The following is a 277417-nucleotide window of genomic DNA, read 5'->3' as shown; positions in this document are numbered from 1 at the left end:
TAAAAACACATTTTGTAAGCAGACCAATGCCATTCAATAGCTAATATATCGTCAATCACTAACTTCGGTGCTCAAAGGTACTTAATACACTTTGTAGTACTTTGTAGGTAATTTTGTTTTCATTCTAAATGTTTTTTCAACTATTGTCATCAGGTCATGGAATTCTTTAAGTTTGACCAAGTTGTGATTTCACGGCACCGCTTAACAAATTCAAAAGGAAAAAAAATCCTGGTTTTGTTTTTAACTTTAAAGTTACACTAGATCGTCGTTTTAAACACGTACAAGTACATGAAGTCCTCTTAGAGTAAGTAAACCTTTGACCCATGGACAATATGATTCATATCACCTGCTGCTTCAGTGTGTTATCACCTTCTTTACCAAATGCACGTACTGTATTTCTCTAGGCTGTTTCATCTAGATAACCACATTAGTAATGGAGGTATTCCATTTAGATCTGTTACATTATATTACATCTAACCACTTGAAACATCTTCAGTGTCTTCAGTTATATCTGAGCTTTTCATACAGTACAACTGTCTCCCACGAACAAGGCCTCTTACAGCATATTGTACACATTAGAGACAGTGCTGGAATGTAACGTATTACATCCACTCAACTACTGTACTTAAACCCAAATTCTACTTATTTATACTTGAGTATTTCCATGATATGGCATCTAACATTTAATTCTACTCCACTGTATTTCAGAAGGAATAGTATTTACAAGAGACACAACTTTTAAAATATGATGCCTGTTAAGTATGGGAACATACTCAAATGTAAAATCTGAGCCGAAATGCTTACTCGATCAATCATTGAATTGATCAAATCAAAATGATCAAAACATTATTCAAGTCAAGATGTCAAAAATAAAAAACACCATCGACCATTATATTAATCCACATTGAAAATAATCTTGAAAGTTGAAAAGTAAAATAAGCTCCACTCTAACCAAGTACCATAGTAATATTGCTTGTAAATTAAAGCTGGAGAAATAATAATCTATGACTATTTCATAACAAACATTTATACATAGCGTAAAACTCAGAGGGGGCAGTTCTCTGTATTGACTTCTTTTTCTTCAGCTTGATTAAAAAAGGGGGCCTCAGCACTGGTCAACACTCTCCACTGACCTTTCAACTCCCAACAGAAGTCTGTGAAATGATCAGGATTACAAAACAAGTGAACTCAAGATAAGTTAATCAGGCAGAGGATGACAATGTGACTTTACATAACAGTGTTTCTTGAGTGACAAAGGAATTTTGAAGTTCTTCCTGACACTACATGCAGAGTTTTGCAACACAATCAGTGTCAATCAAAAAGCAGAAATGTAGGTTTTCTAAAAAATATGTTTTCATGTACGTTCTGTCATATTAAAAAATCCATTAATAAGCTTACATTAAAAAAAAAAACTGAACAGCTACATAAATCAATGCTGTTCAATTGGTCACTCGTGGTGTCATTGTGTAGATGATGTCCTCAAAACCACAGTAGATGTGAAGCCTCTGACAAATTAACTTAAACCAGAAGATACGAAGGGAAAGAGTTGACAGACGTATGAGTAATGTGATTATATCAGTGAGCAAAAGACAGGAAACAAAAAACGAGACAAAAGGAAATGTAAAATTCAAACAAGTGTAATGTCTCTCCATGCTTTTGACGACTATTTGATGACCATCTATTGCTTTGCATGAACATGAGCATGAACATGAACATGAGCCTAAAATTTCATATACAGTCGTGTGCAAATTACATGTTACACTGATTTGTAAAGTGAATGAATAAAAACAACCCAGTAGCAAACAAACATTAAAATAAGTTAAAATGTTTATTTTCCATTACTTTAATTTCATGAGCTTAACATTTCTTTTAAATGATTTGATTTAAAAAGGTTATAATCAATAAATACAGACGTGACAGCAGACAAATCTTTGTTTTTCGTAATTGCACAAATTAAAGCAGCTGTAATTTTTAATGCCTGATTGCTGCAGAGGTTGTATTTCTTTCTTTTCACTTCAAAAACCAATAAATGTGTAATTTTATGTTATAACTTTTGCACACAGAACAGTATCCATTACTACACTGTGCTGAATCAATACTTTTTAGTGGTAATCAAATTCAACAATTGTTTACTGGACCTTTTTCACCACAGATTATTTTCAAATTGTCTTTAATAACATTAATGATGCCAGTCACTGGGACAAACCATTGTTAATGTCATTCATTAGACCCATGCTTTTACTAATATGACATTATGTCTTTCATTATAGGCCGTTACACAACCACATTAGAACTGTAATCTAAGTGTTGTAGTGTCCTAGATGCCTTTGACTCTGCAGAGGTGAAAAGGTTATTGCAGGAAGATTGTGACAGTAGTGCCTACTGTCATAATATTTTGTCCGGCACTTCTCTCCTGGTTTGTGCGGTTGTTGTGAGTATGAGTGTATTCATCATGGTGCTAAAAAATGATTACTTGACAATTTAAAGAAATGTTTATTTGGGTAGTCGCACATTTAGAGAATATCTTTCCTTGCCATATTGAAGAGAGAAAAACGTTTGTGCACAGTGTAGTCAACCCACTGAAAACATGAAAATGTTACCATGTTATCAGTTAGTGAAGCCACTAACCGTAGCTTCATGCAGGTTACATCATGCATACTGGGAGTGATTGTTTTATTGCCGGCCATTTAAAAAAAGAGCCATTAGTGACAAACACGTGACATGAGTAATATCACGTGTTTGTTTGCGAATACTTTTGGGCATAAAACAGCTTGAAAGTGTCTGAACAGAGTGTAATCTGAATCTTTACTTCATATTCCTCATTAATTGTGTGAGTGCAGAGAGCAGCCATCAGAAAACAGTGCTCTATATCTCATTCAGCCGGTATCTTCTGGTATCTTCAGGAACTGCTTGATAACATGTTCCAGTGCCGTTAAGGAAAAACAGTAATGGGTCAAAGGTTTCTGGTTCAATCTAGAGTATTAGCTCAACAAGACTGTACAAGTCTTGTTTTTATTTTCATCTGGACCATGGTGAAGGAGTGAATAACCTGCTGCCATCTTCAGACAATTGATGCTCATGGGACAATAGTTCAGCACAAACAAGAGCATTTTTGAGTTTCTTACTTAAGTTACTTTTCACTTCTCAAATGCATCTGGAATACCTTGTTTTTGTAAGTACCATAGACTCTGGAAAAGTCCAGTTACACAGTATGTAGAACTAAATCTATTTATACTAGTTCCTGTCTGTTTTTAGCGTTTAACATGAACATGAAATGAATTTATCAGCAGCATAATAGTTTTCAATGCAGATGTTCTTGTGACCCCCTCTGGTTGCTGGATGACATTACACTTGTGTACCCATAGGCTTCTTCATGAAGCTGATGTCCACAGAGATCAACTGTGCAAATATAGATTCAGGCTAAGTCATCATACATTTTCTCAAATGATCCCTATGACTACAATTTTATCTTTTAAATGTATTTTTAATTTCAGTTAATAAGGGGTGGGTGTTTTTGTCTTGTATATGCTCCCTAAATGAAAACCCAATCCAAGTAAATAAGAAAAATAATAGAAATACAGAATTGATATCGCCTCATATGGTATATTCTGCTCTGCTACACATGAACTACAGGCATAAAAGCTGAAGAAATAAAAGCTGAAACTCAAAACCATGGTTTTATCGTATTTATTTTTTGGAGTGTTATTACTTTTCAAATGCTGTGATTTTCGTACAATCTCTTTCCTTTACTCACTTCACTCACCAGTCTTGGATGTCATTTGGCACTCAGTGAAATTTGATCTCACAGACAGAAGCCACAGTCAATGATGAGGTGGAAAATACAGCGAACCTGATACCCTCCTCTGTGTGCTCATCAGAAACACCAGGGAGGTGCTGCCACATTCTTGTTCAGATAGACACAGCTAAACTTGTTTTTGATATGAATCAATGACATATACATATCTTGTCTGGGTTACTAATTTAATTAAAATATGCTTTTAATTCCGAGATATCCTGGTGTCATTATTTAACCTGCATCAGCTATTTGTGCATACACAAATGTAGAATTGGTTCCAGAGAAAAATACATTAGTGGAAAATAAAGGACAGCTGTGCATGGCTATTGAGAACATTTTATTTTATTTTACACAATCATCAAAATGACCATAGAAAAATTTGACTTGCATGACAGAGGGTACACAGGTTGTTATTTGCTGCTGTTACATGTAGTACCATTATTTTATCATCATTCTATTTTCAAACAAAACGGAACAAGACATTTTTTCTAGAGTTGTTTCCATTTAATTTTTAAATAAAGTTGAATATGTTTTCAACACTTAAACCTGTAAGTTTAAATAACCTGTTGCCGTTCAAGGAGTAGCATTTTAAACATTTAGCTAGAGTGGAATCAAAGATTGATCTCAAGCCTCCTACCCTTAACTTTTACATACGTCTTGTACTGAGCAGGAGCATCCTGAAGATAGTCTGTAACAGTGGATTTAAACTGATTCACGACAGATATTAAAATATCCAGAAAGTAATCAACCATGTTATTTACAGACTCAGTGCTTACAGCTGTGTTTGCGTACTTGGTGATAGTTTTCATTAATGTCACGTGTTTCTCATAGAGAGCATTAATGTAGACAGCAATGGTATCAAGGACATCTGACTTTAGGCTGTTGTCAACAAAGTCCTGAGCTCTGACAACAACATATTTTAGGGTGTCCCCCAGTTTTTCCAGGACGATGTCTATATTCTGGAAGTGCTTTAAAAGATCCACAATAGGATTAGACATAGTCTTCATTCTGTCCCTCAACTGTTCAAGTATTTTGGCTCCAGCCATGACATCCCGAATGGGCATAGTGACCTGAATTTTACTGACCATGCCAATCATGACATCAGAAGCGTATTCTACATTAACAGCAACAAGGTGCATCGCCCTCTCCAGCATAGTTGTAATTTTGTCATTCAGGTTGTTGAGCACTTCAAGGACAGTGGTTACCTTGTCTGACCCAGGCAGTCTGACCCGGGTCTCTCTCAAGACCCTGATGGTTGCATCCAAGAAAATCTGTATAGTCTTCTGGTACTGAGCAACAGTGTTCCTAAAGAGAATAGACACCTGGCTCATATGTGGGGCATGGTCTGCAATGTTGTGGGCTTCCTCAGTATAGTAAATAATATTATTCTTCAACTGAGCAGCATGACTGAAGAGCTGGTATTTCTCAGCAAAGTTAGACAAACAAGAAGTGATGGCAGGAAGTTTTTCCTGCAGACCCCTGAGCATAATGTCTGGGGCATCCATGTTGACCAACATCTTAAGATTCATTTTATCAGCATCCTTGATTGAAGCTCTGATGGTGAAAAGTTCAACGTCCTTCCCAGGATCAGACTGTTTAGCACAAGAAAAAAAATGCATGTAAACTTTGTTATCAATGCATAACTGTCTCAATGCAAATATATAAAAGCAATATCAGATCAGATCCTTACAGCATAGCGACCATAAAGCCTGGCATTCATCTGCGATGGGACCCTGCCATGGAACTGAAGACCTAAGAGGCCTGTAGATGGAATAGAAATTGTGGCACTGGTTCCATCTTTGCGGACAGCATAGCGCAAGTTCACATCAGTGAAGGCAGGGCTGGTTATGTCCACATTAAGTGTGAGATGAGAGTCACTGTAGAGATAAACAGGAATGTGTCACTTCTCTCTTTTGAATATGCAACTTTACACAAAGTAGTTATGAATTCCCTTTTTTCTTGGAATACTTGTAAACATATGCATGAGCTCGATGAAGTAGATAAATTACAATGGTAAAATAAAAGAAATTACACAAAATGCTTTTTTTTAAATACCTCAGTGTATGGGAAAGAATGTTTTGTAGGTCCACGGTCAGATCAGTATGGGTGAAAACACCCTTTCCAGTCAGACTTAAGCCAGCGTGTTCAAAGTTTATGGTAATGGAAGCTGTTGAAGCACAATGATTTAGGTTAAATCTTATGACAATATTTGTTTATATTAAAAAAATGCAAAAATTTATTTTATTCAATGAAAAAGAACTTACAATCCAGGTCATATTCCAAGAAGACAATGATAGAAGATGCAGAGGACTTAAAGGTGATTTTGAAGACAGGAGCACTGCCCTCAACTTCTGCTGCCAGGTTTGTGCTGTACAATGGGCTGATAAACTTGGTGTTGGTGGAGATCTTCTGCTTGTCAGTTGTTACTTCAGCAACAGTTTTCTCAAAGATGGTCAGCTCACCCAGACTGCTGGGCTGAGAGATATCAATCTCAATATCAGCAGTCAAGGACGACAATGGCACAAAGTCAATGGTTGCTTGGGCAATGTGCTTCCCATTGGTGTTGAAGCTGAACAAGTTTGCCTCATTGTTGCTAGTGTACTTCAGCACTGCATACACTCGGCTCAGGGAGGCTTCAACAGCAAGATTTTCATTAACATCCAGGCCAAAGAGTTTGTCGGTGCCATAGTTAAGTTTGGCATCAGCAATAATCTTGGAGGTGGAGCGCAGGCCATCCTTATTCAGGTACAGATTCATCTCATTATCAAGGACTCCCACAAGTAGAATATCCTCAAGCACTGTTCCATCCATGTTTGCTCTGGTGGATGACTCCATGGAAATGTACTCAAAGGTTCCTTCCAGCTTCAGACTGTGGTCAGCCTCTGCCTTTCCAACTGCTTTAATCACAGGTATATTAAAATCACTCTTCACCCTCAAGGTGGAGACAGCATTTGCTTTGGTTTTGGTGTCTGCAACCAGATTTTGGTTTGCCTCCAGATTGAGAACTGGCATGGAAATCTTTGCAAAAGTAGCCACAGAGACTTCGGTTTCAAAGGTCTCAGTACTCACAGTGATGGAGCTGTCATGAGTACCTTCAATGTGACGATGTTCAAGGGACAGGGAGTTGGCCAACTTGAGTCCTCTCTTGGTGGTTAGACTGGTGGTGCCATCAAGTTTGGCTTTTAGAACCTCAAATTCAGAGACTGTGGTAGCTCCCAGACGGAAGACAAGTTCATCTTCACCATATAATCCAGCATTGACATTCAGATTAATAATGTCAGATTTAAAGGATAGTTCTGTGATCAAGTTACCCATTGAGGGAATGTAAATTAGACCCATCATATCGACCAAGGGGCCTACTTGGCTTCTTTGGAAAACAATCTTGGCGTTCAAATCAATAGTCTGCTCAGTGGTAGTAAAAATGTTTTTCAGTCCAGTTTGGTCATACAAGTCAAGATCGCTAATTGCTGGGGTATGGAAGTCAACAAATGGAATATCAATCTCAGGAATACTGATGGGCCTAGTCAGAAAAGCAATGTCTGCTTCCCCTTCTACAGCAGTAAGAATGGCAAACTCCCTCTCATTGTTCTCCATAGAGAAGTTCCAGAACAATTTGTGCTGATTAAGACGAGCCACCGCCACAGTGTTCATATGTTGTTTGTCAGGCCTGAAGGTTGCTGAGTAATCATTCTGCAGATCAATTTTGGCAGTAAGAGCATCATTTAAACTGAGCTTGGTGTTTCCGTTATTCTGAAAGATAAACACAACCTCCCTGGTACCAACAACAAAATCAATCACATTGTTGAAGGATCCACTGACAAAACCATTTAGATCTGTACTCTGAGTAGCCTTCAGTTCAAGCTTCATGTCATGAAGATTGGCATTTACTGATCCCACCAAAATGCTGTTTTTTAATGTGGAGCCTTTTACTTCAGAACGAAAATCAGTCTTGAAATAGCTGAATATGAGGAAGTCAACATTCATGGTCTGTTTCATCTTCAAAAGGAATGTATCTGTGTCACTTATTAAGGTGAGCCTGAACATACTTGGATTGATTGTGACTTGCAGGTCACTCTCATGAGTATTGTCGTGAGAGTTCAAGGTGGTAGTACCCTGGTTTCCAACAGTTATTGTCACGGATGTACCTTCCTGACGGGCCACACATTTTTGTGAAACAGATGTCTCACTTCTGAGGTTCATGATTGGGAGGCTGAGAACATGTTTATAGGATGTGTCACTACTGGCTGATAAGCCACCCTTTGTGGCTAAGTAAGCTTCATTTAAAAGCTCAGCATTGTAAGGTGCTGTGGTGGCCTTTACTGTGGTTTTGGCTGATGCCTGAGCTGAGAAGTCAGAAAATGTTACAGATGCATGATGGTCTACTGCAAGAAAATCATGAGTGAATTTAAGGGTCTCAGCAGCAATCAGATGATGGCCCTCTGGAACAGTAATGCGAGCAGTGGAATCCAGGTTGAAGTTAAGGATTTCAAAACTGAGTGATGTCCCCTGGGAAGTCACAAAAGCTGTAAGCTGAGGAGTCTCATTCATGTCAAGAGAGGTTTGAACCTCAGCAGCATTCCTAATGGAATAGATTGGGCTGTTCACCTTTATCTCATAACTTAGTTTACCAAAGCCTGGAATTGTGATGTCACTAGGAATTACTGGCAGATTACTTGTTGGAAGTTGGAGAGTTTTAATAAGTTTATCTGCCGGAAAACGAGGCAGAATAGGAAAGGAGAACTCGGGTAAAGTGATCGCAGGGAGTGAATATTCAGGAATGGTAGGAAGGTAGTTCACATTCAGGTCTCCAATTAAAGCACCAACATCAAACATTGTCATCTCCAAATTCAGAATGAAATCGATCAAGGCAATGAGCCTCTGTTTTATGTCATTAATTGAGATGGCTGTCGCGTGCACAGTATGCAACCCCAAGACGGTGAACTCTGGGATGTTCAGCTGTGTTGGTATTTCAAACTGATGAAGATCACTCATAATGAATGTCTTGGAAGGCACGACAAGATCAGTGAGAGGAATTCTGAAGGATGGTATGTTTAGCTGGGCTTTCTTCAATTCTGTAATGAGCCCATCAATGATTTGCAAAAGCTCACTAACAATCTTTTGGTCAGGTACCAGCCTCTTAAAGATCTCAACCATATTGGTGAACATCTCAGTGGCAAGGATTAGAAGGTCAGTATAACACTTACTTGCCAACTGCAGATAAGAAGTAATTTCAGCATTGACATCCAGGTTTGAAATTCTCAGTTTTATCATTTCAGCAAATACTTTCAAATTATTAAGAACAACCTGGTTAATGAAATCCTGAACATCTTTCATAATTTCTGACATTTTAATCTCTCTCAGTTGTTCCACTGAGCCTCTAAGAGAGGATAAGACAAAATTGGCAAAATCTCTAGTTGCCTCAAGCTTCTGGGGGATTTCAAGAGACCTGAGCAGACCATTCACATAAGATGTGTACTTGGCAATAATTTCATTGACATAATCCACAAAGTCATTATAATCAAATGACTTCAGTTTCTCTTCAATAATAAGGAGGTAATCTTTTAACTGGATAATTATATCCTGAATCTCAGTTGATTTTAAATAGTTGACAGCATACTCAAAGATTTGCATAATTTTAGAAGGTATATGTGCATCCTTGACCATCTTGACTACAACTCTGATGGATTCTTCTATTTTTAACTGCTTGATGAGCTCCATAGTTTGTTCCAAGGCAGCTTGAACCTTTTTGTCTACCTCAAACTTTAAAGTCAACTCTTGCATCTTGTCATAAAATGTGTTGATCTTGCCAAGGATATCAAGATCCTGAATCATTCCCCTCATATAATCTGTTATGTCACTGAGAATCTCTGTGGGAAACTGACTAATGAGTTCCTCAATGTGAACTCTGAAGTTTATAGATGTAATGTACCTCTTCAGTTCAGCAATATACTTCTGCAAGTCAAAGGTCTCAACTATTTCCTTAATATCTGACATGAATGTCTGTAGTTTAGCCTTGATTTCATACTTGGCATCAATGTCAAGCAGGAAGGCAATGCTGCTGCCCTTCAGTTTTTCCAAATCAAACTGCTGAACCATCTTGCTGACGGTGTCGATCACATACACAACCACAGCCTTGATGTCATATTCCTCGGTAAATGCATTCAGGTGTTGCTGGATATTCTGAATGAGTGTTTCAGGGAGGCTGCCACTAAGAATTTCTTCCATCATACCAACAAAGTGTTGGATGTAAACAGTGACATCAGCCAGAAGTTTTTCAATAGTAACCTTCAGGTTACTTAAAGAGGCCTCCACATCATCCATGGAAAGTGCATATTCTTGGGTAAGATCACTGAAATACTGCTTAAGTTGGTTTACCTTGCCTTCAATATTCAATTGAGAAACAAAGTCACTTACATACTGGGGAAGAGCCTCAAGTTTAGCCTTTATCTCTTCATTGTTGATGCAGTCTTGCAGTGTCTCAGCAACATACACGATGAAGCCTTTCATAGTTTCCAAGAGGGCAGGGAGATTGTTAAAAAGAGGGATCTGAATGATATGACTGTCTGTGTTCTTGTCATACTTGAGGAAGCCAGAGAGAGTGAATTCCTGGTTGTCTGTGGAATCCATGTTGATGATGTTTGTGAGGATGGTGCCAGAGACCTCAATTCCAGTTCTCTCAGGGGTATTGTACACACTCAGGTCCTGATTGAAGACATGCTCATTCATTTTAGATTTCATTCTTAAACTGGTCTTCTGCTCTTGGGGTGACAGAACAGTGTCCATGTTGTTGTCAATAATAGTCTGGAGGGAAAAGTTGTTTCCTAACTCCTGGGTTATTGATGCTCTGCAATCATGTGAGCTAGCAAAAGCCAGAGGTTGAGCTTTCAGGAGGTACTTGCCATAGAGCTGAGCACTGTGCTTTCCATACGCGTGGATGTCTCCATCAGCATTGACAATAGCATCAAGGTTGAAATCAAAGGGAACAATGCTGCAGCGGATGGTGTGATCAAAGCGCATTGGCTGTGAGTTGAAACGGGCATCGTTGGTAAACCTGGCAGCAAGGCCAAGGACTTCCAGCTCAGTGTTCTGGTTCATGTGGGTTCCAAAGAGTTTTCCAGTGGTGCTACACTTTGCATTAGCAGTCAAATCAGCATAATTCACCTGATAGATGTGCTTGATCTCTTGCTCGCCATAGATGGCTTCCAGGCTTCCGGTCAAGTCCATCTTGTTCAACTCTGCCTGCAGCTGAGCCTCATTAATGAAGTTGGCAGCCAGAAGTTTGAGGTTGTTATTAACATTTGCAGAAGCGGTGTAGGGTTTCATGTTGATGAGGATATCATGAGTGTAAGAGGCAAACTCACTCGCTATGGCTTCAGCCTTTGAGTTGAAGTCAAGGCTAGAAAGAGTAATGACGAGAGTGTTTGCATTGTCAACCTTGATATCGGGCATTGCAGCCTTGTTGTTAATAGATAAAGTAGCTCTGGAAGCATCAAGCTCAGCATTGAAGGTGTTTTCTAGGGACAGGGGGCTCTGCAGGGTGGTTGTTCCACTTGTGGTCAAACCGTCCTTGTTCATCTTCAGAATAGCCTTGTGAATAGCCTCGTTCTCAAGAAGTTTCAAGGTGGCATCGCTGTTTACAGCCAGACCACTGACATCAAGAGTGGCAGTCAGCAGAGAATAAACACGATTTTCAGATTGGTCTGCATTTGTCTCCATCCTAATGACGACTTCACCTGCGCCAGCTGAGGCTTCAGCCTGGTTGCGGATCTTCATGCCAAGACCAAGAGCATTTGCATCACCTTTCAATGACAGCTTGTTATCTTTGAAGGAAAGCTCACCAACATGTGTCAAGGTGTTTTCAAAGGCATTGGTGTTAGACACAAGTGAGAATTCACCATTGGCAAGAGATGCTGCAATTGTGTTCTGAGCACTGATAACTGTGGAGTCAATCTGGACAGCAGAATCAAGCTTTGCTTCTGGCCTGAATGGAAAGATGGTGAATGACTGGGTGGAAATGGTCTTTCCATATATGGGTCCAGCCTTGAACATTCCCTCAAAGTTGCTATCAGCAGAGATATCTTCACTGTTGAATCCAGTCATGCCTGTGTGCTCTAGTGAAACACTGAGACCTAATGGACTTGTGGCTTCAATCTTGCTGCTTGATTTCAAGTTGATTTTGTCAGTAATAGTTGCATCTTCAGTGATGCTAACACTGGCTTCAATGAATTTATGGACCAAAGAGCTTTTCAATTGAGCCTTAATGGAATCAGTTGTCATCAACATTCCTGAGCCTGAATAAAAGACAAAAGGAAGAAATAGTGTATAGTGTGAATCATTGGGTAATATACACTATACCAAACACAATATGCACAATCAACTACTGTATCATCAGAGATCAGTGCATTCTTATATTGTTGCAGTTACTGAAATAAGTCAGGTAATTTTGCAACTGTTACACAAATTTATTCCACTAAAGGTGAACAACACATCACATAAAATGTAAATTAAGTATAACATGGATGTGGAATGATTAAAAATTTACTCTGAATTACCTTCGATCTTCAACGACAGGACGTCAATTGGGGAAGTTCCTTTCACATCAAACTTTGCTGAGTAGCTTGGTGTTTCTACAACATCTTTGCCGGCAGTAAATGAGGCCTCTGCATCATAAAGGTTGCATTTCATCAGAGTTGAAACCTCCGCTTTGCCAAAAAGAGGGATAAACAGTGTAAGACTCTCAGGCACAACAAGGTCTGGGATCGGAATCTCCATGGAGACAATCTCAAGACCAAACTGGGGTAGAGATACACTAGGGGTTGTTAAAACTGGTGGGAAATGAAGCTCTTCTGTTGACTTTCCTCCAAGAGGAAGTGGGATAGCAATGGTGAAGCGCTCATTGTTGAAGTAGTACGAAGCCTTTGCCTCACTGTTAACAGGACAAAAGTAAAATAAATTAATATTTTGAAAAGAAAACATCTTGGATAATTTAAGCATTTACCATGAAATTTTACAGACTTACGTATCGAGGAACAATGTGTCTGGTAGGGAGATCAGAGGCATATCAGGTACTCTGAAATTCTGGATGTAAGGGATGTCAGCACCATATATTTCCATGTAGCTATTTGAAGCCTAAAAAAGAAGAAAAGTGTGTTTTTATGTTATGCGTCACATTATTTTACAGAGAAAACACAAATAATTTCTGATTCAAGACTCATACCTCCACAAATTTCTTGAAAATGTGACGGACTCTCATGTCTGTCTGTCCCACTTGTGTGTCAAGTAGCTGGTTGCCATACTTCTCAAACAAGTCAGCATTTTGCAAGATGGTGGTTTCAGTGTTTACATCGGACTTGAAGGCAACCTCCATCTTGCTGGTATCTACAACAGATCCAAAAATGTAATCTAAATACTTTTGACTGTTCCACCTATCACTACAACATGCACTCAGTCTCCCACAAAAACAAACTGTTGGCATCACACACAATGCATCTAAAATCATCAGCCCTCCCACACAAAATATCTCAGACATGAGCGACACAACTAGCACTCACCATAGTAAACAACACCAACCCCCCCACTCAAATTTATATCCACCTGTCTAAGAAGTAACAATGGAATCAAATGTTGGTGTAATAGAGATATACAAATAAAAGGGGAAATTCAATTACCATATGTCATTGCAATTTTCTGCTCAGAGGTGGCGTCCATTAACTTGATCTCACTCTCAAGCTCCAGCTCCAATTCTTCATCACGCTTCATGTTAGCTGTGACAGTGGCATCAGCATTGAGTGAGGGGACAAGAACCTGGACTTGCAGCATTGCTTCCTTCATGGCCTTCAGACTGAAATATGTACCAGTTGGTTAGTGTCATTTCAATGACACACGTGACATTAATGTTATTTCATGAGGATTTGTGGTTGATTTCTTACTTGGCACGGCCAACCAGGGAGAGCTGAGGGATGTTCTTGTTTACAAAGTCCAGAGAGATTGAATGAGTTCCTTTGCCTTTGGTGTTTCCATCAACAACACCCAGCCTGAGTCCAGCCTCTACATCGAAGTCAGGGATCTGTAAGTCAGCTGTGACAACATTTCTCCTTCTGTTGTACTTCAGCATTGCGATAGCCTCAGTGGGCTCTGCACCTGTTGTTGAGGAATCAATAGAGTATTTTTTAGCTTGTGGACCACTTCAACCATGGAAAGATTTGATCATATTGTCCACATGAATTGCAACTTACCTTCAGCCCTCACAATGAGCTTCACAGAGTCAACTTTCTGCCTGCCCTCTTCTCCCTCCCTGAGGAGTTCGTAGGCGATGGTAGCTGTGTACTCAGTGATTTCACCAGTAGGGTGGAGCTCCACAGCAAATCTACCAAGGTTAATTAAATACATCTTGTTAAAATGAGTTCATTTCAGAAAGTATTTGTTGGTGATTTGATTTTTGCTTACTTGCTGTCTCCAGTGAAGGGGAAGTAGGGAGCTGTTTCTTGAGAGAATGCATCAGTGTACTGCAGAGCAGTGCAGTATTTCATTCCAGAGAAGAAAGGAGTGCACTCATTAACATCAACCTTGTCCATCACCACAGGGGGGATGGTCATCACCTCTGATCCAGTCACTGCCACCAGGGAGTTTCTAAAATTAAAATTGAGCAAAGTATGAATTTGACTTTTATCTTAAATTTAAACATGGAAAAGTCGATGACACACCATAAAAAACTGTTGTACTTAAGATAAACACAACATAGCTGCTATATCTTCAATGTTCCCTTGTGGAATATCTTGGTACACTTTGTATTTCGGGTTTGCTAGATTAACAGCTGCATTTCAACCAGTGTTGCAAATAAACTTTTACTTTTATAACATTTGAAATCTCTGTGGCTTACGTCATTTTGATGAGCTTTGTTGGATTCACTGGTGCAGGGATGGTCAGCTTGACTAAGTCATGTCCCATGGAAATCTTGGCACTGAGTCCACTCTCATGGAAAATGTTGGTGTGCATCTCTAATCCCGAGTTGACATATTCAGGGATGTGGGAGCCGACCTTAGTTACAAACTCAAGGCCAGCGAAAGGCATGAATGCAACTTCACTCTGTGTGGAAACAGGAGTAACATGAATTGTTTTGTTGATGCTGTGAAATCAAAAATATATATTTAAGATTTAAGCACATTTAGGGATTTTTACCATGTCACGAGCAATCTTAAGTCCACCCTTGATACCAGGAGTGAAAGTACCAGACAGTGCAATCCTCAGAGGCACACCAGTTGCAGTAGGGAGGAAGAATTCATTGTCCATGAAGATGTAGTGGGCAAAGATTGTATTGTCAGCCTTGGTCATCAAAGCCTTCATTAGCTGTGGCAAATAAAAATACACAGGACATTAGTTTATAAAACATACAATCATTGAATTGTTAGCAATGCTTTTTAAAAAAAAACTCATAGTAACACTTCCTTACATCACCAGGGAACATCTTCAACATGCTGTCAATCATCATTGTAGCAGAGTAAGCCATTTCCTCCATTTCATTGGTCCTCAGATATCCCAGCTCATTTCCCAGAAGTTTCATGTAAACCATGGCCTCAGGAGACTGAGCAGACTTCAGATCGCCCACCAGTTTGTTGAGGTTGCGTCCGATCTCTCTCATGAAGTCCTGGGTGGCCTGTGCATATATTACCAAATTAGTTTTTAAAAGTCCCCCTAAAAAACAAGATATTTAACACATTTGCTTTATACAAAACAAGTTTCTTTGAATACCTGTCTCTTCATCCTGTCCTTCTTCAGGGCAGGCATTACAGTCTGCATCATCTCACTGACACTCAATGGCATGTTGTCAGATACAAAGAACATTGTCTTCATGACAGTGTCAGGGAAGAATCCATTCTTTCCAAACAGGGCTTCAACTGTTGGCTCAAATCCTTTGCCCTCCATACCAAACTGCGAAGGTGACATATTTATAACACTTACTTACAATTTTACACAAATTGTCATGTTTCAGTATGTCTCATGGCACAACATATTTACCTCTATCATGTCCATATCATAGCCAAAGGCCTTGAGAGTCATCTCAAGCATGACTTCTTTGGGCAGATAGCTGGTACCCTCAAAGATCATGTTGCCTTCCACAGATCCGATCTTGTAGTTGCGAGAGAACTTGGTGGGGTCCATAACGGATCCAATCTCATTACCCTGCAGGGCATCACGAATCTTCTGTCTCAGTCTGTGGGAAAACAAGACAAATGTTGCAGTCAGCCATTTTGTGGTGTTTTATTCAAATTGAGACAGCTATGTATAGTAAGTGGCAGCAATTAAAAACTTTTATGAACTTTTAACCCACTGTTTAGTCTCAGGCTCAGTTGTGGATAAGATGTTAGTAATGTGCGAGATGACAAAGCTCTTGGCTTGTTGGTCTTGTTCAATGGGCAAGGCATCCGCCAGCTGGAACAGTTCACTTGGCTGGGGGTTCTTCATAAGTACCAGATATGCAGCAAGACGCTTTTGCAGGGGGCTGGTACCGTCCAGAAGCACCTGCATGAGAATTTCTCTACCCTGTGACAACAAGGGATCAATATGATTAGAATCAGTTATGTAGAAACAATTACTCTAATAAGCTGTCACACAAATTCATTAATTTGTCTTGCCTCCTCAGGGACGGGAATCAGCCTGAACACTTGGATGGCAGCCTGCTGCACAGCCAGGGAAGCTTCAGGTTGGTTGACACACTGCATCACAGTGGCTCTCAGTGCAGGACTAGCAGGGGACATAGCTGGAGCCATATTTCCAATAACCTATAATCAAATGTGACATGGGACATGGGAACTTTTTCTTATCAGTGTTGACACTCAGTAGAATTTTGATCAGTCAAGAATGTAACCTACTCTCAAAAACATAAAAATGTTCTCCTGGTCACCGGTGCAGTCACCTAACTGAGAAGCCATGAACTCAGCCACAGAGTAAATCTCAGGGATCAGACTTTCTTCAGCCTTGTAAAACCTGTTAGAATAGTAAAAAGTATTACTTTTTGAAGACATTGCCTCTATTTTACATACAGGATAAAGTAAATAATTGCTAAAATACTATTCAGCATAAAAGGTGGTTAACATCACTCGCCTCTTGACAATATTGCTCAGGGCATACAGGATGGGCTTGCTGGTCTTGTATTTGGCCATCTCCAGCATGTCATTGATCAGGAGGGCAGAGGGATTGGACACAAGTCCCAAAGCAAACACAGCAGCATCAACCTCGACAGAAGAGCTATCTAAGGTCCTGAGGATCTGCATGATGGCACTGCTGCACTCAGGGGTTCCACACTGGGCCAGAACCTGGTAGGTCAGGACACGGGACACTTCAAGAGCCTCTGGAATGGCGGGACTCAGGGTCTCAGCCTTCATTCCGCGGACCATGGACACAAGCTTGTGGAAGAGGTTGGCCCTCCTCTCACCCTCGGTCTCGGGCAGATTGGCCAGTTCTCTCAGGAGGCTCAGACCTGCATCTTTATCCTGGACAACACTCTTGTCCTCAACAGCCTCCATGTGAAGACCCTTGACAATGCCACCTGTTATGCAGAAGGAAACGGTAAGTATTAATTATTTATACATTTCGTTTATTGAAATAAAAAAGAAGAAAGTGAAAAAAATGTGTTTACTGTGGTCGAAAACTCTGTCATTGTGAGGAGAAACCTCAACCAGAGTCAGTTCTTGCTTTCCAACATTGGTAACTCCGTATTCTCCCCTGTGCAGATGCAATGCATGGTTCAAAGTATTGTAGAAAGCTTGGGTAATACTTATCAGTACATGTACTTACATAATAGAGTAGTGTAGATTGATCCATAAAGATTGACTCACTTGTGTGAAAAGGGAACGAGGATATGTATCTCAGTGCAGGATCCAGAGGTCATGTGTTTCTTCTCATTGTCAAAGTTGTAATTACACGTCTGGGAGCTTCTGATCAACTGGGCAAGAGGGTAGTGCTGAAACACGGAAAAAGTATTGTGAGCAAAAAAGTATTTTTTTCAAACCAAGCCCTCCCATGTGTCACTAGAAGATCTTACCATCCCAGAGATAAGTGCCAGAGGACTGGTGTGATCTCTAATTGGGACAAATTTGTCACATGTGGACAGATCTCTGGTGAGGCTTATGCCAGTTGTGCTCTCCTCTCTAGAGTTGCTGGAGTAATGGGTCTTGCACATGCCGTGGATAGTGGGCTAAAATGGGTGTGAACAGAGATATGAATATCATTTCATTGGATGTTTGTTATTTTCTGTTGTTACATTAGGGTCTTTTTAATGTAAGTTAACATTTGAAGGGCACACTAGTAAGAGATTTACCATGTTCTTGTTCTTATCTTCGTCTACCAGAGGAACAGCCAGGGCAGAGATAATGCCTCTCTTGACATTCAGAATGGTTGTTGTCTCACCATCTTCAGGGTAAATGTTCACATCATATACACCCTCAACCACAACCTTCAGAGGATATCTAAACGAAAAAGACTTCAGCATTTAGAAAATGTTTTTTGTGAAGAATTTTTCTTCATGCAAATTGGTGTAACACTTAAATGAAAAATGTATATGTAAAATACCTCTCCATTTCAACAGTAAAGTTGTGAGAGCTGGACGTGGGACCGAACACAGGGTTTCCCTCTACATCCATGTCAACCACTTCATTCAAGCTACAACCAGTGGTGCGGACGATGAAACTACAAGTCTGAGGCACTTCGATTTCAACCTGTTTTAAAACGTATATATGACAGCTTTACCCATGTGATAAAGGAAATGTGTGGAATTTATCTATGAGAACATTGAATGGTGAGATGTTTGTACCTTGCAAGTGGCCGTAGGTCCATTCTTGAGCTGTGATGCACCATTGATAGCATTCAAAGACTCAGCTTTGTACAGGTATTCATATTTGTGGTAGGGTTTGTACCTCTGGTTTACTTTTAGAGAAGATATTGATTTTACATTAGAGTTCTGTAAACTTACAATAACAATTTAGCAAGGGAATTTACAGTACAAAGGAATTCTTGAAAATATTGGCACAATACAATTTCTACATTGAAATTGAACTGCCATTCACATTGCATGGTGTTTGTTATATCATATCAGCACATTGAACTTACACAGGCAGGGTACATGCTCCTCTTGGGCAGCTGTAAAAAAAATAGTCATAATCAAGATGATTAGGTTAAAAAAAATCAAAAGCAACATAAGGGAAATAAAGAAGAATACTTACAACTCGAGGTAATCGTGATAAGGAGAAAGGAAAGGCAGAGCTTTGAGTCCCACATGATGGGCTCGCTGTGTCTCTCTCTTTTCAGCTCCTTTGGTGAGTACTCAAATGAGACTGAGACCTCAACCTCTGCAAAGGCCTTTTATACCAATGGTGTTCTGTAGGTTGAAATTACATACAGTGCTGTACCAGCTCCAAAGTCCACACGATATGTATGTGTGGAGGGCCAAAGGCAACTGGTTTCATAAAGCTTTCCATGAATATGATTACCAGTTTGGCAATTTGTGTTTTTATATCGAAAGCTTTCAACCTAGCTTCCTAGATTGTACAACTATTGTTACAACTGAGCAGAAGTGCGCACTCTACTTCTGACTTTGTAAAATATCATTGTAAGATGAAAGAACAATAATATCATGCTCTTTCATATTAGGTCACATAAATAGGTGTGCTTGTGAGTTTCTTAATCTTTTCTCGGTTTTCCAAAAGTTTTTATTATTCAATTTAAGGAGATTATTTTTCATCACTGTAGAATTTAATAATATTATAGCTACTGTAAATTATAATAAATTTATAACATACGTAGAATCTTTATAATCTACAATGAAAATTAAACATTTAAAACATTCCCAGCATTTTAATTTTTCAATTTTACCATGGTTGTGAGGTTGAGAACCATAAATTACATAACATAATTTAAAAAGCACAACTCAGAAACTGGGGTTATGCCTCCTGATAAGAAGTTGTAACACTTAACCTGAACAGGTTGTTATCAAGCATCTTGTCAAAGCAGCATTGGACTACAGTCTCTGACTGCTGTGTAGACATGATTCTGCACACATGAATTTATCTTTCACCTTCTCTGATTCCACATTCTCTCCACTGAATAAAAGACTCACATCAAGGCCACATAATTCATGGGAAAATCACCTTGATGCAACTCTAGAGAGCAGAAATACCAACATGATCTAAATCCTAAACTATTGCTAGGGACAAGAAGGAAACAAATCATGTTAAGATAAGTGTTAATTTAAATAATAATTTATTGTATTTGTTAAGTGTTCATACGTTTTTGAACATATCACCCTCAATCATACTGTGATTGTTCATCAGAATTTTCTATCATAACTGGTTACTTCACAAAAGACATCTGTACATCCTCACATAATGGTTTGAAGTGGGTGGGGCACAGTTGTAAAAAGTGGGTCATGTACTTGTCTACCAGTCAAGATCAAGCAACAAGATTCAGTTAGTCAAGGTTCTGAAACTTGTTGGGTTGTTTGCTTATTGCTAAATCACTTTCCGTCAAATCTGATCAAACCAGTACTTCAATCAGATTATCATCTACTTGAAATATATTTGTGTATTACATGAATAAGCCTGTGTTAATGAATTTGACAACTTTATTGATTTATTATGCAAGGATACAGTCGACTACAGTAAACGGTAGATATAGTGTAATTCTTAGTACGGTTCAATCAGCAATTCTAGTCCTCTGCTCTTTTCTGTTCACATGAAGAGCTATCTTTCTTTCTTTCCTTATTAATAGCAAGGCAAAAAACGTATCTGATTTGGCTGCTTAAAGAAAATAATTGCTTCAATCTAACTTGGTTGTTGGGAAAACTGTCATTATCTAATCCAAGAAGGTTTTTCATGTCAAACTGCTTTGGTTTTTCATGTGGGTGTTGTGACTTTGTTGACACCATCAGTTCACACCACTTGACTGGATCTTCAAACAATAACAGTGTAAACTCTCACTTATCTGTGTCAAGGATGGAAAACGACCTGAAAAGCCCATGTAAATTGACTGTCACTGTAATCCTACTGTATGTTGTCATATGCAACACAAGTGCTCATCAAATTAATTTAATTTCTTAAATCTCCTCAATTGCAGATAGGAGAGAAACAGAATACATCTACAGTTGCAACCAAAAGTGGCATCTGAAAGGCTTTAGATTTTAACTTGTTCCTCTGGTGCTCTTTGTGATAAAGGCATTGACGGTCATCTAGAAAACAAACTCCTGTAATTACACATTTACTTAATTTATTTACAATGTCTATTTGTTAAAGTAGCTGTTAATACGTCTTTCTTGTTTTTAGTGATGCTAGTGGCATACATCTGTGGAGTGGAATGTCAATCTCCTACTTAGTCCATCACTTTGGTCGAGACTGAAACAAACCAAAAACTACTGGAACATTTGCAGCACATGTGTTTTCCCCAGGGAAAATGTATAGCAGTCCTAGGACATTTCAGGATCATTAATGCATTCAGCCATTTTCTTGTAAATGCCATTAAAGGTACTCTTCCTCAGTCTCTACTAGGATTTTATTTTACCATAGGAACTGTCTTTAGTGCAAAGATGCTTTTGTGTTGGCTGCACATTTTCCATGCACATGTTGATTGTGAGGCAACATGAGACAGTGTAAGAATGTGACTTTTTGCCCTTTGATTCTACTTTTTTAATTCCTGTTCGGTGTGTTTAGGGTTCTAAACTTGGTAGAGGTGCGAATGACTATTGTACACAAATGTCAGTTGTGTTTAATTGTCTCCTCTGAATTGTATCCATTGTTGTGCTATATTTGTGATGGATGCACTCAAACCTTTACTGTGAATGCACATGTAGTAAGTGTGTAATGACACTCCTTGGTAAAATCCCATTATGTCACAATTGGTTTAGAGAGAGACATACCAAGTACCATTTAAAAGTACCAATTCACTCAGTGATGTCGTTTATAATTCAAGAGGCTGAGTTGCTCTCACACATATAAAGTTTTGATGAGAATTTATAAAACAAAGAAAGAAATCAGACTATTACAGATGATTGTGTTGATGTATTTTATTGAAGTCTTTCACTCTTCGCTGGAAGGTGAGTCTTGTAAAGTATAACATGTACACAATAAAACATCAAAATTTACATGATACAACAGTTGTTTCTGTTAAACCCATTGGTATAAATATGGTTGAAGAGCTGATTTTCCAGATTCCTTCCAAACATGTTTTCTAAAGAGATGGTAGATTTTCAGATGTTACACTGTTACTGTTATAGCCTCAGCCCGTGAGGGTTCATCACTTTTGGAAGGTAAATGGAAGGTCAAGCTCAAGTTTTCCTGCACTAACTTTAACATAGACTTGAGCTTCCTCTGAAGTTTGCTGCAGGAGACCATAAGCAGTGTTATTGAACTGTTCCACAACATTAATGAGCATGTTCATAATGTTCTCAAATGCAATGTTGAGATCATTTACATTCAGATAAATGTGGTCAACAACATTCCTTACAAATGTGAAAAGGGTAAGATAGAGAGCATTGATGTTAATGAACACCGCATCTAAATAGTCAGACTTGATAGTGTCAACAAACTCCTGAGATTTCTCAACAATAGCCTTCAGGGTCTCTCCAATTTTCACTAGCATTGTGTCAAGACTCTCCATATTTTTTACAAAGTCCAACACTTCATCAAATACATTCCTGAAAGTTGCTTTGATCTGATCCAAGACCTGACCACCAGTAATTGCATCACCAACTGGCATTCTCAATTTAATGCCACTGATCTTATCAATAAATGCGTTATAGTAGACTTCTGTATTTTGATACATAATCTGAATGGTTGCATCTAGCATAGCTGCAATGCTTGTGGTTAGCTTCTTCAGGACCTCAGGAAGAGTGGTCATCTCATCAGATCCAGGCACTTTGAACTGGGTCTCCCTCAAGACCTTAACGACAGCATCCAATAAGACCTGGACAGTCTTCTGATACTCAACAATGATGTTCCTGTAGAAGATTGACAGCTGGCTCATTTGATGGTCATAGCGGATAGCAGCAGCATAGGCCTCTGTGATGCGGTTAAGAACAAAGTCCTTCAAGTCGCCCATCTTTGTGGTGATCTGGTACTTGTCAGCAAACGTTATGAATGTAGAGATGATGGAGGGAAGTCTCATCTTGAGCTCATTGAGCATTAGTTTTGGTGCCTCCATGTTGTAAGCAATCTGAAGGGTCATCTTTTCAGCATCTTTAGGAGAGGATCTGATGGCCAAGATCTCAACATCATCCTCTGGGGCAGACTGTTGAAAAGAGCAAAACAAAATATTATTTTCAATATATTTAGATTTTAGTATTTAGTTTTTCAAAAAAACGTTAATGATACTCACAAGAAAACGACCATAGAGTCTTGCACTCATCTGAGATGGGACTCTGCCATTGACCTGAAGGCCCAGGAATCCATTGGATGGGATTGATACTGAGGCACTGATACCATCTCTGCGAGCAGCATATCGGACGTTCAAATCAGTGAAAGTAGGACTGGTGATGTCCACATTCAGGGTGTGGTGAGAGACGCTAGAAGAGAAAGAAAGCATGTTAAATGAAAAATCCAATTTTCCACATGATATTTCTTATTGTAAACATTAAAGAAATTATAAGACGAAAGTAAGAAAAATTAGGAGCCTTACCTGTCATCAGCCTGGCGCTTTTTCCTAAAATATGAAGAAAATTATTTTATTATTATATCCTTGAGAAGCAGTTTCTGTAACATACTGTATATTAAAAAATTAAAATTATCTATATTACCTCAAGGCCTGGGCAATAGCATGATTGACATTCATGGTCAGGTCACTATGTGTCAGGACAGCCTTGCTATTCATGGTCAGAGCTTCATCCTCAAATGTGGCAGTAGAGGACGCTGTTGAAAAAAACATTATTAGGATTTAGTGTCCAATGATGCTTTCCACAAAAAAACAGGTAAGTCTATTTGAGGGGTTTAATCAACTCACCATCCAGGTCATATTCCAAGAAGACAATCATAGAGGTAGCAGAGGACTTAAAGGTGATTTTGAAGACAGGAGCACTGCCCTCAACTTCTGCTGCCAGGTTTGTGCTGTAAAATGGGCTGATAAACTTGGTGTTGGTGGAGATCTTCTGCTTGTCAGTTGTTACTTCAGCAACAGTTTTCTCAAAGATGGTCAGCTCACCCAGACTGCTGGGCTGAGAGATATCAATCTCAATATCGGCAGTCAAGGACGACAATGGCACAAAGTCAATGGTTGCTTGGGCAATGTGCTTCCCATTGGTGTTGAAGCTGAACAAGTTTGCCTCATTGTTGCTAGTATACTTCAGCACTGCATACACTCGGCTCAGGGAGGCTTCAACAGCAAGATTTTCATTTACATCCAGGACAAAGAGTTTGTCGGTGCCATGGTTAAGTTTGGCATCAGCAATAATCTTGGAGGTGGAGCGCAGGCCATCCTTATTCAGGTACAGATTCATCTCATTATCAAGGACTCCCAAAACTAGATAAGTCTCGCTCACTGTTCCATCCATGTTTGCTCTGGTGGATGACTCCATTGAAATGTACTCAAAGGTTCCTTCCAGCTTCAGACTGTGGTCAGCCTCTGCCTTTCCAACAGCCTTGATCATGGGGATGTTGAAATCAGCCTTCACTCTCAAGGTGGAGACAGCATTTGCTTTGGTTTTGGTGTCTGCAACCAGATTTTGGTTTGCCTCCAGATTGAGAATGGGCATGGAAATCTTTGCAATAGTCGCCACAGAGATGGCAGGTTCAAAAGTCTCAGTATTCAAACTGATGGAGCTGTCATGAGTACCTTCAATGTGACGATTTTCAAGGGACAGGGAGTTGGCCAACTTGAGTCCTCTCTTGGTGGTCAGACTGGTGGTGCCATCGAGTTTGGTGTTCAGACCATCAAACACAGAGACTGTGGTAGCTCCCAGACGGAAGACAATGTCATCTTCAGTATGCAGTTCAGCATTGGCGTTCAGATTGAGGATAGCAGACTTGAGGGACAGTTCTGTGATCAGGTCACCCAGATAGGGAATGTGGATGAGTCCCATCATATTAACAAGTGGAGCAGCTTTCCTTTTCTGGTAAACAATCTTGGCATCTACATCAACAGTTTGCTCAGTGGTAGTCAAAATGTTGTTTAATCCAGTCTGCTCATACAAGTTAAGTTCACTGATAGCAGGAGTCCGGAAGTCAACAAAAGGCAGATCTAGCTCAGGAATGCTGATGGGGGATGTCAGAAAGTCAAGATTAGCCTCACCATCTATGGCAACAATGACGGCTGCCTCGTGTTTATCATTGTTAACAGTTAAGTTGTAAAACATTTTGTACTGATTCAGGCGAGCCACTGCAACTGTATTCATTTGTTGGCTCTCAGGCTTGAAGCTAGCTGAGTAGTCATTCTGCAGATCGATCTTAGCGATCAGAGTATCAAAAATGTTGACCTTGGCATTTCCTTTGTTTTGGAATTCAAAGAAAAACTCAATAGGACGGGCTACAATAGTTACTCCATTGGTTAGGACTCCACTGACTGTGCCATACAGTTCTGTGTCATGGTTGGCTTTCAGCTCAGCCTTCAAATCATAAAGGTTGGCGTTTACAGATGCTACAAGAAGACTGTTTTTCATGAATGGTGTCTCTGCCTCATTGCGTAAATTAGCCTTAAAGTATGAAAAGGTGCCTATTTCAGCAGCAATTTGCTGTTTCATCTTTAAGATGGCAGAGTCTGTGTCACCAGAGAAAGTTAGAGTGACAAGGCTAGGGGTGAGTGACAGGATCAAGTTGCTATTGTGTTTGCCCTCATCAGCATTAACTTTGCCAGTGCCTGAATTGTCAACTGTTAGAGTGAGTGTGAGACCGTCTTGGCGAGCAATTGATTTCTGAGTTACAGAGGCCTCACTTCTGATATTGAAAATTGGAAGGTTCAATTGATGAGTGTAGGTTGTATCAAGAGAAGCAGACATTCCTCCTTCCATAGCAATAAATGCTGTGTTCATAAATTCAGCATTATAAGGTGAAGTGCTGACCTTAACTGTTGTCTTGGCTTGGGCCTGGCCTGATACACCATAGAGGGATACAGATGCCTGATGGTCAACTCCGAGGTCAAGATGGTCAAACTTCAGAGTCTCGGCTACAACAACACGACTCATTTTTGGGAGTGCAATCTGGGCAGTGGAGTCAAGTTTGTAATTAAGAATTTCAAAGCTTGGAGATGTGGCCTGGGAGGTGAAGAATCCAGAGAACTGAGGTGACATGTCATTCTCAGTGGAGTTCTGGAACTCAGCAGAAGTCTTGATGGTGTAAATAGGAGTGATGAATTTGATCTCACCAAAGAGTTTACCGAAGCATGGGAACATGAACTCACTTGGAATGGCTGGCAGCTCACTAGTAGGAATCTGAAGAGACTGAACAAGTTTTTCTACAGGAACTTTTGGGAAGTGAGGGAGCCTTACTCCATCAAGAGAGATTTCTGGCAAAGAAAGCTCAGGCATGGGGGGGAGGTAGTTCATCGTCAGATCTCCAAAGAAAGCATCTACATCAGGCATTATGATGTCAAAGTTTACAATCATATCAATAAGTTCAATGATTTTCTGCTTGATCTCATCAAGGGAAATTGTGGTCGCCTTTACAGTGTGGAAGCCCAGGATTGTGAATTCAGGAATGTCCAGCTGTGTTGGGATTTCAATATGTTCTAGCTTATCCATGTTGAACATCATGGAAGGCACAACAAGATCAGTAAGAGGAACGGTGAAGGATGGCGTGGCCAACTCAGCTTTTTTCAGTTCTCTAATTAGGCCATCAGTGATCTGCTGAATCTCGCCGATGATTTCTTGCTCAGGTAACACTGTCTTAACCATCTCAACCATGTTGGTGAATACATCAGTGATGATGGTTACAATTGCTGTGTAGTACCTCCTCACAGAGTCCAGATAATTGGTAATCACAGCTTGGACATCCAGATTTGTAATTTTTTGTTTCACAAATTCAGCACAGCTCTTCAGGTTGTTCAGCACAACCTCGTCAATGACATCCTTGACTGATTTAATCATCTCTGCGATTTTGATTTCTCTCAGGTGTTCCACAAAGCCTTTAAGAGAGGACAAGGAAAAATTGACAAAATCTCTGGTTGCTGCAAGTTTCTGGGGGATTTCAAGATAACTGGATATCTCACTCAGCATCATTAAACATCCACCAACAATTTGATCGCAATATTCCACAAAGTCATTGTACTTAAATGAGGTCAGAGTTCCAATGAATTTATTAAGAGATTCGATTATATCCTTGACGTCAGTTGATTTCAATAAGTTGATTGCATCCTGGAACATTCTCATGAATGTGGTTGGTATATTTGCTTCCTTCACCTTGTTGACTACAAGTCTGATGGTTTCCTCAATTTTGAACTGCTCGATGAGCTCCATAGCCTTTTCCAAGACAGCTTGAACCATTTTGTCAGCCTCAAACTTTACGATTAACTCTCTCATCTTGGCATAGAAAGTGTTGATCTTGCCTATGATGTCAAGGTCCTCAATCATTTTCCGAACCCAATTTGTTACTTCACTGAGAATCTCTGTTGGAATCTGACTAATGAGTTCCTCAATGTGAACTCTGAAGTTTATAGATGTAATGTACCTCTTCAGTTCAGCAATATACTTCTGCAAGTCAAAGGTCTCAACTATTTCCTTAATATCTGACATGAATGTCTGTAGTTTAGCCTTGATTTCATACTTGGCATCAATGTCAAGCAGGAAGGCAATGCTGCTGCCCTTCAGTTTTTCCAAATCAAACTGCTGAACCATCTTGCTGACAGTGTCGATCACATACACAACCACAGCCTTGATGTCATATTCCTCGGTAAATGCATTCAGGTGTTGCTGGATATTCTGAATGATTGTTTCAGGGAGGCTGCCACTAAGAATTTCTTCCATCATACCAACAAAGTGTTGGATGTAAACAGTGACATCAGCCAGAAGTTTTTCAATAGTAACCTTCAGGTTACTTAAAGAGGCCTCCACATCATCCATGGAAAGTGCATATTCTTGGGTAAGATCACTGAAATACTGCTTAAGTTGGTTTACCTTGCCTTCAATATTCAGTTGAGAAACAAAGTCACTTACATACTGGGGAAGAGCCTCAAGTTTAGCCTTTATCTCCTCATTGTTGATGCATTCTTGCAGTGTCTCAGCAACATACACGATGAAGCCTTTCATAGTTTCCAAGAGGGCAGGGAGATTGTTAAAAAGAGGGATCTGAATGATATGACTGTCTGTGTTCTTGTCATACTTGAGGAAGCCAGAGAGAGTGAATTCCTGGTTGTCTGTGGAATCCATGTTGATGATGTTTGTGAGGATGGTGCCAGAGACCTCAATTCCAGTTCTCTCAGGGGTATTGTACACACTCAGGTCCTGATTGAAGACATGCTCATTCATTTTAGATTTCATTCTTAAACTGGTCTTCTGCTCTTGGGGTGACAGAACAGTGTCCATTTTGTTGTCAAATGTGGTCTCAAGGGTAAAGCCAGTTTCTGACTGCTGTGTTACTGATGCTCTGCACTCATGTGAGCTAGCAAAAGCCAGAGGTTGAGCTTTCAGGAGGTACTTGCCATAGAGCTGAGCACTGTGCTTTCCATACGCGTGGATGTCTCCATCAGCATTGACAATAGCATCAAGGTTGAAATCAAAAGGAACAATGCTGCAGCGGATGGTGTGATCAAAGCGCATTGGCTGTGAGTTGAAACGGGCATCGTTGGTAAACCTGGCAGCAAGGCCAAGGACTTCCAGCTCAGTGTTCTGGTTCATGTGGGTTCCAAAGAGTTTTCCAGTGGTGCTACACTTTGCATTAGCAGTCAAATCAGCATAATTCACCTGATAGATGTGCTTGATCTCTTGCACGCCATAGATGGCTTCCAGGCTTCCGGTCAAGTCCATCTTGTTCAACTCTGCCTGCAGCTGAGCCTCATTAATGAAGTTGGCAGCCAGAAGTTTGAGGTTGTTATTAACATTTGCAGAAGCGGTGTAGGGTTTCATGTTGATGAGGATATCATGAGTGTAAGAGGCAAACCCACTCGCTATGGCTTCAGCCTTTGAGTTGAAGTCAAGGCTAGAAAGAGTAATGACGAGAGTGTTTGCATTGTCAACCTTGATATCGGGCATTGCAGCCTTGTTGTTAATAGATAAAGTAGCTCTGGAAGCATCAAGCTCAGCATTGAAGGTGTTTTCTAGGGACAGGGGGCTCTGCAGGGTGGTTGTTCCACTTGTGGTCAAACCGTCCTTGTTCATCTTCAGAATAGCCTTGTGAATAGCCTCGTTCTCAAGAAGTTTCAAGGTGGCATCGCTGTTTACAGCCAGACCATTGACATCAAGAGTGGCAGTCAGCAGAGAATAAACACGATTTTCAGATTGGTCTGCATTTGTCTCCATCCTAATGACGACTTCACCTGCGCCAGCTGAGGCTTCAGCCTGGTTGCGGATCTTCATGCCAAGACCAAGAGCATTTGCATCACCTTTCAATGACAGCTTGTTATCTTTGAAGGAAAGCTCACCAACATGTGTCAAGGTGTTTTCAAAGGCATTGGTGTTAGACACAAGTGAGAATTCACCATTGGCAAGAGATGCTGCAATTGTGTTCTGAGCACTGATAACTGTGGAGTCAATCTGGACAGCAGAATCAAGCTTTGCTTCTGGCCTGAATGGGAAGATGGTGAATGACTGGGTGGAAATGGTCTTTCCATACATGGGTCCAGCCTTGAACATTCCCTCAAAGTTGCTATCAGCAGAGATATCTTCACTGTTGAATCCAGTCATGCCTGTGTGCTCTAGTGAAACACTGAGACCTAATGGACTTGTGGCTTCAATCTTGCTGCTTGATTTCAAGTTGATTTTGTCAGTAATAGTTGCATCTTCAGTGATGCTAACACTGGCTTCAATGAATTTATGGACCAAAGAGCTTTTCAATTGAGCCTTAATGGAATCAGTTGTCATCAACATTCCTGAGCCTAAATAAAAGACAAAAGGAAGAAATAGTGCATAGTGTGAATCATTAGGTAATATACACTATACCAAACACAATATGCACAATCAACTACTGTATCATCAGAGATCAGTGCATTGTTATATTGTTGCAGTTACTGAAATAAGTCAGGTAATTTTGCAACTGTTACACAAATTTATTCCACTAAAGGTGAACAACACATCACATAAACTGTAAATTAAGTATAACATGGATGTGGAATGATTAAAAATTTACTCTGAATTACCTTCAATCTTCAACGACAGGACGTCAATTGGGGAAGTTCCTTTCACATCAAACTTTGCTGAGTAGCTTGGTGTTTCTACAACATCTTTGCCGGCAGTAAATGAGGCCTCTGCATCATAAAGGTTGCATTTCATCAGAGTTGAAACCTCCGCTTTGCCAAAGAGAGGAATTGACAGAGCAAGATGCTTGGGCACAACAAGTTCTGGGACTGGAATCCTCATGGAGACAATCTCCAGACCAAACTGAGGTAGAGACAGGCTTGGTGTGGTAAGAGCTGGTGGGAAGCTAAGCTCCTTTGTTGACTTTCCTCCAACAGGGAGAGGGATAGTTAAGGTGAAGCGCTCATTGTTGAAGTAGTACGAAGCCTTTGCCTCACTGTTAAAAATAAAAAAAATAGTATGCATTAAGGTTTTAGAAATAATGATAATGACAGTTTGTAGCATTTACCATGACATTTTCCAGACTTACGTATTCAGGAACAATGTCTGTGGCAGAGAAATCACAGGCATATCAGGCACTCTGAAATTCTGAATGTAAGGGATGTCAGCACCATATTTTTCCATGTAGTTGTTCGCAGCCTAAAAAGACAAGAGGTTTTTAATGCATGCATTACTTATTTTTAACAACAAAAACCTGAATACGTTTGAAATCCAAGACGCTTACCTCGCCAAACTTCTGGAAGATGTGACGGACTTTCATGTCTGCCTCTCCCACCTGTGCATCAAGCAGCTGGTTGCCATACTTCTCAAGCATGTCAGCATTTGGCAACATGGTGGTCTCGGTGTTTACATCAGACTTGAATGCAACTTCAAACTTGCTGGTATCTGCAACAGTACACAAATCAATTAAATCTATGTACTTAAAACTTTAATCTCTTAAAAAAAGAATGTGACTCAGAGAAATATGCACTGTCTAAGAGGCACATTACTAAAGAATTTTTTTGGAATTGTCGTTTAAAAAAGGCAAGTGGAAAATACGTTACCATATTTCATCGCGACTTTCTGCTTAGAGACGGCCTCCATTACTTTGATCTCACTCTCAAGCTCCAGCTCCAATTCTTCATCACGCTTCATGTTAGCTGTGACAGTGGCATCAGCATTGAGTGAGGGGACAAGAACCTGGACTTGCAGCATTGCTTCCTTCATGGCCTTCAGACTGAAATATGTACCAGTTGGTTAGTGTCATTTCAATGACACACGTGACATTAATGTTATTTCATGAGGATTTGTGGTTGATTTCTTACTTGGCACGGCCAACCAGGGAGAGCTGAGGGATGTTCTTGTTTACAAAGTCCAGAGAGATTGAATGAGTTCCTTTGCCTTTGGTGTTTCCATCAACAACACCCAGCCTGAGTCCAGCCTCTACATCGAAGTCAGGGATCTGTAAGTCAGCTGTGACAACATTTCTCCTTCTGTTGTACTTCAGCATTGCGATAGCCTCAGTGGGCTCTGCACCTGTTGTTGAGGAATCAATAGAGTATTTTTTAGCTTGTGGACCACTTCAACCATGGAAAGATTTGATCATATTGTCCACATGAATTGCAACTTACCTTCAGCCCTCACAATGAGCTTCACAGAGTCAACTTTCTGCCTGCCCTCTTCTCCCTCCCTGAGGAGTTCGTAGGCGATGGTGGCTGTGTACTCAGTGATTTCACCAGTAGGGTGGAGCTCCACAGCAAATCTACCAAGGTTAATTAAATACATCTTGTTAAAATGAGTTCATTTCAGAAAGTATTATTTGTTGGTGATTTGATTGTTGCTTACTTGCTGTCTCCAGTGAAGGGGAAGTAGGGAGCTGTTTCTTGAGAGAATGCATCAGTGTACTGCAGAGCAGTGCAGTATTTCATTCCAGAGAAGAAAGGAGTGCACTCATTAACATCAACCTTGTCCATCACCACAGGGGGGATGGTCATCACCTCTGATCCAGTCACTGCCACCAGGGAGTTTCTAAAATTAAAATTGAGAAAATTTAAAGTATGAATTTTACTTTTATCTTAAATTTAAACATGGAAAAGTCGATGACACACCATAAAAAACTGTTGTACTTAAGATAAACACAACATAGCTGCTATATCTTCAATGTTCCCTTGTGAAATATCTTGGTACACTTTGTATTTCGGGTTTGCTAGATTAACAGCTGCATTTCAACCAGTGTTGCAAATAAACTTTTACTTTTATAACATTTGAAATCTCTGTGGCTTACGTCATTTTGATGAGCTTTGTTGGATTCACTGGTGCAGGGATGGTCAGCTTGACTAAGTCATGTCCCATGGAAATCTTGGCACTGAGTCCACTCTCATGGAAAATGTTGGTGTGCATCTCTAATCCCGAGTTGACATATTCAGGGATGTGGGAGCCGACCTTAGTTACAAACTCAAGGCCAGCGAAAGGCATGAATGCAACTTCACTCTGTGTGGAAACAGGAGTAACATGAATTGTTTTGTTGATGCTGTGAAATCAAAAATATATATTTAAGATTTAAGCACATTTAGGGATTTTTACCATGTCACGAGCAATCTTAAGTCCACCCTTGATACCAGGAGTGAAAGTACCAGACAGTGCAATCCTCAGAGGCACACCAGTTGCAGTAGGGAGGAAGAATTCATTGTCCATGAAGATGTAGTGGGCAAAGATTGTATTGTCAGCCTTGGTCATCAAAGCCTTCATTAGCTGTGGCAAATAAAAATACACAGGACATTAGTTTATAAAACATACAATTATTGAATTGTTAGCAATGCTTTTTTTAAAAAAACTCATAGTAACACTTCCTTACATCACCAGGGAACATCTTCAACATGCTGTCAATCATCATTGTAGCAGAGTAAGCCATTTCCTCCATTTCATTGGTCCTCAGATATCCCAGCTCATTTCCCAGAAGTTTCATGTAAACCATGGCCTCAGGAGACTGAGCAGACTTCAGATCGCCCACCAGTTTGTTGAGGTTGCGTCCGATCTCTCTCATGAAGTCCTGGGTGGCCTGTGCATATATTACCAAATTAGTTTTTAAAAGTCCCCCTAAAAAACAAGATATTTAACACATTTGCTTTATACAAAACAAGTTTCTTTGAATACCTGTCTCTTCATCCTGTCCTTCTTCAGGGCAGGCATTACAGTCTGCATCATCTCACTGACTTTCAATGGCATGTTGTCAGATACAAAGAACATTGTCTTCATGACAGTGTCAGGGAAGAATCCATTCTTTCCAAACAGGGCTTCAACTGTTGGCTCAAATCCTTTGCCCTCCATACCAAACTGCGAAGGTGACACATTTATAACACTTACTTACAATTTTACACAAATTGTCATGTTTCAGTATGTCTCATGGCACAACATATTTACCTCTATCATGTCCATATCATAGCCAAAGGCCTTGAGAGTCATCTCAAGCATGACTTCCTTGGGCAGATAGCTGGTACCCTCAAAGATCATGTTGCCTTCCACAGATCCGATCTTGTAGTTGCGAGAGAACTTGGTGGGGTCCATAATGGATCCAATCTCGTTACCCTGCAGGGCATCACGAATCTTCTGTCTCAGTCTGTGGGAATGAAAAATATATGTTACAGTTAAACAACTGATGATGATCAAATCAGGGGACCTATTCACTACTAGCATAATAGGTGAAACAAATAAAAAACAAACATTTAAAGTCTAAGCTGCAGCTATTTTTACTTACTCTTGGGTCTCAGGCTCAGTTGAGGACAAAATGTTGGTGATGTAGGAGATGGCAAAGCTCTTGGCTTGTTGATCTTGTTCAATGGGCAAGGCATCTACCAGCTGGAGCAGTTCACTTGGCTGGGGGTTCTTCATAAGTACCAGATATGCAGCAAGACGCTTTTGCAGGGGGCTGGTACCGTCCAGAAGCACCTGCATGAGAATTTCTCTACCCTGTGACAACAAGGGATCAATATGATTAGAATCAGTTATGTAGAAACAATTACTCTAATAAGCTGTCACACAAATTCATTAATTTGTCTTGCCTCCTCAGGGACGGGAATCAGCCTGAACACTTGGATGGCAGCCTGCTGCACAGCCAGGGAAGCTTCAGGTTGGTTGACACACTGCATCACAGTGGCTCTCAGTGCAGGACTAGCAGGGGACATAGCTGGAGCCATATTTCCAATAACCTATAATCAAAAGTAAAGTGATCATTATCTTCATTGGACTGAATCTAAATTCATGCAAAGTATTAGTCCGTGCTTCTGTTGCTCAATCATGTCATTTGTATCCATAATGAAGAAAATGGGTGAGACACTTACCCTCAAAAACATGAAAATGTTCTCCTGGTCACCGGTGCAGTCACCTAACTGAGAAGCCATGAACTCAGCCACAGAGTAAATCTCAGGGATCAGTTTTCCTTCAGCCTTGTAAAACCTGTTGAAGAGAAAATATGAAAACAATTATGGATTTATTTAACACTCAGGATGGAAACATCAGTTAAAACATTATTCAGTCATTCCTTTATTTAGTATAAATTGTGGTTAACATCACTCGCCTCTTGACAATATTGCTCAGGGCATACAGGATGGGCTTGCTGGTCTTGTATTTGGCCATCTCCAGCATATCATTGATCAGGAGGGCAGAGGGATTGGACACAAGTCCCAAAGCAAACACAGCAGCATCAACCTCGACAGAAGAGCTATCTAAGGTCCTGAGGATCTGCATGATGGCACTGCTGCACTCAGGGGTTCCACACTGGGCCAGAACCTGGTAGGTCAGGACACGGGACACTTCAAGAGCCTCTGGAATGGCGGGACTCAGGGTCTCAGCCTTCATTCCGCGGACCATGGAGACAAGCTTGTGGAAGAGGTTGGCCCTCCTCTCACCCTCGGTCTCGGGCAGATTGGCCAGTTCTCTCAGGAGGCTCAGACCTGCATCTTTATCCTGGACAACACTCTTGTCCTCAACAGCCTCCATGTGAAGACCCTTGACAATGCCACCTGTGATACACAAGAAACATGGCAATAATGAGTTAAATCTAATGATCATTTTAAAACAGCTATAAATCCAAACAATACCAATCAAACAATGGAGCTTACTGTGATCAAATACTCTGTCGTTGTGAGGAGAAACCTCAACCAGAGTGAGTTCTTGCTTTCCAACATTGGTAACACCATATTCTCCCCTGTGGAAGGAAAATATATCCTTAAGTATGCCACACATCGTCGTATGAGACAGATCAGTACATAAACCTATATAAAGGAGCATCTAATATATGGCTTGTCTTACTTGTGTGAGAAGGGAATGAGGATGTGGCTCTCAATGCAGGATCCAGAGGTCATGTGTTTGTTCTCATTGTCGAACTTGTAGTTGCAGGCCTGGGAGCTTCTGACCAGCTGAGCAAGAGGGTAGTGCTAAAAGACAGAAAACATAATGACGTTAGTGTCATGGACTTTTTCAAATTGAAGATGATAGTTCTAATTGTCCACATTGTTGCAGCTAAAGATAACCATTAGTTGTACACCTAATTCTCTCAAGCATGAAATTCCTCCAATTTTGGATTTGAGATATTATAGCTGACTAAAGGTGGCTGTGTCATTAGGGCAGTTTTTTCATCATGTTTCCACCTACCATGCCTGAGATAAGTGCCAGTGGGCTGGTGTGATCTCTCACTGGGAGAAATTTGTCACATTTGGACAGATCCCTGTTCAAGGTGATATCAGTTGCAATGTCCTCTCTTGCGTTGACTGTGGAATGAGTCTTGCAGATGCCGTGGATTGTGGGCTGAAATTAAGAAGTTAAAGATGATTAGAAGACAAGTTTGAGTTTAAAAGCTATATAAAAACCTTTTTGTGAATACCACACAGTGTGGATAACTTGTGTTAAATGGTGATATTAAAATATTTCTGAGTATTAGTGGGCATTTCTTAGTAAATTAATTTACCATGTTCTTATTCTTGTCTTCTTCCACCAGAGGAACAGCCAGAGCAGAGATGATTCCTCTCTTGATGTTCAGGATAGTTAAAGTCTCACCTTCCTCGGGGTACAGTTTCACATCGTACAAACCCTCAACCACAACCTTCAGAGGGTATCTAAAAGAAAACATAGGGTATTTTAATGTAATTATTTGTGCAATAGCTAATAATATCCAGAAAAACTTCCAGTTGGGTGATAAAATGTCTACTGGACATCAGGAATTTTCATGAAGTCACATACTTCTCCATTTCAACAGCAATGGCATCAGAGCCGGGGGCAGGTCTGAACACAGGGTTTCCGTCTGTGTCAATGTCAGCCACCTCACTCAGTATACAGCCAGTGGTGCGGACGATGAAACTACAAGATTGAGGCACTTCGATATGAACCTGTGAGAGAAGGTAAATGTTTTATTTCTCTTTTTGTCTTTGGGAAAATAAAGACATTATTGAGGATGATTGTGAAAGATTTTTCTCGTACCATGCAAGAGCCCTTGGGTCCGTTCTTCAGAGGGGAAGCTCCGTTGATGGCATTCAAAGATTCGGCTTCATATCGATATTCATACTTGTGCAGGGTCTTGTACCTTGTGGCCACTGTAGAAGAAAATCAACAATTACAAGTGAGAAGAGGTATTTGATTGAAAATATATTTTTATAAATGTGCAGACTGGATGTCCACATAGTGAGTTTAAATCTTGATCCCAGAAGCAGTCTTGTGTAACTTACACAGGCAGGTTGGCAGATCTTCCTCTTGGGCAACTGTCCAGGAGACAAGTTGGACAATTTAGGTTTTTAGTCATTTCAATGCAATTGAAGCTCGCTGAATGTCAAATTAAAAAATTGTTAAATACAATTAAATCAAATACACCATAGTATTGGTCATAACAACCCATATGTCTTAGGTCATAATATTAAAGCATGGCTTTCCATACATAAAGATATTGGTTATAACATTTGTTATTATTAAAGAAAGTTAGTATGATAAAAATAAGAATACATTGTATTTAACAGCACCTTTCATATGTAAAATGTAGCTCAAAGTGCTTTACAAAAAAATCAAAGACATGAAATAATATAGATCAATAAGAAAATGTTAGCAATAAAACTAAAACTTAGGATAACAAATAAACATAAAACTTGCAAAAGGTATTAAAAGAAAATAAAGAGAATGGCATTAAAGAAAGAAGATAAAATTAATTTAAAACGCAAGATCATAGAAATAGTTCCTGAGTTGTTTCTTAATTTCTTAACAAACTTTTAAAGATTTGTAAAAAAGTTAAAAAGAAAAACTTAGAAAAAAGCAGATTCTATACTCACAAGCCAAAGCAGATGTACTGAGGAGCAGCAAAAGACAGAGCTTTGAATCACCCATGATGGGTTCTGTGAAGCTCTTTCCTTGGGTCTGGCGAGTACTCAGATGAGACTGATTCCTCAGCCACAGCTCAGAGCTTTTATACCCACAGCCGGGCTGTGTCGGAGCACTGGGAGGCACAGACAACAGTTTGAATGCTCAAAGTCCACCCCAGCCTCCTGTGTGGAGGGACAAAGGGAAAAGGTTTGAAAGGATATTCATATCTAAGGTTTACAAAACTGATCATTTGTGGTCAATCTGTAAAATAACTGCTTTTTGCATCATCACAGACATGTTGAGATATTTCAATTGATTAAAGCACATTAAAGCTTAGTCTTATCAGATACTTATGGTTTTATGATACTTTATTACTCGTAATAATAGATATCGATGAAGATGAAGATCTTTTTCCTGGTCACACTGATATTACTTCAGTCATGTTTAGGCCCATATCTTGGATGGTGTCCATTCATCACTAGAAATATCACTTGCAGTTAAATAAGGCATCTCATTTGTATAACAATAATTGTATTTAGTTGCAATTTACTGTTACTTGTTGTGAATATTCATGTAATATGAAAGGTTAGACTTTAGAGGGTTGTCCTAAAAGTTTTCACTGTATAACTTGGACAAAATAGATGTCCCAGTGTTTGAAATGTCTATAATCAGGCTGATGTTCATATTCTTTTTTTTTTTATGTCAATCAATGAATTTGACCAGCCAACAGCAGCAGTGTGAATTGAGTCACTCACAGATGCTGATTAGTGAACCCTGTGTGATCAAGGCGTGCTCAAAATACAAAGTCCCTCAAGATGTGAAAAAGATGATAAACTTATCAGCTGCTCTATCCCTTGATGATATTTACACCCCCACCCATTCAATCCCCCCAAAAAGAAAAAAGACAGATATATCTTCAGGCAACTGTGTCCTTTGAAGTTGGTTTAGTTATTTAATTTACTTGTTAATTGAAGAGGCACATATCACATTAACGACGTCAGAGTCAGTTTTCATCTGCAGTCAAGGGTGTGCTCAATTCTTTCATTTTATTACCGAGTACATTTATTAGACAAATTACTACAAATATTGTAGCTAAAGTCACAATTTTGAATGTGAATGTGTGTAAATAATCATAGTTATAGTACTTACAGTTTAGTACCTTGTAATAGAATCAGATGCTTGTTGTTCTGCTTCCACAAGCCAAAATGAAGACAGTGAAAACATTTACCAAACTTTGACATAGTTTTGATAATGAACTTTAAACTGTAAAGATTTAAAGGTTACCGCAAGCCAGAATTGAGTTTGTTTTTCAAACTGGGTCTGCAGTCTAGTTTTGCACCAGCACAGCGCATGCAATAAATAAACAGTGGATTGATCGAGGTGTTTTACTTGTAAGGATTTAGTCATATACCTCATATAACCATTGAATGTGTGAGAGCACATGCAGTTTGTTGTATTACTTCTATATGTCCTTTTGTTCTTTTTTAAGCAAATCACATTTCTTCTTCTGTATGTTGCGTAATCGCCTGTTGCAATATATCCCCCATCAGCACCCTTGTAGAAGTTTGTCAGATACTGACAGTGTTTGCACTGACATGAACAAAGTTAAAGTCCAAAGGGAGCGTATGCTTCTGAACACTTTGTTTTCCATTTGCTTTTTCACAGTCTTACCCAGATTTTTTTATTTTCCAAATGTTTCATTAATGCAGATATTTTCACTTTTGCTGAAATGACCCTGTAGGTCTATAAATGCTGATATAAGCTGTCGGTGCAGAGGCCTCTGTTTGGTTTATCTCTCCAGGCTTTGTTGCAGTTGATCAGCATTCAGACAGGATCAGTGCAACTGCATGCTCTCAGTGATCAGGGTAGATGATAGAGTAGGGTAAAATGTCTGAAACTGGCACAATTATATATTTTAATCATGCGGTACATGATGCATTAAACATATTCAGTCTTATTCAGAAGGTTCTACAATGCAACCATCAGAGGATCCGCTGCAGTGTAATGTATGACAGCTCAGTTGTGTTTAAAAATCAGTAACTAAATACAGAATTACATGAATGTCCTGTTCTGTTGTCGGTATTATCAATGTTTGTCTCTCAGTCATTTCTTTTAAATGTATTTTAACTTAAGAAATCAGCTGTTTTCATACAGAAACAACAATTTGCATCACATCTGAGCAAATGCTGTTATAAAATCATTCATGGGTAAGGATGATTACTAATAATACGTTGTATGAAAAAAACTATTATTGTGTGTCCACCTTTCTATTTGACAGTAATTTTCCCTTTGGGTATCATCTTGTGTATATATTTTATATAATTTTGTTGCTATGATGCATTACAGCTAATGTGTTGTGTGATTTTTTTCACTGGGGAGTGTAAAGATATTAAACCCCTTCTTTTTTCTATGAGCTGTTGAAGTCCTTGCAATGTCTGCAGATGAAAAATGTAATCAGAAGACTGGTCCATAGTCATTTTATAAGAAATAAAGCATGCCCTGCTGCTGTGGTCCACCTGATGAGGCCGATGAGAGTGATCCCAAACTCTGTGAACCCACATCAGCAGACATGTGCAGTCCCCCTGCAGGGCAGCTCTGGGCGCACTTTCCCAATCAGTTGCTTGGTGTAAAGGTCAAATGATTAATACACTGAGATTAAGGTGTGTTTTTTTCTCAATATGTCGTCTGAAAAGTACATGGAGCTGACCGATTGTGCATGATCAAACAGCATGATCACATGCACATGACAACTGTAAAGAGATAGAGGAATGCATGCATTACAGGATCTATGCTTTGCTCTGTGTAATCACTTATTAACTGTTGACGCCTTGATCATGTTTCCCAACCAACAGTATGGACTGTTGTGCTAAAGTTTGCCAAATCAGCAAACATTTATTTTACCAGGTGAGTCATTACGAACACGTTCCCATTTACAGTAGAGTGACAGCCTGGACATAGTCATCAGCTCTGTCAGCTAAAAATGATGTGGTAAGACATTGCATAGAATAGCAGAAATTCAATGTTGATACCAGAGAAGGTATTGAATGAATAAATCAACTGATAAACCTCTGGCTGGTTGTTGTGTTGATGGCTTTTAGTCTCACACTTAAAGCAAAGAAAGCAAATAAATGTCATCTTATTCAATATTGTAAATTCAAATCGCCTCTAGATATCTAAATTCTACAGACTGTACCTTTAATTCTGTGGCTCATCTTTTATTGGATTACACTTTGGAATTATACATAGAAAATACAAACTTTTGATATGGTCAATCTGATACTGGAGGAGCATTTTAATGCTAAAATCAAAGTGTTGGCGTATCATTGTGGGCAAGACGTTTCCTTTAAAGGGGACCAGAGGAGCTGATGTGATTGACCATGGTCACCAACAACTAATGTGGGAGTTTCCAGCCCCACTTTGATTGCAGATTTATTGTGTGCATCCCTGGCACATTGCACACTTGACTCTAATTTGCACTCAAACCCCTTATGCTTGGACAGAGTACAAAAACATCTCCTCAAATGCCTAAATGCATAAACTGACATGTCATTATACCAGTGTAACAACTTTTAGAAGACAGATGCATAAGTGTATGTTACATTATGTGTAAAATTGAGTATGCAAAATACTTAGTGTACATTTAGAACTCAGAATATGTACACTGGATTTTAGTACCACAAAGAAATACTGTAAGTGTAATACAATTTGAAATACATTTACCTACAGTTTACTGACCTATTAGTCAATGTGGTTGAGTAAACATTGGCTGAAAGTCCAGACACAATGAAGTCAGGCACAGGGTATCACTGTGTCATAAACCTCCAGTCACTCAGTGTCATATTCTTCTTCAACTTTATCTAACCGATGGAACTTTAGACCAAGTCTAATAAAAGCTTGATTGTCAGTCACTGTATGAAGTTTATCACGTACTGTACAGTACACACAGTACATGCATGTATGCATGTGTGTAGTGTGCAGAGCATGCATGTATGCATGTACTGTACATTAATTAAAGATTCACATATGCAGGAATCTCTGAAGAATAAAAAATACATTAATTCAAAGGTTAAGAATCTCAGGATTTAGGAATTGATTTTCCAACAACCAAGCTTCCACATGTTTGTGAGAAATATTGAAAGAAAACATAGAGGAAAGTAACTTTAGTAAATCTTGAAGAGAGGTGGCATTATTTGGAGAAATTTGGCCTCACAGTATCTTATGATGCACAGGTAAGGAGATTGGTGTTGGATAGTATGTAGAACAAAACTGAAAGCTACTTTATCTTTATGTTATCTTTATATCTTTATTTTAGAAGTATGCCTGACTTCTCCAGAGCATTAAAATTCCCAACCATAGATTGGAACAGAAACTTTCTGAATTTGTGAATATTTTGTTGACAAAGTTAAGTTCTGTTTTAGTCTCAAATGTGATTTACCCATAACCGATTCACACATAACCCATAAACCTTAACCAGGACCTGGTGTCAATGGATGATCTTTGGTCCCTATTAAGGACCACTGGTAAAAGAAAAACTTGAGTTGTCATGTATCTACAGGAGAACCACTTTATAGGATGATTCTTAAAATGATAGATGTACTGTATGCAATCTACAGCGGCCTGTGCTGGCTATCATCAGGGGCAAGGGTGATAACAGAGCTTGTGATAAGAAGTCTGGAACCAGGACAGAGCTTGAGCTGCAGGATGTTCTGTAACCATTGGGCAAACACAAAGCAGAGAACTTTTCCATTAGGAAACAGACATTAGCATCAAGTATCAGATATTTAAAGTTATCATATCAGAAAAGCAATCAAATTAATAAATCATTTTGTTGAAGACTGTGGCTGTGGTTGTGTATGATGATAGTCTCACAGCTTCTAAAGCAAAGAAATGTCCTCTTATTCAATATTGTAAATTCAAAAGAACTTTCTTATTTAGTTAAATTTCTTATTCAACTCAAATGTGAAAAACATCCTCTCTGGTACCCAGAGCAACTCTTATAACAAAACCTGTAATATGACATAACATGGATTTATGATGCAGTAAGCACTGAACTAAACAGTTGTCATCTCTAGTCTGATTAACTACAAGATACTCTCGATGACTATCCAAGTATTACACTATGGCAGAAACACTGAATAAAACATCACAAAATATTTCGTACACTGTATTCATTGTCAACATATTGAAATCATGCATTCATTTGCTCAAAAATCATTCATCTGGGAACTTCTAGGAAAGTATCATCAGTGTTATCATTATCAACACGGGACAATAAAAGGTGAAGCAGCGTAAATATGATAAGCGAGCGGCAGGTTGTGCTGCACATGGAACTTATCAGGAGACCGTCTCAGCGTGCCCCTGTGATTGTACTGTCTGAAGCCTTATCATGTCCTGTCGACTGTAGGATGTACAGTTTTCAATCACACATGGTCACAGCCATTAACACAAGACAGTGTCCACTAGACAGACATGGGGGTCCAAAATCTTTTATTCCTACAACACAGTATGAATGGCAACATACTCTGGAATACTCCCTCTGTACTCCTGGTTCCAGCCAGGGGACGTAACAGGAATGTAAAGTTTTTATTCATGAATTTAACTCTTTGATCTTAGAGAATATCCACGTTTTCTGAGAACTTTCTGAGTTTTGAATTTAAAGGTGCAGTGTGTAAGATTTACGTGAAAGGGCTCTATGGACAGAAACTGAACATTAAATGGTTTGAAGTGTTGTTTTCTTTACACCAGAAAAGGCCCTTTATATTTAAATACTTTATATCTATATCAGGAGCAGGTCCTCACTACAGAGGCTGCCATTTTTTTTACAGAAGCCCAGACTGGATAAACTAAACACCTTTTGAGTTTTTATGACAAATGAAGGCTACCACAGGCTCTGTTTCATGTTCAGAAGGGGAGGTGAGGGGTATTCAGCTGCAACATGCAATTTCACCACTAGATGTCACTAAATTCTACACACTGAACCTTTAAAGTGTTTCGGTTATTAAAAAAATAAACAAATTTCAACCCACAATGGCCCAAAAACATTATTGTACAAAGAAATACTGTAAACACGGCACCAACACGTCATCACTTTTTAAGTTCTCCATATAGTTTCTAGCTGGTTAACTTTGCAGTTTGGCTCTGGACTGGTAACATAACCATAAGAACCAAAACAATAAAGTTATGAGCCTTAAAACCAACGAGCCTCTGAGGGATGAGAACCTCTGTAGGTACTATGAACACCTTTTGCACTAGATCCATATAAATATTGATGAGAGTCAATTTGTAAGTTGATAGAAGTCCCCACCAACAACGAAAGGGATGGTGGTGGACTTGCAAACACGTCACCTCTGAACGAGGATGGACATTGAGATGTCAAAGTCTCACAAGTACCTGGGTGAACGTTGAAAATTAATTCAAAGGGCATGTTATCGTCCCTCAATCAAGTTCAACCTTGATTTCAGTGCAATGTGTTCCCCAAATATTGACAGAGGACGAGTCTACGGAGGGGAGCATTGCCCCTCACTCTGCATAATGTAAAGACAGACAGATCAATACTTGAGTGTGTGCTGCATTTACAGCTGCTTAGATGAAACATACATGTGTGCCATGGATGGAGGACAGAGGGTCAATGAGGTTTTGTGGAGAAACGAAACTCTATCACTGACTTGAACTACAGTTCATCTAATCAGCTCTAATCACTGCAGGATCACCCACTGCACCACAGTGGGATGATGCATTTATGTAGTCAAGTCACTGGAAAATATTATATGAAGGAATAATGAAAGAGCACAAAGACAGACAGATGATTATCCACTAGGCTTTCCTTGATGATGTAAATGTTTTTGTTTTAAATATGGAATCGGGAAAATTACATTTAACATACTTATTTTTGAAGGTCTTACAACAAAATCAACGAAAGGAGGTCTTTTATTCCCAAAAGTCACAGAAGGTGATCTGTTGTGAGTTTATTTCAAGGTAACAAAAACTTGGTTAATGCATTAAAATTTTAATTTTTGTACTCCTATTGGTAAATCAATGTTTTAAACAGTAATAAAACAAATTTGTGTCTGTGTGTGTGTGTGTGTGTGTCAGGCTTATGTGTTGGTATGTGCTTGAACATACACGTAACTGTATATCACATCACATATCTGTGCTTATGTTGCATCGTATGGTAATCTACAATCAAAGCGAGCAATATATGTCACAACATGGCGCCACTAAAACCAAACACAGGATTCTCTGCTGCAATTGGCTGGAGGCAGACTGTGCCCCTATGACAGCAGTCCTGTCTGAGCCCATATATTCCAGCCAGCAGTCAGGGATCCAGCTGCAGGAGGAGCAGAAGGCTGAAGGGCTGTTTGCGGCCTCTTGTGGTTTATTGCGTTTCTGCAGGAGGATAGAAAAGTTGTACCTCTGCTTCATTGCATTATTCTTTTATAACTACAGTCTCTTGTGTGGCATCCTTGACTTAATCTTAATGTTGCTCACTCACTTAACCTCTGCTTCTGTCTTTGATTAGAGCATCAATGCGATGCCTACACTGCATGCCTACGCTTGATTTTTAAAATTTGACCCCAAGGTCCTCTTACTATAGCTTTCAGGACTTTCAGCCACACCTTGTGCAGAACTGTCATGGAGACAGTTTTGAGTAAATATGGGATATTTTCAATATTTAACCAATTTTATGGAAGATATCTACATTCATCTTATCATTCTGTGCAAGTTAGAGTGGAAGTGTCTAACAGCCAACATTCAGCAGGTCGTCCACTTATTGCAGTGTTAGTGATTTGATGCACGGCTTTTTCAGTTGTTTTGCAGAATTCAGTCGACATGGATCAGTGTGTGAGTGTGTGACTGTTAGAGGAGCTCTTCCTGGAAACACTGTTTGAATGTGACCTGTATTGTCAAACACTTAGTTACAAGCTTTTTCCAGAGATTTCAACTACGTCTCATCATCTTCATGTGGGAAAATACTTTTGGGAAAAAAAACAGGAAAGTGACCCTTGCATTTTACTGCATCTTGCAAACTCAATCTGGGGAGAAAGGTTTTTAAAAAGCTAGTACGTGATCCCAGACAGCTTTTATTTGCTTTAAGTGTCTTTAACCATATCAGTTTTTGGTTGTGCATTTAGTCATATGCATTTGCAGTATAACTTGGGCTTCAAATGTTTTACTACTACCACATCATTTGCAATAATCAGACCTGCAGCCACATCATAAGCTATGTTTTGTTTTTGTGGTAAATGGAAAATGTAAAGTATACCATAATACTTTCATAAAAGAGTCACACTGATGCTTTTTATCCGTATGACTCAACAACAGGCCTGTGTCAGTGTTCAGTTGCAACTTGACAAAAGCAACAAAAGCAACCTCAGAGTGCTTTATCACTGCCATGAACCCCTCCTCCCCTCCTCTTCTGTATTGTACTCACTCTTAGGCAGAGATAAACACTCCATGTGCTTATAGGAACAGGTGTCAGGCTTCAGGAAGACACGCACACACACATACACACACACAGAGTTAATTATTTATCCACTCGCTGAAATGCTGACATACACACCGCCCTCCCCGCAGTGTCACTTTAGCCAACATAAGAGAAGTTAGTGTGACAGGTGCTGACGGACGAGTGCACATCTTCAGTGAGAAGAGTCATGGTGGGAAAATAGATGAAAATGGGTTATAACCTGATTGTGTAATACCACCGCTCTCCAGTGCAGCTTGTCTCACGACATCAGAGGGACTCATGGGATGGATTCAATATCTTAGGGTAGTTTTTAGGTTCAAATTTAAAACATCATAAGAATGAGGTCTCAACAAGTAAACATTTTCTTGAATATTCCAGCGCTGTATTTTAATATTGATGTTCAAATATCAATATTTGTTTGTGTTGATTTTATGTATGTTGGCATCCCAATAATACGTTGTAGACAAATGCAATTAAAGCAGTTATTTATGAAAATAATAAATAAATTCTGAATTTTAAACTATAATATGTTTTGTTTTATCTAAAATTGTATGTAGAATAACGTGTTTGGGTCAGTCGGTGAATGCATCAAGATTTTCCCTCAAAAATGAACAATTTATTTTAGATATTGTATTAAAACAAGAAAACGTATTTTCTCAAAGCTGATTTAATGATTTCATGTATCGTTAGGGCATCGTATTAATAGAAATGTGCCATTAAAGCATGTATTTACAGTATACTGTAGTACGAAGTGTATTTTATCGTATAATTGCATTGTTTTATCTAAAAATCTAATATAGAAAGACAGTTGTTTTAATTGATTAATGCATGATAGCGTGTATGTTTGCTTCAGTCGGTGAAATGCATCGTCTAGTATCCAGATTTTCCCTCAAATGTGAAGTTTATTTTAGATATGGAGCTAATAATAGTCTCCAGTGATCATTTTCCACAGGACGCTGCTGCGACTGTTCCTACGATGGAAGTCGAGTGTGGACGGAACCATTCGACTTGCAGGGGGGTGGGGCTGAAACACAAAACCTCACTCCCAAGTCGGTAAATCTTGATAAAACCTTCTTTAAATCCAGGATACGTTTCTTTCTGACGCTATCTGTCGCCCTGAAGTCGTTGCAATTTGAATCCATGTGTCCGGAAGTCAAAATAATAAGTGTAATCGCTTTCAAACACTGAGTCAAACCCCTGTAGTTCACACTTGGTGGAGTCGGATGAAAACCGAGCTGTGTGCCACATCTTCCACTGATGATAAAAAACCTTTACGCACAGAGGTGGAGGCTGCAGCGACCAAACAAGAGGCTTTCTGTCAAAAACAACACTTCTACCTTTCTGATAAAACCACACGTGTTTTATTTCCCTTCTGTCAGACATCTTGAATTCTTAAACCACCCTGGAGTTTGAGTTTGGAGGAGGTGAGAAGTTCAGACTGAAGTTTTGGAGAGGAGGAGTGGACTTTCCCCTTAAACAAGCTTTTATTCCTGAAAGAGGTGAGTTTTCTTTAACTTTTAATTAAATTAGAAATAAGACTTAAAAATACTAAGGTGACAAGTTTTGTCCAGTTAGTGTCCCCAAGACAGAGGAGGGGGAAGAAGGGCTACACCCATAAAGACGAGCCTACATGTCACACACTGTAAACACAGGCTGAGCAAATATTATATACATCATTATCACAGTATTTATATTTTCCTTTAGGAGCAGGTCATGAATCACCATCAAATCCTGACATCCATCTCTGATTATTACTGTTACTTAGGTTAATGGTATATATGTTGTGTTTTTAAAAAACTAATCTAAACTAAACATTCATAAATAAAACTGACTCAAACCCTAATTAACATTATAGTGATCTAAAAGTGACTGATGGTTGCTGTGGGACTGAATTTGTTTAGTTCTGATCCAGATTTGAACAAATTCATCTTTCCCCCAAAATAAATTACTCTGAATTACTCAGGAATATGATAATTTATATTCATGTAATCACAACATGATGCCTTATTATAATGAGAATATAAATCATATTGCTTGTACAATGTTTATACGGTCAATAAACTAATATTTAGTTTTAAAGATAAGATACCATATATAGTAAATGTTGTGGCGACTCTAGAGTATGAATGAACTTGTGATGGGACCCTTCAAACTTTGTGTCTTGCCACAATTGTTAATCCAGCTGTCTAATTAAAACAAATACACTGCAGTGTTGTGTAAATAATTAGACCAAAGCCATCATGTCAAATTTAAGCCAAATGGGTGAAAAACATACAACAAACAAAAAAAGGTTGTAAACGTTTAGCTTTTATTCCCATGAGTTACATCTAGAATACAAAATATAACACGGTGTACACGTCACAATATCAAGTATGATGCTGAACAGCATGAACAGAAGAAGAAAATCACTGTTTGAGATCAAACTGCATTTTAAACACGCACATAAAAAATGCAGTTGTTTCTCTAGAGTGTTGATAAATCTGCTGCCCTGTTCTCGCCCCAGATTGATGGTAACATTGCCTCCCTCTCATAAACCTTAGTGCTATTCTGTTGCCTTGACTACTGGCGTGTCAGGGGACTTCATCCTGATCCAGTGCACGATGTTCTCTGACACCAGTTCAGAGAAACTGCTATGAAGCAGCGCTGCGAGCGAGGAATAACTGGAGAGCTCATTTTCTGTCTCCTCCTCGAACACCAGCCTGACTCCTCACCCACCTGATGCTGTGGTGGTTACACCAGTAGTGCACGGTACTCGAGGCTGCAGCCAGCGAGTGCGCCATGGGGAAGTCTGCTGTCATACTGTGTGCAACCAACCACATCAATTTGTTTCATTTACATTTCATTCAAAAGAGGCACAACACTGACACGGCGGAAAGTATTTTCTGTCTTGTTTACAAAGCGTTGACGATGGGAAAGGTTCTGTGAGCTGGAACCAGTGCTGCTTAAAAAAATTGCTGTCCATCAATTTTCAATTTCTTTGCAAATGATTTGTTTAAACACTTGGGTGTAAACTTTGTGTGCTTGTATGCGTTCAGACACACACACACACACCCTTCACCTCTCCTTTTGGAATTCCATCTTCCCCATACACAAAGTAATGAGCATCTGGGAAAAGAAGAAAGGCTTTCTTTGTTATGACAAGCCATTACCCAGGAAATGAGGTGGGCCTGAGAACAGCAGTGAAAGTGGCCTGTTCATGGGTTTACACAGTCCCCATCGTAGCTTTGGGGAGGGGGATGCTTGGTCTCATTAGGAGAGCAGGAGCCCAGTGGAAAAAGTGGACTCTACAGAAAAAGGGGAAAAGGGACAGAGACTGTTGTTGTGGAATCAGGGGGAATTGCAAACGCAGAATGCGGAATGGCAGTCTCGAGGGGCTGTTGCGTATGAAGCAACGTGCGCGAACTGTGTGTTCGCAGCTTATGAACTTCTACGGCAAGTTTCTCTGCAATTCAAGGCAGCGAGAGCGTGGTTCTCTCCGCAGAGGAGGTCACAGGGACGTCAGAGCAGTGACTCAGAGTTATTTCTGAACACATTGCAAAAAGTGAAGCAACTTAAAATCCACCAGAATAGGTCACGGAAAGGCTCCAGCTGTGAAAACACATAAAACATCCTGTGAAATCTCAAATGCTGACTTTTTACAAGCACAAATGGAATAACATAACACTAATGACGCTGTATACTCAATGAGACGTGATTTAAAACAAACAATTTGGCTATTTTCTAGCAGCAATATGTCGTATGTGATTATTAAGTATTTGCATCTATGAATAAGTTTTATCAAATGCCCTAAAAGTGTGTGATCCTCTCCCTGTTTTCCTTAAAGACTGCGTTACAATACCAACGCCTTTATTGCATCACACCTTTGACGAGGAGTCTAGTTTAGTTTTAGGGTTTAATGAGCATATTTCAGTGGTCACTTGCTCTCCGCTTAGAAATAAACTCTTTAATTAGCTTCACGGCTTCTTGAAATGTTAGGGTGGCACTTATTTCAGCCTGGAATCTTCTGGAGTTTTTTGTGGCTTCGTGTGTTTGAGGGAATAAATAGCAACGCCCATATTTATGTCTGCTCCAGCTCAGCCTGCACTGAGCTGTCCTGGAAAAGTCCATGTGACCGTGGAGCTGAGGAGCTGCTGTCACTTCCTCATCCTGTTGCATGTTAGAGCGGAAGGACTCCGGTTGTGCCTTCAGGGCGGTGTGTGATTTATCCCATAGCCAAGTGAAAACGTAGTCAGCAGACGATGATGATTCACTGTCACATTGAGCCTTACACTTGTTCTAGTGGGTCCTGCTCTGTATCATTCAGAGGTTTGTTAGATAAAAAGGCAAACACACAAAATCCTACAATGTGATATTTGCTCTAGTTTCAGCCATAATAATTTGTATAAATCTATTTTTAGCCCTGCTAACACCACTGGTCTGTGCACGTCTGTCGGTTAATTGCCCCCCCTTTGATTCAGACATTCACGGTGATGATGAATCCTACTGACCTCGCAGATCAAGTTAAATATCTCAACATCTTCCTGTTGTGGAGACGTTCACCGTCTCCAGAGGACACGGCCGACTGTCCTGGGTTATCTAGGGACTTTCCTCTGGTGCCATCATGAGGTTAACTCCCATCAGCCTCGGTTGCTTTTGTGTTTAGTTCCCGTTAGAAAACGTTACCATGATGACCGGAGAAAACATTTGACAGTTGCACTCACTTTCATATTTGTGCAAGATTTTTCAAAGTGCCCTTGCAACAAAGTGAATCACGTGTCGACAGCATGATGACGTTACGAAACAGTATTAAACAATAAGACTGTATAATAATACTGTTTATAACAATAAGCCAGTATTAAAAACATAGTATAACACAATAAGACAGTATAGAGAGACAATATAACTACAATAAGTCATCACTCATGGCAGAACCACTCACTAGAACAGTCTGCAGATGCATTTACAACATCCTGATAGACTGAGTGATAAGTATCAGGTGTGATTTGATGACGAAAACTTTGTTCATATGTTTTTACTCTTTCTCTTGAAAAAAGCTGTTTGAAACATCAGATGTTAAATATAATTCATACAAGATCTGACATTTTCTTTCTGCAGCTTGTCTGTGATTTACTTCATTTTAATACGTCTCCTATATAAACACAAGAAATTCTCTGCATGCACATTTACCGCCAGAATATTTTACGACCATGCTGCACTAGTATCAAAGCTAATCGCCCATCTACACTATATGTTGGACTACTGATATTTTCAGCTACTAAAGGTTCCAGCCATTCTTTGTTCATGGCTTCTCCCTCCAGAGGTGGAGGTGCAGTCAGGGATGACCTGAACATCACACCAGTAACATCTGGATCTCTGTTCATAAAGCTTGACATTGTCTGGCTGCCAGAGTTTTCAGGTCCTTTCATTCGTTCGGGGCTTCAAACCTGTTTCACATCAGAGGCCAAATGTTAAAGAAGGAATGTATATAAAACTGAAACTAAAAAAATAATGAAGCCAAAGCATCTTTATCGCCAACCGGTGGTTGGCTGCACCGTGATCCACAGTGAAGTGTTTTTCAAACCAATTCAAACGTGACAACTGAACTGCATTAATGTATCATGCGTCTGGTTTGCCCAGATTTTTTAAAGATGTTTCTCAAACCTGCCTCTCACGTTACTCTGTGACGTTGACTCATGAAACTCCAGGAAATTACACCGGCGCAACAAATAGAAAACGGGAGCATCAGTGTGTAGAAAAGACCCCATTCAGATTCTCACTCTCTCTCCTTTGTTCTACGCCAGATAGAATCGCCCCGGGGCCAATAACACAAAGAGAGCGATGAGATTTCAATAATTGAAAGAAAGAGAACATAGGGATAATACATCTCTCTCTCTCTCTCTCTCTCTCTTCCATAAATTCATTATCGGTGACTCCGAGCAGTGGAGGTGTTATTCAGAAGGATTATTATGTAATTGAACCGCTGGTATTAGAAAAGCAGCTCACATAGTATAGCTGGAAATAGTTTTTCTTTCTATGTGTCATACTTTTTCCCGTTCTTTCTTCCTCCCTACCCCCGCACATATCTCTCTTTCTCTCTGTCCCTCCCACTCCCACTTTGCCAGATACATGTGGTAAAAGATCAACCCAGGTTCTGGTCGATTTCTTCCAAAGATCACAAAAAACAGAAGAATGCTTTCATTTGCTTTTCACATTAGTTTTCATGTTTTACTTCAGTGATTCATCTAAATTTAAAGGTAACGCTGCGCTCGAACCTCATGAAAAGCAGAATGACAAAAATGTTTGAGAGGATGTTACTGTTGGATTTTACATGTTCTAATTGAAAACACACGCACACATATGTATTTTCCTTGCAGGTGTCTCAACCTTTTACTTCCTAACACATGTTTACCTCTACTTCATCAGTGGGTTGCATGCACAAAGCGTCCCGTCTAATAGTTATTGTGCTGTTACAGCTTAATTGTGGATGCGCTGTGTTAATGCATCCTCATATCCAGGGTCACGAATGCCCCTGCATACATGAATAAACCCAATTTTGCAGGATATAACCATGGAAACAAGCACTGAGACAAACCACAGAAACCAAAGGTGAATAGGCCCAGGTGGTTTGTCTGTGTTTGCGTGTGGTATTTTTTAAGCCATCTTTTGTGTTTTTCTTTTATCAGTGCATGAACCCCACTTGCTTGGAATCAATTACAGCGTCCATTTTATTGTGGGAACTATGATGGAGGTGAATATCTGGCCTTCTCAGTAACAACAGACAGTATCAACCTGACCTTTCAGAAAGTAGCTCTATTGATAATTACAAGGCCCCAGGACACTTGTCTCTCCTCCTCGCAATGAGGGGTTGATAAATTCTGGCTGTGCCACAGAGACACACACACATTGTCCTCATGACACCTGAGTCCTAATGTCATCCTTTTTCCCTCTGTATCGTCCCGACTGTCCATTTTTTGTCGTCTCTAAGAAGCATCTTCAGCACATGTTCCCTGAGAAAACACTGCAGCAAACTGAGGGGAAATATTGAACCGATGAATCATTTATGATTTTCACACAAGGATATTAATGAGGGTTGTTGGTCTCCTGCAGGAGCGGAGGAAGCCGAGCAGCCGTCGACGTGGAGAGTGAGAACACAGAGGGAGTGAAAGGAGAAGGTAGAGACGCCAACCGACCCATCAGCCTGCAGAGAGAGAGAGAGAGCTGTGACATGGGGAAACAGAACAGCAAGCTGAGGCCCGAGGTCCTGAACGACCTGAGAGAAAACACAGAGTTCACCGACCACGAGCTGCAGGAGTGGTACCGAGGCTTCCTCAAGGACTGTCCCACCGGCCACCTCACCGTGGAGGAGTTCAAGAAGATTTACGCCAACTTCTTCCCCTACGGCGACGCCTCAAAGTTCGCCGAGCACGTCTTTCGCACGTTCGACACCAACGGCGATGCCACCATCGACTTCAGGGAGTTCATCATCGCCCTGAGCGTGACGTCTCGCGGCGGACTGGAGCAGAAGCTGCGCTGGGCCTTTAGCATGTACGACCTGGATGGAAACGGATACATAAGCCGAGCAGAGATGCTGGAGATAGTTCAGGTGAGGACGTGAACTGAATGAGCAGGTTTTCATGGATTCCATCATTATCTGCTTCCTCTTAATTAAATGTGATATTAACACAGGCTTTAATCTTAGATCAAGATCATGTACATGGTACTTTTGTAAATTTCAATATTTTTTCTGTTGGAATCCTGAAGTAAATTTATCTTATCACATTTCTCTCAGAGTTTACGTTAATAAAATATGAAACTTAAAATAATCTAATGCATCACTTGTTCTACAGATTGTATCTTATGTTTGAGCATTAGGGCCATTCAGAGGGAAACATTTTGATCATAAAGTCATAATATTTTGAGAGTACAGTACAGAATAAATATTACTACAATTAAAACTTTATTACAGTAATAATATCATAACATTATGACTAAATACTACCACTTTATTATCATGATATTATAACTTTATTCTCATTGTTTTAAGAATTTATATCCAATATTATATTATATTCATAATATTATGGCTTTATTATTGTAATCTTACAACCTTATTCTTAAATGTTTTTTCCTTCAATGTGGCTTTAATACTTTTTTTTTTGCCTGAATTCATAAAATGTTTTCACCTGGCGTCATGAATGCAGGCTGCCCTTTCTCTTTTCTTATCACCCTGGCTATATTTACTCTTCCAATATGGTGAGCTGAGCAGCCTGCAGGGCCATATCAATATTGGCTCAGTCCGCTGTGTTTGTGGATACAAATGAATGCGGAAAAAAAAAAAAGCTCTGTGGAGAGAATTGAACAGCGAGTGCAACAGCAGCAGCAATTTTTCATCCGTGACGCCTGAGAGCTTCACACAGATGAACAAGAACATTCAGAATTCTCATTTCTTAATAAATGTCATTTGCAGGCAATTTATAAGATGGTGTCGTCAGTGATGAAGATGCCTGAGGATGAGTCGACACCAGAGAAGAGGACAGATAAGATCTTCAGACAGATGGACATCGATAACGATGGTGAGATCAGTGTTCACTTTGAATTTCATGTGGAGGATGTTAAGGAGAAATATCATAAACAAAACGAACTGAAGCATTTCCCACGTCTCCCTGACCTGAATCTATCGGACGTGTCCCGGCTCCGTATTTAGAGCGTGAAGCAGATCAGGATGTTTTGAAGCAGGAGGTTCAGAAAGTCTGAAGGTCAGACTGAGTGTCTCTGGCTCAGGTTGACTAACGTCACGTGGTTCCACAGACCCAGTTAACCTCCACTTCTGATGCAACGTAAACAGATGCTGACCGACAGAAAAACAGAAGGTCCAAACTCACATGAAGCCGCAGGGACATTTTCAACATTCGCTACTTGTGCTGGTTTCAGTTAGTTTTTATCTTCGGTTGATTAGAAATTGTAAAATAAAACAGAAGAGTCATGTATTTAATATTAAAATAGAGTAGCAGAATAGCAGTAGATGGACTCTGCTGGTGATGGCGATCATTATCAAAATAATCAATATGTCAGTACTCAAGAGAAGCACATTTCATAGTAATAACTACTTAAAGATTAAATATTTTTTAATACCATAAAATGCTTTTCAATACATTATCTATCGAAATATTTAGTTAGAAAAAAGTGTTCAAATAGAGGCAACAGTTGTTTTTTGTCTTTTCATGAATATTACAGTGATGCCTAGCTACCGACTTTTAAAAAATATTCTTATAACAACTTTTCGGTGTTGGCATCAGTTACTGTCGTTACATAAGATTCTTGAAATAACCTCTTTTAAAAGAAAGAGCTGCTCAGTTGTTCGTGTTCGTGTGTTCATCAATTCACTGACAGAATTTGTGAAACAGATTTAATGGCACAATGACACCATCTGCTGGTTGATGTGACCGGACAGGTTTGAGTAACATAAACTTCTCAGTCGTCAACAAGGTTAATGTAAGTTTATTATAATTTAAGAAATGCGTATGGTCACCTCATGATTCTCTCTCTTGGTCTCTGCTCCACAGGTAGATTGTCGTTGGAGGAGTTTATTAAAGGTGCCAAGAGCGACCCGTCCATCGTCAGACTGCTGCAGTCCGATCAGGGAGCCTCTCGTCAGTTCTGAGGGCAGAGACATTAACACACACACACACATCATTCCAGCTTCATGCTGCTCGGTCGTCACCACACAACCCTTTCATATTATCTACACTCCACTGTCTTAATGTTTACATGAATGGATAATTGATTTTTCTTGTCTCTGTGGACATTGAACTTGAGCCTGTGTATAAGCTTTTCCCCCCTCCCCCGCCTTGCCGTGCCATATATATTTATACTGACTGGATTATATAATTGCAAGTATTATTACTCCCGTTACGTTACATGAAGAAGAACCTAATCACGTCAGTTGGTTTAATTTGATTGGACTAAACCGCGTTGGCTCACGGTTGTTCGTGATATCGACAGTCAGTTAACAAGTCGCTGTTCTGAACAAGCTCTATATGCCTTCGGTATTTGCATGCGCTCAGTGATACATGTTTTCTGATGTTGTACCAGTTTACGTGAATAAGGAAGCCCCGTGATTGTTTTTATTCCTTTTTATTTTTGTAACAAAATGTCATTTGGTTTTCACACAATTGAAATAAAGTCGTGTAAGAAAAATATACACAAGAATTCCCACAGTATTCCCTTGTCTGGGACAGACACGGTGCAAACCCACTAAGATTCTCAACATTCACTGATTTGAAAAGAGAGAGAAAAAAAAAAAGGTATATTTAGAAAACACCAGACTGGACATTGAAGTGTTTATGACAAGTAGACATCCTACAGTAGGTGCGTGAAGAAGGGACAATGTTTGACGCTTGAATAACTGAGATGCCACATCTGGAACCTCCTCACTCCTCCTCTCAGAGGGTGGCGGTCATATAAATATTCAGCCTCTTCAGTTCAGCAGGTACACGAGTTCACTTCAGGGACATGACAACTTCACCCCCTCATCTTCCTCCTGTCCCCGTGTGACTGACAGAGATGTTGTTGAGACACTGCAGGTGTCTCTCATGTGTCTTTTCTGGAGCATTTCAGTAACTGGGCGACCGGGCCTCCCGCTCGTCCACAGGAGAGGGGAGGTGGGTCACGCAGGACCCGACCAGACCCAACGAAGCCGGTCTGGATCAGATCCCGCCCCATTTTGGACTCATAACTCATCCTTCTCAAAGTCGTCATCTAGATCTATGTCACTGAGGTCGTAGTCCTCTTCCACAGGAAGCTGGAGAAGATGAAGAGTGTAGAATAGAGACAGTTAGTAAATCTGATCTGTTTGCAGAAACCCAACATTCTTCCATCGTTTGTACTTTTAACATGATCTGTCTGTAAGAGTCTTCCTGAAGTGAGACAAATAACTACAGATCTGAAAAGAACACCCGAGGAACAGAACAGAGAACGGCTTGCTTTTCATTTCACACTGCTCTGAGAGAAACCACGAGGCAGGTGTGATCCTCCCACTCACCTGTCCGTCTTTGCCGTCCCAGGGTTCAACAGCGTGAATCTTGGGCATGACGCCACCTCCCAGCGTGGCGGTAGAGCCGCGGCCCACAGAGAGCTCCCTGAGGAGAGCACGAAAAGAGTAAACTTCGTCATTCAGCCTACGCTTGAGATCTGTTTTACATTACGTTGCTACAGTGTAACAAGACTCAGACAACAGCGCCCTCTACCTGAGGAACTCATGAATGCCAGTCTCACTGAAGGAGCCCCTCAGCAGTGCAAACTTCATCTTGCGTGTGTTGATGGCGGCCATGGCAGGGTAGCCAAATCCACCAATACCCAGAGAGGCCTCCAGGTCCATCTGAGCTCCTGCCTCAGTCCACAGCCAGCTGACGAAGGCAGAGCAGGGTCGTTAGAATAATTAAAGTAATAATAATAATCATAATCATAATAATAATCCATGCTCATCCTTACCCCCACATCTTCTTCTTGTACTTGTCAGCCATCTTTACCATCACCTCCAGATAACCGTTTCTACCAGCTGCACCTGTAGAGAAACAAGGAACGTGGATGGTGAGCGATTCAACAATTTAAAAAAAGGGTCTCACATCTCATTTGTGTTTTTCCTTCTTGGTTTAATTTGTTATATTTCTGAAATATTGACAACAGAGTGGGAGGCGTGTCTGGTCTCACCTGTGTCCAGGATGTGAGGCAGGACAGCAATTATACACAACTGACTGTCCTCACACGTCTTCTTCAAGATGTCTTCACCGAGAATCTGAGATATAAATGTAAAATTAACTTACAATTTCCATTTGATCTGACTCAAGATACTCATTAAGGTTAAATACAGATTTGTCATGAGATGCCATTTTTGACACTTCAGCACACAGTAATTGCCGTTGGATAATGTCCTTAAGACGTTTGTTACTGAAGTTTCAGTATTAGGTGGAAGTGTGACGAGTTACAACTTAGAAGACGCCGACAAAGATGACAACTTGGAAAGACAAGATTCCAGAGATTTTGGCGATAACAACCGACGCCGGTGTCAATTTGTTCAAACCTAAAAATATCTGTACGTCATGTCCTTCCTTTCAGGCTGAACCCCTCGTCTTAATGTTCTGGACAATTTCCTGTTGTTGTGAACGTGTCGGACAATCTCATCTCATCTCTCTTCAAATGTGAAAGTCTGGAAAATGTCTGGACCCAATTGTCCAGACATTTTCTGGGTACATGCCAGATCACTGCTTTGTGCTTGACCAACTTCGTGATCTATAAACCTTCGCACGTGCATCCAATAATACAAACACTCTGCTGCACTGACCTCCAGCGTTTCAGGAGGAGGAGCGTTGTCAGAGAACAGATCCAAGGCTCTCTCGATGATGTCGCCACGGGAGCGGCCTCCTTGGTAGTCCTCCGGCTCGTCGCCTTTGCGGAAAATCTTGATGGTGGGAAACCCACGGATCTACACACACCAAAACATTTTCAATTAGGTATTGAGTAAAGGACAGATACATATATTTATTTAATGTGATATTTCTTCTAATGGCAGGACTTCAGCTGTTATATTAAAAGCGGTTATGTAACTGTAATAAAGGTTTCTGGAGACAGTCTTGGTGTTTGAGGGCTTCAAACATATAGAAATCTTTAAAGGGATCTCATTAAAGACTTTGCTGTGGATCATTAACTTTGTGCTTTTCTTTATGTGACTGCAACATAAAAGAAGCTGCAGCTACATGCACAGAGTCAGACCTACGAGCTGCAGCAGCAGAGCAAGTTGATTTGAAGAAAGTTGGTTTTACTTCATCCATCTACATTACATCTTAATCTGGATGGTCAACAGTTAACACTAATCTCTTGCTAAAAAGCTGTAGAGCCTCTGATCTGGTCTCCAGCACCAGTAAGGAGAGTTGAATAACAACAGACCACAATCATTACAGGTTTGAGACGCACAATGAAAAAGATATAACTTCTTGTGCCAACGCTTAAATGCCAGTGGTTTGAGTATTTAACGCAACACTATGTTCTTGTTCTCTGTGACGTTGGTGAGCGGGTAGGATCTCACAAACAGGTCCGGTGGGTTGAAGAGTAAAGTTGAAGTGTAGATCAGTTACTTCCAAGTCATTAAAAACCAGCGTTTATCTCCAGGAAACTTTTAAAATATAAAAATTCTAACCAGAGTTTGGTTCAGGAAGCCGAGGATCATGGGTAATATCCACAGGTCAGCTGTGTGTCAGTTCAGTGAGTGGCACTACGCATTCACATCAACACATTGATAAGCTTTGTTTTTTTTCTCCACACGAAAACCACTTGATAGCTTGGACACGGAGCCCAACAGAACGTGTGGCTGCAGGGGGCGCTGTTGCTCAGTGAACGTTGCATAGTGTTGCTTTAAATTTAGTTTAATCTCAAATGTTTTACTTCGATTTTGCAGTGCTACTTCAGTTATTCTGCATGTACAAGTGCAGTAGTTAGTATCTGAGTCGTGTATCCATGTACCACATCATTTCTTGTCTTACTTACCCCATAGCGGCCGGACACAGCCTGGTGAACAGTCGCATCCATAGCTCCGAGGCGAACTCTGCCCTTGGTCTGCTCCTTCACAGCTGTGGCTGCAGCCGCCCACTCAGGCTCCAGGCTGTCGACAACAGAAGAGAGCGATGGTTGAGAAAAACTGTGCAGTGCACTCAGAGTTTAATTCCACCTCTAATAATATGAGGCTGGAAGAGGAAAGCCTGATAAATCAAATGAATTTGGAACACAACAGCTGAGACGTGTGAACGGTCTTAATGGGCATTACTCATTTATTCACCGAGGTCTGTGAGGATAATCCACAGAACTGTTATTAGTCTTTCAAACATCACTTTTCAGTGTTCGGAGCAGCAAACCTCTGCTGTACTGTGATATGTGGATTTGAACCAAACTTACTTCTTGCAGTGTCCACACCAGGGGGCGAAGAACTCCACCAACCACACATCGTCACTTTCCAGCACCATCTTGTCAAAGTTGTCGTCCGTGAGCTCCACTACATCCTCCTTGTTGCCGGCGCCGCTGCCGCCACCGCCGCTCTGCTAGAAAGCAGTTGAGCGTGACTTGACCAACTTCACAGTTTCAAACAGATTAAAAGCTACCGCACGGTGCGCTGCTGAATCTACCTGTTTGTTGTAGCCGGAGCTGCCGGATTTGCCGCTCAGCCGCTCTTTCACAAGACTCCGCAAAGAGTTCATGGCTCCGTCCACAATGGCCTGGCTACTGCGTCCACCTGAGGGGTGACAGACATGCAGAGTTCAGTCACTGCTACCAAAAACATCATTTCATTACAGAACCCTAAAACATTCTGAAGGTTTTCAAAAAGACATGAAATAAAAACAATACGGGGGAGAGGCTGCATGGCTTCCGTCTGTACCTTGGTACTCATCTGGCTTGTTCTTATTGGCTCCGAAGATCTTGATGGTGGGGAACCCTCTGACGCCGTACTGTCCGCCCAGTGACTTGTGCTGATCTGCGTCCACGGCACCAATCTTGACAATTCCCTGAAGAATTCCAGGACAAACAGGTGAGTGGTTTTTCACTCTCAACATTTAATTACAGTAAAATATATTTTCTCTTAATGCCCGTTTGAACTCTTACAGTGGTTCTGACAGATAGATGAGTGAGTTAGAACTACAGTGGAGTTCAGATAAAAGCTAAAGGGTGCTCAGAGATTGCAAACCTCTGCCAAGGTTAACGCCCCTAACTTGAAAGTAAATGAACAAAAAGAAAAAATCTGCTCGTTTATCTGGATCTATTCAAAATGTAACGGGTTCTCCGTCGGGTCATTCCCCACCCTTCCACAAAATATCATGAAAACTGTTTCATTCGTTTTTTATTTTTCTTCTTCACATGCTTGTCTCACCTCACTGATCTTAGTGGTACTTCCTTTTATCTAAAAATAACAACTCATAAGAGGAAGATGATTTGTTTACCTTGAGGGCTGTTGCCGCCTTCTTCCAATCGGAAGCAAGACTTTGACAGTGGCCACACCTGCGGAGATAAACAAATGAGATGCACAGATGTGAATAATTAAGAATACAGGCAGATGTTCAGTGATAAATTTAGATTTATAACAGATATACATGAGTAACGAATCAGCGACGATCAAGAAGAATACAAATGATACTCGTGTTCACTTTATCCCCATCTGTACTTCACAAGTACTTGTTACTGCCATTAGTCACAGATTTAAATATTAACACATCCACAGAATATTTGACACCTTTTTTATTAACATACAAATCTCCACTGGCTGCTGGTCTGAAAACCACAATTCAAATGTATCAACATAGCAGATTACAGACGTCAGGGGAAGTTGGTTTTCTGCAAGTTGACGTCGTTAAATCAAAATCCGACAGATGAAATCATTTTACGTCTGTTTTGTGACATGTATTCTTTTGTTTCTATTCTTCTGCCACTGAATCTCTCTTGCATGAAACTGTAAATTAAAACTGAAACCTTTGCCCATCCCGAGGCGGAGCGACCTCCTTTGCCTACAAATCTCTTCGGTTTTAAACAGGAGGTGGACGTTCCGGTGAGGATGTGCTGAAGCTACAGATGTGTCAGTGCTTGGTTGAACTGGAGTAAAAGTTGCGTGGACTCACCAGGGAGCGTAGAACTCCACCAGCCACAGACTGTCACTCTGGATCACTTCCCTGTTGAAGTTGGAGGGTGTGAGCTCCACCACATCGTCACTGGCCGAGTACATGGCCTGGACACACAGCAGCAGGGAGCATCCCAACACTACTGCAACACAACATCACACACAAACAGGTTCATCATCAACTGTGTGGGATCACATAATGTCTTAGTAACACACACACTATCTCTCTCTCTCTCTCTCTCACTAACACACACACACACACACACTCTCTCTCACTCTCTCACACACACAGACACACACACTCTCTCTCTCTACACACACACACACACACACAGACACACTATCTCTCTGTCTCACACCACAGACACACACACTCTCTCTCTACACACACACACACTGTATATATCTCTCTCACACTCACTCTCACACACACACTCACACACACTCTCACACTCTCTCACACTCTCTCTCTCACACTCACACACACACACACACACACACACACACACACACACACACACACACACACACACAGGTTCATCATCAGCAGCTCTGTGATCTCACATGTCTCATTAACACTGACAGGACTTTAGATGATCTCTGATGTGCAGAGTTAAATATAATAAAGTTTACTGACAGACCCGGAGGCCTGTGCAGCTTCACTTAGCAACTCGAGCTAACCTCACGTGAGAGAACGCACTGAAGCACGCGCAGCGATGCGTTCGTCACGTGTGTTCGATCACAGCAGAGAAATAAAAAGCTCAGGTCGAGTCTCTCACCGGGAAGAAGCGGCCTCATGGTCTCTGCTGCTCGTCTCTCGTCCTCACGGTCTCTCGCTCATCGGCGCTGAGTCGCTGCTAAACTACACGAGCAACTCTCACCGTGGCCCGCGCTGATTGGTCCGCTGCCTCCGACGCTGCGCTGCAGCCAATCACAGGGCGACGTGTAGTTTCAATACCACCACTGAGAGAGAGAGAGAGGGGGGGGGGGGGGGGCAGAGTCAGAGAGAGAAAGGATGGGGAGAGGGTGAGAGAGAGGGGGGGAAGAGGTGGAACACAAGTGAAATAATAATATTAATAATATTAATAATTTAAATAATTTTAATAATAACAGATTTCTTGTCAGACACTTTGTCTCGAGCGGTGATTTGTCGACAGGGTTGAGGAGAATTATTATATACAGATAAACTGTGGATGGGTGAAGTCTGTTCTTACTGAGGAGGAGAAGGGAACATGTGAAAGTATCAAACATCTTCAAATAGATGGAAAATGACCAATAACATCATAGAGAATATTACACGGTGCTGTATACAGAAATATGATTTAGTTATGTATATTTTTAGACATGCTTGAGTAAACAGATATGTATACACATTTATATTAACTTGTTGTTTTCAGTCAGTATTATTTCAACTTTAAAGCCTTAGCTAACAATTACTTTTATTATCAATACAGCTGACATGTTCCTCTTTAGTGATGTATTGTTTTAAAACTAATTTAAAGTTAAAGTGAACATCTGTTCCTCCTGTAACATGTCAGAATGTCTGCTGTGAACAAGGCGCTTATCAAACTTTACTGTAGAACAGGTTTTTAATTATTAATGGATTATTAACCTCTGTGGTTTGTACCATTGTTTTCTATCAGAAATAGAAAAGTACTTGTACTACTCACAGGTACTACTGCAGTGTGGAGGCCTTGCCACTAGGTGGAGACAAGCAACAAGGTAAAGTGCTGCTCAGTCATTTTACTGCAGAACTGATCAGATGCACTTAGAATAAAAGTTGTGAAGAAATATTACCCAGCAAATAAATATAATGATATTGAAAATTAAAGGAGAAAAATATTATCAAGAGCTTCATTCTCTCACTTCTGATCTGATATTTGATCTGACACCAACATTTTCTCTGATCCTGGTTCAGTCTGAGTCTACTTTACTCAGTGACAACCTGTAATACATTCAAAATGGATGATGGATATGCAGGTCTGGGGTCTGAATGGAGAAATATTGCTGGACCAGTGTATTACAGCCTTTACAATATATTACCTTTGACCAGTTATTGGTCTTTGAGTTGCAGCTGAAGATGAGTGAGTGTCTCTGCTTCACAATTCATCACATACCGAAGATATTTATAATCTGATGCCTGCACTACTGCACCAACACAACCACAGACACACACAACCACAGACACACACAGCAACACCGGAACACATGAGGTGGGCCTCAAAAATAAAAGCACAGGCTGGATGGGTTGAGCCCTGACATGATAGCTAACTATAGACCTTTAAAAAATAGGTAACTCTTAATTAATCATGAATTATACAATTATATACAATAATGATAATGGTGTAATACTACCACTACTACTACTAATAATAATAATAATAGAAAGTTAAAACTTAAAAGTGATAGAAAACACTGAATCCTAAATAGCCCCTGACGGCTGTATGCATGGTGTGTGTGATAGTAAGTCTGTGTGTAGAAGCACTTTGTGAATGTGTGTGCAAATTGGTGAATGTGTCTTGTATAGTCAAAGAGTGGCTGATAAGACTGACAAACTATATAAAACACTCCATTTACTGAATGCAGGACATGTGGCGAACTGGGAATCGTTCCGCCTTGCTGTTGCTAATATATTGACTCCTTCACTGCAATTAAAACACCTTAAAATAACAGCTGCTTGTGATCTGGTGCTTAAGAGTCACTTTGAAGAAATCTGCAGCACGAACTGCATTGAGAGGGGTCGTTTTATTTTGGAAAGTTTGTGTCGGAAGTGTGTTTTTTGATTATGGCTACCTTGACGTTACGCGCACTTCAATGCCAACTTTCTCGGAGCGCACAGGCGCACTGTTCACTGCCAAACAGCTCGGCTGAGCTCAAGTGAGGAGACTTGACGCTGCGACCACCGCAGAACCAACACATCCATTATCTTCAAACTTCACCTCGGAGGTTTGGGGGATTTTGCAGCTTTTACGCACAGCGCCGGAGCGTCTGGGGACTTGTTTGCACTTTGCCAGCAGCAGGTTGTGTTGGAAATCTCGGTTCATTTGAGCTGTTTTGTGTCGGACCTGTTGTCTACACAATGTGGGGGGTCCAGAGGACGCGGTACGCAGACTGCAACGGCTCTGAAGCCAGCGAGGAGACGGAGATCGTTGTGAACATCGGCGGAGTGAAACAGGTGCTATACGGGGACGTGTTGAGCCGCTACCCGGACACCCGGCTGGCTGAGCTGGTGGACTGTTCCCTGAAGTCTCCGGAGGACATATCTTCACTGTGTGACGACTATGACCCGGACACTGGAGAGTTTTATTTTGACAGAGACCCCGAGGCGTTCAAGTGCGTAATTGAGTTGTATTATTATGGAGAGATCCACATGAAAAGAGGAATCTGCCCCATTTGTTTTATGAAGGAGATGGAGTTCTGGAAGATCGACTCGGATTTCCTGGATGACTGCTGCACCTTCCACCTGAAGGAGGTGGAGGACGAACTTGCAGAGATCGCGGAGAAAGTGAAAACTATCCTGGTGGACAGAGAGGGAGACCCGTCTGCTGCGGGCTGGCAGCGCTTCCAGATGTGCCTCTGGAGGCTGATGGAGAAGCCGGAGTCCTCGCTGCCCGCGCACATCATCGCGATCGTCTCCTTCATCTTCATCCTCGTCTCCTCCGTGGTCATGTGCGTTGGGACCATCCCCGACCTGCAGGTGGAGGACGCAGAGGGAAACCTCACGGAGCACCCGACTCTGGAGGTCATCGAGACGCTGTGCATCTGCTGGTTCACTGTTGAATACTTTCTGCGTCTCATCTCCTCCCCCAACAAAATCAAATTCGTGCTGGCTTTCATGAACATCATCGACTTCATGGCGATAATGCCCTTCTTCGTGGTGCTCGTCCTCACCTCCTTCGGCGCTGGAATGATGGAGCTGGCTAACGTGCAGCAGGCGGTGCAGGCTTTACGCATAATGCGCATAGCGCGCATTTTCAAGCTGGCACGTCATTCCTCCGGACTCCAGACGCTCACATCTGCCCTGAAGAGCAGCTTCAAAGAGCTGGGGCTGCTCCTCATGTACATGGGCGTGGGGGTGTTCCTTTTCTCCGCACTGGGCTACACCATGGAGCAGAACCACCCGGACACCCTGTTCACCAGCATCCCACAGTCCTTCTGGTGGGCAGTGATCACCATGACCACAGTGGGCTATGGAGACGTCTACCCCAAGACCACTTTAGGTCGGTGCAACGCAGCCATCAGCTTCCTCTGCGGGGTGATCGCCATCGCGCTGCCCATCCACCCCATCATCAACAATTTCGTCCTGTTCTACAACAAGCAACAGGTGCTGGAGACTGCGGCCAAGCACGAGATCGAGCTGATGGCGCTGCGCTCCGGCGCCGAGGAGCTGGAGGCTGCACCCAGTGCGCAGAGACACGTTTGCGGTGCGGGGGTGTGGGACAGCACCATGCGCTCCTGCCACAGTGACACTTACATCCCTTTACTGAAGGATCCCAGGGGAGGGGCCGGCATGTCGACCCCCAGCAAGGACACGAGCTTCGGAAGCACAGCCGAGGCCAACGAGTATTTTGTCTCGTGAACAATAAACACCTGCCGAACAGAAGAACATCAAAATTAATAACTCACTGTTGATTTGTGATTCTTTCAAACTTAACCTCTGGGTTAATGATACAATGACGACTTGAGATTGTAAATAGCCTCAGTAGAAATTGCAGTCGTGGCCTCTGAGGACCTTCACTTTTTGAAAAATTGCGCCTATTAAAGGGACATATATTGACTTGATGAGCTGTGCCTTTGCGCAGTGACTCCCTGTGGGCTGAGGGGAACTGTTTGAACAGGCTGTATGTGGATCCCCCCCTATGTAGGCTCCTTATATAACTCCCCCATCCCCAATCCTCACACTCAGACTGTAGACAGCACAGTAGCGTATTCCTCTGTACAGAAATATATATATATCACCATGAATGTCTGTTTTTTGAAATAATAAAGAAAGGAAGCTCCTGTGAGAGAAAAGACAAATGTGCTGAATCCATGAGACATCAGGTGTTTCACAAAAGATTACACCAAAGTCTCCATTGAACACCACAGGTGGGGGTGGTACAAGGAACACATGAAAGCAACATATCATAAGGTTTGTTCGTGTTTGTTTTTGCTTGTGATCTTCCTGGGATCAGAGATTTATACTGCGACTGAGAGCGAGGTAGTGTTTCAGATGTAGAACTCTGTGCAGGAGTGTGTTAAAAGCAGTGCATGTGTCAGTGGGCTGCAATTCTGCGAATGATCACATTGTCAACACTGGGACCTCAGCAGCTGCCTTGGCTGCAGGACATGTCCTTTTAATGGGTTTACATTTTAGCAGCAGTCGTCACCACTCTGCTCCACATGAGCAGCGGGTGAGGTGAAGCAGCAACAGGCTGGACGTTAAACAGAAATAATGCAAATGAGAAAGGGAACGACGGAGCTCAGATAGATGAAAAAGAGGAAGAAGAATATAAATAATCAACCTCTTCTCCATTAATTCATGAAAAATGATATGTAAGAGTATTAATGAGTCTGAATCTGCCTCAAGTCTTAATACAATTCTGACACTAATGTTTCTCACACTGTGTCCCACACTTTCAAAAATGAACTTTAATGGCTGCTATATTTAAAGGTTAAAATTCCACAATTTGAAAGGTCACTTCTACACCGTTAGTCTGCACAAATACAACGTTCCTCAGAAACTTCCTCACTCGGCACGGCCGGGGAGCTATAATTAAAATGGGACATTCGATTCAAACATTTCCCAGATGTCCATGGTTTGATATTTTTGATTGCAACCTGGAGGGACGAGCCAAGACTGCACCTCATGTGCCCCAGTGTTATTTTGTACAACCATCAGCAGAATGAGAACACAGCTCCTAAGTATGGATGGATATCACTGCTGTCCAGTTAAAGCTGCTACCTTCATGCCAGCATTAGAAAAATATAATTTCACAGACTGAAAAGATATCAGGGACCCATTTTCTAACAAAATACAACAAGGGCGTTAAATCTTCAGTTGATTGAAGTTGGACATGAACATGCAGATGTTATGTTAGTTGTAAAAAAAAATACAGTGTTCTGCCTGATGAGGGAGCTAAGAGTAAAGGGCAAAAATAATAACATTTGAATTGCAGTGATTGTTGCACCTCCTGTCACAGTGACGGAGGCTGATCCATCTTCCTGCCTCACACTGACAGAGCATCATTCACTGGCACAAGACGTCAGTGTGTTTGATAAGCACGGATTCCAAATAAGCGTTTTAATGTTTTCCACCGAGCTCCAGTCTAAGTTGAGCTGCCTGAGAAAGAGAGATCACGGGGGAGGTCAGGCAGGACTCTGCAGTCCGTCCACCCACACGTGTCCAACACAGGAGTCTGCTATCTCTGCCGGCCAGCCGCAGATTCTCACATGTCAGAGCTCGGGAGAAAAGCCTTTGTGCACGCTGACAGGTGGAGCTGGAATGTCAAAGGCATGCATTGTGCAATTGTGCAATTGACAATGCCCCCCCCCCTCAGCAGATGCACATGCAAATACACATGCACCCACCTTCACGTTCAGATTTAGATTTATACGAATGCACACACACACACACAGCGGCAAGCACAGACATCCTCCCTTTCTCTCCCACAAGTGCATACAAATAATTACAAGCACACAAACACACAACCATCTGCGGTGTACTCCACAGCGACCTGCTGTGATCGGATGGCTAATCACCAGATTTTACACCCACATGTTGGTCATCTGCGGCGCTCAGTGGGCGTTTTAAGATTAGAGGTACTCCTGAGTATTTACATGAAAATTTGTGCTCATCGTTATCGTCCATTAAAAAAGCCGCAATTAAACAGAGGATTTTTACAGCTTGTTAATGGACGTTGCCACTGACGGTGTATGTTTCTAGATGGTCAGAGCTGTTATATCCTGACAGATAGTTTTTTAAGTAAAGATGAGTTGTCTGACGTTATATATATATATATATATATATATATATATATATATATATATATACTCAAGGTTATATATTTGAGCCACATGATACAAGTGTAAACATAAGGAGGTATGCGTTCTCTCCTATGTGCCACTCTCGACACCAGGGTTATGTTTTCACCCCTGTCTGCTTGTTTGCTGGTTGGTTTGTACCATAATGAACCAAAAACAACTAAACTGATTAGCATATAACTTGATGGACGGATGTGGTATTGTGTCAGGAAAGAATCCATTGATTTCATGGAGGGGGCGGATCCAGGAACTTATTTTTATGTCACTTTCTTTAACATTGCGAGGTCGTTTTTTTGACATTTTCCAATTTCCCAGAGAATAATTCATGGATCTTGATAAAAAAAGAAAATCAGGCATATTTAGGGGATTGATTTCTCTGACTGTGTGAAATTTGGTGCAGCTTGATTGAATTTGAGGCAACTATTGGGCCTTGGCAGTTATCCATTAGAGTGGCGCTCCACTGAGTGCTGCTCTAATGGTGTTTACACGATCTCACTGACATGTCTTTCCACTCTTAACATGCAGCAAAGGTAGAGAAGAATAATCTGCAGCCTCTGCCGTGTTTGTTTCACCATCACAGTGTTAAACCGTGGATCGTGCTTCAAGATGCTGTAAATAAACACAGCATGACATTCAGCCTGAACCCTGAGATGTTTCCAGCTGCTGCTACAGTCAGTTAACTGGGAACTTCAGTGGAGATAAACTTGTGTGACGACAGTGTTGCTGCGTGAGATTCAGATAATCAAAGCAATTCCTGAATCCTTGTGTATCGCGTCCAGCTGACTGCCAGCTCTGGGATTGTTTACTGGTGATGTACTTGCACTGAAGTATTAGGTTACACTCAACCATTTGAGGACAGCGCGGACACACAGAGAAGCCATCTTTTACTCAACCCTCGTAACTAAAAATAGACGAATCCCTGAAGGCGTCCTGGACACACAATTAGCCCAGACAAGGAGAAGTCCAACACAAACAAGAGAAAATTAAATTATTATCTTGCAAGAAAGTTAAAGAAAGTGAAATCTAAATTCCAGGATTCGCCCCAAAATTTGATGGGTTCTTTTTTGGCACATGTCCAATCCCTCCAACCAAGTTTCATGCGAATCTGGAGAGTAGTTTTTTGCGAAGCCCATACAGACTCAAACATCAGAATCCGAGTTGCAAATAGAAGCAAATAAAAATAAAGACAGAGAGAGAAGTAACACAACACAGGAGGCATTCAAAACACCTCCTGGATAAATATGGCTCTCTGGACGACACTAAAAGCAGATAATGTCCAGCCTCAAGTGGAACAAATGGGATATTTTAATCGATTCATATCCTGGAGAAAATGGCCAAACAACATTCATTTGAATAAGAATGTGCAATGCCAGGGTTTAACAGCCCACCTCTCTGAGCTCTATCTCCATTTGAGAGACATCTTCAGCTGCAGGAGAGGGAAAGGTAATCTCCCTGATGTCACATTCAGACGAAAAAACATTATCGAGGAGCCTTTTTTTTTTGTGCATGAGTTTTTTCAATAGGAATGTTTAAAACAGTGCGTGGGTGTGTCCTGGAGCACTTTGATTCAAGCCGAGAGCTTGCATGACAATAATTACATAGATTAAATTTGACCTTCTACAAAACAGCGGAAGCGGTAGGATGAAGCACGGAACCCACTCAACCCGTTTGCAAGCATTATTTTCATATCTTCATTTCTCTCCCCCTCTCACCTTATCACTTCTCTTTTCTCCTGCAGAATGTTGTCTGCTAAAATCCTCACGTCAGCCCTTGTGGCTTTTCTATAACAATGCGGATCAGGAATAGCGAGTGAACATTTATAGAACCTGCAGAATGTAAATACACTTTCATTTCACAGAATCCAATAACTTGAGCCCACTCAACACATTGTACTGAATGCATTACTCAAATGGCCTCACAGCTGACTTTGCCAGAACCTTTCAAGATGTCAATGCAAAGTGTCAAACAATAAAATCAACACAGTCGTGCTGCTGCAACATAAACACAGACGAGTAAAGAGAAAGTGCAGCTTGTGCAAAGAGCTGAATGAAGGTTTCTTGAAGGAAGCTGCAAGAAAATCAGTTGTGTATTGCTGCACCTTTAGAGGCCTTTTGAAGATCGTCACAGTGGCACGACGGGTTCCGAAGGCTCCTTCAAACGAATACGTCCTTTTATCCCAGAGAAATGAAGGCTCCAACGGGATCCTGGCAAGTGTATCAGTCCTAGAAAGACAAGACGTTCCAATGCTTGAGTATCAGGCTTAAACTCAATCAAACAGCTGATTATAAAACAAGGGGGCGGTAGCACTTTCTCGAACTTTCAGCTCTTTCGGACCAGACAGACTCATTTCGGTTTGGTCTTCGAAGGTTGCGGCCCCTTGAATTGAGACACAGCTCCAGTTACGGCTGCACTGACACTGAGGTGTGTGGAGAACTCAGTAGCCAACATAAATCAGGTCTGAGTGTCCTGGTGGATCACCTCAGTAGTTTATTATCTTTTGTCTTAATGAAAATGCAGATTTATGTTCAGCGCCTCCTGAGAGCAAAATGAAACTGTGCTAGATAATGTCAAACTACAGCCTCAGTGGACGTAATAATCCCGAACCTGTCAAAACTCTTTACGTGATAAGAAGATTGAGGAAGATGGAGAGTGTGCGTTCAGCTTTTAGTCCTGGAGCGAGTTCACTGTCTTGAGATTTGACATGGAAGTTTTGGCCACGTGTTTTTTCAGATCCAGAGCAGAGGAGTTTTTTTTTGTTACGGCGTCTTTTGATGTGAAATAGAGAGCTGGTGGTTCTGGGCAGTTTAATGCTCAGCTTCAGTGAAAACATCTGCGTTGGCTCCTGCTAAACTTGCTTTACGACATTTATACGTGACCTCAACCAGTCGTCTGCTCCTCTGAGAACAAACCAGGTCCTGTAGTGTAGAGTTACTGCAACTCTCATGCTGTAGAAAACAACCCTTCTGATTAGAGTCATCTGTTGTACTGTATGAGTTAAACCAAGGGGAACAACAAATGTTTGCGAACTCATATTATTATAATCCATTATAATCTTGCATATTGTTTGGAGCCTAATATGGAAACATTGGTTCATTGGCAAAGTCGGCTTTAATATAACAATTTCAAATTTGAATTGACCTTTTTGACTGAATACACAGTTTATCTCTATCCAGTCGACCGCACCAGCGTCTGAGTAAAGAGGAGGAATATTTACACAAATGTGTATTTTATATTTTACGGTTCAGATGATGCTTTAATGTTGAAAACCAAAAGCAACATAAAGCTTCCAAGGGGGCGTGAATGCTCTTTATATGCACTGTAGAGCCGGACTTTATGTAGGAATTTTGTTGCCTCATCAATCTGAAATCCCAAAGAACAGCTGAGCAGCATCTGATGACCACTGAATGAAACCCTGTAGCTCTTAAATTTTATAAATAGAGTAAAACTGAAATTCAGCAGGCGGAGATTCAAACTTGAGAGTACATTTATTGAAAGTAATCACAAGCTGCCCACATTGGTTAGCTAATATCACACAAGGATATTTTTAAGGTTTTTTAAGGAAGTCAACATTTTTAGTAATAATTTGATGTTTTTATTCTTGTGTGATAAGAACTATGTAAAATGACAGAAACCATCTTTCAAATGTATTTTACATGGATTTTTAACCTATACTGCAGCCCATCCACCAGGGGGCAATCAAGACACTTTGGCTTCACTTTTGGTAGCAGTACTGTTGTCCATCTTTACGGTCTGTAAAGAAATAAAAACAAAGTGCGAACAAAGGCAAAAGACAAATTAGCTAATTAGAAAACTTTTTGGCTGGAACTTTGCGTAGAGTCAGTTGAGCTGTTTCTTCCTCTTATGCTACACTAGGCTAATTTCCTGTCTACCTCCCATGTGTATCATACAGTAGAGACCTGATAGTGTTATTCTTCCCTTTTAACTCTGAGCAGAATTCCATTGAGGGTTAAAGTGAAATTCTAAGAACCAACTCCGTCTTTCAGGTTGACAGCGTTCAGTCCCTGGTGAGAGTTTGTGAACACTCATTCTGCAAATATGAATATGTAAATTTAAAGTTGACTCCCAGTGAAGCTGTTTTATTCATGTTTTTACCCATTAATGTCTTGAATAGCTTTTCTTTGAATTGTCATTTAGTGTTGGCGCTCTATGTTTTTTCTGTCACTGCTTCACGCTGTTGTGCTGACAGCTTTGATCAGGCCTCGGCTGTCTGAAATAACGCGCTCCCCATTTCTACAGAGCACATTCTCCAGAGGGACTTGAAAGCGTTGCCCATTGACAGCTTTAAATGACTTGTTCAAATCAAAAAGCTTATTAAAGGAGCCTCCGTTTATTTAAAAATCAATTCTCGGGTTTTCCAGCAAATTACTTTAATTAGAAGCTTACAAAATTCAATGTTGAAGAAGTGTGGAATAAAAAGCTACGACTCGTCTGGTACGAGTAGTGTTTATCTTTCCTCTCGGTCACTTGGATCATGCCCTTCACTGATGGTCCCCATTTCAGAAATGGCTCAAAAACAGCGATTTACACTGCATCAGCCATGTACTAGTGGCCCCGTGTCACTGCCGATAATAAATGTGTGGACATGTAATTAAGGAAATTGGCCCCTAGAGATCAAAGCCATTGTGATACATCTGACCTGAGGGCTGATGCACTTGCCACGACTGATTATCTCATCCAGAGACAATGACGTTTTATGGAGCAGAACATCCACGTCATAGAGGATTGCTTCAATGATTACAATTAATTTAGGACAACAGGTCATTAAAAAAACGACATTTAGTGAAGGCAACATCAGCCTTATGTTTCCTCTGGGATGTCAGATTTATTTCCGTCACAGATGGACTCAGACACATTTTCCATGTGGCGAGGTTTGACAGCTTTATGTTTCTGCTCCCATGAAATGAAATGTTGCTGTGTCAACATCTCAAGTCGGAACAATGACTCAGAGCACTATGTCTGCTGAACTATAGCGTAAGTGTGCTAGAAATTTGCAAGCACTGACAAATTATGATTTCCTGTAATTATTTAATAAAACTGAGATATTTGGAGAAACTTGCTAGAAAATGACTTCCCTAAGAAATATTCCATTAACAGTGGTAAAGAGAAAACAGCTAGTTGATGTTAAGTTTTTGTTTGTTTACAGTAATCAGTATTTTAAGGGTTGGAATGATGGTACCTGTTTGGATTCGTGCCTTTCTGTGTTGAGTTTGCATGTTCTCCTTGCCTCTGTGTTGGATTTTCTTCAGGTATCTACTACTACAACACAAACACATGCAGATTAGGAAAGCAGTAAAAATAATGGATGGATAGTGCCTGAAACAATTCTCTTAACTTGTCAATAAATTGTCAATAAATGCCTTGACAATTGCTTTTCCTTGGCTGCTTCATTACAGTCAGAAACAGTTGTCCTGACCCCCTCTATACACTTACCAGTGACATATGACCCAGCAATGGCCTTGTTTCTAGAAGCTGTGAACACATTTTAATGGCTGCAGGCACCACTGCACGGCCCAGCACCCAACGCCCCAACAACAGGTGAAAGGTCTGTTATAGGCACTACATAAAGCCCCTCCAGGCAGATGGTGATCCATATGAGCCCATTGTGAAAGGATATTATGGACCGACACAAAAAATCATGACGGAGGACGTGAGGAGTCACCGGGGAGATTTAGACGTCAAACTGTGATGAAATGTGTCCTTGTCTTTTGTTCTCAGAGGTAATTAAACTCCCTTGGTCCCGTTTGTCCCCTGCGTGGGTCACTGTGAACACAGAAGGATGGTGATGTGCAGATCAATCTTCCCTAGAAAGACGAATTACAGAGTGAGACGTGAGAGGAACAGTGGGGACAGGAGTATTTACAAGAAAGATCAGCGTCAGATCAAAGCAGCAGGGATCGAACGCCGTGCATCGCCGCAGTGGAACATTTACATAGCCGGTACAGCGAGTGGATGTGTACTGTCAGAGGGGAATGGCAGGAGGTTGGGGGAGGAGCGGATGATCTGACAATAGCGTTTTTAAGACGACTCTACGTGCATGTTGATGGGAGATCAGAGCTGCTGTGTTTTCCGAGGGTGGGCTAATGAAACGCAGATGTGGGTCCTGTTTATTTTTATGTGGATTTTCTCTAATGAACAGTTGTGTTAGATTGCATGGTGGTGAATCAGGGCGGCTTACAGGCGACGAAAAGGAGAACTTGATAATAAAGTGGTCGGCACTGTCGCCTCACAGCAAGAAGGTTTGGCTGGGGCCTTTATGCCTGGAGTTTGCTGTTTCCCCTGTGGTTACGTGGGTTTTCTCACTGTCCAAAGACTTGCAGGTGAGATTAAATGTAGGATCTAAATTGGCCGTAGGTGTGAATGTGAATGTTGTGGGCCACATCGAAGGACTTTTATTTTGGTGTTTTTCTGAAAATGTTAAAATTGACAGTTGACCGATTTGGATGGAAACTCGACTTTTGGGACTTTTGAAAGAAGAAGCAGTAGTTTTTCATTATTCTTTACAAGTTCTATTCACATTCATTCATCGGTTTGGCGAAAAATACTTCAAACCTGGGGAAAGAAATCCAAAAATCACTTATATCACTGGAGCTACGAAAGAAAATGTGTCATTTGTGTGAAACTTGATATTTGTTATCTGTTGTCTCTGCTGGTACATTCCTATGTTGTTTTATCAATAGTTTCATCTGCTGCGTCTGTATCTGGCTGAGAAAAGCCCAAAATATTCATCAACTCTGCTGCTTTGTGTCCTCTCTAATTTCGTCATTACTAAATTGTTGTCAGCTTGATTTTTTTTTCACTTTTTATTCTTTATCGCCTCTTTGTTTCACAATTACTTCTTCTACTTCTGTGTGCTCCATCGAAACCTTTATTCCCCTCAATAGAGCAGCCTGAATTTGTGGCCGTGTTATGTTCAGCGACCATCTAGGAAGAGCCCCTTAATAGCCCATTTCCCAGGAGAGCACGAGGGGCCGTTTACAACAACCATTCATACAGATTGGGAAACGGCTTCAGCTCTCTTTCCCAATAATGAGATAATGCTTGAAGGCGGCAGCACATTCCTTTTCCCGTGTTTGTGTTGTCGAGTGGAGGGATGATTTATGAGCAGGACAATGCGACGAATAAAATGCACATACAATTATGCCGGTTATTGCACGAGTTCAGGCTATTTGGATAAAATTGATGCTGATGAGTGGTTAGAGAGATGCAAAGCATGCTGGTCCTGAAAACACTCAGGTTTGAGGCATAAACAAAACGACATCAATCCCGAATAAAAAAAATGAAAAGAAAATTAAAGCGTGGGATGGTTGACAAAGGGCTCGGTGGGTTTTAGTGTTGTTAAGTGCTCACTTGGTAATGGCCTCAAGCTCCTGAAGGCAGCCACAGTGTGACTCCTCTCACCCACCTTCAGGTTCACTTTTAATGAGTCCAACAGACTCGTCTTTTCTTACTCCAGCCTGAGCTCAAACACACGTAAGCGTAAGAAGGTGAGTTTGACCGGAGAAGGATCAAGGTTGAAGAGCAGAGATGCACAGCAGCAGTGCAGATAAAGAGCAGAGGGATGGATGGGTGTCTTGTGAGAGGAGGAACTCAAATGGGATTTTCTCTTTTTGTGATTAATAGTTCTTCAGTTCAGTCCTTGAATCATCTGTTTTGGAATGGTTAATGATGTATGGGGCCTAAACTGAACGAAATATAACAGAGTAATGGTTTGATGTTTCAACAGCTGTGTCGTCCTGTTGAGTTTGGATTGTTCTTATTTTGGAGGTTGATTAAACATAAATAAGCCTGAAAACAGTGATTGTAGAATTTCAATAGCTAAGAAACATTTACTATTTGTATCGGGTTAATTATTGTATAACAATTCTGTGTTTATCTCTTAAATCCTTTATGCTAAGAAACAATATAAATATTTACCTTCAAATTTTGTGGCATTGAAATACAAAAAGCATAAAATGGAACCACTGCTCATTTATTGAGTTTATTGACGGGCACATATTTTCCAAACTTTCCGTTGAGGAAAGAATAAAAAAAGGAAAGCAAACATTAGCCTGAGTTTACTACTGCAGATATCAGAGGAAGCCTTTCTGAGCTGGTTATGACAAAAATGTCAAGTGATTACTCCCCTGTTATGAGCTAATGAGAAGCTATCAAAGACAATACCGTCTCAATTACTACATAACCAAGTCAGAAAGGCCACAGTCAGTTTCAAAAGCGTGAAAACCGTGCATGTGACCTTTTAGATATCGGTTTCATTCAGTTATCATTAGCCGAGAACGGCATCATGCCAGAGAGCGAGGCTCTGTTCCTCCATACTTATCAGGGCAAGAGCTTCATCCTCATGTATCTAAGGAGCACAGGGATCAGTGCCGTGGGGTGTTGGCTGGAGCAGATGGAGATTGAATATCTTGCCCAAAGAGCAGCAGTATATTGTCAAGGAGAGCCTGCTTCTCCACTGTCCCCCCCCAAACAGATGGTTCTAATTAGATGGAGAACTCGACTCAGACCTGCATCTGTTCACAAACCCACTTCACCAACCTTTAGATAAATCCAACTATTGAACAAAGGCAAATGATTACATTTAATTAGCTAAATTGAATTAAGTAAATTCAACTAGATAATTGAATTTATTAACAGGATGCAATTTATGTTTTTATAGTAGAATGAACCCCATGAATCAAACCTCCGAGGTGTTTCTCCTGCTCTTTGGGGAACATTTAGATTTAATTTCCATAAGTAACAGTATTTAGTGGAGGCAATGGTCTATATTGTATCAGGGTATGTAAATTACAGTTATATAAATTATAAAGGTAATAAATTACAGTCCGGTGCACTCACTGTGATCAAGGATGGAGAACAGGAGGTGTGGGGCCCTATAGAAGATGCACACACACACACACACACACACACACACTGAATGAGAAAGAGACCTAAGGAAAGAGAAAGAACGAGGGATATTTAAACACAACCAGCGGAGGTCAGCAGGAAGACACTTGCATTGCTCTGCCCACACACTCCTACATGCTCAACATCATTAAAAACAGAAGGGCATGACTGAAACAAGACTGATGTGTTGGAGTAAGGATTCACAGGAAGACACATGAAGGAGGTAAGTGTGCTTTCATCTCATGGAAATATCAAACACCACCATTTTCTTTTCAAGATGCTTGGATTGTACCTTAAATTCATGAAAATAGTGTTAGTCATTTCAGATAAAAAGATTTAAGCATCTAGTTTACCCAAACTGTGAATTACTTATACATTATGTGCCTTGTGCTTTTTTTTAAAAAATCAATATAATCAGAATATTTTTCCTGTCACATTTGTTTTGATGCATGTTTGCCTGAGATCTGCATTAATCTGGTTCTAAAATGAGCTGCACCACCTCTTCAGCTCATTGCGCTGAAAAATATTTGAGGATCTTGCGCCACCCAGTGGGCTGGACTATATCCAAATGATGACAAAAACAAGCATCAAAGGAATTCATTGTTAAGTTTATTTCAGGTTTTTAAAACTGTGGTATTTTCTTGTTTGACATAAGAGCGAAGGATGATGGGACTAAATATCTTTTTTTTTTTATTCACCCCATCTCTAATTTTAGAAGACCAAGCTCGCTGTCAGTCAAAGATGCCACTTGTCGATGTTTCAGAGCTTCGGGCCCTGCACAGGTCACCTCGTCCAGAAAGAATACGTTTTCAGGATGGGCATTCAGCCACTTCTTCAGAAACTCAATCTTCTCATCACACACCCAGGGGTTCAATGATAAGATTACCATAAAAGAGGATCCCCCCTCATCCAGAAAACCCAAGGGGAGATACTGCAGCCGATTCTGATTCAGCAGCAGATGCTCAAGGTTTTGGAGACCCTGGAGGAGGGTTGCTGGCAGATCTCGGAGTTGATTCTCCTGCAGGAAAAGATGGGATAGTTTCAGGTTGTGGCTGAAAGTAGCAGGTTTCAGGGAGGTCAACTGGTTCCTGGCGAGGTTCAGCGTCTCCAGGTGGTGCAGGTTTGTCAGGGCGTCAGGTTGTAGCTCCTGCAGATTGTTATTGCTCAAGTCAAGGCTCTGGAGATGAGGCAGCTTCAGGAGCAGAGCAGACGGGATGCCGGTTAAAAGATTCCCAGACAAGTCCAACCACCTCACACTGCTGTTGACGGAGAACCACTCGGCGTCAACTTTTTCTATCCGATTATTCTTCAGCACCAGATTATGGAGTGAGGCGTGGCTAAAAATGTTGGGAGGCAGGTGAACGAGCTGGTTCCCAGTGAGATCTAATGTGTTCAAGCGAGGAACCCCCTTCAGCAGATCTGGTGGGAGGCTTGTCAGGTTGTTGTGATAGAGCTGGAGGTTGTTTAAAAGGGGAACCATGCTCAGATGATGGGCAGTAACAGCGGCGAGGCCGGTGGACTGGATGGAAAGTTGGGTGGTGTTGGGAGACAAACCGTCGACAGGGAAACGTGTGAGGGAGCTTTGGCCACAAAACACCTCTGTTGTACGAACCGAGCAGGAGCAGAGATCCGGGCAGGAGTAATGGCATTCAGCCAGGGCAGCAAGAGTCAGGAGCAGCCACAAGTTCATCTTTAACACTGCAGAGAGAACAGATACACACATTATTCATATTTAAAATCATCACATTGTAAAAATCATGATCTCAAATGCATGAACCTACCTGACGGGGAAAAGCAGAACTCCCTCTGTTTTGGACGTGGACTCGTTTTATTTGTTATGTCGAGTACATGTGACTCAGAACATAAAATGTTGCAAGAGGCAAACAAAGTCAATAGCAAATAAACCAGCTCATCAAGTGGTGGGCAGTTCACTTTTCTCTGTACTTTCTAAAAGTACCACACACAAATCAATATTTTGTTTTTGCAGGAATTTTCCACGTCGTTTAAATGTTTCCCTTTAATCCACTTTCATATTCTCTTGTCAGGATTTTATTTTTAATTTCCTGGAACTACCTTCTGATCAGGGTCCTCACTAAAATGGAGTGAGTTCTTCCCTGACTGATAACACATCCTTCCACCCAGTTTCGTGGAAATCTGTCCCTTAGTTTCTGCGTAATCCTGCTAAATAACAGACAAATGCAGTTAAAAACATTGTGGATCAGAGGCTGTAAAAGTATTGCTTCATGTTTACGGCTCGTATAGATGGTTTAAATCTTCAAACACGTTTTTGGCGATAGAGTGAAAAAGATAATTTCCAAAACCAATGTGTTACAACTCTTTGTATCTGCAAGTGAAGTGCAAACAAAGCCACAATCATATCTGTTTTACTCACATCATATTTAATTATTCAGTTATTAAAATGTGTGACAGTTGTGACAGGCTGAACTGTGAACTTCACCACATCAGATAATAACCAACACGACGATGGAAACTGTTAAGACTGAAGATTTAGTTCACTTGCAGTCAGCGACATAACCAACCGCCCCAATAAAGACGGAGGTGAAGCACATATGATGGTCTGTGGCAGGAACAGCTTCTTCTTGTTCTTCTGCAGCCACCTCCACAGGTACTCCACCTTCCCATCACACTGCCAGGGGTTGGAGGTCAGATCCAGACCATCCTCGTCCAAGGAGCTCAGCTGGTCCAGAGAACCTGGAGGGATGTGGCTCAGCTGGTTGTCGTCCAGACTCAGGACCCTGAGTTCAGTGAGCTCCTGAAACAGCTTTGGGGGGATCTTGTTGAGCTTGTTGCGAGAGAGGAACAGGTAGGTGAGGTTGCGGCTGCTCTCGAGTACAGATGCATCCAGGGTTTCTAGTTTGTTGTCCTGCAGGTTCAGCCTCTCCAGTTTGGTGAGCTTGTCCAGAGAGTTTGCAGAGATCATCTCCAGACGGTTGTTGGAGAGGTCGAGACTCTCGAGCTGCGGCAGCTTCTGGAGCAGAACACTTGGGACCTTTCTTATTAGATTTCCAGATAAATCCAACCAGGTGAGAGTGCTGTTATCAGGAAGCCACTCTGCATCCACTTTCTCAATCAGATTATCCTTCAGCACCAGGCTGCGGAGTGGAGCGTGGCTGAAGACGTTGGCGGGCAGCTCGGCCAGTTTGTTTCCCGTCAGATCCAAAGTGTGGAGGTGAGGAACACCCCTGAGGAGATTGGGGGGAAGATGCTGCAGGTGGTTGCTGAACATGTGGAGCTCCTGCAGCAGGGGCGTGACGTCCAGGTGCCTCTCGGAGATGGAGGTGATGTTGGTCAACTGGATCGTGAGCATGGTGGTGTTCCTCAGGAGACCCTCGGAGGGGAACTCCGTCAGGGGAACCTCGTTACAGACCACCTCAGCTCTTCTGGTGTAACACTTGCAAAGAGCTGGGCAGGAGAGGGCACCATGGCAGAAGTATGCCAAGCAAAGGAGAGCGAAGAGGGCGTTCATCACTGAGACACAAGACAGAGAGGATGCAGAGAATTAAATATTAAGCAGACGGCACGTTTGGAAAACTTAAATATCTCCCTGACGGATTGCACCACTGCAACAATAAATTAAGTACAAGTGACGTCATTTCCAGGTCATGCACATGATACACGAGTAACGAAATTAAACTTACCGTCTTCTCTTCTAGTTGAATCTGTATCAGCCGGTCTGCTCCTTACATCAGATTCAGCAGCGCTCACTTGCAAATTACCGGGGGCTCAGAATCCCCCCCCCAGTCTAATCATTACTCACTGAGCAAACACTGACCCGTCACTACACAGACATTTGTCAAGGATATGCAGTTGCAACAGAGTGAGTGACTAACCTGAAGGGCAAGTACAAAAGCTGGATTGTGATTTTGCCATTTCAGCTTTAAAAACGGCTGATTTGAGAATATCAAGTTTAAAACATTACTGCGAACATATGTGAGCGATGGTTTTGCTGAGTGAAACACTTTAAGTCAGATGTTTACAATAATTTCTTCTTTGGATTCTTCTACAGAGGCAGCGAGGGAGAGTGAGCGTGTGGGAAAGAAGCGGAAATGCATGATCATCAGTTTAAAATCAGGTGTATTGGATTTATTTTGCTAAAAATTAGATTCATCATCAGAAAAGCTACTTCGAGACTCGAGGTGTTGGCTCAGCAGAAATAAATTATTCACTGTGCCCAGATGCAAACAGTTAAAGTCGCATGGCTTAGTTATATATAGCAGGGAGTGGACAGTATGGAACCAAGGAACACACACATATATATATATATATATATATGTAACTTCAGTAAATGTATTTATACAATAATGTGAAAACAACACAAGTAAAACAAATCATATAGAATAAAAATTGCATCTATGAATGTGTGTATTCTATTAGAATAAGAACAAACTTTTTTTATAAACTTATAAACTACTCTTGCCAAATAAACATCGATTGAAAGTGTAGAAAAATAACCTAAAAGACAACATTCAAATAAAACCCAAGTTCCTTAAAGATACTTTCAAGGAATGTAGAATTGTTCCATTATGAGTAAAAGTCCCAAATTTAAATGTTATTTAGGTAAAAATATATAAGTAGCAGGTAGTTTAATCTATAACAGTGCATCATATTTCGTAAACTTACCCCATGTTTGGTATGTAAACTTTTAATCCACGTAAACTCCAGCTCTAAAAGAAATGTAGAATAGAAAGAACAAGAATTTTCAATCAAATGTAAACATGAAGTATAAAACAGCGAAATAAGAAAATACATGAAATAATACATTCAAGTAAGAACATTAAGGTCAAACTTGTACATGCATTCAATGTTTAGATTTAAATCACGACAGTAAATTGTTTGAATTGTAAATGAAGAGACTTCACGATGAGGAGGAACAGCAGCAGAAGGCTTCGTGCCACCTGAGGTCACACTGGTCAGCACAGTGGGTTTCACGCCAGCTGATACAGAGAATGGATTGGACCTGCAGTGAGAATTTAGCAGATGGGCAACACGATGAACCGCCATACATAATGTATGACGAGTGCCAGTTAGCTTTAGGCTGTTCTGAAAGATTTATTTTAGTCAGGCCCACTCACTCCACATGCAGCACTGAGCTACAGACAAAACTATGCAGCAATACTTCAAACTCCCGAAACATATACTGCATTCACATATACCTGCTACATTACTCTAGTTTACTAGTAGTGTTATTTATACAATTAGGATACTTATGTAGTATAATTATTTGTAGATATAACACATATGTACTGTATATATTGATACACATATACATGCATACAAATATATACATAATATACACACACGTCTAAACACACAGAGCAAGAATAAACCGTTCAACAGCTCTTTGAAAGAAAGTGAGGATCGGCCAAAATGCGCTCACTCCGTAAGGTCTGTGCGCAAAATGGTCCTCACAATGATATAAGTTCCACACTCAAACACACATTGTATACACTGCATTTCCTCTTTTGATTCTGTCTCGACGCTGGAGGGAAAATTGTTGTGTGAAATTCAGTCGAAAAGCTTCAAGATGAGACGTCAAGACACAAAAGAAAGCGTCAGACTCACTGTCTGCGGCGCTGCAAGTCATGTTCTTCTTCAACATCAACATATTCGAAAGGACACATGATATTTCAACACAAATAAAAACATGAATCCTCCATTTTCAGGGTAACAGAGTTTATTTGAATTTGTCATGGATGTTAAGAAAAAAATAGCACATCATCTCTGTTCAGTTCACATTATTCTGTCTTTACGTCTTAACGGGATCTATTTAGTATTTAGCGTCGTCAGGTGTGTCCAAGAAATTCAAGAGTCATAATGATGTAAAATCTTCCATTCAGCAAAACTGTAGTCATACATCTACAGCACAAGCATGTTCTGTATAATGTGCTGCAGCCATATCCACAAAAATAAAACAACCACATACTAGGAGCTACACAGACGTCTCCATCCTCTGTACAAATGATCACACACACACACACACACACACACACCTGACACTTCACAATTCCACTGCATCTGACAGAATAATATTTTTTATGTCATGATTATTATAAAACAAGGCTTTTCTTTTTTCACTTCTTCTTTGGATGAAGTCTCACTGTAACACGTTACCAAGAGATTATGCTCATTTTCCTCTGGTTAAATTGACAAACGGTCCCAGTTCTCATGACGACGGCCGGCCTCTGAATGTTTCCTCTCCACGATTAGCATTTATTTATTTATTTCTCAGTCTTTCAGTCAATCTTTGATCAGCCAGGGTTAACTGTGAAGAGAGAGACAGAGTGATATGACAACCTGGGAGGCTGCTGCAAACACACGGCCACACAAAAACCACACATATGAAACGAGGGAGCAGTTCACACGGTGCATGAGGAGAATGGGCTCGACCACGTAAGGGAATAATCGTATGTTTGCAAGAAGTCAAGTATGAAACCAGATTACTTTTACAAACACTGAGTTCATGATTTACACTTGGCTGCAAATTTGAAGATCACACACAAAAAAACATGCTTGTTTCTACATTAAGGCGTCGACACACTGCAAACACACTGGATCCATGCAGAGGAGCAGTTACCCTCTGTCCCCCCCTCTTTCACTTCTTCAGGAGAATATATCATCATCATCATCATCATCATTATCGACATCATCCAACGACCAACTCCAATCTCTCAGGCCAAACTCAAGCAATCTGAAAGAGTAATGAAGGTCACCGAGGGGTCAGGAGCCTCATAATGTCTAGAGGGCAATGTCTTCCATGTTCACCAGGGGGCAGTATGGAGCTGTGAGGTGACTAAATGCATGTTACGAGGAGGGGGTTAACAGGCACAACAGCACGGCACTATGGTGGACGGGCGGGTGAGCAGGCGGACACACACACACACACAACTTTCTGCTACTTACAGTCTCCCAGCATGAGAGACGTTAGAAAGGTGGGGTCAGAGGTGAAGAGGTCAGGGGTCAGTGGAGGATGATGCGGAGCATGGGGCCAGTGCTGGGGGAGGAGAGTCAGAGTGTGGCTGAGAGGGCAAACTTTGACAAACTGAGACTTAGTCACAGAAACAGTTAGTACCTCTCACTCTGATGGTTTCTATTCGATTAGGTGGCAACTGACGCTGAGTGGGGGGGGGGGGCATGTTGGAGCGTTATGCAATGTTTAATGGAAATCATATGTCAGTTGTTAAGTCACGTTAAACTAGAGAGGATAGAGAAACAACAAATAAACAAGTCGTTAGCTTGTGTTTTAACCTCTGTCCATTCGGAGGAGCCTATTTGGATTTTGACTATATTAAACAAGGCGAGATCATAGACTGTCTCTAAACATGGAAATAATGGAGCCCATAAAGTGAAGTGTTATAGACGCAGCAGTTTGTCATCCACACTGAGGTCGTGCGCTGCGTGAGAGCAACAAAAGCGTCTGAATCAGCTGAACCGGACTTTAGAACAAAAGTTGAAGGTCCGCAAAGTTCATGACACGTCTGATTGAGCTGATGTGCAAAAAGATAAAGGACTAAAAGTGGCTGACACTCGACAGAATGCAAATATGAAGCGATGACTGATGATAACAAGCGTGATAATTAGCATACAGCAGTTCACGCCTCAGCTTTGCACGTTGATGATTCACAGTCGGGCCACAAATTAGGATCTGACCTGCTTTTCTGTTTTCATTATATAAAATAAGATTTCTCATTAGATTAGCTCAGATTTTCAATTTCATTTTTTATCCATATCCTTCTTGCTGCAAAATTAAAAAGTGATCAGGACCATTTACAGTTCATTAGGTCGTCTTGTGATGGTAACAGCTCAGAAAATGATTCCAATTAGTATAAAACACAAATGAAAAGCTGATGAGCTCCACAGAACACACTTAGAATAACATTTTCTCTAAATATTCTCTTTAAAAGTCACATTTAAAATGTTGCATTCAAGGAGAAATGAAAGAAAGCCTCTGGAAAACTGAACAGATGAATGACACACACCATCTTCTCATTGATTCATTCATTGAGTGTGTGAGCAGCTTTCTGACATTGTTTGCACAATCTTACAAAAAACACTGGTTTAATATTGTTATATGAATATATTGAGATTTTGAATTGGAAGAAAACATTGTTTTGTGGTTTGAATTAAAACTAAAGTATGAAAGCAAAAAAACTGCTTCTTCAATCGTTTAAATTTGGGGGTGAAAGTCTGAAATATTTTCTGTGTTCACTCTCCGCAGCGTCTTACCTGGTCTTCCCTGACGACTGCTGCTGTCTGCTGGGCTGGATCTTTATGGCTCCACGGTGGGACGAGAGATGAGGAGAACCCCTGGGTGACGGCCGCGGTGAGTTCCGTGGGGAGGGGCGTGACGTGGCTTCAGGCGGGCTGTTCGGCACGGCAGAGGGAGGACTCATCGTCGGATGTTTCCTCGGGATGCGTTTGAGGAGGTGACTGACCCAGCGTTGCTGCTCCTCCTGTGAGTTGCTCAGCAGGAGCAGCTCTTTGGCGGTGGACATGTCATAGTTCACTGAAAAAAAAAAAGACCAGGAAATATTTAGACAAATATCAAAAACACAAATATACAGCGTGCACCAAATCAGCGCCACTGACCCTTGCACGGCACGATAACTTCCTCCTTTCTGTCCAGGTGGTCTTTGTGGCACTTGGTGTGGCAGCGGCGGCACTCGAGGGCGGGCGGGGGTTTGAAGACGTGCCACAGCGGCCGAGTGCAGGCCTCGCAGCTGGAGGGGAAGTGATAGAGCGTGAGGATGAACTCGTGGCCCTTGTGGCTGATGTAGGAAGGGCGTTCACCGAACGGTATAGACTCCACGACGACCTCCTGCTCCCGTTTGCTCTCCCCCTCGTTGGCGTACAGGATCTGGAGGGAGAAAAGACAGGGATCGAATTTTTATTGATTGCATTATTAACTCATTTAATTATTGAGGCAACTGCACATGATTCATCCAGACAGACAGTCAGAGGAGGAGAGACGGGAATAATAAGCTTCCGGGATCATTACCTGGAATATTCTTGGAATTTCTTTGGCATCTGCACGATACACATCTGTCTGAGTGACGGGTCGGACGTGAAACAGTTTACTGCAGAGATGGAGGAGGTTACTTTAGCTCACCCGGGATCATAAGTGGAATTATTTCTCTCTGCATTACAAAGTTTACGTGTAGAAATGTTTAACAAAATTGTATCATCGTTATTTCTTGTTTAAACCCTGCTGTAAACGACTCACTCAATTTCCAGGGTCATGAACGGGTTGGCCAGCTCTCGGTCCTGCTCGCTGTTATAGAACAGGATCTTTTTACTGCTCACCACCACATACTGAAACACAAGAGGAAAAAACAGGAGCCGACTGGGTGAGAGGAGGGGAAATGACTCAGTGTGCAGCGGTAAGTACAACAAAAACAAAATCAGTCAATATGAGAAATAATGGAGGCCATGTTACTTTTTTGTCCCAGCCAAACCGCTTTGTGTTCTTGGTCGGAAGTGAAATCCAACCCTCCAGCCTGGAGTCTATAGTTTGTGGAGAGAAAAAGAAAAAAAACAGGAAGATGTGAAAACAAAGAGGAGGAGACTTCAATCATGTGAAGCACTTACAAGAACAACATTTCTTAAGCTTTGGTGGCATCAGTCAGAGAGGAAATGATTCGCTGCCAAGGGTCAGCGACAGGAAGTCCTGCCCTTTGGTTTCAACAAACACTGACATACTGATCAAGGGGAACTATGAGGGTTATCAGGAATCAATATTCAGTCAATACAAATCCCTACACATGCTCTCACATCTTTTACAGCAAGTGGAATAAATTATAACAAAGCAGAAGCTGTGAGTTCTCGTGTCCAGCGAACACTGAAGAGGATTAAAGCGCAGCAGAGTCAACACAGCAGAGGGATTAACTGCAGGGTTGAACCCGGGCTGAAGTTAATTCTTTCCAAACTGAGGGAATGGGGATGAGAACACCATAGACTGTAAAATAAAGACGGACGACTATATTGCTGCGAGCCACCAGGAGGCGATCAAGATGCTTTGGCTTCACTTTTGGGGAGTGGTCATGTCGTCCATCTTAATATACAGTCTGTGTTTAAACCAGAGGTTCCCAAACAAACCAGGTTCCCAAACAAGGGGTGTCATCAGAGACACTGAAGACTGGGTCATGAGATGTTTTAAATAGATTAAACAAATTAAAAATAATTTTAAAAAAATAGAAAGAAACATCTTAAATAAAAACTATAAAAGTAAAAAAATAACATAGAACCAGGGGGTAATGGTGGTTGAACATCTCTGTCCCCATTATTTTGCAAGACGGGGGATGAAAAGTTTGGGAACCCCAGTTAAAAACCACTGTTTCCATCCCCACCCCAGGTTTAAACCTCCATGCAGGGTCACCTGCAGGCTCAGGGGCCTGTTCGTAGGTGAGGGCCAGGGGGCGGCGGCCCTGCTCCAACTCCCTGTCATATTCCTCTTCATCGTCAGAGTCAGAGGAGTCAAAGAGAGGACGAGCTGAGCGGAGGTTAGGCCGGGTGTCGATGCAGACAGATTTGTGTGTGCGCTGGTAGGTGAAGGACATGGACTCAGAGGTGTGAGATTGAGTAATGCGCACTGAGTCCAACCCCGAGGAGAGAAGTAGAGCAGGAATGAGAGACAGAGGAAAAGAGGAAGGAGGATAAAAAGGAAAAGGTCAAACACAACCGTTCTGGAAGACAAGGAGCGTCAGAGTGAGAACAGTAGGAACTCAGGAAGAACGAGGAGAGTGCGCATAGAAGTGTGTCTGCTCGTGAAATGTTGCGTTTACCTGGATATCCATCCCCCACGTCCAGGTCGTTGCCACTGCTGATGCTGGTGGAGTCGAGAGAGTGAACGCTGAGGGAGGTGATCTGACAGCGCAGCTGCTCGATGTCGCTGTCCTTACTGTCCAACGCCATCTGAAGCTCCAGACGCACCTGGTTCTCCTCCGCTATGAGCTGAGCGACACATGAACACACGTTTAACTGAAGGTCATTTTCTGTTTACAGTTACAACAAGTAAAAAATACACTTTGAATTAATCCAAACCTATTCAGTGATAAAAATCAGCCGAACATGAGCCTCTCACAGACCTTTAAGTTTGTGTCATGAAAACTTTTATTATACAGAATAAACAATAAGTAAAAGATGTGTATTTATGTTTATATTCTTCATTAAAGTTCAATTTTTTTGTTGTGTTTTATTTTTGGAAAATGTGTCTGTATTTTTTGGGCGCACTGACCGCCTGCATGTCCATCAGCTCTCTCTGGTACTTGATGATGGTGCTGTTGAGCTTCTCCTTCTCCGTCCTCAGCTCCAGCTGCAGCTTCCTGTTCTCCTTCTCCTTCCTGTGCACCTCGGTGTCGATGCTGCTGTGGCCTCCGCGCACCGTCTGCCTCCTGTGCATGACCTCCGCCAGCTTATTGATAGCCTGAGAATAAAAACAGCACTACAGCGTCACAAAGATCCATTTGTGATAAAATGAAGTTGAGTTTGTGGAGACAGAAGCCTGCAGGAGCATTGATGCTGCTGAAAGACAAACTTCTAGACTTTGCCCAGAGTTCAACGCAAGCCTGTAGCTGAAAAATTATTCTTAGCAAATATATTGATATAAACAACTGTCTGAAAGTACAGAAAGAGTATGATGTACAGGACCTGTGTGGGCGTCTAGACACACACCTGAATTTTTAGTGTCCTTTCATTCTGCAGCAGCTTTTCAAACGACACTTTGACTGAGTTCATCTGCTTCTCCTCCTCCTTGGATTTCTGCAGGTCTGTATAAATAGCAGGCATGGAAATTAATTCAGGGATCAGGTTCACTTTTACTGAATGGCAATGCACAACATACATTATTCTATAGACGCTGAACTCTTCACTGACGAAGACACTGACGTCAACTTTTTGTGACATTTCACGGCCTCTTCCCAGAAAAGCACGAAGATGTTGAGACGGCTTTTTCAACACTTTTCCCAGAACCTCATGATATGTCATTCCTGTAAAAATCTCCTGCGTGCGCAGCTCATTAAGTCAAAGTGACACTCACGTTGCTGCATTTCCTTGAGCTGGTTGTTGAGCTCCTCTTTCTCGCTGGCCAGGTTCGCTACGTCCACCGTCAGAGTGCGATTGGACTCTTCCAGCTGTGAAGGGGCGACAGGAGAGACGTGAGCCTCTTCCACACAAACAATAACAAGCAAGCATCTTTATTTATAGAGCACATTTCCAAAATGTGCTTTACAGGAGGAATAAAACGGAAAGATTAAATAACACTGAATATTTGGAGAAATTAACTATTCGCAAATCAACTAATTAAAGGAACCCTGTGGAGCTGCTGACCAATCAAAACACTCCCTCAGCAACTTTTTTGTTGCGGCTCTGTGAGTTGTTTGAATATTTTTCCCGTCTCGCCAGTTTGAAGTTGATCCTCAGAACGACCTGTTTGTGGCACCATTCAAACACTGTCGGCACACTCTTGTGTCATGATATTAAAATATTTACAAAACTGTTTCTGGATAGAACCAAGTAAGAGAAAAAGATCTTGACGCCAGCTCTGATCTCACCGAGCTGATGGTGGCCTCCTTGTCGCCGAGCTCCTGCTTGTGTCTCGCCATCATGTCTTTTATCTCCAGCTCCTTCATGATCTTCTCCTTCTCCAGGTCGGAGTACTGCTCCTCAGCGATGGAGCGAGCCAGCTGCTCCGAGTCGGCCTTGGTCAAACTGACCTCCAACTGGGTTGTCATCGAATCCCTGCGGACGGAAGGAGCCGTTATCGTCGTCTCATCAAACAGCGAGAACCGGAGAAATCTTTTGAGCTATAAAACAAATCCCTGCTGACGTTATGAAAGTCAGAAACTACACTGCGGACATATATCAGTATTTTAATGACCTTCTTCTAAAGGCACGATATTAAAGTCTTTCCCGAGTGAGAGTTATTGAACACGGCGGCGAAGTCGAATACTTGTCCACAGCACTCGGAGGCGGGAGCATCTGGGAATGATGATAATCCGGTCAAACTCTGCTCATCCAGCTAAAGGTCACATGCTGCTTTTTTGGCAGTGGGATGAATTCACAGAGGCCAAATAACACTAATCTGGAAAGTCTGTTACATTTGTTCAAGTACAGATAAAAGTAAACTTGTTTTGTTGTGGATTTCTCTCTGTCAGTGACATTTAACTCTAATTCTCAGCCTATGTGACTTCAGTTTTATTATTGTCCTGGAAGATTCTTCAATTTATGTTTGAGTTACATCTTTATAAAATTATAAATGTTAAAATTATACATTATTCTGTTCGCATGTCTATTTCACTTTTTCTGTCCTTGTGTCTTGTGCGTTTGCCGTCTAATACAGAACCAAATAAAATAAAATCACTTCCAACCAGGTGTTTTACATCGACACCAATATTCTGATATTAACCTGATTAATTGTCTGATCACCTTAACCTGATTAAGGTCATACACAGAAAAAGCAACAATCTAATTAAGACATGTGGAGTATTCTGACCTTCGTCTCATTATGTAGACATGTACTCGTCTTAATCAAATGATAACGTCCTATTGGAGTTTTCTTGGCATTTTGTGACATCGACATACGGCAGTTACCAACTCATTTTTCAGAATAAGATCAGTAATCACAACAGTTACCTCTCCTCCTGATATTCCACCAGTCGCTGCTGAGCCTGTTTAAACATCTTATTTCTCTCTTCACGCTCCTCCTTCAGCTCTCGGATCTGCGTCTTGTAAAGGGTCTGGGAGGAGGAGGAACACAGGCAGATTCAGTCAGTTACACATGAATGTAGATACATATATGAGGAGTGGGACTGGAGGGTGAAAACTAGAGCCCGACCAAGTTATCAGGTCGCTGAAACTTATTTTACAGAATAAAAAATGCAGAGGACGTGCATTCATGTATGTATCAGCTCATATATCGTATCAGAAATTATTTACAACCTAATAATGGTGATGGCATCTGCACCCAAAAATCCCCATCGGTCGGGCTCTGGTGAAAACCCAATAATGAGTTATATTTTTTTTCCCCTATTACATTTTTTTCTATGCAGCATTTCTAATATTTAGCTGTTTGACAGCGTTCAAAGATATAACAGGGTTAAAAAAATTACTGTGAAATATTGCTCTGCCTCCAACTGGTCCTTCAGATCCGTCAGCTGGCGGTCAGCCTCCTGCTTCTCCCTGAAACGGCACCAAAACTCTGTCAGTCATCGCTCGGAGACAACGCACAACCAGAGCACTTCACTCAGATCAGATGTGATCTCCACGTTAACAACTGGCCAAAAATATGACAACATCAGAAAGTGCGGCTGCATGTGTGAGACCTGCGTAGCTCCTGGTTCTGTTTCTCCAGGATCTGCTTCATGTCCAGCAGGTGGTTGAGCTCCTGTTTGAGCTGCTTCTCTGAGGAGCGGAGCACCGACACCTGCTGGTTCTGCATCTTCACTTCGCTCTGGCTCAAACTGCGCTTGTGAATCTCCTGCTCCAGACGTGAGCTCAAGCTCTTCACCTGCACAAACACACGAGGGCGCTCCGTTAACATTTTCATGATGGATTACTACATGGAATTGTTTAGTCTAGAAAAAAAGTCTAAAAATAAGGACAAAGGACCGTCAGAGGGTCCCAGACGTCCACTTCCTGTTTCCTTCTGTCTGAACACGAATTAAAAATCTTTAAAGCGTGATGACATTACATGCAACCACCATCACAAATTCACCGCCACCCTGCTACGCCACCACAAGCTGAGAGCCAAGATCTCGGTCTGCAAATCCGAGGGAGTGCTATTTGATTGACAGTTTGGCTGGAAGTAACAAAATTTGCATGTTGTTAACGATTAAATGTCAGTTTGGTTCTTGTGAGTGATGAATGGAAAAACATCACAGCAACGCAGTAAAAAACAAAATGTCAATAAGTTCACATTAAATGCCAATGTATGACTCCATTTTTCTTTTGGAAGCATATTCATCAATTTTTCCTTTATCTCTTTACTTCCACGCTCGAGGCTTCTTTCCTTAAATGATACACGGTAGTTTTGTGTAATGAATGTAAAAAATGTAGTTTCCATCACATCGGCTTTAAATTATTCAAACATTGGATAATTAATTCCAGTTCTTTTTCATTTCCTCCATTTTTATCAGTTCATTTTTGTTACTTCTCATATTTAGATTTTCAAGTTCGCCAGTGAGTCCAGGTCACAGTTAAATACCGAGTGTCGTTTAGTTGCAACTGGAAAAATATTCTGTTATTGTACACAGAGATGGACGCACCTCTTCAGAGAGCTTCTCCTTCTGTCCCTCCAGCTCTTGCAGCTTGTGCTGCGCCTGCTTGTAGTCACAGTCCAACATGGAGTGGTCCTTCTCCAGCTGCAGCACTCTGCTCTCCACCTGCAGCTTCAGGCTTCGCTCCTCGTGCAGCGTGCTCTCCACCTCTGCACCGAAGGAAATGAACCAGGGAGAACCATCAGGAGGGTGAGCGATACGCTGCACTCCAGGGCACAGTATTGATAAAATAATTTTTGCTGCGCTTTGCTCCTGTTGGGTGCGCCGGATAAATGGCAGCGTGCCGGAAGAAGGACAATCAGAGGAGAATATTCGAAGGCCGGTCCGTTTCAAATGCTGTTTGTTCAAGGTTGACTCAATAAATCTGACCTTCAGCCTTTTCTAATGGCTGTTTCATTTCTGCTGCAGCCGTCCTGAATGACCAAAATTGCTTTCTGACTTAGTATGTAAAAGGTGAGCAGGGGCAGATCCAGGGCCGGGGCCAGGGGGGCACTAACTTAAATAAATAAAACAGTCACTTACTAACAGTAAATATGAGATATCATTCGTTAAGAGTTTTTGAAGCTTCTTTAAAGAACAAGGTACAACTTTCAGAATATATTCAATGATGTGTGACTTTGCTAAAAACTACAGAGCAAACATTAAACAAGGAATGCCTTGAATGTAAAACCTTACTGAATCAGGACTTGTGCCTGGATGTTGGACATATAATTGGCCCCTCTGTAAGTTGTGTCCCCCACCACTAAGGGTGAGTACATGAACTTTTAACTACCAACCCCACCCTGGTGCTTGCTTCTATCCTTCAGTCTTATATTTGTCCCCCTGAATTCTCACCTTTCAAGGCCTCAGACTTCGCCTCCTCGATGGACTGATAGATGGTGTTTTTATCAGCGAGTTTAGCTTTGGTGGCCTTGTGTTCGGCCTCCTCCTGCTCCAGAGTCTGCTGCAGCTGCTTCAGCTTGAACGTCAGGTCGATCTCCTGGTTGCTCTTTTCCTACAGAGTCAGACGTGAATATATGAGGTTTCCAGTGGGCTAATATTCCATAGGAACTTACCATACGGATGTAGCAAATGGAAAATGGGCATCTTGCAAGTTAGAAATGTCAAATGTAGGTTTTCAGGAGGAATAAATCTGGAAATCAAGACTTAGAATACAAACAAACAAACCTTCTCGAGATCGTTGAGCTTCTCGTGTAGCTGCTTCTTCTCAGACTGGACCACGGAGAGGGATGACTTCAACTCTTTCACCTCTTCTTCCAGCCCAGAGATCCGTCCTGCAGATGGGAACAGAAATTACAAAGACCCAAAAAATAAATAAGAGCACATCAACTACAGAAAGAAAAGAGGATCAGTAAGATTTGTCACAGTGTGCGATTGTCGGAATTAGGAAGGTCTGACTGAACTATTCAGAGATGATCTAAGATGAGACGTCACAGAGTTGCTGCATGTTTTTGCCTTAAAACACAAGAAAAACAGTGAACTTGATGTTGATTTCCCCTTTGACTGACTCCACCCATGTGGAAAAAAAAAGAAACACGATGCATCACAGCAAACAGGCAGCGCCGTTGTTTTCAATACGTCCCTTCGACCTCTCCGCGTGGTCCGAGCACGTTGAAGTTTCCAAACAGCGTCTCACAAGAGGCGCTGGCTTCGCTCCGGCTTTGGCTTTTTACAGCCGCTTGAACAGATGTTTCCACCTATGATCAGACATTTCCCCAGACCTGGTCCAAAAACACTGATTCACATCTAATGCTCCGTCCAGCCCCCAGAGTTGTGTAATGCCTTTTTCCTGCTACTGAGGAGATGTTTACTGCAGTTGAATTGAATAGAGACCCTGGTGTGATTAGCCGCAGTTATGGCTGTGAATTAACTTTATAACGTTTTAACAGGCATGTTAAAGTTTGGGATATAAATGGCTTTTAAATAAAGGTTGGCAGCTTGTGTTTAAGTGGTCATTACTGAAATAAAACACTGAGTTTATTGTTAATTTCCCGTCACAGCGTGCAACTGTGTGTAAACTATAGACTTTAACTATGGACTATATACCTTCTCTGAACAGCTGCCACTGTGGCTTCAGCTGGGAATTATGGGATACTAATCAAATCCAAAGACTGCATGGGAGAAGTGCAAAAGAGGAAGCGGTACGTCTAAAGTACTGAACATAACGGACCATAGAACGCGATATCTCAAAAACACCTCGAGGGAATTTCTTTAAATTTGGCACAAATGTTCAGTTACTCAGAGATTAACTGACAAAGGTCAAAGGCCTAACAAACCATAATTTTTGGCCTCTTGAACATGATCTCAAAGATTAACTGGACTCAAAGATGAACTGATTGGATTTCAGTGCTTAAAGGTCACAGTGACTTCATATTGGAAAATGTTAGTAGACTGAAACTGTACTGGTTAGAGAAGGCAGCCACAGGTCAGCGATTGTAGTTGATCACAAGTTGTTTCTTTCCACAAAAGTTTCTTCTCCTGCTTTCTACTTTTTTCATTCCCTCCACACCAGTTATGATCAAACTTGTGTCTCACCCTGTAGCTCAGTGATCGTTTCTGTCCTGAGGCTGCGGTCTCTTTTCTCCTTCTCCAGCTCGGCCTGCAGCCCCATCAGCTGCTTCTCCAGCTCCATCTTGCTGTTTTCCAGCTGGCTGCACTTCTCCTGCATCTCCCTGAGGCTAACCTCCAGGCTCTGAGCCTGTTTCTGCACCTCGCCTTGACTCCTCTTCAGCCGAGCCGCCGCCTCCTGCTCGGTCTGAAGCACAGTGTTGGCCTCCTCCAGCTGCAGATGAGAAACAGACAAGATTAAACTTTTTTCCCATCCTGAAGACAAACGGGGCCAGTACAGCAGCAAAGAAGAATTAATGAGGGGAAAGAAAAAAAGATTATGAAAACAGCAGTCACAGTAGCTTGCTTGATTATGGATAATTAAATTAGCGTGTTTGAATTGCATGAATACGAAACAGTGAAGAATCCTGATGAGCAACAGAAGAAAGAAGAAGCCACGTAAAGCTTCTTCTAAAGTTAAAAACATCCCATCACCTGTTTCTGCAGCTGGATGTTCTTCTCACTGGATATCTGGGAAGTCTGGTTCCTCTTCCTGAGATCTTCTAGCTGGTCCCTCAGGTTGTTCACTGATGAATTAAAACAAACAAATTAAAGCTTACGCACTATTTGATACAACAGATTTAGTTGCCCCCCCCTCCTGAGAAATATAATGATCCACCCAAAGGAATCTGGACATGGGGCTCCTGGGGTGTCCTAGGTTTTCTTAAATTAAGATACTTAAACACTTTTAATTGTCAAAACAAACTTAGAAATACAGTATTGAGCTTTTCCATTATTTTCATTTCTCTTAGATTCACTGTAGGTGGTTTGTCTCCAGCCCCCTCCACAGCCCTCAAAATGTAAGCGTTGTATATGATGGATGGATGGTTGGATACAAGTTGTCCTTCATGCTTACATTCATTCTCCAGGCCACGTTTTCTGTCCGTCTCAATCTCCACCTTTCGCAGGTTGTCGGCGCTCTGGTGCTGCAGCAGGGCTCGCTCTCTCTCCAGCTGCCTCAGCGAGGCCTCGACTCTCTGCCGGCTGTTCATCTGATCAGAGAGGGATTCACAAACAAGGTGAGAGGACTGAACATGCATCCAACATGTATGTGATCCACCCCCCCCTCCTCCACACTCACCTCATTATCTAACTCTTTGACCAGCTTGTCTAAACGGTTGGTAGCATTTCTGAGGAGAAAGAACAGTTTCATTACAGACTTAAACCCACACTTCACCGAGTCAAGAGGAACTCGTCTCTTGTTCTGTTAGAATCACTTCGTACATGCTTCACTTTTTTCTTCATTTACATGCAAATTCAAAGGAACGTTTACCCAAAAATTTCCACACACACGATTTTGTCACTGAGCTGAAGTAAAATGTTGGAAGTGATTTTCTTTTCCATTCTTTTCCAAATCAACCGTGTGTGCAGCAATTGAGCAGATTTCCTCTTTTATCAATTATTGAAATCAAATACATTTTGACGAAAGTGTGCGTTTGTGTGTGTGCGTGTGTTTGTGGTCCAACTGTACTTGCACTTGTGGTCCAGCTCATCTTTGGCCTGCATCTCATGGTCGAGCTGCTCCTCCAGCTGATGAAGCTTTTTCTGAAGCTGCTCACACAAGAAAAGAAATATTACTTTCACAGTCATCTCCATCTTTTATTTTATGTCTCTTATCTCTCCTCTTTTTTTTTTTTACCCTAACATTAAGACACCCACCTCTTTCTTACTGTCCGAGCAATATTCCTGATCCTCAGAGTTTTCCTTACAGTCCTCGATATCCTCCACAGAGTGGCTGTTACTCCCCTTCAGCAGCCTGAAAATGAGACGACGGAGCAGAGCCATGAGTGTTTGTGACCGAGTTTACCTGAGGTCATTTTCCAGCCATGACAACATCCACTGGTCCAAATCTCTCCCAACAAGTGACGTACTTCCCCCAAACCGCATCAATAATTTCAACTGGTTTGTCGAGTGGGAGCAGAATGTTCATCAACATTTATTGCCTGACTTCATGGCCACCATTTAGGAAGCTTTCATGCTGAAGACCCATGAGCTCATGGCTGCAGAACAAAACCTAGAAAACCTGCACTGTGGAAAAATCAATAAGGCCTGAGAATCTTTCAGACCTTCTCTCACATCTGGATGTTTTTACCTAAAGAGAAACCTTCCAACCCGCACGGTCTGCTGCCAACCCTTCACCATGACGGGGGACTTGTAATGGTGGGCAACTATCTCTGGGAATCATTACACAACTGCGCCACATTACTGAACAGTGGACACAGAATAAAAAGCCATTTTTACGACCACTGTAAAGACCAGTTGCATCCTGTTTCTGAATCGTGTTCACAATTTTATAAAAGCTAGAATACCTGTTTGTTTGGCCTGTGCTGATGGTGGTTGCAGTTTTATTTCTGAAACTATATAAAAGTGACCTGCAGTAATTGAGCCACTGCAAGTAAAGACCTGCCGAGAACCCTGACGGCACCGCGCTGCACAAAGAGACGTTCACCTGTTCACTCAAAGTTCGATAAAGGTCGACTTTCTTGATGATTCCAAGCCACCGCTGCTACAGAGAGCCAATCGCCTGTTTATTGAACTTTTTCAACACTGCACTTCCTTGGGCCCTTAAAAATAAACTTTGACATATGTGGCCTCCATGTTTACCAACTTTACCTCCTTGTTTAATTGCATAGACTGCGTGTTCTTCTGCGCATGCATTTAAAAAGATAATGTGAACTGCAACAGAAGAAAAAATCTGAAATAAGCACTAAGGTTTGCAGTGTGAACGTAGCGTCTCTCTCAAATTCATCTGAAATCCAAGGAAGGCTGTTTTCCCAGTGTCCCAATATGTATTCATGTCTGTCTATTGACTTCGGAAGAAGAATCTTGACTCTTGAGAAATTACATGAAACTATATGAACGTTCAGCTGGATTAGTATAAGGTAAACACACGCCTGTAGGTTAAAACATCGATGACTGACGCAGTATAAGACCGTGACTCCAACACAGAGGAGCAGCTTTTTTAATTCTCCTCCTTATGGTGACCTGGGCTTAGAAACTGGACTTCATCACGAGCAGAGGGGGCAGTTAAAGGGGCGGTCAGAACAAGGCGGCAGTGTGGAGCTCAAACAGGCAAACAGTGTGTGACTGCTGCGAGTCTGTATTAAAGGTACGGGTGTGAAGCTGCTTTTTCCTGCACAGAGCTGTCCTTAAGCCCGTTTCCAGAGCTGAGAGGCCCCAGTAAAATATTCCTAAACAGGAGCGCTACATTTTGAAAATCTACATAAAATCCCAATAATGTTTATAAAAGCATTTCAAGTTCTATTTAAATATATAAGATCGGAATGCATGAATAAACACGGGCACAGAAATGCTCAGGATATATTTCAGAATAAAAGACTTACTGGTCCTCCTTGAAGTACGTGAAGCCGACGAACGGAAGCTGGTTGCCCACGAAGGCTTTGGGAGGAGGGAAGGTCTCAGCATCTCCTTTATCTTCCTCAATGTCATCAAAGTTTGTGGTGTCGATGTCACTGCTCAGCTCCGGCACAACTGGAGCCACAGCTGGAAGACAGATGCAGAGAGAGAGAGAGAGAGTGAGAGACAGAAAGAGAGAGAGGGAGGGAGAGAAACTCATGGAGCCAAAGTGGACGAGGAGGAGGAGGTGCAAACCAGGAGAGAAAGATGATGTGACTATAAGACCAAAGGGCCAAAGGTATTTCACTCCTAAGTACTTAAACAACCTCTTAATGTTGAGGGGGTTTATTGTTCAGTGGTGTTTCTGAGGAAACTCTTTGCCAACCTTTGGCGGCGCTGGTCGGAGTGAGCTTTCTGCAGGTTGGCATGAGCTCGGCACCACTCCTTTCCCCCGCACAGTGCTCGCTTTGTGCCCCACACACAGTGCCTTTCAAAAAACGAGGCCTAAACTACGCCAGGAGAGTCGACTCCTTCTGCTCTCAGGGCTCTTTAAACGTCTGCACAACACGCTGACAAAAATGTGTCAAAAGGCCAATCAGATAAAACTTAGCTGGTCATTAAGCCTATAAATGGCTCCTAATTAAGAAAGAACAGCTGCCGTTGGATGGATCGACTTTCCAGACCAATGCAGTTCTGGATCGGAGCAAAGAGCTCATTACTGTTGGGTCAGGACTCAAACGTGACTGGAAGATGGCGGAGAGATCAAGTGCGGGAATGAAACAAATGAGGGGGAAATAAAAAAGAAGAGGCAAGGAAAAAAAAAAGGCCAAAATGTGGCGAGACAGAAAGAGACACAGAACGCTCCATGGAGGCCCTTGTGGCATGACTTCCCAGAATGCTCTCTGATAGCGGGCGGCTAATGACAGGCAGCCGTGGCCACAGTGAGAGTGAAAGAGCGGGAGCAACCCTCCAAACTTGGGGCGCCCCCTCTCATTAGAGCCGTCCACACAGGCCGCACAGCCCGCCCCGCCCACCGCTACGGGGGGGGCACTGCCTCCCATCCCATCCATCCACTCATACATCCATCCACAGCACTGGCTGCTCTGCCCTTAACTATCCCAGTGTTTAATAAGCCTGATACATATGAGGACAACATGGAGCCCAAACTTTACAAAAATAACGCTCTCAGCCACGCACAGCGGGGGAGTAATGTCATTTCTAAACAGACGCAGAAGGCTGGGAGGCTTTAGCCGCTCTGTGGGACGCCAGAGTCTTGTTTCCAGTGTGTGTGTCAGGACATGCATGCGCAAACATGGAGAGTTTGCACACATGCACAGCGCAGCAGTGGCACCACAGTGGTCTCGTGTTCCAGACTGCCAGGCTGTGATCAGTAGTTCTGTCTGTTGTGTTAATCAGAGCCAGGTGAAGCCGAGAGACGGAGACGCAGAGGAAAAGAGCCTGTGTGCAATTATACACACACACACACACACACAGAGGGCCCGTTCATATTCCTAATATATTCCCTTTTTACTTTTTTTCTTCTTTCCTTTCCACCTTAATGATGTCTGACCTGATAAAACTGTATAAGGGAAGCTTGAGTCACGATGTGCAGTAATCACATAAATGAAAATACTTAGTAAAGTATAAACTTATAAATCATAACCAATTCTAGTATTAAGTAAAAAGTAAATGTATTTGACTGTATTTGCCTCAGATAAGTGAACTGTCCATCATTTTGGTTTGGCTGTTATGGTTTCTATATTTTACTTCTTCTAACTTTTATATTTTATATTTTTAATTGACCATTGAGATGGTGCATATAGATTTTGCATTGGCATTTTGCCTTATTTCAATCCTGTCATTTCAATCAGTAAATGTTAATTAAACTATGTAGAAAAGTAAAATACAAAAGTCACAAGTTGCTGTGTTCCTAAATAATGTAACTGCATCATATGCTTACACTAAACAATTACTCATCCATTCTAGATGTAACACGCAAAGTTATGTACATGTAAAATACTGTAACTCTACTTACTACTAGCCAATATCACACAACACAAAGGTTAGTTACTATAAAAAGCTCAATATATCATATGTTTAGCAACTATTATAACTATTAATAAGATTTTTTAACCACAGCTAAATTGGTATTTAAAAGTTTCAGGACAAACATAAAACTAAATATTCATATTTTTTTTCAGCTCTGTCATTGCGTGTCTTGCTTGTGTGGGTGGTGCAGCATCAATGTGACCTTTTCTCATATTAAACTGTTTTCACCGTCAACAAAACACTGCGTCAGTCAAATAAAGTCTAAAAATGTAATTTGTTAGATTCATATGCTGCTCTGTGCAGCCACCAGCACAACAATCAAACATATCAGCACGGATCATATTTAGAGCATGTGCACCATATATGGAGGCGTCATGGCTGAAACAAAACAGACCTGCAGAGGAATGAACTCTGTGATAAGGGGAAGAGGAATGGCAACGAGAGGTTAAAAAAAAAAAAAAAAAAAAAAAAATCACACATCACCAAAGATGGAAAGATGTTAAACGTGCACCTGAATACAAAATGTTGAAAAACGTGCAAATGCCCACACTCACTCTCTCGGATGTTGTCAAAGGTCCACTGGTCGTTCTTGAAGAAGGGGTGGCGTTTGATGTCATCCACTCCGGTGCGGCCGAGACGAACCGTCCTGCACAAAGCGACAGAACCGAGACTGTGAGCGGAGCGGAGCTCGGCCCAAACACAAAACACACCCCGCCCCGCCCACCCAACACCACCAACATGTCATCCCAAACACACGGCCGAGCAGAGTGACCACTCAGCGCTGACCACACTGACCAGCATGGAGAGCCGCATGACCACTGGTGGACACTGGACACGCCTGAAAACCTCCTCTAACCAGTCAGACCAGAGATAATGTGGATCCAGGAGGAGAGAGGGAGAGAAGAGAGGAGGACCAGAGCGCAGGAGGCATCAACCTGACGGACTCTAACACGACAGCTCGAGCTGCTGCTGCAGGTCTATTTAAAAACACACTTTCTGCCTCGCTCTCCCCTCCACTGCTGGGTACAGGGCTGGAGGGGTGCGGCAGTTTAGGTTTGCCACGTGTGGGACATTCCAGACTCAGCCAAGAGGAAGAGAGAGGGCAGGGGCGGGGAGGAAGAAAAAGCCTTTAAAACCCCCACCAAAAAAAAAAAAAAAAAAAAAACCATGCCAGACTTAAAACAAGCTGCTTCTCAAGAAAGCTGCAGGAGTGCAAAGAAGAAAGTTGGAGCAGAAAATGGAAGACTGGAGAAATGGAAAGTGGCAAAAAGAAAAGGTAGGAGACATTTATACATGATGAAAAACATACGGAGGAAAAGGAGAGAGCTTTAAAAATCTAAAAAGAAGAAGATGGCAGTGCTAAGAGGAATGATGGTGTTGAATATGTGTGTGTGTGTGTGTGTGGAGAGAATAGTGAGTAAGAAGGTAAATAAACTGTGAAGAAAAATGAAAGGCAGCTCTGTGCTGGAGCAGAAAGGGCCTGTGTGTGTGTGTCCACCTGGGGGGGGTGGAGTTACTAATGTAAACAGGAAGTGGTTTCTTCCAGGGGCATGGACCAAAATGTGACCCACGCCCATTTATGTCACAACTATCTTATATCTGATATTGAGTCAGGACAAATATAAAAACTGTGCCGTTTGTATTCAGATGGTGGGATCAGCACTATTTTAAACTGGGTATACTGTATATATAAAACATTTTTTATTTATATTAGTTTAATATAATAATGATTCCGTCAAGTTTGGTCTTGATTGACAGCTGAAACTGAAATGGTTATTGGTCGAGCACATGTATGGCAGGACCTCAATCCCGTGGCTTTACTCCACGATCACCATTGGCTCTAAATTACATTAAGTATCAGTAGCCGGATATTTTAGCTTAGTTTTTGTACAATGAGAGGAAGTCGAGATGCATCATACATCTCCAAATAACAACTATTGAGTTGGAAAGGCCTGATAAAATGTACTCCTCTGTGTCAGGCGAATTAGTGTTAAGATATGTAAGATTTTATATGTTACTGTGTTGGTCAAAATAGAGAAATCAGGAAAAAAATATAAATAACTAAACAAACACAAGGAATGCAAAAAAATATAAGATCAAAAAAGAACAAAAAAGCTGCAACAACAGGCTGCAATTAGGTCTCATTCTATCCTACAATCCAAACAACACAATTACACTGGTGAACAGTGCAGCTATGAGTACAGCAGTAAAATAAGAAAAGGAACAGCCGAGCACGTATCCAGACGTCTGCACAATCGACACAGTCTGATATTGTGAAACAGCAAAGTGTTTTTTTTTAAATTATTATTTATGGTTCCATGTGCAGACCTGTCAGTGAGGAAGGCACAGACCAGGTCTCTGGCATCCTGAGACATCTCCACATCATCCGGGAAGACGAGGGTGTTCTTGTGGTTCATGATCTTCCCATAGGTTCCCACCAAGGACTCAGCATAGAAGGGAGTTTCACCTGTTGGGAAAATAAATCTTTTTACTCCACAGTTGCAGCATCGCAGAAAGTATTTTATAATAATATAAGTGCAGCAAACATATTAGTGCACAAAAATACAGCAGGATGAACAGTGGGTCACTTACCAACAAACAACTCATATATAAATACTCCTACAGACCACCAGTCACACTCCCGGCCGTAGTGACCGGCGCCCCCCTGGGACTGGAGCACCTCAGGGGAGATGTAGTCCGGCGTTCCTACAGCTGTGTCACAGTGCACCATGCCTGTCTGCAGACACACAAATACACAATATATACACAAATTCAATATCAGTGAACAGAAGAGAAGGTGATGCAGTTCGGGGTTCTAAGGATAAATTAATGATATAAATTCAAATTCCTGTATTTATAAATACATAAATATATATGTATATATTCAGTTTAGATTCTGTTTTGACTTTTTTATACAAAAGAAAGAACCAGTACTGTTTGCTGGAGCTTAAATGTTTGGTTTCACTGCTGTGGTAAAAACCAAAGGTAAAAAAAACAAAACACTTCCTGACTCACAGCAGAGGCAGAATCTCACCGGGCTGCAGATGTGTTTCACACAATAACCTCTGGAGAACTTGCAAAATAACCTGATGCAACAGTAGCAGCGCCAGGCGTCATTTCACAGTCAGGACACTTGGTGGTGCACTAGGGCCCCAGGAAAATTGAGGAAACTGAGACAGAATGTCAAGTCACCGATGGTTCTGTGGATCACATTGGTCCAGATCTCAGGTTTTCATACTGACTTCCTGTCTGTCAAAAAATAAATCTACTGCCAAATAAATCTACCGCTACTTTATGAATCATCCCGACCCCTCAGCTCGAGAATTCTGTCAATTCCTAAAAACATGCTTTAGACATTCCAGTTTAATTCACTACTCTGCAGGACTTTTATCAAATCAAATAACTGATTTTTTATTCTGCTCTGCTACTTTTACTGTTGTATTTGTCAGTGGGATTACGCAAAACATCAGCATGTATTTCTACTAAACTGGATTTATGTGTTATGATATTTACGAGTGAAATTTGGTGCAAATCCAATCTGGATCTAGTGAATTCAAATGTGGATTCATCAGGAGACTGTTACACAGGGGGAGGTATGTGCTCTATTCAACTCTTTCGTTCCTCTCTAGTTCCTCGTTGCTTAAAAAGGCCCCTGGTGCGAGACCACGACCGCGAGTGTCACCTACCGAGTCCATCTTCATGCAGGTGCCGAAGTCGGCCAGTTTGAGGTGTCCGTGTTGGTCCAGCAGCATGTTGTCCGGCTTGACGTCGCGGTGGATGAAGCCCATGGAGTGGATGGTGTCCAGTGCCAGCACCACTTCGGCCGTGTAGAAGCGAGCCCACTTCTCAGGCATGTCGTAGTTCATGGTGAGCGTAACCACGTCGCCCCCGGGCATGAACTCCATCACCATGTAGAGGTGACGGTCGTCTTGGAAAGCACAGCAGAGCTACGGGACAATAAACGTGATGTCATTTCAAGACCACACTGCAGAGTCGCTTTGATAAATCTGGTGGGATTCATAATAAACTTCAAAGATCATTATCTCAGTGAGCACATTCCAGGTGAACCAGGGAGAGGTGACTGGCACAGCTGAGACTAGTTGGCCAATCACCTCTCCCTGGATTGAAAAGGCAGCTGAGAGAGAGAGAGAGAGAGAGAGAGAGAGAGAGAGAGAGAGAGAGAGAGAGAGAGAGAGAGCACGCGCGCAAGCACGAGCACGGTAGCACATGAAGAAATGAGAAGCGTATATCGTGGGTCAAAGTTCACGAGAAGCCATGTTGCAGATTAACTGCACCACAGGAAGCAAATGTTCCATTCGCCTCTCACACATTTGCATGACTGGGCCCTTTCCCCAGATCTCCTCTATTTGAAAAAAACCCACATAAAACTGAATATTTTCTATTCAGTGTTGATTGGTTTTAATATATTCAGGCTCTTTCTACTGTATATTTATGATTCTGTCCATACAGTACATATTACTGATTATTTGTACTGCAACTTTTGTAAATAGTTTTTCTACTTATTTTATACAATCAATCAAATAGATCAAAGATTTTACCCATAAGGTCGAACCCTCAGAATTAAAACCTTACAATCTTTATTCATATTTTTACGTTATAAAGGTTATAATAACATTAGGAATGCAGAGGATGATAACAACTACATGTTGGATGTGTCCAGAAATCTGGCAAAGCTCAGTTCAGTCAGTGCACAAGGAGAAGAGCAGAAGCTTCTTTAAAAACAGTCCTTCTACTAGAATCAGTCTTTATAACATTAAAATCCATATACTGTGTATGTGCACACCTGAACCACCCAGGGGCTGTTGGAAAAGGCCATGATGTGCCTCTCCTCCCAGAAGAACGCTGAGTCCGACCGCTTGATCATCTCAAATTTGTTGAGCTGCTTCATGGCGTAAACCTTCTGCGAGGCCTTGTGTCGGACCTGGGGGGGGGGGACACGTTGGCATACACACAGTGATAACTCTTCAAGGACAATAAGAGCGAGAAGACAGTAAGAAGGTCACAGCAACCAAGATAAGAGCAGAGAGGGGAATCCGTAATTGTAGTACACACCCATAGAAAGACATGCTTACACAAGATTTCAAGCACAAACACACTAAGCCCCCACAAACACACCCCCACACCAGACTTCACACTCCTCTCCTACACACACTGAGCCAGTCCAGACTTGTTCTACCACAAGACATTCAGCAGAAACCAGACTTCCATCAGCACACGACACACACACATCTGGAAGAACTGGAAGTTTACAGGGAAACGTGGCTTTGCCAGATCAATTTTATGAGACCAAAGTCAAATACTTTGGTCGAGAAAGATGCAAATTATATCTGAAACACCCAAAACAGCTCGCAGATGCTGCAGAGTTTGTGTTTTTTTGGGAGATTCACAGATTGTTGCTCCCTCTGGTGGTTCACCTTTCTGGCATTCTGCTGCATTTGTAAAGATCTGTGAAGCTTCCTCACACCGAAGAACAAAACTGCTGAAAGATTTAAAGTCAAAGGGTACAAGGGAGCAAACACACACACACACACACACACACACACACACACACACACACACACACACACACACACACACACACACACACACACACACACACACACACACACACACACACACACACACACACACGTATTGATTAACCCTGTACTAGGAGAAACACCTCACCAGCTGCACTTCTCCGAACGCTCCTCTCCCGATCAACTTCACTTTGTCAAAGTCTTCGAGCTTCACCTGCAGATCCCGCAGCTGACTCACAGCCTTTTCATCTGTGGGTCAGAGACACACACACACGATACTATAGCAACGCAAAGGTCAAGAGGCAACCATGTTGGTTCGCATGGTTCTTATATGCTGCATCACTTTTTATAAAACACTATGAGATGTCTGAGTTTTGTCCTTAAACAAAGATACACTGCACGAAAACAAAAAAGCTGCACAAGAGTCACACAGTTAATTTGAATGTCATTTCACTGATAATTTCAGTTTATTCTACTTATCTCTTCTGTGAGCTTTACCATGTAACCTTCAGAATTGAGATAAAACCTGATTCTGGCCAAGTGCAGATTTTCTTGCAAGGTTTAAAGAGACGTGTTTTTTAATTATTTAAAAAAAGAAGAGTTTTCTTTTTCTGCACAGTGTAAGACCATCACACTGCTGGAATTTCAAGCCAAGTTTAGGAATCAAAGTCATAACTTACATCGATTAAGAAACGCCTCGATATTTTTGTTTTTCCTCAGAGCAGGATAATTCAAATCCTTCGCCAGTGCTTTGACAGAATCCTGAAAGACAGAAATAACAAAATACAACCACACTTTTTAAAATCAACACAAATGAAATATGAAACAAGACTTATAATCCAAGTTTACCCTGCCCAGCGTATTCAAATCCTTATTAATAATGTCATGCAAACTAAGGAGTACACTGGTAAAAGCAAACATCATTTAAACTGGAAGTATTAGTTCTTGGTTTGGATGACTTGAACATGAAGATATAATGATGTTTCTGACCAAAATAGATTATTGGAGCCAATGCTGACATCAATATTAGGCACTAAAAATAATTTTATGTGGCAGTGATTCCTAAAATAACCTAAATAACTATAAAAAATATAAGCTAAATATGTAGAATTATGATTAAGAAAATAGACAATTTTCTCCAACGTAAATGTAAACATGAACGAACATCTTTTCTGCCCTGTTCATTCTATAAAAAAACTTAAGGAAGTAAGGAAGGAAGGGAGGAAAGAAGTAAGGAAGTAAGAAAGGAACGAGTTGTGTTCCCTTGAATGAAACATGAGTGCTTGGCCAAACATGGACAGTCGGTCGGTTTTAAATACAAAACAAGTCCTACAACAATAAAAGCTCGTCACATGATGCCATCACAAACCCCTGCCCGAGCAACGGCCCACCGACGCCCGCTCCAGTTAAAAAAAAACACCACGCACACACACACACACACTAATAGCCAGGGGCCTCAGTAGTGTCATCAGCGCTTAAATCGGTGGTGTTGGGTTTCACGAAGAACTAAAATGTCTCTGTGATCCCAATGCATGAGGCTGGCAGGGCAGTCGAGCAGGTGGGCAGGGTGGAGTGTGTGTGTGTGTGTGGGGGGGGCAGCAGAGTATGACCTTCTGTTCCCCCAAAACAGAGGTCAACTGGAGTCATCCATGCCTGTATGTGTGTGTGTGTGTGTGTGTGTGTGTGTGTGTGTGTGTGTGTGTGTGTGTGTGTGTGTGTGTGTGTGTATGTGTATGTGTATGTGTGTGTGTGTGTGAGATGGGGTGAGGGTGGGACCCGTTTGTCCGGGGACATGCGAGTGGGTGGTGCAGCAGCAGCAGCATGTGGAACAATTCTGCACCTTTAAATAGCGGCGGTGAGGAGAAGACCCCCCCCCCCCCTCCACCTCAGACGGCTGGAAATAAGACCTGAAGCCTCAGAAGCTATTGTGGGACAAACAGCTTATGGGTCTGGATTCAGGCTGAGGACTCGAGGGTTTGTGATCGTTTTACACTGTGTGTGTGTGTGTGTGTGTGTGTGTGTGTGTGTGTGTGTGTGTGTGTGTGTGTGTGGTAGAGTTTTCCACCATGATGAACTCTGTGATATCTGAATTGTAAAGAATGCTCGAATTTAAGCAAAATAAAATTATGAAAAATCTTTTCTGAAATAAAAGAGAAGTCCAGTCATATCTGATGACGGTTCCTGGTCCTTAACCTGATTACACACACATGACCAGTACATGAACAAAAGATTCACTTTCTACTCATTCGTGAGTTAAGTGTTATTTTTGCTGTCATCTTCTCTTCATCATTCACTGAGAACTAAATGAAAACCAAGAAATTACATTGGAGATGCACAGATCCAACATGATGGATCAGCACAGGTGTTGACATTATGAGGTCGATCATGTTTCCGCCTTGACGTGAACAAACCACATTAGATACAGAGTTTAAGGAAATATCAGGAAAATCTTCCCTCACGACAGAAATCGCTGACCTCATGTTTCCTCAAATAAATACAACACCAAAAATACTAGTATTTTGTAAAGTAATTTAGACATTTTCCATTTATTTCAGTGACTCTTTGCTCATAGTAAAGATAGAGGAGGCTCCAATTGTGACACAAACACACTGTACAAATTGGAATTGGAAAAAGGAGGTTTGGACAAGTTAAGAGATTTTTGGTACAAGAACAATCCACCAGACCTTGGTCTTAATCCACCAGTAAGACGAAAAAGTAAAATAAGACCTGATATGAAACAGATTACAGTTCCCGCCCACATCCTGTAAGTCCTGAGGACAGACCTGCATTATCTGGTGGTGCATGTCTGATTTTTGCCCGTGGAATCTGGACAAATCTGAACATGACCGTGCTGTTAAAACTCTGCTGTGGGCCGATGCACAGTCACAGAGCGAGTTTAGCGAAGCAAAGCAGGAGCTCAGAGCACAAGTGTAAAAGTGTCAAATGTTCTGGCTCAGTCAGATCAAGTCTCATAGAGCCTTCCCATGATAGAAACTACACCTGCCTCGAATTGTTCCTCAGGTTCCTGAATTAAATGATGCATTTCCTCATGCAGTTGTACACGTCTTTACATTCTTCACTAAGGAGTTGTCACATACCTCTGACACATATTTGCATGGTAGCTGCTATAAATCATTATATCTTTGGAGCTAAACAATGACACACTGAGACAGAAAAACATTCCTGGACACGTGATGCCTACGTCCTGTCTGATACACACAAAGTAAATCATATACACTGAAGCTTGTGTTTATTATGTGCAATCACTGAAAAGTACTTAAAATGCTGATGAGGGAATAATCAAATCTCTTCTGTCTCGTCACTATGTGCTGCATTAGTGTTATTCCTGTTTTATACATGTACACATTGCAAATATTTCCCTGCTGGGTTTTTTAGATTTTATCATTATTTGTGTAGCTAGTGTAAAGGTACACAGCTAGATTGAAGATAAACAGTACAACGATTTGTTGATGGAGTCCTTTCAAACATACTTATGAGCAAGTCTTAAAATTATTCAGTTTGTCCGACCAGATCACATTTTAGGAGCCAGAAGTCTGCAAGTACTTAAAGATCTTCTGTTTGTATTTGACAAATTACTCAAACAATCTATTAATTGATCACCTAATCGTTACATTTAAACATAGACTGAAAATTAAACGCATAAAGATCTGAAACAATCACTTGAATGTTCAATTAGTTAGCATTTCATAACATTTCCTGGTTCATGCTCCAAGAAAGTTTGTTTAATTTTAAATTAAACACGGGAAGGTTTGCGACAGCTGGTCGGACAAGACAACACATTTAAAGATGTTGTAACCACGAAAAAAAACAAAACATTAATCTTTTGTCTGAAAAGCTTCATCGCATTAAACCCAACCCTTTGTTCTACGAAAAAAAAAGAACAAACATCTTTTGTGCGAACACAACACAAATAATTGCGGACAAACAGGAAATAGTGATTTGTGGTCAGGCAGGGGGTTATCTCCATCTCAATTGCAGGAAGTGACTTCAGTTTCCTTGGCACGGTGGCCATTGTTATCTCCGCTACTCTGCTGCTCAGCTGTGTTGGGTTCCGAGCAGCCGAGTGCGGGCCTCAAACTGATAAGTGACGACTGTTGATGAGGGGAGAAGTGATGGGATTAAACTGATTCATTACGTGTGGTTGTCTGATCGTGACATGAGTTGGGGGGGTTGTCTATGTGAGAGCAGAGGCTTTACGCTGGACTTCACTCATGACTCATCAACACTCAGAATAGAGACATTCCGACCAGAGGGAACTAATGCAGGCAGAAAGGTTGTTTATGTAGTGATAAGTATACAATATCAAATCTCCTTTGACTTGCATGTGAAGCAACTGAGCGTCTCCACATGGCGTAAATCCTCTGGATTACGGTCCATGTAGAAAAGGCCTTTTCTCCAGTATATAGGTAAATATCTCTAGATTGTCTTTACCTTCACCATTTACTTCAAATTCCTTTTTACAATGTACGCTGTGTTGCAGAAGGTCGGAGGATGGCGCTCAGCAGTGACAACAGTATTTTCAAAGTTACCCAGGAACATTCTTGGGACAGGTCACACAGGGTCAACAAGAAAGAGTGAACAGGTAATCACAAAGAGACACTGATGGAATGTTGAGAGGAGAGAGATAAATCAATGACCCATCACCCCCCCATGTTTTGTTACCTCTGCCAAACAGGTTATGTTTTCAAAGGCGCATGTTTGTCTCTTAGTGGGCCGAGTTACAAGACAACTAGACCTGACGGATTACCACCGAACTTTATGGGAGGACATGGTGTGAGTCAGGGAAGACGTCGTTAAATGTTGGTGCTGAACACGGATCAGGGGGTGGATGAAATGTTTTTCGAGGTAGGGTGGGTTAGAAGCTGCAGTCATAACAATCCGAGCTTTGATGAATGTCAAATTAATTTTTCACAGTATTATCAAATCATCACGATGCCAGAGGGTAGACTACGATAGGCCTGCAATTCAGTAACAATTTCATACAATGTGATGGCCCTACAACACGGTAAGATATGATAAGATAGACCTACAGTTCGAGACACAACAATAGGATAGACCTACAATTCGATAAGGCTACAACAGGCCAACAATATCATAGGCCTTCAAACAAATACGATAAGACTACAATTCTACACAATGCGATAGGACTACAATTCGATTCGACATGTTTACAATTTCATACAATTCCTACAACTCTGCACAGTACGCTAAGATATGCATACACCATTTGATACGCTGGGACTACAATGTGATACGACATGCTTACAATTCATAGACCTACAATTCCATAGATATGGTACAATTCGATGTGCCAACAATTTGATTCGGTGGGCCAACAATTCCATATGATAGGAAAAGAGAGGCCTACAGTCGGTACAATACAATAGGCAGATAATTCCATATGAAATGAAACTATACAAGAGACTTTATCAATCCCCCTAGGGAGAAAGGAATGTCCCCTTACACACAGGACAGACAACAGACAAGAGCAAATCCTACAAGTCTCAGAGCAGATAAACCTAATGTCATGAATCCTTCACTCATACAACAAGTGATAAAGGTACATTTCGTCCTTTCTCTTGAGACTGTGTCCCTGGTTCTTCGTGTGTCTGCTGACTCCAGCTGATTGTGAGTGTTTACACAGAATCATTACTCAGATCAACTCACCAGCAGCGTTTCCAAGTTCAGAACAGCCTGCGGACTCTGAGGGCTCCTGATGAGGGACTCGAGCTTGTGGAGCCGGCTCTCCAGTCGGCTCTCCGCTCCCGGCATGATCAAAGCAGATCAAAGCAGATCACATGAAACAAAAACACACACTAGTAACCCGTGGGCCTGAGTTTGAGCTCCTCAGCTCCTCATGTCCGCTCCTCTGAGTTGGTCAAGTTTATAATTCATCTGGTGTTTCATTAATGTCTCAACAGAAACCGAGCGGACGTCCTCCTCCTCCTTCTCTTCTGTTCTCCTCTCTTCTGCTCTGTTCTTCTCTTTTCTCTTGGACGCGTTTCCCTCTCAGGTGCGTCTCGTCTGTTTCCAGGTTCAGAAACAACCTGATCTGAGCTCAACGTGTCTGAGCGACGTCAAGCTCCAGCAGGAAGTGAGAGGACGTCCGGTGGAAACTTTCAAACTAAGACTGTGTGAAAACAAAAACAACACCCTAAAAAGGAAACGCCTGCTGTGATGACTGCAATGATCTAATGTAATGAACCAATACCTCAAACCATTATGATCCTATCTTTTTTTTACGCCTGGGATGAGCAAAATAAAAAGATAAAATTAACTTTGTGATTTTTACGTGCACAATTTTCTTTAATATTGTATCACATTGGATGAGGGGTTGTAAGTGAACGTTATGTGTGAAGTTAAAAGTTGTGAGTGGGGATGGAGTAACTTCTGTACAAGATTCAAAACACACAAGCATTTAACTCATTTAATTCTCATAATATAAAGTTCTGAAAAGTAAAATAAAATAAAGTAAAAATAACATGACTTGTAAATATCCTGAATAAATAAACAAAAATTCTGGAAAAAGTGATACAACATACAGTAGCAAAAAATAAATAATTTTGTTAATTCCAAAATATCCCTTTTATTTGATGTCAATAAGCACAAACATTTAATTTATCTTTTTTCATCTTTAATCGTTTCTTCAGGGTGAAGCACAATGCATCTTTCATGTGATAAATGGTCTAGGCCATATAAAATAGGTTTTCTGAAGTTAGTGAGTCCTTTTATTCTGAAGGCAGTGAGCTACATCCGGTTTTGCATTGCATAACCTTAGATAACTTCAACAGAATCCACCCCCACATACCTCCCCTCTTTACCTGAGGACTAATAATTGTTTGGATGACTCCTCTCCTGCACATTTGTTCTGTATCCATCCTCTGTACATTTCAGGGTATCACAGCCCCCCCCACCACCACCTCACATCCAATCACTGCTCGAATTCCTGCCCTCTTATCTCATCCATCGGTTTTACCGTCACTGCACAGTCTCGACCAACTTTCAGTATTTCAGGAATGTTGATGCACCGCATGCAGACGAGCTGCCACTAAAAATAGAAGTTTACAGGGACTAGAGAGTGAGGAAACCTTATCTACAGCTCCACATCTTAGTCATTGTTTGTGCATTTAGATTTAAGGTGATAAGTAAATGGATGAAAATTAAATAGAACCATAACAATAGAAGCTCTACCAAAATAAGACACACAAATGCCCTTGCTCTTAGCATTACTTTTATTTATTTTACTTTACAAAGAGGTCCGCACCAAAGCTCCATGTTACTGAATCTGTATTCAAATACAAACAACCTGTGAACAGTGTGTTCAGACAGTGGGCGACATGTTTGACAGGGGAGGTGAGAAAAGACCTGCGAATTTCAGGCAACAAAATCCTCTGAAACAAAAGTGTTGTTTTTGGCATAACCCTGGATTGACACACAAATACACACACATACTGTATCAGGTCAGAAATGGCAATGATTAAAATGTGCAATCAAATAAATCAATAAATGGTAGTGGGGGTTTTTTGGGGGGGGGACCTCTGGCGTCAGAGCCCAGGACCACTTGTTGACACAGCAGCTGTTTGAATGGAGCGATGTCACCACTGACTCATATGAGCTGTTGACTAAAGGTCCCCCCCAGCCGAGGATGACACTGACATGATGATGGCGTGACCTGCGGTGAGGATGGAGGCTGGAATGAGCGGTGGGAGACGGTCACACATGTTGCACACACACGCTAACTGATCGGCATGTCGTTTTGGAATGATGGCAGGGGGTCGGCCACATTTTAGGGTTATTCTAGGAGTGGGTCATGATGGCTGTGAACTCTGCGTCCTCTTGGTTTGACACTGCTGAAAAAGGCGATAATCAGGTTTAAAGGTAAAACAACGGCAGCATGACGTGAAGGAGAAGCTCAGTCAGTTGGCACCAAGTGCAGCGTTGTGTCCTGTGTGATGGGTCTCAGCAGTTTTTCCTGTGAGGCCTCATGGTGCTCTCATGTCAGAAATTAAAGAGGCAGGTGCAAAGTTACAAAGGCAAACACTGCTCTCTAGTGGGGACACGGTATATAAACATAGAGACGAGGGGCGTTTTTAGAGCTTCGACACTCGCAAAATACAATCATCAAAGAAAAAACAACAAATGAAGAAATAAAGCACTTTTTTTTGTGAAAATCTACAGATGCATCATCCATAAGTTAATATATCATCAAATAGTAGTGTAGAGAAGAAAACTTGAAACCTTGCAATGGGGCAACTGTTGACGAAGCCTCTACTAAGTGATCTATGGCTGGTTCAAATCTCATTAGGTATCCCAGAGAGTGGGGACTGTAATACTGATCGCTGCGTACGACAGCATCGGGTGATTGAGTATAACACCACATTTGGTAATAGTAGAATCATCTGATCAGAGCCAGAAAAATAATGAGTAAAAAATCACCAGTTAAACTGTTGTGTACCATGAACATTGAAGACGTTTTCACGGCGCTCGGTGCTAAAAGTGATTCAAATTCTGATTTACGGATTAAAGATTTGGCAGATCTGGTGAAAAATGAGGAGAAAGTCTGTAAATGACACGTTTCTGTACCAGCGTCATCAGGACGACTCAAGTGTTCACAGACCAGCTCAGTTACTGTATCTCAGTTGGCATCCCCTCATGTGCAGTATGCTGTGTTTGCAGAGGGAGCATCCTTAACCATTCAGCCGTCTGCCAGACTCTCTCCGCCCAAGGATGAAGTCTCAATCTCAGCAGAATTTCTCTCTTCCCTTGAAGGTAGAGAGTGGAGCAGGTTGTGAGGAATCAAACCTCAGCACTTGTGTGTAGTATGTACCATATTTAGGTTGGTGGAGCAGAGAAGGGTATACTATATTCCTGGCTGTTGGTTAGAAAGAAAAAAAAAACACTCCTGAAGTCTGAGCCCCCGTCGACCAGGTAATCCAAAACCTGGAGTGGGGAGTCAGCGTGGGATATGGGGAGAGGAACAATGTGGCTCTTTGTGCAAGCCAGGCAGAGAAAACAAACCGTTTCCCCTGGAAAGAGATCATGTTCAGGTTCCATCTGAGAAGACCACACAAGGCTGATCAGAGCTCTGTCTGCTGTGTAGAGCAAGCAGAGGAGAGGAGGAGGAGGAGGAGGGAGGTGGCGCATCTGGGCAGCCACATTAACTTGTGTACACTTTAGAAGAAGATCTGAGATGCTTCATGGACACGACATAACACACGGGAGACAGAAATGCTCTTTGGTCCGGGACAAACTGTGTGACTGTGTCGTTTCCTCCCTCCAGAGATAATGTGGTCATCTGGACTGCTTCCTGGGCTGGCACCCTGCTGGTCTACAGGCAGGGCGACTCTGGTGGGCTGACGGGCGTGAGGGAGAGGGCGGAGGGTGGTAGCACTGGTGTTGTCCACAAGGGGGCGTGGCACTGAATCTGGCACTGCCGTACAGTGTTAAACAGTGAGTCTGTTCATTAAGTGGAGAGAGAGGGGGAAAAAAGAGGAAGAAAAAAGAGGGAGAACATGGTGAGATGTTATATGTTTCCATTGCCACCATATCTTATACCAGCCCCACCCGCCCTGGACACTCGTTCCTTAATCCACCCATTCTACATAAACACTGAGAACGAGGCTTTTTAGTCATGTCAACGCTTGGATAACTGTCGCACAGGGCACGATCAAACCAAGAACATCTGGCCCCTGTCTCTCTCACACACACGCTCGTTCAAACACATATAAAACAGACGCACACACACAAGCATGTAAGGGCCAAACCAGGGTTCTGTACTCCCTCTGTCCCATTGCGTTTTAGTTTCAAACGCTCAGCGAATACCCATGTGGTGGGATCGGATTACACGGGGCTATAAAATATCCCAAATAAAGGCCGGGAAAACCGAGACGAAGAAAAGGGCTGTTTCCTTTTTTTTTGAAAAATGAAAAAGGCTTTTAGCTGTGGAGACAATAGAACAGGACAGAAATGATCGTCTCAGAGCACAGAGGTGGTCAGCTAAAGTCACTCGCATGCGGCAGCCAGCTCCCATTACACACAACACAGAGCCATAAATCCGTCTGCACGACACAAGCAGCACGCTGTGATTTCATATGTATTGGTTGCTAAGGGGACGCACGAAACCACAACAGATGACAAAGAGTAAAGTAGGGAGCTCATTTAGGGGAAGGGTATCTTGTAACACTAAAGATTGATGTTGGACTTTCTCTATCAGCGGACCTCATTTTTTATCATTAATGTGACCTCTCTGCAGGGCCAGAGGGCGGAATATATGGCGAGTAAAGCACGGCAGGTGAAATGTAAGCCCTTGCCGTAATATCAGCAGATTAATCTCACTGCATATAGTCAAATGGTAACGTGATCTCGTTATGGCAAGACACCAGCGGGCAAGGATGACGGGCGACGTCGCAGTCTGTTTGGATGACCAATGGGAGGGTGAAGTCAAGAGGGGCCTTCAATTGGTGCAGAGTAAAGGAAGCCTTTTCTGTTGCGCTCTAACAACAACATCTGGTTGGCAGGGGACAGGGGTGATAAGTGAAGAGAAGAAAAAAGGGGCTGAAAAGGAAAGAGGAGAGTGCAGGACTTGTAGACCAGCTGAAGCCAGAACAGGGTGTCGTTATGACACATGTAATCGGATCGCTCCGGTTCTGCCCCTGTGTTTTTCTAATGAAGCCCCAGAGCTCTATTGCAGCTGAGTGCTGGCTCTCATACGCCTGACGCTCATCTCTTGTCTCTGCATTGCCTCAATTTCCATACTGTAAGAAGCTCTGACTTTGGGGTCGCATATACTCAGCCAAACTGTCTCCCTGTCAGTGTGGACAGGCAATCCCACAACCTCAGGGTCACAGTTTTGATTCGGCAGCAGCCATCAGGCTTCCTCCAAGACGATGAATCAAAATCCCGCCCTGCTTCTTAAACAGACACACGCTCACATAACTTAAGCCTAGAAAAACAAGGCGGCCATGCAAACAAAGTGTTGTGACTGTCAGGTTGTGGTGAAGTGATTGCCTCCACCTCCTTCCCGCTGTTGTAACCTTAGAGCAATGAGTAGTGCCAGGTTACTGGGATTCTCTCTTTATGGGGCCATGCTGTTTAGTGACCACGTGCATACTGTGAGAGCTGTGATTAAGCTTGCCCTGTGTATGTGTGATTTTTCTTTTTGCATGCTCACATTTTTCCAGACCTGGGTCAAATGGCGTTTAAAAATAAGTGGATCTGTGTGGAATACCACTCGGGTGGGGTTCGCCACACAGAACAAAGTCAACCCTTAAATTTATCTGGCAATTTCTAAAAAATTCGATGGAACGCTTGTGTAGATGTTTGACACAGATAAGGACACAGAGAAGTTCTGGTCCCTGACCATATATAATACCAGATATAATAACACCTAGTCAAAGCAAAGCTATCTATACATGGCCTTGCCTTGTAATATAATCTCTCACCTCCATCCTCTATTTATTCTGATCACGGATTCGTAAGCATCGCCTCTTCATAGCTGGCTCCATGTCTCCAGCACTGGGCATATTAGCAGGGCTCCGCAGGCTGCCCTTGTCCCTGAGTTTGGGCAAGAGCAGTGGGGTGGTGGTCCCACCTGTCTTTGGCGCTGTGGGAAGGGCATAGGCATGGTCCTCGTCAGGAACATGGGGGTCCTCTCCTACTTCCCCTACTACTGCTAGGGGCTCTTCTGAATGGCCGACTGGGCCCTCGACCTGCACCGGGCCGACAACAGAGCACTTGTTCTCTTTGATGGCCTCCAGCTCGCTGATCATGGGGTCAGGGGGTGGCACTGGTACTTTCTGTGGTTGGGAGGAGTCTGGACTGGAGGGCGCGGATGATGAGGACATACCATTCAGACAGTGGTCCTGAGATTTTAAGGCAGAGGACGTGACTTCATTCGGATGGCTGCTCCCCGTGGGGCTGGGTGGGGTGTGTGAAGGTGGAGTGTGAAAGTCCTGAAGGTGGTAGACAGTGTCATGTGAAGGGGACTCTGGTAGTGGAGGGGTGGGTCTGATGATGTTGTGGAGCCCTGATCTGGTACCCTGCCCAGTCACTGACTCCCCCAGCCCTGATAGGTCCACCACTCCATTGGCACTGGGCTCCAGCTTCACTTGGGCCCTTTGAAGAACCCTTTGGATGACTTGTCGCTCTGACTGATGCTGCTTATAGTCTGTCAGCACCTCCGACCCTGCAGCTGAGCATAGAGATTCGTTGTACTGCGCTCTGGGAGAGGATGCTCCACTGTTGAGTGTGGAGGCTGGGGATGGGAATGGCCTCTCTAGTTTAACCCAATCTGTGTCCCTTGTGTTGGGATCGATTGGGGAGGGGAGACCCTGAGTTAAGGTTCCACCCAACTTGTTGGCTACCAATCTACTCTCTGCTTCAGGGATCCCTGGGGAGGGCAGCCTGGTAACCCTGGATCTAGCCCTGTCTGCACCCTCTGGCACAGGTTGGATAACTCCACTGTGACTTGGAGTTTCCAGGGTTGATTTAGAAGGGACTGGAATGGGAATAGGAATGGGTATGGGGACAGGTAAGGGAACAATGATGGGATAAGGGACCAGGACAGTGGGCTGTGGCAGAAGAGGGCTAAAATTAGGAAAACCAAAGTTCATCATATGAGGCATTGGGACAGGACCTCTTGGCATCATATTCAGAGGAGGGGAGTGCAAGCCAGGGAAGTAGGCTCCTGGATAGGGGTGCATCAGTCCAGGGGGATTAATGGAAGAGGAGGTAGGAGGCTGCAGGTGTGGAGAGTGAGGAGGTCTGTGGATGGGGCTAGAGGGGGGGCCTGGGTGTCTGGGGGCATTGGCAAGGGGGCTTTTCAGGCCCTGAGCATGAAGAGGAGGTCTGATGAAGGGGATGGGGATTTGAGGCAATGGTTGATGGTCCAGATGGAGGCGAGGAGGAGGCAGAGGAGCAAGTTGAGCAGGGTGGGGTGACACCTCCATGGCAGGCAGAGGTGGAGGGGGCTGGATGGGTCTCTCCAGGGTCCTTAGCCCAGAGACAGGGACCTTGGAGGAAGAAGAGGAAGAAGAAGAAGAGGAGGAGGATGCCTCTGAGGAGGAGATGGAGGCGGATTCTGCTGATCCATTGATTAGTGCAGGTCCTTTAGGGGAGAGGTTTCTATGACGGGCTTCCCCCATACTGTTGCTGCTGTTCCAAGAGTCAGGAGTGAGTAACTTTTGCCCGCCGACACCGCCGCCGTCCGCCCTCCCCTCCTGACTGGGCCTGCTCGGGCTGGAGCTGGTGAGAGCTGCACGGGCTTCTCTATAGAAAACATCCATCTTGTACTGATTCAGACACTTGGTACTGCAGAACTGGAGTCGTTCCTCACCGGATCCAAAGTCCAGGTATTCTTTCGTGTGACGGATGTGCTTGCACCAGTCACATACCTGCGGCACAGGGGAGAGAGACTGTGGGGGGTCATTTAAGTGACAAATCAAGCAGAAAACTTCTGAAAAATGGAATAAAAGGAGAAAGACTGACTTTTTTCCAAAATGCATATAAAGCTATTTAAATCTTGCAATTTCATAGCATACATATATTAATACTTTACACTGGAAAACAAAAGATACATTGATAGAGTCCTCTTACTCTGACATTGCTGTTTATTTTCAACACCAGTCTGGGCGAGTCCTCTGTATGGGGGTGCTGAGGGGATCTCTCACCGTGGAGGTCTTCATCTCTGGCCTGACAGGAGAAAACCACAGTGTGACACACATGGCAAACACTGTGAGGCAGGTTGTCAGACCTGCGTTCCCCCCTACTTGTGATGCATTCATTCTCAAATTCATGATGTTGCAATACTGGAAGTTTTTTGCGGTTACTAAAACCAAATCAAATTTGAGCTTCTTGCATAACAAGTTCATAAATAGCTTATAATAAATTGCCCTGTCATCAAGGTTTGAACTTCACGGGTGGCACCAAACCCTGAGGGTCAGCACAACAATCAGCTTGTTGTGAAACAGATACGATTCTACACCCGAGCGGGGAGGTAATGCAGGTGATGTATTGTCATATTATTAATGGCCCTGCCAGTATAAATGTAGGAAATTCCTCTTGATTCATGTAAGCTGATACGCTTTGGATCTGAGTGCTCCCACATCTCTGTGACCCATTGAGTCGTGTTGAGTTACGAAACATGAGGCAGCTGAAGGTAAGGTATGCACTGAAAGTGGACACCTCGCCCCAGGCCTCCTGGCCTTCCTCTCAGACAAGCAGTAACAAGCCAACGGCAACGCTCTCCTCCCCACCTCTGAAAATCTGGAGGGCTTGTTGCGCACAGTTTGCTCGATTTTATTTCTGCTGTCATGTGAATAAAACCTATCGCAGTATAAATGATGGCGAGGGTGAAAGGCGATAGGGCCGCATGTCAACCCACACCAAAGAGGGTATAGCCATGTTGTAAGTGAAGCTGAAAAATCATGGCAATGTGCATCAGAGTGGTTCTCCAGACCAGAGCCACTTAACAGCTGGCCCCTCCTCCATTAACGCGAAACTGATACTAAGTGTCCGCTACAAACTTTGACCTCCCTCCCACCATTCCTATACGGGCTCCTTCATAATAACTAAAAAATGTGTTCTCAGAGATCCCCCTCCTCACTTTCTTAAATTCCTGTAAATTAATCCATCTGCTATGACCTCACAAGATCAGGAGTATCACTTTCTCAAGGTCTGTTTACCTGCCAGGAACCACTTGATGCTTGGGTGTCATGTGTATGGAAAGTGACACAGCTGGCAGAAACAATCCCCATATACACCACCTATATGTGTGTGTATATGCTTGAATTTCAACATAAACAGATCTATAGATCACTCATCAGCATATAGATCCCAGGGTTTGCATTTCACCAGTGAGGGACAACGCACAATTAAATTCCTGTGACCACCCGCTGTGATGTTGTGTATACATTTTTCTGTTTACCACTAACCTTGTTGCGTTTGAAGTAGGCTCGTCTGCAGGCGGCGAAACACTTTTCACTGCAGAAGCTTTTGAGCTCTGAGCCCATACAGAGAGAGTAACGTTTCACACCTTCCTTCTGGCACCAGACGCACACTATCTGTACATTCTGTACATCTTCCACTGCAGGAGGAGGGAGGAGAGGAGGGAAACCAATTAAGGGGAATTTATGAAGGTACCAGCACACAACTTTGATAAGAGCTCTCGAAGGTAAGGGTTAAAAGATCGAATCAGGGTGTTGGTTATGGAGGATTTCAACATCTCACCAGGACTCAAGAGTAACGACTCAAGTTTGCTCAGAAACTGATACTAAAGTCAATTAGTTTATCTATATATATATAGATATCAGCTGATATCTCTGTATCAGAAAGATTTTACTCCCTAATGTTGGTATCGGCATCAACCCCCATTAATCCTTATTGGCCTGCCTCTAATCTGCAGTGCAGTTTGTCGGTAAAGTGAAAGTGATATGAGATATTTTCCATTGTTTTGATTTAGGACTCCAGCACGTTGAAGTTAAACTAAGGTTCAAGAGTCGACCTTGTCAGGTTTACTTGAGGATATTTACATCCATGCTGCACACACACAGATTTCACTGGTGCAATTCCCTGTCAAGGTCACAGTTCTACATTGGATGTAAACACCTTCAAATTAAAGGAAACAAGTCGGCAATTCTCGTCTCATTTAAACCAAACTTATCAGAAACATGAATACTTGGTCAATAAACAAGGTCTTGGTCGCATCCACTAACTGGATGCCAGGTAGATATACTGCAGGCAGCCACTAGGGGATGATCAAGATGCTTTGGCTTTACTTTAGGGTAGCCATCATCATCCATCTTTATATAGAGTCTATGATACAAACACTTCCAATGATCTAATCTTTATTTCTCCATGTATGATCATCCACTTACCTGCTGATGGCTTTATAAGGGGGACGATAACAGGGGCACTCTTGTGCTCTTTGGGGGTGGTCAGGGATGAACTTGTTGATGAAGAGCAGGGTGAAGATGAGGGGACACTGGAGGACTCCCTCTCTCCACTCTTCATGGCCAGGACTGAATGGCCGACTTTGGTGTCCAGGCCCTTGGGTTTTGGCAACGAGTTTTCTGAAAGACAGAAACACGATACAAAACAATGCTATATACATGTATAAATCCAGTGCGTGGCAAACATGATACTGTAATAACTTTTACACCTCTGACAATGTCCTACTCTGATTTTTAGTATAAACGCATTGAGAAACAATAGATGTACTTGAATGAATGAAATTAGAGAAGTTGCATCTGCGGTCTAGCAAATTTCAAAAGTGACTCAATGTCTGTGAAGAACAAAACTTGCAAAACCTGTTCATTAGTGTAAATTCAAGACGGCTCGGTTCCAACAGTGAACTGTCGACACCTGCCCTCACCTTTCAGCACAGACACATGCTGACGCCTCTCTCTGTAGTTTCTGATCTCATTGGCCTCCGAGTCCCTGAGATCCACCTTGTCGTATCCGTACCATCCCAGCAGCTCATTCATGGTGCTTTCTGCAAACGTCTAAAGAAGAAAAAATAATGACAAAAAGAGAAATCACTGATTAAGGTTCCATGTAAAGGGATAGGGTAACCAAGCCATGGCCTGCCTGCAAATGGGAAATTGTGAGCGTACATCTCAGGGTTTGTTAGTGGAACTTTTTATCCTATGTTAAACATAATCAGACCTTCCCACTCTGAATCAATGCGAGGGATTCTTTCTCAGCCCCGGCCCTGTCTGAGAAATGAATACGGGCACAGTGGAGTACAGTGTGACACTTTTTCCATGATGTATTCGAGTTGTTTACTCTTGCTAAATCTGAGACGGAAAGGTTTAAAACCTAACACCAGTGTGAAATCTATGAATCATCCTTTGTTTATCTATTTTAATTGGAAAAAAGAGGGAGAAAAGAAAACTGTTCCCCACAGATGGGATGTGTGGTCTCTCTCTCTCTCTCTCTCTCTCACTCTCTTTTTTTTTTTATTACGACCAGATGAAAACAAAACACAAAGGTCTCTCTCTTTATCCACCCACCTCTCTCTGTGGCTTTGGGAGAACCGGATTGGAGGAGAAACCTGATCCGGAACGGGCAGAAATCAGAGCGGGACACCCTACACCGCAGCGAGGTCCCACGGTTCTCGGAAATGCCCCACTCCTCTCCCTTCTTCTCTCTCCAGTGTCCACCACTCTCTCCTTCTCTCTTTTCCAGCTTTCCCCCGTCCCTCCCCTTTGCCTTGCTTTTTCTCCCCTCTGCCACCCCCCCACACCATCTCCCATCTTCACCATCCTCCCCTCCGCCCCTGCACCTTCCAGCCCTGACACCCGACACAGCGCCGCCTCTCAGGTTTCACCCTTTTCCAGCACAGCCAGTCTGCTGAGGCGGTGGCGGTGGTGTGTGTTGCAGTGCTGTGTAGTATACTGACTGCACATTCTTTCCCCCTGCTTTCCTCACTCCGACCTCTGCTCTGCACCGGGGCCTCAAAAAGAAATGGATCTCTCCCTCTCGCTTTGCTCACTTTCTGCTGTGTGTGTGCGTCTGGGAGAGTGTGTGGGTTGAGTGCAAGCGGTGGTATCATGTCCAGCTAAATATGCCTAACGATGATTAAAGTTGGGTATCCGGTGTCCGGTGCTGCGCTCGGGTCTGACGTGGAGGGAGTAGGTCCGAATGTGGTGTTGAAACAGATGTATTACAGAGACAACACCAGGCTGGACCTCAGCTGAGCGAGAAATCAGTTCGCCTCCCTGCTTTGGTTTGACTCATTTTAAAGGTGCACATCTGTAGGACTTCACTCCACAATCATGCATGTTTCCCATCATGCTTAATCCGGGAATTGTGGCATTCCCCAGAGGGACAACATACATGACAACTTTATATGCATATACATCTCACTGTCATTTCTGTTTTCTCGTTAACCAAAGACAGGCCATTTCTTTTTCTCTTCACCCACCCCTCCACTTCCCACAATGTTGTTTTTGTTTCTTTTTGGCAGTTCAGACAAACATCTGCTTTGTGAGAGTGACAAGCCATATCCCAAACCACAGAGAGAGTTGCAGCCAAAGGCAACAAACTGGGGCCGACCCTGAGATTCAGCCCAGGCAGGCTTACATCAAGCGGGGATAGCGTTTCACGTGTTTTGATTAAAATTAGTTAAGTTGTAACTCTACACCTCCCCTGGATATCAAACGATACAGTCCAAACCACTTATACAAAAAAAGAGCACATTTCCTCTCTCACGAAAAGGCCACAATCTCCCCCCTCTCATAAAAAAAAAAGCTGCTTGTCTTTTTATATTTCTCAGCTCCTGCTTGAAGGAGCCTCAGATATCCCTTTACCACCACAGTCACAGTCTCAAAAAGGCAGCGTCCAAACCGAAACAAAGCAGACAATCCACGGATTAGTTTCCATGCAGTAATGGGCTCATAATGGTGGGAGGGAGAGATGTCTGTTCCTGTGGTTTAACTTGTGCAGAGGCAAGAGGCAGAGGAGATTGTCTTAAAGGTCACATCATTAGTGAACAGAACATATTCTGAGACATTTCACTTGCATCCTGAGGAAAAAAAAGTCAGATAGTACATTAGTGTTTTTCCTGAGGAAGGCTATTTAAAGGATATAAATGCCCCCTCTCTTTTGGGAGGCATGAGGGCAAAGCTCTGTGGTCCAGCAAGTGTGCGCACCCGCAGGGAGCTGGAGAAGAAGAAGAAGTGACGCACATCTGGATCTGGACATCAAGAGTTTGCGCGTCTGGCCACAGCTGGCCTAACATGGCGTCATGAAGAGGACAACCTACTCATCTTCACTGGCTCACATCTGTAATTAAAACGCCCCGATCTCCCAGAGTGTCTGTTTATGTCTGGCACTTTCAGTTTAGATGAATAATAAAGATTTACTGTATATGAGTTTATTGTCCCAATGCGTAAACTTGAGTAAACTCCAAGTGCGTTATGGTTGCTTGGGTCTACATGAAATACACAAGGGGGGCATTCATTAAAAACAAGCATAGCATGTGTCTGATTATTCCCAGCAGTGATTTGTGCGCAATGAAGAAGTTTCGTGCGTAAAAAGTTACCAAACAAGTCAAAAAAACAGGCGTCTCATTGGATAAATGGATGATGTTGCTTTGACTCTCACCTTCATCTCCTGGTTGATCTCCCTCTTTACAGGGTGCGCGGGTTTCCTGCTGCGTTTATTTTCCGGTGGTCTCCCTTTCTCCATCTCTGGCATAGTCCCGGTGTGGCTGGATCCGATCCGGATCAGTGTTGGGTGTCAGCTGGAGCGAGTCTAGCGGAGCAGTGGGTCAGAGTGAAAGCTGTCACTCCCGGTGACAGCGGCTGTCATTCCCGGACGTCTGAGTCCTTCATCTGGGGCTTCGCACCATCGGAGTCCACTGAACATGCGTGCGCTCCGGGCTGGAGGCTCCTCCGCCGAACAATCCCCACTCTCTCCTCTGCACCGCCATCAAGCTACGACCTGCACCTCACACATGTGTTCCGGTCAGCACTTTCAAAGTAAACGCTCACTGACATCCTGGGTGTTTATTCTTAGGGCCCATACTGAAGATAGAATTCTAAGAAACAACAACCTTATTAAGGAACTCTCATAATAGAATAAATAATAATTTATAAGACTCAACATAACTTTGTAACCTTTGTTGCCTATTTATTAATTTCAATACATATTTACATCAAGTCTGTTAGTTTGCAGGATTATACAAAAACTTGGATAACAACAAAACTTGGAAGGATGTGCGTCAGGATAGAACCCCCTGAAATTTGGTACCTATTTGGATCAGGGGGCAGATCTTTGTATAAAATTGCAAGATAGGGTCTTTGTCAACATTTTGTCGTTCAGAGAATAATTGAATAATATTCATGGTTATTGATGTAAAAAATAAAATTTATGAGAGTTTGAAATTTGTTGCAGATCCAAATAACAATCTGGATTGGGGGTATTTAACTTTGTTAATTTCTTGACTGTAGATCTAGAAGCTATGTTATTGAGCAAGTGAGTGATGTTTTAACATTGGCAGAGTGCAATCATGTAAGATGTAATGTGTTGTGACCCGTTCAGGTGTCCCAGGATGTTGGATTTGAAATTTAAAAGTGTTTTGAGTTACAAAGGCAAAACTGTGCCTTTGCTCGTGTCTGCCTTAATGTAGAGTGATAACGAGAAGTAGACAAACTCAAACTATAAAATAGTACAGCTGAAGGTTCCTGCAGAAAATCTCCAGGCGAAATTACCTGGAAGACAAATGCAAAAACAAAACAGGAAGGAGAACCACACCTTCAGTCAACGCAACATGAACATCCAAAGACAGGTTCAGGAATTAACAGAAAAAACTTAATGATGAAGAAAGGATGATGTTGAGAACTGTATATATAAGTATTTATATAAGTTCAATAAATAAAAACCTGCACAGTAATGTGGATATTTGAGAGCCATAGATAAAACCCCGCGTTGGGCCACAGATCAGCCACCAGGCTCCCAGCATCAACACAAAAATAAAAGAAACTGTCTCAAGAAATATTATAGCATATGCACATTAAAGCCCAGAAAGATAGTATTTACCATGAGAAGGCCAAAGTATGTGTGAGGTCAAACAAAAAGCTTAAGGATCACAAAGTATTGGAGGATGAATATCAGACAATAAACACAGAAAACAAGGTTCCAGCAGAAAATCATCTGAAAGTGGCTCAGGGGGGAGAGCGGATCGTCCACTAACAAGCAGACCTACGGTCCGATCCCAGTCTCTGCCATTCTGCATGCAAGATACTGAACCAGAACCTCTCCTCACGGTTGTGCTGCTAGTGTGCGATCGACAGTGCTGCACTGTATCAACGTGAGTGTGAATGAGTGAACAGCAAAAGTGTAAAGTTCTTTGAGTGGCCATTGAGACCAGAGAAGCGACATATGAATACAGACCGTAAACCCCAATTAGGAGGCATGGATTATGTCCCAAATTGGACAAGTTGTCCCTAATTAACTGTTCTTTGGTCTGAAGTTTGTCCACAAATCTGGTAGAGGACACACCCATGTTTCCAGCTTTTATTCTGACATCTAAATCCTCCAGCTATGGGTCCAGGTCCTGCTCTGTGTGAGAAACTTGACGCTGCCCTCTGTGGACAGGGAAGGGAGGGCTCTCTGATTTGGTGTAACCCAAAACCTGGCGCCCACCCCTCCCAAATCTCAACAGATACATTTCATAAGGAATGCAAAGACTGTGTTTTATCTGAGGGGACACAGTACAAACACTGTCTGTAAACTCTTGTCTTAAAATAAAGAGATGAAAAGAGCGCTGTGAGCTAAAGGACACCACAGCAGAATGTTTGGGGCTTTTCTCAAGTGGCATCTGTTTGATCACTGTCTGTGTGTGTGTGTGTGTGTGTGTGTGTGTGTGTGTGTGTGTGTGTGTGTGTGTGTGTGTGTGTGTGTGTGTGTGTGTGTGTGTGTGTGTGTGGCGTGGTCCAGGTATTACTTATGCTGTGGTGACCTAAATCTGTTTACACAATCACCTTATGGGGACGAAAAGCAGGTCCCCACAACGTGAATCATTACACTTTAGGATGAAGAAGTGTTTTGAAGGTGAGGTTAATGTTAGATCAAGGTTAAGGTTGGGCTTAGGTTAAGTTATAGGTTTAGGTTAAGGTTAGGATAACGATTAGGATTAAGAAAGTAGTAACTATGGTCAAGATAAGAATAAGTCTCCAAGAAATCACTATAAGCCAATGTAATGTCCTCTAAAGTCATGGAAACATGATTGCGTGTGTGCGTGTGTGCGTGTGTGTGTGTTTCAACATAAACATTTGTCCCATGCATATTCCTGATGGTAAAGGCCATGAGGATTTGTTACAGTATCATGTTTCTCCGCTGGTGATGAAAAGATGGACACTGGTTGATTTCAGAAACATAAACACACACTAATGTCTTTTTGGACAGATTTGATTCAGTTTGACTCTGCTATCATAAATCAAATGTATAAATGTGGTCATAAAACACCAAACACACAGGGCAGCTGGGTTTGGATGTCAGGCCTCTCTCCTGCAGGACTTCCACTTGGTCATCCAGCCCTCAGCAGAGAGACAGACAGGTAGACAGACAGACAGGTAGACAGACACTGGAGCTGTCTCAGGGCCTCTCTGTCTCTCCTCCCTGTCTCCGGCCTTCCCTGCTCGGCCTGCTCCGGTTGGAGGAATCCAGGGACCACGCTCGTGTAAACAGAAACCTGAGCCAGAGCGCCAGGCTTGGGTTTCGCCCCCTCGTAGACCCGCTGATGATACCTGATCCAGGTCGGCTTTGGGAACAGGGCTTATCTGATGCCTCACAAAAGGCCCCCTCTCTGCAGCGCTCCATAACAGCTCACATCTGGTGCCTCTGCAGGGAGTCCTGTCCCCATGGGCTCTCCTCTGGGGGGGTGAGGCCGAGGATAAGACCGTCTCACTGCCCCCCTCAGAAATCCACTTACGCCAGTGACAGAGGATGGAGACAGTATTTATAGGTCTACAGTTTCAATCCCCGACATCTGGAGCCAATCATAAAAATTGGCCACTTTGCGTATCATTACTCGTCTCATTGTCCACAGACACATGATTACAGTGAATGCATCCTGCAGTTGGAGGGTGATTGAAAATGTTGCTGCCTGTCCTCAGCGTTAAAAGAGAAAGAGTGAGATCCCCTCTGTGGTTCACAGTGACGAGTTGTCACCATAGGGGGGCGATGTCCACACGTACAGTTTTGAATAGCTGTGTCACTGAATATAGCTCGGTGTTTTCCCTGCGTCGAATTACATGCAAATATAGTCATCATGATCAGGGTGTGTGTGTTTCTGGCACAGTGAACAAACAAACTGACCTGTTGCATATGAAACTATTTAAATGTCATTTGGATTTTACATTTCAATAACTAGTGCCCAGTTCTGCATAAGAAAACATAAAACAAGGATACATACAAAATCTAAATTATGTAATTATGTCAAACTGCTATAGATTCCTACTATGATTCAAATGAAGGTCTATGAAATGTATAATACGTTTATGTTAGGAAGTCATACATCAGACTGAACTCAAACAAAATAATGTTTGTGTTTTTAAGGATGTTATGGATTTTTGGGCATTTTGGCCCAAGGCAACAAAAGTTAGGTCTCCAAAGAAATGAGACAAGTTTCATAAACTCTATAATCTTTATTTAAACCAACATTGTTTGTGTTCATGAACCAGTGTAAACCAGCCCGTCAATGGTTTTTTTGTCAGTGGCCCCTCAGTGACCCATTATTCATTCAGTCATTCAATTTTAATCACCTTTCCATTTTGTGTTGTTGCAGTATGTGTTTATGTAAAATGGGATTATTACACATTTTACAAATGGATATAGAACTAAATATCCAATAGTTATTTGTCATTTGTCTATTTAATTCTGTTTTATTATTATTTATTCTTACAGTTTAATGTATAGAATAAGAATCACTAAGATGCTGATCCTGGGATAGGCCTAGTACACACTTTAAACAGCAGCAATTGTACACAAACAATTCATAAGTGACTCTCAATAAACCACAAATACAGAACTAATTTCTCGTTCTTTTTACCTTTTTGAATTTGGCCACTAGATGTCGCTGATGTCACACACATAAAGACTTTATCCAGCAGCGTCTGTTCAACAGGTGAAGTTTGTCACTGTTATTCTCTGAGTGCTCATTTTATCATTAAAACAGATAACACGAATAATAATAATAATAATAATAATGATACTACTACTACTAATAATAATAGTGATAACAGTAATAATAATAATAATATAAGTTACAACTAAAACCAAGCACATAATTGCGCAGGTAAATTCAGTTTATTAATATTTCGACCAATCAGGTTACAACAGGTGTATCTTTATTGATGAGGGGTGACGTCACTGACCTCCACCTGGACATATGGTGATGAACTGTAAAGCCCGGATCAGTCACGTGATGCTCAGCTGGGGTTTTAACAAGATTCTTCTTTATACAGTCAAACACGAGGAGGGGGGGGTCCAATGTTTCCCACAGTTGAGATGAAATGAAACCAGGATCCACGATGACCTGAAACAGTGAGCAGTGTCCCCTCGTCCACGTCACAGCGCTGCAGCTCCGAGTATAAAAAGCTGCGTGTGATGCTGCGTGCACATTAGAGAGAAGCAGCGTCTGTGGGCAGCAGCCTCCTCTGGACTCAGAACTACAGATAAAGAAGAAGAAGAAGAAGAAGAAGAAAGAATATTTGTTAAAAATGTCCAGAATGACGATCTTTCATCTCGGAGTGATTCTGTTTGCCATTTGTTTAATAACACAGGTAAGAGCACTTTTCTTTTCCTTCCATCTTGAAGCTAAAATGTATTTAACTGGTGAGATGTTTCTTTATAAGAGCACGAGGAGGATCAAAGGTTATTTGACTTTCATGATGTTTCCAGTCTGGGATTAAATGATGATAATAAAGTAACGTGATAGTCTGGATTACATCAGACTAGCTGCTGTGAGGAAGTTACCATCTTGATTATTGAGATTTGATGTGTTTTTGCTTTAATTGCATTAGCCCGCCACCCCACCCCCCAGTCATAGCATTCTGTATATATGTATACCCCCGCCCCTCCCCCACTTGTTATTTTTTACCTCTTGGTTATAGCTCACACTCCAGTGAATGAATGATTCAGGTCCAGTGTATTGTCCACCTGAGCGAAGGTGGAGGGAGAATCTAAAGTTTCTCTGCGGTGCCGTGTGCCAAACGAAACCTGACACGCAACTGGAGAAACATAGGTCTCTCTTATCTGTTTTACTGACCAACCAGTCGTCCTATGCTGTCAGACGGTGCACAACATTGGCCTGATGAATGAATATCGACGTTCTAATGATCTAAAACCTGTTAAACCTGGTTGACATCTTGTGTTTTCGATGTCACATTCTTTAGACCTTTAATTTCATGATGCTTCATTAACTTCCCTAAATCCCTTGTTGGCACTTGATCGGTTTTGGTGCAGAATATGTCCCCACACGTTCCACCTATCCTCTTCTTCTTCTTCTTCCTCCAACAGGTGGTCTCCCAGAACAACACAACCCCCATGATGGGTAACTCCACCTCCACCCCCAACATCACCACCATGGCCACAGGCACCTACAGCAGTTCGGCCAACACCACCACCCCAATCGGAGCAGGCGTCTCGCTGCACGCAGGCCCCTTCTCCTTCGTCATCATGGCAGCCTCCCTCCTGCAGCACTACTGGTGAAACGCAAGACCCTGAACGCCCCACCACCACCACCACCACAGCCCAGCCCTTTTTTCTCTCGGCCTCGGCTCTCCTGCCCAACCCCTCCCATCCCGTCATCCCACCACTGAGATCACAAGACTAACATGGATGGACTACGCAACCTCCTTCGTCCTCCTTAGATAATAATAAAATATGTAAAAATCTGAGACATTTCTTTTAAATAAAGGGGGTTTAACTTTCATCTGGAGATTCTTTACCAAACAACAACCCCCCCACACTCACACATTCAGCCCCCTTACAAGGAATCAAAAGGAATGGCGGTGCACACAGCTTCCCTTTTGGCTTTTATGCGTTTCCATAGTAGCGCCATCACTTTTCGGAGATGCTCAGGGCTGCGGTTGTCATGTCACACGTCTTGATTGAAATGTGGACCACTTGAGTGTACATAGGCTTTTCTTTTCTTTTTGTGGCTTCAAATCCACCAGGCAATCAATATGAATAAGAATGGTTTTTGTCAGTAAAAGTGAAATTTGGTTGAGGGAAGCCAGAAGATTTTTTTAGTTGGGTTGTTTTTTTTGTTTTTTTTTCATAATTTGGCTCTTCGGGCTTTTTATTAGAAATGTCACACAGATGTATGGAGCAATTCAGTTTTCACAGGACTTTTGTGTCAGTTTTGCCTTGTGATTTTTAACGAGTTGTGGTCTTTTACAATGAGGGTTTGATTGACACCTCCTTACTTCCCCCTTCATCCATGGGTTAGACCCAGGAAATGACTGTACGTGTAACCATATGGGAAGGGTTGATGTTAGATTTATATTTCCCCCCCTTATAGTTTATATTTTGTATAAATGGGAATGTTGTACTGTTTATTAGTTTGGGTACAAGATAATGGAAGAAATTACAATGTACAATAAATGATGAAAAATGACGACTGTAATTGTTTCTCCTTTTTTTGCCGGAGGTGTGAAACTGTTGCATAACACATTTAACAACCTAATATTTTCTTGTTTTTCTCTCGGAATATGCATGGATTTCTATGCACAAAGTTGTCCAATATTGATTTAAAGGGTGTGGCGGCGATGTTGTATTCACCGATACTGAGCTGCCAGGCAGTCTAGACAGGCAGCTGCCGAGCTACAGGCCAGAGATGGACTCAGCATTCCCTGATGCCCCCACTGATCTCCTCTGGATTAGTGCCAGAGCAGCACCGACCGACGAGTTGTAAAACAGTGTGCGCCGCTGTGGTATTCTAGTGAGGTCCAAACAAAACTGTGTATAACACCTCACTCATTCTGATGCTTCATTTTGGCTCTTCAAGGTACAGAGAACAGCAAACAATGTGCAGAAACCTGTTCTTTCAGTCGCATGTTTGATTATTGCTATATACATATGTTCAGTACATCTCCAAGTGACTAGAAGAAAACCGATGAGTTTGAAGAGCCCAGAGGGAACTCTGCGTCATGTTTGATTAGGTATTTAAATAAGTTTGGCTTTTGGCTGTTACTCGACACGGTCTCATCCTCGTTTATGTCCCAGTGCTTAACGCTCCAACAGCTGCAGACCGTGGAAAAATAGATGCACACTAATATCATATCAATTTAATATGGATTTAAAATGAAACATCTTTGTGCTGTACTAAATGGAAGATGAGTTTGTGTTGAATATCAACTACGGGGTGAAAACAGCACCCTTTGTGTAGTGACAGTAATCTATCACATTTCTATTTTCTATTTTCTAACAATTATGTTTGAAGGATGTGCAATCCACTCAATGGAATATGCTGAATTATGCAACAAGGATCTTGTAATCCACACCCTAATTTGTTCTGTACTTTTTGCAATGACTTCCATCCTCATTGTGTGTTTTTTACTGCAGACAAGTAAAAGATGAAAAAGAGCATTCAACAAAGGCAAAGAAATCCAAAGATGAGTGAGCGTTGGTCCAGCAGGATGAGTAGCGTGCAGCTGGGAAATGCTTCAGCACCAGAAAACCCTGCCTCATGACTCATTAGCCCGGCCCATTGTCTCTCAATCCTCTCTGCACTGTTAACCTCTCCCCACACAGCCCCATCTCCCCACCACCTCCCCTCCCTTTTAACATTCCCCTTTTCTGGATCCATCCATTTACCGTCCTCCGCCAGTCGTCTGTGGGTTGTTCCATCAAAAAAAGGATCAACAGCCCGAGTGCACCACTGGAAACCTTCCACAGTTAAATCTAATTAATCAAATTGATATTCATTATTAATCCTTCCACATAAAAAAAAAGCCAATCAAGCTTCTTATTGGACGTACAAATTGTCCCACGGTATGTCAATGACAGTGCCTCAGGTTGCATTTGTTCCAGGTGCTGTATGTAGAGCACAGAATCTAAAAGCAGTGTTTCCTGCATCAACCTGAGGAATCTGGAGCAGCAGCCATTCCTGAGAGAGATCTCATCAACGTCAGAAACATAAACTACAATTAAAATGTTCTCATTAGATTTACTTTAAGTCAATCTGTAGTTCTAATAACGTCCTCAGTCTAAATAACATTATATACAGTTTTTACCATTAAGCCATTCACACACATGCATAGAGTGCATCTATGTGCAGGACTTTTTCTATAGGAACAGCACAGCCATCAATTTGAGATCCAGTATCTTGCCCAGGGACACTTCAGCACGGGTAATGGGGAAGACTGGAATCGAAGTGCCGACTTTCTGGCTAGAGGACGACCCGCTCTACCTCCTGAGCCACCTGTACAAGGTGTAACGGACACCTGTACAATATGCCCATTAGCAATTTAAAACTGTGTCAGAGAATTGTTGACTGGTCTCTATCAAAGTGTCTGAATTTGTATTGTCAACATTTCATGATTCATGAAACAAATGTATGTATTTGATTACATCATAGATGTAAAATCCTGTCCATCCTTTGAATGCTCACTGTGATAAAAACATTAAATTTCAAGATAAAATTGAGTCTGTGTTGCACAGAATCATTACAAAAAAGAAAATGGTGTCGATGGCATACGAAGAAGCTTTTCAATATAGATAAGATAAAACCAATAAAGATTCCTTATTTAAATATACAAATAAAGAAGATAGATGATCCTGTTTTGTGTCTTATCTACTCAAGTATATATATATATGTGTGAGTAGGCTATTAGAAGTAGGCCCACTTGCTATGATTATATTATATTATATTATATCATTATCTTCTACTATGGATTTTTTGTATTAAACTTTTGATACTCATTATATTTGACTATGTAAATCACGCGTAAACTTTACTTTGCCTTTTGTTCATGACAATACATTTTACTTTTTACATTACATACTGTGGATACCGAATAATGGCACCAGATACTGTTGTCTGGAAAATTTTGATGTTAACGTATGTGGTCAAAAACTTATCAAACCCCTCACAATCTGTTACAATCTAGCAAGCAGAGTATGTCTTAGTATCAAAAACAGTGATAGGACAGTGTTTATGATGCAGATTTTATTATTTGCCTGTAATAAAATGTCATATATGTTTACACAGTATAAGAAATGACAAAGGTTTTGTCTTCTTCTTCTAATTTCTTATGTTTTGCTGAGTTCACATTTGGACTAATCAGTGAATTAATAACTTGATGTATTTTATTGATTCACAGAAAAGAGGCTCAATAAACATCCTGTTTTCCCATCATCTCGTCTCAGTTGGGTTCTTGGCTGAGTCATGTCTGTGTTGATAGGTTTCATGTATCTGTAGTTTTCCTTTTATCGCTGCTCTTTCCCTCCCTCTGATTGTTTCTCTTAGCTAAAGCGTGAAGCAAAGCATGACTCGTAATGCATTTCATTTCTGATGGGACTATTTTATGGAGACATCAATGTCAAAGTGTTCTTCCTCTAATTCTTTTGGTTTGTTAGCTTTGACCACCAGTTGCTGAACCAGTCACATGAAGCATCACTTAGAGTTTATGTATTTCTTTTTTCCAGCTGATGAAATTCTTATGAATTGGTCTTTGTCTGTTCGGCTGATTGTGTCCACTCCAGTCCCTCCTGACTATTCTGAATAAGTCACATCACTTCCCCTGCATCAGATTTGTTTTCCCAAAAGAAAAAAACCCATTAGACAAAGGCTGTTATGCCAATTGTGCAAGTGATATTGCTAAGAATTACAGAAGCTGGCCACAAAGTCAATAAAGGCGTTTTTAAACTGTAATGTTTGGAGAACGTCTGGAGAGATTCACTAATGAAGAACGCAGCAGGAGATCGTCCGAGTCAGACGTGTTCACGACAGCAGGAAGACATTCAGGCAAGGGGGTGGAGCCTGGGTAGATCACATATAGCCCCTCTGGAAAAAAATGTCAGTAAAATGTCTGGACTTCAGTGCACGTCTGAAAGCGGCATTACATCAGCAGCATTACATCAGCAGCATTACATCAGCAGCGTTACATCAGCTTTTACTAAAAACAGGAAAAGGTGATTTACTTTAGTCAAGTGTAAATCTATTCCTCATCATACTGTCTCCATAAAGCTGAATGACGAACACTCACCTCTCCTCTGATGTGAGGTGTGACACCCAACAGACCTTTAATCATTGATTGGATTGATAAATTATTCAGATGGCCGCCAGTGTTGCAGGGACAATGTCTCACACACACACACACACACCTCCTCCCCCTTCTCTTGAGGGCCGCTCATACAAGTCTTTGTTGTGTAAAAACAAGTGTTGCGCTCACATGGTGATAATTACTTTGTTATGTTGTCAAACAGAAGAGAAGTGTTTGTGTGTGTTCTCCATGAATTCAAGTAAAACGTATGTTTGCCAGTATGTTTTTGTAATAACTGATACAGTGGTCAAGTTTCTGTCATTACAGGCTAAGCTCTCCTGACTCGTCTCAAGTTTCAGGGCTCACTACAAGGTTGATACGGGAAGAATGAAGAAGTGTTTTTAGAGAATTAATCTGTATGTTTAAACGATTTATAAATCTGACATCAAATTTTCCCTGCACTTATCCCCTCAGTTTCTTTAAAGCTACACTTCAGCTGTAGGAGAGTTTATCTTCCAGCCTCATCAGGAGTTTGTTTTGTTTGCTCATGAATAATCCATTTCACACCTCACTCACATGTGCGGCTCAGTGTCACACCTGTAGAGTCCCCAGCTCGTTGCCTGGTGCATGAAACTTACTGGAAACAGGCTGATTCATGGAGCGGAGGTCTCAGGGAGAAACAGGCCTCTGACTTCATCGAGGGTGCAAACAGCAACAGAAGCTGCTGAACAACGCGTCGGTTTCCAAAGAACAACATAGACCCTTTAGTTTGCTGAGTAGAGAGAACAAAGACGACAGGCAGCAGCTGTAGTAAGATGAGTGCATGTTGAGTGAGTCCTATACTGACTGAGATAATCTGTCTATATCAGAGGATTATACAGGTCGTCACTGAAGGTTTCGTCAATAGTCTATATGCCATCTTTGTTTTGTGTGTTTCATAGATAATTTACAAGCTATTCAAGATAATGCATTTCTTTTATAAGGATTCACATTAGCTGATGTCAGGCATCTTCCTGAGGTTCAAACAAAACACACGTAGCTCCGACAAGGCCCCTTAAATTCAATCAAGCTGCACCAAATGTCCCACGCTCATGGATATTAGTTCCTTAAATGTGGCTGATACATGAACTATTCCCTGAAAATGTAAAAAAAAACAACCTGTGACTCGCAATGTTTAAGAAAATGATAAAACCAATTCCTGGATCTGTGTAATCTTACAAACAAATGAACAGCGATGAAAACACTAATCAGTTGAGCTGCTGATTGACAAACAACTTTTAAATAAAAATAAGATGTATTTTCAACAAAACTCTTTCTGGAAAACAATTTTCCTTTGAATATCCTTACACACTAAACTATATTAATTCACATGTAGAAAATAAATGCAGAGGCTACAAGAGCGTTCCAGCATATAAAGCTAAATCTTTTGGTTTATGTAAAATCTTCCTGGTGTCCTCTCCAGTTGCCAAAACATTAATATAAACATGTTGATGTTTTTTTCCATAGAATAAATTCTCTATCAAAAGTGTTTCCTAGAATTAAAGAGACACGCGTCCTTTCAGTGCTTAAACAACTGCTAATAAAGATAAAGATTCATAAAGACTTTTTAGAGCGTAATGACTCTGCCAGTTACAGTTACAGCCTCCTTTATCCGGCTGTGTCAGGAGCATAAAGCACCTGCCCATGTGAGTTTATTCACCTTTAGTGATGGCACAATGTGACTTACTTTAAAAATCCATTAGACCAGGAACGAAACAACAGGAAGTACCCAAGGAGGAGATCTTACCGAAGAGTGTGATTCAGCAATAATTAAATAAAACATATTTTCTGATAGTTTTTCACTGAGGGGCCGAAACAAACCCCTTCATTAAATTACACCATAATGAAGACATCCGACAAATTAGCACCATATTAGTTGTTGGACCATTCAAGGATTTAAAAGCTTGAAAGAGAGAAAGCAGCAGCAGCTCTCATCACTGCAGGACACAGAGATCATGCCGAAGCATAAATGAGTGTCTGGATCTTTTAGTGTTGATTTTATAGGCGTATAAAGCAGCAGCACGAGGCCCCTGGTCGGACTAATCGTACACAGTTTGACCAGGGGGAGAACAAGCTGCTGCTTCCTTCTCCTCATCTCACAGAGCTCTCCAATTTGTACTGATAGAGCTGTCAAAGACGACTCCAGCAGAGGGAGACGAATCAGTTTCAGTAGAGCTTTATTAAAACAACACAAAACCACCATGAAATGATTTGTTTCTAACATGCAGGTGATAATACTTTACATTTCTGGTATTTGTGAACAAGACTTGACTACAGATTATAACAAATCTCAAATCTGTATTTTTGTTATGTCGACGGGTTCATGCATCGTTTATGATAAATCGTCCAAAAAATACCTGGAGAACACTGTGTCCATATCATTTGAACACATTCCAAAAAGTACTGCTGTGCACAGTTTTTTTCCCACTAACTGCAAAATTAAATCAACTGTAAGTGTTTTTTAAAAAAGGCCACAGGGACATTTTAGCAGCGGTACGACTTGAAATAGAGGAAGGAAAAAGGAAATGGTTGACAAAGCCTGTAAATCAGCTGAAAGGTTCTTCCTGCCGGATGGTCTGCTCTGCCGTACTTATTCTGCTGTTACAGGAGTCTCGCTGCTCGTTCGACACGACGACGCCCCCCCTTTGCTGTCTCAACACACAGCTAAAGTGGATCCATTAGCAAAGATGGAGGCAGACGTCTCTTGAGCCGTTTGTGTGTAGGTAATTTCCACTAATCACGGGGAGCTCATCTGTGTCATGCTCAGTGGCTGTGGTCGCTACAGAAACCCAAACAATGGGAAAGACGTTTGGCACCAATGCATCATGGGAAAAACTACCCCAGAGCCTATGCACATGTAACGTCCAACCAAACAGGTGTTTTCTGGTTAGAACTCTTTTCAGGACTGTGTGGGCGGGGACCAACTGTTTGACTGACAGCTCTGTCACTCTTCTCATTGGTGTTTTGAGTTTTGGGACAACATACATTTCCACCATAGCTCCACCCATTTTTAACCTGGTCTGGTAATTAAAACCAAAAGTGAAGCCAAAGTTAAATAAACCATGTAAAATAAAATTTTAGGTTCTTATCACACTGATGTTTTTTTAAGTGCTCATTTATTATTTTATTGGTGTGGTTTTAATTTTGTTATTTGATGATGGCAAAAGAGGGTGAAACATTATGATTGACAGCTGAGACTGACCTGTGATTGGTCTAGCATGTGTATCGGAGAGATCTTACCGTGGATCCACCCCCCCGATCGCTACCGCGCAGACTCAGGCTCCAAATGCTTAGAGATGGCAGTTTTTGCATCGAGGAGTTTTTGGCTTCATTTCTGGACAGTGGGAGGAAGCGCAGATGGACTGTCCGTCTTTATTTACAGTCTTTGGGATAACATGGTCGTCTCTGAGGAGGAAAAGCAGAGAGAACATTATATTCAGGTGATTGTACTGTAGTGAAAACATAATTATGAACAATATATAACATATTCTTTTGATTGTTCCCTTCACTGGTCCTTAAAGATCATCTTTCCTGAGTCAGACCCTGATAAAGAATATTTTCTGTGGTTGCTTCTGTGATATCAGAAATGTGGAGCTTTATCTGACTTAGCAGGGAAATAACACAGATTAACATTAGCTCTGCTGTCATATAAAGCCTCGTCCCTTGGTTTAGCCTTCCATGGCCTGTTTAACTTAACATCAGTGAGAGCCCTCAGAGCTAACCTGATTTCATTAGCACATCGGGCCACTGCTCTGCTGTCGGTGGCCAAACCAAACTCAGCGTGTCCTCGGAGAGCAGCTCTCATCTAACTAACTGCATATCTGGGACAAACCATCCATTTCCGCTCTCTCTGTCTAACCTTCTGGAAGGACACCTGATGCCACACAATGGCACCTGTTAGCTGGGAATAGCCTCCGCTCACTGTGCGTCAAAAGGCTACATGAGAAGCCAGAAACCTGCACGAATAAATGCCCAAAACACAATGACTGTTGAATACATGGATGCATGAGAGAGGGGGTCTGTGTGTCTCTGTACCATCTGGTTTACGGTCTTCATTCACCAATATATTCTTAGTCATTTCCATTTTATTATAACTGTAGAATTAAAATAAAAAAAACCCAATAACTGATTATTTTACGTAAGCATTTCAGTTTAAAGAGTCAGTTCTCATGGGAACAAATCCCAGAAAACATTGGTGAATGTCAGAAACCTTGTAAAAACTGCATAAGTGGGGTTGAAGAAGAAATGTCGGTTAGTGAATGAGGCCCAGTGCTTTTTTCTTTATGCTGCACTCGCCTGTCAGAAACATCTGACAACATGAAGGCTGAGCACAGACGATTCAAACACTTAAAACTGGGAGCAGCCTCCTGCAAAGGATCTTCATTGAGTGAACGATTTATTGTTTCATGATCATAAATAATAAAAGACAACTATGTGTAGAGGAAAGAATGAAACATCAGATACTGGTTGAGTCGGTTTGAGGTGGATTTTGACCTCTTCAGATGTTTAAAACCAAATCCATGTCATTCCTGCAGATATCTAGTATTTTTAAAATGAATGGACTATGTTAATAAGGTGCTTTTCTATTCTTATTGACCGATCAAAGCGTTTTACAGTGTAGGTCATTCATCCCTTCATTCACCGGTTTCCAAAGATCTTCAATTTCCTACATATTGTGTTAGTAAGAAATAATCTAGATAATCAAGGTTTTGAGCTTTGAAAAACTATTTCATGGATAGTTTAGAATCCTTCAACGCTTGTGTGCTAAATACAAAACTGGAGCCATCAGCTGGTTTACTTAGCCTTGCATATAAGATAGGAATAGCCAATATTAAAAAAATATATACTTGAATCACAAGTATATATTATATATTCTTTCTCTAGTATGATAAGTACTGTTACAATATTTGACCAGAAAAAGGTTCTATGAGATAAGGCCTCACTTTCTGTTTACAGCTGCACATCACTGGTGCCTGGTAAACAGCACATGTGATGATTGAACCTGAAAAGCAAACAGAACATCAGGCGCAGGGAAAGAAAAATATTGAAACATTGTCAGAGGGTTTGTGTGGAGTTTGCTTCTTTAAATACCGGATTGAGGCTGAGACTGATGAATACGCAAACGTGGTGAAGGCATGTGATGATAGAGATGGAAATGGTAAAAACATACAAGATGACAGTGTAATTCCAGTGTGCCTCATTATATCACACACACGACGACCACAAATGTTGCCCCTTAAATGGGCTGAGGAGCATTTTTTTTTTTCTTGATGATATATCTCATTAGCGGCCTGTCAACTCTGGACTCACCGCCCCTCCACCGCACCTCCTCCCAGCCGTCTCCTCTTCCCACACTCCAACAGCAGGCACTGACATTTGTATAATGAATGCGGTTCATTTTCAGACAGTTGCCCAATTAGGTGCTGTGGACCGGGGAGAAAGTTTAGTTGTGTTTGTGTAAATGCAATGTTCTCCAGAGAAGGAGCCCCGAGGATTATATTTGATCTCTGCGAGTGTAAAGTAGAAGTAGAGGGATAATTAATTAATTTGTGAACTACAGTTGGGAGCGTATTAAGGTGAATGCACCGTGGTGTAAGCAGGAGCAGTTTCAGACTCTATAATTAAACACAGTTCACAGTTTTACAGCGCACACAGTGATTAGCATTTACTGCGGACGTGAGATCATCAAACTTACAACAAACAGTCATCTCATTTAAATCTAAACTTCTTGGTTCATGAAGTTGCACTGTTGCATTATATGAGTTTTACATGTGTATAATGGGAAGTTTGCAATTGATCTATCAAAAATGATTTAGATTTTTTGTTAAATGTGTTTAATATCTTAGTATCTTAGACAGCTGCCAGAAAGGGAAGCCAAATCATCTCAATCGCCACCTAGTGGCTTGTTGCAGTATAGGTCTTTACATACATTCTGTACATTTGCAGTGTTTGATGTGATGATTTACATGGAATGTAAATTTGATATGTACGTTTTAAATAGTTCTAATTTCTATAAACTTAAAGGTTTAGTATAGTATGTTTTATGTATATATGATTTGCTTGCGGGCAAAGCAATTATGGCTCCAAACTAATAAAGAAATAAACACACGAACCAGTCCCTCACATCTGTTGCTGTGAGTGTTGCAGCTCAGATAAGAAAAGTTGTTTTTCCGAACGACAACAAACAATTGGGCGGCTCAGACGTTTGCCTGGAAGCAGCATTCTTTTGCATGAGGTTTATAAAGAAACAGCCTCTTGTAAACAAATTATTTCTTGATGTTTGTGAGTAAACAGGCGCTACTGGTCTTTGTCTTTAGTCGTCTGGGTGATGTAATGTCCTTTAAATGGGGCTGATTGCAGGGATGCTGCTGAGAAGGGTGTAAACACTGCCAAGGAGCCCTTATTGGCATTTTCTAAATTGATTGGACAAGTTACATTTTGTTAGGTTAGTTGGAACAAATACAGAAACACGATTAATCAGTTACAGATCAATCAGCAGTTTACAGTGGAGTTTTGAAGCACTCGTATATGGTGTATTGGTTATTAAGGAGGTTGGTACGAATAAAAGTACTAAATATGTGTGTGTGTGTGTTGGCCATGTGTTATCTTGACAAGAAAAATAAACAGGTTCATGTCTTAAGTTAACTTAAGTTGTGCCAAAGAGTGTTTGTCGTTATTAGAAAGACCAGATCAACACTATCAAACAATGTGATGTCACGCTCCAACAACTTGTTTCAGTGTAAATATTTGATTCGGATCACATTCCAGCTTCGGTCTGTTTATTTTGCCTTGTGGCAAATGGACAGAGAGAGATGAAGAAACTAATAAAACAAAAGTGGTGTGGAGGTGGACAACAAAAAACTCAGAGGAAGTCCTGTACTGCCTTGATTTTTTCAGATCGTGTGTGTGTGTGTGTACGTCAGCATGTGGAGTATAGTTCTTCCTAATCTCTGGGATAGACAGAGACAGCTCATGATATGGTTCATTATATTTCCACTGCTGCACTTGCAGTGTGGAGGAAGCCTGTAGATAAGATGCTATCTGTGAAATGAACAGCAGGGCAATGTGTTTCCTGTGTCTGTGTGTGTGTGTGTGTGTGTGTGTGTGTGTGTGTGTGTGTGTGTGTGTGTATAGACACCCTTGGAATAAAACAGGAATTGTAATCATGACACACAAATGGTTTAAATGTCATTAATATAATATATTAATGTAATGTAATGATTTTCACCAAACTACATTACAAAATTACATTTAGTCAAATTTGTTTTGCACATATTCATCATAAAGTGTGTTATTTGCACCCATAATGTGTAAATATAATTTAAACCCTGGTGAGTGGATTTTTCAACTCCATGTAGTGTTTAATAGAAACATTTGAAATTTACCTTAACTGCTGGTTTTGTCTTATGTAGTTAGAAGAAATTATACATTTTGTATTAATGTTGCACCTCTCTCTCTACGTGACAGCCAGTCGCCACTGCTCTTGTCTCTGACCTGTTTTAAGAAAAAAATGGGGCAGTTACCAAGGAGAGAGCCCAATCATCACAAACATTCATTCACTGGTCAGAGGACAACCTGCGCCACCTCCACGGCCACCAACGAAATTGGATTCCAAAGCTCTGAGTTCAGAACTTTTTATTTCTGTCATAGTGACAAAATATCCAATATAAATATCAAGTATCTTGAAAAGTTCATGTCCACCAAAACTTTATCGGTAGTCACACCAGTGGATGACTTTTTTGCAAACAGGATCGTATAACCTCATATTGTGTTATTTCTGTCATGTTAAACAGATTCAGCTCAGTATAAGAGGAAGGAATAGTCAACAGAACTGTTAATCTTAACTTAATTAGTCGCTCAGTGCCATCACGATAACAGAGTGAACTGTGAGTCACATCCTTCCAACAGGAAGCAAAGAGAATCCATCCTTCAGCCGGAGTGTCCAAACCAGAGGACATGTGGAAACTGTGTCGAATAGTGACAATTCAAATGTTCTCCATATTGTGTAAGAAATTGTATATCTACATAATCAAGGTTCTTTTCAGACATTTGCAGTCAGTCAAAGATTTACAATTTTGAAATTACTTCTCCGGTTTGAGGTTTATCAAGGATTTAAAGGAATATTTGAGCTTTTTGAGGAAGCACATTAATCAAATGAATCTGACAGCAGTCAAACATGTAAAAACCTGGGATGAAATGAACCTATAGCTCTCTTTACGTGACAGCCAGTCGCCACTGCTCTTGTCTCTGACCTGTTCAAGAAAAAATGAGGCAGTTACCAAGGAGAGAGCCCAATCGTTCATTCTAAAAATACAATCTGAGTCCAGCTGGTGAGCGGTTGTGATGCACTCTCCTCTTTTCTTCCTCTCTGCTGAGGATGATTGGTGAAACTAAAAATCAGAAAGGACACGCATAGAACAACAGGTGAGAAAAATAACCAATAATTCTGGTGCAGCAGACAGAAGTGACTTGAGGGACTCCTTCTCTGGACAGTACTTTGCTCTAGACTAAATTAAATTAGATCAAAAGTGATTTTTTTAGAGCAACCACATGTGATTTGGGCCACAGCTCCCAGGATGGAAAGGAGGCCAAGATAAGCTCTGCACTGTGTTTCGGGGGGAGAATGACTCCACTAAAAAATACCCATTCCAAATAAAACGCTGCTTTCAAAGTCTGACCTGCTCTTGCCGTGGGGAGCTGGTCAACAAGACATTTTTAATAACTGTATTTTTGTCCGAGTGCTGACACCATCTAGTCCGAGGGACATTTGTTTTGAGCTGCAGCCAGCTGTATTCTCTTTAGACAGACCCACTGTATAATGTAATGAGGCAGCACAGACAAAGCACCCAATTCCCAGCGTGTCCTCTTTCCCCTGGGAGCAGTGATCGTGATGATGGTGCCGTTAGTTGCTTGGTTTCATGCTGAATCATGATCACACGCAGCCACATGGCCCCGCTTCTCTTTCTTTTCGCCCCTTTGGTCTCTGGAAAAATCCTACTTGCAGATTTTTTTTCATTTGCATGAGACAAGTGTGATCTGATTCACTTTACCGGCCTCTAATTCCAATAACACGAGGTGACCAATGTGCCTCTTATGTTTTAGCCATGACGCTGTTGCAGCAGATGTTGTTCCAGCCGTGATTTATAATGGTCAGCAGCAGGGATGCTGTTTTGCTTTAGACCATCTTGTAATTTGCATTGTAACCAGCTTAAAGTGGTTTTAAGTCTAAAACGCCCACAATGCTGTTGTGGCCATCTTGTGAGAAGCTAATGCCAAAGCCATAAGTCTAATAATCATGTAAATATTAAAACAAACCCCATTACCCCTTGGTGTATTTCTCAGGCATTAATATATAATGTTTTCTGCCCATTAGCTTTTAGTTTTCTATGCTGATTTGTGCATTAGTCTTTATTACACAGCAGCTGATGGAGCACCCAGTCGTCATTTTACCTAAACAGACCTCTCAAACATATTGGGTAATAATGTACACTTGCATTTTTATGCTAATAGATTATTATTGCTGCATAATGGCTTTTTGAATTTAAGCTTGAACGGCTCAGTGAGTAGGATTTACACAGATCTATTGTCAAAAATTAAATATAATATTTACTATTTAATTAGAGTGCGAATCAATTTGTTTTTGAAAACGGAACGAGCTCCTTGTATCTACCTGAAGATTGGGTCTGCCATGTCTCTGTAGTGGTCCAGAAGGGACCAATTAGTAACTGGCTTTGCACTTTATGATTTCTCATTTACTCAATAAAATAACATCATGTCTCTGGAAGTTTAATGAATATCATCTTTTAATATTTGTGATTCCTTTGCTGTGCTCGTGATCTGTTTTATTTTGCGGCGCTTTGTCACTTAGATTTTGAAAAGTTCTCTATAAATAAAAGTTATTATTACTATTATTATTATAAATTAAATCATAAATGTGTTAAAATTGGGGGATGACTTACAAAACCTTGCTTTACAATAAGAAATGTACCAATTATATATATGATTAATAATGCAAGTATAATAATAATAATAATACTTATTATTATTGTTATTATTATTATTATTATCAATACGGAAGTAGCGGTTCCGGTCTATTCTCTTTCCTCATTGGTCAGAATATTTAGCTCCAGAAATTCCATTGGCTGACGCTTTGAGCTGGAAGATTAGCTTGTTATGTAGCCACCTAGCTAGAGAGGGGCGTGTTATCTGCTCGGTTTAGTAACAATACTTCATCTTTCAGCGCGTTTTAAAACTCGTTAACTCTCGTTAACACAACTAACGTCAACACCGAGTGTGTCGCTTGTGTATTTTACCCGCTGAGCTCGTTCTCTCGTCCTCTCATCGCGGTGACAACTTGGGCATGCTAATGTTAGCCGAGCGGCTAACCTCGGTAGCTAGCTAGTCGGCCCTGCAGCTCAACGACTCTTCCAGATGTGAAGTTCACCTTGTAGCCACAGACATCCAGCTGCAGGACGAGTTATTACGCGGCCGCTGTGGGAGCTATGGCATCGACCTGGCTCCGGTGCTTGTCCCGGGCTAAAGCGACCGCAGCAGCGGGCCCGACCCAAACATTAGCCGGTGTGTGCTGCAGGAGACATGTCTGCAGTTCACCTTCAAGACGGCAGAGCTGCATGTCGGCCTGGGTCATTGACCAGTATGGCTCCAATGGGGTTCTGAGGTTCACTGAGGAGGCCACTGCATCCACCGTCAGGTCCCCCACTGAGCTCACCATTCAAGTCCACGCAGCCAGTCTGAACCCTCTGGATCTATCCATGAGGGGTGAGTGTCAGATTATGGACATTTTAGATAAATCAGCCATCACTCAACTCACCTGATCACTTCCTCTTCCTCCCTCACAGGTGGTTATGGAGCGAAGTTGCTTAAGTTAAGAAGGGATCCGATGTCTGTGACGGACGGGGATAGTGAGTTTCCTCTGATCCTGGGTCGAGATGTGTCTGGTGTGGTGGTGGACTGTGGAGCGGAGGTCACACATTTTGCTCCAGGAGATGAGGTAGGAGCAGAAGAGGATGGATAGTTTATTGATCCCGCGGGAAAGTTAGACATCCACTAGCTCATAAAACAGTCAAGAGGATAAAAATATAAGGTCAAGAATAAATCTTTAAAATTGAGATCTATCAGCTTTGACCTGAAGCTCTTTGTGTCTGTGGTGACTTTTACCTCTCGGAATTCAACGTCAGATTTATGTAACTTTGGTTTAGCAACACAAACACATATAATTGGAGGGCTCCTGCTCTCTATGATTTCATTAAACACATTTGATTGAGTTAACACCTGTTTTACAACATTAATAAAAAATCAATGTAGAAGTTGTGGTAAATCTAAGTGTACCTAATATCGTCAAAAATAGTTGAACACGCCCAAAGTTGTTAAAAAGGTTGTTATCTAAATCTTACCCTGATTCTCTACAAATGTATAGTTTCAAGGTATTTATTAACATGTCTCCCTCCCAAGTTCTTTCTGCTTGGTTATCACTAGTGTGACAGACAAGACAACTACTGTGCGGACTGTCCTGCAGACAGAAATGCAATCATGCAAATCCCGTTAATGTGATTAAACAATAGTACAAAACACCTGTTTTTGCATATAGCACCCCAGTTATCTTCTAGGAGTTTAAAAAATATTATTGGAAACGATTTTGACGATAACAACCGACGGGAACACCCGACTAAGCGCTTAATGGACAATTAACCAGAGTCAGACATTATGAGAAGGTGGTTAAACAGAGTCATGATCCGCATGATAAGTGTCATATTTGTGTTCCAGGTGTGGGCTGCTGTTCCTCCATGGAAACAAGGAAGTCTGGCAGAATTTGTGACTCTAACAGAGTATGAGGTGAGCTGAACAGCTTGTGGAGTTACATGATTGTTGTATATTTTCATTTTTATTTCACAGACAATCTCCAAGACTGTTGATGTCATCTAACGAAAGACTAGCTTCGAATTAAGTTCCCTGTCAGTATGTTGTTATGTAAATTGTACTAATGTAGTGAAAAGTTTTGACAAAGCGCTCCCTGTAATTAGGATTAAGTTTGTTTGGTTTGCAGGAGCCACTCTGGCAGCAATTACAGAGATGCACAAATTGCTCTGTGTTTTCCCTGTACTTCATTAATTCAGCAGCTCCTAGCTAGTCGCTCCTCACTGTAGCTCTGATGATTAGACTGAACTTTGTTGTGAATTTAAAAAGACTGCTGACATGTTGGTTTGTTTCTAACTTTTGACAATGACTGTGTTGCTGTTTTTTCTGCAGGTTTCCCATAAGCCGGAATTAGTGAGTCACACAGAGGCAGCATCAATCCCCTATGTAGCCAGCACTGCTCTGTCTGCGCTCGTCAGTGGAGGTGGTCTCTGCAGAGACAGCTCTTCAAATAAAAGGCAAGCATCAGCCTGACCTTGGATAACCTCGTACTGAACTCCTCCACTATTTAAGCACAGAACATTAATTCTGAATTCCAAGCTCCTGAAAAATATTAAAAACTGTCATCAAAGGTTGAGTCAATTCTCTCCAGGCCTTGGAGTTTCTTAATATGCTCTTTTCCTGAAGAGAAATCAGTCGTGTAGATCGTTACTTTGATAAGATGCTTTTTTTCCACCACATTTATTCCTGTGGTGAAATTGCTCCTCTGCTTCATTTTAATTGACATCAAAAAAGTTTTTTAAATCTTTTCTTTCACTCGTGGACTGTGAAAATTTCACTTGATGTGTAATTTAACCCTCCTAGAGTTTTGATCACTGGAGGATCGGGAGGTGTCGGAACATTCGCGATTCAAGTAAGACAAAGTGTCCCGCATGTAAATGTGAACTCTTTTAAAACTCTGAATGAGTTTAATGCCACTCTCTCGTTCTGTGTGTCCCTGTTGTCGCCAGTTATTGAAGGCCTGGGGCGCCCACGTAACAGTCACCTGCTCCCAGAACGCAGAAGGTCTTGTCCGAGGGCTGGGAGCTGACGAGGTGGTGGACTACACATCAGGAGATGTTGCTGAACAACTAGAGATGATGGAGAAGTATGTGGTCTTTCTATGAAAAGTGTAGATAGAGATCCGAGTAGAGTGAAACATTTGTCTACTAACCTATGTCAATGCCACTTCAACTGGAATGTCAATCTTCAAGCGAGGCATATAGCTCAGATTGTGATGTGACAAATGATGGGTTGGTAAAAAGACAAACCAGATAAGAGCTGACCTGCCGATGAAGTCACATTTCAATCCACTAGATGCTGATTTTTATTTCTCTGCCAAAATGTAATGGGTTTGATTTTGGCCCATGTCCCATCCTCCCATCATGTTTCATGGAAATCTGTCCTGTAGATTTTGCATAATCCTGCTGACAAGCAAACCAACCAAACAAACAAATGGACCAGGGTGACAAACATAACGTCCTTGGTGGAGGTAATAAAGGTGCTAATAAAAAGCTGTCGTCCATGACTATATGTGCTTCTCCCCTTTAAACACCAAATGTGGTCAACAGCTTCACTGAGTCTCTTTTTAGTTTCCATGGATACCAGGGCTAAAGGCCTGAGTGGATGCTAGTCCGCCCCCCCTCCCTGCTCTCAAAATAACCCCACAGCTTTGGCTTGAAGTCAAAACGATGATATTTTTCATCAACATACTCTTGAAAATCTGCTCTCCGACAGTGGAATAGTGACCTGATATGATTAAGTATTCTTTCAATGATGTTATGAAGTGTGTGCGTATACCTCAGTATTCTAAACCTTACTCCATTGGGACTCTACATTCTGACTGTCTGTGTTTGCACGCTCAGGTTTGATGTAATTTTGGACAACATTGGTGGAGAGACGGAGCAGTGGGCGATGGGCCTGCTGAAGCCCTGGTCTGGGGCAAAGTACATCACGCTGGTTACACCTTTACTCCACAACACCGATTCCATGGGCTTGTTGGACGGGACAGTCAACGCTGGAATCAGCTTGTGCACCAAGGCCATACAGGTAAACGGGAGCAACTTCTCATTTAAATAAAAACTGTTTCCAGAATCCTCTACTCTGGTTTTTACGTAATGTTTTGAGCCTGGCACTATTTGTGAGGCCTTTAGCATGGGTGTGGTGCACGGGTCCTCCCAAACCGAAATGGAATACTCGATCGTCAGTGGCCTGGAAAGACAAAATTGTGTAATAGGGTGTAATAGCTACACACACACACACACACACCTGTTCCAGCTAACAGAAGTTTTTGCAATGTTTTATTTCTGCTCTGTTGATCAGATTAATCAATTTCCGTTGAACAGTGGGAGGAGAAACTTGTGTAATAACTTGACTTAATTGCTTGATCTTTTGAAATGAACCCCACAGGGTGTAATAAATCAACAGTTTGCAGCAGCAGAGTTTTGTGTGTATGTCCTGTCTCACCAGTGCTCTGTCAGTGGAGTACATGTGTAATGAGGGTAGTGGGTGAATAGCTGAGGACAGGGTGGAGCTGCTACAGGAACTGAGTCAAGTTGTCCTGAGCGGTGGAGGCACTGATGAGAGCATGGCTGGCACTGTGTGTGCATGTGTGTGTGCGCAGCAGGAGTTGGGTGGTGTAGACCGTGTGTGTGAGTGCTAGTGTAAATGCCACGTGTATGTGTGTTTGCATCCGCATGCGTTTCTGCTGAACCAGCAGTATTCAGGTGTTTGTGCAGATTGCGGCCTATCTCCCCCCGTCAAATACCAGTGTTTGTGTGTTTCTTGCCAAGCCTCCGGGCCCCTTTGTCCTGGGAGCGTGCAGCTGGTCAGTTTGGCGGAGTTCAGCCGCAGCAGTCACACCCTCAGTGTCTGGCTCTGGACAGCATGTCTCTATCATATGGGAGAGCACGGTGCAACTGAGCCCTCTAGTGTTTAACTTCTTGGCAGCAATGAGTGATCAGGGAGAGCCTTTTTTTCTTCTCAAAGCAAGCAGGGATAGTTTTACCAGATAGTGTGACAAAGCAATACCACATATTAATTTATAATGATAACATATCAATTTATAATTTATACTTTACCCTTGTAACAAATATTGTCATATTTTCAAATTGAGGATACTGATATTTCAGCTCATCAATATATATCTTAAAAATGATTGCAAATGATTCCTTAATCTCCAAATGTAACTTCTGACTAAACACAATGTTTATAGTTTTATATTAAAACTGGTGACATTTGTGGAAATGTAAAACTCAAATAAGAATACCCAGATAACTGTGTGTCCTTTTAACACCGAGGAACAAAATGCCTGACTTCCTATTGCCTCTACTTTATTTTCTTTTTTAGAACGTGATATCAAGTGGAGTCTTCTACCGGTGGGGGTTATATGCTCCGGATGGGCCCTTCCTGGACGAGGTCAGGAAACTGGTGGATGCAGGGAAGGTAGTGTTCTGCCTCACATCACACATACTTGTCATTCAGAACCACTCACGCTGACAAGAGAGGGGAGATGGAAATCCTCTCATTTGCACAACAGTCACAGCCTGGGGGTGAAATTGATGCAGGGATGGAGATCATACAGCAATGAATATGAACATACCATGGATTCCATACATGCCTGTACTCAAGGCTTTGTTAAGGAGCGAGCATTCCCGCTGGTTGGTTGGTGGGCGGCGTGCACAGTTGGCAGCTGGGCAATCAAGTCAGGCGCCAGGGGACGGTGAATGGATTTTTTAAACAGTGCTGAGCAGCCATTCGTCAAAGCGCGTGCAACCTCTGTCCTTTTGTCCTGGGGCTTTACTACAAGCGGCGCACTCAGACCAGTGGCAGGAAGCCGCGGACACACACACACACAGCTCCCCCGCACAAAAACCAACACTCGCGCGCACCCTCCGCACGTCCCATCGATAGTTCCCAGTGTGACGCCACCGCGCTCCCCATTCATTGTTAACGACAAGAGATGCTGACCAGAATAACAAGCCTGGCCGCTGGTGTTGTGGGACCACCATAGGATTGTTCAGCCTCATCACATTCTGAACCCCTCCCTCACCATCAAAGCAGAGATGATGTAGCATTAGAAACTTGTGGGTACTTCTTTGTTTGTTTGTCATAATATGATATATGCTTCAGTTTCTGATTGGAATGTATATGCAAAAACACTATCATCTATATATCAGTAGTGTAATTAGTAGTCAGTTTGTGCTTTGACATGTCCGCTCCCCAAAAGCGAAGCCTCTTGACCGCTCCCTGGCCGCTGGTTCCACGTTAGTTAGTGGTGCTGAGACCTACTCATGATTGGTCAAGTATGTTTATCAGGAAACTGATACTGCGGCTCCATCCCCAGATTGCTCGTGTGTACACTCAGGCCCCAAATGAGGCCATCAACACAAGATGGTAGCATTAGTATCCAAGATGTTTTGGCTTACATCCTGCTCAGTGGGAGGAAGTGGAGACGTGTAGTCCATCTTTATTCAGTCTTTAAGTTGATCCCCTTAGCACAATTTAGAAATTGACTGAGATTACTGTCAATGCTCGTTCTTCCGGCTGATGGAGCACTCCACCCATCCGCCAACTCATCAAAACAAACCCACAGCCAGAACCAACATATATCTTTGTGGAGGTGAGGGGGCTGGGAAAGCACCTTCACCAGAGGATAGATCAGCGCAGCAGAGAGTTGTTAGCTGATTTATCCTCAGGTTTAAAAGGCAGCAGCTGAGCTTCCTCAGAACTGAGACATGGACAGAGACACTGATCTGCCAGCAGGAACTGCTGGACCTCTTTAAGTTTAGTTTAATTTATGTTTGCTGACGTGTGTTGAAAGACAATAAAAGTATGCTGAGACCCAAACGGTTCGTCTCTGGCTGCTGTGGTTAGAGCCCAGTGGCATGGTCGACTGCCACAGTGGCGCCCAACGTGGGGCACTCAACTTTCAAGGGTCCAGCAGGTTCTGAGGATCAATCAGCTAACAGCTCTCACCTGTGCTGATCGATCCTCAGGTGCAGGTGAAGGTCCCGGCCCCCTCACTTCCACAATATTTGATCTTTTGATTGTTTCCTTTTTTAAACATCCGATTCCTTATATCTTTTTCTGCCACTCCATCACAGATCCTGCCAGTCGTGGAGGCACAGTTCCCATTCTCCCAGGTGCCCCAGGCTTTTCAGAAGCTTGAGCACGGCCACGCCAGAGGGAAAACGGTCGTCAGGGTGGCTGAAAATGACACCAGACAGGCCGAGGAGTTGGCGCAGGATGACTGCACAGAGACTGCAGAGTCAGAGCAAGGAGTGCAGGGAACAGCACAGCAAAACTAAAGAGGGGAAGCTGATCACCAAGAGAATAAAGCCTGTGTGAGTCTTCTCACCTTTACAAGATGTTTCCTGACAGCATCAGACTGTTCTGTCCAAACAAATCAGAGGTGGAGCGACAGACTACGAGCGTGGTCTGAGCTCACAATGAGAGCCTGCCAAAGATTGTTGATCTTGTTAAAACTTTTCAAAAGGTTTTCACAAGGTGCTTGAGTGATGCTGTGTTCCTGTCATGCTGATGCTAATGTAAATATCAACTGCAGACTATAAGGTCAGCCAGGGTTTTGAAAGCTTTCTGTGTGCTGCATCATAACAAGAGAACACATAAATATCAGACAGAGCTTGAAATGTTTGTCAATAGATGTGTTTATGTCCAGTACCAGGTGAAGCAGCACGATAAGGCAGATAACCATTTACACTATTTTACATGAGCTCAGTCTCCTGAGCACTTTTTTCCCATCATGCATCTCATGTTATTACTCTGAGCAGGAAAAACCTTTGGGGGAACAACAAATAATGAAACTGGAGCAGTTTTCACACAGTTGTACAACAAGTACCAGCGCATTCTACTGTACAATGTATTTATTGAGAAAAATACTTTTATTTTGTTAACAAAAGACGTGTGTATGGTGTTGATTAAACAACGACAAAAGACATTTCAGGAGAATTTTTTTTTGTTTCATTTCCTTTTGCTGCGTGCAGCTGGAATATACTGAGCAACATTGAATAAAAATACAGGAAGACGTGTTAACACTGTTTTAAGTTAATTGACATCAGGCAAACAGATTTATTCAACGAAAAGATAAAATACAAACCTTTGGATATATTACTGGAAGTGTAAGATATGTAAAAAGTATTACAAGTTCATTTGCATAGTCAGTGGGTATTCCATATCCTCTCTGTGATCTCTGTTCTGCTCCAGCGTACCTCATCCTGCAGCACTCGTCGCGCTGCTGTGCCTCGGATAATATTAAGATCCTGTTGAGCAGCTTGGGAGGTTTTTCAGATAATCTCCACATCCCACCTTTGTTGGGGTTTATTTGCATCGAGGGTGTTCAGAATGATTTGGTTTTTGTCGTAGTTGTGGCCCCCTGAAAGAGACAGATGTGCCATTCAACATTGTTTTATTATTCATTTCCTGCAGCTAGGTTGTGTTTGCTGTTTGTTGTTAAAGATAGACAACACTCATTTATTATCATGAGCCATTGTAAGACCTGATTCTGCTCAGATAGGGGTTCTGTCAAAAACATTTCATTTCTCTGCACTGAAAGACAGCATGTACTATAACATTATCTAGTCCACTAGGTGTCACTAATTGACTGATATACGTTGATCCCCAGGATGCAAATACTCTGCCAGTAGTTCTGGTTAGTTTGAACTTAAATTGGTCATTAATAGACAGAAGTTGCATCCTGAAACACTAATGTGGTGATGCACTGTAAAAACCTGTGTTGAAATTAACATGTTTGATAATCGTTACAATCTTCCATGAAGTCTGTGCTGCATTCAAAGATTTAACAAGATTTACAGACGCTGATATAAGCACAAAGTACTTCATCTGCATTGTGAAAGCTCTCTGACATTTCGAACAGGAGGAAGTAATACATGTGGATATAGCTGCTCACCTTTGACTTCCAGAACCAGATTAGAGGAGGGGCTGTAGTGGATAAAGCCCTCGGGGGTGATACTCCAGAGGTGGACTTGGTTGTCAAGCTCCGGGGTCAGACCCACGCGGCTTCCTGCCATCGTCATGCTGCCGCTTGGACACAGGCAGCACTCCTCCAGCAGCTGGAAACACAAGGACAGCAGCTGGTTATTTTCTCTGGTGACATTTAGAAGAATAGAGTAGAGCTGGGCTGGTCCAAAGCCCTTTTCATACTCGACAAGAAACCCATCCACACCCATTAACTGAAAGGACACACTCTGCATTCATTCCTGCGTCAATCTTCCTCTGATTGAGTTTTTCTTTCACCTCAACGTTTCCACTTTATTCTCAAAAAGCAAGCGAAAAAAACCCCTGTACCTGGCCCTGACATTCTTCTGTAGGAACGCATCATCACTCTTTCTTTTGAGCTCACAACAGCTGATCTTTGATCTTAATACATGAGCGTTACCCTCAATATGTCAGACTGTTTTGAAAAACATATACACACCTAAAAAATATGACTTTTACGCAAAGGTAAAAAAAGTACATCAGTCTTGTGACGTATGAATTTGAATGTACGTTTTAAGAGTCTACTGGGTGATGGGTTAATATGTATGAGTGTGAATAACACACAGCTCCATCATTACTCATCCGAACACTACTCAACACAAACTCCACCGACCTCTGACCCTGGTTATCAGTCAGTCAGTTATTAGCATGATGATGGTGCTGTACCTTGCAGTGGAGATGTCCGTTCTGATGGAACCAGATCTGCTCCAATCCGCCCGTCTCTTCCGTCTCAAGTATCCGCAGCAGTTTAACATCATCTAAATCCCCCGTCACTGACATCATGAGCCCCGTCTGTCGGTTCCGCACACGGAAGTGCACCTGCTTCTGCTCGGGGAAAATACACGAAACAAGAAGTAATGAAAATGTTCAGACGAAAGAGGTCATCTGCGTTCAGGTTTCATAAAGAACCTATAATTCATCAAAGTTTCTCACAACTCTAAACCAACTGTTGCAGCTGTGAGGTGGACAACAGAAATGTGAAGCTATGAAATAAAATAAAAATAAAATGTTAATATACACATTTCACTGCAGACAGATGTAATATTATGTGTAGAGAAAAGAGCTTGACTTAATTGCCGTATATATATTATACATTCAGTAAGAGGGCTGTTGATGCTCTTCACTCTTACCTAATATAAGATTTGCTTTTTAAATGAATGTGGTTTGAAAGTGTAATTATTGGCATTTGTATGCAAGTGGGTGTTTGCTTGCTTCCAGCTGATTGAGCGTGATGCAGAAGTGAACTACAGGAATAGAAAGTAGGCGGAGATTGTATTTCCATCTCTTCTGATGTCGCGTCAGGACGCACCTGTAACAGAGGGCGGAGGGACCCGACTTTATTCCAGCTGCTGAGCTTCCGCCAGTCGTGAATCTCATCGGGTTTCAGTAAAATCTGAACTCCCAGGTAGTTGATTCCCTCGTATAGAATCCACCTGGTAACAAAGAAAGAAAAACACAAACACAGTCAGGTTTTACATATTCAACAGGTACAATCAAACACACTCTCTTCCTCAGACTTGATTTAAAGGGACAAAACGAGACAGGGGAATTGTTGGACACTTTTCTGAATTTCTACATTTAAAAAATCAGGCACATTCAGGACACTGATATCTATGATCTTGTGTAACTTGGTGCAGCTTCTTTGAATTTATAGGGAATGGTTATTTACTTATTATTATAAATGTTATTAACATTTCTGAAATCTTCCTTATTTGAAGTGTTCTGGCCAAGTCTATCTAAACTTGTGTTTTTTCTCTTGACCTGTAAGTTTATTTGATTCCTCTCCTCCGTGCAGCATCTAAACAATCTTTCAAAAGCTGCGGAGCTTCACAACCGTCCAATGTCGCCTTGACACTGTAAACGTTTTAACCCCATCGTTGTGTCCTCTGGCCGACTGCCTGTCTCTCCTGCGTCAGGAATGTACCACTCCACAGACAGCCCTGGCTCACTGTGAGTCCTTTATTTCCTCAGCATGGGCTCGCACCACCGGTCTGAATCTCACACATCAGCAGCAGGTTTCCATCAGTGCTGCATCTGGCAGCCCTGTCATACTGTAATATACTGTAGGTAATAACATGCACAAAACCCTGAGCTCTGCACTGCAATAAATCTGAATCTGTGGAACATCATGCCAGGCCCATAATGCTTCACGTCTGTAACAAAAACAATAACCTCAAGGAGCTGTTTCCCTAACGGACGTGGATTAAATGCTGTTTTTGCACATGTAAAAATATTTACAGCAAATTCAACATAACAGCAAGATGGTTATTTAAACAGACATCTCAGATTTTGCTTGTTTTATTTTCTAAATCCTTCATCTTTGAGCTGAAGTGCTTAGCTTTGTCCTCGGAGATGTACCTGCTTTAACATCTGACACAGTTATTGTTACTGTAGTGGTAAACATACCGCTTGTAAAAAAAACAGGCTCGGTTTCTTTTACTGATGCAAAGGAGCCCTGCACCGGCTGCCAGCGAGATTTTAAAAAAATGTTTGACATGTCGACTTGGCAGCTGCTAACGTCTGAATTTGAAAAGAGGTTTAAAGACGCTGCAGCTGCTGTGAACCAACCGGGGCCACTGAGGGACATGTGAGGGAAAACTAAGATATTCTGTTTCATGTGATGCCCTCATGTCCCTGCAGGTTCAGTCTCTCACACACACACACACACACACACACACACACACACACACACACACACACACACACACACACACACACACACACACACACACACACACACACACACACACACACACACACACAGGGCCGTTGTGCAAGAACCTGTCGAACTCACACCAACAGGAGAATCTGGTGATATCTGGTGTTGTCGCTTTATGTCTTGTTATGTAACGTGGCCGGCTGCCATGTACTCACATGCCTCCTTCCACGAGCACAGACTGAACTCTGCTGCAGCCTCCAGCCAGCTGAAGGTTAACGCAGCCGTCGGTCAGCACCACCCTCTTCCCCCGCAGACCGCAGCGCTCGAAAAGAGTGATGGATGGCAGCGAGAACTCCTGCGGAGCACGAGGAAGGAAGACGGTGAAAGAACATTAGGTGGCAGGTTGAGACTGAGGTTCCCGTGGAGATGGAGCACACTCGTATGAATGTGTGCTTTAGTACTGTCGCCCCCAGTGATGCACAGGTTGTTTCCTGAAACTGAGCTGTGAGGAAAATCAAATTGATGCAGGTTTGATGTTTTCTGATGTTAAACGTCAGTAACAATGGTGCTCGATAAACTTTGGCCAAAATATATTAAATATCTGAAATTAACGTATGAAAACCTTCTTCTTCACTCTATCAAAGTTTGTTTTAATTGTCTGTGTAAATTAGTTTATCTCTGGCATTATGCAAAACTATAGGGTTATTTATGAATCAATTAATTTAGCACATCTGGCCTTTAAAATTTAAACTGAAACCTTTAACCTGATTTTTTTTCATCTTTATATTGTTTGCTGTATTTGGTATTTTGAATTAGGATAAAAACGATGGGCGACATTATTCCACTTAGATGCTATAAAGTAGAGAAAACTGTGGAGTTGGGTCACAATTCTCTGCAAGTTGGTTCAAGCAGGTTTAAATACGCTGCGTCTCTCCGCCATTTAAAACATGTCTATGTGAAAATGTCCTTTAAAACTGACGCTACTTACAAAGCCGACAGTCTGTAGTGACAGGATGGAGGCGCTGCTGTCAGCACAGCCCATCGACCTCAGGTCTGGGTAGCTCCCGACTTCTAACACATACATCCGGCCTGTGAACTCCTTACCCTCAAACGCCACCCAGCTGAAAACACACACACACACACACACACACACACACAGAAAATGAATAACTATATACAGTTTACACAGTAAATTGCTACGAGCACACAGTGAGTTATGTATGTATTAATATGTATGATGTATTATTTATGCTTGGGGACAAATAGCTCCGATGAGTTGAGTAATAAATTAACATGGATGCCGCATTATGAAAAATATAAGATGTACACTATATCACCAGCTGCTGCCACATGTGACATGTTTATAAGTGGAGCAGTAACAGCCTGCAGCCTCGAGCCCCACAGATACTGTCGGTGCATCATCGCTGGGGAAATTCTAAAAGTGGCCTATGATGCAGTATTTCAAAAAATATCTATGATTGAAATCCAACTCACTTTCCAGCCACAACCTTGCAGGAGGCCACAGAGAAGCCGTCTTGCAGGGAGGCTGTGCCGTCCTCCAGAGCCACGACGGAGCCTTGAAAACCTGGATCAGAGTAAAGCTGCACCTGGGGTACACACACACACACACACACACACACACACACAGAGCACAACTATGAGCCTGAGTCATCCACTCAGAGCGTCTCACATACTCCATCCGATGAGTCAGACAGTGTCTCAGTAAGATTAGGGGTGTTCTTCATGTCACATTTGCCTACCTTAAACTTGGCTGTGTTCTCGAAATCATCCTGAAAAACAACAACATCGTGATGAGACTCATTTATAGACACTGAACCACGCGATGGAAGTAGCGTTAAATTCATTTAATACTAACAATAATAATAATACTTAGTAAAGAACTAGGTTGTTATTTTAACTTATTTTCAGACTTTGATAGCTTTTTCAAAACTGTTTTTTTGACTTTTTAAGGCCCCATGGAAAACTTGGTAGGAAAGACAAGGCCAACAATGATCATTGGACTTGGATTTGCTGCAGTTTGCTTGTTAACTGTAAAACTAAACGCCCGTCCGTAACCTCTGCAGTGTCGCTGCAACTCTGGAGTGGACTTTGCACGACATGTACGTCTGTTTGTCATCATCCGAAAGCAAAGCAGCTTCACGATGACTCACCATGGTCATCCAAGATGTTTATAACTTTCCAGTCTCATGACTCAAGTATTTTCCTCTCTAACCCTGAGCTGATCGATTCATTCCTGTGTTTTTATTTTTTTGAGCTGTGCTGCCATAGAGATTTTGATTTAGCATTAATATTGTGACAGGCCACATGCAGTGAAAAACAAACATGTTTACGCAAACTGTGTATCTGGGGAAGTGAGATTACAGCTTCAATATTGGAAAATTCCAAAATTACTAATCATGGAAAGTACAAAATCCAATTAATGGAATCATGTGAAGCTCAAGCGAACACAAAGATTAAACATAATATAATATATCACAGTTATTTTAACATTTGCCTGATGACTTTGTTTCCATCAAGACAAAATGACTGGATTTCATAACTTCCTCTGAGTCATTGAATTTTTTTTTTTACCAGAATGACAGGCATCGCTGAGGCAACTCTGGGCTGCATCCCTCCCCAGTCCTCCGGGCTCCCATACAGGCCTTTCTCCAGAATGTAGCACTCGCCACAAAAGCCTGGTTCTTCAAACACCACCCAGCTGAGAGAGAAAACAGAGGAGGAGGAGGAGAAGGAGGGTAATTACCCTTCAATTTGCACCGAGACTTGTTTCTCCATTTTCATTTGCTCATAATTAGAAGAGAATCTAAGTCTTTGACAGAAAGAACAGACACAAGACCTAAAAGTGTTTTTCATTTTTCAAGCATAGACAGTCAACAGTTTTTGGCCGGAGTCCAAGTGGAAAATCTCCTCCCAAACGATGCACTCCACAGTTATGTTATTGTTTGGGCAATCCTGTCAAATGTGGCATATCCCGGTGTCAGTTATTTCTGTTCCATGTTTGAATTTGTGGGTCCGTCTGTATCGTAACATGCGAGATGACAAAACAAGCCTCTTCGCATAAGCAGCGCTACAACAACAGGCCGAGCCAATCGAACGTTCGGAGGGACGACGGCACAACATGGGCGAGGCTGTGTAATCTAATAACAGGCTTGCAGCGCGGCAAGAATAGCCCTCGAAGAGTCCTGCCTCCGAGATGAGGGACGAAATGTTCCACTCCATGTTCTTCAGCCTCTTGCTATAGTCTCTCCCTCGGGCAGCGGCAATCAGCGTTGCATGTTGTGCCTTTCATTAATCTGATTTGCTTCAGGTTTTGTTTAATTCTGTTTGGGGTTTTTTTTTGAGCTGACGAAAGCATAAAAAATCAAAGAAGAAACTTGTGTATTAACAACATCCAGCATAAATGATTACTTATTAAAAGATGTTCAGGCATCTAGGACTCCTCCTCCTCCACCTCCTCCACATCCTGCATTCATATCATATTTATTCCCACTGTAATAGGGTGTGACGCTCAAAGGACCTACTTTCATTAGCAGGAAGTGAGGAGTGTCAAACTAAACATTAGTGAACCAGGTGATCTGTCTCGACCTGTCATCAAGGGTGCGGCGGCCTGACTGTTACGCACCTGAGCTGCAAAAAAAACCGTAAGACTCCTCAGGCAATTATCAGGCTGACGCATACAGGACTGAATCTTAAAGCATGTGCAGAGCTGTTGTCTTTTCTCAGCCGTCACTGGAGGGGTTGGGTGAAACACAGGGTGTCTTTAGTCTTGCAGTGGAAACACAGATGAGGAATCCCAATAGGCACATTTGATCCAAATGATTTAAATGATACGGTGAACTATCCTAACCCTCTCTTTGCCATTAACGCTCACGCTGCAGCGGAGGTGTAATACTTGGTCACTTACACGCCACCGATGACATCAATCGACTGCGTCTTCACGCCGTAGCCCGTGTCGTCCATGTTAATGACGGGCCCCGTGAGGTCAATGTTCACACCCAGCTTCCCAAAATCTCTGTCGCTGAACATTTTCAGGTGCGGCGACAAGAAATCCTGCGAGAGGAAGAAAATCATCTGATGAGAACCTGAACATGAAGCTACATTGAAAATTGATAATAAAAGTTAATATCCTCCTCAAGCCGGGGGGTTGGGGTTGTGATTAATAATGAAAACCAGCGTGTACAACCCCCCCTGACTGTTATGAAACATTATAAAGTGTCTGGTTTCCTCAGTTCGATTTAATTTTATTGTAAATGATTTGCCATTTGATCTTAACTCCCTTAATGTTCGGACAGTGGTTCTCAAACTATTCCTAATCATGTCTCATTAGGAAGCAGAAAAACAGTCAGGCACAGTATCTGATTATAAACCAATTTAATTTTTATCAACCATTAATATTGGAAAAAGTAGCAAACACGCCAGGAGATTAAGTTGGTGACGAAGTACCTTTATCTTATTAAAGATAACAAACTCTTGTGGGACCAATGTTCTGATACCAACAGCATATTTACTGCCTTAGGAAACTGTTATATTTTCATGTTGATTGCAAAATTCTTATTGAAATATTTAATTGACAGCATCCTGTGTTACTAACTGTGTTAATCACTCAATACAGCAAAACCTGAGAGGCGTGTGGAGCAAGATATTGACGAGGGGATGTGAAATACAACTTACTCATTTATTTCATGATTCAAAACCGGTGATGAGTTATATCTATTTAATTGTTTACTCTAATTGCAAAACGAGTTGCCTCTCTGAGGAGTTTAAAGTTTGAAGTCAAGCCTGAAGTTGGATCTCATTACTTTGAAATAATGTTATCCTCTCAATAATGTTCTTCTTTTGTGCAAATGAAAATTCTTATCAGCCTGAATCTTCTGTTTCTCTTCCCATGAGTCATTTCAATTCTAATATGTGCATAGTACCTCTGTTATCTCTCAGTGAGAAACACAATAAATCATTTTAACTGATGTATTAAACTAATATCGTGTGGTTTATGAAATCCTGCATGACGTTAAGGTCAGACGTGTCTACTGTGAATATTGTGAAAGTAATTCAGTGAAAAGTTTTGATCCTTTTGAGTGTTTTTTCACTGATTATCCACCAGGACAAGAAGGACGAGAGGAAGTACTCAAATATTTTAGTCAAGTAAATGTAAAAGTACCACATTAACTCTTCGACTTGAGTAAAAGTGAGTACGTGCTTTTAAATATATTTAAAGTACTTGCCAAGTGTAGCCTACAACGATTTACTACATCATTAACATCTCAACTGTTTGTTTAAAACAAGAATAACACAAACTCATGCTACTGAAAACACTTGTAATGTCACATTGATTATTTGAAAGGGTTTTTAATGGGATTACCTCCAGTTACCTGCCCCTCTTGTTACTGATTACTGATTACCAATGTGACTCAACGCATTGTAAAATGGAGTAAAAGTAAAAAATAGCTGAAAAAAAAAGTGCTTCAGTAGTAAAAGTACTTTGTAACATCACTGACAAAGTACACGGTGGGTTTGTGCGGTGTTGTACTCACAGCCAGGATTGGTCTCATCGACAGCAGCTGCTCCGAGCCTCCCCACTCGCTGCAGTCCAGGTACTCTCCTTCCTCCAGGATGTGCTGTTGGCCCTCGAACCCCGGCTGGCTGTAGCCCACCCAGCTGGAACAAGAAATACGTGCGGCGGTTGGAAGTGTGTTTGTAAACTGTGACTGGATTACATAACCTCCACATCACCATCTGGCAGCAGGGTTGGCCGGGACCAACAATGCTGCTCCGAGCCAGACTGCTACCCAATTTGATTCTCCGCACACAGAGAGAATGAAATATGATGCGAGAGCAGAGTTCAGACTCACAGGCCTCCGATGATCTTTAATGAACCCACAGCCTTCAGTGTCTTTGTGTCGAGGTTTGCAGCGTCTGCTGCAACTTCTACATCATCCTCACAAAAGCTGAAAATGTCACTGTCGATTTCCAAAAAGGAGCCTTCGAAGCCGGGTTGTTCATACACCACAGCCTGGAATATAATGACATGTATAATGAGGACAGGAAATACATTAAACCTGACTCATCATGAGAGCACAACATTATGAATTTGTGCACTTAAGTGCTTTTCCTAGTACAACACACTGGGTCTAGATCATGCTCGTTATCTTTTATTATGAAAAACACATTGTGGTGACACAGGAGATTCTTTGATATCTGCATTCCTTTCTTGAAATAAAACAAAATCACAACCAAAGGCGAAAAAAATGACACAGGTCTCTAATAAAACTGAACGTACCTTGACTTCATTGGGAGTCTCCACTTTGAAGGTCCCCTAAAACAGACACATTATTATTAAGAACCATTAAATGAACACAAGACAGTCAACGATCATCGTGTGTGTGTGTGAGGGAGTGAGTGAGTGAGTGAATGGGTAAAGTGCTTAAAGTGGTTGATCGAGAAAAGCTCCACATAAATATAATGCATTCCCCGTTCTGTTCAACAGCGACAAAAGAAAATGAACAGGACCTGTGCATAACACATTTCTGCCCATTTCCACATCGACAGCCTCTGAGCAGAGAGCCTGACCAAGGCTGTAGTCACAAAGGGAACTGCAACTACAAAGTGAAGCAGGTTGATTTCATGCAAACCACTAAAATAAAGAAATATCAGTTTCTGATTGGTGCCAGACAGAGAGTCACACTGGCGTTGAGGCTCAGGAGGAAAAGCGGTTGTCTGGTAATTGGCTCGTTAGTGGTTTGATCACCGGCTCCTCCAGACAATGTGCTGAAGTGTTCTGGAGCAAGACTGAGCGCTCACACGCAGACGTCTGCAGACATGCAAATCTACTTTGAATGTGTTTTGCCAATGCATTGGTGTTCTGTTGCTTTGTTTGCTGACACTGTGCAAAGTTGAAGTTAAGTAAATCTCCACTTTTATAAGTAGCAAATCAAATCGTGTTTAAACAAATGGCCAAGCGTGGGTGGTGGCCAGTCAAATCAATGCAAATGACCCTTGATAGTTGGTGAACCTTCATCTGGTTGTGGATGTTATTTCCTGTGTAGCTTTGCTTTGACAGCTAGCACAAAAGCTATGTAGCGTGTCCCAAGCAGAAAAATGCGATTGGTTGTTGTATGACGATAGTTGGTCATTCCCATCGTCAAGCATTACAGCACCATGTGCCTGTGAGTCCTGATGCTGCACCATCAGTGTGAGAATGTGAGAACCACATTATTAAGTACTTCAAGTGGTCCATAGGTTTGGAAAAGCACTTTATAAATACAGTCCATTTACCAAAGCCAGTGGGCTCCGTCCCATGTGAATCATTAATGTCTCTGAAAGAATTCATTGAAATTCAACCGTGCCTGAGATATTTTAGTCACGACTCACCAGCCAGCTTTAATATAGAACCAAACCACAAGCTTGACTGAAAAGAGCAAAATAACTGTGTCCTCCGCAGTGGACATTAAATGTTGCACAGAAACACACACCATTCTCAGAGGTCTGAGAGATCCCACGAAGGGTGACGGGAAGCCCCAGTCCTCAGGAAAAGGGTAAACTCCAGTCTCCAGCACAGCCAGCATACCCTGGAACCCCGGGTCACTGAACACCAGCCACCTACAGGAGAGAGGAACATGTTGATTGAACATTAAGCCAGAAGGTCTCTCTACTTTATGCCCCCTGGGAGACGTATTATACATGCCCCTAACAAAGCCAGGTAAAGTCTTTAAAGTGCTAGAAAAGGTTGACAAGCACAATCGCAAGAGGGGACCAGCTAGCCAATCAGAGCAGATCTATTCAGGCCTTAAAGAGACAGGACCTGAAGTGTTTCAGAGGAGCTGCAGCAATGGACAATATGAGGGAAGTGATGCTCTTTCTGAACATTAGAGCTTCAAAATCTTTCCAAGTAATAACTCAAATTATTAACCTGAATATGAGCTTAATGTCTCTTTTGAAATCACTGTGCGTCAAAACCTTGCACGACTTGTAAATGAAGTCAGTAGCTTCTGTGTCCTTCAAAATACAGATAAGTATGATTGATACTTTCTGCTCACTATACATTATAAGTGAAGGGAGTGTGTTAATGGGTCATTTTTTATGTACCTCAGACGTGACGCACGCAACCACAGCCGAGAACAAAAGTTATTTGCTTTAAATAAAACATCTTGGGAATGGTATGCCTCAGTTTAAAGCATTTTTTTTAAAACAATTCACTTTTTACTGTGTGGGCAGCCGTTGCTGGAACTATACCCCAACCTCTGGCATTTCAAGCCATTGTGTGGCGCAGCACAAAGCCACATACCGATCACCACATGTGAGCCTCTGGGGAGAAGAAAAATACCCAGCTCCGTGTGCCAGAGCGAGGAAGCGATACCAAGAAGTGATGCCAACCTTATGGCTCTGAAGGACACATACTAAGAGGAGCAAATGAGTCAGTTAGCTCAGTGAAGTCAACCAAGCTAGGTCACAGTAAAAAACACATTTGTACATTTGCTCGACTGAAAACTACGTACATGTGCTGAACAGTTACTCCAACTGTCACAGAGGTAGAATTATTTATAACTAAGCCAAGATGACACAGCAAGTTGTAAATTATGTTGAAGTTCTGAGAAATGCTGAAACATTCCCTTCAATGTTAGGATTCTAGCGAAGGTGCCACTGCCAAGGTAAACCTACGAGAACAGCTGTGGGAAAACGGTCTTCAGTCATTAACCTAATCAGGGCCAGGGCACAAAATGTCCCGAATGGCTCCACCTCTCACGTGGAAAAACATTCTCCCCTCTGCCAAGCTCTCTCCACACCTATGTCTGTTTCTCACTCTCCATCTGTCTGCTTTTCAGTCTCCACCTCTACACGTTTTCAAAGTGTGCCCACACCTACTCTCTCTCTCTTTTCCCTGACATGCAATGGCAGGAGAGACATTCCTGAGCAGCCAAATGAGCGCGAGTCAAACCGAAGTAATGATTATTATCTCTCAGCATTTGTCAAAGCCAAACAGACAGGGTCCGATTGCAACAAGCGGCACAGCAGGCTCAAAGTACTGCAGAGAAGAAAGTCTCCTCCTCTAGTTTTTGGTTATGTATACAAAAATCACTACTTGTCTCATTACTTTGTTTTCTGCTGCTGCAAAACAAAGGCACTCCTTCATTCTTTAGTGACTGAATGAAATGCATTTCAAATCAAATCATCCTCTCTTACTCTTACTACCCCTCTTATCAATCACCATAATTAGACAATGCGTCTTGCTAGCGACTTGTCAGCCTATGGGGCCAATAGGGCAGCAATATTGTGTGTGTCTCTGGAGAGTTGTTTGCGTGATCAGATTCTTGAATGTGTAAATGAATCTACAAATGCAAGCTGGGATTTGCGAATGTGTATAGACATCTGCAAACATGTGCATAGATCTATGAATGTGTAGAAACATCTTTGGTCCAATGTCAGCTGGGATTTGCTCCAGATTCCTGCGACCCTCGAAAGTTAAACAGTATAGACCATGGATGGATGGATGGATGAGAAAAGTGAAGAAAATGGGCCTCGCTTGCCATACCTCTCCACAGGCATTTGGAGATTCTAATCAAGCGCTCACAGATTGTAATGCAGTTACACAACCCTCCACAAACACACACACACCCAGATAATATTGATAAAATATTGTCCCTGTATCGGTCCAGTTGCTCCTGCAACACAGAGGTCAATAACAAAGATCTCAATGATTGGTTTTGCAGAAGCAGCCACACTTACACCCCAGAGTGTACTTGGATGGACGCTGTGCTCAGTGGGACGCCAAATGAGCCCGTCTCTATTGTGTCATCGTGGTACGGTGTGACTCTCCCGTGGCCCTCTGGTTCGGTAAACAGATCAATATGGGGTATGCTGTAATCCTGCAGACGCGTGGAAACAAGCACAGTGATTATTAGCAGTGGCCCAAACTGGTCCTTAAATCATTCTTCACAATAACACCAAGTAAAGTCTTAACGTCTTATTCTTTTCTCTTCTGGAGGATTCAGGACTGAGGATCGAAGAATCAATTAGCTACTTTTCCAAAGGCCATGTGAGTCGACAACAATGTGGATATTGAGATATTAAAGGGTGGAAGCGTTTGATCGGTGTACTCACCCAGACAGCAAGTCGAACAGAACCAATCAGCATGGGCGGAAGGTTTTGTGGTTCCGTCTCTGAACCGGGCTCGGCCCACATGTTTGTCAGCTCTATTCCTCCCTCCTCCAAGGCGATGGAGCGTCCCTGGAAGTCGGGTTTCTCATAGAGCAGCCAGCTGTGGGGATAAAACCAAAACATGCAAAATCATAATGCGGAAGCACATGTTTATCTGTTACAGAACTGAAGTGTAAAAGTGACACTTTGCCCTCAAAAACTTTTATGCTAAGCTAACACGCTGCAGGCTGCAGATCTTTATCTAACAGACAGGTATCAGAGTGGAATTGACTTCTCTATCTCTCCACAAGAAAAGGAACAATTGTGTTTCTGAAGATGCTAAACTTAACCATTCGTCAGGAACAACAGGGGCTATATATATATCATTGACAAATAAAATAAATACTAGGATATTCTACTATTCTTGTCTTTTTTTCCAATTGTTTTTAAACCAGGGTCAAAATACTGCAATCAATGATTTAACTTATTACATCATCTCTTTTCCAAAACATATATTTCCATATTCAACCCTTATAGGGTATTTCATCTAAATTCCTGACAGTAGTATGATTCCTCCATGCCCTAACATGGAGGAGGAAGGGTTCATGACCTATACTGCAGCTAGCCACCAGTTGGTATGTCATCCGTCTTTATATACAGTCTCAAATATTTTTTCTTTTATATAATATCTATAAAAGAAAAAATGTTTGAACTATCTGAGTGAAACCCTGCAGGCTCCTTTAGAAGAATATGTATTTATATGCAGTGTATATTATATAGCTGCGTAGCTATATAATTATATTGTCACACATCTAGCAACCATAACAATCAACTCTTGAATCACAAACACTTTACATTAATTCAAACCACTTAAGTTCACATTTTCTTCCCATTCTCTGTGTGTTCTGGTTGAATCCTGCGACTTACCATCCTCTGACAACCTTCACAGATATGACGGACGAGAGCTGCAGAGACGAGGCATCTGCTACATCCCTGTGAATCTCATACGCTTGGCCGCTAAACTCGGGTTTCTCAAATAACACCATCTGTGTGAAGAGATGAGGGGAAGTGTCAAAAAACATCAACACATTAGCCACAGAGAGAGAAAAGTAAATGTCAGAATGCATGACATGTGTACTGCATGATGATGACTCACTGTGTTGCAGAAGAGGAACGATAGTAAACCACTTTCCTACAGTTTTCTCTTTAGTAACAGTTACTGCCACACATGTTATACTGCTAATGTAAGGCGTCACTGTAGTGAACATTTTAGTGTATGAGCCAAGAGTGGCTGCTCTTTAGACTCTGCAGTCAACAGCATTGTTTTACAACTTGGATTAAAAAGCCTTTAAACTCTCAAATCCTTTTCAAGCAGTGTGCATTTTTTTTAAATGGCACTTATGACAGTAGATCCCAGAGAGAGAAACTGCAAACACTGCACAGCAGGGGAGAATCTCTTGTTCCTGCAACAACTAGGACTGCAGCTACACAATAATGATAACCACAAGTTTTCACTGCGTTGGCAGCACTGTGTTCTCTGATTGTAATCACATCCAGCTGAGAACTTGCCCCACGCTGTTTTTTTAAACATGTTGTTTACCCCCAAGAACAACGTATGAAAAGCAGATGTTTTCAGAGAACACAGAGTTGTCTATCCAGGATCCTGCCTCCATCTTGTTTCTGCTCTAAGTTGGCAAAGCTGTGTCTACTGTACCTTTCCAGGACGCCTGTGAACTCCCTTGGCAACTCTTATCTGGAATGCAGAAACACAGAATTACCATGGCGACAAAGTCAGAAGTGTACGACAAACATCAGTAAAATGCAAGAAACGCTGCTCGGCACTTTTCTTTGTCCAGCAGCACTGTGTCTGTTAATTGACCGACCTTTGAGTTTACTTCTCGGGACTAAGTGAGTGCAATGAGGCTGTTATACATTTGTATTCAAAGCATTGCATGAAGGAGCTGACCCAGCGGAAAGAAAGTGATTCTTAATGCAGCGTTCTCGCACATTTGGCAGCTTTCAAGTTGACAGATTGAAATGTCAGCAAACACAAACTGAAAAAACTATTTTTTCATTAAATTATTTAAGAAAATTCCAGTTCCCTTGTTTTCTTTTTTTGGACTGTTGAAAAGCTGCTTGCTTATATCAATTTGGGGCTTTGGACAAATTGCGATGATCATTTTTTGATTATTTGAGATGATAATCAACCATGAGACGAATGTTAACTCTTTACTTTAAAGGTCTCACATTAACTAGAAGAATTTCAAAGTTTGTTTTCCTCTAAGTTAGCAAAACAAAAAAATCTCTTCTGGCAAACTCACAATTTAACAGATATGAATAACAATCACTTCTATAATTTACTATTGAATCAATTACTGCTGGCATGAGATGGGGTTTTGTTTCATTATCGTGTTCATGAAAGGAATTGAACACCGCCCTCAGATCTAAGAATTTTCAGGAGGCTCAGAGTCCTCGAGTCGTGACATGTTTGCTCATGTTTTCAGAAATGCCTGAGGCCACTGAATTTGGCTTTTTGTTGGGTGGAAGGTTAATATATATATAATGCATTTTATTGTATGGAGTCTTTCTTTTGAATTGTATAATACGTCTTTTTTCCCTGTGTCATAATGAATTCCTTGCAGCAGGTCACCTGTTAACCGAGTTTACATGATGCTATCCTATCCATGAAATTTTGAATTTTCCTGTAATTAGTAAGTGTGAATAGAGAAGCTAAAAACATGTAGTGCAGCCTTGACAGAAATATCAATTATCGATAGTCTCCAAGTGCAAACAGCAGCTTATGTCTTCGTACATGTGATAAATTGTGATATACGTATAACGTGTGTGCAGCTCACTGACATGATGAGCAGGTTTCTCATGCAGCTGAGCCTGAGGCCTCTCAGGCAGAGCAGGCTGTGTGGCCGGTGGAATCACAGGAAAACATGGAGGAACAGCATCAGGAAGCAGCGGACCTGGTTTTACAGCCACGTCTCCTTCACCTCCAGGAACCTGAGTCGTCATTTTTTCAATAACCTGAGATAAAGAATAGTTTATTGTGATTCTCTACTGATAAATATCCTGAGATGACTTGAATTGCCGTTAAGAAACATTAGAAACTTTCATTAGACAATGATCACACTCTGATTGTTGCTGTAGCTGCTGTAGCTTACTTCAACTTGTCTGTGCTTGTGAAAGGTATTTTTGTCTGTGAAAATCTCTGTTATGGAGACAAATACATTTACCACCAAATCGTCTTTAAGCAGTGAAGTTAATGTAAAGAAAACAAACCTTTCTATTGACTTCCTCTTGTCCTTGTGTGCTTTGCACTGGTTTTGCTGGTTCCCGCTGGCGGAACTTCTCCAAATAGTCTGGCAGCTTGATGTCATTAAAGGAAGGAAGTGGAGGACCTGAGTCATTGACCACAGCCTCCAAGGCCTGGGCTTCCTCTCTGCCGCTCAGGGCAGAGCTCTGCTTGGCCAATGTGTGCTTGCCTGGAGCTTGGGCTGTCGGGCTTGGCGGGGGTGGAGGGCTTAGCTGGGGGGGGCTGCTAGGAGAAACATCCCCAGAGTTGCTGGCGTCTACCTGTGTTTGAGCTCCATTCCTCTTCCCTCTGAAGCTGGTGGAGCTGAGGCTGCTGAGGACACAGCTCCCCTCCAAGCGAGACTTCACTTTGACCTTATTGTCTGTCTCCTCCTTGCCATCAGCCCCATCATTCACTGGGGTTTTCTCCCTGAGCCGAGAGTCGTTCTCCAGGCTGCTGAGCAGCAGGCATCTATCAGCCAAACTGGCCCTTGCCGGCTTCAGAACAGATATCTTCTCTGTTTTCTGGAGTTTGGCTAACATGCTTGGCGTTTCTAAGTTGAACTTATCCTTCTTCCTCAAGCCAAACTTAAACTCCTCAGGGTCAAACGTCTTTTCGAAGCGGTCCTCCTTGATCGCTGGCAAGGCAAAGTGGGGCTGAGGTGGCCTAAGTGGGTTGTGTTTGCGTGGAGGGAGGGAGAAGGGGGCGCAAAGTTTCTTGATCTTCTCTACGAAATCATCATCGTCCAGATCAGTGTCCAGGAGGTTGCTTTCACTCCCAGAAGAGCTCAGTTTGGGTTCGGAGACTTTAAGTTTCCTTTTGGGGAAGTCCACATCCAGCCAGCTCGAGGGAGCGTCTTGTTGTTTCGTAGCATCATCTCTGCTTAGTCCCCGTGGCAAATGGAGCTTCTTCATGGGTGATCGTTGGGGTGACCCTGGGGTCAGTTTCTCAGCCCCTGGGGAAGTGGGTGCTTTTTGACTCGGCTTGTTATCGCCTGCCTCCTTTTTGACTGTGAGGAGTTGTGCATGTGACGAGATGTCACCATTAGGAACTAGAGGCTGCTCCTTTGGTAGTGGCCTGGATGTTTTCTCAGCTGTCCTTTCTGTCTCATGAACTGTGCGTTTTAAAGCGTTACTATCAGAAGGGCTCTTTGCTTTTTCTTCTGTCCTACTGTGAGAAGAGCTCGGGACTAGTTCTGCTACATTTCCTGAGATTTTCTCCTCTGAGGGCACTGCTTTGACAGTTTTTTTCCTGTCATCCTGCCCTGCTCCCTGGATGCTCTTAGGTTCGGAGACAGAAATAGGAGAAGTCTCTTCCTCTGCAATATTGACTGTCTGTACATTTATCAGAGCTGGACTGTAATTGGAGGCTTTTACAGACACCTCCTTGTCTGCTGCTGTTGCTTTGGAATTAGGCTTGGAGCTGGAGAACTCAACATCATTAGCTCCGTCTGTATGTGAGTCATTGGGTGAATGCTTAGTTTTTTCCACTGATACAGAATTAGGCTGTGGTTCTGCTGCAATGACCACCAGACCTATTTCTGATCCGGAGCTTTCTGTTGGCACATGGGTTTCATCCTTCAAAGGCTCTTTATCAGCCTTGGACCGACTCACCGTCTCATTAGTCTGGACAACGGCACAAATATCACCTTTTTCCTGTTGTGTAGTTGCCGCCATCTGACCTTTGTGATCTGCTGGTGAACCGCTGGTCGTGTCTGATTTGTCAGCTTTCTGTTTTATCCTGTCTTTAACGCGCTCCGCTTTTCTTTCAGAAATTTTTGTTTCATCTTCCTTCGCGGCCTTTCCCTCAGTCCCAGAGACACCTTGATCACTCGCTGTAACTGTGGAATCTGCTGTGTTTTTATCTGCACGCTGGAGCTGCTGTGTTTTATCTTTGTCTTTCTTCTCGGTCTGATTAGATTTTTTAACTCCTGACTTTTCTTGTCTCTCCGCATTTTCTTTCTCAGTCGGTTTTATCGCGTCCGTGTTCTTGTTTTGAGGTCGTGATTTTTGCCCTTTGTCTTTCTGACTGGGCTGCCTCACTTTCTCTTGGCTTCTCGAGTCGGGTTGAACAGAACATTCTTTATCTAATTTGAGGTTTTCAACAGGTGAGGCCTGTTCCGTCGAGGGAGTCTTCTCAATAGGCTGGTCAGCAGAGAGGGAGGGTGACAGGGCTGAATTTTCCCCGCTGCCCTCAGAGTCCTTTTCTCTCTCATGTGTGAACACGAGACCCCCAGCCTTTTCCTCCTTTCGGGGTAAAATAACGGGATCCTTGTCAATGGGCTTCCTTGTTCCGCTGTTAGGAGCGGAGTTATCAGGTTCGTCTTTGTTGATGGATGGTTCAGGGGCTCCCTTCTGTGTGTTCACTGGTTTGTCAACATTCTTCTTTGGAAGTATGGAGTCAAACCGTTTTTTCAGTTTTTCAGAAACCTCCTCTTCCTTTTTAAAATCTTTTTGTTTGTCAACAGACAGCGACAGTTTTTCTGATGTGCTTCCTTTTTCAGATGAAGATGACATTTTGGCTGTGAGCTTTTTGGAGGCAGACACCACTGTATTATCCACCTGCTCTCTGACCTCTGACTTATGTGCAGGTTTGTTTCCACTGTTTGGGCTCATGGGACTTGTAGTCTCTCTGGGTGTAGGTTTGTTTCCACTGTTTGGGCTCATGGGACTTGTAGTCTCTCTTGGTGTAGATTTGTTTTCACTGTGTGGGCTGATGGGACTTGTAGTCTCTCTGGGTGTAGGTTTGTTTTCACTGTGTGGGCTGATGGGACTTGTAGTCTCTCTGGGTGTAGGTTTGTTTCCACTGTTTGGGCTCATGGGACTTGTAGTCTCTCTGGGTGCAGGTTTGTTTCCACTGTTTGGGCTGATGGGACTTGTAGTCTCTCTTGGTGTAGATTTGTTTTCACTGTGTGGGCTGATGGGACTTGTAGTCTCTCTGGGTGTAGGTTTGTTTTCACTGTGTGGGCTGATGGGACTTGTAGTCTCTCTTGGTGTAGATTTGTTTTCACTGTGTGGGCTGATGGGACTTGTAGTCTCTCTGGGTGTAGGTTTGTTTTCACTGTGTGGGCTGATGGGACTTGTAGTCTCTCTGGGTGCAGGTTTGTTTCCACTGTTTGGGCTGATGGGACTTGTAGTCTCTCTGGGTGCAGGTTTGTTTCCACTGTTTGGGCTGATGGGACTTGTAGTCTCTCTGGGTGTAGATTTGTTTTCACTGTGTGGGCTGATGGGACTTGTAGTCTCTCTGGGTGTAGGTTTGTTGCCACTAGTTGGGCTGATGGGACTTGTAGTCTCTCTGGGTGCAGGTTTATTTCCACTGTTTGGGCTGATGGGACTTGTAGTCTCTCTGGGTGCAGGTTTGTTTCCACTGTTTGGGCTGATGGGACTTGTAGTCTCTCTGGGTGCAGGTTTATTTCCACTGTTTGGGCTGATGGAACTTGTACTCTCTCTGGATGTAGATTTGTTTCCACTGTTTGGGCTGATGGGACTTGTACTCTCTCTGGATGTAGATTTGTTTCCACTGTTTGGGCTGATGGGACTTGTAGGATCTCTGCTTTTCCTTCTTTTAGAGCGGGAGCCCGTTCTGCTGGGACCTTTGGGCAGCTGATTAATGTTGTCAGTCGTCTTTGAAGAATCGGGCGTTCCTTTAGCTGATAAGTCTAATTTAGCACTCTTAGATTTCACACCCTGATCTCCTGCTTGATAGGTCACTGCATCTGTTGTCTTAGAGTCGGTCGGTTGCTCATTTGGAAAGAAAATATTTACCCCTACAGACGTGGTATGTTGTCCATCTGGTTTTATTGTTATCTCTGACTTTGCTGTCTTCTGCTCCTTCGCATCCAGTTTACCCTGACTGTCCCGTTCTGGCAACTCTACAGCAGCGGCTGCCACAGAGGATGTGGATTTTTGAGACATTCCTGTCATGGTTTGCTTCTGAAGCAATGTGGGATTAGCCTCTGACTTAGATGCCTCCGTTAAGTTCCTCACTCGTTCCTCGATTGTCATTGTTTTCTCCCCAACGAGTGACACAGCGTTGGACTTGACCGGGCCATGGCGTTCGGCTGATCTTGACCTCGGGAATGACAACTCTGGAATTGCTTTCAGCCTGTCTGTGCCTTTCCTGACCGGAGAGACGTCGGCGCTCCTCGGGGTTTGGAAGGTCTTCTTGAAGCCTCCCACCCCCTGCTGGCGCTCAAAGAGGCTGATTTTATCTGTGATCCGACCGACCACTGATTTTGGCTCCTCTGTGGGTTTTTTCGGGTCTTGTAGTCTGTGTATGAAAAGAGGTAAAGAACATAGTTTAATACTCAATATAATTTTTAAATATTTAAAGTTGATTTTTGACCCTTTTTTATACACAAACCTCAATTTTTACCCTGCCCAAAATTAACGTGATCTGTATTACATAGTGATCATCTTGAAGCGTTGGGCTGTACTGTATGCTGTGACTCACACCATTTATTCATTGTGGATACACCTGTCATTTTCCACCCATAGCACACACATTCCCTGCTTTGACATTAAGGTTGTGTCAGACAAAAGCCTGACAGGTAGGTTTGTCTGCGTTGGGAGATTCACTAGCAGAACAATAGAACATCTATTCAAATATACTGACATTTTATACTCAGTTTCATTCGTTCACAAATCACACTGTTCTCCGTCTCACTTGTGGGACTAATAATAGACTCCTTATCTTATCTTAACTTTAACTCACCTTGCATTAGTCTCCGGTTTGGGCTTGTCCTTTTCTTCGCCTTTGTCATTCTTTAACTCCGATTTATAATCCTGGCTGTCTCCCACTAGATTTTGCGCGGGTTTCAGCGGCACATGTTTTCTAAAGAGCTTCACCTCGCTCCGGGAAACTTTCATACTCCTGCGTTTAGACTCCGGCGTCTCCGTCTTTCTCTCCACTTTGTAAAGGCTGTCGTCGTCGTCCATGTCTGCGTCCCCATCAACCGCACACACGAGTGTGTCTGCAACGTCTGAGTTTGAATCCTGGAACTTGTCCAATTGCTTGTCGCTATCAGAGCAGGAAGTCTTGTTTTCCCCTCCCTTAGGCAAGGTCTGAGAGGTGAGGTTTTGATTGGGGGAGGAGTTTTCAGAAGACTCTCCCATGTGGGTGTTTGGACTTTTGCCCTGAGGACTGGTCACTGAGTTATTTGTTGAGAGGGAACCCTCTGGGACAGGCTGTGCACCAGGAGGCATTTTCTCCTGGGGGCTGCTCCCCTCATCTCCCTGAGAGTTCTTCCTGTGTCTCCTCCTGGCTGCATTTTTACGCCCCATGCTGTCTGCCTCTGTTTGCTCTTGATCAAGTTCTAACTCTGAGTCTTTGTGTGATTTCAGTGGCACTCCCACTGGAACACTGGAACAATTCTGTGCCTCAGCTGCAGGCTTCACATTTGTCCATCTGCTCTCTGCACTTGTTCCTGTTGGGCTGTTTGGTGGATCAAAGCTAGGGGATGATCTTGTCTTTGATGGGATCTGTAGGCTTTCTGTGAATTTAGTGCGGATGACTTCCTGTGTGGAATAAGAATCCTGGCCGTGGTGTATCACACTGGTCTCCTCCAGGTACACATGGAGCCTCTTGCCTGCCCGGGCCTGTGCTTGTCTCTGGGTGTGGGCCCGGTCAGCGCCCTGTTCAGAGGAGGAAAAGAGATGTGTCAGATGACTGGCATTCCTCTCAGGATTCCCACTTGCCGAAGCACTGTGGCTGCTCTCCTCCCTCCCCTCGCTCCCCACAAACTCCTCCTCCTTTGGACCTCCCTCTCCTGTCTTAGTGCTACTCACAGCAGAGTCGTGTCTGCGGGCAGACTGCGTGGCGTCCCTCTTCTCACAAAGGAAACTGTCTCTGGAGAGTCCCAGCGGATTGGGACCGAAGCTGTGGTCCTTCTCCTCCTCCTGCCACTGCTGTTCCCCCACCCCGGGTCTCACAGACTCCTTGCTCTCCTCGTCTTCCCCTGACCCACAAGCCTGATCACTTGTTGGAAAGTCATTTTCAGTTGGACTCTTTGGACCCTTTGCCTTCCATGGAGAGAGCCAGCTCCCGATACGGCCCAGGACCCCAGTGCTCGGCTGCTCCTCGGGGCTGTCAGACTAAAACCAAAGTGGAGAAATGAATTCCTGCTTACACTTTAGCATCTGCAATCAATAAACATGCATTTTTCAAAATGAACATGTGCAAACTATCATGATAGTTATGCAAATATCATTAACTGCCATCGAACAAAGGGAGGGAGTGCAGGCTTGGCATCAAGAGTAAATATGAGATTATTTGTTTGGGATTATTTGTTCACAGACATTTTTTAGTACGGCCATGCATCTCTCAGCACAGCAAAGACATGCAGGAGAGCTTATAACCTGTGAGCTTACCGTAGAAAATACCATATCATTCAGACTCTTTATGTAGGTGTTGAACATGATTTTGGTTTAGAACAAAAACTCCTACAGAGCATAAAACAAAAACAAAATCATTCCACCAGGATAACCAATGTAGCAGAGAGAAAGAGAAGAAGTTCATCATAAATTCTGCCTCAGCAAAGTGAAAGATCCAATCATAAATCTGTACTTAGCTGCAATACTTTTTTTTTTTAGTTGTAATTTAAAAATCAACTCACCCTTAATTAGACATTGAAGAAAACTTTTCTCCCCCCTGCAGCATGTAAAGGTCAGTTTGCACAGATTGAAATCTGCATCATGGTGTCTGTCAATCAGATATTGTGTTTAATCCTCCCAGCATCCAGTGAAGCATCCACAACTGCACAAGTGCGTTAGACTGAGGCATTGGAGATATGAGTGTTGCTGAAGTTCTGCCTCTCCACACAGCCAAGTGGTTAAACTGATGCGTTTAAGTGCACCTCGGAAACCCCATACGCCAGTGCCTGGATTGATTATATAGCTGAGTTAAATAGTGATTTTTATCAGCCACCTGATCGCAGAATTTTGAATTGTATTTTGAATTGTAGCCTATGAGTCACAAAAGAGTGGTTGTTATCACCTTCTGAGTCAAAATGTGGTTCTGGATACACCTATTCCAGTGGGAACTACCACGCAGGAGGTATTGACATTGAGTTTTTATTTGTGGGCAGATTTTGTCACCATGATTGCATCACAGTCGTGCAACATGGAGTCACAAAACTTAAACTGAGATGCAAATAAAGTCCAAATTCACTGATAACCCCCTCGCTCTCACAGACTGGGAGTGAATGGAAGGTGAAGGCTCGCCTTAGAGATATTCACGTTTGTGACTGGGCCCATAATAGGAAAAATTATAACATCCTGACCTGACTTTCATATATACATATATATATTTAAATACATGTACATATGTGTCTGAGACTGTTTGTTCCAGAGTCACTGTACATTTGCTAATACACGTATATATCTTGGTTAAAAGATAAATAATATGTGATGTAGCTATCTTTGATTATATGTGCACTGTAATAAGAATCAATGTATGCACCACCTGTACACATATTAGTGCCATCTATTTGTTGTTCTGCTTTGGAAACCAAGCAACACAGACAGTTCATACCATTCCATTTCATGTGTCAGCCGTACAACAAACAAAAAGGATTATGAAACGCTGAATGTGAACAGAGAACAACATGTTTGAGATATCCAGGTGTTAACTCATCACAACTTGGCAAAAGAATCAAAGCATCCCTGAATTGTCAAATATGTGAGACACTCGCTAGACATCAGGACAAGTGACTCCAACTTTGCTCTTGTGGTTGTCCTTAATAGTCTGTCACGTTTCACAGCAGATTGGTCTAATATTACACTCAATGTTTCCAGCATTAGTCCAGAATAGACCTATTGTGCATAAATGAGCAGCTGTGAATATTTTAGTCAAACGACCCGCTGGCCTAAATTTGCTAAATCACCTTGTCCGGGTCTTTTATGGTTGCTGCTCTCGAAATTCCCACGTTTATTTGAGCATTCGAAGGCACCAAGGAGGCCATGTCCAAACAAAGTTTTCCAGGGGAAATGACGCAGTGACTGTGGGTTTCTCAGCCTGTGCACTTCACTTTTTTTTTGTTTTTTTCCAGAATCTGCCTGCCCTTGTTTCACTTGGCGCGCCGCTCAAGTCAGTCTTTCCATACTGCAAAGACAAATAACTTAACCCTTTGTCTTCTCCTGTCTGGGTAAAAACTCAATTTTTCAAATTTTAAAATAAACAGCACCTTGACAACACTTTCCAATATTTGCAGAATAACAAAGAGCACAGAAAAAGTACATATAACAGGCATATAAATAATTCAACACTTATGCACGTTAATCATAAAAACATCTTTATTAGCTGAAAAGTTTGGTGTCACACAAATAAAAGCTAATATTTTGTGCAGATTGAAACATTGCATTAATTAGTTTGTACGTGATGACGTCAGTAACTTGGAAACTCATGTGCTAGAATTCCTGCAGACTTTTCGCAGTCGGCAGACATTTTGTGATTATTCCGACACCAAATGAATCACAATTACTCCATCTGGCCTGTAGGTGGGGATGTGGCCCTCACAGACTGCCTGATGTTTGTTTGTTTGTTTTGATAAAGCTTGTCATGTTGGATATTGATTTCGAGGCTTGAATGCTTTCGGAGTGGTTTGACCTTAGATGTTCACAGATGAAATAAAAACAGTTTTGGAGATAAAATCTGATCTGATTTGAAAAGCTTCTTTTTCTTTTAACCAACCACTTCAAAACATGCAACAGGTTTCAACACAACACAAACAGCAGCTCTGAAGCTTCAGTGGAGTCAGAGCGGATTTAAAAATGATGTAGGTCGGTTTATACCTGATGACGTCAGGAACTTTATAAAAAATGTTTGGCAGACTTTTCAAGTGCTTGTTCTGACTTGATGCTACTTTTCATAGTCAGGAACTGATTTTTACCATTATTCCGAAGCCACGTGAATACACAATTACTCCACCTTGCCTATAGGTGGGGGTGTGGCTTTTCTTTACATATATATATATATATATATATATATATATATACCTTTTGTTGTTGGACATTATTTCAGAGGCTTGGGTGGTTTAGATGTTACAATGATAACATCACCTGCTTCGTTTCATTTGGATAGATTTCTTTTCCTGTAACCGCCCACACAAAACATCGAACAGGTTTCTCCAAAATAAAGGGCAGCAGCCCTGAAGCTTCACTGCACAATTTAAAGAGCGAAAAAAAAAAACCACGTAAGCCCCGAGTTCATCCCTTTACGCACGTCACCAGAGCCGCAGAGAAACATCTTACCATGATTAGAACCGTCCCTCCAGTGTCTCCCCGTCCTTAGGTCTAACGCAGCCGCTGCAGAAGCACTTCACACGGGTCGAAGTCTTCCAGTGCCACCTCGTCCTTGGGGTAATAACCTCGTCCTCCTCCGTGCGTCCTGGGCGCACAGGTCTGATGAATATTCAGTGCGCTAAAGTTAGAAAGCACCAAGGCTGACTGTGGCTGTGGTTTACACCAATTGTGTCATGGTGACTTTTTGGAGGAGTTTTTTTTTTTCCTGACGGGCTGACGGTAGGTGGAATCTGCCCCGGCCAGGTACCTAACACACACCCCAAGGCTTTACAGCACCGTGACACAGCAGCCAGCTATGGAGGTTTTGTGCAACTGCGCCAGGGCCACATGCAAACACTGGCACTGACTGTGACTGTTGCAGGATAAAGTCATACAGACTAACCTCAGTGTTTGCATTTCACATGTAAAAATATACATGTAATATAAACACATAGGTCAACAAATAAAATGAAATAAAGAGACATCGGACAAAGACAAAAAGAAAAACAATAACGATGCAGAAATCTCCACACTCATTGTGATTGTTTAACAAAGTAAAGTCTTCCACAGTCGTGTAAGTCAGATCTCAGATACCATGTGGATGTGGGCCACTTCAGGCAATGATGCAGCACTTCAGGCCTTGTTGTTGGCGTTGAGCCTTTCAATATCAAATTTGGCCCAAATATCCCCCCCAAAAATGTGGGAGTCAGGTTAAAAAAGAAACTGAAAACACGTTCCTTGTTTTCTTTATTTGGTTTCTCTGTTTATTTTGTTTCTCTGTTTATTTGGTTTCTGCTCTTTTCATATCTTTGTTTGTTGCTTGATTGAAATGACTTGTTTTGTGTGGTAGCCGAAGCGGAGTGGAGCTAGTTTGACATAAAATGATCGATACGTTCACACTTCATTCCTCTGACATAAAATATGCATTTAAATTTTTATTAAATTATCAAATGCCAGAATAAACTTTTCATTAATGCATTCATTCAATTCCATTCATGTTCACTCATATTGTTCTTAACTTATCTTTTCCTTTTTTAACAGAGGACCTATATTTGACTCCGGCCCCACTTTTAAAACCAACAGGTAACATCTACACCTCACACACTTTTTATTCACACTGAGCACATTCACCAATATATGCAAACTCCCCCACCTCTGTCTGCACCTTTTCATCATTTATTAATGTGCAACAGAAACTGAAACCTCTCTCCTTCTACACCCTATGAAATATTTACACTCACCTTTCACATGTTTTAACTCTTACTAATGCCAAAACACACACAGCCTAACGATAGCAAAATGTATTTTTAAAACTTTATCAATATACGAACAATTAACACAGATTCCCATAAAACATCTCTCTAGAATGGACACAGTATTCTGTAAGTGGAGACGTATGTTGTATTTTAATGAGTGGGAAACACATAAAATACACAAACACACAAAAGACATATTTTTACTATTATTAGTTATTTCAGGAACTTCATCGTACAGAAAATCGTAAGCAGTTTTCTCTGGTTTTATCTCGGAGCTCATAATATTCATTTTCATTGTGAAGTAGTATTAGTAGTATTGTATTGTACAGTAGGCAAATGCTAAAATGTAGCAGGGTTTTATTCCCAGTGACACATATACGCCTGTTTCCCTTTTACGGTTTAAAAAAGTTCACTCTGTTGGTACATGCTCAACCGTGCTGATTTCACAGGATCTAACCCCCGGAGCTGCGTCAGTCTAGTTCTACTGGTTTGAAACTAATTAAAAAGTTAAACAGACAAGTTGAAAAAGAAAAACCCTGACAAAAACATGTACAGAGTGATTTACTCTTCACCTCCACTGGCTCCACTAATTGATCTGGATTGTAAAGATTTGCAGGAGAACTTGAGGGGGTGAGTCACACATTCTGCTTTACACTGTCACTTGAAATATTCAGTATATAAAGACTTTATTTTAAAAATTCATCCATTACCACAGAATCCCTTTCGCTGAGTCACACTCAGACAGTTTCAGACGTGCTCACCTGGCAGCTGCTAACAACAGCCAGCTCGCTTTTTGTTGGGCTGAGTGACAGAGAAAGAAAAACAGTTACTCGCTCTCTGTTTCCACCCAGATTCTTCTTGCTTGGCGAGAGCTGTTTGAGTTGGCAGCCTGCTGGGGCCAGACGCCGTTCTTTTGAAGTTAGAATACATTTTTTTTTAATGCTCGTCCATCACTCTTGCACCAGAGAGAGGCTCTCGAACTGCAGTCTAATTTAAGGTTGGATTTTCTTTTGTCGAGTTTTTTTTCCCCAAAGTGAGTCTCACCACGGTGTTTGGTTTTGACAGCTGCCCAATTTAGAATAACTGTTTTGGGTGGCTACGCTTTATAGTATCGTATAAACTAAGCTGGGGAATAGTTGGAGATAAAATTAAATCCCTGTCGAATGTGCTCCCAAACCCTGCGCTGCATTGCAGAGAGATAAAGAGACTTTTGTATGTAGTGGGTTTGGTGCAGTGACTCATCTGCAGAGCGTTGTCATGTTGTGCATCTGCTAACTCAGACCTTTTACCACCGCTGACGAGCCGAGCAGCATGTTCTAATCCTCCGACAAAACATAACCAGCAGTCATCTCGGTTCATTTGACCTTTAGTCGCGATAGTTGGCTCAGTTAAGCCTAGAAATAATTTCCTGAATTAGATTTAATGAGAAGTTAATCAGAACTCAGTGACATCCCAGTGAATCAGACTGTGGAAGCTTCATCTCAAACTGGTAATTATGTGGTCTTGCAGATATTGTATCACAGTGGCTCTTGCTGATCATGCAGCCTGTGCATGAGTGACACAATATGTTGTCTCCCTGACATTTCTTTTTAACACCCACTGGCTCTTTTCGGGATCATGTGCGTCAACAAAACGCCAATGTTTTCCTTTCTCCCAGCATGCCTCTCTCTGTCTCTCACTCTCTCTCTGTCAGTCGCCTCCCCCGCTGCTGCTCATTTGTTGAAGCGTCACTTCAAACTCAACAACTCTGAACTACAAGGCCTGCAGGGACCGCAGAGGGGCATTTGGTGAACAGAGCAAATGGCAGACTCCCCACGTGGAATGGATTCGACTCCACTGCCCCACCCACTGGTTGTTGACGCTCACTGCACAAAGGCAATCTGCAGGGGCATGTGGAGCCTGGAGTCCAGAGCATGCCCCTCCTGAGTGTTTTAATCTCACACATTGAGTTTGAAAAAACAACAGAATCTTGATAAAGTTTAAGATAATGCTATGTGTCATGATAAATTCATTGTTTTCCGTCCTTCAGAGGACGCAGTCCATGTTGAAGGAGGCGGCTAAAATGAGAATTAAAAGTATTTCTTATTTCCAACTCTCGTCCAACATAATTTGCAGATTTTGTTTTCTGCTCACTATCGGACTTCTGAAACCTGAACCATTTTCATATAACGGAGGTCTCACTGGGGTTTTTTTATCAGGTCCTCCCCCTTCGGTCTTCTCCATAAAAAGCGTTATGGGCTGTCACATGTTCAAGAAGCTCTGTTGGCACCTGAAAATGAAGTCTTCTTCTTCCTTACAGCAAACTTAGCATGGTTTAATCAAGCATTGCATCCTCCCACTGGTGCATCAATGCCACTGAAGATCAATGAGGGCTCCACACCAAAATCCATGCCACGGGGCAAACTCATACATGTGTGCATACTCTCTGCACACTTTATCCACCAGCAGTTAGACGTACATTCAGTTTCTCCATCTTTTGTTTTCTAACAAATGCTCTCAGCTTTCTCTTCTTTGCTGTTGCACAGTGGTCCTGTATTTAAACTAAACACTAAAACTGTGATTCACTGCTGCTCTCCTTCTCACCACCAGCCAATTTAGATTCTCATTACCACAGCAACCCGCCCCCCTGATGTGGTAATTACTTTATTTTGAAGTCTGGTCACCAGGAAATAGGGGAATGTGGTTAAATCAATTGTTTTATGTGCTGCATCCTTTGTGCTGTGCTTCTCACAGGTCTCCTCTCACAGGCCACATGTTTTATTTATCTGATGGTAACTTCAGCATGATATGACCTCAGACATTAACCTGCTGCCTACACATCGTTTTACTGTCTGAGCTCTGCGGCCTCTTTTCAGAGATAAGTGGACCTGACTGAGATCTGAACTCTCAGATATTTTGTAATCCTTCTCTGGTGTCATGACAGATACACTTCTGAACAATACTCAGCTGTGCAGGTAAAATGAAAGTTTAATGATAAATGTTTTGCCAACACTTATATTCTCAGCCCAGTGACAACAGGCATACGTTATATTTGTGCTGTATGTGGTGTTCTGGCCTCAGCAAGTGGAAAGAACTTTTCAATTAACAGAATTTTATTACCAATTTCCAGAATTGTTCCCGTGCCAGCTGCCGTAATAGATCATTGGTCAGAGACTAATTAATTGCTTCTTATGTCAGAATGTGATAATGCTGTAAAATAATTAAAGAATAACATTCCCTGCCGGTGAACTTACACCAGGAGCAAAGAACACAATGCACTGACTTAATTGCCAAAGCCTTTCCTGCAAATTGTTCTGGGAAATGAACTAATCGCATTTGTTCAGCTTGGTTGCAACTGCCTGCCCTTTTCAAAAAACACAAGATACTATATGTGAGACGACCTAGTGTTGGAACATGTATTTCCCTGGGGTGTCGGGAAAAGATTTAGGGGTTGTTTGTCAAAATCTGAAATAATGTCAAGTATGTGTTAATGTTGATTGACTCTTTGGCATTTCCACAACGTCCTCCCATCAGCCAAATATATTGTGCATTTGCTGAAATGTGACAACAATAGCTGGCAATGATCATTTGCATAATCACCACCTGAAAATGCAAAGTAATATGATTTGTTTTGACTTTAAAACATGAATAAAAACACAGACAGGAGTGTGGTTCTCCTCAGGAGGAGCTTGTACGTGTTGTTAGCTCAAATCTTCCCAAACACTGATGCTATTACAAAATACATTTTTATAGCTATTACAATCATAATTGTTATGTTATGTTTTTACTGAGTTTATCAAATTTCTTTAATGTGTTTAAAACAAATGTTTTGATAGTTCCGTCTCCCATCTGCTAACATAAAGGAGGCAGGGTATATAAACTGCATAGCTGCCAGCCACTAGGGGGCCATCAAGATGATTTGGCTTCTCTTTTGGGAGCTTTGATATCATCAATCTTTACAAACAGTCTAAGCTCAACTAGCGTTAACTTTTATTTTAAACAAGTTGTGAACACAAAGCTCACATATTATCTTTTTCTACAGTTAATATAACATTATAATAGACATTGATACAACACTGTAACATTAGCATTTACTAATAATTGTTTGTTAGTCCGATATCCACTCTGGTCTCCTCTGAACACTGAGCAAAGTATTTGACTGCTGAGATGATTCTGCGTGTGTTTATTAGCTGGTTTCTAACTTTGCCTGCTGTTTGGCACTAGGTGGGTGCTATAGTTTTAAGTTTAAGTTTTATAGTTGGGTGTATGTTGTGAAATGGTAACAAATGCTTCACTCCACCAATGTTGCGTAGACTTCCAAAATCACATCAGCTTTATTAGTCATCAACATCAGCAGTTATTCACATTATCATCCATGGCCTCTGGTTGCCTATACCCTGTAAAGGAACAATGATATGTTTGATTCGGTGCTACCACAGTAAAAATACACTTCACATTCCATTTTAGAGCAAATACAATCCTATGTTTTTAATCTTCTTTGTTGACAGAGTTGCAGAGAAAATGTCCCCCCTCCAGGATTGCAGAAAAAAGCAATTCAACAGCACATCGCTCTCTAGTGAATTTTTTCTATCTGCTCCGGTGTAGTAATTCATCTTTTCCAGAAGCCACCCTCGGAGGAGCTGAAGTAAAAGCTACTGTTTAACAGGAATGAAATGTCTTTTTAAAACAGAGCTGCACTTAATAAGGAACTGTCGGGCAGCATAAGTGCAGATTACTGGCCGATCTGAAAGAATGCTGAAAAACACAGAATGAAAATGGTAGTGTTGTGTGGCAGGTTAGTGTTTTTCTGAGTCACAAATGGACCTATGAAAGGAAATTCAAACTAAATAACCATGTCCTTGCCTTTTTATGTTTTGTAGTAACAGCGTTAGTAGATGTCACAGGGAGTCACGGTGTTGTTTCAGTATGACGTGCTTCTCGCTCTACAAATCGTCCTCCCCAAGTGTTGAGCTGTGCTCCAAACTCACAAAATTAGGGATGTTGAAGTGGGACATGGAGGCACACTCTCTGTCTCTCTTACTCTCCTCCATTAGTCCCATCATAGGTTGGTGGTGTCCCCCAGCTTCCTCAACATCCTCCTCCATATCATCCATGATTCCTCTGGGCTGGTTGCAGGTGCCCTGCTGGGCTACAGCCCCCGTCTGCCTCCCAAACTTCTTATCTTCTGGGTTTTGTTTCCCCTCACCCTGATCCTCCTCGTTGATAAAGAAATGAAAATACGAGCGGGACCCCTCTAGCAGTGGACGAGAGAAGGCCTTTTCATTTTCATCCTGGACACCGCCGAGGTCCACCAGACATCTTCCTGGTTGATGCCGCTTTTCAGCAGACTCTGGATTTCTGTTTAGGGAAGAAGGAAAGAACTAGATTGTGATTGCTGCAGGAAAAGGCTTTGAAAACACGAGGGGCTTTAATGAAACATATGTATGTAGCTGTCGAACCAATCTACTATATAATTCCAGATATCTCTCTCTTTCTGTATTTGAACCATTCATCTTAACACTTGTCTTGTCTATTGTTGAATTTGATGCAATTTGGTCGCACGATAAGTTCAATATTAATAAAATTAGAATAAGGGCCAGTCCTCTGTAGCAGCAGCGGTTGTGACTCATGTGAAGTCTTTCACGACAACTGGTTCTCTGCACTAAGTCGAGCTTCACTGAACCTTGAATAAACAGATGAACAGCAACGATGGTGCAGCTCCAGGGTTCTCAGCAGGTCTTGAATACTGCAGGTCAGTTTCAAAACGAAAGATGCAACCAGCATCACCACATGCCAGGCAAACAGGCATGTTCAGAATGGGTTCTGCACCACTGCTTCAGATTTCTTGTCTTGTTTTTCTCTTTTTCACTGTTTTTGATTCTGCGTCCTGAATAACACACTAAAAGAAAAAAAAAGAATAGCGGGGAAAAGAAATACAGCGAGCCAATAAATTCTCTATTTCTTTTTAGCTTGACCTCAGTGCTAGTCTCAGTCTGACCTTATCAGAGGAACTCCTAAGCAGTTTCCACCATACCTCCGAGCAAAATATCAGCTTATCACAGACGGGTACAACAACATTCAGAAAGCCGTCCAACACAATCTGCCGTCAGAATAGCAAACACATCAGTGGAACTCATCGCAGCACTGCCACTCTGTGCTTCTGTACACGTTGTGTTTATCCTCCAGCCCCGAGTGTCTGAGATTGGAAGTGTAAGGGCTGAATTGCCCTGCACTCCTGCAACAGTGAAATGTGTGGGAAACATGGTTTAATACTCACTCCTGATGTGGAGCTCCGGTCTTCGTGAGCAGCGTGAGCACAAAGAACATGAAGATGACAAACACAGCGAGTCCGACCCAGAAGCCAATGACGATGGAGTCTGAAATGCCAGAGAGGAGAGAATCTTATTACAGCAAATGGTTTCAATCATTGACCCCCATCTGCAGGGGCTCCCACAAGAGCAGAAATAATCTATTACTGTTTGAAAGCAGGCATTCAGGATTTCTAAAATCTAATTGGAAGATGACTCCAGCTTCCTCTGTTGTGCCAATTTTTCTTTTTTCATTAAGTTTTGTTGATCATTACAAGTGGAGTGTAGAGCACCTACCAGTCCAGGTGCTGCAGCATCATGTGTTTATTGACAAGCATGTTTATCACTGCTGAGGCAACATGGACCACAATACATGTAATGCACAGGAACCTTGTTTGCTGACACACAAATACTGAACATGCACTAAGAGGCTCGCCCACACGCGGCAGAAACAATGGCAGGTGAGGCATCGTCTTACATCTGTGCGCCCTGAGTCCCTCAAAAGACACGGGCTCCTCGTCGTCATAATACTCATACTGCCACACGTATTCCCCGCGACGCGCGCTGGTTTGGCTCCGGTTGTGGAGGTCGGACATCTCAACCCCCGGTTTGAACGAACCTTGACACAAGAAAAACACACGACATCAATCCAGCGAGGAAGCTGCTGACAGGGCTCATGTTGCCATTTACGCATCGAAGTTTACAAACCACACAATCTTCCCCCTGGTGTTGGGAACAACTCCACTGTCTTTTGGATTTGGGTATTGCGCAAATCACAACTCCTTGGGTGCTACGTCGTTGTTCCGGGATTTTAAAAACGTACCCAAAATGTGAAGATGAGAGGGGAAATCCATCGTTTCACCGTGACGCAAAAAGTCCCTCCATCCCTCTGAGAGCCCTGGAGGAGAAGCAGCAGCAGCAGCAGCTCAGTGCGCGTCAGCCTCATCCAGCCTCCTCTTCACGACAGGCTCATCCAGAGGGAAACTGGGATTGTTCTTCAGGTGTCATGTCAGGAGTGAGGCTGCTGCTAATAATAAGACATGGATATTCTCCAGTGTGAGGAGGTGTGTCCACTGCAGCAGCTGATTAATCTCCAGGTCTATTTGTATTGAACCCTCATAGATAATTAATGCGTTTAATAAAGAGTCAAGACCTTTGGTTGAATACATACAGGACGGTGGGTTTTTAATGTGGGATGAAAATATTACCACTTCTCATATTCAACGGTCTGGAGGATGTAAGAACATTTTCTACAAACACATCAACATCTTGAACCATGAACCAATAGCAATATAAATTAATATATATTTATATATAACTTGTACATTGTGCAAGGGCAGTGAGGAGAATTATCTTCCTCAGAATATAATAATAGTAAGTTTGGGTGGGTGTCCTCATTAGTTTCACATTAGAAATAATAATAAAAGACCAATCACAGATCTTCTGAAGTTGTTTCCCTCCTCTATGATCATACACCCACTCTTAAAAACCATGCTAATTAATAATACTATTAATTATGCATATCACACCACTTTGTTTGATGAGGGAACAAAAGACATGAATATGACAAAACGATAATCTGGGATGACTCAGTACGGCTCAGTGGCAAAACTCAGAGGAACAAATCACAGATTAACATAATAACACGCAGCTTGATAATAAATAATAAATAAAAAACTGAATCACATATATTCCTTGACTTTAACCTGCTACTGATTTAGTTGTTTTCTGATTAGTTTTTTCTTGTTCCCCAGGATTTCATATATAATGAATTCATGTCAACATTATGTAAAATTACTGATTTTAATGCTAATACAGAAGAGTTCAATGTAGAACATGTGAGTATATAGCACAGACTATATGAGGATCTACTTCCTTCAATGGAGCTAAAATATCTGGTTATGGGTGCCGCCATCTTTAAAGACTATAGTGATTATGGCGTAAAGCCACATGTTCCATCAACTAACATGGAGGAGGTGGAGTTTATGACCTATACCGCAGACAGCCACCAAGAGGGTGATGCAGATTGTTTGGCTTCACTTTTGGGGAGCTGTCATGTCAACCATCTTTATACACAGTCCAACGCCAATGGTCACAGATCCATCAACACCAGAATCACAGGTTCCATTTTTCATGACATTCAGTGAGTGTCAGGAGACTTGGCGGCGCTGTCTGCAATAAAATCAGAGTGTATTTCACAAAGTGTTTATATTGCACGTTACCGACCTGCTGCTGAGGGAAAACCCAAATATATTTTGAGCGTTCGCCGGCATCACCTAAGTTTTGTCGTGACACGTTTGGTGAAACCCCACCATGCACATTTTCATAACCTGCCACCCACCAGGTGCACACATGAATGGAGCCACCATCTGCTGTGGTCAAGCAAGAGGTTCCTGCGAGGCTTCAAACAAAGTGGATTCAACTGAGCAGAGTTTGAAAATGTGTCAGCTAGAGGCAGGAAATGCTTATTAAAATTCAAGCACCACATCACTAAATGAGCCATTTTCATGCCATTGTAAATCTTCACATGAGCGACAGCCTTTATCAGAAGTCATTCATTACTTTACTCTTTGCAGGCATCCATTCATTCACTGGGCCTCCAGCTAAAAGTATTTTTCCCTGAATGAAAACACTTTTTTTTCTCAGTATCTCAGGCCAAAATCTGTCATATGTCCTGTCGCTGCAGCTTCAAGGTGTTTTAATCACAACCCTGTGATCAGACTATAAATTAAACCAACTGAGGGATTTTAATATTCAGCGTCTTACTTCCAAATATTAGACTGTCAGTCTGATGCCACAGTGGAAAACCCAGGACGGTGTTTGGATGCTTTTTAATGTCTCTTCCCAACAGTTTCACAGTGATTTCTATGATATCTGCTCATGGCAACTACAGTAAGCTAAGATTAGCAAAAAACTGTTGCAACAAGCAGCCTTAGTTACCAACCCGAGCTTTAAGGTAACTAAAAACTCGGTTTAGGATTTTGGAAATACACACTTCTTTAGTCTGAAAGGAGCAGGGCATAGAGCAGTGTTATATATATGAGAAATCCAACCGTGAATTAAAGATGATCTGTCTGTTTGTGCTGAATGAGAAACTAGCTCTGTGTGAAAATACTTCTTGTAGCATTAACACATCCAAGCGTATAAATAAATTACAAGTCTGAATCTGGCAGCGTGCCGATGCTACATTTAAACCACCACGAGGAACCTACTTCTCTGCCACCAGCTGACATCAACACCTCCCTCTTGTTTCTCTGCTGCTTCAGTGCTTCAGACAAAAACACAGGTTATAAACATGGATTCCACTCTCCAGCAGATACCTTTACAAAATGTCAGATAAAGATTTATTTCCTCCTGACCCAGTGTTTCTCATCCTCGCAGTGTCAGGGACTGAGTCAGGAGGCTGCACACAGCTCCGCAGCGCCTGTTATCTCAAGGACTTCTTACTGCGGAGAGCTTTTATTCCAGAAGAAGACAGAGGTGCCCAGTTCTAAATCATGTTTAACTCAGTTGACTCAGGGAATTCATCAAGATAAGCAGCAATTAAATCCCCTATTATTCATTTCATGTTCAGGTTTTCTAATGTTTTCACCCTGTGTGTGTACTCAAATAGCCCCTGCTTGCGCTTAGATTTGTTCAAACACGTATGCTTGCACTCAGATATTTTGTTGCTGGAACAGATTTCCATTGCTCCAGCTTCCGCTCACTCGTTGCTTCTCTGAGTGCACGAAGCATCTGTTCTCGGTTTGTCTCCTTTTCTCTTGGGTTTTGGAAAAACATCTAATTTGAAGCATCAAGCATTTTCTGGTGAATATGATTTTTTTTTTCTATTAAAGTTACACTGAAAAATCGCAGTTCAGAGAAGAACAGCGAGGCTTAAATTGTTTACATATTTTTAATGATTCTCACACAGTTTGTATCTTTGAAACAACCTCCCCTGAAGGCAGGATTTTTCTAAATCAGGGGCCACAATTTAGACTGAGGGGCCAGTTATATGTTATATGTCCATGCACAATTCCTGATTCAGATGCACTTTTAAGTCTTTGTCTTTGTGTACTTCAATGAAAAATCGTCATATTTATTGTTCGTATAATAAGCTACTAAAAATACTCCAGAGAGAGCACGGGCACTTGAGGGGCCGATCAGATTTCAGCTAAGGCCAATGGCCCCTGGATCAGCCCCTGCTCCTGGGAGGTTTTTGGGGGCAGCAGTGGGTGTGTTTGTGAGTGCGTTTGTGTTCTTATTTTGATGCTCAGTGATGCATCAGGATTGCTTCTAGCATCTGGCAAATAATCTAGTGGCTGATAGCGTTTGTTGTTTACAGTTTGTGAATAATTTGCTCTAAAAAGCATAAACAGCAAAAGCATGTGTGTCTGGATGCCATGTATAATCATGTGATTTTTCAAAACAAAAATAGAAAAATGTCATCTGATACTGTGTCACATCGCGCAGTAGAAAAAAGGCTGAAAGATAATCACTCGATCACAGATATCAACTCATGTAAAGACGACCTTGAGCTTGCTCTCATCTCTGTTTTCTGTCGTTCATTTGCAGGCCGACGCTGCAGAATTCATTTCCCTTCTGTCGGTTCTGCTTTGGGCCACAGCTTTGTTCTTCTCTAACTGCAGTGTCGTGGTGAGATATTATGCTGCGCTGGAGTCACAGTGAATATTGCGAGAGCTTTGATCAAAAGGAATGTGCGTGGTGGTCGCTGGCAGCTAAACTGTCAAAGTTCTTGTCAGTGAGGATTAAAAACTCCTTGTATCACCAGTATGACTGATATGTGCCAGGAACATAGATGTGCCGTTTCAAACTGAAAATGTTGGGACAATTAGGTCCCGACATTTTCTGGCTTTTCACACATGAACAACACAGCAGGAGCTTGTCCAGGTCTGAGGCGTTTCCAACAACAGGAAACTCTCTAACTTATAACTTTTGCAGCAGAAGGAACATGTTTTGCCTCTGCCCTTTTCAGCAAACGCTCTCGAAACTTGTTCTCTCTCCAAGTCGACATTTTTGTCTGCGTCCAGCTCTTTTCTTTCATACTGAGGTATTGAATTCTTCCAGTTTTATGTCCATTGCATGTTTGAAAAGTCATCAACACGTCTTAGCTGCTTAGCATTAGTGTATTAGCGTTGGTCTCAGGATGAAAACATTTTATTTAAACTGATTTTAACCTACGCTTCACCCTGGTCCATTTGTTTATCAAAAACTAATTCCATTAAACTTGGTGGAGGGATGGAACATGGGCCAAAAAAGAACCCATTAAAGTTTGGTACAGATCCGGACAAAGATATTTGAGAGATTTCTCAGGGGAATAATAAATGGAACTTGATGGAAAAAGAAATGTAGCAGATGTGGTTTCATAAGGAGGTGTAGTTATTACTGGCCACTAGCTGGATGGATTGTGAACTCTTTCAGTTGAACAGGTGAACTTGTTTTTTTTCGACATAATCAGCAGCAGTGGGGCAACAATAGCATCAATATCTGACTCACCACTGCAGGGGCTGTGCACTCAGATGAGGCTGGTAGTGATTGAGATTCAGTGCGGTAACACATTACAGTACGTCTGACAGTTACCCCAGAAAAAAAAACACAGACACAAAAAAGACTCTTAAGAGTAGAATATGTGTCTTTGGCTTCACACTCTTTCACGTGGCTCTGTCTTTGCTCTTGTGAAATGAAAATAGAGGGTTCATGGGCTCTGCATTGTTGCAACATGAAAGGAGTTATTCAACAGAAAGAATGTATTATCCTTGAGTCTTTGTGACTTGACCTTACATTTATAATTATACTTATTTTCTCTTTCTCATATTTACTGACTGTCTCCACTAAGGAGGTTGTATTTTCATGGGCGCTTTTTTGTCTGTTTGTACTTTGAGCAGGATTATGCAAAAATTGTGAGAGGAATGAACATGAAACTTGGTGGAAGGGTGCGGTATGGGTCAGGGAAGGATCCATACAATTTGGGTTCAGATCCATCTTTTAATTCGCAGGAGTGAGTAAAAACTTCTGGATGGATTAACATGAAATGTGGTGGAAGGATACAGTTGTGGTGAGGGAGGAACTTCATGGATCTTGATTAAAAAAACATGGCCTGTTTAGGGCACTGACATTTATGAGTGTAGATCCAAATAAAAATGTACATTTCATAAGTTGACTGTTGGAGGGCGCGATGCACCGAGTCTACTTAATGTTACGTGTTCAGGTTAAAAGACATGCTGCTGGCTGATATATCATTTGCAATGACCTCTAAAAACATAGTATATACTGTATTTATATATTATTATTTTTAATAACTTAGCTAACATAAAACGAGTGCCATTGTAGTTCCATCATATTTCCCATTTGTTCCTTGGTCTGTGCTCATTTTCAGTTGAAGGAGATTTTTTAAAATCTCTCCCACTTCTCACACAGTTCAATTTCTTTCAAGCTGCAAACCCTCGGAGATCCTCTCTCTCGCCTCAGTTATCTAAATTGACTCCCACCAGGAGGTGTTTGTAAGTGGATCAGTGCTGGAGGAGTCTTCCAGCTCAGTTTTATGTCATCGTGAACCCAAAAATCTGTCTGCGTGATATTGAGCAATCATGAAAGTCAGTCAGGAGAAGACAGGGCACTGTCATCTTGACCTTTTTGCTTTGGGATTAAAGTCTCTGCTGTGAGTGTTGGAAGGTCTGGGACTGAAATAAAGCTGGTTGTTGAGAGAAGTGTATATGAACTAATAAGGCACGAGTATTTCCTCTCATATTTACAGTGCATTATTTAATTTGTTTCTTCAGCGGATGGTTTCCAAGGGAACACTCTGGATTTCAGTTGAAGTGGCATCTGGTTCAGTCTGACCCCCTGCACATCTATTTCTCAGTACATAACTCAAAGTTCAGAGGAAAACCACATGAACAGGCACTGCCGTGGTCACGCATGACTTCATCAGAGCATCACATTGAATTAACTGCAACATTTTGTATTTGAGGCACATTTTGAATGATTTTGTACCATGAGCTTATTGAATTTCCGCGACCGGCTGTTCAGGATTTGAATAATAAATAGGGTTTGATGAAACGTCCTCAACTCACCTGAATGCATGAACACGCTCCACCAAGAGGGTTATGTTTTGTCTCAGTGTGTTTGTCTGTTAGTTGGCACGATTGCAGAAAAACAACTGGAGGGATTAAGACAGTAATTGTTGGAAGGCTGTGATATGGATCAGGTAAAGAAAATGTTAAACTTCGGTGTGGATCCGCATCAGAGAACGGATCCAAGAAAATTGTCTTTACTTTCTTTGATATTGTGAGATAAGGCATTTTTAAAAATTTTCCTTAATTTGTCAGAGAATAGTTTGTGGATCTTTATGACAACAATCAGGTTTAGTGGACTGATATTTGAGTGTGTGCAGTTTGGTGCAGCTTGATTAAACACGAGGAAGCTGTTGGGCTCGGTGGACGTACACACTTTACTGTGAGTCATTCTAGGTCAAAATTCCACTCAGTTTTATTTTTACAGCAACAAATCATAATATACAATATCTCAAGGCACTCTACATTGAAGGCCAAGACCCTATAACCCTGGAAATTATAGAGAAACCCAACAGCTCCCACAATGAGCAAGCAAATAAACATTTCCTCTTCGAAATGCAAGTATTCACAATCTGTATTATGTATGTTTTGTCATTATATCCACCGAGGACATTATGTTTTCTTCAGGGTTTAGAGACGAGAAGCAGGTCGTCCTCAATTCGAACACAAACACCTTTTATCGATTAGTCGGTGATGCACAGACTAAAAAGAATTACTGTTTACACCTTCAAATCTTTTTCTTCTCAAAAACCAATAAATTAATAAATGCATTTAAGCTGGAGGCAAGAAGGTGGGATGAGTGAACTCTCTTCTTCCTCCTGTGGTTGCACTGAGGACCATTCTTCTTATTTGTACATGCGTCTCTTTGAATCTGAGACATTACTCACATCTTTAAGGAGGGCAAAGGTCAATGCCACTGTGCCCTGGATTACATTTAATCAACGGTCTTGCATGACCAGAATGCAAAGACTATTATCATGATAACTACCCTCGGTGTGGCCCACAGGCCCCTCGGTAAATTCATTTATTTTCTTCATCATTTCTGCCAAGGACGTTATGTCATCAGCTGCTGTCTTGTGCTTATCTGTTGCTTTTTTATTTGTGAGCATGATTACAAAAACAAGTAAGTGACTGATTTTGGCCAAACTTGAAGGAGAGAGGTGTCAGTTTTCAAAAGGCGGTCTGGATTTAAAAGTTTGTAAGAAACAGAATATCTTGTTTTCTTGTTGTCTCTGTTCTCTGAGTTAATCCTCCAGGCCTCTGCCAAATGAAGACAGATTAAGATCTCATTAAAACAGAGGAGTTCTCCATTTGGAAGATGCTGGGCGACATGTGTGATGCCCAACTGCTGTGTGTTTGGGGAAAGCTGTCAGGGTGTGAAAACGGGGAGGAGATCGTAAATGAGCACAAACAGCTCAAGTTCTCTTGTTTACTCAATCTCTTGACTGACATTCCCTGGTAATAGTCACAATATACAGAAGGTTTAGCAACATTATCACTCAGGTGCGACATTAATTAGATAAATGAAGGTTTTCTGTTATGTTTGTCTTGCGGATAAGACACCCAGCATGTGCCAGGAACATGAGCAAATCCTAAAAATACTGCTAGCACTGGAGCAGAGCATGTTTTCCGCTCCGTGTCACAATGTGCAGCAGCGATCTGAGTCCTTCAAATGAATCTGTACACTGCAGCTTCTCGATTAAAATGTCAAAACTGGTTCAATGCACGAGTCCAGCTAAAAAGATAGAGTGCTAACACACATGGGAGGCGACGTCATGAAGGGCTGCAGCTTCCACATGCATTCATCCAGGAGCATAATAAAATCACTGTGGTGGCTTAATAAGCAAAAATAAAAGGACAAGGTTTTACTGAGCCCATTATTAGAAAATTATGTTATTTGGGGTCGCCTGTTGCCATGGAGAGGGGACATTTGAGTGTAACAGTCTGTGTAAGAGAAGAAGTGTAAATGAACACAAAGGAGGGGATAAGACCTGTTGTCAATTCAGTTCAGTCTTTTGTTTAATCTGCAGAAGGACAAAAAAAACAGATTGTGTCGTATCATTTTTTAAATATTTCCTTGTCTCAAAAACACATCAGCAGCTCATCTGTGTCCCTTTATCTCCGTCTCCTCCTTTCTTTACCTGTTCATGATGAATAAACCAACAAGGGATAATGGCTCTCTCCTGGATCGCCTCTTTGATGAGTGACCTTAATATTCTGTGTGTGGTCGATGATGTGGGACACGTTCGTCTCTGGACCTTGCAGAGAATTTCAATTTGTCTTCATCCAGAAGTGACAGACACATCCCAAACACTGACCCTGCTTTCTGTTTACTTTTCATTCACTCTTTTTGACCTACTTTGCTTTTTTCTCGCTTAACATAAAAGTGATAAAATAACATGAAACTGTTCTGTGATTTAAAATCATAATGGTACAACACTGTATAAAAAGGTCTATTGTTAATGTGTTTGAATAGCAAGAGCATGTGATGAGTCTGTATATGTTTGCAAATGAAGCTCACAGCAGTGCATGGTGAGTCCAGTTAGCAAGGAAGGAAGGAAGGTCAGAGAGAAGAAAAGACAGATGGATGGATGGAAGGAAACAAGGACTGAAGGACGGATGGATGGAGAGATGGTTGAGGGAAGGACAGAGGGAGGGAAGGAAGGAAATAAGGAAGGAAGAAGAAAAGAAAGAAAAGTCTGTGGACCTTATCAGTGTCAAGCTCTGACTGTTCTCTAGAGAACACACACACACACACACACACACACACACACACACATTAGTTTTGAATGACAGCAGGAGAATCTGCTCTCTAACACATACACATAAAAGTTGCATCACATGTTTGCACATATCCCTGCATGTGGCCTCACGCTGCCCCCTACTGGTGCACTGGAAGAAAGCATCACTCCTTTCAATAAATGAATTAATGAATTAAACGATGATGTCTTTCAACACGTAGAATTCCCATAATGCACCCCACGCCCCACACACACATACCCCATCCCCCTGCTAGTGTATGAATGGAGGGCTGGCGCGTGTCAACCCCCCCTCACAGCGCACGAGCCTTCTTCCATCAGCCTCTCAGCGGGCGGCGACAGTCGGGCACGTGTTTCTTCACACCTCTCAGCCCAAATGGCTGCGCACACAGATACCGAGAGGTGAAGAGGTTGAAGAGTTCAATTAGGTTTTTAATTAACGTTTTAATTTAATAAACCAAACTGAACCATCACTCAATTCATTAGACCTCAGTTAATTAAAACCTCCCTGGTACAGACTATAATCAAACCAGCGTGCGCTCAAAGCCTTAACAGCAGCACAGTGGACACAGTGAGCGAGTGCGTAAAGGCCTTTGAAAACTAACACAAGTAAAAACAGAGCTCATCGTTAGAAAACAGTCTCAATCTATAAGGAGAATATAATCGTATGAGTTTAAATCCTACACTCAGGACTGAGGCAGAAAGTGGCCAAATGCTCGGAGTTTGCCAAAGTGTGATTTCGCACCTCACCATCGTGGCGCATGGAAACACTTGGGGACGCGTCAAAGCGCAATTTGGCACCGGCTGCGCGAGGGCTCTGATAAATAGGAGGTTTCCTGGCACTGCAGCCTCACATCCTCTCAGGACTTTACGCAGGACAGACAACCACAAGGAAACCATGGAGACCTTCCCAACTAACGGTGGATTACCTTCTGCTTTTAACGGAGACAATGTCAGCACCCAGCAGTCCGACATGTGGAGACCGTGGACTGGAGAAGACAAACCTGACGCACACAAGGTGGGTTTAGTTCCCTTTTAACTCTTAAAGTCTTTAAATTCAAACATGCATTTTCAATTTTAATGGATAAAAAGTCTAACAAGATAAAAAATTTTTAACTTTCAGATGAATTCCATACATGGAGACCTCTCTGATCCAAAGTCCTCAAAACCTCCTCAATTCGTGCACCCAGTCAAGTAAGTTCTCTTCATTACCCCCCCCCCCCACATTACCATTATTTCTAATGTGCTGCATCCCCCTGTATGCATCGTGTATTGATTATTGTTTCCTCTTGTTATAGGTTGTATTGGCCAAAGTCGAGATGCTTCGATTACCTGTTCCAGGACGCAGAAATGCTCCTGCGCAACTATCCGGTCCAAGCGACCATCTGCGTCTACGAGGACTCCAGCAGCGATGAAGACAGCGACGATGAAGAGGAGGAGATGGACAAGGAGCTGAACTAACTGTCTCCTGCAAAGACTCTCTGAACTGTTCCCTAATGTGACAATTTATTTTATTATTGTTAATTTTATTATTATTATTCTATTTCTCTTAATTTATTCATGTACATATATGTAAATACATCCTCGTTTTGATACTAAGCATGACGCTTTAAATTATTCATTTTCTACCTCATTTGTATTTTGTTGAGCTTTGCAATAAAATGCATAAGAAATTATGTTGATGTCTGGGATCTATTTTTGTATCATGTCAGACTTTAGGGAAACTTGGAATCATATTATCAACTGAATTGAAAACAGATATATTGAGGTGTTATTCTGTTGAGTTTCCTGGGTTTGGATTATTCATTAAAGAGTTTCTAAACTCTGCTCAACACATCCGCCTGTTTAAGGGCTGAACAGCTCTGTTCCCATGGATAAGTGCAAAGTGGTAAAGCCGTCACTTCCTGCCCAGTGTCGCCTGAAGTGTGGAAACTGTTTGACATGTGGAAGGTGCCAATAACAGCAGAGATCTGGACGAAGACAGAGGCAGAGGTGAACGTTCTGTCTGCGTGTGGACCTCCAGTCAAATCATCTTTAAAGGTCCAGTGTGTAAGATGTAGGTGAAAGGGAACAATTGGCAGAAATTGAATGTAAAATAATCCTCATGATGATTTCACTAGTTTGTTTCATCTAAATTGTATGAACTGTAGTTTCCTTTATCCCAGAAAAGACATTTTATATTCAAATACTTTATATTTACATCGAGGGGACCCTCTCTACGGAGGCAGCCATGTTTTTCACATTAGTCCAGACTGGACAAACTAGACACCTTTTGAGTTTTTATGACGACTGAAGCTGCCACAGGTTCTCTCTCATGTTTGGAGGGAGAGGGTGAGGTGAGGGGTGTTCAGCTGCAACATGCAACTTCAACACTAGATATCACAAACTTCTACACACTGAACCTTTAAGACTAATAATAGTTTGGTAAAATCAATATTTTGTGTAATTGTGATTGTGAAGCTTTACACAGAATTAATTTGTCATCAAAAGGCTCCGTGTGTTCTCTCCTCCTCTCAGTAGATCATGAATGAATGGATGAGTGAACCACATGAACGATCGACTGAATCCACAATAAATTACATTTCAGATTTTTGTCACTTTCAGATTGTCGACAAATTCAGTCTAAACTCTGACAGAACAATTCATCATGTGATCATCGGAGCTGAATTCAACCATCATGACATCCTGAGGCACAAATAAGCTTGAGGGCCTCTAATAACCCGCTCTCCCCCCTGTACAGGCATTTTGTACTGTGCGCCATTTCTAAGTGCTGCAAATAAGAATGCACCACAACATTACGATATATTACATCCAGAGATTAAGTGAATCGCAACTACTATCTCTGTGTACTTGGTAGATTGTGAAAATAAAAAATGATAAAGCAAAAAAGAAAGACATGAACTGCAAATCAGCTGATACTGAGCTGTTTTGGTTTATAAAAAATGTTCAGCCATTTAAATCCAAAAGAAAAAATGAGAAGCCACTGAACATGTTGGATTTTCCCACTGATTATTGAAGCAGCACTTACAGTAATGATCCTCTGATGCAGTACTCCAGTATAATGATGTGATGTAGAACTTAAATGAACACAGAGGTAAAGTACTTTAACAAGTGTATCATCCGTCAGTCCAGTGCCTAAGCAGCACAAATTTAAAACCATATGAGATAAATTCTTTGAATCTGCAGAGAAAAAGATTGGAGTGTTTAAATGTCAGTGGGTCTTGAGTTTCTGACTTGAACTCTTCAACTCACCCTGGTGTAAACCCTGCGAGGAGTTTCTGTGGGAACCCTGGAGATCACCTCTGGGTGTTGATCAGGGTGCAAAGTCTAAACACCTTCCGTGATGGGAGACACGGCGGCCTCAGGCTGCAGCAGGGCGCCGTGCACTGCCACTGAACCGGTGACCTCGACTGGATAGACTGTTCATTCAGATTGTTTTAATGAATTGACGTGTGCACTCACTTGTTATGTTTCACTGAGGAATAAAGCTGGTTGTAGATGTCGCCTCCATCAAGACTGCAGACGTGTGAAGAGACAAACACAAAGATGTGCTGCCTCCTGGAGGAAGATATTTCAAAGTGGCTTAAAATCACAATCTGAGCATCACAATACAATGTAATGACCACATGGAGGTCTGATATCAGGAGATGTGATGGAGCTCTGATAACCTCTGTAACCCCGGCCTGGAACTTCCCAGGGTTTGGTGTCAGAGCTTGTGGAGTGTCACTTACTGGGGTGTGAGATTTACTCACCTCCAAGAGTTAAATATAAAACCAGGGGCCCCGTCTGACGAACTTATAACCTCCACTGCACAAAGTTCAGGTCAAGTGACGTATAAACCCTGCAGCTTCTCACTGGATTCATTCATGTCAACATAACATCTCTGCACGTTTATAGTGTGTGTGTGTGTGTGTGTGTGTGTGTGTGTGTGTGTGTGTGTGTGTGTGTGTGTGTGTGTGTGTGTGTGTGTGTGTGTGTGTGACAGAGTCTGACCACCTCCAATATTATAGAGGACTGAACCTGCCAAAATTATATATGTATATATTAACATTTTCCTATTTATTACTGTATTTTTAAATTATTAAATTTCTATATTTATCCATTTCCACATCATTTTTTCTTTATTTCCATATTTCCAAATGTATTTATTTCTGTATTTTTTCATTATTACTTTGATTTTTTCTCTACGTTCTTTTTTCTGTATTTTTATATTGTCATATTTCTTAATGTAATTGTACATATCTATATCTCTACATTCATTCCATTTTTTACTTTAGTTTTATATTTCCACATTTATCTATTTCTGTATCTATTGTTCTGTTTTGGTCGTCAAAACAATACATGTGATAAATTAACATTATTTAAAAAGGAATTCTTTTCTCTCCACCATCTTCTTGTTTTGGACTTTTCAGGCACATGCCGCCTCTTTTCCCAGGAGCTGGTGTGAACACGAGTGTGAGGAATGCACACCTCAAGGTACGGACAGTGTTCGATCCCGGGGTCGACCTCTGTGGTGACACGTGTCACCACTGCCACACACCCTCTCTCGTACAGCAGCTCCTCATGATCAGCTGAAGCCTGTTATAAAAATCTAAATATATTGATATCAGCTCTTCACTCTCTTGTTGTTTGATTTACTGATGTTCGTACATTCTACTCAACTGTTTCATTTCCTTTGCAGGTGTTTTAAATCAACTCAATTCGGTGAAGCTCAAAATTAGATATTCATAATTATGCTTATTTTCTAAATTTCCACTGCAGAGTTTCCTGTTTGTAATTTCTATGTCTTTATTTTTTTCTATGTCTCACTCTCTGGTTAATCTCCAGAGAGTGAGACTGGTGGCATGACCCTGGGAACTGTGCTCGAGCTGCCGTGGGTGCGATCACAGACACCAGCCGAGGTGACGAAGTGTGACTCGGCCGAGCTGAGGCCTTGGCCCACAGCTCCGGCTTCCCACCGTCACACCTCTGCAGAGAGCTGGCTGTCCTGTCGAGACCATTTCTGACAGTCAGCAGTTTATTTATGACAGGTTGTGCAACATGATTGTGCCTCAGATGTAGTTCTGCAGTCAGCCAGAGGGAGGCGCTGTGTCCCCGCTCACCTACGAGTTTGAGTTTAAAAAATGGCCACAGACAGGAAGTGCTGGTTTGAATGGAGAAAGGAAAATGTGTGTTTGGAGCAGAAAGTGTTTGGTGGTTAAATGTTAAACTTCTGTTCATGTGGAAATATGAGTTTCAAATGGATTTCAACTGACGAGTGAAGCTGCAACAGTAAGTGTCTTTAACTTGAATGTATTATTATTTAGTTTGGTTGATTTGCTGTGTTGCTTGTGGAGGAATCTTTAAAACAAACGTTGAAATGTTTTCCTTAAAGACTCATCGGTGCCTATCAAAGAACCAGTGATGTAATATATTGAATTCACTGTGATAATGTTTGTGTGGTGTGAAACAACCTGTGTGATGGTGTCAGGTGTGAGTCACAGTCCAGATACCTGACTGTGTATTTATACTAGTATTTGTACTTCGTGTTCATGGTTGAACCAGCAGGATTTAAGTTTTCTTCTTATTCACAATTTAAAAAAAACCCGCCAGAGTCCTGTCAGGGCCCAAATCCACGTTTTCTGCAGAGTGCAATGAGTGCATTTGACCAGCAGATGGTGCAAGGGAGCCATCAACTGCGCCTGGTTCCTGTGGTGCAGCTTTGCAAAGCTTCCACCAGGGGGCTGTGTTGCACTGGCGCAGTATTAAATTCAAGGGGAAATTCAGACTTTTACATTTACCGGGGTTTCATTTATTTTTCAAAAAATTCTGCATTTTACAAAAAACATGTTTATTATATTAAAACGTAAAATCAATTTGTTATATCTCACACAAAACGCATAATTAAAGATTAACCCATCTAATAATGGTCGCAGGTTATTGTTGCTGTTAGAAAATGGTTTGGATGTTACACAGCTTTTTTAAAGCAAACACATTTCAATAAGTTTCAAACAAAATCAATTACCTACAAAAATAATTTCATCCCTCGTCAGGGCTGAATTCCATTTGTGTGAAATGCTGAACCAAAATTACACATTTTATTTTGTTTTATCTACAGGTTTCAGTATTAATTACCTTTTAGCTTGTAAAGCATGATAATGTGCTTTCAATATAAATTCTATATTGTGAATTTATAGATTATATATTGGAAAAATAAAAAAAAACCAATATCTACATTTAGGGAATTTATTTAGTTCTTTTTTTAAAAGAGAAAATATCAACTAAGATTTTTATTTATTAATAGAAACTGTAAAACTTATTATACCTTATGATATTGCATGTTTATATTACTGTGTATGTTGCTATATTTGTTGTAGTTTTTTATTTTGCAGTATTTTACAAATTTTCCATTTTTTCATTTTGGTTTTATTGAATCATTGACTCTTGTTGACAATCTTATAAACACTGGAGGTGTCACAGCTCTGGTCCAGCTCCTGTCATTCATGCGTTTCTCTCAGCAACGTGATGCACGAGCAGCAAACAGGTGTGATGAGCGAGTAATGAAGCCGAGCACGAGAGGCCCAGATCTGTCAGAGGAGAGAAACCACAGAGTTGCTGCTGCTCCTCTCTGCACATAAACATTCTGGCTCACGCCGCCGCCTAAGAGATGTAGCTGTTGTGCTTTTCTACTCCTTGTTATCTCGCCCTCCACTTAAATAGTTAGTTTGGTCTCCTCTCTCTGAGATGTGTGCAGTGGAGATAATTACAATTTCAGCAGCGTTTGCCAGGTGATTACCTCATAATCCCCTATTTCATTTGATAAGTCACGCATTGATTTAACTCAGAGTTGGACCTAATGGAGTATCTTTTCCACCGCCACAGTGATTTGTATGCTGGGGCGAAAGGACAACGGCGGATTGGAGGCAGAAAAACAGTCGCTTGCCGTTCCTATTCGCTCGAGTCACCGGTGAAAGATGAGCAACGGAGAGAGGCAGGTTTAATCACAGAAACCTGAATGCAAACAGTAAATCACCGCAGTGGCTGATACAGTAATGTGGCCTGGTGTTGTTTAGAGTTTCTCTTTTTATTTTCTCCCCCCTCACAGACAGGGAGGGAGGGAGGGAGGGAGGGGTGGAGTGATGAGAGTGGTGCATGAGAGATAAGGTGAGTGAAGGGAAGAGAGGCCTGCTTGGTATTCACCTGTCTCTCTGGATCAATAAAGGTAATTTGGGCTGATTCCTCCCCGTAGGCCTCTTAGCAGACAGAAGGGGAGAGGGGTCAGCCACTGCTGAGCTGCGGGAGCTGGAATAACTTAGAAACACACTCTGCAAATTACTGCCCCTGTTTGAGAATCTCTCATTCAGCTGTTCCTCCGGCGTGACGAGAGCTGCAGTGTGATGCATAGTCCTCACGCAAATGTGACCGGAGCTGTAAGACGGGCGTGCAGCCCTGTGGTTTTCCAGGGGAGATACCCGTGTGTGTGTGTGTGTGTGTGTGTGTGTCGCTGCTTTCAGACGTGCAATGAAGCCTGAATTTTACCGGAGGGGCTCTGTGTGAGAATGAAAATGTCCGAGTCAGTTGCTTCGCAGATTTTCCAGAAAATGTAAAAGTGCACAGGGAGTGAGTGGTCGTGTCAGTGATGCTTCTAACACTGATGGAAGCAAAACTGACGAACTCAGAAAACCACGTACACGTAGAAGACACAGACGAAGATATCAGCGAGATTCGAGAGCTGTTGCCGTTAAAGGTTCAGTGTGTAGTATTAAGTGACATCTGGTGGTGAAGTTGCAGCTGATCACCCCTCACCTCACCCTCCCCTTCAGGTGTTTAGTTTGTGCAGTCTGGGCTACTGTGAAAAAAAAAAACATGGCGGCCTCCGCAGAGAGGACCCGCTCCTCAAATCTGAAGTATTTAAAAATAAAGGGTCTAGTAGTTTTCCCCCATGGTCCAGAGTTAATGTCTGAGAAATGTGTTGTTTTTGGTGTTGATGACTTAGTTTAAAACTTTATGACCAAAGTGAAAGATTCCCAGGAAAAGCTCTGAATGAATCTTTATCTTAAACAAAGCGAGGAAACCCAAAGTTTTTCATCATGGCTGTTGATTTTTACGTGTCAGAGCTGTGATGGTTACTGAACAGTTCAAAGAGGCTGTGATACCATGGAGAGGACGGTGTCTGGAGGTGGGAGTTGGGTCAGGCCTCATAAATTACCATGGAAACAGAGGTGTTGGGTAGAATGAAAAATAACTTTTGCAATATGAACACAAATGTTTAACAACCGTGATTAAGAAACAGAATTAAAGATGTGATTCTACCTGTGTATTCATTAAATCATTATCTGGCAACTTTTCCCATTTTTTTTTCCTTCACATTCCTGATCACAACCTCAGCCTTTCGGTCTCTGGAGGCCGCAGCCGGTCTCATCGCTCGGGTTATAGGCATGGAGGATGCCGTCCGTCATTGTGGGGTCACCAGTCTGGTAGGAATGCTCCATGTCAGGGGGTGTCAGCAGTGGAAGGGGCGTCCCAAGGGAGACAGAGCCCACGAAGGGGGAACCCCGACTATGGACGGTCACTGTTGCTTATATTGTGTATTTCACTGGGGTACAAAGGTGAATGTACACGTAAGTACTCCAATAGTTTCTGTCTCCATTTTTAGCTTGTGTAGTATTTACATGTGAGAGCTCATGTTATATGTTAGTGCACTGCATGCTCTCTTTGAAACAGGTTGTTGGTTCAGACTTTGATAAATCTGGTCCCTTTGAGTTTTCATGTTCTTCACAGAAGAGGAGAAAAACAACTTAACTGACTGTGGCCCCCGCCCCGGAAGACTCCGTCCTCAGGGATGAAATGTGTGAAACGTGTTTCCTGACAACGTTGATATCTCTCACTGACTTATTTTATATGAATTCATATTCACGCTTTTCAACATTAACACTAATGCAGTGCTTCTGTAATGCTGCAGTCACACTACGTTGTCGTTCTGACAAACAGGCGTCGAGGACAATTTGGGGATTTATGCCGCTCGGCCCCCGAATGATGTCACACCCAAATAACCCGAGTTGACAGGAACAATGTTTACGTTAGCCAGTTAGCCATTGTTATCATTCGTAATAACGCATTATGCAGCATTTCACGCACACTAACCCTGTGGTCAGACATCTCGAATTGACAGCTGAAACTGACTCACGATTGGTCGAGCGTCTGTATCAGTGGAATGTACCGCAGCGCCATCTCCTGATTGCTATTGACTTTGGCTCCAACTGAGGAAGATGGCGGCCTGTGTACTTCATTTCTGTGTAATGGAAGAAAGTGGAGACGCGTCACCCATCTTTATGTACAGTCTATGATCAGGAATAACCCACATTAATCACTGACCTCTGTAGATATAGAAAAAGTGCAACAACAACATCAGAGCAACAACATCAGAGCATATGTAGGAGGATTTATTATATGTAACATATTTTAGCATTTTCATTTCAAGTATGAAGGATGAAAATGTCAGTTTTGCACACGTGTCTTTTGACATAAGCGTAATTTTTACAACAAGAACCCTGCTAAACGTCAAGTGTCTTGCATAAATTGCATTAATAGTCTACTTTTGCTTTCCGCTGCCTACTATCAAACTTCCATTATCTTCAGACATCATTAATTGTTTCTCGAGGAAGCCCGTCCAACGTGTGCGGAACCGTTTGAGGCTGACAAGTCATTTCCATTCTAGTACCCTGACCTAATCACCATGTCTTATTATCATTCACATGAAAACACTAATTACAAAGGCAGGGTGAACCTGATTTATGCTAATGGAAACGTGAATATGCGACGGATGCATTAATCTAGAGTATAGGACCCTGCGCTGGTGTTAACTGTGATTAGCATGTGATTACCATAGCATGGGTTATATCTACTGGAGGCCCTGCGTCTGATGGGCTGCTGAAAATCTCTCTGCTCACAGGCAACGAATGAGACTGTGAGTCCTCACAGCAAGAGGAAATAACATTAATAGTACAAAATGAACAATTTTGATTGTTTTCATCGACAAAAATATGCCATTAGCAGCCGGTCCATCTTTAACACCGCCTGCTTGAGGACGAGTGCGGTAACAAGGAAGCTTTTTGTCACGGCTCATTCAGAGGATAAAGATGTAAAGAGGAGTTAGAGCAGCAAAGAAATAGGTTCAAGGCTCAGCTCTGCAAATAACAGAAAGAAAATATAGTTTTTATTTGTGTTTTTATTTCCGCCCCCCACACAAATATGTCTGAGGCGAGGGGAATCTTTTATTGCAGCGTTTGTTTCTAAAATCAACTGTGTGTTCAGCTCGTTCAACATCTTCTTAATTTTCCACTCTGTTTGTGACACTCAGCTACAGATCAACAGTCATTTCAATTATTCATGTAGAATGAACCATATTGTCTTGTTCTGAGAATATGTAATATATAAGTAGAAATATAAAAGAAAATTAATGATGGTCTGACAAACTCAAACAAGGCTGATAACAACTTTTGGAAAGGGATTATTTTCTGTTGTGGATTAGTCTGATGATTAGTTTGACAGTGAGACTCAAAATAAATGTCAATGGAAGCGACAGATCATGGAGCTTGGTGCAACAGTTTGGCCAATGGATGAGTTTCGTCCAACAATGGAAGTCTATGGCCGATCAACAAAGTACTGCACATGTCGGATTTGGTTTTTTTTAAATAGGATTTATCACGAATAAGAAAACGTATCATCAGATTTATCCTTTATCAGGTCATCACTTTATGATTATAATACTGTTTTGTTACATTTCATTATTGATGCTCCTCATCCTACATCCATACACGCGAATGTCTTGGACACGATGCATCCTTTCAGTGCAGGTGTCTCCCAGCGGCCGTCCTCTGCACCATCTGTTCCTGCGGCCGGACCTCCTCTGTGCGGCCTCCAGCGGACAGGAGGATGCGTTTGTTTTGGGGAGACACGAGAGCACAAAGAGAGGGGGCCCATCCTTCCACTCCTGCTTTGATCCCTCCATTGAGCGGACCCAGGCGTGGCCCCGGCCTGCTTGCCGCCTGCCCGGATGGCTGGTCTGACGCTGGTCCGAGGCTGGGGGCTTGCAGAGCCCGGCGCCCTCGTGCACAAGGCACTCCAGCAGAAGGAGCCTATTGACGAAGCGACAGATTGGCTTTGAGTGCACCTGATGGTTATCCCCCCCCCCGCCCCTTTGCTTTCCCCGCTGGTCCCCCTTCTCTCTCCCTCTCTCAACTCAACCAAAGACAATCCCCGCGTCTCCATCTTTCTCATACAAATTGCCGGTGTGTAGTGGATTTAAGAGAGTGGCAGAAGCCATTGTTGGGTAATCTGCAGCAGAAAGGAGAGGTGATGTTGAGTGCGGTCCTTTTCTTAGTCGGGATTAGGCTCGGGTTAGCCCTCCTCGGCTGCTGCGTTTGGCTTTAGCAGCAGATTGGCAGAGATGGAACAACCCTGCGATGGCGACTAACCCAGCGAGCTGGCTGAGGATAAGCGTGTGTGTGTGTGTGTGTGTGTGTGTGTGTGTGTGTTTGAGGAGAGTGCGGAGGAGGGGGGGGGGGGGGTTCATCATTAGCCGAGCAGAGGGTCATCTGGCTTTAATAGGTGTTCTCAGGTGTTGGTTCTGATGTCTGCAGCAACGGTGTTGTTTGCTGTTGGGAATCAGATCCTGGCTCTCCACCTTCCCCCTCTGCCGTCCCCATGCCCCGCTCCGGTCCCTCTGCAACCCAGCTAATACCAGGCTCATTACAGCGCTATCGATCGGACCCTGCTGAACACCAAAGGGCAAAAGAAGTCTCCTCTCTCTCCCCGTCCTTTCTCTCTTTTGTCATCATCCCCCTTTTTCTCCTCTTTTTCCCCTTTTATAATCTGCTCTCTTTTTCTGCCTGCCCTTTCTCCCCTCAGCGCACTGCTGTTATTGCAATTACGTTTCTGTCTGGAGAGATGAACATTTCAAGAAACCAAGAGTGCACGGGTGAAACCTGAGGAGATGCGTGCACTGGAAGAAAAGGAGAGGGCTTTGTTAAAGCGTTGTTTACAGCACGTGTCACGTGTGCAGCAATGTAGAGAAACTGATTTTACCGAGAAAAAAATACTCAACCCCCCTCCCTCCGTCACTCAACCCCTCCTATATCTCCCTTTTCCTTCTTTCTCTTCCATTTTTCTTTACCTTGCAAGAGATTGGGTGTCTTGTAAAATAACACCCAATTTATTATCCAAATCTCTGTGAAAGAATGCAGCCTTGTGTGGGCTGAGTGTAAACACTGCGAGAGGTGGCTTTGAAGCAAAGGAAAGACGGGTCTTGAATTTCAACACTTTCCAGTGTAACGTGGTGGTGCAGTGAGTCGCATCGGATTTGCCTTATACCGCCGCACACAGATGTATATGCATTACATTAGTACGTGCTGAGATTAAGCTAATGAGGGGAATTTGGTAGAATCCTGAATTTAGGATTCGTTGCTCATGGATTTCTATTATGAGGTAGAAGACCACCACCTAAATTAATTGTTGATGATGGAAAAAAAGTCTAAATTCTCTGATTTCAGCTTCTTAATGTTTTCTGGTTTCTTTGCTCCTCTAATGACAGTAAAGTGAACCCCGTGTTGGTGTTTGGGAATCATTTTTGTTACATTTTATGGACCAAACAACTAGAAGAAAATAATCAAGAGTTTAATCGATAATGAAAATAACCATTAATTGCAGCCCTCGACTTGTTCTCTTCAGACGACGTCCTAATGTTGTTGGATTTTTGTTTGTAAAGAGTTAAATTGGATCCTTCACAAATCCAAAAGAACACTTTAGATGCATTAACTAATTATGTTAGTTGTCAATTCAGATAATTTAGTGCAGATATGGACAAAATCAGCTTTTGTTTTCAGCGAATACTTTGTTATTGGTGATGTATGGTCTGATAATGTGCTGCAGTGAAATGTTATTTCATCTGTTTCACACATTTGGGACAAAAATCAATCTTCAAAATACTTACATGGTGAAATAAAGAAAATAAGAAAGACATCACACTGGAACAACGGCTGACAAATATTTCAATTCTAAGAATCCTCTTTTTATTCAATCCTTTTTTTTGCGTGCGGTTAAATTGCTTCACATGACACATCTCGCAGCAAAGACCTTCCCTTTATGTTGACAGAATTTATTTGAATTTCTGTGGCTACAGTAACTCAGCAAGGGGTCGCTCGTCCTCTGACCTCCGAGCTCACAAGCTGCATCGCATGTTTAACCATAATTGTTTGCACACCATATTACTGCAGACTTCTCGACTTTGCCGTTGTAGTTTTTTCATACATCCTTCAGTGACTTCACCCACTTTTTACATTCTTACACTTTCTATAATAAAGGGCTGTTCGAGCGCAGAGTTACAGAGGTGCTGCTGCTTGGGTCTCCTGTTGTTAGCCAGGTTGGCTACCTCTGACCCCCCGCTACCTCTATGTCTTTGTTTCACGGCTGACAGAAGGAGTGCCAGAGCTCCTCCAGCTCGGGTGATTTATGACCAGCAGCTGCTTTTGCAGCCCATGGCCCACACAGCTGGGTGTCAGATGTGGTCTCCCTGTAAGCAGAAACTTATCTGGCAACCCAATGTCGGTTGAGTGCCGGACTGAGAGGGAGGAGGGCGGAAAAGAGGAGAGAGAAGACCAAGTGGGAGAGAGATGGAGTGGCAAGACGGATCGTGAAAAAAAAAAAAAAAAACACATTAGGAATGAGAAGAAGATGATGAGGGTGTGAGTTAGCAAGACAAATAATAGAAGATTAAACTGCATAGAATGGAGTGATAATGCTAAAACATGAATTCAGTCCTGACAGAGAAAAAAAGTGAGACATGTGGTTCAAGACGATTGATTTGAATGCAGCGGCTCAGCTCTGCATTGATTTCTGCTGGTGTAGAGAAAGCAAAATGTTTGTATTATGTCATAAGCCAATTAGCTGCAAGGAGACTTCTCTCCCCGTGTGCATATTGACCCACAGTCTGTGGCGGCAGCTTTATTGTCTGGGGGGTGCTCTATAAAAGATCAATAACAGGCGAGTGATTGGATTATGGGGTAATCAATGCATTGTACTAATATATCACCAGAGTGATTACAGAGCACTGGCTAATCGGAGGCCTTAGAGAGCTGTAATGACATCACACTCCTGCTGAGAAAAAGTGTGCATCTCAAATGAAGTGCGTGTGGGTGAAAGTTTTGCACGTGTGCAGGTGCACGTCACATGTGCGCACAGGCGTGTTGTGTTTGAGTGCAGGGGGTAGTGTCGGGGGTGGATGATGGGTTGATTTTCTTCAAACAGGTAGGAGGAGTGCTACCAGATGGTGCTTAGAAGAGGCCGTCATCAGATTCCCGCTGCAGGACGGTGACAGGGCTCCGTTCTGACGCTCAGTGCAGCAACATGTGTGGAAACTGTGAGAGCGATGGCGGCTCAGGGAAATGCTCCATGTGTGTACACAACCTCTGCAGTCGTATTTTCTCGATCGTGTTTTTGGTCACATTGTCAAATCAAATCACCAATGGCTGATAAATGCAGTTTTTTTAGTGTTCGAACATGAACATTGACGTTTTCTTTCTTCTCAGTGTTTGTGAGGGAAAATAGTCCCCAGATGTTTCACAACACCAACAACAGTTCAGATGATTGCACGCGTGTGATGTCCGTGATCATAGTTCTCTGTGTAGAAGACTCAAGAGAGTTAATAACATCAAAACGTTTTTTTTTTTTTTTGTCTTCACATGCCACAACACAACTTTGTCAGAATATTTCAAGCTGTGGATATTTCACTTTCAAACATAATTATGTCGCAGTCCTGAGAAAACTATGCACATGTTCATTCAAAACCAAAAAGTGAATTTTAATTGGTACATTTACATAAAACTGATGGAAATTTAACAGACTTACAATAAATGCCACATTTGTTTATTTTAGATTATTATCTCCACCAAGGATCTAATGTTTGTTTGTTTGTTTGTTTGTTCCTCTGCAGGATTTTGCAAAAACTGCTTAACGGATTTCTATGAAACTTGGTGGCAGGATGTGTTTTGGGTCAGGAAAGACACCATTTGGTGCGGATCTGGATCAACAGGCAGATGCAGGCTTTTCTTTTTCACTTTTTAAAAAATTACATACTTCAGTTGCAGTTTTGGTGAAGTTTGATTGAATTTAAGGGGAATGTTGGGTCTTGGTGGTTGATTATCTGCTCTAATCAGTACCACAACATTTTAAAGAGATTTGTTTTGAGCTTTATGATCATTTTGGTGGAAGCATTTTTTGATGCTGTTGAACTGAATTGCTTTACACAGAGAGGTTTTATTTAAACTTCCCTCAGGACGAAATAATGTCAGTATAATCTATATTTATTTAATTTAACAGTATAATGGATTCATCCCTGAACCAAACCAGATGTTTCCTCCAAGCTTTAGGTTAATCTGTCCAGGGGTTTATATAATACCCAAAACACAACATCTAACTGTCTCTAAGATTATTTCAACATCTTTCATGAAGGTATTATTTATGCAGGGCTGCATTGGTTTTACCTGAATGGAAGGTGACAACCTCAATAAGCATCACTTAACTCAAACTGGAGATGCATACATTTCATGAGACAGTGATCCTTTTTTTAACTTTTTCTCTTATCCTGAAATATGTGGCCAAAATTTGGAGAGTCCATAAAGAAGCGATGGAGAAAAGCCGGCAGCTGGTGAAGTTGTCCATTGTCTGCTGGACTGAGAGGAGAAACGTGACTGGCAGGCTAATCTTGTTAGACACTTAACAGCAGAATGCCAGAAACTGATGGTGTAATGATAATGATGAACCTTTTCACAAGTAATTATCGCTGTTAAACACGTGTCGGGCCCGTTTGCTATAATAGACTGAGCGCTGGAGCCTTCAGTCACTTTACTGCCATTCACAAGTTCTGTTTAAAAGCTAAACGTGCGATGATATCAACAGTGTGGTGTAGTGTTCATGCAATCAGCCGCCACACACTGGAAAATGTGAACGGAGCTCAGCTTTTGTCCCTTTTATCCGACGTTTTATTCCTGAGGAGAGAGGAGAAAGTGGCAGAATGAATAAGATGTGGTTAAACACCTTAAATCCTTTTTAAGGTGTCTTTGTTTGGCTTCTTCTTAGCTGCTTTGTCCCGTGTCTCCTGCTCAAACACGGGGCAGAGACGTCAGCCGGGCCTGCAGACGTGCACGGAGGGGGGGGCTTCAGTAAAGTTCCTGTTTGCTCAAGAGTTTAGGAGGCTTTTCTGTGACAAAATGTAAAAAAAAAGGAGGTTTTAGAGGGCATAATGAAAAGCACACTCTTTTAAACAGGGGGAGAATAGGGGTAAATGTAAATGCATTTAAATTGAGGTAGAACTTTAGAGAGATTTGAAAACAGTGGGTAATTCAAATATGTCTGCCAATTAGGTTGTTTTCACAGCTTTCCATTTGTTTGTCTGTAACAAGATTTCACAAAAACAATGGGGCTAATTCCCACGAAACCTCAGGGATCAGGAAAGAATCCATTCAATCTTGGTGATGATCTGGATCAGGGAGAGGATCCAGGAATTGTTTTCATCATGTTTTTTTGACATTTCCATTAATTTCCCAGGGAATAAAAAAATCAAGCACATTTAGAGAACTGAAATCTATGAGTGTGTGCAGTTTGGCGGAGGTATATTATCGCTATTGGCTATTTTCATGGGTAAATATAATTCACTTTTTAAATTATCTATGATTTATTAAAAACTAGATATATTAAATAGATATCACTGAATGACCGTTTTAGATTTTTCAATATTTTGAAATGCCACATGGAGGCCATTTTTCTTATTGTAGTTTAATATTGAAACTGGTAATTACACGCTCTGTGTGACATCAGACGTGTAGTTTATCTGTATCTGTATGCTAAACCCTTGTCTCCTTTACCACGACATGCACACCACAGCTTTTCTTATCAGCGTGGCACTCTGATGCCCGTGTTCCTCTGCTGTCAGTTCCCGGCTGTTTAAGTGTCCGTTTAAAAGCTGCTCCGTCCCGGAGGGCTTGTCTTTTACCCGTCAGCCCTGTCGAAAACACTAATCACTGCTCAAAGCTGAGCGGGCGCGCCATGCGCTTGTTAGCCCTCGTCCCAATCTTCTGCCAACGTCCCCCTTTGACATCCACACGGGCACTTAATTCCCCCCTATTATGTTCTTATGTTTCTATAGCCTCCTAATGAGACAAGAAAAGGGAGTATCAGGTTGTGTCCATTGATGCGTCGGACCCGGCGTGCGTTGAATGTGTGTGAATGCATGTGCCGGTGCGCTGAGCCATCTGCCCATCACGGGAACATGCCGTGTAATAACAGAATCATGACCGTGGAGATCAGGGCCGCAGCGGGGTGCCTTGTATTCATGGAGCTTTAAAGGCAGCCATCCAACACTGATCAGACACGCCCAGCTCATACCCCCCCCCCCCCCCTCAATGCTTCTTTATGTGCACCCCAAACCCTCACAGATCCCCCCTGGTTCCATCCTCCCAGCGGCGTGGGCCTCAGGCTCCATGTTGCCAGGGGTGACGTGGCCGTCGGGGTCAGAGGTGCTTGTTGAAGGTGAGGTTCAGACAGTGGGCCCATCTGATGCCACCATCTGGAAGAGTGACCTGACATAATTAGTTATTAATTCTTCTCTGGGGGGGAGAGGAGGTGGTTACACACAGCTAATGCTCTTCTTCACACTGCTGCTGCCGGCACCATGATTATGGATGTAACTGGTGTTGTAGTCTTACTACTGTCTAATGCAGAGTGGGGGGAAAAACCAATGTGTCTGAATTTGCTTCAAACACAAAATGAAACAGTGTGACTTCACAGTGAGATTCTTTCAATCCAGCCGTAATTGAGTTTGAAGGACGAGCTCAAAAATGTTCAAGTCTGCCCTAAAACAACAGTGAAGTGCCCACATGAACAGTAAAAGAGATTTCGATTGATATAATCATTCCTGCTCTAACTGTTCGTATCATGTAAGTGACGGGGGACAGAATCCTCTGTTCTCCTTTTGCTCCAAAATACATTCAACATTTTGCTAAGCAAAATCAAGTGGAGCTTCACATGAAACTTTTTGCACAAAATGGCAAACTGTAGATTTCCTCCACAATCATTTACATTGAAAACATATCAGGAAGGCATCTCCATGAACTGAGACTTGATTACGTGCGTTCAAAGATGCAAACTTGAACAGTTGTGAACTTAACCTTTAATGCAGAAAATTGTTAAATGAAGAATTTAAGAATTTGTAAAGCACTTTGTACATAATACACAATATCCCGCTCAGTAGTTTTTGCACAATCCTGCTGACAAACCAACCAATGGACAGACGGGGCCTCGTTGGAACATTCATTGAGTGATGAGAGAGAAAAGAAGAAACATGTTAGAGGCTCGCTCTGTGATGAAAAGGTGAAAGTCGAACTCAAATAATTCGATAGTATGGATCAATGTTGTTGTTACACACCGAGAAATATTAACAGCTTTTTTAACAGCTTCTTGAATTAGTTATTCGATGACTCGTCCGTGTTTTGCTTCTGAAATCCATCTGTCGTTCAGCTCTTTTGTGACGAGTGTGTAATGTGGCCATCAAGGACTATCGTGGTACAGTGTCAGCAGCGGCCCCTCCTGCTGCTGCTGCCGCTGCAGGGGAATCTCCTCATTGGCATGCAGGCAGCGACTTGGAGCTGTGGAGCACCGGCACCTTCCCTCTAGGGACTCTCTCCATGCACTTTCCCTCTCTCCTCCTTTCTCCTTGTCTGTCTCCTGCACTCTCCCTCTTGCTGCCCCCCTCCTCCTCCTCATGCAGCTGTCACAATATCTGCTCGGTACGAATGCTACAGGGATCTTACGAGTGGAAGAGCCTGACTGACGAGCCGCTTTCGAAACGGGAAGATTTCAAAACAGAACGACTGAAAGACCTCTCGTGAGGGGATGTTGAATCAATCTTAAGATTTCTGAAAGGTTTGCGTCATGCAGGTAGTTTGGTTGCACCGGGGATTATCCTCCTAACTCTGCAAGAAAACACTGAATGAAGATATATGTCAGGTAGACGTATGTGTAGATATTATCTTAACGAAATTACGTAAAAACACTGTGCAATCCAAAATGACAGTATCAGAATCCACTCTGATCCGATCTTGGCTGATTGATGGGGTGTTTGCAGTAAGAGGGAGCGAAATGCAAACAAACAAACAAACACAACTCCTTGGCTTGTGTGGAGAGGGTTTTTTTTGCAAGGAGATGTTAGAAGGAACAATGGCAGACGAGAGAGAGAGGGGAGACATGGATCGGCTGTGGCTCTGTGGATTTGGCAGCAGTGAAAGCAGTGAGAAGAGCGCTGATACCAGCCAGACTCAAGCTGTGGGCAAATCAAGTGTGAAATCAGGAACAAAGGGATTCACAGGATTGGGGGGCATTAGATTCACACTGTCTGAGCCCTGTGTGTGTGTGTGTGTGTGTGTGTGTGTGTGTGTGTGTGTGTGTGTGTGTGTGTGTGTGTGTGTGTGTGTGTGTGTGTGTGTGTGTGTGTGTGTGTGTGTGTGTGTGGCTCAGGATGTTGTCCTTGTAGTCGTCTTAATAGCCTTATTGACGAGAGATTAGTGAGTTTTAAATTAAAGGGGTTTTGTTACGGTTTTGTAAAAAATTATCATGCTTTTGTCGGGATTTGTGATTCAACAGACAAAAATATATTTTTCAACAACTTTGTTCCTTAATTTGTGAGATTCGTTCTGTGTTTTTGTCAATTTTAAAACTTTTAAATCACCTTCTTACGGTGGAGTTGTGGAATCTGAATCCTGCAGGTCTATTTGGTCCAAAGATGATTAACTGACCTGAGAGAGCCCAAAGAAGTCTGACTTCAGTATTTGAGTTTGTAATGTTACTTCAAGGGAAAGTCCAGTGATATTCTGTATTTTTCTTATTATATAGTAACTAGTATTGGATTTGAGTTCCTCTGTGCCATAGACTATCATTGACTAACCCTGAAGCTCCTATTATTTATATCCTGTAAGTTTATTCCTTTTAAAACAGCAGTAAAACAATAACAAAACACTTATATTGATGATGTCATAAAGCAGTGTGGGATTGTGGGAGTTGTTGTCTTCACCACTATTGCCTTTAAAAATCTGCCTGACTCAACTTGGGCACAAATCATGTTCTTGGGGTAATGTAGTAAAGTTCTTTTCGAAATGCTGATGAATACAAACAGTGGAAGGTTAAAAACAGGCTAACCGGCTAAAAGTGTGGTTCTCATTTAAATCACAGAGGCATTTTAAAGAAGAATTGTTACATTATATATCTTTTATTAATCTTAGTACGTAACTTAAAGTTCACAGAAAATGTCATTAGATACCAGACGTAAAGAAATTGCAACACAATATTTGAAATAAAGATTTTACTTGGCCTGTAATTAGAATTTCTATCTCAGGTGCTGTGCAATAAACAGAAACCCTATTTCCTCCCCACAAAATGACCCCATGTCTCCCAGCTCAGCCAATCAGATCGACCAGGTGACCTCAATATCCTGGTCCATCCAATCAGAACATCTAAATGTGTCGTGGAGCGGTGAGTTCTGCTGTCGAGGTGTCACTAAGTGCCCTGGTTGAATGATTTTCCCAGGTCTTGAACTGTTCTTGCCCCTGGTTGACTGGTTGTTTATGGCTGCATGGAAAAGGGTTGTTGTGCACGGCTCAAAATTTTCCCTGATTTCACACATTGCACTATTTTTTTTATGAGCAAACCATCCAAAGGCCGCAGCTCTGTAGCGGAATAAAAAGACGTGAGACACGAAGAGGAATTAAACAATTATACGATGTCAGTTCGAGAGCCGAGAGGTCATAAAGTATGCAAGAGCAGAAAACATGTTGAAACATTTTCCTCTTGCCTGGTCTGAAGCCGCTTCATAAGGATGACTCTTCGCTAAGTGCCAGGTTGAATTATGGAGGCACTAGCGCAGGAACACTTTAACTGATGTATGAATATGCAATCGTGCCTCAATCCCGGGCCTGAAATCAATCAAACAGACATTCAGGGGCTATTCTGAGCCTCACCACCTGCACCCTCACACTCTGTGGTCGTCTGTGAGGTTAGGATCCGTCTCTCCTTCCCTGCAGTTATAAAACTCTGGGATCTCGTGGCTCTACAGTTTACCTCCGTATAGATTTGACCACATGACACGGCCGACATCTTTATCTCCTCTAACTGTTCATGCCGTGTGTTTTTTATTTTCAGTAGCGAATAGCAGTAAGATTTACTGCAAATGCTTTTAATTTTTCATCGCCGTGGTTCGTCATGAGGAGTTCCTGAGAGTAAGGAAGTGATTAACATAACACATCTGTTCATGCAGTGACATCACACGATCCTTTGTTTTATTCCTGATTGAAATGATTCCATTTCCAGAATCAACGATCCTCCAGTAACTTCTGGAATCACTCCTAGAAAAAATAAAAATAAATCAAATCCAACTCAGTTATATTTTAAGAAAGGTCTCTCTGTCCACCAAATTTAGTTTTTACTCTTTGGCAGTGGTCGATACTAAGAAATGATTTTGCTCAAGTACTGTACTTGGAATTTGAAGGTACTTTACTGCAGTTTTTCCATTTTTATGAGACTTTACACTTCTGCTCTGCTGCATTTCAGAGGAGGGTTTTAACCTTGCAACTTAAATGTTGTTAAAACAACTGATCTGCAAAGATCTAGTGACTGATTTCATGTAATCATTAATAGAAACACCAATAACACCAGTTTCATGAGCTACAACATTACAGTTCTGCTTTACACATATTTGTAGTCAAGCAATACTTGCATACATCTGCCAAGGCCCCTTTTGTCGACACATTTAAATTCACTTTAGACAGAGATTATCTAGGATTCACAACAAATTACACATAGTCCTAAATATCAGTCCCATAAACATTCTTGATTATTTTTTAAATCAAGATCCAAACTTAACTTAAAGTTCTGAATGCAAGATTTTTCTCTGGAACAGGGTATTTTTACATTTTTAGTGGTATTTCTGCTTCTTCCACCTCTGTTATTCTATAATGATTTTTAGGCCTGTTTCTCTCTGTAGGACTGAGGAGGGACAGAAAGCATGTAGGGTGGAAGGGTGAGGAGGGGTGAGGTGAGTGTTGAGGCGTATGCAAGTGTGCAAAGTCTGGGCAAAAGGCCCAGACTGCATTTGCAGCCGACTGCACGTGAAAGCCTCCAGGGCACATCAGGCAAAAGCCCCAGTGTTTAGAAGAAGGAAAAAAATAGGGCTTCTTATTATTGAAGTAACTCACCAGTAAACACACACACACACACACACACACACACACACACATCCTTCCCAAACCTCAGTGATGTCAACAGCAGAGTGGTGTAGTAGCTGTACCTCCTGGAATGACAGCAGCGGTGATATCTGGCAGACCATCACATGCTCATGTCACCCGGTGAATGATGGGAGCTCTGCGTCCAGGCCCAGACTGTGTCCAGGTCTCGCTCAGCTCCGACAGGCGCTCAGGCCCGCTCTCCAGCTACATGTGAATTACTCGCATACATTAAAATACATGGCAGAGAAATTGCCTGAGAGCGGAGGTCAGAGCAGCTAAATGTGCGAGTTCAGCCGCCCCGACAGAAGGAACGTGTTGCTGCAAGTGCATTTAGAATGTGTCAGCTCAGTAGTCACAGTAGTTTGCTGTTGCAGTGATTTGTACTCATTTGTTGCTCTAGAGGTTTGTGATTACGGCCCATGTGAATCCACTTGTCAGGCATATTTAAAAACGAACAAGGATAATGCTTATCATCGGCATTTCCTATAAGTCTGGAACGTTTAGTTTGTGTATATAAAGTGTGATATAACCTCTTGCCCTGTGCTATATGATATGTTCTTTCTTTAAGAAAACCATGGACACTGTAGTTTAAGTCAACACCAACATTCACTATCATGAAATACTGTCAACACACCAAAACTGTATTCATCCAATGTTTGCAGTTCGAAGAAATCCCCCTTTTCACAAATTAAAGTATTTATTTTTGGCAAACTTTTCAAAATTTACATCTATGCATCGTCAGTTTTGGTCTTTTAATGGGGAGTGAGAAAAATATTATGTAACTCGAACCTGTTCTTTAAGATTTTAGTCTTTTCTTTTACTGGTGTTTTAATTAAATGTAAAATAAAACTTTCAATGCCACCATCTTAAACGATTATTTTTAGCCTGTATCTTTCTATGCTTCTACTGTATTTCTCATGGTCCTGTATTGGATTGGCCTAATAACTTGCGTTACATGGTAATAACTTACCAACATAGTATCTGTATCAGGGATGGCCCATGACACCACTTTATCCAGCTGGTGAGAGAATTCATATTCAATACAAAACTCAAATATAAAAAGATTTTTTTCTTCGATATAAACGAGTGGATTACCATCACCTTCAGGTTGGTCCAACTGTATCTGTTGGGTCAAGACCAGAGTGAATGAAACTTATTCGGAGTGGTAACATGTCATCGATGACTAGCTTCGTAGTAACTGTCAGGAAAAGACCAGTAAATGTGGAATGTTGTACTTTCCAAAAGGAAAATTATTCTTTTTGTGTGTAATAGATGAGCCAGTTTGTCTTGTTTACAAAGAAGCAGTTGCCGTGATGAAAAAGGCCAATTATCCATGTTATACTGGGTGAGTTGCAGAGGACAGTGCTCTTGGATAAAGTTCAAGTTCTTGGACGTAGTTTGTTGCCAAACAAGCAGCTTTCACACACACTCACCACATTTTGACAGCGTGTGTTATTTGGGCAAGTTATGCGGTGAGTGAACCTATAGCTAAGACTCTGAAACCTCGAAGTAGATTGTCGCCCGTCTGGATATTTTTATGTGTGGAACCACTGTCGAGTTTGATAATAGAGTTACTGTAATCCATGGATTCCACCACCAAAGGTGAGGATTTGTTTGAGCAAGTGGTTTTGGCTAGAGCCTGCTGTTAATAGCATCATCATCACGACCATCTGGCATCAGATGCTTGGCCGAAGGGAAACAGTTCCAGCCTTCACATCAGAGACGTCAGTGTGATATATGTAGTCAGTAATTTAGTATGAACTGTGAAGGATGTTGAGTGAGATGACCCTTTATGAAAAATTAAATATATGTATATTCATATTTTATGTATGTATATGTTTAATATGCATTATACAAAGCTGTTGTGCATATTCATTACGGCAGAAAGGTTGTATATATATCTTTAGCATCTATATAGCAGCATTGTTTGTGTTGTCGGACAATTGAGGAACAAAAAACTCAACAGACAAGTTATTTGTTTGCAACAGTATTCAGATTTAAGAGACTTTTTAACCAATTAATAAATAACCTTGTCACTCCTTGTCCAAAAGTTCATTGTGTGATAATATTTACATCATAAATTAAATAAGAAACTAAAGACATTCAACATTTTTAGATAAGTTGGTATCAATCATTTTTACCCTTTCACCCTCTCAACAATACAAAAACAGATGGTTTTCAATTGCATGTGGAGCAGAATTGAAAATTTAAAGCATACTCTACATATGCTAATATGTCAGGTAAAGCTTGAAGTAAAAACAGGAAAAAAAAATCATACTCTGATATGTAAACTATATCATTTTAGCCACAACTGTAAATCAATACATACAATATCTATGTTTAGAGGTCACGGGGAGATTACAAGTTGCTTTTGTAATCTCTTTGTGCTCTAAGTGACGGCGTTTCACATACACATTAAAACAGTTCAAAGTTGTCCTGCATAATTTACACTTTTACATATCAGAGGCATTTTTTTTTCTTTCTGTTTTTCCACTAGATTCTTTTTTTCTAGTCTAATGTCGGTGTCATCCGAACACCAAAACTAATTTAATGCCACCAGTAAAGTTTCTACTTGGACAGGAAGAAATGACACATACAGAAAATAGCCCACTGACAAATAAATACCAGGAAACACTGACATCTAACAATAGCGAAATGCTCACCGTTCCCATGATGCACATGTGTCAAACATTATGTTCTGTGCAATGGAGTTTTTAGGTGAAGGGGCAATGGAACAACACATTTGCTTACTGCCTTTGGAAATCGTGTCCGGGACAGATTAACTCACATGGCCAATGATGCGTAAGACATTTGGAACAGAAACACTGGCTTGATGTTTAACCAGATTCAAAACTTGGGTCGCCTTTGCAAGGAAGGGAATTCAGTGCCATTAAAATATTACTGTATTCCTTTGTTTTGGAGCAGACCTCCGCCCTGTGCTAGGTGACGTACCAAATATTAGTTCTTTAACACAAGTCATTTAGAGTCTTGGAAAATCATCCTCTGATGACACGGAGGGCGAATGTCATGATACTCAGGCCTGATGAAAACAGAAATTGCACTGACTGAGCCAGAGAGGGCGCATGGACACAGTGCAAGTACCTTTCAGTCTTTTTTTATTATTGTTTTTTCCATCAAGCACCTGACCAGTGTTAAATGTGCACACAGCACCACCTTAATTTAACATCCTCATTTAGAGAACACAATCTGTCTGCAATAGGTATCGTCAGCTCCCGTTGGTTATGATAACTGAGGTGGCTTTGTGTCCCTGCATCTGCTCTGCCTGCATCCTCACATGAGATGCCACATCATACTGGACTCCTCCACAGGCCAGTCCAGAGTAACTACGCAGGTTCTCCGGGTCATACAGGTGCTCCAGGGAGTACCCAGTCAAAGCATAGGCTGCTTGTCTGTCCAATGGCCGACTCTCCTGGGTTGGATAGATCAGCGGGCTCCCCTGGGGCTGTGAATGGTGGGGGGACAGATCAGTCGGCATGTAGTCTTTGGTGAGGGAGAGGCCCGACCTGGGGATCCCATCAGAGCTGGGGCTGCTGAGACGGGATAAAGAAGCAGGACTGGTAGTGTTTTCGTCATTGTCATGGGGGCCATGCACTTTGATGGCATCCCGGTGATGGAGGCGCTCAGAGGGGAGGTCGATGCTGGGTGCTCCTGGGCCTCGGCACACAACACTGGGCATGGTGAGCTGGGAGTGGTGGGGTAATGAGGAGTTGAAGCATGGGCTGTGAGCTTTGGCGAGCCCTGAGACGTCCAGCGGCGCCTTGTGTTGCTGCAGACGGCTCTCTTCCTCTTTGATCATCTGCTGCGTGGCACGAATCAGGGTCTCCATCTTGCTTGGCTCTCGAGGGCTTGCCCGAAAGTGGTCACCGTGGTAACGCTCACCTGAATCGCTGGTGGACCCGCCTCCATCAGGTGAACTCACTACACTGTCTTCATCCCAGTGACTACGTCCTGTGAGGAGAGTTGAATTGGTCACATTTTAAAATGGTGAAATAAATAAATTACAATGCGTTAGTAATCAATTCCTTATCTCTACCTTGTGTCTACTCATATAATTTATGTACTTAAAACAACGAGTCTGTATAGCTTTGCACAACTTTACTTTAAATGCATATAGAATCTTGTTCTATTAGACTGGATGTCTTGGCAGAAACACGGTGGGGGTTGTTTCACTGTTTGAGGATGTGAAATGTGAAATAACTTGGCTTTCAATTGCAGGCAATTTTTGAACAGATGGTAGCAATCGGCACCCTGGCAAGAGATGCCGTAAACAACTTAGAATGTCTCATAATAACATTTGAAAAACAGCTACCAGGAGAAGTCAGGCCAGAACTATTTGCAGAGACAGATGGTAGTGGTCTCAACCCTAACACCTCACCATGAATGGCTCCATGGTACGATGTGATTTCGTAGGCTTCGCTGTTCTCCAGCGAGGGTTTCGGCAGCGAGAGAACAGAGCGTGTGGCATCCCACCAAACCTCTCTTCCTGACTGGGGGGTTCCTAGGAAGTATCGGCTGCTCTGGCATCGGACGCGGTCACAGGTGGTGGTGTGGGGATGTGCTTGGGCATGGGCGAGATCTTCTTCAGATAAACCAAGGCCATAGCACAGGGAGCCTGAGTCTGGATACAGTCGGTAGGCACAAGATGTCTCGGTAGCCTCACCAGGATCCAACAGCTGAGGAGATGCGGAGTCAGTCAGAGGGCTTCCTCCCCATTGGCTGTCTTGGTCTGACTCCGAGCGCTCTGGATTGAAAGCGGAAAACTGCTGGAGAGAGAAACAGGAAAATCACAGTTTGTGGTTTGATAGGTTTTCTAATAATAAAGCCTGTGCTCTCTTTTTTGATTTAGCTCTGCAAAACAGGCTGTTTATTACCTGTGGGTAGGGTGACACTCTGGCCTTGGCCTTGGCCTGGGTCAGACGTGACTTGGTGCTCTTCCTGTCTTCAGTGTGACTGTTGGCATAGGGGAAGGCTGGCTTGGTGGGGCTCATTTGGTCCAAGGACAGCTGCATACCCTTATACTCAGTGTCCCTTTTGACAAAAACAAAATATATGTTAGAGATAAGAATAACAATTTTCAGCCTTTTTATCCTATTTATCCAAGTTGGGATGTTTTAGTTCTGCCGGTAGCTAAAAAAACCCCTCCATTTAGGAAAGGCGGTTTTAGTCAGTCAACCGCGTTTGTCGAAACTAAAATATCTTAACTACTGGATACATTTCCATGAAGAATTTTGTGGTAGACAAAGCATGAAACATACTGACTTTGATGATGCTTTGATATCTCCCTTAGCACTACCATAGGATTGACGTTTACAGTTTTAAATGAAATGTCCCCAAAACAATTTGGAGGATGAAATTAGTAGCAAACATTCATGCATATTCAAACGAGAATAAATTAAAAACATTAAGACATTGCAATCAGCCAGCTGTAATCATGTCCTGTGCTTATAACCAAAATATTAACATGCTAACTGCTAAACTTAGATTATGCACATAGTACCTGCTTCAAATGGGCATAATAGCATTGTCATTGTTTCTGTGCTAGCATGCTGAAGCTAGCATTAAGAGCAACCTACTAGCATTGCTGTAAAGACCTTGTTTTGTCATACCGTAACAAATTTAATGAACCACTTAATTTCCAAGCCTCGCTGAAGGACATTTTGAATGTTGTTTGGCGAGGGCATAGCATCACTTGTTCACCTTAGAACTTTTCAAACCTTTAGGCTAGCTTTTTCTCCCCTCATAATCCGAGCACCCTTTTTCTTCCTTAAACAGTCGCCTTGGTTGTAATGTGTCACCTAATCAGTAATTATTCTGCAGCAGACGTCTTGGTCAATATTGAATATAGATAGCTGAGCAGACTTATTTTACAAACAAACTTTTGATGGTATGAATGGTGTCAGGACTATGAGAAGTGAAAACCACTATACAGATAAATTCCAGAGATTGAGTCCTCCCCCTTCTGAGATAAATAACAGGTAACCTGAAGAAAGTTAATAATTCTTTTCTGCCAGAACGGTGCCAGAAAGCAACACAAGAAAATGTGCAAACAGACACAAGCACACTATCTCTGCACCAAAGCGTCTTAAATAAAAATAAAGTTTTCAAAGCAGGCGCTCTTTTAACTCATGTATGTGCATGCAGCATGTGCACCATCTTTGACATTTTAACCCACTGTCCTGTGGCTGAACTCAGTCCAAGTGACACTGTCGAGGGAGTGAAAAGGCTCCTGTGTCAAGTGTTCAGCAAACATGAGCCTATTCTTAACTTATCACATCAACAGTATGTAATAGCAGCTGCCTGGCATTTTAAACCCTGTGGCCCATCCCTGACCCTGCACAGCCAGCCTCTTTAATATGACTCTAAATATGACCCATTCTTTATGTACAACACCTTAGGGGAAAGGCTGTGTTTGGATAGCCAGTACACAGTGTGAGTGCTATTTGCTCTTGCAGGTATAGTTGCGGTGGCTGGTTCTGCATCCTATCTGTGTCCTGGCTGACTTATGTCTGAGCCAATAATGTTGGGCCTTTGTGCAAACTCAGCTGTGTTGGCTGAATTCCACCTCAGGGTCAATGTCAGAGCACCTCGTGTCTGCAATACGCCACCAGTCGAGCTCCAAACATGATTTATTAATGGATTCTTGTTTGGCTAAAATGCAGTCGGGGCGAGGTGATTGAATCGCTGTTTGTTTTGTGATGCACTTTTTTCCGTTATTGGTGTTGTTATTGTTCTTTGTGTGTGTGTATGAGATTTGCGACACCTCTGTGTTAGACTAATTGTGCGTTTGGAAATTCACTTTAATGTAGTTGCTTTGTTTTCTCCTTACTGCATTGAAGAAATCAATATTTGAAGTGTTGCCATATGCATGCATGCACGTACAGAGACTCGCACAAACACACCATCTCTTTTTCTCACACACACACACGCGTGAGATTTGGATCAACCAAACCTAACGAGGAAAATACAACATGTGCTACAGCTATGAGATGGCTATTGATTCCTAGTTCACCGTTTGATCGATTTAGCTTCCCTTGGACTGCGGATCGATGGTGACAGTAGAGGTTTTTTGATGGGGTTGAACCGTGATGTTTGTCTTGTCATGTCTCAAAGGGCCCTAGTGTGCTTTGTGCTCTCATAACACACAACTGCCTGAGCCCTGCAGCCGCCGCATTCGGTGGATTTGTACAGAGAGGCTGCAGAGGGATAAAGTGAAGGATTTCTCCAAGAGACAAAGACCCATCACATCATTGAGTGAGCTTCGAGCGTGGATCATAAGAGTCTATGATATGATTGTACCTAATCTAGTTAAATATTCAACGCTGCTCTCTCGGCAAACACATGAAAAATGCAGCTGCGTTTAGACCACAAACATAAAACCCTATAAACCTTGTGTTGTGATTATTGCGTAGCTGTAATTTCAGGGATTTTAGGCCGAAATGCAACACGTGTAATAACTTAGTATCTGAAACACATGATTCAAATAAAATAGTTTCATATGCATGCAAAAATCTCTGGCTTTATAGTAGGACTCACGTGAGGACATAGTTGACACTGACGATACAGTGAGGCCTTGAGGATCGGCTGTTGTGGACGATTGTGGCGTAACTCTGGACCCAGACCCAGCCGCCTTGCTTGGCCAGGAAACGATAATACTTAGTAGTGACTTGGCCTTTTACCAGCACTGACGGAGATGAAAGAAACAGAGAGAAAACAGAGATTAGCGTATTTAACGTGATGCCTGTTTGTGTGTGTGTGATTGTCTGCATGTGGTGGCTGCAGCAGGTTGCCAGAGCAGACAAAAAAAAGGGTCTGTTGTAAAATCATAATGGAGAAGGCTGGTAACTCACAGAGGTGGTGAGCACAGCGGAGGTGGAAGGTGTCACAGCTGTGGACATGATGGTACAGAGTTTTCTCTATTAGGTCCTGGGGCTCATAACCTGTCAGCTCGGCAACCCTGGGAAGGAATTAAGGCGGGATGTTAAAAAATACACTTTCAGGGATATTTCAAATTTGTCTGTAGGAGAAAAGCTGATTTTATTTTGCTGGTATTCTATCTGGAAATGTTGTGAAATGTGTCCAGCTCATTGTACCTGGAGTCCAGGAAGATGAGCTTCATGTCCAGACTGGCTCTGAACATGAACATGTTACTGTGCAGTTTGATTTCCGTCACGGCGCTGGGCGGGAGAGAGTGTCCCACAGCAACCAGACCCACGTTCTGGTAGCAGCCCTCGAAAGGTGACATGTCCAGACTGTACTGACGGATCTTCAGGTAGCCGCTGCAGTGGATCACCTGTGATGAAGCACATAGAGGAGTGAGAATAAATTACACAAAAAAAATAATTCTGCAGAAGCAACATGCACAATCTACATGTCTTTAGTAATCAACAGCAATACAGTACTTATTTTAAAATAATGTAAAATAGTTACCAACTTTAATTTTCTTTATCAGGGACATAGTAATATGATATTTATTATAATATAGAAACAAAGCACAGATATGAAAATATTTAAATTGACATGTTTACACAATCTATTAATTGCAGTTTAATTAATTTCTTAATTAACGCTAAGTCAATTAAACAGTGACAAAACCTCACTACCTACCTTGTATCCGCCGCTGGTGAGGCCTGCGTTTCTCTTTGCCAGCACACATTTCATCCGCAAAAAGAAAGAGCGCTCCATTTCATATTCTGCAGGAGGAACAAACGAATATAAACAAGAGTCCAATCAGAAAGTCGCGTAATTTGCGTAAAAGAAGCACAGACGCTGTGTGTGCATAGTAAAATAGAGACGTGCCAACAGGCCTATGGCGCACTTGCTCATTTCAAATACGAGTAATTACAAAATAAACGCATTAATTTCCATTGCATAAAAAAAATGCATGGAAAAGTATAAAGCGATTTTCTGGTTTCAAAATGTATTTGGATGAATGCATTTTTCTCTAATGTCAGACACACGAATTTGTGCAGATTATATTTATTTTGTGTGATAAAAGAAAACCCGATGCATTTATTTTAGCTTCATCCTGCAGCACAGCGAGTTGCAATAAAATCCACAAAAAAAAAAAAAGACACGGGCTGCATTAGGGCACACAAAGTGTTTTTACCTTGGACGAAGTGTGAGTAGGGCTGGTGTGGAGTGAGCACAGCGGTCATCTCATCGTGGTCGGCAGGATGGACATATTCATAAATACTGTTCCCAGTCAACTCTACCTGTTGAGATGAGCTCAGGTAAAGAGGCTGTGGAATGATCTTTACAGGGCAGAATAACAGACATGCAGGAATAATAATAATATTAAATTACACAGACGGACCTGAGACAGTCCTAAATGCACCGACGCTGTCTCTGAGATGTACATGATCTTTCCATCCGGGGCCACAACAAAGATGAATCCGTCCAACGTCTGTAAATAAACGACAAGTGTTCAGTCGTGAAGAGCCTGCATCAGCCTGCTGTGATAGCTGATGAATAAAACTGGAGATGCTCATATACCTGCAGCAAATGAGACCCCAGCTCTCGACCAATGTTGTCCAGAGATCTTGTTCGACTTGTATGACCCCAGGCCTCACCCAGACCTGCACACACATCATACTGTCTGACTGCTGAGCTGCACGTTACAATCAACATGTTGTCTCATTTGTATTAATAATGTACAAAATCTAAGATAATTGTTTGTTAAAGATTATACAGTTTTATAAATCGACATCATTTTATGTATCATTAATTATTTATTATTATTATATTTAACCTATATTGGCAAAGTCAGGACAAAACAAACACAACCTCAAGCCATATATACCAGTGTGCATTCATGCTCTTATTTTATTTTTATTTTTTTTACACAATTTACACTTGCAGACTTTATTTTATTTGTTTATTTAGTGTTGAGGCATTGACACTTTTCTGTTAGTACAAGCTCACATAAATTACTTAATGGGCTCTCAAGAGATGACAGGAATTTAATGGAATATTTTAATTAATCATAATACTCTATTATGAATATTATTCTTGTTGCCATCCCATTAAAGCAATTGTTGTTTTCGAGGCTATTTAAAAAAAATACCTCTCCTATATTAAGATATCCTCCTTCTTTGGATGTTTTGGTCCAGTGAACCTCTCACAGTGTAGGCCATGGTTTTCAGTTTAAGTGGAACAAAGCAGGTCGCCTGTGTCCCTCAGTGAAATTCATTCGGCTTCATTAGAAATGCTGGAGCTCAGGCATCATCAGTAAATGAGTGGCTCGTCTCCCCTGCTGCAGTCTGAGTGAAATAAAAATAGGTCTCCGCTTATACGGACATGTAGAATATTACCATGTCCTCACATGAGAGAAGCCACAACAACAGAAATAATGTATTTCTGCTTACGGACAAAAAAAAAATCCTACAGATGCAAAATGTGTCTTTATGTTTAAATATATCTTTATAAATTAATTCCAGTGTGTTTAATAGTGATTAATGTTGCGTGTCATGACCTCTGTGTTATTTAGACTATACTGTACATGCACCAAAAACCTGGGCTTATGATCTGGTTACATGGGAGAGTATTTTTCCTTTGTGTGTGTATGTATGTGTGTGTGTGTGTGTGTGTGTGTGTGTTTGCCTCCTGCTCACATGGCTTTAGGTGATTAGAAGCCTTGCAGGGCCTTTTTTCTAATTGCTACATCTTGTTCTCAGTCACGCAGACAGAGGAGCCTGCAGAGACCTGTATAAAAAGATGGTGGCAGATTGTCTCCTCTGGACACACCGAATTAAAACACGCATCATAATCCATTTGTAAAGACTTCCTGTAGTTCAATGAGGAGTCGCTATTATATTCCTGTAATATTTGTGTGTAGATTAAAATGAGCTCTGCAGCACGGGTATGGAAAAAAGTATTTTTTTAAAACCTATTTCTAAAGAATTTTGCTATTATTATTATTATCGTTCATAATAATGTTATTTTTGTATTTGCACTAATCCACACTTGTACCAAGAATCAATTATTATTATAATAAGTTGTTATTTGAAGTACTACACAGAGTAGCAAGACTCAACTAAAAACTATATGAATATTTCTACAGTGGTATTTACCAGGGAATAACACTGACTCAATGAGTACTGATGATATTATGAGAAAAAGTTATGTGCCTTTTATATCATTTTAATTTAATTTAAAAATATTATTTTTGTCAGATTTTGAGATCTGAATTTCTGCAAATAAAATTGGCCAAAGAAGGTCATAATCAGCCCTTTTTATTTATATGATAGTTAATATAATTATAACTTTATTTACAATTTAATTTACAATAAACTATTTGATCTATAATCATATATTGGGATATATAAAGTTAAAAATATGACTAAAAGCAGTGTGTTCCCATTAAACTGAGCTCCACTGCAAAGAGGAAAAATGTCCCAAACTAAAAAATGGTGGAGGTGCAGTGGTGTGTTAGTGGACCAGTCGCTCACCCTGAGGGAAAACTATCCTCATCTTCAGGTAGCTGGTGGTGAGTCTGATGATGGAGGCCTTGTCCAGCTGGGAGGTGATGGCGGACGGTAGAGGCAACATTTTGGCCAGCTCGTAAAATTCACTGTTCTCCTTTTCCCGTCTAGTCCTTGCGGCCGTTTTGGATTTCTCCTTCATCTCGCTGCCTTTTTATTTTCTCTGCAGCTCTTCGTGTGCGAGTCGGTCCTTCACATCAGCAGCTCCACTCGCTCCTCTCTCCCGTTTGCCTCCTTTTCATTGTAGATCTCAACTTCAAAAACAATTCTTTATTTCTCTCTCTCTCTCTTTATATATATATATATATATGTATATACACCAAGAATTGAATCCAGATTGTCAGAGTATCCCTGGTAAAGCTCCTCCTGATGGACTCAGTGGTTTATTCTCCTCTGTGCAGCGGCTGATGTTCATCCATGACCTGTGCAACACATGTCACAGGAAGAAAAACACACATTATTCATGCAGCCAGAGAGAAAAGCATCATTGCATTTTCATCTGCATGCACGAGGCCTGCGTTTGCACCAACACCGACATGATGTAAGGTCCCTTGTGTTATTTCTGATGCATGCATGACACATCAAAATGAAGGAGCTGACTGTATGGGGGGGGGACAACACTATGGAGGAAATATTCCCATTAGTCATGAGTCAAAACACAGATTTAATTTAACGTCTGAAAAGAATAAATTAACAATACAAGCTACAACAGCAACACATTGGTGTATTTTATTGTAAATTTCCTCACAATACATGAGGCGTAATTACATTTCACGGGGATGTATACAATATTTTAAAAGCAGATTTGAATACATGCACGCTCAGAGAAGGAATCGTCAAAACTTTGTCTCAATTTGTGTGAGAGCAGCACAAACACCTCAAGTTATTCTAGACATTTTCTTAATATTTCGACTAAATAAAATTTCACAGACGCCCATTTAAAATAAAGCAGCATTTTGCATTTTTCTTTCATCGGGGTTAAAAGAATAAAAAGGCCATTTTAAGGCATCGTGTGTGATACACTTCTGCAGAATCGAGGAAAGGACATGGCACACTATCCCTGAAATGGAGGGGTGGGAAAAAAACGACTGTGACACAATATCACCACAATACTCTATATTTTTCTTTAAAGAACAAAAAGTTTTTTCAACATCCAGAACGATAGTTGTCAGACTCGTTGAGAGAAGAGAACATCTGCAGTGTGTAGTTTTCCTACCCGCGCGGAGACGCACTGCATTTCCGTGCGTCTGGATCAATCCATGCGGCCTTGCTGGGCAGCCTGCTGGGAATTTCACCTGTCCTGACGCGGGTTCACCAGTCCTCCCAGTTCACTCCGGTGTCGGGCTCCTCCTGGATTTCCACCTGGAAAGGCGAACGGGGCCGTGCGCTGCATACACCTCCCCAAATTATAAGGACGCGCAACGAGTGGCATTCGTGCCCAACAAGCCTCCTTCTCCACAACCATCTCACCGTCCCTCTCCAGAGCAGCCCGGGACCCGCCCTGCCTCGCTCTGATTGGACGGGACCCTGGAAAGTCGTGCGACGATTGGACGCTGGCCGTGGGGCGTCGATTTGGTGCACGGCGATGGTAGCCTATATGCGTGCATGCGCGGAACTTGGCCGTGCGCGTATAGTGAGCTTGGATGTGATCTTGTGTTGTTGTCATTAGCGTGGAGATCACGGATCAAGCTGATGGAAAAAAAAAAAAAATCTGCGTTAAACAACATGACAGGAGAAATATTCTGCAGCTGAGAGTAGAAATCAAACCTCTACAGACCTGCAGTTAGAGGTCGTTTAAAGAAATGCTCAGAAGAAAACGAAACCATCAGTGGATAAAGGTCTAAGAGAAAAGAAAATGTAATCAGTTTAATGCCAATTTCATGCGTAAAATCAAAGTTTTTTCTATTAAATCTAAAAAGGTGAAATTGTTTGTATTCCAATGGAAATTATGAAGTTAATTCAGAAATAGTATATTTTCTGTACTCGCTAAATGCCCTCACACAATTCAAAACAATCTTAGAAATAATAAAACAGTAACAGAAACAGAACCACTAAATAAATAAGCGTGTCAGTGTTGTGGGAAATAAAAATATCTGTTAATGCTCTGCTCGTTCTGCTGCTGTTAGTTTGGCTAAATAGGCCTGAAATCCTCCTCCTCGCCTCTCATCTCTGAGTGTGTGTTTCTGGTCAGACTGTGCACACGCTGACCAAAAAACATGGAGCCCTCCACCTGTTTTTACTGGTTACACCACATGTTCCACTTGTTTTCATGGTGCTGCACGAACCTCCTCTGGATTTAAAAAGGCGTTTGTTGCTGAGAGGAATCAGATCTGAAGTGGACCCTCTGCATTCTGTCTTAAACTTTACATTTGAAATTGATCTTGAGGGTTTTTTGTGTGTGTTAATATTTGTAGTTTAGCCTCTTGGCAAATTTAGTCTCCACTCGTGTGTTTGTTAGTTTTTAAATCTTAGCTATTTCTAAAGGTGCTTATGGCTTTCCTTTGTTTTTGTGTTTTCTTTTAATCCAAACGCAGAGCAGTTTTGTTCCGGCTGAGAGAGCAGCCATGCACCGCTCCGGTCATCCAGCGCTCCTGCACCAGTTTGGTTCGGTGTCCGTCCGTCAAACGCGTTTATCTCAGGATTAATTTCCATGGTGTGAATCAAATGAGAGCGCCGCGGTGCATGTAGTTTTTTAATTAGACACCAGGCGCTCAGGTGGAGGAGGGGGCGCGTGTGTGGAGGGTGAGGGGCCGAGCAGCGGGCGCGGTGACGGGGGCGCGGACGCATGATGGTGAGCTCATTGCGCACGTAATTAGTCCATAAATTGATGCTGCATCCCGCTATAATTGGAGATTCTCCTGCTGCCTGGGAACAGATTTCTCTCTCTGTCCTCCTCTGTGTGTGTTTGTGTGTGTGTGTGTGATCCAGGTATTACTGGCCTTGTAGGGACAAAAAGCAAGTAGCCATAATGTAAAGAAAAAATTACAGTTTAAGTTAAAGACATTTTTATAGGTGAGTTTATGTTTTGTTTTGGTTAGGGAAAGGTAAAGGTTAAGATTAGGCATAGGTTAAAGTTAGGGGTAGGTTAAATTTTTAGATTAGGGTTACGTTAAGACTAAGATTAGGTTTAGGGTTTCGTTAAGCTTAGGTTTAGGTTAGGTTTAGATTAATGGTTAAGGTTCGAGTAAATCAATATAAGTCAATGTGTAATGTCCTCTGTAGCCATGGAGATGTGTGTGAGTGTGTGTGTGTGAATACTAAATGGCTTCTTCTGCACTTGAAATCACTATGAGGCCATAACTTTCCAAATTCTTCGTCTCTGACAGATAACAACAGTAAGTAGGTCATTAAAGTACGGCTCTAGATGCCGACTGTTCTCAGAAAAACGTGCAACCGCCTCCTCCCAAGCTGAAGTTTCTAGAAGATGTATTCCTATAAGTCTTTGAAGTGGAGCAGCCTCTCAGATTCATATCCCACATCACTTTTCTGTGACCAATCCCTCATCACTGGCTCCCATTTCCTCCCTATTTTGTACACGAGCCACCCACAGGTCAAAGGTCGCCATGGTTTGTTTACTGCGTAGATCCGTCTCCATGCAAATGATTGGAATTCCATACTTGGGGATTGACTCTCTCGCCACAGTTGTTGCTTTACGATGGCAAACAAAAATAAATTCTCAGGAATAAAATAATCTTTAATAACGCCCCCTCTATGCGGTGACTGACAACCTGTCAGGCGTGATTGGGAAATGGGAGCGCGAGTTCCTTGAAGCTGGTAGAAGATTTACCCTGCAGGACCTCCTGTTAATGCCCCACCGCAGGCTGCACAACAGGGGAGCTCGCTTTGGTGTCCTTCCAAACCCCTTCCTCCCCCACTGCTGGAGTCTCACCCGTCTTTCCATTTTTATGGTGTATTACAAATCCTCCTTCTCTGCGGGAAAGCAGCATGGAAAGAAAAAAAAATGGGTGGGAGTGGGGCTGGTTAGTGAAGGTTATTTAAGAAAAGGATTTGAGGAAACTGTGGGAAGGAGGTAAGGGGATGAAGGTACAGACAGACACTGTCAGTACTCACTACGTACAACACAGTTTTCTGTGTCTGTCTCATACGATCCGAGCTGGTCACTTAAATAAGAAACTACCCTTGAGCAAGGCACTTAAAGACCTTAAAATAAACATTTTCTCACAAGGAGGTGGAATGTTCATGTCTCTGTACTTGAGTCTTTATTATCACTGAATTTGCTGATATCCAGCTCAGATTTTCGTGGTCCCTCTTAATGCAAAGCAGATGAATGGGAATTTATTTTTGAGCATGTCAAGAGTACTCATTGGCTTTTTGGTTATATAAATATATATATATGATTATACAAAGCTATGATAGGAAATGTCACAGATATAGATTGAAGTTTAGTCGGTGGTGGTAGCTAACAGTAGTTGGCAGCTCATCATGAGGAGACCCACCTTCGCATTCATCGTTTATCATCATGACACCATTTAAGAGGAAAAGTGAGTAATTAATCTAAGCTGTGAACCATGTCTTTAATGTTATTGGTTGAAAAAGTTAAAGGATTATATGACATTTTGTGATGTTTTTTAAATTCGATATAAGCTTTAGGTCGTGTCTGTAGTCCTTTTTTTTAACTATGGATGATATCTAACTTGTGACTGTGTGACTTCCTCATAATGACACTTATGATATTGAAATACTTTTTACTCAATATAAGCTTTGGATCGTCTCTATAGCCTCATTATTTGCGGAGATATCTTGAAATGTGTGCTTTCCCGAGCATATTCCTGCCGACTTTCGGCCTTTGACCAATTAACCCCAAAAGATAACCTCAAGTAATATCTCCTCCACGTTTGGTGAAAGTCCATCCATGCATTGAGTTATTTTACACACACATGTGCACACAGCCACCCGGCGTGCCATGTAATGATGTTAAGTAAACATGCAAAACCTGTAGGATTTTACCATGACCTCACCGTGCTGCCCCGTTCCATCCATGTCACGCATGTACAGTAGTTATATTTGTCTGTGGAGCTCCACCTCTGTATTTGTAACCTCCACCTCTCTCACATTTCCTCTTCAACACTCTCACGCATGACTTCATCACAAACTAATACACCGCCAATACAGATTCACACAACCTGATTAGATGCATCATACAGTTTGTAGCCCACAGATGGAAGAGATCCAGTGTCTGCACATGTATGGGTAGGATATTCAAGAAGAACGGTGGCTCTAACAGGATGTACAGTAACAAGATGTGAAAGAGCAGGAGAAGAGAGGAGAGAAAAATAACCAGGCAGTCAATTCTAAATGTGTTAGCAAAAGATTTCGCAGAACAAGTGAAAAGCAATGAGCCTGCGGCACCATGTCGGGTTCCACTCTGTGCTGCGAGATTGAAACGGTTGGGCATATGTAAACAGGCTGCGTGTTTGTCCAAGATTTGCCAGTTGTGTTTTCTGTAAGCAATTACTGACTCTTTGTTTTCCCTAAAAGACTGAAATGTCTTTTTAGTGCTCCCCGCCTCTATTACCTGTTGGTTTGGAAAGCAGCCTTTTTTATTTGGAGGCTGGAAATTTTACGCCACGCACTATTTTTCCTCCATTAGCAGTGACTCCTTTCCCTCCGACTCGCGCTCTGTGTCTCTTTCTGCCAGGCCCTTCACTGAGCCCATCTGCTGTGTGTGAGCGTTAATTAACCGCGCTGCCATTTCCTCTGTGCGCGCTGCGTTTGAAGGTGCTTAGAGTGCGCGAGTCAGCCCCGCAAGTTCATCAAAATGCTAATTCAGCCCAAATTAAAGTTGTGATTAACATTACACAGTTTCCTGTGCAGACAAATTGATCCTTGCACAAGCTCTCCCTCACTCACCCTCTCTGGGTGATGAGTGTCTGGGGAAGGGGGGAGACTTTCCTCTTGGGTCTCCTTGCCACCAAACTGCAAGAAAAACAGAAACATATGAGGCCAATGTAAAGTAAGATTTCTTCCTACATGCATCATAGGATCAGAATAAATCTTGCACCATCACATTCAATTTTATGGTATAAAAAACGAGTTCCTGTTATCTCTTCCCCCTGCCTTCTTGTCCTTTAAATGCATATGAGTCCATGTTTGTTTCTGCACATGTTCTGTATCTCTGTGTATGCCTCCACCTTCTCTCACAGTGTGTACACATGTGAGGAACCAATAAGCTGTAGCACTGATGCTGTGACACATTTCTGACTGTATTTGTCCTGCTCTCCAGCTGTCCCCGCGCCTCCCAGCACTGACAGGAACATGGAAACGAGGCCCTGAGAGGTTAAAGAAAGCCCCGCCAAAATAATAGTGGTTTAAAGTGTGTTTAATTTTCTAACTCCTACCTATTTGTTTTCCATATTTGACCTTAGTCACCGTGACATTTCCACATCCGCAGATCTCTGCTGTCGGTTCGCTGTAAAATGTTGAGCACAAAATAAATTTGTAATGCTGAAAGACTAGATTAGCAGCTTCTCTGACCCGTTAGTTTTGCTCATTCACGAGCGCAAATCAGCGAGCCCCACTCGCCTTGTGCAACAGAGGCGTATGTGTTTTTTAATAAAATGACAAACAGCTTGACATTCCTGATGAGTAAATAACAGGAGGAGGCTTGTTTAGGTGCAATACTGTACTCGCACACACCTCAACACACACGTGCGGATAATGGCGGTGGTAATGAAAGCCCCTGGCGTTCATCACTCTGTCTTAAGCAGTGGTTATTGAGGCATTAAATATGTCTACACAGGGCTCAGTGAAAGGCTGCCAGATCAGTGTTCTCCTCTGAGGGGCTCTGTTTGCATACAGACAGGTTGGGGGATTGGGAACGTGCACCGAATGGAGGCTGGGAGTCGTAACTGGGTGCCCACCACTCTGATGTTAGTGCCATTATGGGATGTCACTGTGGGAGAACCGCGGCTCTTCAGCGGGATTACTGAGATTCTTGCTGAAATTGAGCGGAATTGGAAACGTGGCTGACGGATTCTCTCCCGAGTGATGCGTGCACACCCCACACACACACACACACACACACACACACACACACACACACACACACACACACACACACACACACACACACACACACACTCTCTCTCACGCAGACACACACTCTCATGTTAAAATAAATGCAAATGCATATTTAGGAAAACATTTAGTCACAACAGGAACCCTGATGAGGTGGATGCTCGTGTAAAAGAAAAGTACAGACTGCTGTACGCTGTCGATTTGATTCAACAATGACATTTCTCATCTTTTTTCTTTCTCTTGATTTCTTCTCACAGCACGACAACAAATGCAAAACAGCACTGGTGCATAGCTCAGCAGCCTCCTCTGTCTTTGATGCATGTTTGCATAGAATGAAATGTGGTGGTTTGTTGTGTTTTTCTTTTAATTCCACACTTGCAAAACAAAGGATTTGAATCGTATTAAAATGAAGCAATGAAGCGAATGGAATCTGCAATGTAAAAGTAAACTGACAAATTCTGACGGCAGCCCTCCAACAGTATCGGCACAAACGAGGCTCAGACAGAAGTAAAGGGCCTTTACACCTCGGTAGCCTCCTCTCTAATGGGTTTTTGGGGGGTCAGTGTGCTAGAGGCCACACTCCTTTCTGAGGTCCCTTCTCCTGTGTCATAAAATAAACATGCTGGGTGCGACCCTGGTGAGGGTGAACATTAACACCCCAGCCGCTGGCCCAGGGGTCGGCGAGGGGTCAGCTGCCTGCAGTGCAGGGAAAGGACGGAGATTATTCTTCCACGCCGACAGCCGCAGCAACGTGGCATCAGGCGCTTTACACCGGGTGTTTGAGGCACTCTCACCCCTGAATGTAAATTCTGTCTGTGGGGTCAAGACAGTGTTTTTGGCCTCCTAACTATGAGCACATGGTGGGACCAAAGAAAGAAATGATCATTTTATTTAAAGTGATTTTCTTTTTTGTAATATTTGATTTTTTTTTTGCTTTCTTTCTTAATATCTCACTCTTTCACTTTAATCACTATTACTTTAAGTGAAAGGAACCAGAAGTCTGTGAAACCTGTGATAATTTAACACATTATTATCTTTTATGTTGATGATGCTGTGAAGTTACTTCTTATTTACACATTCATCAGATTTGCAGGAACATTATAATTCATTATGGGATGTGTTTCTTGCCTCATTATGACCACAAATCTAACTTTCAACCTCCTTTTTGCTTTGTTTTGCTCCTCACCGACGTGTCTTTAGCTGCTAAATGCATCACTCCCTCCACCAGCTAGAGGCTAACCATGTGTGTCTGCAGTTTGGTGCTGAGCAGTTCTGTTGTTAAAATAAAATGTTCCTGCTGCAGAAAACACTGTTGAGAGAGCAGCATTTGTAGCTATAAAACCAATGTAGTGGCTGTATGAAAAATAGTCATGTAATTCATTGTTGATTGGAAAAATATGATTCATAGTTGTTTCAACAACACATTTTAGGATTTGTTTGCAGCATGTTGCAAGTGTAGAAACCAGAAGAGGCAGAGCAGAGTTTCGTGTGCTTCCCCCAACAGTGCTGCCCCTGGTGCATTATTCAGCCTGGCATTCACCCTAACTGTGGGGAGCCACAGATGTCAGACATGGCTAACCAGCTACTGTAGAGAGCAGGCACGGACATCAGACCTGCAAGACTGGTCAGACTCGATAGTGAACTACATTCTTACATTTAGAAAGGAGAGAAAAAGAGAGAGCAGAGAGCTACACATTTATTGACAACCATTCAGACAGAGGCTAATTAGCGATTGTAAATAGTTGATACAGTTCCTATTGCAATGTTCCATATAAAGCAGATGTAGGTTTTCTTGATGCTACAGAGGAGGATTTTCAAAGTGTCTTTTGTCCCCGTTCTGCAGCTAGAAGACAGATACAATTACAAAACAAGACAGAAAGTGAGGATTTATAAGCAAACTGCAAGCCATAGGATTTATATGCCCTTTTAGCCTATCCGCAGTGTGCTTATAAAACCTCCCCCTGCAACAATTAGGGGGGCATAGATCACATTCTTGCCTTTACAAAGGCCAGATAACACCACAAGGCTTTGGGACATCTCATTCGCATTGGGGACGGTCTGGAAGATGCTTTACTAGATGGATTTATACGTTGCCCTGCACTGCTTTCCAGTGATTGAATGTCTGTGTGCATGTGTTGAGCGGACTCTGTGTGGATCTGTCAGGGGACTCATAAGGCAGGTTTGAATTAGGCATGAGATCGGAGGAGGATGTGTCCGCGTTTGCCTGTGCGTGCATGTGCGACTCCGAGTACTTTATGGTGAAAGAGCGTGTAAGTAGTGACGGAGACAGATGTGGTCTCATCCCCGAAAAGGCCAGAGGATAAAAAATGATCAGGACAAGACCTCGGGATCAGGGCAGAGCGAGACATTTTCCAAGATCGCATATTTCCAGCGTGTTAAACGTGGAAAAAAAAGCAGAGACGTAAAATGGACAAATACTCTAACACACATATGCAAGGACACAAAGCACTCGGTCTTCCCTCTCTATCGGATGGCATTACTGGTTGATAATATCCAGTTGCACAAAGTGAAATCAAATCCGTGAAAACTTCCCACAACCTTTTTCATGTGCGCAGCTTAGAGCTTTTCCGAAGAGGTTCTCTTCAGCTCTAAACACCACAAAGCCCATAAAACATGAGCTGGAGAGTTGTGAGAGATGTAAAAGTGAGTTCTTTTAATGCAATATTGATTTACAGACCACATATTAAAACATCCCCTGGTCATGGGTTATTACTTTCAACCCCTGAACAAATCGCACGGGGTGCTGAACTGGAGCCGGAGCATTTGAGGCTCTGGAAGTTTTGAGATCAACGGGCAGAGGTTTTGGGTGTCCCAGTCTAGACAGTAGCACCCTGAGGGCACGGGCTCGGACTGCAGAAAAAACACCATGGAGGAAAAATATCTTGTAAAGAAGCTTTACAGTGCATTGGTGCTAAATGTACAACTATATCTGTTTTAACATATTTCTTAGATGTGATGACAGACTCTGGGTAGAGGATCAGATTACCTGTCAACATCTCCCTGCCCATGATCTGTTTTCACTGATTTAGATTTTTACATGTCCATATTGACTAATTAGAAGATTAGAAGAACTTAGCAGACTTACTGTCTGTGTTTTGACAACTGAGTCATAAGATGGAATGATTGATTGATTTGATTTAATTGAGCCTTTCCAGAAAACAGATGGAGAAGTAACAAAAAGCATCAAACACATCCAGAAAAACCAGCTCATAAAAGATAACTGTAAAATTAGATGAGGATAACAGGATCTGCCATAACTCATTTATTAAGCAGTATATAAAACTTTAATAAGTGTTAATAAAACACTATATATCCCTATGATTTGAAGTGTTTGTTGATACGAAGTACCTGCCCAAAATTATTTCACTTTCACTACATACTTATACGTCGACAAATTGTATATTATTACAACTGTGATTTACTATATTGTTATTCATTATTTGTTTATACACCAGCCGCTAAGTTATTTTTAAAAAATATGTTAATAAATACCCAGCTATCTCTACTTACAACTTAATTAACCCGTTTTAACATCTGTATTTTGTATTTTTTTTAAATTATATTTTAATATATTGTAGAGCTCTTTAAGTGTATTTAGTCTGAGTATGTTAGGTAATAAAGGTCATCTGTCATTTTTACAGTGTAACGCTGTTGTTTTATTAGCACAACGTGCTTAAGTTAAATTAAATTAAAGGTTAATGTTATAATATTTCACATGAAGTGAAAGAATAGTTTAAAAAAAAAAAACTAAAATCAGTAGTTGTACCGTTGAGAACACCGAGGCCATTGATGCTTAGAAGGAACTAAGTATTCCGAAAAACCAGGCTAGCCTTGGATGGAATAGTAGTAGGAGTTAATTCAACTTTATTTGCTAAATGCATGAGAGAATAGTTCCTGAATAAATTGAAAAGCAAATATTGTAAAAAAAGTAAACTTTCATTGTGTTTTCACCAGATTGACTAAACGTGCAGGAAACACTCGACGATCCTCGGGCAAATATGGCTCCCATTTCCATTTTAATTCACCGACTGGTAAACGCTTCCACATGAGACTCAAATCTGAGAGGAGTGTTTTGTTTTCAATACAAAGTATTCTAATTTGTTAACAAGCTGAAAGAACACATCCGTATACATGTGGAGTTTATTTATAGGCACCGGCCAAACTACGACAGCAATAGCAACAGCAGCGAGCCTTTTCCATGTCTCATGCAAATCTTCGGAGAAACACCCCCATCACGCTTTGTTTTTCCGTGGTAACACAGCATTTACATTTCATGAGCTCACTAACCTTTTTTTGTGCGTGTGCGCGTCCCTCTGCATTGACTTGTCACTGATCTGATTTAGTGCACCAGTCATTTCCATGGAGGCCAGAGGCTGAAACGCTCTCGCTGCTTCAGATGAATATTTACATGGCAGTTAACAGGTGGCGAGTAGTTTAATGGCGGTAATTGCTCCGCGGCACGTGTGGCAGGAGAGGAGGTGTAAGATGTGTGTTGCCGGGGGCCGTCCCGTTTCTGTGATGGTGCATCCCAGGGGATACTTGAGCGTGTGTGTGTGTGTGTGTGTGTTTGTTCACCATATTTTATAGATTCACGTGGTGACATATAGGCTGCCCGGCCTGTTGTCCAAATAAAAGAAGCATTGTGAACTGGTGTGACGCAAGAACATGTTTCCACGTCAGCACTTTACATTAGCATCTATAGCAAATGTTTCTTTCTTTGCTGATGATAACGGTTGATTTGTTTAATGGTAATGAATTAAGTTTTCAGTGTTTTTTGAGGTGGTCAAATTTGTTAAACAAGCCAAATATAAGCGAGAGATCAAGACGTATACTTCACGTTCTCATTTTAAGCAGATAGAGATCTACCTTTTCTAAATTTGTTATTTCACACCGGCTTCATTTTTCTCTTAGTTGGACAGAGATTAGTGTTTACTGTGGATCTGACAGCCATGCAAATGCTAAAGCACTGGAATGTTCAACAAACCGGAGCAGATGGACACAACAGGCCCATCCTTCTCACTCTCAAGGAAAATGACATCACCACATATGGTCGCGGGGATTGATCTGTCGTTGGAGAGTGATGGCCGGCTGAGTGGAGAGAATGGGGAAGGGAAATGCGCCGGAGCAGAGCCAAAGCGCCGGCGTTATGTTTTCCATGGTGAAACTCATGCAGTCGAACAGGATGAACGTGTCAGCGGACAGACTGTTTATGAAATTGATTGCCTTTTTTATATTCTGTTGTTATAAAGAGCGCTCTATATTTTTTCACACTTATTTTTTTAAATTATGCTTTAATCAGAGAAGATGTCCTTCACCCTAATGTGATGCTGCATTACCTCATATTCAAGAGCAGGGGAAAAGATGATATCTTATAATAATATATATATATGAATATATTTATAATATTGATCATTTGGTCACAATTTATATTGTTCCTATATCATGTCATTAAAATAACACCAGATTTCTCTTGTTCATTACCTCATGGTGCAGAATTTAAAATCCAGAGCTGTCTGTCCTGCTGCGTTTCAATCAGTAAACCTTTAAACAACAGAAAATAAATTAGTCATTATTTAGAAGTTGGTGCTAAAACTAGCACTAAACACACTTGATTTATCTCTGTTTAAAAACTGCAATCTTTGCATCTCTGTGACCACAAACTGAAAAAAGGTGCAGATGCTGAATCAAAGTAGGAGAATGAGTTGGAGCGAGAGAGTGATGATGTTGGAGGGAAAGGAAATGGGATGGATATGCAGCTCCAGACACAGACCAGAAGCTGGGAGCTTGTCTTGTCCTGCTGTGTGTCTGGCAGATTGCTATGGAGCCTGTCATTGCGGCCAGCGGGGTGTCCAGCCACTACATGGCATTCAGCAGGGGAGCTGAATAAATCACTGGAACACACACAGTCCAGCTTGCCACCGCCTGACAAAGGCAAAGACTGCCCTCTAGTCACACCTATACTTTGTTTGACTGTGGTATCAGCACTATTCTGACTGCTGAAGTAGCACCGCTTATTCAATTTATGGCTTTAAACAAAGGCAGGAAGATAATTTATTTATGGTTGTTACTCAAAACCTTCTATGTGGATAAAAAAAAGTGTAAAACTCAGCTTATGTGAAGGACATTTATCAGACTGTGATTCAGATATTCTAATGTAAAAAAAAAAATATTCACCAACCTTACATCCCTTCAGGAAGACATCAGTACAGAAATTGCTTTTTTGTCCACATGTGGATTGTGGTTGCCAGTAGGGAAAGCTCCGTTTTGAACCCCTTAGTCCAAACCCTGATCATTTTCAATAGTTTTTTTTCTGAGTTAACTTAAAATTATCCGGACGTTTTCAGACAAAGTTGTCATTTTCAGTAAAGATATAAGGCCCCAAGCACACTTTAAAGAAAAAACTTAATTGCATAACACGTAGCTCAACTGATCCTCATTCTAAACCTGGTCAACAAGAGAAAAATGTTTTTTTGCTTATTTCTACATCAGTCACATGTCCAATACATAGATGTAGATCAAAGCCAATTTTTCAATCAGTTTAACTGTGTTATCTCGTTCCAGAGTTTGCACTCACTTTGCAAAACATGTTGAACCAATGGAAAACCAACAACAACCACCGGCTAATTGTTTAAAGATGTTAGACTGTCCATTAGTGCTGCTCTGAGAAAGTCAGGGACTCGAATCATGAGTCGGAGACTTTTCAGTTGAGGTGGGAAAAAAATCATTCTTTTATTTCAAGCTTGGTGAAGACAACAGCTACAGGCAGCTGCAGACATTAGCTCGGAAGGCTTACTTGTTCTCTATTTTACGTGAACGTGAGATGATAAAATAGATTATGAGAGTTTAGAGCAACAGCAGCAACTCTTACATCTTTATTCGCATTACGTCTGCAGTATTGCATTACATTAGCAATGAGCTGTCAGGAAGCAATTCCTCTAAGTTTTGTTAGCACTTGGTGGTGTATACGTTACAAGAAATCATGTCTCATCGTGATAGTATCTGTGGTCGCAGACAAATCATTGATGTCTTGTATTTTAAGACCGAGTCCAACCAAGTCATTACCTGTGAAACGACTTTGTTCCAGCTCATAAAGAACAAGCTGTCCTGCAGATCGAGTGTCACAAACATCCCTCAAGGCTAATGCATACCTGCCATCAACACCGAAGGGAGGAAGTTTGTTTATGAGAAAATTACAAATAATCTTCTTAATATGGGTTTTAAGCTGTTACACTTATTATTATGCCTCTTGCTTATTAAAGCTGTGAGCACTAAACCCAAATCCAAAGCGTTTCTTCAGAAACCTACAAGCTTTTATATTTTCTTCTTATCTTTAAAACTTCTGCTGTCATCAAGTAAAAATAGTTTTAATTCAATAAGTGTTTGAAATTTCAGACGAATCATATTTAATTTAATTCATCTTTTTATGAATTCCCTCAGCATTTAATTTTCATAAGTTTCACGGATCACAAGACAAATCAAAGCTTCAGATGTTTTCTTGAGTTTCAGCCTGTTTAGAGTCTATCAGAGCAGCATCACAGTGTTTTTAACTTTCAAACTACATGATTTGGTCTTTTAGACAATGAACGCTACACGCACAAACAACAGTCCATTTTTAGAGGGAACTGGAGTTGTGTGGACGGATTTAGAGGACACAGAGATGTCAGTGTCACCTCGTTTCATCCTGCAAAGCAACAAGGGAAAACATGAAAACCCTGCAATTGCACCAGAATAATAACATACTGCGTTCCTGGAAAGACTGGCTCATTGGTTTGGGTTGAGGAATGGCCGCTGACGATGAAGACAAGCATGTATTTACACGAGACACCCACACCGGCCTCCGTAATCAATCTTCCAATCTCTCAGGGTGCAGACTCAGCCAAGAATCGGTGTGTGGGATGAAAGTCATGGTAAACAGCATGAATCTTCAGTAGCCTATTTAAAACTGTTATTTATCCACAGAACTGCAAATCTTTTCCTGCAGTGTCAAACCAAACATAAAGCTTATTATGCACATGTTGGCATTTTGGACAATACTGTGTGTATGTGAAGTTGTCGAGAGTCAGATAATAAGATTTCATTTCTGTGTTCACAGAAATAAAACACACAGATCCATCAAAAAAACAACCAACGACGCTAAAACCATCATATGATTTTCTTATCTACAGCAAAATGTCATCACAAACACATGGTAGAAGCTTCCCTTTAGTGTTAATTTTGTTGAATTGGCTCCTTCCCTGTGAAGAGGACTCCTGCCATCACTGTTGTTGGACCATGAGGATGCTGGTCAGGAAACAGTTTAAAAGCTGTGCTTGTAATGCCAGTGGTGCCCCATGCACACTTTTGGATGCCCTCTCTGCAGAGGGATTCATAAGCTGCTTTCAGAACTCTGCAGATCCTCCATATTTCAACTGCTAGCGAGTGGGGGGGGGTTGAAGACGCTTCTAACAGACAGACGCAAAAATGAAAAAAAAAAAGACATACAGTATCTCCCGGTGAAAAAGCGATGTCATAAACAAAACATGGACGCAGATGTTCTGAGAGTTTGTGGTGATAAGAGCGACACTGGTGTCTCTGTGTTGTAAAGGAAATCACGTGATTCAAGATTCAAGGGTTTATTGTCATATGCACAACAATTACATTTAGCAGTTGCTGGCAATGAAATGCTTGAGTCCCGTGATCGTGAGCGGAGTTGATCCGTCGCTTCCTGCCTCTGTCTGTTGCACCTCGTCTGAATAATGCAGAGGATTTGTTGCTGTTGTGAACACGTTTGCACAGAGAACCTCCTGCTGTGTTGTGCATGTGTGAAAGGCAAACTGCGGGTTAAGTCCGGACCCAATCCTCCGCCAGGTCATGTCTGAAATCGACTACTGTGTGACATGGGCTGAGTTGGATTGGGTTTATTATTTTTTAAGATCGTTTCAGGGCATTTCTTCCTTTAGTGGTGGGACAGCATGTTGGAGTATTGTTTAACATCAGTCTGTTAAATTTGAACCACCTCTAAAACTCACAAATTAACATTTCAAGTCTAACTTCTGTTCAAAAATGACTTTTAAATAAATTGTAGTTTTTCAAAGGGGATGTTTTTGGACTATTTCTTGGCCTCTTTAGGCTAAGTGATTGTAGCTTCATATTTAACAGACCTTAATGCGAGCAAGAGATGGTAGAAAATAAGTTGAGAACACAGCGGGGGGAGAGCAGCCAACCCTCATTACTCGTCTCCATTTACGAAACATGAGGTTGATGTGAACATCTCCGTAAATATCCCCACCAATAAAGAATAACAGAGCTTCACATACTGCTGCGGACATCTCAATCTGAAAAACAGGGCATGGTGAGGAGATGAAGTTGAGAGCAGCGACACTGTCGACCTGATCAACAAGCAGAGACCTGAGCAAAGCTCCGGATTAGACGATGGAGGAAATGTTTGTGAATCAGAGACGCTGGTGGTCATTTAAAATGACCAGTCATGAACACTTCAGGGTGAATGAGTTCTCTGTTGCAATTACCAGGCCGACCTCGCTGTGACTCACCGGAGCTTAGCCTCGCAGCAACAGGAAAGGAGGCCTGAGTGTTCATGTGTAAAAAAGTGAGTGTTTTCCATTTGCATAAGGAAGATAGAGAGGTGAGAGAGTGGAATGGGTCAATAGTTCCACTAATAATTGCTTATTGCTTAGTGTTGTTCATGCTGTCTCATTTTCTTGTCCTCTAATTTTCTCAGTTCTCACTGCTTCCTCCTCTCGTTTTTTTTCCTCGCCTCCTCTCCACACGTCTCCTTCCTCCTCTCCCTGACTTCAGCCCAGTAGACCCGAGTGAGTGCATGTTTTTACATAATCTCAAAGCATGAGCAACAGATCTGCTGCTTGATGCAGGGGAGCCGAATGCCAGATTTATGACTTGGCACAATCGGCATAGCTGGCAATCTCATACTTGTTGCCCAATAACATCCAGAAATCCAAATCCTTCCTGTGCCTCTCACAGTTGGACAAACAACATTGGTAAATACATTTACCGTTTGTTTTGGTCTTTAGATGGCAGACGTTTTACAGAATTAGGAATTCCAGTGAATTTAAATAACCTACATGGAAATATGTTGATGTACAACCAACAGGATTTATTCTCATTTGGTCATTCGCAAACATTCAGTACTCTGTTCCAGTTTCAGAGTAGAGTATCTTTTTATTTAGTCAACTTGGGAGTGATTTTGATTTAACTCTAAACATTAAGTGCGTTATTTTATATCAAATCAGGTAATTTAATCACATTGGATTTTATAAATAGTTTGTGTGATCATAATAATCCACTTTATTGATTTTTATACATATGGCTCTTTTCTTTTAATTGGATTAAAAGTTTTAAAAGTTCCACACATTATGATAGATAAGGAATTATTAGTGAACAATAAATTATATGATAAGCATTATGATTTAATGTATATTTTCTTTCCATGTATTTAATATGTTGTTTTCATGTCAATCACAACCCCGAGAAATTGCTTTAGAGGCCTCAGCTGAAATTCTGGATACTCACAACTAGATGCTTTTCGATGGGAAAGTTCTGTGTACGTTATATATTTGTTAAAGTAAAGTAGCTGTGAAATAAATAAAAAAAACACTCGTCAATCACATAAAGTCAGTTTTTCTAATTCAATCCAACACATGGTTGTAATAACTTTGCACTGATCAAAACTCTAGTCGAGTGTTTACCATCATATCCATGAAATTTCAAACCTTATTAAAAGAAAAAAAAAATAACAATATTCCCCAAGTTTGTCAAAGACTTATTTGTGTATGTCTGCTTTATTTTTTATCACCACAAACATCAACCCCCGTTGTTCTGCTTCCAGATGGACGACTGCCAGCAAAGAAAGGTGTTCGCTACAAAGCCAGCTGTGTAAATTGTTAATTTTGAATCAGTAAACAAAAACCTGAGTCGTCCACTGAGGCAAATATGATAATTGTTTGCGGATTATGGAGATCTGGCTGGCAACGCGGCGGAGGCTGTGAGTAAACGAGAAGAAAGCTCAGCTCAAACAAATGCAGTTACTCAGCCAATGGAGCAGTAAGGCTGATGGCACACACTGGTGGGATCCATCGGGGAATAACCAGCCTGGGAGGAAGGTTGGTTCAATCATTAAGACACACACGGACTTCCAGAAATAACTGGATTCTGGATGGAGCCTTAAAGCTAAAGTGCACCCTTTGTCCAAGTCAGGCAGTTATTTCTTCTAGTTACAGAAATACTTAAACATTTAAATGTGTGGAAAAAATATAATTGATGTGTAAAGAATATTGTTACTTTTATTAAGGGAGAAACTAATCAACATAGATGTTTAGTGGGACATGAACACCTCAAGTGCTGCACTGAAGTGAAGTTAAACATTTGCATCGAGAAGTAAAGTTTAAATCTGATTAAATGTCCAAGCCGATATAGTTACAGTGCTAAAATACAAAATATAGCTGGTTCCCAAATGTGCATTTTTATAATCTGGTCCAGAAAGCAAGGTGACATTGATTCAACGTTTAATCGACTTATTTGCTTTCATGCTACGGGGGAAATGAGAGGATTAATACAACTCTCACGTGGCTACAACGAGCACCTGGTTGGCTTGAGCCTTGCACAAAGGCTGGGAAATGCTAGTTTAGCACTTTCCAAAGGCAGCACATTCTACCAGTCAACATCTCAATGTTGTACTTTTATTTGAACAAAAAATAATTGTTTTGTGAGAGTTTTGTGTACTGCACTATTTTTGTGTACGATGCATCTCACTCTTACACACCTCCATGTAGTTAAATCAATGGGCTAGCAGTAAACCATACGTGAGTCCATTTGGCTACGTTCACATGTGAAGATGTCACTGAATCCTTCAAACTGAACCTGTTAATTAACGTAAAGATTATTATAAAGACACATGTTTTGGTGCCACCTCTCGTCTGAGTGTTCCCGACATTTTCCTGTTGTTTTGGTCTCGTCTGAAACAAACTTGGTCGGTTATTATTTCCTGGACATTTTCCAGAGTTTATGTCTGAAAACTTTGGCAGCTTGTGTGAAAATATTAATTTAAAAAGTCACTGTTCTATTCAGCCTTCTATTGTTGTCATCAACCAGCTTCCAGCTGTTGTTACGTTAGCCTAAACAAGATATGTTAGCCTTTGTAAACATCGTGTTCGGAAATGCTACAACAGATATTGTTTGTAAAGAATCACAGTAACATTTCATATCAACAATTTATTAACTTTTTGATGATATGCAGTTTTAAAATAAAATGTAAGTTTTGTTCTGGCTGTCGTTTTACTGAATAAAACAACAGTGCTGTTTGGCAGTGACATCAGCCCACACAGAAAATACCACAAGGGGAAACTGAATTAACACCGAAAGTGACAAGTCTGTTATTGGCAGCACGATGCAAACTTCATCATTTGAAGAATGACTAATATCTTCCACAACAGCTTCCATTGACCTTTTAAAGTGGTTGTCGTGAGTTGTTGCTCTTTAAAGAACTGCCTATTCCATCCTTTTCTTCCCAAGAATGGTAATAATTGTGTTCAGTGGTGAGACACTCTAATCTCTCCACCGCAGAGACCTTGTATCCCCGCAGACCTTCGGATCAAAGCCTGCCAGGGACTCCTCGACATGGTGTCCCTTGATCGCCTTTTCTACCACACAAACAAAATGCCCCCAAAGAGTGTGTGAACTGCCCACTCTGGGAAAGAAATGGTAGAAGAGACTTTAATACCTTGAACGACATAAGTAGAGTTCCTTGACACTCTTGGTCATTGATACACAGCCGCGCTCTGTGCGAGGCAATGGTCTTCAAGGATGGGTGGTCCGTCTGGGGCTGGAGTCGGACGTGTGTGTAGGGGTGTGTGAGCTCCCTTTGTGTCAGGGGAGAGGGGCCTTTGTTCTCTTAACCAGGGAGGTGGGACCGACAGATTAAGCCTTTAGAAGTGCAACAGACCACCATGAGGGCACGCCACAAGGGAGAATGTGTTTGTATGTTGCTGTGTGTGTGTGTGTGTGTATGTGTGTGTTTGTGTGTGTTTATGTGGCACTGCACTGGATGTGTACTCACATTTGCAGAGTGTGTTTTGTGGAATATGAGCGAAAGTGGTTAAAAAAGGAGAGAAGCAGGGGACGGAATCGACACGGAGACAAAAAAGTCAGAGCGGGTATTTGTACCCATTTGCATGCGAATTAGCATGAGTTAGTGAGAATCTGATGCAGGTCAGCGGGTCAATAGTTCTCATCCATCTGTCCTTCTGATGGCATGCCTCCCAGGTCAGCTTGATTCCTCTGTGAGGGAGCTAATCTCACCCCAGTGCTCAGTGAGCCTCTACAGCGTCCTCTGATCTGCTCCTTCAAACTCCCCTGCTCCCCGCACACACAACAAAATGGGCCTGAGCCTAGGAGAGGAGGGGGGGTCAGACACACACTCCCACACACACACACACACACACACACAGACAAACAGATGGATAGTTGCCTTAAAATACTTGTTTTATCAAAATCATTTGTATCAAAAGCTTAAAAACAAAGTATGACACCTAAAACTCTCCTGAATTTGCTGCAGTCAATTTATCAGTTTTATAAGATGTGTCCACCGACAGTGAGCATCTTGAATGCGATTTCCCCAAAAAACAAGGACCCTAAAAAATACTGCAAGAGGAAAGCGCCCCTAACTTTCTCAAACACTTTCCTGTTGTTGTTGATATCGATGTTCTTTGTGGTACATTCCATCTTTTACTCACACTGAGCTGAATACAGCATAAACTGAGAATTATTCTTAAATACTGTTTGACCCATGTCTGTGGAGACCAGAGCTTTTGGGAATAGGACAAGCGCACCATCTGTGATGTAGTCCTCCATCACTCCTCTGTCTCAGCTCGACCTCCTCCTCCGCCTATTGCTCTTAAAATCTCATTCTCTGCCTCTCTCCTTCATCAGTTTTCTCCCGTCCCAGCGTTCCTCCGTCTGTCATGGCGGCCCTCTGAACAAACAAACACGCGAGGGTCCACGGCGAGCCAGACGGCGTGATGTGGGAGTGTTTGCTTTGGTTGCTCCCGTGCGGGAGAAAGTTTTCTTAAGAGGCACACAGAGGGCCGGAGCTGAACACTGAGACCACAAAACAAATATTTACCCTCCTGCACCCGGGCCCTTTTCCTTTCTCTCTCCTCCTCGGGTGAGGAACAAGAGGATGGACCCACCTTTGGTTCTGGGGCAAAGGAAAAAAAAAAAGTGGTCCACAGATACAAAGAGACTTGATGCTCAATTTAGGGGCTGTAACTGGATTTCTGGATTATTAACCGACACCATTAATGCTTGGAATAACTGTGCAACTCAGCCAGGCTCTCCACACGATTCTTCGAATGTGGAAAACAAAACAACAGAGCTGTGTTACTAAGTTGCTTCCTCCTCACCCGCTGATTTTTCAGACAACCTTTGCCAGTCCTGCCATGCTCTTATTCTCTTACTCATAATCTCCATCCCTCTTCGTCTTCCTGCTACGATCAAACACAAATCAACAGATATCACTGTCCCTCCAATGCAACCATTAAGCTCAGCCTCCATCTGAATCTAAAGTGCCTCTCCTGTCGCTCCAGCGCCTGTAAATATGCACATGTTTGACTGCGGGGTCAGGGAGGAAGACAGGAACCTGGCAGAAATGCCCACTTCCTGGATGAGACGGCGCTGCAGGGTGGAGTGGGGTGCTTCTGCCAATCATGCGTCAGCACAGGGACACTCTCGGATGCACACTGTCACACATCAGAGATGAACAATAAAGCAGAGAGGTGAGGCAGAGGACGCTCGCAGGAAGTGGATGATTTCACTTGTTCAGGTGTGAGGCCTGTGATGGACGGATATGCAGGTGTTAATATCCTGCAGAAAGGAAATAGTTGCACGCTTGGCTGAGCACAGGGCTGTCCTCAGGTTGGCCGTGGAATTCCTGATGCTTGGTTCTTCTACATCGTGACTACACTAAAACAAAAACACGTGGTACTATGAAAAATCTATAATTAATATCCCACACTGTGTATAATTATAGAATCCCCATAATAATGTACGTGTTCAAACACTCCTTTGTTTATGTTGAACAACATGGAGCACATGAGACTCACCAGAATTCAGTGGAACTCTAGCGCCCTCTTGTGTTGTAAATGACTCGTCGTCATTTCCAGAATTTCAGAAATTCACATTTTTGTGTGTGAATTCTTTTTTTTCTTTGTTATTTTGAATTCAATGGTTTTCACAAAATGTCCTGTAATGTTTGTGAACCAAAAATCTGTGAATGATTTTTTTGTCTGTTTCTAAGAACCGATCATGGAAGATGGTGTGAGAAGAATAAACCTTAGATATATTTATATATTCATTTTATCCCCGTCTCTACCTTTCATTGACATTTGCATCTTAAAACTGATGCACAACCATCGTCTTTTTAAATTCCAGGCATCTGTAATACTTTTAACTGTCTTTGCTCCATTGATAGATTATTAATTCCAGTTTATTGATTCCAGGTCATCCATCCTCCATGTCTTCGAACTGTGGGAGCAAAGAGCAAACCGGAGCACCATGGGGGACATCCATCAGGTAAACTCCAACTCCAAACTCTAACTCACCCTCTCAACACACTTTTTGTCTCCACTTTCATCCATTAACAAAATGCTGGATGATGGACACCTTTACACCACAGTTAATATTTAAAATAGATGCTCAAAGCAGTAGCAGAGGTTAATTTCCATTCATTTAGCTGAAATAGCCTGAGCTGGATTACAGGAGGGGATTTGTTCTTCACAGGACCACGGTTCAGGTCGCTGCGTCCTTGAGCCCAGCTGATTTGTCCTTCGAAAACACTCTGGATTCCCTCAGCCACTTGGGGGAGCTGTCCTGTAATTAATCCTGACCTATGACCACCCAGGAGGATGGAGGACAAGAGGACAACTTCCTTCCTGGGATCAATAAAGAACCTTGAGGTAAAAGAAAAGAAATTCCGTGCAATACAGAAGCTGGTGACTGATTCTACCACTAGGTGTCAGGTTGGTTTAACTGTAGAACTGCAGCAGCACAGGCAGGAGGTGAGAAACTGCTGCTTTGGTATATACAGGAAGAATAAGGATGCTGTCTATGAAGTCCAGTAATACACTGGCATCAGTAGTTTTACGTGCAAAACAAAAAAATTCAAAAACTTCTCTTTATGTCTCATTAAAATGTGGAAATGACGAGTATGTTCTAACCTTTTGATTTCTTTCTCTTTGAGAGAATCTAGTTTTTTTGCTTACATTGTGAAATTAAAGCTTCACAGCCAGAAATATACAAACACTATGCACACTATATATTTCTCTGCAAGACTTAATCACCTGAGTAAACACTTTTTTTTTTGCAAACCCAGTGAATAACTTTAAACTGTGCTCGATATACTGTATATTTAGAATTAATGCAGGTCCCACTCAGTAGCAGACTCATTTCATTTTTCTCTTATCAGTGATCATTTTCATATAACAGACATGTAATCAGCACAGACAACACTTATTAAGAACTGATTAATACCGCTGTCTATCACACAGCGGTTTCACAGTTTTCTCTGGCATGAATAATAGAGGGAATGGTGTCATAAACATATTGCACCATCAATATCACGGGCGATGGAAAGAGCAAGAGAGGAGACAGAAATTAGGATAAACATGATGACGCTTATACCGAGGTTGTCGTCTGCGTCTAATTAATGAAGAGGTGGCGTCGTTTTTTTTCATCGTGTCATTATATTTTAATCGGAGCTCTTTCATCTCAGAAGCTTGAACTTCAACCAAGATGATGTAATGAAAAATGACGCAGGATACAGGCTATGTGCTGGTTCTACAGCCCATTTTGCTCACATTCATTTTGATGATACAATACTTTATATCAAGGTGAGTTACAGAGCTTTTAATTTGAAAAGTTGCCAACTTGGGTCGGAAGATTGTGTCACTCGCTCAACAGACCTCTGGAATAGTCGACACAATACCGTCAGTTATCATTCAAACTTGTATATAAACCACAAACATAAACAGAAATGAAGCAAATTTAGTTTCATTCCATCTCCACATGGAAAACTTTAAAATCTCCATTGCAGATAAACCAGGTAGGATGAGCACAAAGATTTTTACCTTCACCCTGCTTCATAAACTGTTTACAAAAAGCTCTGCACACATCGTCCAGCACATGAACAATTTAAAAAGTGACAGTATGTTGTATTACAGTTTGAGGAAGACTCAAAATGGAAGTTATTTCTGAAGTAGCTGCTGAGTAGGTTTAGAACAGGCACTGCACTAGTGGGTTAAAATCAAAATGCAGGTCTGTCTTTCATTATCAGAGCAAATAAAAAGCCGCCCTCATTTACTACAAGTTTCCCGTTGTTGGGTACAAGACATCTGGGTGTTCTGTCACAGACTTCCTCACGTCTCCCAGGCAGTCAGCGCCCGTCAGACCGTTTTTAGGCAAAGAGGCCGCCGAGGAAAGGCTGTCAGCGGAAATGGATGCTTCCAGAGCTCATTAAAGGCCTGTCTGCTGCGTGCCAGGCTCGGGGAGACAGAGCCGGAGATAGAGAGCAACATCAAAAAAGAAATTCCATCTATCATGTTCCACCATGACATTAATATCTGTCACACAACTCTGACAATGCAATACCGCACCCCCGGAGTGAGACATCCTCCTGTCATTGAGCTGCGGCTCGTGCCACGAGGGGTGCTCGAGCGTTCATGTGCACACGTCCCTGTGTACTTACACGTTTGTTTGAGGGGAAGAGGGGGGATTTAAACATGTATTACCTCTCCTCCCTTGTTCACATTATTAAACACTGACTGTGATAGCACTGCAAGTGAATGTGGGTTTGTTTTCCTCCTCCCACCAGAATAGATTCAGTTGTATTCTGCACCACGGCAGAGCTTCCAACGCACAAACCACTCCAGGCTGTTGAACCAAATCTGGAATTTGGAGCACTACTCCAGGATGTTTACAATGAAATGATTCATAATGCGCAATATCAGGGTGGAGCAGCAGTGTTGAGGTGAAAAGCACTGTACTCAGCACATTATAGATTTAAATGTGAGTCCTTGCTGTAGGACGTGCCAGCGCCCCCTGTCCGCTCCTTTCACCGAGCTTCATGTGATGAAGCAGAAATGTCCCCAAAATTGTTTTGTAAATTCTTTCTCCCTGGCAGGCCTTTGATTCCCAGGGGAGACATTCACTTCTGCATGACTTTCCAACTCTGTCTCTGCCCGGCGGGGATTCTGTCCTCCTCAGTGGTTCTCAAACCGGGGGGCGGTCCCCCCTCAGGGCGCAGCCTCTGCAGGGTAGAGCACTTAGATGACCAAGGGGGAAACTGTGGAGTGAAAGTAAGTTGAATGAATATGATTTATTGTTGGGAAAATACACAAACAAGAGTGTGCTGATGCTACTGTGCTGACCTTTACTTCACTAAAACTCAACTTGGATCTTTTTCCATGAGTTGCTTCCTCTATCTTTGTTAATGAATGATTAAAACTGAGCTGAAGGGACATTAACCTTCTTCGGCTTCTAAAGGGGGACGTGTCTGAGCCACTGGTCTTTTCAAGGACACATTAACAGCAGAGACTTGGGCCAGAAGAAGGACGACATTCTGTTACCAAGGAGAATATGAGAAGACAAAAAGTCCAAAACATTTATGACTTTGTGCAAGTTTTCAATAAATTTCAGCCACAATAAAAAAAAAAGCAGATCAGTTAAAATTGTATTCCTACACTTTTAAAATGTTAGGGTACAAGTACAAGTACTTCATGTAAAAGTACATAATCAGCAGTTATGTTTCAAATATAAAACTACTCAGAACGGCCCCAAGTAAGTTTTTCTATTATTGCTACAGATTCATTAACTTTTAAGTCACATTTTTCTGCAATTGTATACGCTTATGTTTTAAGTAAAAAATAAATTGTCACTACTGCAAAGTATTAGCACCATATGATAAATTAATACATAATGTAACATATCTACCTCTAAAATACAGTGTATTTTTAAAATTATTACTCGAATCAGTGTAAGTTTCTGCACAATTTTTTATTTTTATATTTCGATTAGGAACGTCAGTTAATTTATTTCATTGCTTTTTTAATACATGTTAAATTGACGTGTCAGTCGTCAGTGTTCGTCACAGGAATAATCTCTAAATACTTTTCTGTAGGTTGATTTTCATGTTAGTTTTTAGAGGCTTTGTATATATTTGTATGTCAAAAACTAGTAACAGTAAAATTAGAATTCAAAATTGTACAGTACTTGAGTAAATTTACTTAATCCCTCTCCACCACTGTGTTCTAACATGCTATGCCGCTCTGAATATTAATTTTTGAACTGCGGTTTAAATCCTCAGCTGCATTTTTTCCGTGTCATCATTTGACATTTAACATCAGGTCAGTAAATTAAACAAATTGCCCGTACGTGCTGTTTTTCTTCTTGGCGGCAGCATCCAAAGCCTCTTACGCTTTAATTCTTCTGGTATAAAATACTGCACTGGTGATGCATCTGTGTTATTGATGTTATGGGATTATTAGAGACTTCAGTCCCCTTGTGTCGAGCACCGTGTCTCCATGTAAAACTCCTCCCTCTCCTCCTCTGCGTTGGATCATAACCAGACTCAGCAGTTTTCACCGGAATAATCAGCCAATAAAACTGTAAATCAAAGCTGCTGTGGACGGCTTTTCAATTGCACACTGGTTAACCCCAAAGCGTGTCCAGGGTGAGCTGTGATAATCACTATCGCTTCCTCTTGTTGCAGCCGTGTGCATTGATTGCGGCATCTATTCCAAGGATCTTTTTTTTTGGGAAACATTTTCATCCCCATCTTCGTCAGTATCGTGTCGAAGGAACTTTGGACATAAATCGATCGTCTGCATCAGAGACTGAACCTTCAAAAGTTTGTGCCTGTTATAGAACTTTTTAAGGATCCACACATGTATATATTCCGTGGACATCTTCTCTCCCTCCCGCCTTCCTCCCTGCTTGCGGCTCTCCCTTCCCCCCATATCTGCTCAGATTGCTGCAGCATCACAGGGCTGACTGCCTCTGACAGGACTCTCCTTGGACCTCTCCTCCAGGCCATTTGTCAGAAGGCAAGCCCTGCACAGCGGAGTGCAGATTGGCAGTTGGCTGTAACGGCGTTCGACGTGAACGAGCACAGGGCACTGTTGGGGCTGTGAATGAGGAATAATACGGAGGCGAGCTGAATAAACATGATCCTCTGGCGTAATGACTCAGTTCATAGCACTTCCTTGACAACAGAGGCCTGTCGGGTATAAATGAAAACCCATGCATAAATATTCTCTCTGGTTAATATTTTATCAGCTACATGCCACACGGAACATCACAATGTTGATGAACCAGCATCCCTGTGAGCGCTGACCATATGTCGTTCCACATTTCTTTTTCGCTGTCTGCGGGTTCAGACTGAGGTGCGGCTTGTTTTCCACGTGTCTCTTCTTCTGAGGTGATTAATCATAATTTCAGACATAACTCTGAAGTGAAAAAATAAGAACAACACCTTAATTCTCCTGAGTGTTGTTCTGTTTTGCCGTTCGGCACCGTAACACTCCTGCAGCAAAAAGCCTTTCATTAAACACACATTTTGCAGCAGGATGCTTAAATCACAGCTGGCGTGAAAGCAGAGGTGACTAGTGTTTTTAAAGTAGAATGGAGATATGTGGTTCTAATTAGACCACTGGCTATCTCAGCAGACCTCCTGTCACTGTCGGTGCCCAAACCCTCTCTTTAATTACTCACAGAGGAAAGAGGATGTCAAGAGAAAATAGCGAGTAGGCGCCATGTAAGACATGCTGCATGATTTCTGCTGCGGGGCAGCCGAGATTCTCACTACAGCACTGGGAAGGGTTCTCAGGCAATTGATTGCAGAGAGAGGAATGCAACTTTGAAAGAATAATTACAGTACTAGCATAGAAATGGGTTTTTTAACTCAATTTTAATCAATTTCCTGTCAAATTTTTAATTTTTCAACACTAGCAGCATTTCTCTAGACACTGTAGGTTGGTTGCTCAGCCTGAAATATCTTAACAGCCATGAAATCTGCTCCAGACATTCACGGTTCCCAGAGGATAACTCCTAATGATTGATCCCCTGACTTTAACACCACGAAGCTGGCATTTGTCTCAATGACCGTTAAATAGATTCCTGCACACATTCATGTTCCCCTCAGGATGAATTGTAGTACTTCCCACGATTTTGCATCTAGCGCCACCATCAGGCCAAACATTTGATTTGAAGACATTGAAAGTAAACTATCCCAGATACAGGAGCTGCCGTCTTTTGATGTTGATGTTATTTGGAGCCGGAGCAGTAGCAATAAGGGGGTGGAGCCGTGATGTTGAGGTCCCGCCGACACATTTCATGACATTTCAGCCCACTTTGATAACATCTAATTAATAATCAAAACCAAACTTACCAGGAGGTCTTGAGCAAACATCAGTGCAATAACAACTGATTGAAGTGACAGAAGCCATGTTTGAGGAAAATGTATTTAACATGTAGGTTGACAGGGTTTCTGTCCTATACTGCGGCCAGCCACCAGGGGGCGAACAAGATGATTTGGCTCCAGTTTGTAATTAGTATAACTTTCCCATCAGTCCTAGCTGTGCAATATGCCTCGTCCTATATCGCAAATGCTAATATGCTAAATTATGATGTTACACATAATAATGTACCAAAGTAAAACCTATAAAGTCTCATTATCTGCAACTACCTTCAACGATGGCTTCATCTTTAATGATGAATTCACATTTATTAAAGCACATGCACTCGTCTTGAGCATCTTTTCAGCTTTCATTTTACGACAGTGTACATTTATGGCAGGTTTTTAACGGTAATCAAATATTATCGCTGTGTTGCTCCGCTCCGTGTGGATGTGGTGCTGCGGCAGATTCTACAGCCTCTGCTGGATAACTAGTGTGGAGCTTTTCCAGGCTGAAAAGTGATGGGAGAGAGCTTGTACTCTGACACACCTGTGACACATCACAATTACCCACAAGCCCCAGGATTGTGTGCGTGTGTGCGCTTGTGCGAGTGTGAGTGTGTGTGTGTGAGAGAGAGAGACAGGTACATGCAATCCTGCTCATGGGGGGAAAAAAACAGATAGAAAGAAATGGGGAGAGACAGATGAACTAACACAAAGTTGATGTTTTCACAGTGGACAAAAAAACAAAACAAAAACAAGACAACACTGCATTCTCTGGCTTGTTGGTGGGTCGCACACCTCCGCAGTTACCATGGTAACAGTCATCCCTGTGGAGAAGAGTTCCGGCTCGATCCCTGAAGCCAGTGTTTGATTGAATGGTTGTCAGGATGCAAGACAAATGATGACGTGTAAGAGCACCGCTGACAAACGCACCACACGCAGAGGCACAGTTAAGTGCAATAAAAGGTTTAGGCAAATGTGTGTGTGTATGTGCGTACAAGCGCAAGCGTGTGTATACAGCATGTATTAAAGAGCAGGTCACCAGGGTGCGGGGGGGTCTAGAAGGTTTTTTTGCCAGCCTGAGAAAAATATCAATGAATCCTCACACTCCTGCTCACTCCTCATCCTGGAAATTCATGCATGCATATTTTATGGCACGAATTCTCCCGGAGTAAATGCGTGCATCGATAAAATAACCCTCCGCTGTATGTGTGCAGGGGTTGGATATTTACTGCGGCTCCAATTTGCATGTGCAGCAAACGCAATAATACCTTTTAACAGTAATGTGCAGAGGTTCACGAAAACACCATTCTCCAAATTGGAAAGGGATTGCTGTCGTCTCTAGTAACACTTTGAATCATGCTGCCGCTTCTCTGCAACCTCTTGCTTGCACACGCTAATAAGCGACGCCAATAAATAAGGCTTTTGTGCGACCTCAAGATGTGCCAGACACAGGGAGCTGCATTTAAAAGGCACATTATCAAATCTGTGTCTCATAAGTGCCTCGTCTTTGTTGCCTTTGTGCAATGTGAAGTTCATTTCCAGTGATAATTAAACCCTTAGCACATTTTCATCTTCTTACCTCTACTTTACATAATTATCCTCGGGCCACTTTCTACCGCTAAGGAATTTTTTAGCAGCTGGATAGTGAAGACAAAAGCTTCTCTCGAAGGATGTAATGTGTATACAGAGAAAATAGACTTTTCAGTTCAGGGCATGTCAGAGCAGATATGTGCATGTGGATTCTCATTGTGGCACCAAATTAAATCTGTTGATAATAACAACATTAAAACCCTCATGCCAACGTCACGCTATGAGCACGAAGATTTCCTTTTTTTTTTTTTTTTTTTAAACAGCAATCAGCTGCTATTAGGTCATGATGGTTCTGGCGAATTTCCACGAACACCGTCACCAACAATTACTCGCAATCCTGCTTCTGGAAAAACAAACCATTCCAAAATCCACAGATATTACTACCCCTACTTCACATATACATTTTGTGCTGCTGGTATAAGAGAGTGCAGCAACAGTGGCCTGCCAATTGCATAAGTGGTTCGCTAATGCTATGGTTAAGTTTATGACCCCCGAAACAGCCTGTTTCATTAGAGGTGAGTGTGGAGCACCGGAAGGTCAAAGATGCGTTTTATAATATACAGCACTTACCACAGTCGAGCCCGTGCACCTGCAACATTTCATCTGCGAGCTATTACAAATGGCCTTGTGCCTTTCTGATGCTTTAAGTACTGAGGGGGCTGAGATATTCAGAAATATACTGTGTGTATATATAATATATATCTTTAACTCTGATCAGAGAGAGTCAACCCTGACCGCACCTTTACAACATTTTCACCCCTAAAGGGCTAAACTCCCCTTTAGAAGGAAACTCCATTGTATTTTACAATTAGTTAGTTCAGAGTTGAAGATTCAAGATATGGATGAGCAGTAATTTACAGCAGATACAAAACAAATAGCAGAATGCTTTTATTTGAGGTTTGAATCTATTGAGCTATATTAGGTTCATTTGTCCAGGTGTCGGGATATATACGTCTTTTTTTTGCATCTACTTTCACAACAGAGATTAACGTAGTTGTGTCTTTGCTGCTCATGTTACTGCAAATTATGTTAAGCAAAAACAAATTGAAAAAACAAATTGTAGGCCTCCAAAACAAAGTTATCAACTAGTTTGACCCAGATATTCCCGACAGGAGTTGGTGGAGAACAAAACAAAAGAAAACTGAAAATTGGAGATTTACTGAGCGTCCGTAAAGTAACATGAGTATGAATGAAGGCTAATGATCCTGAATGTCAAGTGTCTCAGTGTTGGGTTCTCAGCTCTTTTCCCCCAAATGACCAAATAAACAAATATTCATGAGTTCGTTTGTAGTACTTCGGTTTTCCATATTCATTTGACTAATGCACAGACCAAAGTGTTTCGATCATGACTTCCTTGTTATGTATGTGAATCATCCTCAACGTCATCTGGTTAAACAAGACTTATTTATTTGTCTTATTGATCAAACACACCTTTAAATTATCAACATAGGATCTGTTAACTGAAGCTTATGAGGTCACATTGTAGGTCATTTCCCTGCAGTGACAGTAAACAGGGTGTAACATGACATGCGAGCTAATGCATATGGGGAAGAAAGACATAACAAAACAACGTAAGACGAAACCATAATGAGTTTCCCCCCCTCAATAACTAAAAAAAGCAGAAGAAACACCCACACGATATCAACTTAATCAACAAAGACCCTTTAATACAACGTTTTTAATACACACCTCCTCCAGGTATATCAATTACTTCATTAGGATCAAGACTGTTTACTGTCAGTGCCCCTGTAGAACTCTCTGTTGACTACAAGAGAAAACACTCATCCATCACCTGACCTCCAATCACTTACTGATCTCTGCACAAGTTCACCATCGCACCTCCTGCTGCATTAATTGTCGCCGTGCATCCGAGTTGCATAAGTATTAGGTCTCCGGTTATGTTATAGAATAAAGAGACATTCTGTGATTTCCATCGAGGGAGTGACTGGTGTGTGTGTGTGTGTGTGTGTGTGTGTGTGTGTGTGTGTGTGTGTGTACACGTTGGGGGTGGGTGCTGGTGAAGGGGAGATGATAAATGAGTCCACACCATGCTGTCATTTGTTCGTTGGCATCCAGTCCAAAGCACAATTTAGTGTAAAATATTACGCCAGCTCCTCCAGATGACAAAGTTTAATGCTGATGTATGAATAGACAGAGACCGTCCCCAGCTGCTATTGAACAGAAGGAGGTGGCCATTCTTCTCAAAGGGCAATTAATTAGCACGCACACAACCGCCACGGAGGATGGACGGAGAAAACGAGCAGCCGCGCTCTGCTCCTGTAGCTGCAACAACAACCTGCTTTGTTTTAGTTGTTTCTCACTTTCCGTCAACTTTCGAGGGAAAACGATCCCTGACACGTGAAGCTCTTTCATTGATTTCCTTTTCTTTTTTTTTTTAGAATTTTCACATAAAGTTAAACATTTCTCATATTTAGATTAAATTAAGAAACTGGATAATGTCCGAGTGGAGCTGCTGTTTCAAGGTCCTGCTGATACACAAGCTTGACCCATCAGGAGTCAGTCTCAGCCATTTCACCCCTGACTAATTAAAACTGTATTTACCATAAAAAGTAAACACTTGAAAAAGTGTTGTATGAACTGAAGTAAAAGCCATCAAGAAAAATTCACTTGACATGAAGTTTTAATTTGGTCCTTGTCCCACTTACTAACATGGAGGCGATTGAGTTTGTGACCTACACTGCAGCCAGCCACCAGCTAGTGGATCAGGTCGTCCATCTATATATATACATACAGTCTAAGGTTTCACCCTGACAATATATTTAAATAGATTAGTGCACATTTAAATAATACAGACCTCCGTGTGAAGGATCGTCCTCTTAAAATACACCTGAGACACAGAAAGGTCATTGTCAACGCCTGGAAGAAGAGCATCGGGAAGATCTCTATGAAACCTGTTTAGTTTGTTTTTTTAAAAATCGGAGAATTCTGTTAGTACGAGATAAATCATCACATAACCACAAACAGCTTCTAAAACAGTCACTGTATTCACTCGGAGTCCAGGTGCAGTGAACTGACTCCTTTCAGCCTCTTGCACTCGAAACATCCTTTTTTAATTACACAGATATGATTACAGATGCCGTTAACTGCCAAGAGGAAGCTACATTTACATCTGGATTATGGCGTTTCACTGCAGCTGTGCACTTTCATCTCTCACCAGTCATGATACAAAGGACAAGACGGTAACTGCTCCGGCTGTAAATGCTCGTCATGTATCATCTATTTCCGTCAATGGCACAAACGGAGACAAAACGTGCCTCTAACCTGTTTTTGCCATGTGACGGTAAACAACCTATACATTCCTCTACACATTTCCCGCACCCCATTGAGCCGTTCAGCTCTTCTTAGAGAAAATGACACCTTATCTCCAACTATTGTTTTTCCTATTCAAATTCCTGGAGTTATACGTGCTTCTAGAATTGCAGTGCTTTTTCAATGGGAGATTGTTTCTTGGGGGATTTGTCCGACAACACAATACTCCTGTGAACCTCACTGTTGGATTGTTGTCGATATCTGTTTATCGTCCAGATTGTGTTGGAGCGCTATATTTAAGGTGGGAGATATTTTCATTAAGCCAGACTCAGTCAGTGTTCTCCTGAGACGTTCTGTGGGTGAGTTCCTTTGCAGCGTTAACAATAGTTACAACTACAGTAAGTGGAATTAATTCATCTTAAAATAATGTATACTTTAGAAATAACTTATTTTGAAAATGCACAAATTTGTCAGTTTATTCTCTTTTCTTTCTTTTTTTTTTATGCAGCTCATCACAGCTCTCAAGCTTTAATATCGTCTGCAATCATGATCAAATTGGTAACGTATAACCCTCTGTGTTATGTCTATATAAGTATAAGTTTCATATATGCACAGTTTATCACATAAAGAGTTTTGTTTCTAAATCCATATTTTCCCTCGTACAGTTGAGTGTTGCGATTGTTGCAGGATTTGTTTTTGGTAAGTTTATCTCATTTGTGTAATATTGATGGTATTACAATCTACGGGCACAATCACAACTATACGACGTTGTTCTTATTATCTTGACCAGAAAGCAACCAGCAGTTTATCAGCCCCAACATACTGAAACCACTTCCTGTACGTAAGTACTGTCTCTGTTCTTTGATCAAACTCACATCTGATGTGGAGCAAAATTTGTGACTAAAAAAAAGCTCCTCAGTTGATGCAGAAAACTGAATTTATGTCAATATCATATCAATTTGAGTTGCAAGGTTTTTGCTTTTTCTTGTTAGCAGCTGCAATCCCAACATATAAAGTACAAACTAAATGATTCTGTGGTTCCCTTTGCACAGAAAGCTCTAAAACCCACTTTTCTTCCAGAATTACCCTGCGACTATCCAACCCACATCCGTGAGAACCTTTAGAATCTCTTTTTGGACATTTAACAATACATTTGCAATTATAGGAAGCGTTTTATCTCTCATGAAATACCTTGTTCCAGAATGCTGGACGGACTGGTTTGACAGAGACGACCCGACTGGAAGTGGAGACTGGGAAACTCTCTACAATCTTCGTATTGAAAACCCAGGAAAGATTTGCCCCAAACCAATTCAAATCGAGGCCAAAACTCTGTCTGGGGTCAGCGTGGCTGCAGCCGGGGATGTGATTTTTAAGTAAGTATTATGCAACTAGACTCTAGATACAGTGTTAGTGAAATTAGAAATACGTTATTTAACTCTCGTTATCTTACAGAGCATACTGAACTGAAAACATTGGCATTTATTATAGTATTATATATGAAGTAATAATTATCAGATAAGTTATTGAATTCTGATAGGGCTACTTTAAGTTATGTGCCAATATTACAGACACTGTTCAATCTCTCTATATTTTATTGTGAGATATGGAAGAATATTGACTTTAACAAACGTTTATTAAACTTATTTGTTGTATTACACTGCAACTTTTATAAACAGTTTTAAAAAGTAATTTTTACTGTACTATACACCTCTTAGTTTAGGGATAGTTGCAATCAGCCATTATAAAACTTGGTTTGTGGACACATGTGAACAATGTGAGTAAGAAGTCAACAAAAAGACGAATCAAACTGAGTAAGATTTGATTAATTCATATAAAAGTTCAGGATTGTATATCGTACAGATGTGGGCCACTTCAGGCCCGTACGAAATGAAAGTGAGCATTAAGTTGCCCACTATAATGATTGTGGCCCAAATATCCCAAATCAAATCTGGGCCTTTTTTGGCAAACATGCTTTAGACAAGGTGTAATCTGTCCCCAGTGGAAGTCGTGGTATTATCAGTAAGTATTGCACAATTATGAATTTGAGGAATTCACAAATTCCTAAATCACAAGCCCAGACACTGGCTTTGTTGCATCCGTTCCATTGTTTTTAGTAAATATCTCTCTTTGTTCGTTTTGTCAGAAGTGACACATCTTCAGGATTCATCTGCAGAAACCAGGACCAGGTGTCCAAGAAGCTGTGCAACGATTATCGCGTTCGCTTCAGCTGCCATCCCCCGTTCTGTGGTGGAGGTACTGTGTGAGCGCGCTCCACATATGTGCAAAGTGGATTCCCTCTTTCTCTTTTATTGTTTGTGTGTTCATTAGATGTTAGACTTGTTTCCCCGCCATGCAATCATGACGTCTCATGTTTCATGGCTTCCTGCAGTGTGCTGGACCAAGTGGTACAACCGGGACTATCCCTCTGGTACGGGGGACTGGGAGCTTTTGAGTAACCTGAAGACAGAAAACCCAGGAGAGATCTGTGACAACCCGATATACATCGAGGCGGTTACCACTGACACGATGACCCCAGCCATCAGCACAGGGGAGAACTTCTACGCGTAAGTTTCTCTCATAAGAGACATAAGAATTTATATATGTGGTAATTAATGATTAACACGTCGCCTTTACCAAAGTTTCCTAATCATCATGATAAACCGCCCCGGAGCTGCTGCAGTGAAAGGAAACTTTTTAGATGCACATTTACATTAGAGCAGATGAAACTTTAATGAGCCCCATGAGAAAACCAGCTAATGGGCACATATTGTCTAAAACTTTTAAACTGAGCCCAGAGCTCACTTACTTTCACTTGCTGTGTGCTCTGAGGGGTAAGAGACACGACCACACCAATTTAATGCTGTTCAATATTTATGTGTTTAAAATTTGAAAAAAGGTGACAAGAGACATGAAATAGAAACGTCAAGAGAATAAATATAATTTATCTGATTCATAAACTGATTGGATCCATTTTTCAGCTACAATCCAACTGTGGGATTTGTTTGCCGAAAGGAGGACCAGAAATCCGGCCAATGCCGCAACTATAAAGTGCGGTTTGGATGCCTTTGCCCATAATTCTACACCAACACTGAGGTGCGACGGCGAGAGAGGACTCTTGTTCCAGTTTTTATCTCTTAAATTTGTATCTGCTTTGTCTTTTCTTGTATAATTATATGATTCACTTCTCCTGATGAAAGAACCACACAGAAATCTTACTTTTTCACAGTGAACTTGTGGTAATTTCATCATTTAAATCAATTTTTTCCCGCTGTGAAACTCATTTTTATCTTCTGCAGAAAAGCCCTATTAGATGCTTTATCTTTTTCTTTTTACTGATGAAGAAATCAAGATCTTTTGTGATGACGACTGTAGAAAACAAATCACCAGCAATAAAAGAAAAATACTCAAAAAGAGGAAATCCCCTTTCTCATTAAGTTCCACTCTGCTCAGCGTGTTTGCAGTGCGCTAATGGGCTCACAGGCTTACGTGGAGCTGTGGTTCGGTGTGAGCGGTGCAGGCGTATATGTCAACAGGTGGCATGATGCACAAACGCTAGGAGGTGCTGGGTCACTGGGGGAATGAGGGAAAAGTCAGTGAATATAAAAACGTCCACGTGGACACTGACAAGCACGTATTCAGCAGTCTCTCTTTTTACAGCGGTAAACATTTGTATTATCAGCGCATGTTCCATGTCTGCGTCTGTGGTGAAAGGTCGTCGTCTGGCTAAAAGGTTGGGGGTTCGATCCCTATCTTCCTTAGGCGGATGGATGCTGAGATACTATAACCTGAATTCCTCCTGGCAGTGAATGAGTGATGCATGATAGAGACAGTGCTGTGTGCGTGTGTGAATGGGTGAATTGCGGTGACTGCAAATTACGAAGAACACATGCAAATAGAGAAAACACAAATTATTTCCTCAGTTTGATCACACAACACATGCAAATACAGTTTCCAGGGGACCGAAACCAGTGACGAACCTGGTTCAATGCGTTGTGAAGTTCCTTCACCACTGACGAGTAGCAGACTTAAATAACATTTTTTCTATTTTCTTAATTTGCAGTGCATTGAGCAAATCTGTGAGTGGTCATCAAGACTAAACACTTCTGACCTAAATCCGGTCTCCGCCACGTTTCCCTCAAAGTCAAACGCTCCTGCGAACATAACTACACACACACACGCCTGGTGAGGGAAACATGGAGATACAAGGTGATCGGCCACCATCGACATTTCCCCAGGAGATGAACACTTGTGATAGGAGCTGAAAGTAACTCACGCGCTGTGTCGCACAGAATATAAAATGAGAACACTCTCTCAGCTGTGCATTAAGGTGTTTTGCCAACACTTGCACTGTGTCAATGTTCCGAGGCTATAATTTGCAGCTATCTACCTTTGAATGTGCATGTCTGTCCTCTGGTGAGACTACGGTGAAGTTTGCACAAAAAAAAAGGAGGAAGGCGGTAAACGTTCCCTCGTCACTTTTTTTATGATAAAAACCTAAAAGGGGGGATTCTGCCAGTGGTGGCGAAGCAAAATGAACTCTGCACTAGTGTAGAAGTGTTGGAGCTTCAGAGCGTTATGGGCGTTCCATTCTCTTCCATTAATCTCCCAATATTCCATGGCTGTGAAGGCCTATTTATAGACCAGGGGATGATTAAGTAGTGAAGCACTGTGCCACAAAGGGAACCAAGCTCATTTTCTTTCCTCGTCCTCTCTCCTCTTTCTCATGCTCTACCTACATCCTCTTTTTCATTCCTTCCCTCTGTGTAATGATTTTCTCTCTCACCATCTCCTCGCTCTATCTCTCCATACTCCACTTTTTCACATACATTATACTTCGTAGTCTTTTGCAGAGTTGTCAGTGGAATTTCAGCCTCAAGGGGGTGAGGATAAGTCCCTAAATGCCTTTTTTCCCCTATCAGGAGTTTGACTGAAAGGTTTATGGACATGTTAATTGTTCTGAGAGACAGCCTCGGTAGGGGATGATGAGGGGTGTCCGTTCATTGTGAGTAGCGGCGGAAAACGCGTGCAAGGTTGCAACTCACACTCGGTTTTGCACAGCGTCCTTGAGTGGAAGTGGAGCACGGTACAGCGAAAAAGGTTAAGCTAATTTTCACGTGTACAGACGTGATTAATGGAGGAGGGGAGGAGGATGGAGAGGAGAGGACTGACCGCGTTCATGCCCAAGAACCAGCCTCATTTCATCACCTGCAGACGTAGAGAGAGCATAAATGAGATGTGTTTGTTTCCTCACTGATGCTCTATCTGCTGCTCCGCATCCACGCTGTGAGGCTTTGGTAGCAACATTTTCCCGCAGGGTGGATTTTTGCTTTCTATAGATGCCGAGCACCTCTGTGTAACAAGTATTTGCCCATTGAAAGTCCCCTGAGGATTTATACAAGAAGGAGAAACAAGAGAAAGTAGCGATTGAGACTTAATGTAGTAGTTTATCTCTTATAAGAGGAATTCTGAAAAAAATACGGTAGAAAGTCAGGCAGGAAAACATTCACCATCAAATTACAGTGAAAAAAAACCTTTTAAAATACAGATACAATACAAATGCACACATTCAGGAACGGGATGTGTACTTTTTTTATTATTTACATATAATTCAATGTGATCCAACGTTCAAGAACATCCAGCAATTTAATCATCCCGTAAAATATCTATAATGATAATCCCATTACATCTAATTTGTCGATTACAACTTTTATTTAATGGTTGATTTATCAAAATCAAATAAATAATAATGCAAGTAATTTAACATTTCCAGACCACTTCACATTTGATTCATAATAATCCTATAAAAATGTTATTTTTATTTTATCATAAACATTTTTAATAAAAGAAATGTACTGTATTTTATTTGCACTTAAAGAAAACAGGACATTTCTCTTTATCAGTCCGGTATATTTTGGTACCACTGCGGTTCTGGCAACCCATGAAAACACCGGAGGAAGATCAGAGTCCATGTACCTCGGGTTATTTTTAATAAATCCCTAAATTTGACTCTTCTCATGTGTCAAATGCCGGTTAATCAAAAAGACACATTCATCACATTCATCACATTCATCGTGGTTGTGATTATTGCTGAATTACATGTAAATGAGCTGCTCATCCTCCTTCACGACACCGTCTGGGCATTGAAACACCAACTTTAAATCCCCCGTACCAAAGCAATGTGAGCCTGAAAAGCTATTAGAGCATGACCCCTCGGAGATAAACGAGAAAAAGGCGTAATGGCTGTACCTCTGCGGAAGGTGAGAACAAAACCATACTATTTTCACTTTGAAAAGCCATATTAGTCGTGCCAGCTTTTGCCTGCCAGCAACTCCTGCGTGATAGCTGTCTGGGACATTTTGTTTTCCAGTAGCTGATCCCTCGATTGAAAACACTGAATGCTGAGAGGGTGTTATCCCTGTTTGGAGTTTCTGATCCTGGATGTCTGAGGCGAGCGTTGGGCCTCTCTCATCCCCGGCTGCAACAGTTGATCCCCGGATCTTTGTGGAAACACAGTGGATTGCGTTACTGAGATGGAGGCCTGGAAGTGTCAGGGATGTTTGGCTGCTGTAACCCCTCTGTGAGAAGAGAACACACCAGGTGTGTAACTGCATGCAAAGCAGGTGTTCTAATGAAAAAAGTTGAGGCATTCCAACCAAATGGTTTCTGTCTTCAGGGCTCAAGAACTCAGGTCCTGACTTTTCTTGCTGTCACTTCCTGACATGATATATCATTTAACCTGATTGGTGATTTCTCCATCTCTTTCTTGTTCTGGTACAAAAGGTAAAAAGACAAAAACTAATTTGACGACAGGAATTTTTTCTAATCTTCATTTCGAGAATTAAGTGGAAAACTTTTAAGAACATATCAAACTAGTAATGTAAGCGCATACGACTGCTTCTACAAAAGGCCAATTACTGTTTTAAACACATAAAGACAGTGTGGTGATCAGTCTGTTCAGGAAGCACTGGCAGCTCGCGTAGCCGTCAGTGGTGCAACATTTCAAATTTATTTACATTTTGGACTTTTTTCCCCGACATTTTAGTTTATCTTCAACTTTATTCTGCACATTTTGAATTTGTTTGTCAACATTTTGACTTAAAGTACAACATTTAAAAAAATCCTCTGATTTAGTTTGATTTTATTTCCAAAATGCGAAAAGAAAAAAATCTTCCTTCTCTCATTTTTACTCTTATGCTTGACCCTAACACTCCTCTGTACTTTTGTCAGAACTGTGAGATTTAGATTTAGCACTAATGAGCAGCGATACATTAACAATGCCCTGCGTACACAAATCACCCACGTGTCTCCGCTTCCACGTCTTTGTCCAACAGGCCGTCCCTTTATTTTTGCAGAGAGCAAAGTTTATTGGAGGCTTTTTTTCCCTGAAAGACTTTGTGAAGCCTTGTGAGTTCTGCTTTCATTCTCCAGTCTCTTTCCCTGCAGGCGAGTTCCTGACACAGACTAGTCCGATGGGGAAAGTCACTTTTAGCAAGCATTGCCAAGATCTGTGTTTGAGGGCCAAAATATGTAGGCAGAGATGCTTCTGTCCACATTCTGTGTTCTGTGTTCTGTCAAACTTTCTCTCAGTCTCTCTCATACAAACACACGCGCACACACACACACACACACACACGCGCACACACACACACACGCGCACACACACACACACACACACACACACAAAACCATGCACACACACACACACACACACACACACACACACAACCATAACCATGCACACACAGGGGGGCTGTTTCTTCATCATTCACGCTGAGCACTGCCCAGTAACGACGTCCTTATCCTGCAAACCAGACTCTGCTGGGTGCTCTTTAATAACAACTCCAGCCGTCCACTGGCCAATCAGCCTGGCTCATATATATGTGTTAGTGAATATAAATTATTTGATCTGAAACCACAGAGAAAAAAAACAACTCATTTATTCTTCTGACAAGAACAAAGAATATATAGCTCATACAAAATAAATAAAAGGAAAAAAGATATCAATTTATTTATACTTACTTGTGTTTGGTTGCATTTAAGGGGTTATTATGAGAGAACCTCAGTATCTCACTGTGAATGTCTCTCATAAATAATACCATTGATGCTGACAACCATAAATAAAATTCAAAGCAATAAAATAGAAATGTTTAATGAATGACTGCTCGGAGCATTGTGAGTATGTGGACAGAAAGAAACACCTCATATATAAAGATGTCTGAACTCCCTCTCTGTATTTAACACTGAATAGATGTGTGTTTTGCAGGGTACTTGCTGTAGTTTTCAAAACATGACACTGGTCCTCATTTGTACTCGTTGGATGTTGGCTTTTATTTCGGACTTTTGTGCAAATGGTTATGGGCCCTGCAGGACTGGGAAGCATTATGCTTTACTGCCTTGTTCACTCTTGTCTGAAATTGTGATGCTATCTTTAAGTAAATCTAATTAAAAATAATGGATCCAGAGAGTGAAAGAGATTTAATTTAAGATACATAGTGTGAGTTAAGTCTGAGCAGGAGCCAATTTAAAGGTTGTACAGGTGTTGGACTTATTTTGCCTGATCAGACTTTTCTCATGCTACATGGGGCCTGTGAAGAATGTGCTTGATTGACATCGCTGAGCTCATGTAATTCCAGCATAGCTCCAAAGATAGAATAAGCAAAATCCAACGGGGGTGTAAAGATATACTTGGATTTTTTACTCAGCACAGCCCTTAAATAAGTTTTTTTCATCAAGATCCATTAATCATTCTCTGGGAAATCAATGAAGGAGTCAAAAAACACTCTGTTTCGCAAATGTTAAATGAAGTAATGAAAAAGTCCAAGTGATCCCAAAATGTAAGAGGCTCTTTCTTGACTCATGTTCTCGTCTTACAATGAGTTTCGTAGAAATTCATTCAGTATTTTTTTTTATTATGCTGGAAAAAACCAACCAACAAACAAACAAAGATCAGGTAATGAGGTGTACGAGAAACTCAGCTGATAAAAATCCCATAAAAGACACATGAGCTAAAATAAAACAGAATCATAAGACAAACTGAGGCTGAATCCATAGCAAGATTTTCAAAAAGGTAGGACTTTAAATTACAGTTTAAATTATTGAAAATGCAACAGCTGATGTGGAGGCTGCAACAGAGAAAACTCATGTTAGTGCTAATATGAGATTTGGGGACTGAAAAAAGAAATGTGAGGACGACCTGAGTGACCCAGGGGCAGAATATGGAACCAGGAGATAGATATAAGACAACAGAACTATCAACCATCATCGCACTGACTCACAAACCTTGACTTTTTTTTAGAAAGTATCACCACGGTAGAGAGAAGTTAGATGTCACATCTCAAAGTCAGGGTGCAGCACCAGAAGTAAGCCTGCCTGACTGCAGTTGCTGGAGGTGGGGGTAGTGTGGGGGGGGGGGGGTGCATCCGTCAGCACTAACGGGAAGTGACAGTGTGCAGAGAGGTCCTAATTACTGTCTCACTTGACTAATTGTCATCTCTGAAGAATGCAGTCCCACTTAGATCTGAGGGATTTCATTGACAGCACCGCTCAAGTCATATAGGCCAGTGCTGACTTCAGCATGCTTCTGTTTAAAGGCGCCGCTGAGGCACGACCACGAGTGAGGAATGTAAATACGCAAAACTGCAACCATCGCAGGCTGGAGTGAGGCGAGCACTTGGCTGAGTGTGTGTGTGTGCGCGCTTGCGTGTGTGCACGTGAGATTTTGTAGAGGCCCTTCTTCTTCTTGCCAATGTGTTAAGACATCCTCAGCTACAGTCATCCTCACATAATAGGCAGATGAAGTGAGACCTTTGTGGGCTTTCCGGACCCGACCATGTTAGAATAAACTTGAGTTGTTGGGAATAATGCGGTGGAGATGAGCCTTTAGTACAGGGCAACTGAAGTGAATGAATGTCTTCTTTTTCAGGGTCTTACCATTCAAAGTGCATCAGCTTCTCGTTTCCATGGTTTCCTTCCCTGTGCCAATGCTATCTTTCCACCAGTCTGTCAGTGCAAGAGAGCGAAGGAGGGAGGGAGCAGAGAGAGAAAGTGAGGGAGAGAGAGGATGACAGAAGGCTTTTAGTGGTGGTTATCTCTCCTTTGCATAAAGTCCCCTTTGCATTACCCAGTGCATGAATGGCATCTGAATAAACACAGCAGCCAGCTCGTATTGAAGCCTCCCCGGGTTACAAGTGAGTGGGTGTGTATGAACTCATCTAATTCTGGGTCTCCTTCAAAAAAAAACAAAAACAAAACATGGTTTGATCATGGATGAAAAAAAAGAGTACATCTTCCAAATGACACAGGGGCGTCGTGCCATTAGTCACAACAAGCCAATGGAGCAGGAGTCATCATCCGTTCTTTTCTAACTGGTTCACACACACACACACTTTTCTCATCTGAGTGAGTTACATGAAAGTGAAAAGTTTGTTATTCCAAGACTTCTGAATGGTGAAGTTATCCATCTGTTATCTACTCTGCTTATGCTGCTTAGGATGTATTTGCTCCAACATGTTGCAGCTGAATACCCCTCACCTCACCCCCCCTCCCCCTTCCAAACATGAGAACCTGCGGTAGCTTTCAAATGTCATAAAAACTCAAACTGTAAAAAACATGGCGGCCTCCGTAGAGAGGACCTGCTTAAATATAAAGTATTTAAATGGTAATGAAAACCACAATTTGTACAATTTAGATGAAACACACTAGTGAAAAGATCACTAGGAATATTTAATATTCAATTTCTGGCAATAAACCCCTTACCTAAATCTTACACACTGCACCTTTAATTCTAAACTACATTTTTGAGTTTATACAACCTGATGGCTTTACTCTAAGTGCAATGCCATAGTGTGGGGCCAGAGGGCGCTGTGACTTCAAGAGGGGGAGCGAGTGTGTTGATGTGTCCTCTCCCTGAGCTCAATAAGCATTCCTTTCATGCTGCGTGAGGCTCTGCTGACTTATACGGAAACCCTGGATTCCTCCAACATTATGCTAATGGTCCAGATGGTCGCATGACGAGTGTCGTTCCTCTTGGTTTTCTCACACGCTTGCACAGTGCTGGTGTGCAGACCCACGCAAACTGACACACGGTTCAAAGTCAACGTTCACACCACCCTGACTGATCCCGTGTAATCGCACGTCACATACAAACGCCCCCTTCACGATATTAAATGTGTTGCCTCTTTATTCATGGAGGGCATCGGACATATCCGGTGACGTATGACGGAGTAGCACTCTAACAAAATATATGTAGGGGTGAGTACTAGTGTCATTTGCTTATCCCCACATTCACGTATGTATAATTTAATCAGTATATAAAAACATTACACAGGCAATAATGTATTGAGTTTATATGACAAGGTGATACGATAGAAATTTAAATACCCTACACTTACTATTGCAGTACTTTTACACCACACACACACTCACACATACACAGGCCATCCATTCACACTTGAGTCACACAGTGATGGTGTTCATCCAAGCCTTTTAGACGCCGGTGGTGCCGATCAAAGGGCCCCTTTCACATCCCCATTGGGATTAAATAGCCCAGCACCTATAGCTCCAGCTGACGCACGGGCCCATGAAGAGCTCCTCACTGGCGGCGGACTCTGATAAGGCGCATGTAGTGTTAAATCAATAGCACGTGGGCCCACACAAGAGCAGCAGATATCCATCTCCTCGGTGCCACGCACCTTATATAGGATATACCCTCGTTTGAACCGGCTAATCAGATATGAACATGACAATCTGGAGTGATAGGCTGTGGCGCGTCTTCCCCTGTGAAATGTAACCAGCGGTGGAGCCTTTGTGTGTATATGTAACACCCACACACACACACCTTCACATCATCGGGGGATGGCTCTCACTCGAGAATAGTCTGTTGCTGGAAGGCTTTCAAGTCTAAAGTGGAGTTATTTGCATAGGTTAAATATTCTTGCCTTTGAGCAGCTTCGTGTCGATATAGCCTAACGGATTTGCTGTTCTGCCAATTTTAATTCCTTTCATCCCAGTCCTCCCACTTTTCTGGAATGATGGTGTAAATTGTTGGAAGGTTGTGGCTTGAAATCTCATAAAAGAGGTTCAGGAAGGGAAATTATCAATGGCAACAAAACAGAAAGCAGACCTTCATCTGCTACTTGGGTGTACGGGAGAACAATGATTGCAATGATATCCTGCAGACGGGAGATTACATCGCTTGTGTGTTTGCCAAATGTGCAGTGGGTACAGAGTTGTGTTCCTCTGTATACTGCCTGTATAAACGGCCAATAAGCAGAAACCTCTGATTGGTTATATATTATATATTTAAAGAAATTAAGAACGTTTATCGTCAAAGCTTTTTTGAAGTACACAATGTAATTAAACTGGGAACAATTTTCCGAATAGATTTAATCATATGTGGCTTTGCTTAAAGTTATAGAGCTAATAGTAAACAAGGACTTAAATGTGCACCTTACAGAATAATGTGTTATTGTGCGTGGATGTTGATTATGGACCCCTCTGTGCACATTGGTGCCCTTAGTTGCCCCTGATTTAGAAAAACCCTAGATCCGCCACTGGTCCACTCTGTCCATGGTCCTGAAAAGAGAATTTT

General features: G+C 41.8%; 15 protein-coding genes and 2 long non-coding RNA genes across 32 annotated transcripts; 6 read left to right on the top strand and 11 right to left on the bottom strand.

Annotated features, from left to right (window-relative positions):
- Positions 1 to 4142: 4142 nt before the first annotated feature.
- On the bottom strand, positions 4143 to 19069 carry LOC109648069 (apolipoprotein B-100-like). The gene is made up of 28 exons (XM_069515633.1): positions 19015 to 19069; positions 18902 to 18931; positions 18606 to 18718; positions 18365 to 18510; positions 18114 to 18261; positions 17838 to 17990; positions 17632 to 17756; positions 17433 to 17518; positions 16898 to 17342; positions 16666 to 16780; positions 16429 to 16575; positions 16125 to 16336; positions 15812 to 16007; positions 15545 to 15724; positions 15246 to 15449; positions 14975 to 15142; positions 14676 to 14881; positions 14243 to 14425; positions 14032 to 14162; positions 13726 to 13936; positions 13465 to 13637; positions 13014 to 13174; positions 12816 to 12925; positions 12349 to 12722; positions 6061 to 12087; positions 5852 to 5963; positions 5487 to 5673; positions 4143 to 5388 (listed from the first exon to the last, which is right to left on the bottom strand). Exons 1-28 carry the CDS (start codon positions 19067 to 19069, stop codon positions 4408 to 4410), a joined length of 11379 nt encoding a protein of 3792 aa, XP_069371734.1. The 3' UTR covers positions 4143 to 4407.
- Positions 19070 to 21830: 2761 nt separating this feature from the next.
- Positions 21831 to 37454, bottom strand: apobb.1 (apolipoprotein Bb, tandem duplicate 1). Its single transcript, XM_069515141.1, has 29 exons — positions 37277 to 37454; positions 36686 to 36718; positions 36441 to 36553; positions 36204 to 36349; positions 35932 to 36079; positions 35619 to 35771; positions 35277 to 35401; positions 35087 to 35172; positions 34543 to 34987; positions 34307 to 34421; positions 34028 to 34174; positions 33724 to 33935; positions 33390 to 33585; positions 33123 to 33302; positions 32824 to 33027; positions 32553 to 32720; positions 32254 to 32459; positions 31815 to 31997; positions 31601 to 31731; positions 31295 to 31505; positions 31034 to 31206; positions 30715 to 30875; positions 30520 to 30629; positions 30053 to 30426; positions 23777 to 29791; positions 23574 to 23685; positions 23456 to 23479; positions 23156 to 23342; positions 21831 to 23068 (listed from the first exon to the last, which is right to left on the bottom strand). Exons 1-29 carry the CDS (start codon positions 37329 to 37331, stop codon positions 22076 to 22078), a joined length of 11406 nt encoding a protein of 3801 aa, XP_069371242.1. The 5' UTR covers positions 37332 to 37454; the 3' UTR covers positions 21831 to 22075.
- A 9570-nt stretch (positions 37455 to 47024) lies between these two features.
- hpcal1 (hippocalcin-like 1) lies at positions 47025 to 55951 on the top strand. The gene is made up of 4 exons (XM_020097674.2): positions 47025 to 47270; positions 52858 to 53353; positions 54218 to 54323; positions 55314 to 55951. The coding sequence occupies exons 2-4, from the start codon at positions 52976 to 52978 to the stop codon at positions 55409 to 55411; spliced, it is 582 nt and encodes a 193-aa protein (XP_019953233.1). The 5' UTR covers positions 47025 to 47270; positions 52858 to 52975; the 3' UTR covers positions 55412 to 55951.
- Positions 55869 to 62338, bottom strand: pdia6 (protein disulfide isomerase family A, member 6). 4 transcript variants are annotated; one of them, XM_020097671.2, is made up of 13 exons: positions 62182 to 62338; positions 61404 to 61545; positions 60732 to 60789; positions 60173 to 60299; positions 59922 to 60028; positions 59695 to 59837; positions 59290 to 59404; positions 58091 to 58231; positions 57460 to 57544; positions 57241 to 57313; positions 56997 to 57155; positions 56792 to 56888; positions 55869 to 56551 (listed from the first exon to the last, which is right to left on the bottom strand). In XM_020097671.2, the coding sequence occupies exons 1-13, from the start codon at positions 62198 to 62200 to the stop codon at positions 56480 to 56482; spliced, it is 1338 nt and encodes a 445-aa protein (XP_019953230.1). In that variant the 5' UTR covers positions 62201 to 62338; the 3' UTR covers positions 55869 to 56479. The 4 variants fall into 4 exon arrangements, with proteins under 4 accessions (XP_019953230.1, XP_019953231.1, XP_069370766.1 ...); XM_020097672.2 differs by having other exon boundaries at positions 59695 to 59834; XM_069514665.1 differs by having other exon boundaries at positions 59695 to 59834; positions 61404 to 61542; positions 62182 to 62310.
- A 1543-nt stretch (positions 62339 to 63881) lies between these two features.
- Positions 63882 to 66437, top strand: LOC109636117 (voltage-gated potassium channel regulatory subunit KCNF1-like). The gene has a single exon (XM_020097670.2). The coding sequence runs from the start codon at positions 64482 to 64484 to the stop codon at positions 65979 to 65981; it is 1500 nt and encodes a 499-aa protein (XP_019953229.1). The 5' UTR covers positions 63882 to 64481; the 3' UTR covers positions 65982 to 66437.
- An 11481-nt stretch (positions 66438 to 77918) lies between these two features.
- Positions 77919 to 79184, bottom strand: LOC109635962 (leucine-rich alpha-2-glycoprotein-like). Its single transcript, XM_020097449.2, has 2 exons — positions 79111 to 79184; positions 77919 to 79027 (listed from the first exon to the last, which is right to left on the bottom strand). The coding sequence occupies exon 2, from the start codon at positions 79017 to 79019 to the stop codon at positions 78024 to 78026; it is 996 nt and encodes a 331-aa protein (XP_019953008.2). The 5' UTR covers positions 79020 to 79027; positions 79111 to 79184; the 3' UTR covers positions 77919 to 78023.
- A 523-nt stretch (positions 79185 to 79707) lies between these two features.
- Positions 79708 to 81128, bottom strand: LOC109635963 (leucine-rich alpha-2-glycoprotein-like). Its single transcript, XM_020097450.2, has 2 exons — positions 80989 to 81128; positions 79708 to 80818 (listed from the first exon to the last, which is right to left on the bottom strand). Exon 2 carries the CDS (start codon positions 80814 to 80816, stop codon positions 79824 to 79826), a length of 993 nt encoding a protein of 330 aa, XP_019953009.2. The 5' UTR covers positions 80817 to 80818; positions 80989 to 81128; the 3' UTR covers positions 79708 to 79823.
- Positions 81129 to 83006: 1878 nt separating this feature from the next.
- LOC109636100 (rho-associated protein kinase 2-like) lies at positions 83007 to 112282 on the bottom strand. 7 transcript variants are annotated; one of them, XM_069514758.1, is made up of 34 exons: positions 111861 to 112282; positions 106853 to 106934; positions 106321 to 106421; positions 105437 to 105574; positions 104319 to 104579; positions 103225 to 103369; positions 102961 to 103099; positions 101187 to 101278; positions 98571 to 98730; positions 96886 to 96982; positions 96698 to 96777; positions 96308 to 96356; positions 96083 to 96218; positions 95662 to 95753; positions 95155 to 95401; positions 93787 to 93893; positions 93454 to 93613; positions 92608 to 92768; positions 91666 to 91850; positions 91453 to 91522; positions 90977 to 91080; positions 89896 to 90082; positions 89382 to 89475; positions 89018 to 89112; positions 88581 to 88769; positions 88129 to 88297; positions 87723 to 87935; positions 86784 to 86851; positions 86571 to 86659; positions 86346 to 86424; positions 85937 to 86204; positions 85574 to 85853; positions 84251 to 84341; positions 83007 to 83612 (listed from the first exon to the last, which is right to left on the bottom strand). In XM_069514758.1, the coding sequence occupies exons 1-33, from the start codon at positions 111963 to 111965 to the stop codon at positions 84308 to 84310; spliced, it is 4476 nt and encodes a 1491-aa protein (XP_069370859.1). In that variant the 5' UTR covers positions 111966 to 112282; the 3' UTR covers positions 83007 to 83612; positions 84251 to 84307. The 7 variants fall into 7 exon arrangements, with proteins under 7 accessions (XP_069370859.1, XP_069370858.1, XP_069370860.1 ...); XM_069514757.1 differs by lacking the exon at positions 84251 to 84341 and adding an exon at positions 83925 to 84038; XM_069514759.1 differs by lacking the exon at positions 84251 to 84341.
- Positions 112283 to 113411: 1129 nt separating this feature from the next.
- On the bottom strand, positions 113412 to 125605 carry LOC109636189 (sine oculis-binding protein homolog). 4 transcript variants are annotated; one of them, XM_020097781.2, is made up of 7 exons: positions 125298 to 125605; positions 122563 to 122692; positions 122066 to 122260; positions 121124 to 121275; positions 119787 to 119882; positions 117635 to 119605; positions 113412 to 115649 (listed from the first exon to the last, which is right to left on the bottom strand). In XM_020097781.2, the coding sequence occupies exons 1-6, from the start codon at positions 125388 to 125390 to the stop codon at positions 117644 to 117646; spliced, it is 2628 nt and encodes an 875-aa protein (XP_019953340.2). In that variant the 5' UTR covers positions 125391 to 125605; the 3' UTR covers positions 113412 to 115649; positions 117635 to 117643. The 4 variants fall into 4 exon arrangements, with proteins under 4 accessions (XP_019953340.2, XP_069370864.1, XP_019953341.2 ...); XM_069514763.1 differs by lacking the exon at positions 125298 to 125605 and adding an exon at positions 123203 to 123602; XM_020097782.2 differs by having other exon boundaries at positions 115262 to 115649; positions 117635 to 119584; positions 125298 to 125542.
- Positions 125606 to 136002: 10397 nt separating this feature from the next.
- Positions 136003 to 145613, bottom strand: LOC109635961 (uncharacterized). Its single transcript, XR_002203164.2, has 4 exons — positions 143332 to 145613; positions 140890 to 140948; positions 139187 to 139351; positions 136003 to 136679 (listed from the first exon to the last, which is right to left on the bottom strand). It is a non-coding gene; the product is annotated as an uncharacterized lncRNA (long non-coding RNA).
- Positions 145614 to 146079: 466 nt separating this feature from the next.
- On the top strand, positions 146080 to 153818 carry LOC109636076 (reticulon-4-interacting protein 1 homolog, mitochondrial-like). The gene is made up of 9 exons (XM_020097586.2): positions 146080 to 146725; positions 146806 to 146957; positions 147731 to 147799; positions 148214 to 148338; positions 148685 to 148733; positions 148831 to 148967; positions 149725 to 149908; positions 151208 to 151303; positions 152965 to 153818. Exons 1-9 carry the CDS (start codon positions 146449 to 146451, stop codon positions 153166 to 153168), a joined length of 1293 nt encoding a protein of 430 aa, XP_019953145.2. The 5' UTR covers positions 146080 to 146448; the 3' UTR covers positions 153169 to 153818.
- On the bottom strand, positions 153691 to 180490 carry LOC109635989 (beta/gamma crystallin domain-containing protein 1-like). 3 transcript variants are annotated; one of them, XM_069514628.1, is made up of 24 exons: positions 177602 to 177790; positions 177357 to 177428; positions 176775 to 177080; positions 175702 to 176621; positions 170976 to 175257; positions 170547 to 170720; positions 169402 to 169440; positions 168615 to 168733; positions 167652 to 167808; positions 167277 to 167416; positions 165026 to 165152; positions 163834 to 163869; positions 163406 to 163566; positions 163088 to 163211; positions 161461 to 161606; positions 160128 to 160254; positions 159296 to 159325; positions 159030 to 159142; positions 158524 to 158656; positions 157751 to 157890; positions 156186 to 156309; positions 155543 to 155701; positions 154788 to 154950; positions 153691 to 154253 (listed from the first exon to the last, which is right to left on the bottom strand). In XM_069514628.1, exons 2-24 carry the CDS (start codon positions 177402 to 177404, stop codon positions 154165 to 154167), a joined length of 7857 nt encoding a protein of 2618 aa, XP_069370729.1. In that variant the 5' UTR covers positions 177405 to 177428; positions 177602 to 177790; the 3' UTR covers positions 153691 to 154164. The 3 variants fall into 3 exon arrangements, with proteins under 3 accessions (XP_069370729.1, XP_069370730.1, XP_069370731.1); XM_069514629.1 differs by lacking the exons at positions 177357 to 177428; positions 177602 to 177790 and adding an exon at positions 180237 to 180490; XM_069514630.1 differs by lacking the exon at positions 177357 to 177428 and having other exon boundaries at positions 177602 to 177789.
- Positions 180491 to 181848: 1358 nt separating this feature from the next.
- Positions 181849 to 183614, top strand: LOC138405519 (uncharacterized). Its single transcript, XR_011239284.1, has 2 exons — positions 181849 to 182152; positions 183180 to 183614. It is a non-coding gene; the product is annotated as an uncharacterized lncRNA (long non-coding RNA).
- A 134-nt stretch (positions 183615 to 183748) lies between these two features.
- LOC109636038 (melanocortin-2 receptor accessory protein 2A-like) lies at positions 183749 to 190634 on the bottom strand. Of its 2 annotated transcripts, none has more exons than XM_020097534.2 (4): positions 188633 to 190634; positions 188288 to 188428; positions 187779 to 187878; positions 183749 to 186859 (listed from the first exon to the last, which is right to left on the bottom strand). In XM_020097534.2, exons 1-4 carry the CDS (start codon positions 188661 to 188663, stop codon positions 186445 to 186447), a joined length of 687 nt encoding a protein of 228 aa, XP_019953093.2. In that variant the 5' UTR covers positions 188664 to 190634; the 3' UTR covers positions 183749 to 186444. The 2 variants fall into 2 exon arrangements, with proteins under 2 accessions (XP_019953093.2, XP_019953094.2); XM_020097535.2 differs by having other exon boundaries at positions 188518 to 190631.
- A 7052-nt stretch (positions 190635 to 197686) lies between these two features.
- Positions 197687 to 199307, top strand: LOC109636039 (protein ripply2-like). Its single transcript, XM_020097536.2, is given in 4 exon segments — positions 197687 to 198439; positions 198442 to 198659; positions 198765 to 198835; positions 198940 to 199307. Coding segments are annotated over 4 exon segments (489 nt in total). The 5' UTR covers positions 197687 to 198402; the 3' UTR covers positions 199103 to 199307.
- A 22619-nt stretch (positions 199308 to 221926) lies between these two features.
- On the bottom strand, positions 221927 to 232911 carry LOC109635990 (single-minded homolog 1-like). Its single transcript, XM_069515458.1, has 12 exons — positions 232663 to 232911; positions 231414 to 231868; positions 229459 to 229541; positions 229280 to 229369; positions 229073 to 229178; positions 228571 to 228656; positions 228057 to 228256; positions 227814 to 227920; positions 227500 to 227647; positions 224838 to 224994; positions 224342 to 224729; positions 221927 to 223914 (listed from the first exon to the last, which is right to left on the bottom strand). The coding sequence occupies exons 2-12, from the start codon at positions 231586 to 231588 to the stop codon at positions 223172 to 223174; spliced, it is 2283 nt and encodes a 760-aa protein (XP_069371559.1). The 5' UTR covers positions 231589 to 231868; positions 232663 to 232911; the 3' UTR covers positions 221927 to 223171.
- Positions 232912 to 265126: 32215 nt separating this feature from the next.
- LOC109635944 (uncharacterized) lies at positions 265127 to 268246 on the top strand. The gene is made up of 9 exons (XM_069515418.1): positions 265127 to 265187; positions 265337 to 265386; positions 265494 to 265527; positions 265619 to 265669; positions 265909 to 265938; positions 266030 to 266201; positions 266972 to 267081; positions 267218 to 267392; positions 267807 to 268246. The coding sequence occupies exons 2-9, from the start codon at positions 265375 to 265377 to the stop codon at positions 267901 to 267903; spliced, it is 681 nt and encodes a 226-aa protein (XP_069371519.1). The 5' UTR covers positions 265127 to 265187; positions 265337 to 265374; the 3' UTR covers positions 267904 to 268246.
- The last annotated feature ends 9171 nt before the right edge of the window (positions 268247 to 277417 follow it).

This window comes from Paralichthys olivaceus, chromosome 19 (assembly GCF_024713975.1).
Source record: "Paralichthys olivaceus isolate ysfri-2021 chromosome 19, ASM2471397v2, whole genome shotgun sequence".
In the NCBI taxonomy this organism is placed as follows: domain Eukaryota; kingdom Metazoa; phylum Chordata; class Actinopteri; order Pleuronectiformes; family Paralichthyidae; genus Paralichthys; species Paralichthys olivaceus.
Note: the sequence above shows the minus strand (reverse complement) of the source record. Positions and strands in the feature narration are given on the sequence as shown.

What these genes read in the sequence shown, in the direction of transcription:
- LOC109648069 (XM_069515633.1), bottom strand. Translation starts at nt 19,069, where the DNA reads ATGTGGGACTCAAAGCTCTGCCTTTCCTTTCTCCTTATCACGATTACC. An exon ending in TTTACTGTTGAAATGGAGAG is followed by an intron (nt 18,262 to 18,364) that starts GTATTTTACATA and finishes TTTTTCGTTTAG; the next exon opens with ATATCCTCTGAAGGTTGTGG. An exon ending in TGATTCCCGTCCCTGAGGAG is followed by an intron (nt 16,337 to 16,428) that starts GCAAGACAAATT and finishes TTGTTGTCACAG; the next exon opens with GGTAGAGAAATTCTCATGCA.
- apobb.1 (XM_069515141.1), bottom strand. Translation starts at nt 37,331, where the DNA reads ATGGGTGATTCAAAGCTCTGTCTTTTGCTGCTCCTCAGTACATCTGCT. An exon ending in CTCATTCCCTTCTCACACAA is followed by an intron (nt 35,173 to 35,276) that starts GTAAGACAAGCC and finishes TTCCTTCCACAG; the next exon opens with GGGAGAATATGGTGTTACCA. An exon ending in TCTTCCAGAAGTTTGGCGAG is followed by an intron (nt 30,630 to 30,714) that starts GTAAGCGTCTTG and finishes TTGTCTTTTTAG; the next exon opens with GCTGCGAACAACTACATGGA.
- hpcal1 (XM_020097674.2), top strand. Translation starts at nt 52,976, where the DNA reads ATGGGGAAACAGAACAGCAAGCTGAGGCCCGAGGTCCTGAACGACCTG. An exon ending in AGATGCTGGAGATAGTTCAG is followed by an intron (nt 53,354 to 54,217) that starts GTGAGGACGTGA and finishes TGTCATTTGCAG; the next exon opens with GCAATTTATAAGATGGTGTC. An exon ending in GATGGACATCGATAACGATG is followed by an intron (nt 54,324 to 55,313) that starts GTGAGATCAGTG and finishes TCTGCTCCACAG; the next exon opens with GTAGATTGTCGTTGGAGGAG.
- pdia6 (XM_020097671.2), bottom strand. An exon ending in AGGCGGCAACAGCCCTCAAG is followed by an intron (nt 60,300 to 60,731) that starts GTAAACAAATCA and finishes GGAATTCTTCAG; the next exon opens with GGAATTGTCAAGATTGGTGC. An exon ending in GGCATTCATGAGTTCCTCAG is followed by an intron (nt 56,889 to 56,996) that starts GTAGAGGGCGCT and finishes TGCTCTCCTCAG; the next exon opens with GGAGCTCTCTGTGGGCCGCG.
- LOC109636117 (XM_020097670.2), top strand. Translation starts at nt 64,482, where the DNA reads ATGTGGGGGGTCCAGAGGACGCGGTACGCAGACTGCAACGGCTCTGAA.
- LOC109635962 (XM_020097449.2), bottom strand. Translation starts at nt 79,019, where the DNA reads ATGAACTTGTGGCTGCTCCTGACTCTTGCTGCCCTGGCTGAATGCCAT.
- LOC109635963 (XM_020097450.2), bottom strand. Translation starts at nt 80,816, where the DNA reads ATGAACGCCCTCTTCGCTCTCCTTTGCTTGGCATACTTCTGCCATGGT.
- LOC109636100 (XM_069514757.1), bottom strand. Translation starts at nt 111,965, where the DNA reads ATGCCGGGAGCGGAGAGCCGACTGGAGAGCCGGCTCCACAAGCTCGAG. An exon ending in TGAACTTGGAAACGCTGCTG is followed by an intron (nt 106,935 to 111,860) that starts GTGAGTTGATCT and finishes TCTGTCTTTCAG; the next exon opens with GATTCTGTCAAAGCACTGGC. An exon ending in ACGTACTTCAAGGAGGACCA is followed by an intron (nt 96,983 to 98,570) that starts GTAAGTCTTTTA and finishes TCTCATTTTCAG; the next exon opens with GCTGCTGAAGGGGAGTAACA.
- LOC109636189 (XM_069514763.1), bottom strand. Translation starts at nt 123,454, where the DNA reads ATGGTGAAGATGGGAGATGGTGTGGGGGGGTGGCAGAGGGGAGAAAAA. An exon ending in CCTTATAAAGCCATCAGCAG is followed by an intron (nt 121,276 to 122,065) that starts GTAAGTGGATGA and finishes CTCCTCCTGCAG; the next exon opens with TGGAAGATGTACAGAATGTA. An exon ending in CCTACTTCAAACGCAACAAG is followed by an intron (nt 119,883 to 121,123) that starts GTTAGTGGTAAA and finishes TTCTCCTGTCAG; the next exon opens with GCCAGAGATGAAGACCTCCA.
- LOC109636076 (XM_020097586.2), top strand. Translation starts at nt 146,449, where the DNA reads ATGGCATCGACCTGGCTCCGGTGCTTGTCCCGGGCTAAAGCGACCGCA. An exon ending in CAACTAGAGATGATGGAGAA is followed by an intron (nt 148,968 to 149,724) that starts GTATGTGGTCTT and finishes TTGCACGCTCAG; the next exon opens with GTTTGATGTAATTTTGGACA. An exon ending in TGTGCACCAAGGCCATACAG is followed by an intron (nt 149,909 to 151,207) that starts GTAAACGGGAGC and finishes TTTCTTTTTTAG; the next exon opens with AACGTGATATCAAGTGGAGT.
- LOC109635989 (XM_069514628.1), bottom strand. Translation starts at nt 177,404, where the DNA reads ATGTTCAACACCTACATAAAGAGTCTGAATGATATGGTATTTTCTACG. An exon ending in ATCCAAGTACACTCTGGGGT is followed by an intron (nt 165,153 to 167,276) that starts GTAAGTGTGGCT and finishes TCTCTCCTGTAG; the next exon opens with GTGGCTGGTGTTCAGTGACC. An exon ending in CTCTCAGACCTCTGAGAATG is followed by an intron (nt 163,870 to 165,025) that starts GTGTGTGTTTCT and finishes TGTCTGTTTTAG; the next exon opens with GGGACCTTCAAAGTGGAGAC.
- LOC109636038 (XM_020097534.2), bottom strand. Translation starts at nt 188,663, where the DNA reads ATGGATTTCCCCTCTCATCTTCACATTTTGG. An exon ending in CTCTCATCTTCACATTTTGG is followed by an intron (nt 188,429 to 188,632) that starts GTACGTTTTTAA and finishes TCTTGTGTCAAG; the next exon opens with GTTCGTTCAAACCGGGGGTT. An exon ending in ACCGGAGCTCCACATCAGGA is followed by an intron (nt 186,860 to 187,778) that starts GTGAGTATTAAA and finishes TTCCCTAAACAG; the next exon opens with AAATCCAGAGTCTGCTGAAA.
- LOC109635990 (XM_069515458.1), bottom strand. Translation starts at nt 231,588, where the DNA reads ATGAAGGAGAAATCCAAAACGGCCGCAAGGACTAGACGGGAAAAGGAG. An exon ending in TGCATTTAGGACTGTCTCAG is followed by an intron (nt 229,179 to 229,279) that starts GTCCGTCTGTGT and finishes TCATCTCAACAG; the next exon opens with GTAGAGTTGACTGGGAACAG. An exon ending in CTACTCACACTTCGTCCAAG is followed by an intron (nt 228,657 to 229,072) that starts GTAAAAACACTT and finishes TTCCTCCTGCAG; the next exon opens with AATATGAAATGGAGCGCTCT.
- LOC109635944 (XM_069515418.1), top strand. An exon ending in GCCGGGGATGTGATTTTTAA is followed by an intron (nt 266,202 to 266,971) that starts GTAAGTATTATG and finishes TCGTTTTGTCAG; the next exon opens with AAGTGACACATCTTCAGGAT. An exon ending in TCCCCCGTTCTGTGGTGGAG is followed by an intron (nt 267,082 to 267,217) that starts GTACTGTGTGAG and finishes GGCTTCCTGCAG; the next exon opens with TGTGCTGGACCAAGTGGTAC.